General features: G+C 42.0%; 1 protein-coding gene across 4 annotated transcripts; it reads right to left on the reverse strand.

Moving 5' to 3' along the window:
- Positions 1 to 10,653: 10,653 nt before the first annotated feature.
- On the reverse strand, positions 10,654 to 213,622 carry LOC131460305 (plexin-A1-like). Of its 4 annotated transcripts, none has more exons than XM_058630649.1 (32): positions 213,491 to 213,622; positions 179,083 to 180,500; positions 161,133 to 161,315; positions 124,720 to 124,860; positions 109,300 to 109,400; positions 106,561 to 106,684; positions 104,448 to 104,601; positions 102,634 to 102,733; positions 96,142 to 96,256; positions 78,370 to 78,570; positions 64,237 to 64,333; positions 61,666 to 61,856; positions 54,105 to 54,256; positions 50,828 to 50,951; positions 50,334 to 50,470; positions 47,197 to 47,364; positions 43,113 to 43,206; positions 42,071 to 42,307; positions 40,102 to 40,245; positions 38,475 to 38,709; positions 35,050 to 35,198; positions 33,274 to 33,530; positions 31,169 to 31,235; positions 28,118 to 28,264; positions 27,446 to 27,605; positions 26,845 to 26,948; positions 26,574 to 26,682; positions 19,271 to 19,461; positions 16,366 to 16,535; positions 15,835 to 16,047; positions 14,967 to 15,117; positions 10,654 to 14,570 (listed from the first exon to the last, which is right to left on the reverse strand). In XM_058630649.1, exons 2-32 carry the CDS (start codon positions 180,244 to 180,246, stop codon positions 14,475 to 14,477), a joined length of 5,676 nt encoding a protein of 1,891 aa, XP_058486632.1. In that variant the 5' UTR covers positions 180,247 to 180,500; positions 213,491 to 213,622; the 3' UTR covers positions 10,654 to 14,474. The 4 variants fall into 4 exon arrangements, with proteins under 4 accessions (XP_058486632.1, XP_058486636.1, XP_058486633.1 ...); XM_058630653.1 differs by having other exon boundaries at positions 26,586 to 26,682; positions 35,056 to 35,198; positions 213,491 to 213,621; XM_058630650.1 differs by having other exon boundaries at positions 35,056 to 35,198; positions 213,491 to 213,621.
- Between the last annotated feature and the right edge of the window lie 52,862 nt (positions 213,623 to 266,484).

Genomic DNA, 266,484 nt, shown 5'->3' on the forward strand with positions numbered 1-266,484 from the left:
TGCTTTGTACCGCGGTAGGAGGTCAGACCTGAGTGTGACGTCACCTATGAGTTTACAGCGTTCCATTTGAGAAGTCAGGGAAAAGAACTACAACAACTACAACTGGAACGCACCATTAAACCTCGATCTCCAGGTGGCTGTCACTTGTGGTGCCTACACACACACAAACACACTCACACATATCCACCATGGCCTCATCCCCATGGCTAATTAATTAAACTAATTAAGGGTCCTTGTGTCAGTTCCATTGCCAGACAATGTCCAAGCCTTATCTCAGTCCCACAAAACACTTGATCACTATAGCTGCTGTGTTTGAGACGTTCCCAAGAAGTGATTAATTAATTCATGAGCGGCTCAAACGCACACCACATCCCTGTGACATCAAAGTGACAGCGCCCGTGAATGTACGGGAGGAAGAGGACACTGCGAGTGTGAAAGTGGCATGTTCAGAGCAAGTCTGTTGATCACACATAAAAGGCCGACAGATGAGCTGAATGTGAGGGTTAAAGGGCAAAGCTTAGTCGAAATCTTTGAGGGATTTAAGCTGCATCTGGCGTCCTCTGATACGTCTAACCGCCGTTAATAATTTATCATTAAATTTGCTCTGAGTGAATGTTTTAAAATGATTCACACACGCACATCTCTGAGTAAACCTTCTTTCAGTTTCATCTGTTCTGTGTTGTTATCTTTAAAGAACACGCAATGCAATTCTTTTTTTTTTTGTTTTTTAACTGCAACACATCGCGGCTAATTACCAAGCGGGGAAATAACAGGGAGAGAATAATTGCACTTATTGTCTGAGGAGCTGCTCTTTCAAGAATCGTTCAAATAATTGAGAAAAAAATAAGCAACTAAAAAAATATGTGCATATCTGTTTGACGTCTTTGTTGCGCCTCCTCAAAGCTTAATGCCACAATAGACCTAAAGAGATTCAGTCTTGTCTCCGAGGAAAAGCAGCGCCTTTCAAGTGAGGTTCGACGAAGCTGCAAGACGGAGGGGGGAAAATTGCCAAAGACACACATTTGAAGATCAAAAGGGGCTGCACTGTGTGTGTGTGTGGGGGGGGGGGGGAGTGAAGGAGCCGCTGTGGACTTCAGCCATTAGCAGCATTTCCACAGCATTCTCCCAGTCTGGTCTGTCAGCTGCTTGAGTTGTGATTAAATTGACTGACGGTGTTTTGTGTGGGAAGTCTCCAGTTGACCTCTCTGACCTCAGCACAAACCATGCACGTATGCACAGCAACAGCACATGATGGACTGCATGCATGTGAAAGCAGTTCTACACACACACACACAGACACAAAGCGGAGTGGAGGTTTGAAGGGTAGATGGGCTAATCAGACAGACTCCTCCAGACCCTGGGGGACATGACCCTTCACCTGGAGGGGAAGACCATCTCCTCACGCTCACAGCAGGGAGTCGAGGTGGGGGTGGTCTCCTCAGGGAACTAGGTCTGTTTGCACTGTGTGTGTGTGTGTGTATGTATTTATGGAGGAAGGAAAGTTCAAAGGTGACAAAGGTGACGCTTGGAAGTCAAGTTCAACCCATTATCTATTTGAAACAGAGGAAGTTAATCAAATGTGAAGGCAGAAATCTATAAAACTCGGTGGTCCATTAAAAGCCCAATACGGAACATTCTGCATCATAAGACGTCTTGAAACAAATGGGAACTACATAAGTGTACACTCACCCACCACTTTGTTAGGTACACCTGTCCAATTCAGCCAATTATATGACAGCAACTTCATTAATTCCGTGATGGTCATGACTGTCTGCTGAAGTTCAAACCAAGCATCAGAATGGTCTAATTACCCACGCAGGAACATAATAACCTGACACAGACTCATGTAAGAACACCTACAGTCTGAGTTTGTTCCCTGTTGTTGGGATTAGGGGCGTGATTGGTTATGAATTTAGAATATTAATAATTGATTAATTATGGAATAATTAATTTCTTATAAAAAGTTGAGTCAAACTCAAATCGGGGCACCACTCCTCTCAAACAGAGGAGAACAATCGGTTCTGAATGAACCATTAATTCATAACCTCCAAAAACAGTCTCATAAATTAAGCCGACTACCAATTTGGATTATGATTAATAATTAACTTAATAATTGATAAATCACAATACTACATCAATAGTTAGGTGAATTGAAGGATTGGAATTCTACAGGGAAGAGGTTGGCAATATACACACTTGTGCAATATTAATCAGACCAGACTGTATATTTTATAAAACATTTATTAAAAAGACATCAAAGATATAACCAAGAATATTTACTAAATGTAACTATATACAGTGTGTGTGTGTGTGTGTGTGTGTGTGTGAAAAAGAGAGAGTCTGTGTGTATGCAGGTCAAATGGTCAAGTCAGATAGAGGTAGACTACAAATCAAGATGGCGGTTGACGAAGAAACTACAACAAGATGGCGGAATCAAAGATGGCTTCTTGACCGCATGGCTGCTGTGTGTCTTGGTTAACTACTTTTGTAAAGTGAGATGTCAGGTTAGATGAGAGGTTAGAAGCATGCACATCTAGAGCTGAGAGCTAAGAAGCATGGACATCACTAACATCATATTAACCTAAATCTAGACATTACAACAACACTTTATGTGAGCAAGTAAGCTCAGTACAACATTTCATCTATGCTTAGCCAAGCAGTGTAATGCTATGCTAGGCCCAGTTACGTTACCAAGTCCTTAAAAGATGCCAAAGTGTCCTTTTGAGGTGCTGTCTGTTGGTCCAGGAACAGTAGATGGTTGACTGTGTTTCTGGTGTCTGTGGCTCAGGTTCCTCCTCACAAAGTTAGCTAGTTGGAGCTAACCTGGCTCTGGATCCTTGGTTGATCCTTAGTGTCGCTGCCTCTGATAAGAGGATAGCAGGCTGCTGTGAGCGGGCCTGCTCGAAGATCAACAGAGAGGGTCTCTTGCTGCTGGAAGCTTGTTAAGCTCTGTGCTGAAGGGTCTTTAGTCGAAGAGCTGACGTCTGTGTCCTTCCTGCACCTAGAAGGGCAGGGGAGAGCAGAGGAGCCTGTGTCCTCCGGTGAGATGGAGAAGAGAAGGAGCGAAAAAGAGAGAGAAGGAGGGGAAACCTGGCTTTTGTATGGCCTGTTTCATGGGGGTCACATGTCCCAAAGTGACCACTGAGGTGGGTTTCCCACTGATGTGTGGAAGATAAGGGATCTTTATTGACTGAGTTTTATGACACTCTTTGTCTCTGAGCAAGGGGCCATGTGTTCTCCATCCAAGATGCATGTGACTCCATCTTGAATGAGCTGATCCCCAACACTGTCCAGGCCGGTCAGTGGTGCACGATTGTTTGGGTGAAAAGAGACCATGAAGAAGACGGTAACTATGGGAACTTTCCCGAGATTATATATCTTATCTATTATATATCTTATATATTATTATAGGGAAATCCACGGGTATTCAAATACAGTCTTTACATCACATCGCTCGATGAAGAGACAAGACAACGTGGAGAGTATGACACAGAGCTAAAACACTGGTGGCATTGCTCAGTACTGCACTGACACCGATGTTTCCCTGCTCCAACACAGTGTTGGAAACATACAGGGCAGTGTTCCCTGAGCACCAGGGTTGGGAAACACTGCACTAAACCACCCAAAATGCCTCTAAAAGCAGTAGTACATATGCCAGGCCTGTAAGTGGCGCTGTAATGCTGCAACAGAAATACACCAAAAACACAGAAGAAGATGGAAAGCATGTACATTACTTGTGCACCGTCTACAAACTTCAAACACAAGAAGCAGAATGACGTCTAGCGGGGTTAAGGGTTAAAAAGGGTGGAGCTATGACGTCATTGTTTTCCCACAGTTGCTTATTGGTTGTATACTTAAAAACACAAAAGGTGCTTTTCCAAAAATTGCATTTAAGAGTTCCTAAAACTCTGGTTCCATGAGGATAAGAAGCCAAAAACGATAGAAAACTGTAGTGGATTCTCATCCTTGTTCGTTCGTGTCCTCAGACTTTATTTAAAGTCGTTCTGCCTGAGCCGCTCATGTGCTGCACAGTTGTCGGCTGTTTCTGTTTCTGTCCAATTAATTTAATCTGTTCCCAAATATTTTAGGAGACTAAACTTAACTTTTCAAATGACACAAAAGGATTATAATTGGTTCAAGGTTTTATGAAACTTGTGACACATAAATTACAGTTTGCAGAAAATTAGAAAAGAGCCTGTCTGCCTTAAAAATGACTCAACCATTAATCAAAATTACAGTGACTGCAAATATTACATGAACAAAGTTTCTGTTGTTAAGTCTTTTTCTCCGTGTGCAACCACGAGGACGAGTTTTAATCAGGAAAGAAAAAAAATCAATGTTTGAAGCTGTAGAAATAATGCATCGTGAATCTAGATCGTTTTTTATTAACTGACTGATTGTAATACTGATTGTGACTGTGTTTTCTAATGGGATGTTTTTAATTTTAATAGAGAAGGAATTTTTTTCTATTTCAAAAGGGAAAAAAATATACAGCAAAAATATGGATTGGGAAGGTGAGCAGAGGTCGAGAGGTCAAAGGTCTGTCCAAGCTTTTTTCCCTCTCTCCTCCCTCTCTTTGACCGTCCCACATTTTCTCCTTTCACTACAACCGGCCGAGGCAGATGAGTAAACATCTCTGAATCTGGTTCTACACCTGATTACTTCTCTTTCTTTTTCTACTATTATAGATCCTTGTTTCCACCAAGTGGTAAAGTTTAATTCATTCATTTACTTTCATTTTAATTATCAAAAGTTGAAAAGGCAAACAAAACAATCTGTCCCACTTTTTGGCAGCCTGTAGTTGAGGTACGTGACAAAGTGGTCCATCACCTAAAGGGAGGAGCGAGACACACGAACGTCAGCCCACTGACTGTTTGACACAGAACTGTCACACTGGAATGAAATGAGAAAACTCTAAAAACGTGCCATTTTAAAACATAACATACAGAACTTTAAGGCCAAGAACTTGTGTGGTGTCGTCCAGCTCAGCTCACTATAGCACAGTATGGAATGGTAAAAACTGACCTGGCTTAAGCACGATGGTGTCAGCTACGTAAACATTAAACATTGTACCAGCGTGACACAGTAGCCCGCCAACTTTAAACTTAAAGGTTGTGGGATTGAGTGAGTCTACATGTCCATGTCTAAAAGTAGCAGTTAGCCACCAGGGGGCGACTCCTCTGGTTGCAAAAAGAACTTTGAATTTGAATGGAAGTGTGTGAAAATGAGCTTCCACTTCTCACTTGATTTACAACATCAATAAACACGTTCCTGAGGAGTTAATGCCTCAGTCACTGGTTTCAGGAACAGTTTTAATCAAACAATAGACAATTAAACACGACACATACTGTATGAATGAACAACGGTGTGATTGACAGCTGGTGTCGTCCAATAGGAGCCCGAGAAGAAGACTACGTCCACTTTTATACTTTATACACACTCTATGGTCAAAATACACTTTGACTCGTCGCTGTGCAAATAATAGTGATTTGATTCAATAGTTTTTTAACACATATTTATTCGGAGTTGAGTTTCTATCCGCAACATAAGCCTGATATTTGGTCTCGTCTCCTCGGGGAACAGTTTGGTTAATTAGCTGACAAACGCTCCGCGCTCGTCTCCACCTCGTTTACTAACTGCCTGCTCGCTGTTTGATGCTGAGGTGGTGGTTGATCACGGAAAGAGGCTGCAGTCTGCTGCGTGTGGGCTTCATAACATTGTAACAGGAGAAATACTGATTAGAGCATGTTTACCTCTGACTTGGACTGACTGTAGATGGTGATTTGTTTATTCGGTTCTCTTGTTAGATCTTTGTTCCTGGGTTTTTCTTGTGTTTAGGTTTTTCATACATCACTGGACATCATGTGACTTGGTTTGTTTTCACCTCTGTGGTGGCAGGCAAACAGTTTAAAAGTTTTAAGAGTCCACTGTGCACTTTAAATCCACACAGATCGGACAGAATATCACAATGAATAATATGTGACTCTTGTGACGCTCCTGCTGTGCTTTTCGTGAATATGGAAACAGCTGGAGCGGATATTATTCCATACCTGCAGTAACCTGAAATCTTCACCCTTCTGATAATCTTTCCCTTGTCGCGACCTCTTACACATCAAAATGAAAGCGTGTAGAATAAACAGGACTAATAAAGTTAATAAGGTTTGGATTGTGTATGTGATACTCATCACCACGCCTGTTTCCTGTGGGCTCCCACATCTGTCGTCTCTCAGGATCTTTGGTAAAATGTTCTCCCATTGACTTGTTTTGTCGTCCCGTGACACAACAGTGATGCACCGTCTTCTTTTTATGAAAGCAGCGGACAGAGAGATGAGTCGCGTCTATGGATTTGAAGAGTGCAGCTTCCTGCCAAAATGGCGTTGTTTTGATTCCAAGTGTTGCATGACAGGACCGTGTGATGTCGGCTACCGGAGCTCTAGAGAGTACTTCCTCCTCGTGTTTGTTTTTGTCTGGATTTACTTCCTGTGTTTCCACCTTTGAGGTCGTCGATCCTCGCCTGATTCTCATGAGTTTCACATGTGGTATTATCTCTTGTCTCTCTGATGTATTTTAGTCTCTGGACTCCTCAGTCTCTTTGTCAGTTTGTCTACGCTCTGCTTTGCTGTGTTTGGTTACCTGTTCCTGCTTCTTGTGTTTCCCGCAGGTATTTTTGTTTCATCTATTTTTGCTGTACTCTCCTGTCTCGGTTTGTTTTGCCTCTTCTGTCTGTACCAGTCGGCCTTGAAGTGGACCGGTACTGTCAGGTATTCAGTACCGGCACTTCTTCAACTTGCTGTTTTTGTTTGTGGAGCGGCATTTCTCATGAGTGGGGTGATCGGTCCAATTTTTTGTTATGGCCCAGAATAAAATTTTCCCAGGGTGCACTATGTGACGTTCTCACTAGAGTGTAGTGTTTTTCTTAAGGACAATATCGACTGCAAGTGTTTATAATTATATTCACTAACCCGGTCGGAATAAGGGCCTTTCTGCATGGAGTTTACATGTTCTCCCCGTGTGTGAGTGGGTTTCCTCCAGGTTCAAGTACAAAAACATGCAGATTTGGGGATTAGGTAAATTGGACACACTAAATTGACTGTCGGTGTGAGTGTAAGAGTGGACGGTTGTTTGTCTCTATATGTCCCCCCCAGCGACCCTCAATCATGTGGAGGATAAAGCAGTAGAAGATGGATGGATGGTGTAAATATTTAAATAAATAGATGTTTGTTAATATCATGAACATCTTCTGGTATCTTTTATTTATTTAAAATGATTTTTCGCATGGATACGTGAAGTACTTGCACTTGTAATGAGTAAACAGCTGAACTAACACGGACGACTGCAGACGGTTACTCGTGCATGCTGGGACGTCTGTGGTGGGCTGATGTTTGGCAGCACCTGTGCTTCACACCTACTCATCGCTTACAGACTCACAGCGATTTGGTTTTCTTCTTCCTCTGTGCACGATAAGTTAAGAGCGGTGACAGTAATCCATGGCGTAGCCTCCCCCCCCCCCTCCCCGCGCGGTCACGGCTGTCACCTTTGCCTCTCCAGGAGCAACTGAGCCGCTCACCGGATTTAGAAAGGCACCTATAGAAACCACTGCTGCTCCTGGTGCTTTTGGTTCCGCCAGACTCCTGATGCAACGCACACTGACAGATGCCAAAAGACTCTACAGCAAAAATAGAATTCCAATTTCACCGGGTTCAGTGCGCGATAAAACACAGAGCCATCTTCAATTGTAACTAAAGGAGATTAAAGAGAAAAGGGGGGGGGGAGGGAATATATAGATCATGGCTTTATTAACTATAGTAACAGAATTTTCCATGCAAAGAGAGTCGGAGTGGGGGAGGGAGGGAGGGGGGCAGAGCGGGGGGGAGGTGAAGAAACGAGCATCTTGTGCTTTGCAAGGCATTTATCATAATGTTCGCGCCACAAGATCATTTGCCTCTTGACAGGATCATTACCAGATTCAGTGCTCCCACGACCATTACGCAATTTCAGCGTTCCTCCTTGGATGGAATTTTAATTGAATTAGCCCGGCTGGTTACACATGGTGCAAACGATAACATTTTCTGTCTATCTGGGCTCATTGAATCTGCTTGCGGGGGGAGAGAGAGAGAGAGAGAGAGAGAGAGAGAGAGAGAGGGAGGGAGAGAGAGAGAGAGAGAGAGAGGGAGGGAGAGAGAGAGAGAGGGAAGTGCTGACGGTTTACGGCAGGCCAGGAAAAAAACCACCCAGGACACAGTGGTTTTGGTTCATTCTTGGTTCAGTCTTGGTTCAGTCTCCTTGTTGCTCCTTGACTCCATGTTCAGCAACAAATACATGTTGAATTGATGTGATCCAGCCGATGCACCACTGTATTATACAGCCAGAGCCGCTCTTCCATGTCAGTGCTCGGGTAAGCTGAGGGCAGTGCAAGCATGATGTACAGTCGGGGGGTAAACGTGTTCGTATTAACACCTCCAGAGAACCAACCCCGAGCAGCCACTCGAGTGCATCCCCCATAAGAATGATTAATGACGCCGGTCCTGTTGTGAAAGGCAGGGAGACGGAGGAGGGAAGCCATCACGCTGCAGGCTGACAAGAAAACTTGCACTTGACTGTGAACATTTTGAGCCTCACTTCTTTGACACTAAAATATTGGCACATTCCATTAAGACGCTACAATGGATGAAAGAGAGAATGTGCTGAATATCAAGAGGAAAAAACCTCAGGAATGCAAAAATCTACTTCTTCTTCAAATGCTGACACAAATGTACATGTGCAAATCTAAAAAGGACAGACAGGATTCAAATTCAGCCATCCAGTAGGAGCTCGAGGCACAGCAGGATCCATGAACTTTAGACATGTAGGAAATGAAATGAAATAAACCTAAATGAATTAAAAATGTAAATAAACACTAAATATAATTAGAAACATAAATAGTCTGTGTAGTACTGACACATGAGCCCCTTTTCCACGAGCGCTACTTGACTCGCCTCGGCACGGCAATTTTGCTTTTCCATTATTGATAGTACCTGCTACTTTTTTTAGTACCTGCTCTGGTGAGGTTCCAAGCGAGCTGAGCTGAAAACTATGTGTGATGTCATCAGACTGCCAGCCACTGATTGGTCAGAGAGGGTCGTCACAGGAAGAGACAAGACGTCCGACACAAGAATCAAAGCCAACAATGCCGAACTGTAGATCAGTTAAAAATACTAAAACGTAGGTAAATTAAAGCCCCACAAACACACTCAACAAGGCAGCAGGAAACCGACAGCTCTTGAGTCTTTGTGAACTAAAAACACAGAATTTCTCAGTGGACTTTGGTGCACAGTGACTGGTGTAACTTAACTTTAACAAAGTGGGGGAAATTTGCTTTTACAAACTTGAGTCTCCAGTCAAGAAGGCTGTCTAACAGTTGGCAGCAAACATGTTCTTAGATTGTATTTGGTGACCTGTTGGTTTATTGGCTAAAATCTCTTCTCCTTGTGTCCCTGCAGGTGAATGTCAGTATCTCTTACAACCACACTTAAAAAAACCCTGAAATATAACTTTAACTGCGTATTCAAGACAGTGTAAATGTTAAAAAAAGCTCTGGGCTCCAGTTTTTTGTGTCAGCGCGAGTGTGAGCGAAAAAACAATCCTAAGATTTAATATCTGTTTGACAATTCTATTAAACCTGATAAAAACTACTTTGAAACGTCCACACCTTGTAATATTTGTCTCAACCCTGCAGGGTTAAAGCTGACGCCAGCTTTTCATCAGCAGTTTAATAAAATCCCCCGGTGACTGATGAGTTTAAAAATCAGTTCTGTAATATCACGTCCTATAAATCATGACCAACATCTGACAGTGATGAACTTCTTAAAACAGGCGTATTCTGGCTCGTCGCCGACAGGATTGGGCATGCGTACTTCTCATCACCTTAACTCCTACACCGTTTGCGATATATAGAAAATTCAGGGAAGCAGGGAGCAGAGAAACATCTAAAACACGCAGGGCAGAGGGACCAACATAGTTTAAATAGAAACGCCTGCACATGAACTCCAAAAACTTAAAGTCCAGGCCATTTTTTGTACATATGTAAAATGGCTCAAAGTTCAAATTGTAAATGTGAAATTGTTTGTTTATGGTCATTTTAGAGTTCCTATTTTGACTTCCATACAAATCATATCTGTTTTTTGTCTTTTATTCCTCTAAACTGTTACTGCACAGACACAGTAATGTTGAATAACTGCCAAATATTAGTTATCTTGGAAAAAGGCGGCAGAAGAATTCACTCATTGAACATTTTTTGACAATTCTAGAGCCGTAAAATCTGAATAAATCCAGGTAGCCTTGTTATAGTTATGGTCATACGAGGGTTAAGTAACTACTATGACACAATATGGTTTTCCAGGTGATTGTAGGTGTTTGAACGACTGTACAAAATAATAAAAGTCAAGTAAAAACAATGTGTTAGTTATGACTTACTTGTCACTAAAGCTGATAATCTCCTCAGGATTCAGTTGTGATAATATTCCCTGTGTAAATAAGAGGAAAGTAAGAGGTCAGGAAATAAAAAATACACATATATATTATATAAAGTAACTGTAATAAACTTCATTATATCACCATATACTGTTGTACCTAACCTACTGTACATGAAATGAAATCCCACGTCACACCTTATTTAGCAAAAAATGTTTAATCTCTCCTTGATGCGTGTTTATTTACAAGTAGTTAATCTGCAAAATAGGAAATAACAGAATATTTACACAATGAATGTTGAACCTGCAAACTTGTGACAGTCGCTTCAAGTCTGAGGTCTGTAGTATTAAAAGTCCTTTGCTTTGCCTTTTCCTAGGAGCCTATATGCACTTTCCTTCTTTGAAAAACAAATAAAAACATCACATTTTCAGAAATGGAGAACAGCAGGGGGAGAAAAACAAAAACAAAAAAACAGAATGGTGTTTTGGAAAAAGGCATAAGTGTGACTTAGTTTGTCCGTAGAGCTGGGGGATTAAACATGAGATACGCGGCTTTGTGCTGAAACTGTAGGCAGTGAATTCACGTGAGTTCCTTTGTTCTGATTGGACATAAAAACAGCAAAACATCCCGGCGACTCTGTCAAACTACGGTCGGCAGCAGACGCTGCTCCTCTACATCACAGCAAACACAGCAGACCTCGGAACATGCAATGATGTCCGCTATGACAATGAAGGACAGAGCTGGAAAGTTTGTGTGTGGACGCTCTTAAAAAGGCAAGTAAAAAACAAACAAGAAAAACACACCCCGACCCAAATAAAGCATGAACCTGAGAATAACTGAGAATGTTTGTCTTTAAAAAGAAGAAGAAGAAGAAGAAGAAGAAGAAGAAGAAGAAGAAGCCTTCACTTGTGTTTGTGCACTGCTGAAGTCTGCACCAGCAGCCGTCTTTGTCTTTTCTTTACCGTGTGATCAACTGTGACAGCAGCGACATGTTCACATACAGCAGAAAGGTCAGCTGGACAAAAACCAGGAGAATGAGGTGTTCAAAGCATATTTTGGCAACAAGAGAAAGGATTTTAACTGTAATTTCTCGTCTAATGCGAGCAGAGCTGTCCGATGATACAAAAAAAAACCATTATGTCCGAACAGACGTTCACTTAACTTAGGCTCAGAGCACAGAGTCACATCAGACAAAATGGCAGCTTTAACATGAATTTGGAAGGATGTGTGTTTCCTATTTTCAGATGTGACTTCCATCTATACACGTCTTATTGGACATCGTTCTCTCACAGATCTGTATCACACAGTCATCATTGTAAATGTAAATGAGAATAAAGATGTAAAAATTCCCCTCTGATATCGCGATCGTAATTCCTGTCAAAAAAATCGCTATCAGATATTTATTCCAAATGGTTCAGCCCCAGATGTAACAGAGGATTGTTCTCTTTTTAAAAGAAACCCAAGACATTGACAGCATTCATGATCAGCACAAAATGACAGCCCTAATATCTGATAGAAAAACAAGGTACGAGGTTAAAGCAGCAGGTCACATTTCCATCACAAAGACAACTGATGCTCATTTTGATCCATGAGATCAGGAAAAAAACAAACAAAAAAAAACACCTCGAGTTCCGTCAAGTACTTAAAAAACTTTCAGGCAAACTAAAGAGAATTTTGTCTTCTGCGTACCGTCGAATGTACAATTTACATGTGGAAAAATAAAAAGACAAACCTGATGATAAAACAAAAATGGCATATAGCTTTTGCTCATGGTGAAAAGTATACAATTTACAAATGAAAACATCAACGAAAACATTTTTACAGACCACAGTTTGGTTTTTTGGCAAGCAGAAAATAAAACAATTACTTCTCACCACAAATCATGACTTAGAAAAAAAAGAAGAGAGCGATAGAGACAAAGGAATCCTCTAAGGAGAGCAGTAATAAAAAAAAAAAGCTTAAGCCACACATGGCAATAGGCTAGTTTTGAAAGAAGAGCCGTGGGCTAAGTGGAGGATTACTCAGCCTCGCGTCGCTAATGAGCAGAGGTGTCTCACCTCTGAATTGTTCTATCCTCTTGTTCTCCCCTTATGGATAAAAAAGCAAAATCCCTGTCTGAAATAGAACAGGTTAGAGGTGGAGAGAAAACACTCACTTTATCTTTTCCTTTCCCCCTCTTTTATTTGAGCATTAACGTTGAGAAAATGATTAAAAAAAAAAAAGGCGGCTTTAGGCTGGAAACTTTGTTTCATCACTCCACTAAGCTGCGTCTGACCTCACCAAGGCTCCTGCAGCCACGGAAACAGAGTGTGAGAGCAGCGAGACTTTGCTGCCACAGATCCCCCGCGCTGCACAACCACCGACCCTGGACCCTGGACCCTGGACCCGCGCAATCCTCACAGACTCAAGACGTCCGTGGCTGCGGTGTTTCAAATCAGAGCAGATGGGGAATATTTTGCGGTAGTGCAATGTAGCTACTTCATTGTTCAGTCACCATAATACGGTGTCTCCCAAACTTTCTACACGAGGACCCACTTTTTTTTTTTGTTTTTTGTTTGTTTTTTTTGAAGGTGGCAAACTATCGTGAGCAAATCACAACATCGATGAGGACAAGAGCAAATGTGTCCATTCATTTACAGCCACATCTGTGACACCTAATATTAGTTTTGAATTTAAATTCAAATCATTGGACTACAACTTCATTTTAGACTTGGTATTTCAAACATATACACATTCATCTAAACTAAAAGGTTGGGAAAATTTGTTTAGGGACCCTAAAAAACACATCTCCAATGACACATCTGTGGGTCCCGACCCAGTCTTTGGGAACCACCGAGCTGTCGCTTCCTGACCCTTGAACCAAAGAACCAGCCTGAGAGCCAGACGACAGTGCGCTCACCGTAAAAGCAACAATATCTGGCTTCCTGAAACCAAACGATTGCACCGATTGGACGAGCAGCAACGTCATCACCGCGTCGCCGCTCTTTTCCCGCTACTTCCAACAAGGATCTAAAATGGGACTCATTACTCAAACGATTCTTTTTCAGTCACTAGGCATTGTTTATATTTTTAAAAAATCATAGCACATTCCATCTAACAAAATGTCTTTGCACTAAACAACATTCAAAGAAAACATGGCACAGTACAACTTTTTTGTTTCTTTTTCATAGTTTTTTCCTTTTGTCTACGTAGGTTTTCTTTTTTTTCTCCTTTTGTACTTGAAATAGCAAATCATGTTTTTTTTTTATTGTGTTTGTTTTAAAACGAGAAGGAAAACAACTCAAATGTTTGCTCCCTAATCTTTCTTTTAAAAACGTAGCTGTATTTTATATATAATATCTATATAGTCTTCCTTTGTAACGTTTCTGTAAATTGTGCAAATTCAGCAGTAATACAAGTGGCGAGAGATCAGAGAGTGGGCAGTTGATTACATTTATACAAAAAAGAAAAAAGGGAAAAAAAACAACAACTATCAACCTTTAAAACGGTGACACCCCCGGCGGGGTCACGTGACCTTGACAGCCTCGTCTCCATTGGCTCAGCACAGATTGGTCCAATCCTGTGAACAGGGATGCCATGTGTGTGTGTGTGGAGTTCATGTTCAGGCTTCCACTGTGTGTTTGTGACCACTGCACAAAACTCCTGAAATCAAAATCAAGCAAACCACCAAAGACACCAACATCCACGATAATCAAATGCTGTCAGTCGACAAGTTTCTCCACAGTCCAGTGTCCCAGTGTCTCACACTGTCCAGGGCGCGCACACAAACACACACATACACATGTAAGCGCACACATGCCCGCCCATCTCTGCCGAACCCCGCCCCCTCCCCAGGTTCTCAGTATACTGCGTCAGTCCTTGTGCAGTTTGTCTGTGTCGTTGGGGGCTGCAGTTTTGTTTGTTTTCTACGAGAGAGGAGCGAGAGAGAGAGAGAGAGATAGAGAGAGAGAGAGAGAGAGAGAGAGAGAGAGAGACGAATGGAGACGAGGAGTGAAGAGGAGGAGGTGCGAGGTGCTGGATGGTCCTCAGCTGCTCAGGGCCATTGTGTCGATGACCTGCTCCAGTTTGCTCCTCAGTCTCTGTCTCCTCGCCTGCTCGTCCCGCTCCAAAGCCGACAAGATCTGAGGACACGGAAGAAGGGAAGAGGTCAGAGGAAGCGCTCGCTTTCAGAACATGGAAGGATTCTTCACACACAAAGCACAAACCAACGAACTAATACAATTAGAAAATGTATAATTAAGAACAAAGTGTCACTGTGCTACTGAATTTTAAATACATATGTTTTGAGACAGTAAATGCTTTAGTAAAAGCTGGCACTCAAACAAAAACCTTACAAATAAGGACCAGATAAAGTTGCTAATTGCTACTGCTAATCTGCCTGATCATGTTTACACTTAAATCAATGAAGCAAACTGAAACTCTTCTGAGCCTGTTTGATTAGAAGCAACAACACGTGTGAGAAGTCCGAAAAAAAAGTGTAAGATTCCGTCGCTCTCATTTGATGAAAATGTCCTCACCTCATCCTTGTACTTGACAATGTAGGAGTAGATCTCGTGCAGAGCCGACATGCTGTTGAACTGGTTGGCGTGGAGGCGTGACTGCTCTGCTAAGTAGGCACTCATGTCCTGGTCACTGATGGCCGACATCCTCGAGATGTCAGAGTAGTACCTGCACAGACACAACATCGAATCAATAAGTTGAAAACTCTGTGTAGCATTTAAGGGTTTATTCAGGGAAGACTCTTCACTCTTTACTTGGTCACTGACGATCAGAACAAACTCTGACAACATGAACAGTGTCCGCTTATCTCAGTCTGCATTTATGAAGACAGGTTCTAAAGAATTTCTATTGCACTCATCGACCTTTTATCAATACTGCATATACCAGAGCACACCTGATCAGAGTGTTAAAACGTAAACAAATAACAACAAAAAGGAATAATTAAATAATAATAATAAGAGTCACCGTATCTCTCACTCCATCTTAATCTAATGTGACTATACCAGTGTGTGAAGTACAGTATATGTGAGGAAGAGGAGGATGATGAGAGAGCAAATGATCTTATTTGGAATAAATCTGCCTCCTGTGAAAAGTCTGGAGCTGACTTTAATCGACATATTTACACCACTGTATATTAACGTTGGTGATAATGGTGTTACTTTAAGAGCTCAATATTTTCTTGGAATTAAAGGATTCTTAAAGGATTCTTCATCAAAAGGTAGAGATAATCTGTGATTACAGCGTCAAAAGCCTTTGGCAAATCAATAAACAAACCTGCACAATGTTTCTTACAACAAACACCAGGGAGTTCATTATTTACAGCCACAGTTTCTGGTGCAATTTTAAACCAAATGTCAAAGCAAGTGACACGTTTTGCTCATGTACCTTTCTACCCAGTTCTTGTAGTTGGGGATGTCTTTAGCGTAGAGCAGCTTGTTGGAGGGCGAGTCCTTCCCCAGTTTATGCTCTGATGTTGAACACGAGTCCATGAAGGTCTGAGCCACCACAGATAAGCAGGCGTCTGTGATGCTGTTCTTGTGGATGTCGAACACAAACTGCGGATTCTTGATCACATTCACCCAAAACCGCAACGGAAGACTAGAGCGATTAAAGGTATGAAGGGAAAGGGATAAAAAAAGGAAGGGGGAGGGAGAGAAAGAAGAGTTGCAGTTAGAAGGACTTGACAGTTTCTAAAGGCGCAGAGAGAACTGCAGCGAATGAAGCTGCATAAACACTCAGGCTGAACAAAGGAGACGGAGTGATTAAATACCTGAGGGAGGGGAATTTAACAACACTGTACATTCTGCTGCACTGCTGCTGTTAAAGTGCTGCAAAGTGCTGTTGATTACCTATTTTTAGTGGCTTCATCGGGTACAAAAACCTTGCTAATTTGAGTGTGAAAGAGGCTCAGCTCACCAGTTGCTCTTCCACGTGTGCCGCACATCAGAGTCTGATATGGAGTGTTTGTCCGCCTGCTCGTCCAAGAAGTCAAACATGTATTTGATGGCGAGGGGCAGGGCGCTGCCTCTGTGTGCTGTGCTGAAGATGGTCTCAAACAGGTCGTCTACAAACTTCTGGAGCGTTCCCTGAACATGACAAGCAATTATGGGTTATTTATATTATACAAGATAAAAAAAGTGAAATAGAAGTATGTGAGTGAGGTTGCGGTAGAAAACCACACCCAGAAAAACATACATCAGGTAAAATAATAGACACTGAGACATTTTAAATACATACAAAAAATTACTTCATGACTTCTGATAAAATAGTGATTTCAGGCTATTTTTCATAATGAAGGAAAAAAGACCTGCGGCATGTCGAGCTGGATTATTAAAGACGTGTGAATTATTGCTAAAATAATGTTAAATGAAAAGGGCTTTGGCTTCTTAAGACAGAACACTGCATCGTAAACATTAGTTTCACTCGATTAGGGACCAAACCAGGGCCGTCAAACTCTAATGACCTGGGGACCGATGAGCGTCTAGTCTGGTCAAAAGGGTAAGTAGGTAAAAACAATTCCATCATGAGATTGCAATAAAGATATCTTAAGTGCTTGCTTTGATATGGAATGATGTGTACATCACAATAGTAACATATTTATGATGCTAAATAACTCTGCATGAAATACATTTAGTGCAATGTTGAATTTAATACATCTAATAATGTGATCATTACGACCAAACACCTCATTATTACTATTATAATACATATTGCTAGGTTTGCCATGTTTTCACTGTAACATGATATTAATATTAAGTGGTTTCAGATTTCAGACACATCATGGGATCACTGGTCATGGTGTTGCTTAACTTAACTGTTGTTTCCCAGTATCGCTGTGTCGCTCACAAAGAAAGTGATTTGTTTTATGTCAAGACAGAACGAGGCAGCAGCAACAACAACAACAACAACACACAACACTGCACTGGTAAAGACACAAACACACAAAGAAGTGAATTCTACTGCTTAAAAAAGAACCCAGTTCTTGACTCCTCCCACCCCTGCACTGCAGGTGTATACACACAAACGCTCCCTCGGTCCGGTCTGATAGTTTTGCTTCACAGTTTTGCCTGTTATATTCTAAATAATATTGAATTGTGTTCATGAGGACCAAACAGAGGCTAAACAACAACAAAGGTCCCTCAGCTTTCAAACCAAAAAGCATTTAAGGCCTTCATTTTCATTTTAAGCCTTCAGATTGAACAAAATCTTATTTAAGCAATCTACAAGTTCAATCTGCACTTTTCTATTTGTTCACTCAGCCACAAATCAGCTTCCAAAATACACAAAGCTGTGGGAGCTGTAATAAATAAGAACAAACTGCATCGCTCTGAGCTCCCCCATTGTCTTCATCCGCTTTGCATGTTAATCATTTCCCAGCACTGGCTCCCTCTAACTTTGAACTTTCCTACCTGGAGCTGGAACAATGGAAATTTAGAGCTAATGAGAAAAACATCGCAGCAGAGGATGTACCAGCTGAGCGGCATCACCAGAGTTCTTAGTGCTCGCAAATGAAAGCAAAAGCCCGACACTGTTCATCAGCTGCATTAGGGACTTTTCTGTGTTTGTGTTTGCAACGTTTCAATTGCATGATGTGGATTTGGGACAAAACACCGGGGTCTATGTGTTGAACATTTAGTTTATGTTGAACATTTGGTATTTGTTGAGTCGTAAACATGATGAGCTGTTTTGCTTCAATGTCCTTTTAAACCTTTACATATAAATAATGACTTTTTTTTTTATGTTACCACAGGCTGCTGTGTTTGTGTTCATGATATTAATGTGCAAGAAAAACTGGGGTCCATGTGTTTTAATGTACGGTATAATTCTGAATATGATAACCTGGCTTTTTGTTTGAGACTAATAAAAATAAATCAATCTTTTAGAATTATTATTATCATATTAATGCATTGCTCAGAAGAGGAAACAGGTCTTGCTTTTAAGCAAACACAAATACGCTTCCCCCATTATTTCTAAATAACTTAGTGAGGGCAACAGTGCACGACTGTTGCACCTGCACTTAACATTAACCTGTTTTACTTCATATAGGTAATTGCTATGAATGGTACAACATTATTTTGTTGTTGAAGCATCCCTTTCTGTTGTCGGTGTGCCCTGGTTCTATGCTGCCAGGTGGAGAATTGGTCCTCAATTGACTTACCTGGTTAAATAAAGGTCAAATAACAATAAATCATTTCTGTAAAAATGCCAAAGGTGTCCCAGTGTGTACCCCAGAACTAATGTATGACAATCTGCATTATACATGGATGATGTTCAACAAGCGATATGCTTGTGAAGTCCTTATTGGCACACTGTGTTGTATTGTTAGTGCTTTCCATTGTTACATTACATTACACAGTAGTTGAACTTGGTGTCACTGTATTTATTACTGCCTGCATTACTACTGTACCTTTTTAATAAACAGATAAATGAACAGATAAATAGACTGACAGCAAGTACAGGCTCTACAGTGTGCTTTAAGAAAGAAAAGGAGGGATTCAGTGAGTAATGATGGTACGGCCTAAAAGCCCTCAGGCCACCGACAGGGCCCACTAACACCGACCAAACAACTCAATAGTCAAAGGTCAACCTCCTAATTAAGACACACACACTCATTCCTGTGCATATGTTTGTCTTTGTGCAAAAGGTTAGGAAAAATATTAATGAGCTTTGAGACCACCACCAAACAAAGGTCAGTAGAGGCTGCTGGTGTGTTAGTGGGCAACATGACAAGGATGTGGGGGTGTGTGTGGGTGTGTGTGTGTGTGGGGGGGGGGGGGTTTGGCTTAATTGTGTGTGCGTTGAATATACGACGTCTCCATACCTTAGTGGCCAGCAGTCTGGTCAGGTAGATCTCAGAGACCATCTTGCTCCCTCTGTCCCCTTCCCTGTGGTCGGAGTGGTCGTGGTTCTTGACCAGGTGCCACAGTTTGGTTCCGCTCTCAAGGTCGGGGGTGATCATGGGCGTTCGGGAGCGCAAGCTGTCTGGACTGCTGGCCGTCCTCAGCATGCTCTCTGGAGGAGGAGGAGAAGAAGGAGGAGGAGGAGGAGGAGACATGGAGGACAGGTGAGCACAGAGGGCCAAAAAACATGAAAACAAACAACACAAATGAAGAGTGGAGCTTGGGTTTAGGGGTTTGGGGGATAAGAGGATCCACAGTGTAGGAAGAGTATGGTGTTCTGCTTTCCTTTAGCCGCAACGTAGGCTCATCTAATGTTTGTGGGAATAGTAATCTGTCAGGTCAGTGGTCACAGCAGGGTCAAATGTCCACGTGGGTTTGAAGTGAACCCCGTTCATTAGTTTGAGAAGCTGCAACTGGTGCCGCTGTGTCTACTTATTGCGACTTAATCAGCATTTCAAGGAAACCTGTTTAAACCACAGGTGACAAAACACATGAATACGAAATTATGAGGCAGCTGCACAGAGTCAACACTCTGTTGACCCTGTGTGAAGTTAAAAGCATTTTCTGTATTTTGACGGCTTCTTCTACTTCAACCAGAATACATTTGTCTGCCACTCTCTGGCCCTCTCTATTGGACACTGATCCTGTATCCTGTGACATGCCTTAAGTTTAAATGCTTGTCACTTGTGTGACACAGCAGGAAAGGATTGAGAGGTTCAAAACGTCAGGAGGGAAACATGAACCAGGGAAGTAGAGAGTAAGTCAGCGTGATGGGGCTGTTAGTGAGTATTTATGTGTATGTCACAGTGGGGAAAAGTGACAATAAAGAACAGAGGTCCACTTCACACCTGCCGTTAACACGCTCCTGTGTGCAAGGACCCGGAATGAGCTGGAGTCGTGTGTTTGAGGTTAAGCTGTTACCCAGAATGCAACAGATTCTGCATATTCAAACATTTAGGGGCAGAGTAAACCAGCTGTGTGTGACATGAAAGTCCACCTCTGCCCACGAGCAAAGCATAAAGAGCAAAGGAACGTCAGGATACTCTCCCTCTTTAAATTAGAAGGAAATTATACAGCTGGACAAGGAGCAGCTTAAGTGTTCCACACTGTTTGGTCATTTTCTGAGCAATATAACGAAGGGTTACTCAACGTAACCCCGGTTCTTTGATAACAGAGTGAGGTGTTTCACTATGGGATATCGCCTTGGCATGACCAACCAGGGAAGCTCCAATGGCACCACGTCTGTCAGTGACAGACAGGTCGAGCTGTGCTGGGGCACCGCCCCCTTCATACTATCACAGCCGACCCGCCCCTCAAAATCATTCAAGACCGGTTTCTTTCCGTGCCTCATGCAAGAAGGGGCGTGTGGTGAAACACCTCACTCTGTTATCAAAGAACCGGGGTTACGTTGAGTAACCCTTCGTTCTTTTTCTAACTTCGTTCGGTGTTTCACTATGGGAGATATAGACCACTCCCGGATTGCATATGACTCCCGAAGCCTAACTACCACAAAAGGTTGAGTGACAACATCACTCCAACCCCGGAGCACCGGCACCGAGCACCACCTGGGCCAAAGAAGGACCAGAGACATCTAGCCTGTAAAACTTGACAAAGGTGTGAGGCGTAGCCCAGCTCGCCGCAGCACAAATATCCTGAACAGACACCCCTCTAAACAGAGCCCAGGAAGCAGCTATACTCCTGGTGGAATGAGCACGCAAACCCTGGGGCGGCAGCAAACCTTTGCAACTGTACGCCACAGAAATGGCCTCCACAATCCAGTGAGACAGCCTCTGGCGGGACAATGGCTTGCCCTTATGGGTAGTGGACCAGGAAACAAACAGCTGGTCAGTACGCCTGAAATCTGCCGTCCTACTCACGTAGGACTGCAGAGCCCTCACCGGACACAAAGTGTTAAGCCTCTGCTCCTCCGTCGAGGAGAATGGAGGCGGGTGAAAAGCCAGCAACTCTACTGTGGGACACCTGTAAGCCGACTCCACCACCTTAGGCACAAACGCCGGATTGGGCCGCAAGCAAACCCTGTTGTTAAACCTCTCACGGGCCAGGCCCAGAGCGCCACGCGGTCTGGGTGGGGGTGGTAAATCTCCCTGTGTGCCTGGGACAGGAGGTCTCTGCGTATGGGCAGAGGCCAGGGGTCGCCCGCCAACATCTGAACTATTTCCGCCACCCAGTGTTTGGACGGCCATCTTGGCGCCACCAGTATGAGAGACAGATTCTGCTCCCTCACCCTGGCCAGGGTGGGGGAAATCAGACTGAGGGGAGGGAATGCGTAGAGCAGCACGTTTGGCCACGGGTGAGCCAGAGCATCCACACCGAGAGGTGCAGTGATGTCCGACAGGGAGAAAAACAGCGGACAGCGGGCGTTTTCCTGCGAGGCGAAGAGATCTACGGCGGCTCGGCCGTATCTCTTCCAAATCTGGTCCACAACCTGCGGGTGCAGAGACCATTCTCCGTACAGAGGATTCCCACGAGACATCAAGTCCGCCCCTCTGTTCAGAACTCCCGGCACATGTGTTGCCCTGAGTGATAGGAGCCTGGTGCTGCTCCACAGTATCATCTCCCGAGCCAACTTGTGTAACCGTAGTGAGCGAGTGCCTCCCTGACGGTTGACATAGGCTACCACAGTGGAGTTGTCTGTTTTCACCAGAACATGACGGCCTCGGAGAAATTGCAGGAAATGTTTCAGCGCTAGAAACACTGCCCAGAGCTCCAAAACATTTATGTGAATCTGGGCCATTTCTGGACCCCAGGAGCCATTCACTGCTCTGCCTGACATCGTTGCTCCCCACCCTGACAGGGAAGCGTCCGTCGTCATGGTAACCCTGGACGTCACCGTCCCCAGCGGGACCCCCGTGGTGAACGCCCCTGCGTTCCTCCACTGACGGAGAGACTTCACACAGGTCTGAGTCACTTTCACTCTGCGGTTGAGGTGACGGCGCGGGCACAGGCGCAAAGCTGCAACCCACCGCTGAAAATCTCTCATCATCAACAGACCTAAATGCACCACAGCTATCACTGATGCCATCAGGCCGAGCAGACGTAGGCATAGTCGAAACGACACGACTCTCCCCATCTGAAAGAGGGAGAGACACTGTGTGAGAGATTTTATTCTCCCGTCTGATAGCGTGACGCGATATGACAGGGAGTTTATTTTCAGACCCAGATACTCCGCACACTGTACGGGCTCTATCTGACTTTTCGTCCAGTTTATACTGAACCCAAGATCCCTGAGATGATTTATCACCACAGCAGAATCCATGACCGCCTGCTCGTGCGAGCCAGCGCATATCAGATAATCGTCTATGTACGAAAAAATTCTGATGCCTTTGCTCCGTAATGGAGACAGAGCCCCCTCCACACACTTGCTGAATACCCTCGGAGCTAACGACAGCCCGAACGGGACAGTTTGATACTCGTAGGTTTTGCCTTGGAAAGCGAACCTGAGATATTTTCTGTGTGCAGGGTGAATGGCGATGTGAAAATACGCGTCCGAGAGATCGATCGTTACAAACCAATCTCTCTGACGGATAGAGCGACAGAGCACTTTGTGTGTCAACATCCTGAATGTGTATTTCCGTAGGTGTTTGTTTAGCACACGGAGATCTAGGATGGGGCGAAGGGCTGTGCTTGCCTTCTTGGGAATGAGGAAGTAACGGGAGTAGAAACCCTGTTGTGACTCCTCGGCCGTGACAGCTCTGATAGCTCGTTTGCTCAGTAAAGACGTTATTTCGTCTTCCAAAACCCGTGCAGCGTCCCCCTTGGCCACTGAAACTAACACACCGTTGAACCTGGGTGGTTTCATGGCAAATTGAAGTCTGTATCCGTGAGATACAGTGGATAGAATCCATGGGTGAACTGCGCATGCGCGCCACCTGTCCGCTCTGACAGAGAGAGGTCCTGTGTCGAGCTGTAGTGACGTCACCCCCACGACTCGGTGAGAATCGTATCTCGCCAGTGGAGCGTGAGCTCCCTCTGGTGGCGAGGGGGGTGCATGACATTGATTTATTTTTGTGTTTTTTATTTTGCATCTCGCCCTTGGCTTTGTGCCTGGCTGCGAAAATGCTGTTTTTATTTGCAACAGGTTTGGACAGGGTGGAAGTGTTTGGTGACACATTAACTTGGAGAACCCCTGTGTCTTCTCCCCGTGGGCCTGCCACATGGGAGACTGAACAAGGAGCCCTGGAGAACAAACAACAGCCAGGGTTCCTGAACCACACATGACGGGGTCCTGGTGGTCCCCCTCCATGACTCTTAACTTGACCGGAGGGGGAGATGGAGAAGCTGGGGTTGTTAGGACGCCCGCTTCTTCTTTCCGTCAGTGGGGTGAGACGGGCGGTTCTTTGCTGCGACCGCTGCAAAGGAGTGTTTGCCCCACGGTCTCTGGGCGTCAGACCTGGGCTGCTGGTTGCCCTGCTGACCAGTCTGCCTCTGAGGGCGGGCACTGCTCTGACGTCTCCTCACTGCAGCAGCTGAGGCTGCAAAGGTGGGCTTGGCGGCCTGAGGGGGGCGAGGGGCTTGTCTCCTGGGCAGACAGAGATCAAAGGCTTCTCCCTCCTGCTTTCTGAGGGTGCTGGTTTCCCTCATCCTCTCCAGAGCTGGGCCAAACAGACCTTTGGTGGGGTCGTACGCGGCATCCATCACATCCGACTTCTGTGCATCACTCAGGCTCGAGTGGTTCAGCCACAGGGCCCTCTCTCCTGAGACAGCGAGGCCCATAACTCGGCCACTGCCCTGCACTGCTCCCCGTGAGGAGCGCAGGATGAGGTCATTCACCACACAGATCTCGTCCCAAAGAGCTGGGTTTGGTGCTCCAGAGTCCAATTGGCGGCCCATCTCCTCCAAAATCTCAGCCAGGTACGCAGACAGCAGTGTAACTGCATTCAGAGAACAGACTGACTGAGCTGCATATTTATACATCCTCTGGAAGATGGAAGATGTGACGCGTTCCATCTTACTAGGCAGAGGGATGTTAGAGGAGGCCGAGACAGAGCGGCGATCAGGGTGAAGGTGATGAGCCACTGAAGACTCCACCACTGGGGGTTCGGACAGCCCCAGTTCCTTCATCCCATGGATCTCCAGTTTAGAACATCCTTTGGCGGGGAGCTTGTTCTTAAAGGGACAGGACCAAAAACGGCTCATTTCCCTCATGCACGCAGGCACGGCTGGAAGGAGCTGTTTGGCTGGTGGTTGAGCTGGTGGAAGTCTCTTACCATCATAAAGGTCCCTCTCAGTGCCACCTGCGTCCTGAACTGCAGGCCACTGTATGCCCAGCTTAGAAGCAGCTCGTTTACAGACCTCGTAAAGGCTGCTGTCAGCTGGAGGAGCGACATCAGATGCACTGGAGGGGCGAGAAGGCACTGGAAAAGTGGCATCGTCCTCGTCCTCCTCCATATCATCCAAGTTGAGAATGTCTGAGTTGGCATAGCCCTCAGCATCCTCCTCTGGCTCTACGCCAGGGAGCTCCTCAAAGAGTGGCGGCATGTCTGTATATTCCTCCTCCATCATATCCGCCCAGCTCTTGGTAGCTCGCGGTACATGGGGAGTTTTAGCCACAGCGGTTTCTCCTGACAGACATGGGTCCTGAGGATTAGCGACCGCCACTCTCAGTCTCCTCTCCAAAATTTTCTCTGGCATATCCGCGCAGTGTGGACATGACTGCGGGTCAGCCAGAGACGCCTGTGCGTGTTTAGCACCCATGCACGTAATACACATGGGATGAGGGTCCCTGCCTGAGATGGATGAGCCGCATGACGCGGGACACAGGCGGGATGCAGCCTCTTTGACCTTCGGAACCGGCCCTTTGGCGGGGGTTGCGGTCGAGGACATGGCAGCGGGCGAAGAGAGAGACATTTCGTCGCGCACGGAGATCGCTCACCAAGCACCGTAAAGTCAGCTCGCCGTAATGCGTTAGCTTTACTCTCGGTGACTGATGTAGCTTGTCGGCTAAGACACCGTGCACCCGGCAGATTAGCTGTGATGCTAAGCCCTGCTCGGTAATTAGCGTTAGCACCCGGAGTTTAAGGTCCTAGCCAACGAAACACCGAAGAGTTAGCTCGCCGCGACACGTTAGCTCCGCTCCCGGTAAACACACAGTTAACAAACAAATGTCAACCGTATCCACGCTGACTCGCCGCAACGCGTTAGTCTGTGGGTAACTGATCTACAGTTAGCCGACCCCCGGTAGATAATACAGGGTGGCCGGTGGAGCAGCTCGCCTTGACGCGGACACTACACCAAGATCAAGTGGAAAACTTCTTGCGAAGAACTTACTCAGCAAATCCAGACGTAAGCCAGGGACTGCGTTCGGCGACGAGGACCTTAACGGCGCGTCTGCGAACAGTTTAGCAAAACCAAGCTAGCCCGAATAGCTGAGGGAGCTTCCACAACAGTTTCTTCACGGGAAGAAAGCGAGAATGATTTTGAGGGGCGGGTCGGCTGTGATAGTATGAAGGGGGCGGTGCCCCAGCACAGCTCGACCTGTCTGTCACTGACAGACGTGGTGCCATTGGAGCTTCCCTGGTTGGTCATGCCAAGGCGATATCCCATAGTGAAACACCGAACGAAGTTAGAAAAAGAACACCTGTTTGTGTGATTTCTAACATACACCTAATATTATTACGCTTTAAATCAGTGTGGCTACCTTCTATGAAAAGGAGAAGAAAAAATGTCTAACTTCTCTTAACCTCTCTATCCAAAACCTGACTACCTGTATGCTACCACAACGTCATTATTGTGAGGGTGACTGAGTTGAATATCACTTTTAATCTTTCCAACCGAGGAAATGATTAAAACAGACTCATTTTCAGGAGGAGAAATGACAAGCTTTCACATGGAGGTTTTAATTTACATGTAGATTGTGGTATTACATCACACACTGAATAGGGAAGTAAGACATAAAGGTTATCGGGCAGAATTTAAGTTAGAAGAGATAAAGAGCTCGTCAGTGAAGGAACATGTAAGAACACGTTTTTGTTGCACAAATGGGAATTTGGTTGCAAACCTGCTCCGATTAGATATTTCCTACACAACTAATGAACTAATTAACTCCACTATGTAGACTGTTTAAAAACAAGGACACAATAAAAGTCAAATGGTAATTTTTGAGACAGCACTACCTGAATTCAATGTCTTCAAAAAATGCACAGAAACACACGTACAACACACACACACACGCGCACACACACGCACACGCACACACATGCACACCTTCTCTCGTACCGTATCTGCTGAGGGACTTGGTGAAGGTGGAGGAGTTGGAGATGTTGTAGGCTGAGTTCTGTTTAGGCACGAGGGCGATCACTGAGCCATCTGTCACCTGAAATACAACATTCATGATCTGTGAGCACAGCAGAGAACATCCAGCATTGAGACAAGAGTTTAACGACACCAAAACGACCAAACTTCCTTTGTTGTCTGCTTCTTTAAGGGTACGATTACTGTAAGAGATGATTTTACATGAACTAAACGCTCACAGTACCTGGTAGTGAGCCAGGGTGTTGAGCCTCTTCCAGTCATTGTCAATCTTCGTGGTGACGTCCTCGTCCTGCAGGATGATGCGAGCCATCCTGCCCTGCCGCCATTCTGTCACACAAAATAACGGAGTGTGAGTGTTGTGTATTTTACAATAAACTTTTATTTAAATAATAATAAATAAATATATATAAATATGTATATATATATGTATATATATATATATATATATATATGTATATGAGAGAGACAAACATGGGAAATTCCAGAGGGCACTTCTCAAAGATGCAAGTGACTTTGCACCATTACCTTCCTTCTTCAAACAAAATGAAGTAGCTGGGACTAAGGCTGCCAGAAGTAATGTTCAGTGATTCAACAAAGTTAGAATCTGTACGACACTAAAATTTCAAAGACTTCTGAAGCCTCGCTTGAATTTATTTTCTGCACAATCACCTCTCCTGCCTGAAGGGCCCCCTCCTGTTTGAGAGAACCCTCGACATGATTCCCACTTTCCCTCCCTGTCGTAGTGCACCTGTGCTCTGTGTCTATAATTGGTATGTGTGTGTGTGTGTTGAGTGTGCGAGTCTTAAAGCTTCCTCTCCTCTTACCCAGGTCCATATCTGAGGCTTTAGGTCTCTGTGAGTATGGTGTACCCTTGTACACGGCATCCAGCAGCTTCTCCTTCACCTGCGTCACTGTGTCACAGTTCAGACTCTTCACTGTCACCTCTGGAGCATTTTCATTCTCTGGGTTCACACAGTGCAGCGTCTACAGAGGTTGGTGGTCACAGGTCACAGTTAGAGCAGGAAGTCAGCACGTTAATTATTGATGATTTTTGACCTGGAAACAAACACTTCGCACAGAATTTCAGAATCAATATTTGTCCACGGAACAATGCACACTCAGCCTTTTATTATATTAAGATTGTTTTTATTATCGAGTTGAAACTAGGTCGGGGGTGAATGACCTGCATTGTTGCGTATAAAGACAGTTAACCAGCTTACAGAGGAACTGAAGAAGCCTCTTAAATGAGAGGTGAAATGTCTTCACCTTTACTAAAAGAAGTTCAGTCCAGTTTCTTAACTCCTGAAAATTATTATTAAGGGCATTTTATCCAAATCAAATGGTCCCGTTGGTTTTGCATTTGTCTTGTGTTTAGATCATAAAGATCAGAGGACATTTGTGGATGAAAAATGAACATGAACACTCTTCCGCAGCAGCTGATGTACGGGCCAAGTGTCCCTGCGTCCACCAGCATGTGTGTGTGTGTGCATACTAACCAGAGTCTTGTAGTCAATCTGCTGCCGGATGAGTTTGTCCTCGCTGAGGGAGTAGCGGGCTTCTCCTGTGATCGCGTCGATCGGTCCCTTCTCCATTTGCTGCTTCATGGCACAGTACAGCATGAAGAGAGGTTCACCCGCACACTCCTGGAGACAGAGACACGGGAGGAGGTGGGAAGTGGACGGATGAGACGAGAGAAAAGAAACAGATTGTCAAAAATGCTAACTATGAATGCAAACTGTGCAAAAAAAGTCAACCACAAGCACGGCACGAGACAAGGCCGTGGCCTTTGTGCGCTAACAGAGAACTGGTTTTCTCTCTACAGTAGTAGTTTTAAGGGAAAAACAACTCACGAGTGTGTGTGTGTGAATGTGATTGAGTGAGCAGGAAGGAGAAAATTCACAGAAAGTGTGAGTGTAAGTGAGTGGAAATTGATGGAGGAGTTAATAGAAGGTTAATGACTGAGGGGTGAAAAACGCTTGGAGAAGCACTTTGGTGCGTGAGACGTGTCAACCAGGCAACGAGCGCTGGGATGTTGGGACCCCTGTCTCTCTCTGACTCTCTCTCTCTTTTGCTCACTCAGTCACATTCTGACGGCCTGACAACTAAACAGCGTCTGCTTTATTTACGTCACAGCGGAGTATTTGAATCAAACGAATGAATTAAGTTAAACGAGTGATTCACGTTTTCTAACGTGCATCATCTTGCTGGCTCCGGGCAGAGGACGTGTGTGTGTGTGTGTTGTCGTCCTGCCCTCTGTCCCTCAGCTGAGCATGTTGACGCTTCATCACATGTCAGTCAGCTTGGTGAGCTGTCAGATAAACTCAGTGGGATCATCTAGCACTGGCCACCTCCTATGGAGAATAAACAGCACACCGACAGATGTCCTCTCTTTCTCACAGCATCAAAATCAGTCTCCTTCAGATGCCACCAGTATGGAAAGGCAAGACTGAAGCTGAATTGCATGTATACTTGGCTTTTCCACTGTTATTTAACAGCTTTTCTTTTCATTTCTATAAATTTAAGGGGTAGTGTGTAACATTTAGGAGGGTTAACTGGCAGAAACTGAAGATGCTACCCACCAATGTTTGTAGAAATGTGTGATCTAGGGCTGCAACTAAAGATTATTTTCATAATTGATTAATCTGATGATTATTTTCTCGATTAATCGAGTATCTGCTTTGTCTATAAAATGTCAGAAAATGTTTATCCGTGTTTCCCAAACCTCAAAATGATGATGTTCTCAAATGTCTTGTCTTGTCCACAAACCAAAATCTTTCAGTTTTAATGATGTTTTTTGTCAAATGGAGCAATGAAACCAGAAGATACTCAGATTTAAGAAGAAAACCAAATAATTAATTATCAGAATAGTTGACGATTAATTTACTAATTCTTTTAATCATCGATTAATTGTTGCAGGCCTAGTATGATCAATATAAATTAAAAAAATATTCGTTTTCGTACCCTTAGAATACGCCTTTTATATGTTCTTAATGCAGTGGCCTTTCTGAAGCACAATATTCTGAGAGCAGCCCAAACGAGGACGAGTGTTGTGTGTTTTAAAACAGAAACTACTTCATTCACATAAACCTGATGCATTTACTGACACAGAAGGAGGAGGAAGCAGCAGAGAGAGTTGTGAAAGTTTGTTTACATCCTGTCTGGTATGTGAACGCCACTGTAATTCCCTGGTGCATTATGGAAAGCGAGAGGTGAGTGGAGGACTCATTTCTTTTGGTGCATTCTGCAGTTTCACCATTAGATGTCACTAATTCTTACACACTGGACTTTGTTATACCATAATAATAACACGTTTATTACTGCATCCATACACAAAATTTGATAATTGACCCAAAAGCAACAAGGAAACTTGTTCAGCAGCAGAAGGAGAGTAACCATGTGACTCCCATACTCTCTCGTATACAAGTCAGTGCAAAAGAGAACAAGTGAACCCTTAGAATAGGTTAATGGACAAAAGCTTTTTTCCTCTCTCTTCTGTGCTCTTTTGTGGGTTTGCTCTCTCCTTCCTTTGAACAACTACTTGACCTTTACTCATCTCTATTCACACCTGGCTGAACCTTGAAATTGTTCCTGGCTTTTCTTTTACGTGACCCCAGACACACAGAGAGAGAAAGAGAGGTGCTGAAATGCAGAGGTTAGATGAAAGCTTGTCTTTTAACCTTGCTCATCAGTTCTAATTTTCCCGTTTCTTTTATTTCAAATTCTCACTCTGGTTGAACTCTTTGTTCATCTTAGAGCCTTCATTCGCCTCACCTGCATAACCACTTCTGCCCATTTCCTAAAAAATATTCCTCTCTCTAAACTTCCACCTTGCTCTGCTCTTTTTCTGTAGTTCTTTTCCTAAAACTTGTAATTATGTGTTATAAAACAACCCAAACAAATTCCCTCGTAAGAAACTCCCCATTCTCTGAACTCAAATCCAGCTGTCCAGTCTCGCAAACCAGGCCAAAATACACACATGCATGCACACACAAACTTTACACACACACACGGACAGACAGATGTTTACTGCGACCCCCAGTGGTTTGGCTGGTTTGCTGTCCACCAGAACGCCTATCCTGGCAGGGGTTTGAGGCCCCGCTGCTAACTGATTAGCTGCAGTAATGTTTGGATGTGGAGAATGTGTGTGAATGTGTGAGTGTGTGTGCAAACAAGAATTTAACACAGTTTAAGCCTCAATTATTCCCTCTGATTCCATATCAGAGAGAAATGAATTCAAAGGGAGAAAAGACAGAAAAAACAAATGAGAGAAAGCATTTGTGTAAAGCTTCCTCTTTTGCCGAGACAAAGAGGAGACAGGTTAGTCCAACAGGCTTCAGTGATCACAACAACACAGCCAGCTCTGTCTGACTCGGGCTTCAGACGCAGTTCATTCCTCAGTTTGGAGGAAGCACATGAAAGGCAGAGTTAAGGGACATGTCACCTGCTGTCTTCAGCCTTATCTAATACTGCAGCTGTGAGTGCGTGTGCTTGTGTTGAAGAGGCCTTTTTGTTTACGGTTAGTACTGCTTTAAAGATTTGAATTTTACCTTGAGGAACTTGTAGAGCAGGAAGGTGAACCAGTTGGTGAGCATCTTCTCAGCGACCGACTCCGTCCTGGGAGAGACGTGAAAGCAGGGTGGGGGAGAAGGTGAAGAGTGAGAGGGAGATAAAAGTAAAATGGGGTGAGAGGATGGCGGTGAAGGAAAACAAACGCACACGTCTTCATTACAAATGCAGCAATTAGTATAATTCGCTAACTTCTCTCATTCATCACAAACGTGCAGTGTAATGGAGGGAACCTCAGACTCACACTCTCACACACACACGCACGCTAACAACTGATGACTGAATGAAAACAAAGCAATTAAAAGCCATTGTAATTAATGGACTTATTGTGTCTAATGTGTTAAATGGCTGAAAATGACACAGCTGGCAGGGGGCCAAAAAATAAAGTTCTCCTCTCTCTGTATCATCATAACATTTACCTTCACCATCCTTCCTTTGTTTTGCATTAATGAGGAAGACTGCAAATTTATTCATTCATTGTTTTTTTTACGCGAGATGAAAGGGAATGCACATGAACCGTCTTCAATTTTCCACAGTCGTCTGCTGATTACTGGTTTGTCTAACTGGGGCATGCTTGTATACTGATGGTAAATATGAGTCTTTTTTTGTCATTAGCATGCCACAAGTTGCCAAAAGGTGAGCACGGGTGCATTTGGCTGAGTTATGAGAGCATATAGAAGATATTTTCTCGCCCAACTCCGCACAGAAGAGCTGCCTTTTTAGTGACACAAGAGGAATAGCAAAAGAATATGAAAGGAAAACACAGGAAACTAGGCCACTGCGGTTATGAATCCAGTGAAGGCCTTTAGCAGTAACAAGACGTGAACTCCTACGCTGCTGCAAGCCTCCCTGTTCGACTGTGGTTTGATGTATGTAGAGCATTGTTTTTTCTCCCCTGGTTGTCAGCAGACCATACCGGATGAAAGATGAGGCAGAGTGAAGGATTGGGGGACAAAGGACGAAGGAGATGAACACACCTGGACAGAACACGCTCATGGGCATGTCAGCATTTGATACTGGGCGACTTGTAACATCATCTCACTAATGTTGAATAATGTGCCAGCTCTTATCTTTCTGACATTTTTCAAATGTGCTACAGGAGGAGGAGTCGACACACGGCAACTCCCAGACGATAATGTACAAATCAAAACAAATGAACATGATAGAGCTTTGTTTCACCACAGGCGATCAAAATCCACAAGAGAGCCCACTATTACAATGTTCTCCTCTGCTTTGCTGTGCATACAGTGTGTCTAAAAATAAAAAAAATTGAAGTCTATCTTTTGCAGTAAAAAGACCAAAAACAGGGTGATCCATGTGTAATAATTGCCAAGCTTATTAATGCCAGCTCCCGAGGCTAGTGTAGTTAACAGGGACGGCGTGTTGTGACCGTGTGCCCCAAGAGGGGATTGGAAAAGGCTTCACACCGGCACACTGGCTGAGAAACATTTATTTGATTAGATTTTTAATTAAATATCTCTCTAAGGAGTAGGAGGAAAAAAAAACAGAACTTTTTATCATTTAATGTCTAATTCCAATTTATTTGGAGACAGGCCATTTCTCTAATTGTATCTTTCCTTAAATACAGTATGTGTATCTTTTCCTGGCTGTCTGCAATTCTTCATTCTAATTTCTCTGTTCTCTCGCTGTTTTGCATTTCTCCACCTTACAAGGGCATGGTATTTTCCTCCCATCATAATTTTGCCCTCTGTTTTTCTCTCTTTCCACACATTTCTACTACATCTCTTTGCAGCCTCCCATGTAAATCTTCCATTTATCTACCTTCACATGTGAACTTCCTGCCATGCCCCACTTCAAATCAGTCGATTGCGTTAGTTATCATGATAAATATGATGATGATTAAAGGTAGATCTTAACAACCAGTGAAAGTTGAAAAAAACATGAAATTGTAACTAAAGTGAACATCTTATCTCTGCCAAGAGTATGTTGAAAAGTCCTGAACACAGGAGGACAAAGAAGGAACAGACCCTAAACCTTTGACCCCCATGTGTAGAAACTATTTGTGCATGTGTGACATGTTCTCATGCAGGGTCTGACTTGGTTCCAACCTTGTCACTTTTCATACCTTCTGAGTAAGAGCTTGGGGTGGTTCTTGCTCTCCAGATTTTTGTCAATGAGGTCTGACAGTAGCTGTTTGAGGACACCAGTTGCATACTCCATCTCCCCTTGCAGCGCCGTCATGATGAGGGAGGCCACGTTGCCTCGGTCTCGCATGGAGAAGGACCGCTGCGCCTCCAGAGTGCGGATAAAGGAAAGCAGGAAGTGCTTTTTGGTAAGCAGCTGGCCAAACAACGTCAGGGCCTTCTCCACATTGGCGGGGACCTGGAGAAAGAGTGAGGGAGGTAATGATGGGAAGGAGTGTGAGGAGAGGGAAGGAGGTTTGGACGAAGGAAAGGTGATCATGTGGAAGACAAAGGGAAGAGAAAATTAAACGGCAGTCAGGATGGAAGAAGGGGATAAAGGTAGCACAGGGGAAGTGAAATGTGTGTGAGGAGAATAAGTTACAGGTGCGGAGAAGAGGGGTTGGAGTGCAAGGAAGAAGAAAAGAGAGGTTAAAAGAAGGGGCGTGAGAGAGAAAAAGGTGTAATTGAGGGGAATAGGCAGAAAAATCAGCAGTATAGACATGCAGCAAAAAAGAGCAATATAGAGGCAGTGAAGAGGGTGAGAGCCGGAATGAAGAGGAGGGAATGGAGATAAGCATTGGTTATGAGTTATAGTTGAGAAATGGATTAATGAGTATGTGTGAGAATGAGGAATATCAGATGAAGGGTACATTGGGGAAAAGAGCCACACATTCACATGCACAATTATATCTGCAATATCTCTCTCTCTCCCTCTCTCTCTTTCCCCCCTCGTTTTTACCTCCCTCCCCCTCCTTTCAACCGATTCTTTTCCTCTCAAAGCGACAGACAGGTCTCCCCCTCTAAAGGCAGAGCAGCGGTGTTTTGAAGTGAGAATGCGAGCTTCATGCTGTAATAAGAAATTGATCTGCCTGCGAGCGCACTACTGTGGACTGTGATTGCCTGGACCAAACAAATGAAAATCCAATGTCGTTCTACACTATCCCTTTGGAATAAAGTTGATGGCACGGGCAGACACCGCTTTGCCACAAAGCTGTGTCGTCGTCGTCGTCCCCCGCAGTTGCCACCTCACATGCATGTCAGTGGACGGCAACTGTGCTGCTCCATGTAATGCACGTGTGAGAGTGTAATATATACAGAGAGAAGATGGAAGTAAGTGCAGCACACGCTGCCCAGGTATATTAATGTTCAAATCTAATTGTGTCGGGCACACTGAAGTGCACATGCTGCATTTCAGTGTCCATGCAGTTCATGTGCGGTTCATGTGAGTGAGAGGGAGCGTTCCCTCTTGAGGGATGAGCAGCAGCAGAGGGGAGAGTGTTTTATTGAACGTGTGAACATTGCTTTCTCAGGAGCCTCAAACAGGCTCGGTCCTGCAGGGGCCATCTATCACTTTCACCAAGTCTAAGTGGAGCTCAGACATTGCTCACTACCCAAAAAGAAGAACTATCCCTTCCCTGTATTAAATCAAAGTGGAGCTTCCCTTATAAATTTTGAGTTATTCTTACTGGTACTGGAACTCTGCTGTAGTTCACTTCTAACTCTATTCGAAGTTATATTTTGACTCAAATCATATTAAAGCAGATATCTTACACATTTTCCCTTCCTGTAAAAAATTGTGTTTAAGTTCCAGTTGATTAATTTGGTCCATTCTTCCTTCCCATTAATCACATAACTTAAAATCTCCTCTTTAAATGAAGCTTTTCTGATTATTCATCGAGTGCTTGTGTGTACATGTGTGCGGCGCGCTCTCTACTGACCCGTACCTCCATCTCCTTGAGCACAGGATGGTCCTCTATCCCAGGGAAGAGGACCCTCATGGCATAGGTGCGGTAGTCCAGGAAAGGGATTCCTGCTCCATCCAGTTCCTGGGTGAGTTCGTGGATGTCGGTCTGCAGTTCTGCAAACGCTGCACAAAAGAGAAGGAAATGTTTTACACATTGCTGGAAGAAAACTAAAAGAAAACACAGCTGTTTTATTTTCAAACAAAGGAAATTATATTATACAGCTTTTAACAGCTTACAGATTGCTTTAATGATTTTGGTGAAACCTTTGTTAATAATCAATCTGTCATCTGACCCAAAACATAGTGACAATTTAAGGACAAAGTCCTTTTATAATTCTTTTGTCTTCTTTTTATCCCAAACAAACAATAGCTTCTTCAAGTGTTAAATCATTTCTTAGCCTGCGGAAATGTCTCAAATTAAAACCAAAAGAAAAAGGAAATGCTGCGGCCACAGTGCATACGAATTTGTCGTCTTCTTTCTCTGACTTTTTATGTCAACCGGATTTCAATACAGCTGGTTACAGACAGTGGAAAGTCACCATAGATGGAACTAAAGAGAAGATGTAGGCGTGTGGAGGAGTAGCAGTGGGAAAGGTGGATGATGTGAGAGCGCAGAGAAAGACGGAGTGAAGAAGCAGAGGGAGGATGGAGAAGAAAGTGCTGTGGTGCAGAGGCTGGAGGGGAGTTCAGGATAGAATTGCACACAGGAACACGAGTCTGTGAGTGCACCTACATTACACGCTACCACCTCACATGTTTGTATTTCAGCAGTCAAACACACACACACACACACACACACACACACTTGTTCCTGTGTTGCCCTTCTGCTGAACACAACCTCGTGCCCGGATGATTTATGTGAGGGCACGTGTCCGTGTTTTTACACATTCTCCATTCTGACCCTATTCTGTGTACTCCACTGGCTTCACAAGTCTCATTTAGAAGGAACACATTGGATCAAATCCATTCTCCCACTTAAATCCCATACAACTGTGCATATAGCCAGTGCTGAACTGCTTCTATGCCATTTTACAAATATAAAACTCTCTTCAGGAAATCAAACACACAGCTATATGGTTCCATTAGCTTGGATCCGTGTGTAAGAGTGTGTGCCCTGTAGCCTCATCCAAAATAAACCAACACATGGATACACAACCCAAACAAATAAACCAAAGCCCAGACTAACAGATGGTTCGTGTCACCCTATCCCTCTCTTCCTATTTTTCTTTTTCTCCCTCTCTCCTGCCTCCAGTGTCTTCTTAGAGGTCACCTCTCGTCCCTATACAGTTTTCTTCTCCGCAAGGTCCCTCCATCTTTTCATTTTTTCCTCCTGTTATCCCCCCATGGCCGTCATTTCTCTGATCCTTCATTTAATTTTATTATTTCATAATAATAATTGACAAGACATTGAGCACAAAGAGTTTCATTACTGGTAATAATGTTACATTGTTACTTAGAATCTTCTTCTCAAGATCTTTCTTACCTCTTAACTCACTTTCCTTTCTTCATCTATTTTTAATGTCTATATTTTGGCTTTCAGCAACATTTTTGTTTGGCTTCTGACTATCCATCACTTATTAATATATATTATTATATTCTAATAACTTCCCTTTCTCTCTGTTGACCCCTTATTTGTCCAGTTTACAGTCAAATATTTGTCCTTCATAACCAACTGTCTTCATATCTAACGTCTCTCAATTTCTAGCAGAATTTTCTGCTTCCCTCGCTGCTTTCCTTTTCTCATAATCTTCCACTCCATCTCTTCTTCTTCTTCTCTGCCCTCACCCTCCTCCTGCCCCTTTCATTTCAGAAGTTGTCCAGCTTATTTATCGCCCTCGCTCTGTCCCCCTGCTTCCATCCATCCTCGTGTTGTCTGCCAGACAGTGGTGACAGCGGAGGACAGACAGGGTCGGGGCACCTGGACTCTACACCTCACACCTCAGCCAATCACTGTTTGACCTGCTGTTTGAGTTTATGTGTGTAAGTGATTGAAGGGAGTTAAAAAAAGGAGAAGGACGTGAAGAGTCGGGTGTCGGGAGGGAGCGGCATGAAGTGTACACACACTAAGTCATCCTGTGAGCAGGTGATTGGCACAGTCCTTCTTGACTCAAGGAAAGAAATTTGCCTGGCAGTGTACAAAGCGCTGGACACTTTACATTTTAAACACTTCAAAATCAATGTCCACTCGTACTCTGCATTAAAGTCTGAGGTGTGGATTTGGGAGGATGTGTTTATTATAGTCTAATCAACCAACATAACTTTTGCTCCTAGCAACTGATCCCAAAGTATCCGTGTCAGTTTATACGAGTAGACTTTTGTTGTTGTTGATTGAATTCTGCCTCTATTTGATCATTGTGAACAGAAATGATGTCACATTATTTGAATGCTGTGCCACTCATCTGACAATGGGTCAAGCAACACTATCAGACCTGCAATCTTTGATGAGTATAGATGTAGCACATATTGTCTTTTATTACAATAAATGTCTTCTTCCATGCAAAACATGGCTCCTACATGCCATTTACCCCATAAGGCAATTTAACTGCTGACAGCTTGAACAGACTCAAGTGTGTGGCGGCCATGAATAGGTATTTAAAACAGGTATTAAATTGATACTAATTCCTTCGATTTGGTCAAGTATAAAAAAAGCAACTGGACATATGACAGCACTATTGATGGATATGTCCCCTTTACTCTCACTTTGCTTTAAAGCGGTTGGAAATCTGCAATCTATGGAGAAATATGATGTTTCCATTTCCTAATCTTTAATTGGAAACACAACAAACATCCAAAACACCATTAACAACGCAAAATGTAAGTAACTGTTGAAACTGAGGTTTGCAAAAACAAAGGAACAAGCATCCTCTTCCCACACACTATTCTTTTCTTGACAGACAAAACAATAACAAAGCATCACCAGATCAGACTACCACTGGAGCTATTCAGCATCCCGTCCAATAAATACATGCTTATGCACTGCTGAGTTAGTCGCCACCTCTTCTCCTGATTTAGTCTCTCCTGCCAAACGCCTCCTACCTCACTAACCCTGACTTTCCCACCTCTGTACTCTTTATCCATCTAACCTCCATCTGTGTGTGTGGACGGCAGTGAGGCCAGCCAGGCTGCCCAACATCTGGTGCTTGGCACAGATCAAAGTACTCCTCTGGTAAAGCCTAATGCCCACACTCGCACACACACATGCAGGGGTACAGTTGGCAGCAAGAGATTGGCAGATATAGAGAGTAAGAAAAGAAGCAAATGGAGTGAGAGCAGTGAGAGAGAGAGAGAGAAATATGATTGAAAAGCAGAAGTATGATGATGAAAAACAACTGGGAGAATACAAGCATAACAAGAGAAAGATCTGAGATGTCAGCAGATGGCGTCTCAGTCAAAACTCACCCTCTTTGCACTCAAGAGCGACTCTGGACTCCAGGTTGTCCATCTGCAGTTGAAGTCGCTTGAGGGTGCGGTCAGCATCACGTGACTTCCTCTTATAAGCTATCAGCACGACAATGATAACCAGCAGGAGCAGGCCACCGCCTCCCCCGATACCGATGATGGCAGGCAGCGTGAGCAGGCTGTCAGAATAGATCTGCAGGGTCCCTGGTGAGTACTCAAAGCCTCCAACACGCACCTAATAGAAAATATATAGAAAATAAATAGCAAAGTTACACTTTTGTTTGTCGAGCAGGTAGATGTCAAACTGCAGTTATACATAACATAACATAACATAACACAGGAGAAAATGATTCACGGGTTTGTTTGCAGCAACACTGGACAGACGTCAAGTCACTGCTGTAAAGCATTTTCATTAGAAGGTAAATCAGCTGCTGCCGTCAACATCAACAAGCTTGTCATGTATAGACTGTTCACAAACATTATTCTGGCTTTTTTACAAACATATTTACAGGAGCGACTTTACGGTTCCAAATGGCGATGACGATTAAATGACCAATTTTACAGGCTATACAAATCCAATATAATGATAAAAGCATAAAGGAAAGGTTCAGTGCTAAATTGCTAAATCTGTCAGGCTCTCCAAAACTCTATATCTGGGTTAGGAGGCAACATCCAAACCCCAAGGGCTGCCTTTGGAAATGCACGCACACGCACTCACAAACATATTCAACCCTATCACATGAAACCAGCTCGAGTTTTCAGAACATTATGAATAAAAAAGGAGGGTGTGTTTTTCTCCCCTTTCCCAACTTTTATTCTGTCTTCGATTGGCTGATGTCTATGAAATACTAAATAGAAGAAGGTATAAATAGAGTGAGCACAGACCTCTCACGCCCACTAGCCATTTTTGGTCTCTACTGAATATCAATACTCCTTAAATCCCAAGGAGGACGGCAGCCAAACGAGACCAATCAAAAGCCTCTAAGACATAAATACAGTGGCAAACACAGCCAGCGGTGAAGGAGACGGGATGTGGGTGTGTGTGTGTGTGTGTGCGTGTGTGTGTACACAGCTGTATGAATGAGGACGAGAGAAATGTAGAGTAATTGAAGAGATTTAAGTCTGATGGATGGGAAGGAAAGAATGAGATGAATGAATGAATGAATGAATGAAAGGAGAGGAAGTGGATTAATACAAAAAAGATGGATGAACAGCGCTGCAGCAACAGCAGAGAAAACAGGAACTGAATAAGACCGGCCGCAATTAACATGAAAGCTAGATCCTCCAGAAGAAGGTTGGTGAAAAAAATTGACATTTAGGCTGCGTCCATATCCATACAAAGTGCATAAATGCAGTTCCTGATATACCGGCTACGTTTTAGTCCAGATATGCTATTCTATTCTATTCTAAGACATGCTTGAGCATTACACATGTTGTATAGGTTAAACTTGCTGACTTTTAGTCACATCATTCCAATCCAAATGTCTAAATCAACAAAGCTGGTAGAGTCCGAAGACTTTTGCACATCACTGCATCCTCTGCAAAATGTTAACTGCATTCTTTTAAACTGTGGAGTAGAAAACATTTAGCTTACAGTCCTTCACAAAAACATTTAAGTTTTACTTACAGTGACTTTGTGTTCTCCAGTCAGGTTAGGCCATTCGCACAACAGCTGGCTCTCAGACAGGGTGAGAACGCAGGGTGTCTCCCCAATCAGCACGGTGTAGTTCAGCTTAGTGTTTCCTGGGGCTGCAGGGATTAAGTTACGGCCCTGGAAACACACACACAAACACACAAATAAACAAACACGCGCTTTGGTTAATTACACATGGTCCCAGTCTGAGGTGGTTGACATGAATAGAATGATGATCCCTGGGTATAAAAGCAAAAGTGTTCACTCCTGCTCTGATGTCTAGAGAAAAGAGAACCCGCTTTCTGATTGGCTGGCAGGTGTCAATAGTTCAGTGGCAGCTTTAAATCCCTGTGCATGGTACTTTCAACCGCAGGTAACCATAGCAACAGTGCTTCTGCCTGAAGCTACCAGATTATACCTGGCAAAGCGAAATCGACCAAAAATATGGGTCTTTATTTTATGATAGCAAACTATCCTATGCACCCTGGCGTAGAAAGGTATCGTTAAATAAAATATAACTTTTATTGATCACTTTATTTTATCCACATATTGTGTTTGTCAGAATAGGGTGTATTACAGCCAATGTGTTGTACAAATACATGTACCTCTTCCTCAACCTACCTTAATATTATTTGCGGAGGGGAAGGAATTAATTGCTGGAAAATCTTGATGAACATCTAATTCATCTGCAATTTTTTAATGGGATGCAGTTTTTAAGCTGCTTATTTCTAAAATTCTTTACCCAGAGCATCGTGGGGCAATCAGAGCTTTTCATTACTGAATAATATTTAGAGTTGGAGAAAAAAGAGATGCAGGATTCTTCATTTCTAAACCCTCTGCATGATTGGCTGAGAGAGAAAAAAAAAAGGCTTTAGTCTTCTATGAAATTGCATGATGATTTTGCCCCTCGCTCCTGAAAGGCTTTGAAGTTGAAGAGCAGAGGTACAAATGACAAAAAGACAGCGTCTGTGGGTGAGGGCCTGGATTCAAATGTGTTCTACCTCTCTGGCTTAAAGATTAAACATGGCTATGAAGTCTGTCTTCAGAAGTTACCTTCTGAGGTGGATGTTTTAGAAGTTACACAAAACCAATTGGAGACAGCAGGTGGAGAAAATAAAATGTTTTCAAGGTTGAGATATATCTGAAACAAAGCTGTGTTTAAAGGAAACCTCTCAGAGCAGGAGGATATGTGTACAGGAACATTGAGAGGATATCATTTTAATTGCCTGTTAGTAACTCATTGTGTACTTGTGTTTCAGCATTTTCCTAAACAAACTATAGACTACATGTAAAATACATTGTCTTCTGAATGCAAAAAGCCTTGAAATTTGCAATTTGACAGGCGATACATGCGTTTTTGTTCATAGAAATCACAAGCAACCAGGCTCCTATTGGACAATGCCAGCTGTCAATCACACTGGCGCCTACTCATAAGTGCTGTACTTTATTGTACAGTACTTCACTCTAAATGGGAACATAACTTACATAACTGACATCATGTTCGTTTGAAGAAGAACTGAAACTAGCAATTGAGACGTCAACGTGTACTGACGTTATAAATCCAGTGAGAAATAGACTAATATTCCCATAGACTTCATTACAAAAGGAGTTCTTTTCACCCCATGATGGATAACTGCTATTTCTTTCCTGCTTCCTGGACTCCACTTTTCAAACAGGAACACGGCGTCTTTTTTTTATATTCAGACTATGCGGAGGTCTAATGATATTGCAATTCAGTAAACCTTGCTTCATCTTCATGTTTTTTACCAGGCTTTCAACACCTTAACATTTATTTTAAAAAAAAAAAAGAGGAAAGAATTAGACAAAACAGATGATGAGGACAGACAATAGGACAACAAACACGAACAAAGAAAAAGTGAGGCAAATTCAAGAAACTGGTGGATGTAAAACTAACCCAGGTAAGGGCAAAACACATGAATGCTAAGAGCGCAGGGCAACTTACCTTGAGTATGAGGGGTGAACTGGGCTTCAGCTCTAGCATTCCTGAGGGGCTCAGAGGTTCAAACACAGGGTCCGGGTGGAAATTGAAAGTCTCGTTTACCACCAGCACAGAGCGCACATCATCCATGACAAAACCAATCTCATCTGGACTGGTGCCGGCCTCAGAGAAGACTTTGTCGGATCCGGCCACGGAGGGCGCCAGACACACCATCACGGTGTTGTTGACAACCGTACAGTTCTAGAGAGGGACATACAGAGAGGAGGAGGAGGAAGAGAGGAAGTTTAACTATAATAGGCAGGCAAGAAAATTAAAAATCAAAGTCTGACGAAGAAATTAGAAATATATTAAGGCAGAAACAAGGTTATGTGATGTGAATGATTATAAGCATCTGTAATGACATAATGAGTAAGAGGCTTGCTTAATATTATCCGTGTTGTAATCAGTGTTGATATTATCTGGAAATCCCCAGTGGGGTTGGACACTTAAATCAGTCACCGCAGAACAAATTAGACTGTAATGACACACTGAGAAGCAGAAGAGGTCAGCGAGTAGCTGTTAATGAAACCACAGCACAGCTATGTGACATACTCACGATGCATACGTGCAACATTACAGAGACTGAACAAAACTGTGCAGGGTTGGGTTTGCAGGGGACAGCAAAACCAAAAATGACTGCAAACAGGAGGACAAAAAGGAGAAATGAAGGGATATTTTTACTTTCAGCTAAGAGTCGGGGTGGGATAAAGGTTAGCAAAGCCCTGTGGTGCTAGGTGAGGAGAGGAGGATTTGCCAGAGCCACTTTATTGCTAGTTGACATTTCAAAGGTTAAACTGCTAAAAGGAAATTCAACATCAAAAACAAACAGAAAATGGGCCCTTGGCTGGTTGACCGATGGGTCAAGCGTGTGCGTCGGTGTGTGCACGTGTGTATTGTCTGAAAATGACTTTTTCCACAGAGAGTCAGAGGGAGACAGTGAGAGAGAAACTGCATTTATTTTGTCAACTAAAAAACTAGTTGCGAGTGTCTGGGTTCAACCACCTACATTCTCTGACTTGGCAGATCCATATTTGGCTCTCATTTTCGGCTCCTTGATGGTTGCCAGATTGGTCCCAGTAATGGTCAACATAGTTCCTCCGCTAAAAAAAAAAAAAAAGGAGACACAAAACAATTTGTAGAGAATAGACAAACATAATTATACAGTGGCACCGGGAAAATAAAAGCACTTCTATGTGCAACTGTGTGTTACATATAGTACATCTCTCTCCTGCTGTACTTTTTTCTTGCAGGATCCAAGTACATACACTATTCAGTAGAGGGATCAGTAGAAATAAATGTTAATAAATCTGTTCTCGGTGGGAGACAAGAGGCCCTCCAGTTGGCGATTTACCATTAATGCTTGCTCCTGCTGTAGCCTTTCACTTGCTTATTCATGAAAGCCCATTTTCAGATAATGATAGCAATGCCAAAGTCCTGGCATGAATGTTGAAAGCTTGTTTAAAGTGATATGAAGGCTGGAGGGAAGAGCGTATATGTAGCATCACTCCTGAGAGCCGGAGCTTTTGGCCTCTCCTCACCACCTCTCGAAAGCCAGGGAAGATAGTGTTTTCATCGTGTTCAAATTGTGCTATTTTTTTTATTTTTTTATTTTTTTTTAAGCACGAGATAGACTCCACAACTGAACTGCTGTGAGTGCCGACATGCGCAGTAACCTTTACACCTGTGACCTATTCAGGTCTATGTGACGCTGACCAGTACAGACACGGGTAATATGGGTGAGAGCCGTGTTCTCTCACACCACCTTCTTGACGGCCTCTGTTGACCAGAGAGGCTGAACTGTATTTGATGTGAAGTGTTCTGACAGTGGCTAAATCAGCAGAATACAACCAAAAAACTGCAGTTACTTGAAGCCCAGTGACACTGTGACAGCGAAAACCTCACACATTTTGCAGATAATATAATGGCATTTTTCGATAAACTCCAAAAAGAGCATATTTTTCGACAAAGACACCAAACATTTCAGTGGAAGTTTTTTTTTCTCCAACTTTAAAAGTAAGGTAAGTGACAGCTTGTGGGTTTTAATGGCCTTAAAGCTTTAGTCCTTTATTTGTTTTTGCAGCACTTTATTACAGTATTTGTTGAAAAAGGAAATAAAGAAAATCTGGTGTTGTAGGAGACTGGAACAGCTTACAAAAAGTGCATCCCATCCCCTCCAGTCTGCTCTGTTATCAAATCTCCACCCTCAAAAGGCAAACACATGGACTGTCTGACAAATCCTAGAAGCCAAGTGGAGAAGAGAGAGCTGCGAGGACCGCTACTTTGATACTGACTGCATCTCGTCTGAATCTAATGTAGAAAACACTAAATATTAACACAAATAGACAGTTCAGCGAGTGACAGATATGTCAGTGAAACAATCTGTTATATAATATATATATATATATATAATTGTGTTTATTGCAGAATTGCGGGGACCAGAAACAACTTTATGTACTGCTGACTATCAAGACTTTATGTTCATACGTGGCAGCGTTCCATCTTTCCACTTATACACAGTGTAGCATATAAGATATATAACATGCAGTGCACTACACAATGTTAACAAGGTGAAATGTCACAAAAACCACTGCAGTGCCACACATTTGTCTCATCAGCGCCGGAGGAACTCCTTCTGAATAGCGGAGAGCAAGTCACTTCAGATTTGTGTTTTGGACAAGGGAGGCTCTGTCCTTTTTGAAACAGCCTCGGCAACAGGGTCACGCAAGGGGAAGGCGCCACACAATAGCTGGGTAAATAAAAGCACGACTGGCCCAGAGGACCATGTGGCCGCTCCTCCGGGAGTTCCGAGTGAAACACCGAGCACAAGCCGAGTGTCGAGGTTATTTGCCTGCGAGCCTGGAGCCAGCACTTTCCTTCTCGTTCCCTTTCGCCAACCCTCAACGTTTCATTCATCTCAATCCAAATGAGTCTTCTCATCTGCTCACACCTCCTTCACATCATGAGAGACATTTGTCTCCCTGCAGAGTTTTAAACGCAGACCCCATTTTCACCTCAACCCCCTGCCATGAAGCAGCAGTGGATTGTTATGCTGCCTGAACTGAAAATGTGTGTGGTGGAAAAGTCTTTTGTGAGCTGTCCTGATGGGTGATACTCCCACAAAAATGCCTGGGATAAAGGCCCCGTTCATGGTATTAATATCCCTCCTCAGTGACCCGAGCGCATGTGGTTAGTGCCAAGTACAGCTGTTCTGAATGCGTCTCCTGTGACCACATAATGTTTGGATCTACCTTCACCAGGCTAACTAATGTCATGTCTTTTTGCAAGAACAAAATTGTGTTTATGACGAATCTGAGGGTACAGATATGTCAGTAACAGAGAAATAAAGAGTTAAAGCACTACTCACGCTGCTGTATCCTGAAATAAGATATTAATCATTGAAAAAAATAAGCTATATGATGATCAGTGTTAATATTGGTACTGAGAAGTGAGTCGGCTGACGACGGATTGTGTCCATGCAGCCCAGGGATGTGGACACGCGTCCTCAAACCACCTGAGGCTGCATTCACAAGTCAGACATGTACTTAGTGCGATCTGGATGTGATTCAGGACTCTGACATTAAGACCAGGTCTGAACGGGGACCTGAACAAAACAAATATGTTACTAAAGACGTATAAAAATGAGAATCAAATAGTAAAGAAGCTGACATACAGTTTGTATTAATAATCAAACTATACTATAGTTAAACTAAATGCGAGAGTCATCTCTGTTTATGAGCGTGTGTCATGTGTTGACTTAGAAAAGTAGAATAGTTTCCAGGTCATACTAGTGAGCCTTTTGTTCCCTCTCGTTTGCACAGGAGATTTTCTTGTGGCTACGTCATCTCATTTCAATAAGTCAAGTGATATTTACAGATACATCTGTGCTGCAGCTCATCAACTATCAGTGCACTGCTTCGGGGGCCTCCTTTACTGCCGTTCCTGCTCCCAAAGATTTACTTTTGAAACATAAAGATAAGCAGAATAAATAAATAATATGCCTTTGAAAAGCAAGATGAGAATGTTCAGTTTCTCCTCGACCCAATTGGGGAATATGCCAGCAGAATTATAGCTTTATTACCTTTTACACTGGCTTCATATTTCACTTTTGAGACAAAAATGGCATTAACGTATGGGCACAAGCACCACCGGGGATTAATGCAGTATTCATGTATGTGTATCTCTTCTACACATCAGCGCACCAAGCAGAATTGCAGATCAAACATTAAGTTGATGTAAATTATAGATAAGTAAATAACCATGTGATGTGGTGACATTTTTTTTTACACAATAATGGAGTTAACTCCTGCATATGGTGCAGCAGAGCTTGAGAAATGCAGCATTCCAACACTGCACACTGACCCAGTATTTCCTCTGGATTATTCACTGTCAAACACTTGATGTATGTAACACTGGTAATAAATCAATCATTCAGTATGGGTCCATGCAGAGTTAAGTCTGGCTACAGTTGTAGACTATATATTAGCTCCTCGCCAGTTCAAAACTGCAGCGGTTGTTTCTTTTTTCCTCGCTGTTTCTCCTTGTTTTGTGTATCGGCTGCTTCTATTATTCACAATTCAAAGCGTGGTGGTGAAAACAGTGTGATGACAGCAAAGGCCAGTTTGGGTCCATTTGAACATAATATTCATGTTATAATAAGTCCAGTGAATTAGCTGAACGTGTTAATCCAACTTCGAGAAATTCTATTTAGTACAATTTCAGTCTGACTAACACTGAAATGCATTTTACTACCACAATAATTAACAAAAAACAAACTGAATCATTCAGTCTTATTTCTGTCACAAAAAAATCCATGTCATAGAATAGAGAACTGCAGCTAAACATTATAAAGGTTAAGAAACAACATGTTTGTAAGCCATAATTGACATTGTTTGAAATCTACCTTTCTTCACCAGAATCCAGAGCCATACATAATGGCCCAGTCCTCTTTATAAGATAATATATTGTATTTAACGGGGTTTTATGACTACTCTATTCCCTATAATAACCCTTCAATATTATTATTATTTTTTAAAATCTATTTTCCTATTACTTGATATAAAAATATCAAAATCCTCCGTTTGTCTGCTCACCTGGCGATACTCCAGTCAGGCTCAATCTTGAGGATGGTGGGATCATCTGTGTAGTTGAACTTGACCTCTGGGTTCCTCAGCTCAGCAGAGTTGATGTCCACCATCACTGGGGTCGTTCCCGGAGCTAGACCCGCCGGGGTCACGCACACTATCTCCCTGCTATTTCGCCTGGAAGAGCAGGAGATGGAGAGAGTAGGGGGAGATAAGGAAGAAAGATATCACACATAAAGGTCTCTCTTAGAGATAACAGTGCACACGGAGGACCAATAGATGAATAGAGCAAATTCTTGAGAAGGCTTTGAACACACAGACAAAATAATGCAGTGAGTGCACATCAGAAAAGAATATCCGTCTCAACCCCTAAATAAGTCATAAATGATTTATTAAATGCGACACAAAAGCAAGCGCACATACATTCAGTGGTGTCACAGATGCCTATCCACGAGGCTGACCATCTTTCACTCTGTCCAGCTATAGTTTTATCAGCCCCAACTACAGAGTGCTGGACTTTAAAGCAGCCCTCTCTTTCTTTCTTTCTTTCTTTATTTATTTTTCCCCCCTCTCTCTATCTGTTTGACTGTCTCCTTCCCTCCTGCGTGCTTCCTGGCTGATAGATCTGAAGTGGCAGATCAGGCTGGTCGGGACTCTGTGTGATGTAACTCCATCCCTGGTGAACAGGCAACCAGCTGTGAAACTGCTGGGAAACTTTGTGCAGCTGCCAGAAACTTTATACGCTCGACTCCAGTGGCTCATTCCACCATGGCCTCCTACGTGTAAGAGGCAAACACTGCTGGCCGAGCAGCAGGTGGGTGGCTATCATGAGGCTGTGTGCTTGCACTTAGAGGTGGTTTTAAATATGCACATAAATAAAGTATGCAACGAGGAGATTAAATTGTTAACTAGGTGTTTAGATTTGCATTTTTTTTTTTTTGGTGACTCATCTTATGCATTATTTCCTGCTGTATATAGAATAGAATAGATGTACTTTATTAATCCCAAACTGGGAAATTAAGAGTGTAGCAGCAGCAAGACACACAATATAGATAGAATACAAATAGAAGAGAATAAAAATATAAAAATAGAATGAAATGAAATTGTGTGTACATAAAAAACTCCTGTGTGGGTTATCTCCTCTGGGTTCTCTGTTTTCCTCCCACAGTCCAAAAAAAACATGCAGATTTGGGGATGAAGCAAATTGGACTGTCTAAATTGACCGTGGATGTCCCTGTGTCCAGAGCGTACCCTGCCTTTCACCCTCATGCCAGCTGGGATTGGCACCAGCGACCCTCATGTGAAGGATAAAAATGTAGAAAATGGATGAATGGGAAGAGCAAACCAGACTGTAAGGCTGGAATGATACCTGGGTGCTGATTGATTTGTGATACTACAGTAGATGTATCATGATTCTATAGAATCGATAACTGTGATTTCCTTTTCCCCCTTAAACTAAAACTTAATGATACTTTTGTAAAAAATATTTTAGTATTTGTGAGCTTTGCCTGCCTGCTCAGTGTTCACTCAATAGCACTGTCAGATACCAAATTAAATTGCTGGTCCAAAATGAAAAGACCCTCCAAAAAACAGGACCCAGCACAAATGTGAGCCTTCAAATGAACATGCTTCAAACTAAACAGACATATCCTGTCAACTCCGCCCTCAGAGGGGGACTGAAGATGGAAGAGAACAACATGGATATATAAGAAACAGGTTTCTCACATTCCACTAGTGCTATGTTTCCATGGAAACCATTCTCACAACACTGTCGCCGTCAAGTGCGCCCGTGGTGCCATGTATGCATTTTTGACAAGGTTGCAGCCACACAAAGAGACCCAAGAGGGGGTACAGAGAGAAAGAGAAGAAAGGGAGTTGCAGAGGGAGATAAGAGGATGAGTGACTCGGGGTAAATAGGGTTTGATTAAAGCGGAGGCCTCACTGAATACAAAGACACATTAAAGACATGGACTCAACCAGTTCATTACTTTGGCCATAAAGGTTATTGTCTCTCAGTGAAAGAAAGGCCAAGGCTATTATGTTCACCTTTCTTGGGATGTGCTACAGAGTTTTAAATTGGCCTTTTGCTTTTCTTTTGATATGATATAAAAAGAACTTGAGAGGTCCAAGCTCATTAGTTTGAACTGTCACTTGTTGCACAAGAGAAAAAAAAACACAGTATAATAAAGACACCAGCATTTTGTAGAATTTGTCCTATGAAAGAAACAAGAAAACCCCAAACAGGACAAACTCCAGTCCTTCAGCTTTTTAGTAAACACTGTATACTGGTTGCTTTCCACTTTAGTTCATCATCAATCTTTTCATCCATGTTTCTTTTCTCTGCCATCTGTCAGACACCATGCAAGAGTGGATTTAGTCCAGAGCTCAGTTCTGTCAGTTTGCCAGGAAGGGACTCAAAGAAACAATAGAGTTCTTGGCTCCAGGAATTAAGAGTCATATCAAATTGGATCTATGTCTCTTCTGCTTGAAATCCTGGCACAATCTCTCACAGAGTGAGAAACAACAGAAGATAACAGTGGCAGATTATTAGAAGAAAAAAAAAAAGAAACATGAAACACGAGCTCCAAAGCAGGCGAAATGCGAGTCACCAGTTACCAGCAACACCATATCATTCCTTTCAAATTATAGTCATATCTCTGACAAAATATGGGTCATGCACATAAGTCATTCAGGTCACAGATGAACAATGGTATCAGCCTGCAGGAGAAAGGCTCCACTGTCATTGTCACAATTGCTGCGAATTACACTACAGCAGCTTTCCATCTGACTGGCTGATTTTTTTTCACACCCATGGTAAATGTAAGGTAGTAACCACACAAGTGAGAAAAAACTGAGGTAGACGGATGTCGACCGTATACATTCTGAATAGTAGAATTAAAATAAGTGTCATAAAATGATTGTGTGTCATGTACCAGAGACATGACGGCTTAAAAAGCTTTTAAAAACAAACCTCCTTGCCTGCAGAAGAGCTCAATATATGTTGAAGTGAGTGTAAGTGCTCTTAACAGCTTTATAAAGCACAGACTTATTTAACAAGTAAAATAAAACATTTTTGTTTTCTGCATATCACCTAAAACACTGGTGTTTTTTTTTATACACATTTTGAGTTCTTCAGAAACACTAACCTTTCAAACCGACAAGGGTTAAGTCCTATCTTCACAGACACAGCACTACCCGCGTTAAGATGACTGCCGTCAATGGTGATCCTGGTTCCTCCAGACAGTGGACCCGTGGAGGGATGGACTCGGGTAAAGTAGGGAGACTGAGGTGGGACACACAGGCAGAGAACAAGCAGGTCAAGCTTAGGGTCAAGGTCAATGTTTGGCTGTGTCATGCACGTAACCAAAGCCCCATCACCACTGATCAAAAAAACCCATTAAATCCCAGGTTTTTAACAGGTTTTTGATCAGTTCACTTCCAGGTCAAATGTGGGTTTTTACCAGATTAGTTTACTTTATTTAATTACTAACTCAACAAAATGGTTACTTTTCCAGCACGTTTGAAATGTCAAATTGTACACACAGTTGATGCAGAGGTGAATAAAAGGTCTAAGTGGAGTTTACTTGGGTTAAAAAATCCTTTTAGTGTGGAAGAGGCTAAGTAAGAAAGTAACACTTACCACAAAGGTGAAAGCCTTGGTAGAGACTGCTTTGTAGTCGGGGTGAAGGCAGTCCCTCACACACACTTCCACCTGAGCCTCCTGTACCCTGTAACCTGTTGCATCATTGAGTCGACACACAATCCTGAAAAGACGGAGAGACGGATTGATTATCACGATGAGTGCAGTGCGCTTTTCTGTCGATGTTGGAAAAATAGCTCATAAAAAAATGACAAATGCTCTATTGGTGGAAATATACAGTGCTGCATGTGTGTGTGCGTGTCTGTATTAGCGTGTACTGTAGAAGACTGAGCTTCAGACTTGGCCCTGGGCGCTGGCTGGCCAAATGAAAATCCACCGGTGAAATTATTGAATGAGGGGAGGGAAGGCAGTGTAGCCCACAGGGGGAAAACACACACACACACACACACACTTCATGTTTCACCCACTGGAGACACACTTGACTGTTAATTAGCCGAAGCGAATGAATGAGACGCAGAGAAAGGGTGAAAGTGCAGAGGGAAGTAGAGAAAGGAGGAAAAAAAAACAGGAGGAACTGGCGAAAGATATAGAGAGAGAGAGAGGGGAGGCTGATTAATTGAACAAGCTCATACTCTACACATCTCTAACACATCTTAACTCTCCTGCCTCCATCCTCCCTGCAGGTGGCCATGGCAACTGCAGCGCTGCGGCGACAATGAATCACACATTCCAATGCTGTGCGTATCTATTGTTTTTATGTTCCCTTTCATTTATTCCCGGGTCTTCCACTATGACAGGGGTCGTGATTAAAATGCTGGACAGCTCTCAGAGACTGCAGCTTCATTTGTATCATTAGTGCACAGATGACAGGTGGCTACACTGAGCGCTTACTACGCGGTGAGAGAGAAAGTTCATTGTACAATTGTGAAGACGACAACAGTTTACTCATGGTCATAAAACTGAGGAAACATTAGTTTAATGTGTTTTTTTTTTTTTTTAAATAGAAACTAGTAATAAGGGGATAACAAATCAAGGCTACATTCAGATTACCAGCTAAATGTTTCAAATCTGATACATTACAGGTCAGACAGTTCACGTTCATAACTATGAGTGTGTTGCATCTGACAGCAACTGCTCTCACTAACGGCATGAAAGCACAAAAATACCATTTTGCATGTAACAGAAAATTTGTGAGACCAATCAGTATTAAAGTGGCAGATAAAGAGAGGATGAAACTTTGTCAGATTTTTCTCTAGAGGACGACTCTCTCCTCCATCTTTGTTTGTGTTTTCTTACTCAAGTCGCACGGGCACATTTTGGCAATACATCTGATATAAATACCACATACCGAAGTCACACAAGTCTGACGTGAAAATCAGAATGAACAATCACACTTCTGTCTCCACGCTGCACCGATAAGATCAGATCTAAGTCAGATCAATGAAAACGAAACTAGATAACAGTCACTTTAGTCTGGTAATCTGAACGAGGCCAATGACTGACTTATTAGGATTTGGAATCAAATCCATCTTGTAAATATTTAATGACTGAGGTGCCTGAAGAGCTAAAAGAAAGGCAGGATTCCTTTTCAAGTTCTCTTTTATGTTCTCTCCAATCACAGGAACTGGCGAGTGGCAGAAAAAAAATGAGCAAGCACAAGAAAAATGTATCTACATTTTGACGAACAATCTGCGCGTTTAGTTCTCTCCCGTCTCTCGCAGCTGAACTTTGACCTGCGCTGTCAGTCCCATGAACCTGTCCTGTCGGCTGTGCTTAAGCTCTGATTGGGTCACTCGGATGACGAGAGGCAACCAGGCCACTAATGGCACCGTATGGCCAGTATCACTTTTAATTAGCATGACAGCCTCACTGCTGGCCGCGCCCTCCTCCTTTCTCCTCTTCCTGTGGGTGCTATGGCAACAGGCCAGTGCAGCATTACAGGGCTGACAGGGTTAAACATTGACATCTTGGTGGTTTTTAATGTAAATGCTTGGACAAAATGGTGTAAAGAAAAACCTAGTGCAAGAAAGACACCTGATATTACTCTGCAGTAGACCTGCACGATATGGTCTGAAATGAGATTATTTGCTGTGGCAATATGATTAAAATTTAGTGCAGAAGATCATTTATTTTCAGAAAAATATACACATATCTAGATAATAGATCATGTTAAAGTGGAGTCTGTTAATGAACAAATCTTATTTTTTCATCTGAAGAGCAACGACTTTGCAGCAGTAAATTCCTGCAGAATGTCATTATCATGTGGTTTTGCCACTAATTTCGCAATAATCTAATAATTGTAGTGTCTTTTAATAAGGAAATTGCGCTTGGTCATACTGTGTCTTCTCTTGTGATTAATTGTGCAACACTATAGCAGAACATCCTATAAAGACAGTTTGTTCTGTGTGAAAATGAGAACGTATGAGGATATAAATTTTAAAACAAGGCTGACATGTCCCTGTCATTTATCTAAGCTCAGTTTGGGGATACCTGTCATTGCTGGTGAGAGCTGCACAGTACTCTGTTGTCCTGGCTGCCAAACCTTCAAAGTCTTCTGCTCTGTTCCCTTCTTAGCGAGGGGGCAGAGAGAAAACTAAATCAGCTGGGACCGTGCTGCACAACTCAGCAAATGGAGCATTTGGGTACAAATGACAGCTACATAGTTGGAAATAGAATATTGAGGACACCTCCAGCTGCGCTCAGCGTCCCCAGTTATTCCTCGACCTAAATTGTATCTTTGTTTCTGTATGAATTCAACATAAAAAAGACTCATTTAATAGTTTCACTGGAATTGGAAAAAAATTTAAAAATAAGATCAGTATTTCTTGCCAGATCTATTAGTGGAGCACCAGCGTCACACTGGCTGCGCTTGTCAACTGCTTCTCAGTCTGAATAGCAGCCCTAATTGAGGAATCCTGTTATTATTTACACTACGGTAAATGACTGATATGAGGTAACTTACTATTAAGAGTCGTGTCCAATCAACAGAGCGTAGAAGTCCAGAGAGCACATACAGTTATCGTTATCATCTGCTGCTGGACAAGTGGTGGTTTCAGTTTTCTGTCTATCTATCATGAATTCTAAAATAAACACATCATTTGCAGTTTTCACATTTTACTAAAACCTCCAAAAGCTTTGGTGTAAGAAAGTTCTGAGTGAGAGTGTGTAACGGCGCTTCTTAGCACTGAGGGTCACATCAATGTCAGACAAAGACACGCAAGAAAGTAGAGTCTCAGAAACAAGAGTCCCCAGAGGGAGAGTGAGAGAGTGAGGGGGTGGGAGTGAAGAGGTGAGGACAGAGATAGTGTCAACATACTGTTCAGCACTGATGTACTCGTCCTCCTGAGGGATGCAGATCACTTTGCCAATTCGGACTCCATTCTGGATGTCTTTGAACTGCAGACCCAGGTTCTCGCCTGTGATGGTCAGCATGGTCCCTCCCTGTCTGGGCCCCGTCTCAGGAGACAGCTGCGTGGAAGGACAAATGAAAAGAGGACATAAGTTAGCCAGGACAATGCATATGACAATTAACTTTAACCTAAAGCGATACATCACAGCACCTTCATCACGAAAGTTACCATGAATGATAGCTTGCTTATGTCATTATGCTCATGTCTCCTTCTGCATGAATCAAGACACTTGCAACCTCATTAAGTCGGATGAAAAATGACCTTGGATCCATTAACTCCACCTCAACTCAGTCAAACATTCACCGCCTGCCAACTCACACTCTTAACCTAGACCAACCCATCAAGACCTCGCTTACATCGCTCATTTAACCCTGCAACGATTAATCTACTCAGTGCAATTACTGCACACAACGACCTCTGCTTCCTTTCTTTCCTCTGGAGGTCTGCGAAAGGTGTGCAGAGGTACTTATGGGTATCCAACGCTAGCCTTGTCACTGATCACGATCCCATTCATCCGCACCCAACACAGACAATGGGCCCTTTGGTCATCAGTCACTATGAGCATAATTAGGGCTAAAGCTAATTGGATTAGAACCTGGCGGTGGGGTGGGGTGGGGTCATTCGTTCCAGCAGGGAAGGAGGAGTGTGAAGAATGAGACATTGGTGGTTGAGTGTGGGAGGAAGTGGGGTTTGGGAGGGATGTGTGAGTAATGTCACACTCTGACCTCAGTTGCTATAAAGGAAGGATAAAATAAATCAGGACCGAAGATGCTCACAGTTTTGCTCTTTGGCAAATACAGTATCTCCACTTTACGTATTAAGCTCGTAAATGCACATAAATATTTCTTTTGTGCAGCTGATAGGACATCAATCTACACACAGACACCGACAAACATCGGCAAATGTGGCATAACATACTTTCTTCTCGTGTCCTCACAGGACAGGTGATGATTTTTTAACTCACTTTATTCAAGTAACAATGTTCAGGAACTACGAACTACCATCCAAGTGACTTCAAACCACGAGGCACAGTACATCATATCATCCCCCGTTTGTACTGCGGTTATATTTGTTCTTTAAAAGGTCAAACGCGGCACGGCAACTTGTAATTGGGTCACAATCTGATTCATTTGTCAAGCCTGGCCATTGTTGAACTTTACACCAGAAAATCTAAATCTAAACTTACTTTCCCTCTGCAAGGAAAGTCGCTGATTCTAATGAACAGAACGGAACAGCTTTCAGTCAAGAGGCAGCTATTAGCAACAGATGAACAGATTTGGTTTCATTTCTGTGTAAATCATTATGGAATCTTCAAGTATGAAGGAGGACTTGAGCGTGAAAAATCACCTGGTGAGGAATGAAGAGGGTTAAAAACTTAAATGTGCCTGCCTTTGTACACTTTCTAAAAATGATGGTATGACAGTGTCTTATAATAATAAGAATAGTTGTTATTACTAGTATTATTCTTATTATTATTGCCTTTAGACAAACAAAGTCATTATTTTGTTTCAGCATGAGAACTGAGAACAAGAATCAGTTATCTTCAACAGGAATATGGAGAGCACAGACACCGAAACTGATTGAAAAATAGCGTGGGGAACATGTTTTGCTCTTGATGTTTTTATTATGTACATAAAACAAAGTGAGAGTAGCAGTAGACTCTACTCAGTAGACTTAACTGTCCAGAAATGAGATTCTAAATGTTTTTTATCGACTGCTCAGCAAAAAAAAAGTGAACATTCGCCATCTAATTATTCTTTTCAGGTGACTTTATAGCCTAAAAGATTAATTTGATCCACTCTCTCATCTTGTTGTCATCACCTGAAGCTTCACAATGATCTCCCAGTTTGACATCATTATCGAGAAGGTGGAAGACTGGTATGAAGCCACAGGTGTTCAGGACACCACGAACAGAAACACACAATAGGAACAAAGCCCAGTGTCTTGCGGGCCAGAACTGAAATGCCACAGTGATTAAGGAGTGTTTTCATTCTTAAAGCAGCTAGACTTCTGATAAACAGCCCTCCCCCCTACCTCCCTCCCTCCCTCCCTCCCTCCCTCCCTCCCTCGCCTTGTCACTCTTCCTCCCTGAACTTGTGTCTTTTTAATTCACTCCGTCTCTCTGTGAATGGGCCTGAATACATTTATATTTTACCGGGAGACAAAAGATTGAGTCTTCCAGTTCACATTTCCAGATACGGTAATCAAATGTGTCTTTCTCTGTAACCACTGGCTTATCAAAACACACACACACATGCATGAATGCACGCGCACACACACATACAGTACACAAACACAAGTTGTTTTATCCACAGCAAAACAACACCACAAACAAAAAGCCCTCTTTGATAAAAGCCACCAGCCAAAACACTCTGTATGTATTCTCCCTTTGCTGTTGCAGTGTTCTGCAACCAAACAAACTCTTTGTCTCCGACTTTCCCCGTTGTGTCGGAGGCTTTGTGCGAGGCCTATTGTGGCGAGCTGAGCGGGAACGCTCAGACAGCATCTGCTGGTTATAAGAGGCAGCGGACGGGTGGAAGCAGGGGACACAGACAGAGATGAACTGATAACAGTTTCTTCAGTTATTATATGACAAAAGCTCTATTTATATTTATGTTCAGGCATTACACAAACTCTCTTTAATGTATATTACAAGCACTGAAACCTTTTCCTCTAAATGTGTGAAATAGTTGAGTGCTTGGTGTTTTCTGTCCATAAAAAAAAAAACACAATTTAAGTGTTTCTTTAACTTTAACTCAAGAGCAAAAATATGTCTTAAATCATCTGCCATTTATCATGATAGTTATTGACTGATTTGAAAATGTATCATGATACCCTTTTAAGCCACGTGTGTGCTTCTCAAAGATACAATCTGTTATGTTAACTTATTAAAGGTCTGGTGTTTAAAATGTGGGTACAATTGTGTTACTTTTTCACTACCCTTGAGTGAGCCTTTTATATTTCTATCAGGAACTGGGTCAGCTCTACGGAGGCCGCCACTTTGTATCCCACAGTTGACAAACTAAACATTCACTCATTGTCTACAGCTTTATCCTCTATATAAGGGTCTGAAGCCAATCCCAGCTGACAAAGGGAGAAAGGCGGGGACGACGACAGGGACGACATACAGAGACCAACAAACATTCACTCGCACATTCACACATACAGCCAATTTAGTGTCCAATTAACCCCTGCATGTTTTTGGACTGTGGGCAGAGAAGCAGAGCACTTCTGTTGGAACATTTCAGATTCTTTAGTTCTGATTTTGAGGCCAAACGTCTTCAAGAACCTAACAGTAGTCCAGTTGCCTTTGTTTTTAGTACTTAAAGAATCTTCACTAATAAATACTGCAACATTTTACACTCTACACTTTAAATGATAACATGGCACATGGTAAAAATATCTAATAATGCCATTAAAGACAAAGATGAGCTGAAGGCAGAAAAGCATCTCTCTTGATATTGGTTGCCAGAGAAGGCTTGGAGTAGTGGGAGAGGATATGAGGAGACAAAGAAGTAAAGGGAAGTGTAAAGAACAGAGATTGAATGAGAGAAGACAAAAGCCGAATGCTTGGAGGTGGGAAGGAGGACACAGAGAGAGAGGGAGAGAGATGGAGGATACATGAAGGAAAATAAAGGATATGGAAATGGAGAGATAAAGCAGTCAGGCAAAGGCCAAAGCTGCAGCTTATCAATACATAAAGGAAAAAAATACTGGCTTTTGACGAAAGCCAGTAACACAGAAACACATGCAAACGCAACAAACTTTGCAGCAGAACAACACAAGCCGTATACAGTTTGAGTACACGAGATCACAAAATAACGCATTAATATGCCACATGCTAAGATGACCCCCCCCCCCCCAAACACCCTCCCCAAACACACTCACACACACAGTCTGTGCTTTTTTAATTGGTTTCTAAGGGCTAACTGTAATGCTCTTCCTGTCCCCTAGGAGAAGGCAGGCAGGAGATGATGGATGACGGAGGGCCACGCAGCATCCAAGGCCAGTACTAGGACACTGCTGCTCTATACTCGAAGCCAGTACCAAACGCTGTGTAAGTGTGCATTTGTGTGTGTGTGTGTGTCACTGTCGCCGTAAATGCTGTATTGTGATTTTACAAACTATTCACAAATCAATATTTCATCCTTGATTTTAAGGATCCTTTGATTTTTGGTTCCCATGATTGGGAACGTGTTTGCTTGTCGTGAAAGGAGTACTAATTAATGTGAGTGCACAGTGTCAGTGCGGCACTGTAACTGCAACATTTCAACGAGGGACGGAAAAAAATAACATTTAGGGCCCAAAACATTAATTGTTGTGTTTGGAGAACTTTACTTATCAGCTAGAGCGATTAGTGGAATGACACCCAACTGCACACTATTGAACGACGACAAATGGGTAACGGCACACGGAAATGACACCAAATGGGTTCATCATGCGTTGTTCTGAAAGCACTAGATTACTGTGTGTCGATAGGTCATGGTTGTACATGTGTGGCAGCACTTGTTCACACGATCTCCAGTGGTGTTTTCCTCCCAGTAGAACACATTCTCTGGCCCAAATGAAATTAGAGGCTAATCCGCTAACTTATGGCCACACAGCAGCTAACATGCTGCAGAAATGAACAAAGTGCACTTAATAGAGCAAAATCAACAAAAGAGAAGGGATCAAACAGAAAACGGGGGCTGTGACTGAATGGATGGTAGGAAGCGGAGCGATATTCAATTTGTGTGGTGCATGTGATGCTCTTTGGAGACCCAAAGGATGAAATGGCAGAAGAAAAGGGAGCGATTCTCTTTGTCGCCTGCAGATGTTCTTTGGCATTAAATGTCACACTGTAAATGTCAAAAGTTGGAGAGGTAAGCTGATAACACTTTCTGGATGTCTCTCTTCCTCTCTTCTGCCTGTCTTCTTTCATTCCTGAAACAAGAGTCTTTCTCCCCGTGTCGTTTTTGAAGCTGCTCTGTGCCTAATTCTCAACTGCCACCAACATTTTGCCCTGAGGCCGGGATTTACCCCTCCATATGTATTCAACAGCATATACGTGCACATACATATCACCATCTCACCCCTTCATATACTCAAATCTCTCTCTCTCTCTCTTATACACACACACACACACAACCAAATTGCCTCTCTATGCTTGTTTCAAAGAGATAACTGAAGCGACGAGAGATAGAGAATGAATATAAGTTGAAGGATTTATCTATGTGTCAGTGCCCCAATTACCCAATATCTCCATTTTTTTTTTCATCCTTTCATTCCCAAATCTGCATTGGTTAAATGGGCCTTCATTACATTATATATATATATATATATATATATACATATATATGTACATATATATGTATATATGTATATATATATATACATACACATACATATACAAATATATATATATATATACATACATATACATATATATGTATATATATATATGTATATGTATATATGTATATATATATATACACATACATATACATATACAAATATATATATATATATACATACATATACATATATATGTATGTATATATATATGTATACATATATACATATATACATACACAGACACACACATATATAGATATAGATATTTATATACATGCATGTTTTAAAGCTGCACTGTGAACCTTCTGGTGATTGTTGTTGTTTTTTATTCTGCCTCTGTTTGACCAGCCACAGTGTAATACTATTTGTATGCTGTGTCCTTTACATAAAAACAGGCAGTGTCAGGCAATACTATGAGATCTGACTGATACAGGGTCAAGAAGCATTTATTTGTTTCGTGAGCATTTCTTTGTGTTTTCATTCCGACTCTAACTTGTTTGCAGCCGACTCGCTTTAGCACAATGTTGCTGTTGCCTCCATCTGTTTTGACATAAAACAAATTACTTCCTATGGGAAGCGCGGGAATGTCACCAGGCCAGACGAGCTCTAAACACTGCAATACTGAGAGACACCGAGGCAGTCGTGTGGGGCTGACCTCATTTGACAATGATTTGAATGTAACAGACATTTGTTTAAAATGTAAAAGTTACACACTACAGTTTAAAATTAAGAAACGGGAACGCACTGTGTTCAAAAAAGAAACCTTGAGAAAGGATTTTGGAGGGAAAGAAAAACAGAAGGAAGGAAAGCAGATGGATGAATGACAAAGTGAATGAGTGGAACGTCTAGACATAGCTCACACAGCAGTGGATCAAACCAGGCTCTGTGTGTGTGTGAGTGTGCATGCGTGCCAGTTCCTGTGGTGAACTCTACAGACACTGACCCAGGTCACAGTCAGACGAGGATCATCACCGCCACGGTTACCGGTGGCAACAGATGGGTAAGCCATGGTGTTAAGATGCCTTAGCTCACACGGCCTGTCAGATGCAAACATGGGCACATACATTCTGCACCCATAGTGGGACACAATTTGTTAACTTCCTCAACATCCCTGTTGTCGGTTTCTTTGTCCATCTCTTCCATGCACACACAGACAGAGACGTGCATACACACACTGCAGAAAACCACTCTCTACAGGTGAGCCTGTGTTTGTGTGTTTGTGTGTCGCCATCATCTCTAATCATGTCAGTGTGTTCAGACTTGGTGAGTGTGAACCGCCTCCTCCTGGCCAGCCCATCTGTGTTGAGGTTGCAGTCATGATGATGGCTTCTAAGCTGTCTATCCTCCCCTGTTGTCCTCTTTCCTACAATGTCCCCTTCCTTCACTGAAGCCAAACAATGATGCACCTTCAGTTTAGTTTTTTTTTTTTTTTTAAATCTCATTCTATAGATGACTTAGAATGAGAAGTCTGTGACATGTGTCAAAGGGCCTGTATTCGGTTTCAAGGCAAAGCAAGAGGAAATCACAACCATGTTACAAAGGGCATATTGTCATTTGAACCCATTCTGACCTCAGTCCTGATAGAAACCTGACATGTTTGTTACTTAGGATGTTAGGTTGCTGGGAGACGAACACCAAACAGAAGCTTAAGGGTGACTGGTTTCACAGATGAAAGTATTTCCTTTACTTGGATTTAGCGGGTCCATGTTATGTTTGAAAAGGTTCTTCCTCAGCCTTATGGACCCTTTAGGTCAGGGGTCTCAAACTCAAATGACCTGGGGGCCACTGAGTGTCTAGTTTGGCCAATAGATTACAGAAGACATTTCACAGAATTTCAAATTAAAAGTGTTTGTTTTGATGTGGAATGATGAATAGTTACAATATTTACATATTTATAATAAAATTAAACTATTAATTAGAAAAACATACAAAAAATAACTAATTATAACTTCATATTAAGTGTCAGGCCACATGAAATTGTGAGGTTTGAGGCCTCAGCTCTAGGTGTTTGTGTATGATAAAGGCATCATGTTTTACTGATATTTACATAGCAAGCTCATACATGTTAGAACTCACACACATGTACTTAGTTGTACTATTTGTTGAGAAAATGACATTATTCCCAGCTCTTACCTTGATGATTTTAGGGTGTGAACAGCGGCTGTTTCCTGTGGTGGCATGCATCCAAGTGCTCTCCACGGGAGTGCACTCCTGTCGCAGGGAGCACTTCTTCTCCTGTACGCACCAACCGCACTCAAACCTGGGGTTTGCCTTCAAACACATCCCACAGCTGTCCCGCAGTGCGTAACACTTATACAGGTGAGCTGTAGACAGGAATGACAAAGAAAGTCAATCATCATTATACAAAAATTATACTCCTAGGTTTCCACAGATGGGTTGCATGAGAGTTTTTGTGTCGCCAAATAAACTTTTTATTTATAATTATTAAATAACACGTGCATGAAATAGAATTCTGATACCTTTATCAAACGTATCTCTTGAAAATGTCTGGTTTTCCGGTTCAAAATAATATTTTGTGTTCCAGAAATGGGTTATTTTATGCAGAACTTTGCTCTTGTCACGATTCTTATTTGTAAATTGGGTCAGATAGTTTTTCACCTTTAAAAGTGGGTCCCTGTAGAAAAACTTTGGCAAACACTGGGGCTAAACTATTACATCCAGGTTGAGAAATGAATCAACATTCCTTTATTTGTATTTTTTTTACAACCTCACAAAAAAGTGCTTCTTCAATATCACAGAGACAAAGCTGAGTTGAGGAATCATTTCACTAAAGGCCTCAGGACTTGTACAGTAAAATCTTTTTTTTTTCCTCTCATTGCTATTTCCTACCCAAATCCCATTGGTCATGGAGCAGCTTTAAAGCAACTCTGTACCAATTACTGATTGCTGAACGACTCCTCTCTAATTACATTAACATATCAGTATTTAAGACAAGTGAGCATCACTCTTCACTAGATGATTATCATGAGTAAAGTAATAGAGGAGAGGGCTGACATCCGAGAAAGGAAGACATAGTTTGGCTGCAGGTCGCCTCCGGACACATTTCAGGAGATTTACACATGAGATACCACACAATGCTCACACCTTGATGCATGCTGTTGATATTGTATGCTGTCAGTACTTCTGCATATAACGCCGTGTCCTTGGGAGAACCATTGACTGTCATTTTATGTTGCCTCCATGAACATAAACACCCCATTACTGTGGATTACGGTGAGGTCTCCATGTTCATGTATGGTGGATGTGCTACAAACATCCATATACTGTGACATATCAGTCATGGAAAGCAGCTTTAAAAATAAATAAATAAATCATGTGAAATTTGAGACTTCAACAGCTCGCCTGGTACATTTAGACTGGAGAGAGGAACATTGGTAAACATGGCAAAGTGACTCCATGGTGTCACCTTACATTACTGACAAAATGGACACTTCTTCACAGACATTACAGATGTAACAGTTTCTGATTTAAAATACCACACAAACAACTGGGATTCCCTCTGTGTCTTCAACCCACAGAGAGAAACAAAGAGATAATGCAGCTGCCTCACTTGTATAACCCTCATTGTGCTTGTCATCCACAGGAACTAGTGAACGCAGTTGGTAGCAGGCGATGATGTTATTGTACTTCACAGCAGGAGAATAATGTTACAGCCCCCTGCCACGATGCACAGGTCACAATAATCATGGACACGGCAGTATTAAGACCGCCCTACCAGTAATTATATCCAACAGACGTGATCTCATTGTCTTCCCTCACTGTGGCCATCGATTATGTGTATGTATCGTTAACCACATGGTTCTTTGTTTGAAGGGTAAGGCGTGGTAATTGATTTGAGTATATATACTGTTTTCAGATGCACATATGCACGCTATATCATTATGACAGCACTGGGCAGCTCCTTGGGTGATAAGTATGAAAGAGAGATATTGTGCTTTGTTTCTTGCCACTGCTGTTGCACTGTACAAGCAGCACTTCTCTCAAGTAGAACACATACATGATAACCCATATTTAATTATAATTATGAAATACAAACCATGTGATATCATTGCATTCAGTGCAATATCCTATATATAAATCTAAATATTTTTCGTTTATTTACTAGAGTTTTTTTCAATATGTCCCATTCTTTAACACTGATTTACCAGTTGTAAGACTAATGAAGAATAATCCGATCTTGTTACATTATCGTATTACATGATGATGTAATAATATGTGTAACACTGAGAGTTGATGCAGATCATGAAGATATGATCAAATGAAATAAAAGATCTTATATATGAAGTGACTGCATCGCTCAGTTCTCTGAATTGAGCATCATGTTTTACAAATGAATGACAGCACAACTGGCCGGTTATGGTTTCTTAGACTACAACTAAAACTTAATTGAATAACATAAAAACCCAAATTGAATAAAACCTAAAGAATAATTGTTTTGAAATGTGTCACTTGAGTGCTGAAAAAGATCTGGTTTCCACAATTTCAATACTTGACATAATCGCTGTCTTGACAAATAATTATCCTATTAATGTCCGTTGACAAAAGATTGACCACTCAAAGTCAGTGGTGTAACAGACTTTGTGGGAAACCTTAGCCTGTGCTCACTGAACCAAAAGATTGAATGTGCCTATTTCGTATAATAATGAATTTTCTTCAACACTGGCAACAGTAACTCAAACTCACCTTTGATGTTGTAGGGATTGTCAATGACAAAGTTTCCATTCCACACCACAGACAGGTCCACAGGCAGGTCACTGATGTCATTGCCCTCATAGGAATACTGAAATATAAAAACGATAGATTAGCAATCATAGTCATTTTCCTTATACCAAATAATACAAATATATGACATTCTCAGTCTTATCATGACACATTAAAATAGATAAAACCAGCAAACACTAAAAGCAAGCTCAATTGAGCTAAGCTAGTAGTAATGTCATCGCCCGAGGAGCGTACACAGTTGAAGGGCCATAAAAATGAATGATGAGAGACAGGCTATATTGTGATTTTAACACTCGGCATATCCGCCGCTGCCTGGCTTGGCACGAGTTGATTAAGAGATTGGAATCCCCATCACTGTATGACTCATTCCATTCCAGTGATGAATGAAAAGTGTAATATATCTCCAACAATGATATTCTCATCTAATTTCATTGTTGCATCCTGAACTAATAAGAGCTGAAATGTAATTGACTTGTCGTCGGCGTAATCAGTTTTATGCAATTGCTTCAAATGAGACAACAAGCTTCAAAAGCGGCAGTGTGAAGGTGGCGAGTTAACGGAAGAAAGGGAAAAAAAAAAAAAAAAACGGAGCTCCAGTAAGACGCCACCCAACCACAGAACAAATGAATTATCAGCAGCTATTATCACCAGCAAATAAAACGCAGCTCATACTGCCTCCTTAGTCCCGCCCTTACATAAACAAAGCAGCAGAACACTGATGTAGACACACAACAGTCTGAAAACACTCATTCATCAAGAACACTACGCCCCCCGATGAGGCTCACTTTGTCACTGATGCAGCATGAAACAGATTCTGGACAGTGATAGTGATGCCTGCTCTCTGCTTTGAGGCTGCTGTGACGTGTGGGTGACAGCTGGTAAAACTAGAGACACAACCATGTTAACCTAACACCTCTGTCAGTCAAAGGGTGCCGCACTCACTCCCACTCCCACTGCCATGGTCAGTATCTTCAATGGCCTCAGGGTGAGAGATAGCAGGACTATTCTCCTCGAGTGGAGTGGTGATAAAATCCAATGTGAAAGCCTGTGAGCCTGAGGCTAAGGGGCCCTCACAGATCAAATCTAGCTACAACTTCACCAATATGTGATATCCCCCTTCTTCTCCGACGTGATGCAGTGAGATTTATCATGACATCTGTAATCATAGCGAACTCGAATTTATTTGAGGGAGAAATGTGCGTAGAGAAGATAAGAAAAATGAGAGGACACAGCAATGTCACTATGTGTGAACGGCTGATTAATTCATTCTTTATTTTTTTGGCAATTTGGATGATTTACATTCAGCGGGCCCTGAAGGCAGACATGTTGATATTCAAATACGGGAGCACGTCTCCATGAATCTCACTTATACGCACACATACGTAAGAGTTGTTATGGTAATGGCATCATGACACGGCTCTTGGTGCAGCTTTCACATATTTACGTAGATTCAGTTAAAATGAGATGAGGATCTGTATTGACAGGAATTCTAACACTGTTTGGCACTACTCAACTCTACTTGATTTGGGTATCAGGCACATCTTTTTCCATTTTATTATAGTACCCTCCTCAACATGGGCAGGGTTGTCATAGCATGGCTATGTGAAACTGCCATTTTATATGCGACGTCCAGCTCTCTCTGGATCCTTTCATCAGCTACCAAACACAGGAATCTCTGCACCTCGTAGATGGACCGCAGTGTATTTTTGCGCTGTAACACTCTTGCGGTCTGTTAACATCACATTTTAACATCAGCTCAGCTCGCCTGGAACCTTGCCAGAGCAGGTACCAAAAAAAGCACCAGGTTCCAGGTACTATCACTAATGCAAAAACAAAAAAACCTGAGTAGAATCAAGTCGAATAGAGTAGCTGCTAGAAGAGAAGCCCCATAAGAATGGCCAATGGCACTGGATGGGCATTAAAGCTATGACTATACTCGTCCAGATGAGTCATCAAAAGTCTCAAAGCAGATTTGAGGACAAACCTTTAAGTCCAATAGCAATAGGTTGCACAGGTGCATTTCAAGCAACATATATGTAAATAAAGCACTAAAATTAATTTGATGTCATAGCAACTTTAAGGAGAATTCCATTTAAAATGTGTCTCCGGGCATATTTTGGTGTTCTGATTTATTTATGTGCGACTTTTCAGCCACAGAGACTCCACCTGGGAGAAGGCTAGTATAGAGAGAGGTGACAGTTTGGCTGATGACAGCAAGAAATGAGTGATCCGAGAGTGGAAAGAGAGCAGAAAAGGTGCAAAAAAAGTGGGAAGAAAAGTGACAGGTGATGGTTAAAGGAAGGGAAAACTGGCTGATGGATGATGTGTGGGAAACACAAAGGTGAAGTGAACTGGGACTAGTGGAACAGAGAGACCTTAAAAAAAAAAGAGAGAGAAAAGTTTGTGAGAAGAAGGCTAAGAGAGGGTGGAGAGAGGATGATACGAGCAGCAGGGTTAAAGGAGAAATAGCGAGGGAGAGATGGATAGAGAGAGGTGATTGTGTGTTATTCTGTGGACACCATTCATTTACACATCGAATAAGAGGCTGGAGCTGAGCTATAAGCGCCTGAGCTGGTGGGGGCTAAAGTGAAATTGGCATTTTCAATTTGTTCACTGACATGTCTGCCTTGGTCTTTTCACACATTCCTCTGCCTCTCCTTCTCCCACAATCCTCCTCTCCACCCCTCCTCTTTTCCACCCTCTCTCCCTCCCTTTCATTATTCCTTCCCTCTACCTATATAAATCTCAGTCCGACTTTCTCTCCCTTACCTCCATCCCACAGAACGCCCACGGTCAAGCGAGGAAATATGGAGCAGCTTCCTTTATCGCATACATGTTCAGCAAAAACACACATGCACAGCACGCAGTACTATAAATATGCATCCTGCATATGGGACAGTTTCCAGAGATCAATGCCAGCAAATGCATCAAAGACAAATCACACAGTTCTCCCAATGACATATAAAAACACATGCAAACGCAGGGAGATAAGACATGTCTAGTGTTATTTCTCTCTCCTGAAGTCTGAGCAAGTCCAATCTTTCACTCCCTTCGTACACTTTATCTCTCCCCGAGGGACCACCCAGTCTGCCTGGGAACAAGAGCACCTCTTCACCGCGTAGAGATGAGGAGAACATATGGGTGCTTATAAGTGTGACAGACTACAAGAAAGAATAAGAGCAACAAAAAGGCACGAGGACTCTCCACTGACAACAGTAAGAAAAAAAGGAGAGGAGAAAAGAGATGAGATAAAGCAGAGGTTGAAAGGCCGGAGAATCAAGTGGGACAAAACTGGAGAGGTAGAGCAGAGAAGAGAGAGATAGACACAGAAAAGGAGAGGTGTTATCAGGCTGAGGGCAGCTCCACATCTGGCATCTGCTCCAGTTGTAGCAGACGAAGGAGTTTCAAACGAAGCAGCTGTTCTCTTGACAACGATGTTTGCACTAAGCAACAGGTGGATTTCTCACAATCACACATTTGTTTCATGTTGCAGTAAAATCTGAAGACTGCCGCTCAGGAGAATGGCTTCCTAATTAGGGCTGCAATCAATGATTACTAATCTGACAATTACGTTCTTGATTAATCCACTGATCGTTTCATCCACAAAACGCAGAAAATGATGTAAAATTTCGATTAAAAAACAAAGATATTCTGTGTAATGCTATAGATAAACTCACAGGACTGATTAATCCTGATTAATCTATTATCAAAATATTCAGGAACTCATTTAGTAATTGATTGATACTTGATTAATCAGTTTTAGGCAATATTGCAATGGCTTATGAAACTATATGACAGCATTAGTATTTACTTTAATCACGTCTTTTTTCCATATCGATAAATATCAGAAAATAGGGGAAATACTTTCTTGGTGACGTCCTCACATTGCTTATTTTGACCGTCTCTAACACTCTAGTTCTATGACACACTCGGCCTTCATTTCTTTCCATTTTATTAAAAGCTAAACAACCATATCTACAAATGAGAGCTGTGTTTTCCTGAAATGAACAACAGCGAAATGTGTCACACAGGTGTATATTGGCACCATTGCTGCTCCTGTATAGCGGCCTCAATTACAATGTAATTTTTTCCAATAAAACTACAACTCAGGCTTCTCTGCTGAACAGCCGATCGAATCATGACCTGATTGCGCTCCAAATCACACGAGAGCAGCCGATTCTGCTGATAGAGATATAGATGATAGATGTGTCGACATCCTAACCCCATTTAACACCACGGAGCGGCACACTGGGGAGGTGTTAGTGCTGATGGACAACGAATAATAATAACAAACAACGCTGGCCTCTTAAATGTTTCCACATTACAGGCATGTGCACATTAATTCACAACGCAGGGTCTGTGTTAGAGAGACGTACATCTGTTTGAAAATGTACCATCTCTGGACAAAACCATGAATATTTAGTGAGGGAGAAGTGTGTGTGTCCATGTTATGTTATGTGTGTGTAATAAAGTTAGGTAATAACCCAGAGCTCCTCTCATTGCACCAAAGGCTTATTAAACTTTCATACTGAACCAGCATTTTTACTCGATGTACAGTTTAGGGAATACACACGTGCACCTTGTACATGGTTTATTCACTGCACAGCAAATTCCAATTTGAAAATGCAAACATTAAGCAGGCTCGTCTCGAAAGGTTAGGATTTGCATGTGTAAGAGTGTGTGTGTGTGTGTGTTGGGGGTTATACAGTGCAGGATACAGTTAATGACAGTACAAACTCAATATGTCGTTTAAATAGTATTTAGAATGCGGTTACAACGCTTCTGTCTTCAGCATTTGACCTGTTCTGGGGTGCAAAACATTTCTATAACTTGTTGAAGTTGGTGTCATTTACGAAATTACCTTTTTCAGGGTCGAAAAACGTGTAAGAAAAATAATAGTAGAAGACAAAGCCATTCTGAGCTCCCATAAAGAGGATTTAAAGAACTGTAAGTGGGAGTCGAGGAAGGTTTCAGCATCAGCAGCCAGTCATCCTTCATGGGAAACTGAAGGAGGGGAGGGGGACTAGATGAAGGAAGGTAGATGAGTTAACACTGGTTACCTCCTATGAGGGTCACAGCCTGATAATTAGTCATTTTCGAAGTGTGAGCTATAGCTGAACAGCTAAAAATACAGAACTCGCCCTGGGCAAATCCTAACGCGGGAAAGAATCAGCCTTCTGTCTTCCTCTATCCTCGGCTCTTTCAAGGTGACAAAGACAGTTATCAAGAATTACGACCTGACACAACATTATCGTTCAGTCTGGATTCTTCTGCATTTATTCTGCTTTTTCAACAGAAGCTGCACTATTAAAAGTCAGGACTGACATGAGTCACATGTCTTCGCGGCAGATGTGGCTTCCTAATCAAGGATCAAAGTGGTAATCCTTCCTATAGCTTAGTGTGTGCGTGTGCACATAGTGTACGGGTGGGATTGGCAGCGTGGAATCAGCTCCCAATCATAATAGGGGTCTGTTAGCCAGTGCTAATTGTAAATGCTAACAGGATTGAAGCTTGGTTGGAGCAGTTACCGAGCTTATCTCTTGCACACAAACACACACATGCATACATGCTTGCACATATACTTTCTTCATTGATAGAGAGAGAGGGAGAGAGAGAGGGAAAAGTGCTGGCTTGAGGGAAAAATAATGCTGCCATAGCCAATGTTTCTTATTTTGCAGCCCACACATTAAGCTAGTGTAAGCTTACTCGACTTCTCCCCAGACAAAAAGCGGATTTTTGGTCGTTTGCAGAAATGCCATTCTTCCGGTGGCCATTCTTTGCTGCTCGCTAACCCCCCCAGTGTTTGATATCACCGACACCTATATGTATTCACTCAAACACATAACATGAAAGTGATGCAGCCAGAGGGGGGTGGGGGGGGGGGCAGTTGTGACAAGGTTGAACATTTTATGTTTGGGTTCTCGGTGTCTGTCTTGTTCAAACATGAAGCCGTTGATGTCCTTGTCGAATGATGACAGATAGATCACATTGACTAATCCCTAAAAACAGACACTTTGATTAATGTCACAGCATTTGTATCAAGTTCAAGTCATTGACAGAAGGAATACCAGCCAGAGGCACTTTTTTTGCAATTTATTGCCAATGTGTTGCCATGTTTTCTTATGTGCCAATCACTTTTTATTGAGAGGTAAAAATATTATTTGTTGATGACTAAATGAATCATAGGGCAGTGTTTTTTTTTTTCATAATCATCATTCATTTATGTAGCACACAAAGGCTTAGAGAGATCACATGTGATGCATGCAGAGGTGTGAAGTTATACCTTACATTAGAATAATGTGTGTATTTTAAAAAGTGCATTCAGACAGAAAGAAAATGAAGAAAGGCACAAGTCTCCCTCCTGCTCTCCCCTCCTCTCCTCCCTACACCAAACTTTGGAAATGTTGCTGTCACAATAATCTGTGCTGCTTTTGCCTGTCAGCCACCATAGAGAAACATGAGGTGGAGCATTGCTATCAGAAGCAAAAGCTGTGGAGTAGTCAAGGTTGCAGATTGCAGTGATACAAGGTGAGAGACAGAAATTAGAAATAGATGATGAAAGTGAGGAGCAGCTCGGGGTGGAGACGCTGGCATATGCTGATAGCTGAGCAGCAATTAATTCTTATTTATGCGGGACAGAAGCGTGGGAGCTCTGCTCGTCACCTGTCAGAGGGGAGGAGAGGCAGTGATGGGACTGAGACGAGGAGGAAGGTGGAGGCAGGAGAGGTGGAAGAGGGAGACACACGCATGACTAGGGGGAAAGAGAAAGGTCAGGATGAAGGATGAAGCAGGGATGGCTCTATAACACTCTTTTTGTGTCCAATATCACAGTTTCAGTCATTAAAGTCTTCTACCTCATCTACTGATAAGACATTTTTCTTCTAGCAACTTTTACTTTTACTTCACTAGATTTCCTCTTACTATCTTTTTTAATCATTACAACCAAATAAAATCAGAAGAAGAAGAGTTGGTAATGGTCTGTATTTATATTGAGCTTTACTAGTCTTGATGAGTCTCTACACTACAGTTTCACAAATCACCCATTCACACGCTTCAACCTGGGGTTAAGTGCTTTGCTGAAGGACACATATAGAGTAGCAGGACCAGGAATTGAACCCACAACCTTCCAGTTGAAAGACAACTCACCCTACAACTGAGCTATCATGGCTCAATACTTCTTAATACTTTTACTTCTAAAACCAAAGTACATTTAATATCAGAAAATTACCTTTTGATACTTAAGTACAGTGAATGTCATATACTTTAAGACTTTTACTTAAGTAATATTATAAAAAAGTGACTACCAAAGTCATTTTCTGCTAAGATACCTTTAGGTACTTTATACAAGACTGCATTTTCCACATAGTAATAACCAGCCATGTTGCTGTCTGTTGCTGTGTTAAATGAAGCATTTACATCATACTTAAGGTGTACAAATAGTGTCAGAAATGAACCTTTTTTCTTTTTTGACATCCAATCCAGTAATTTCGGTCAGTATTGATGTCAATACTAAATGTCACATTGATTCATCCCAATAATGAACGGGTGTAAGAGAAGAAAAATGCCAGTAAAAGGAATACCACTAATCATCTACTAATTAATGGGGAATGATTAAACTATATATATAAGCATATAAAAGAGTATTATGGCAACATTTTAATCTGATAATTACTGTTTGAGGTGTAACACGACAGGTGAACGAAGATCAAAGTCATCCAACATTGGATGGTTTTCAATCTTCAGTAATAACCATTAATCTGCACAGTAAGTTCCAGTGAATTCTCCATGCTCTTTCGATTTCCACAAATCACGCATACACACACACCCGGTCTGCAAGCCAATTAAAACTGTGTCAGGTTGTGCTGTGGCTGTGACTGCGGTGGCAGGTCTACTGTTTATATCTCATTAAGCTTTGCCAGGCCATGCCAGGCCAGGCTGCACCATGCTCTGCTGCGCCAACCCTCCAACAGCCAGCACCGAGGCCTCATTAGCTCCATCTCTGCCACCTTAAGCACTGTGTACGAGTAAATGTATAATGAATTCAAAATGAATATATTTTTTTTTAATAAATATAATAAGACTTTTTTTTTGTTTTTATTTTCGGTTACATCTCAAAACAAATCCAACAAACTCCAAACGGCAAAGAAAAAACTTTTGCATTGGCAGCTCCCATTTCTGTCTCTGTCTCCAACACACACATGTGCACATACACACACACACACACAAACACAGAGGAAACTGCCCATTCATTAGGACAGCTTAAACAAGGCGTTAACCACAAACAGTTAATGTCTAATCCTAACTTTAACCTAACCACACTTCAATCTTCAGCTCTAAACTTAACCAGTTCATCAGAAATTAGGTTCAGCCTCATTAGGACCAAGTTTTGGTCTCCATGAGGACAGTGTCAGTGTTTATGCCAGCAAATACTACACACACATACACGATGATGGGATGTGTGTCACCATTAGACCAGTGAGGTCTGTGTTCTTCACTCTCCCTGCAGTCGTGTTTGGCCTCTTCTCCAGACCTCTATTTGCTCTGTCTATCAATCCATCATTCTTCTCTCTGCCATTTTTTCCTCATTTTGGAAAGAAGTAAATAAGTTGTCCTCTCTCTCTTCTCCAGCACACTTCCTGTAAGGTGCTGTTGGACTCTTTGTGCGCTCTCCACCTCCTGCTCATTCATCTTTCACGCTGCTCTACTTGCACTACTTTTTTTGGGCGGGGGAGATGTCTGCCTCCAAATTCCTTTGCATTTCTTCCCTCTCACCTTTCCTTTATTTCCCAAAGCGATCTTGTCCAAATCTGTACCTTCCCTTCCCCTTCTTCTTCTTCTTATTTTGTCTTCCTATATGTTTGTGTGTGTGTGTGTGTGTGTGTGTGTGTGTGTGTGTGTGCTCATAAACACAGGAGCATACGTCTCCACTGCCCGACTACAATTCATCATCATTTTATCTGCCTTAATTGGATGCCATCAGGACCCCTGATACTTCCCATCTCCTCTTAAACAAACAGCTGCTCTCCACACACAGACAAATCACACACACCCTATCCCAAACTAAATTTTCTTCTCCTTCTTTTTTTTTTTTACCATCACTGGTAAAGGAGTGAGAGAAAGAAGGTGATGGAGTGGCCGAGGGGTTTATCAGACAGAAGGTAATGGCGTAAGGCCGGTACCGATATTATCTGTCCTCTCATTCCTGCCCTCCATGGAGAAACAAGAAAAAGGGGATAAGGAGGGAAAGAGGAGGGCAAAAATGGAGACGCTGAAGTACAAATGGACAAAAGGCAAAGACCAGAGGGAGATAAAGGAGAAAGGAAAAGTGTTGAACGGTTCAATTTGGTTCTTTCAACCTCCAGACAACACCCAGCTGTGCTCCATCAGCCTCTCTGACCCCAGAGTGTGGTCATTTGTGTGTGAAAGTGTTGTTTGTACATGTGTTTATTTGCTCCCATGACCCCTGCGGTGCCCTGAGCACAACTCTACAGCCTGCAGCTCAGCATCATACTAACCGTTTCACCCTCACCTCAGCCACTGATTGGCCCACACACTGCAGGACGCTGCCTGAGCTCGGTCAAAAAAAACCGGAAGGAACCAATGTAGACACCAGCTTGGTGTTTTGGTTGCTGCTGACCAGAGTTAACTGCTAACATAAGGCCTGGCGGATGGCTCCGTATGTGTCAGTGGTAATGTGGGCATATCTGGCATTAAGAGCTCTCTTTAAAAAAATAAAATCTGATTTTCTCCAATTAACTTGCTATGAAAACTTGGACTATACACCATCTTGTCAACTTTCACAGGTTCCAAAAATGTTGAATTGCGTTTGGCTGAGAATCCAACTTCAAATGTGAGAAATGGAAAATGCATGATGACTAATTCCTATCACACAGCAACATTTACAGCTTTAATCACATTTGTACGTATTCCCTCTAATGGAGAAGCTTTACGAAATGTCTTAAAGGCACAGTGTGTAGGATTTAGCAACATATTGGTGAAATTGCAGGTTGAAGCTGAAAATCTCCCACCTCATTCTTCCCTTCCAAGCACTTATGGCCTTCAGTTATCATTAAAATTCAATGGTTTTTTTCTCATTAAAAACATGGTAATGAACACAATAATTTGTATATTCACATTTACTCCAAGTAACAAATAAAACCCTAACCCTAATCTAAATCTTATATACTGGACCTTTAACTATGAAGTGGCCTACTTGTTTCAAGTCTCTGATTGCAAAAGCAAACTTTAAGCCAGTACTGCATTCCTCTCTCTCAGGGTCTAATGAAACACTTTCTCATTTCCCTGTGGGACCCGATGGTATGTACAGAAACCTTATACAGAAATACCATAGCACCAATACATTTCTCCCTTAAGATATGGAAAGTCAATAGCAAACAAGGTTAACAAAGAGCTGCTGTTACACTATCATATATCATGTATGTCACATATACAGTACGTTATTGACAGCCTCCTGTTAGTGGATACTATATAAGGGTATTGAGTTTTTACAGTCACTGTAAAAAAGGATTCAAGTATGGGAAACTGGGGTTTAAACATGATCCGACTGTGAATATTCTGAATGTCCTGTTGTTAGGTATCATCTTTGCTCAGGGTGATGACGTTGTATGAAATAAAGGAGACTGAGCTTTGGCCTCGGGAGAAACTTCTCAGATGTTCTCATCTGTATCGCTCTTCTTCTTTCTTTTCGCTGTTTGTCTCACTTGAAACAGCAATTTCCCTTTTTCTGTCTTGTCCTGCTCTCATCTCCATTTTTGTCCTTTATCCACTCCTGTCTGGTATTACTGTCTCTGTCACTGCCCTTTGTCTAATCCCTCTTCATCCACCTCTACTGTGTTTATCTTTCCCTCTGCCTCCTCCACCTCGAGGTATTTTGCCCTCTCTCTTATCCTATCCACTCCTGTCCTTTATTACTTTAAAGGAATTTGGCCACAGCTCTCTAGTCTCTGTCCTTGGTCTTTCCTTTCCTTCGTGTGTGATTTAGACACAGTGGTAAACACTTTGGTATCTCAAACACAAAAATAAACTAGGGATTAGCACCCTTGTGTTTACCCCATTGATTAGCAACTCCCAACCACAGCAGTCCTCCTGTAGGAGTGTAATGGAATTTCACACACCAACATAAAGCATATACATATACGTACATCTATCCCGGGATCCACAGCCTGAGGCAAACTGAACGCACGGATAACAATTAACCCCTCTCTCAATGGCTGTGCATAAAAACAGAGGCAGCATTACAGATGAAGTCTACATTTACTGCAGAGTCATCCATGATTCACTGAGTTGGTGTGGAACACTGTCAAAGTAGGAACAAACATGGAGGGGCGCACATGAAAAGTAGCAATGCGAAGGTCTATAAAAGGATAAACTAATATTTAAGCTCCTCATTCTTTTGAAATACTGCTCCACGGCTATAATAAGATACTCATTCTCATAATTCATGACTCATAATTATATTCATAAGCTCAGTCCTGGATGAATTATGCTTTTATGGCAAGTTCATGCAGCTGGCACCTTTTTTTTTCTTCTTCTTCTTCTTCTTCTTCGATCCACTGAATCTACCTGCGGCCTTGTGTAGACTCAAAGCATGCACTGCATCGATATGCAAGCATACAGTCGAGTTGGCACAACTAATTGCTAACAAGGGCTAAGTGCTGACAGCCCAAGGCTAATTGCTGCTAGCATGTCTACTTTGTGGACATCAAACGGAAAAATTCTGCTTTGGACTTGGGCAGGACTGCGCTGCTTATTAGCAGTGGCCTTGGAGCAACAATAAACAGTCAATAAACAGACATCTCAGTGGAGAGACGAGCCCATCGCCGGCCAATTAACGCCATCCTCACAAACAACTGGCTAACATGTGCCAACCCCTGAAGACAACACATCAATACAGTACAGACGGGTACAAATCACACACACATATAGCTGTCACACCTCTTAGCAGTATAGTTAAACAGAGAGTAGTGCTGGTGTGTGCTTCACATGCGGTATATACGTACAAATACTTAAGCTTAAGCGCTTTTCCACTATAGACTTGTGCCAAACTGTAGATCAGTTAAAAAATCTCAATATTTAACAGAGGAGTCTGGTGTATTTAGCGACAGCACTGCCAAAATCACAACCCCTTCCAATGTCAGACAGAGTCTGTGGTCTGGTCATGCAGGAAGTACTGAACTCATTGTAATGATTCAGTACATGATACATAACTGCTTTGCTCGTCACTAGTCTGTGTGTTTGTGTCACGTATAAAACAATGTCCCAGCATTTTCATGCAGCCGTGCTATGACGACTCCGCCCACGTTAAGGCGGTACTATAGTTGTGGAAAATGACCCAAACTGCATGGAGTCGTGCCACGACTGTTAAAACAAGGCACAGAATATAGACAAGTTCTTCAGGGTGCTTGAGCTTATTAACAAGATGCTTCTACTTTATTCTAAAGAGACAAATATTTTTCCTCCAGATGAAATGCGACAGCTGCTTCAGCTTCACCTAAAACAGAATTAACAGCACCACCTTGTTTCTTGTCTCTGTGTTGTTGCATTGCATTATACTGTATCTGAGGATAGAAATAAAGACAGGGACAGAAGCAGAAAGCAGGAGTGTGTAAACGTAGAGTAAGTAGGGGTTTGGTCGGAAGAGGAAAGTGTGACAGATGGAGGGAGCGAAGGAGAGAGAGAGAGAGAGAGAGAGAGAAAGAGAGAGAGGCAGAGAGAAAGATGAGCTCCATGAGCTGAGCGAGGAAGGAGAGGGAGAGGTATGGAGTCGAGGTGTAAACATGATCAATCCGCTCTCAACTAGGTTCAGAGACAGACTTCCTCTTCACATTTTCAGCCTCAGTGAAGCGCGACGCTAGCTACCTCTTATCTGTCACACTAGTTTGAAGCCTCAAGCAAATGCACACACAAACGCACACATTTTAAGAACATCTCTGCCTACCTGTAAATCCTCTGCGTACACACACACACACAAACGTCTGCTAAAAACTCTGAGAACACTTTAATCTGGCACACACTTCATCTATTACAACCAAAAGCCACAATTACATTAAAACCATAGAGGCACAGAACAAAACCACAGTTGACCATTGCAGCTTTAAACTCGCCTATTTACATGATGTATCACACGGACCATGAAAATCAATACTGATGTCGGGGCATCCCAAATTTCCCATGAATACATCCGTATCTTAATTTAAAGGCAAACTCTTAACGTCAATATCAATTTGCAAACTATCAGTTCAATGTAAGAGATCAGCCATGAGTCATTTATCTAGATTGTGACTAAGCCAGTGTCCAAAGGGCAAGTTGGTGATCTATCACGACAATGACCATGTTAGTGTCTAAAGTGGTCATTAGTTGTCGGTGGCCATTACTTAAACTCTGACCGAGTCAATGTCCTTACCAGGGTCATGATTTAGTTACCTAGCAGAATTTATTGGTTCAAGATGAATGGCTCCAAATGACTATGCTTTAAGTGCAAGTTTAATTTGTGCTCTAATCCATACAACAGCTGCAGATCTACATCAGCTGTTTATTATATAACATTCTCTGCTTTATACCACACACATTCACTTCAGTTTTACCCATGTAATCACACGAGAACTTATCACCATCACTACAGGTGGGTGACATGGGCCAAAAAAAATAATATCTTGATATTTTTTGGGGATTTTGACAATAATTTGTTGTTGTTTTTTTTCCTTTCTGTTTTTCCCTCTCCAGGGGTCGCCACAGTGGATGATCCGCACATTACCAGATGCCCTTCTACACGCCATCCTCCCAATTATCCAGGCTTGGCACCAGCACTAGAAGGACACTGCATGTGGGGTCAATTTAGAGTGTCCAATTGATATCCTTTAGAAACTTTATTTCAATCGTCTGAGTTAAAAAGTCACTAATTGTTGCTTAAACTCTTATTTTCGTTAAACTTTAGCATTCAAGTACATATTCAGAGACTTTTAATTGAACTACAGTGTAGAAACACGGAACTCTGAGTTCCCCCTTATATCCCTCTCACATAGAAAGCAAGATCAGCCAAAAAATCTCTCTTTGTCCTCATCAGGTCTGACTCACCGGTGTCTTCTGGCACTGGATGGACGTGCTGTTGAAGCGCAGGGCAGGGACACTGTGAGTCTCCCCCTGGATGTGGAAGACACACTCGTAGTTTCTCTGTCCGGACTGAGGCTGGGGCAGGTTCTTCGCTGCCAAGGTTATCGGCTTGGTGACGCCGACGGGGATGTAGATCTGGGTTGAGGGAAGGATCTGGGGGCAGTCCTGCAGATTCAGAAAAATTAAATAAATATTACTCAACATGTTTTCCTTTAGTGGAGACAGATGGGTGTAAGAAAGCTGAGAAAACGTGGCTGAAATTGTTCAAGATAAGACTAAATGAATCACTTTTGTTGATAAGAGTGAAAGAATACTGTGACGCACAGTTCACAAGTGCGACGGGCTCGTGTAACGCCCCCCGCTGGCCTCGCAGCAAACATAAATGATGCAAGACAGCATTCCAAGCAACAGAGCTTTACATAAAAAAAAGTCCACGATAGATTTTATGCCAAATAAAATCGCTCTGATGACAACAGTGCTGCATTGTCAGGGCGTCCAATATATATTATGTCCATGTGTGGAATGGAGTAATGAGCTCATTAACTTTGATTTTGCTTATACAATGTGTGCGTGTGTCGACAGACTCAGATATTGGACAGAGTTGACAATATCTTGTTTAGATCATCTGGAAACAACTCATTCACTGGCTCACGACACTGGAGTGCTCCACCCTGGAGTGTGTGTGTGTGTGTGTGCACATATGGACGTGCAAGACAAATAAGATACTATATGTGCAGTTGCAATAATGGGTGTACAGTATATGTTCTCAATACTAAATAACAATTAGAATCGACAGCCCCCTCAGTATGTGCAGCCTTTCCTAGATACGTACAGTATGTGGTGTCTGTGTGCATGTTTTGGAAGAAATGAAGTCATTACAATGTTCAAGTCATGATTTGGCAGCAAAGCAGATCACGTCAACACTGAAAAACAAAGAGCCTGAGGCGAGGGTGTGTGTGTGTGTGTGTGTGTGACAGATGCTCTATAACATGAGCTAAAGCTTAGGTCTAACTAACCAACCCTTTATTGTACTATTGGACACGAAAGGCTTTCAAATGGACAAATGTTTCATTTTACAACATGGAGACATAATGGGATGACTCACATAATAAAAGACACATTAATAGCAGAGAGCAAAGTCAAAGACTGATGTTGAATGTGTGTTTCAGGTATTCCCTGTCAAAATAAACTTACTTAAATCTTAAAAATCACAAAAAATGCCATCATTCTTCCCGCTGTCAAGTTGAATCGATGTACCAAGGGAGGCAGAATAACCTAAATATCGACAGTGTTGTCGCAGTCAGAGTTGCAAGTTAAGACAACACATTCGCGTTGACTCGTCAAAAGTGCTTAGTCCGGGAAAACATCGACCAGATCCTTGTAAAATATTCACTGCACGCGAGGCCCCTCAGACCCTCGACTTCACTTCCCATTGTAGCTTTTCTTTTAAGCAGATAGCTGGCTGCCTGTCAGTGAATTTTTCTTTCTCCTCTACTGTGAGCTGTCATACATTAGAAGCTACAGCACGTCCCTGGGGCATGAACACAATGCTGGAGTTTGTTCATTACCCTGCTTAGTCTTGGCCTTGTGTGTCTGATCACATACAAACACATGCGCGCGTAATGAGAGCGGGGAATACTATAGGAGGACGGAGCAGGATTCTGAAGACCTGGTGTCTAATCAACTAAGAAAGGGAAGGCTGACATGGAAATGGAGGAAGAATGAATTGTCCAGAAAGACGGAGGAAGGTATGGAACAGAAAGGGAAGTGGAGCTTGGAGAGATGAGGAAGACGTGAGGGAGAACAGGGAAGTTTAATTGGGAAAACAGAAAAGTAAAACTGGAAAGTCAGACTGTTGTTGATGCCGGGAATAGACAAAATGTGACGGCTGTAAATATACATATCTAAGTGTGAATGTTTTTGGAATTTATTTCTGTATTCATGTGGAATATTTGGATGTGTGTCACCTCCCACAGGACTCCTTCTGAGGCTTATAGCAACACCAATCAGGATTAGGTGAGACACCTCGCTAAGTTTATACAAGTGTTTGATCAGTGTCCATTATTACTTTGTGTCCACTAAGGTCGAGACCGGTTGGTGTTTGTCTTGTAAATAGCCGTGTTTGAATTCAGGCTTTTTAACTTGACTTTGAGCATTTTTGTTGCTGGGGTCCCTGTAGGTTTTTGATCATGTGTTGACCCTATTCTTCAAGAACACCTGCGTACATTTTGAGTCTAAATAAATAAAAACAGTCATTGAGTATATCACTGCCCCTGAGTAAAAAGAAATTAAAGTTTAACGTTAAGAGGTGAAGGAAGTGGAGGCACCTTTATTTGGGGAAACAGCAAAGTGAAACGGGAAAGTCAGACTGCTGTCTATGCCAGGAGGAAGTGCGAGTCGCAAAGAAACGAAAAAGGAAGTGAATGTGTAGACTGGATACGAGTGGAGGTCGAATGTGATGGCTGGTTAACCATTTTTATGCCTCTTTATCCATCAACTCTATTCATCCATCCATCCATCCATCCAGCCATCCAGCCATCCAGCCATCCTTCCATCCACACCATGTACCAAAGCCTCCTGACAACATCCTACTTAATTAACTGCCTGGTCCTGCAGCCAAGGCTGGAAAATTGATGGAAGGAGCCAAAGAAGGAGAGCGACAGAGAGAGAGAGAGAGAGCAAGAGAGAGAGATAAAGTAGAGATTGATTTGCACTGGCTTTTTAAATCCTGTCTCAGTAAAAAGGATGCTCACGTCAAGAGCTGTGGCCTTGCGCTGTCCGAGGTGCCACACAAGCGTTAAAAAGTAAAGTTACAGCACACCTTGCTACTAAAGCTACCGCGCAGAAGCCAGCGTGTCAGACGGTAGCATAGCCTGTAGCACAAACTGCAGCTAACCAATGTTTTATTCATCCACCTATTGACTTTGTGTCAGCTCAGCTGTGTGCTTATCGTTTCCTCTGGCAGGCGTCTTTCCTTTTAGTATCCCCTTACTTCATTTAGTCCCATACTGTATATTGTCATCTCAAGGTACAGCTGCGGGGAACATTTAAAACAATACTGCCCCGTTCAGCTGTGTCATAAATGACGCATGGTTCTGATTTTATAAAAGTGGCGTTGAGGCTCTTCGCAGGCACCACAGAAAACTGTTTTACAGGAAGAATAGAAGATAATATAATGGTAAGATCACATGCCTTGATATGAGATATATCAGAACTTCACCACTTCCATCACAGGATTTAAGAGTCTCGTCTTAATGGCAATACAGAGCGAATGGAGAGTCCTAGGATACTTTATGCAAGATACACTGCAAGGACTCTAAGGACAGAAGATTCTGCTTTCATTTACAAGATCAAACTGTGTCCCAGACAGAATGGTAAGGAGTTTTGGAAAAGAGATGGCACTCGAGGAGAAGGGGAAAAATAATAATTGTGTGGGAAAGGTTTGCACTTTGTTATTTCATCAGTATTTGTGACAGGTGCCAAAACGGTTCAAAGGTGGCATTGTGGCTACAAAGTGCAGAGCACACTGAAACAATATTGTACTGTGGGGATTCCTTTGAAGTTGGAATGACCTTTTTTTTTCCTGTGCCCCCTTCTTTCCTGACTTCTCAACTTTCATTTCATCTCTACAGACGGATGTTGTGGTTTTCTTGGCCAGATGTGACACTCACATCCGGTTCATTTCAAGAAGAACTGACAGTGGAGGAGGGAAGAAGTGTGTGTGTGTGTGTGTGTGTGTGTGTTTATCTGTGGGATAGGGTGTGTGCTGTAAATGCCTCAGGGATATGGTTGCAGGTATTAGCTGATTCAGTTCAACGCTAATTCAACAGTCGACAGCTTTCCTCTGCACACAAACGCACCACCTCTTTTTACACGGAACAACAGCTCCCTTTATTGTGAGCTACCTTATCCAGCAGTGCAGTAACCAGAAAGAGCCATTCATAGTAAAGTTCCACATGTGCGTGAAGTGGAAAGGAAGTGTGAAGGAATACACACCACAGATGGTTTCTCGATACCAGAACATGGCAAAAAAAAAAAACATCTGCTTAATTTCAAGATATTGATCACTTTCTTTTTATTCTGATGTCTTCATGAGCTGAATTTTTCAACAGATGTGGATGCTGAAGCATAAAACTGTTTTGCCAAATGAAAAATAACTTTTTTCCTTTTGTTGTATAAACCGGGGCCACTCAATGAGTATTTTTCAGTCCTTTTTTCCCATTGTTTAAAGATACTTTTTTTTTTGATTGGTCTCCGTTAACAAAAACAATGTAACATTATTTGTATGATGTGTCATTTAGATGTTTTTCATCTAAAAACCAGCTCTGTCAAGCGGTGTTATCAGGCCTGACGGTGCCATATTGTTGAGCACACACAGGCATGTTTTGTATGTGTATTTGTTGTTTTGTAAGCACATAGTTAGTGTTTTGTACATGAAAACTCGAGTAATGTACGCACACAACTCTGACTGCTCACACACAGAACAGCCTCTTCAAAAAAACACAGGGTTATAAATGTGCCATAATTCCAATCAATCACTGACTGACTTCCTTCCTATCACGCAATGTAAGATTATTAGTAAAAAATTGAAATTTATAACGAATAAAACTATTTTATTCAACAAAAACAATGTTAGAGGCAAAAAAAAACATAACCTTCATTAATGAATGACAACATTTCAAAAGTCTGACCTAATTTTTTTGATATCTTACTCCCAACACCCACAGTTTTGATTAAATGTTGCTATGAGCTTTCTCAAAGGAGAGCAGCTGTCATTCTAGGTCAAGCCTGTTGAAAATATTCCTGCCTTCATTTTCCATGCACTCTGATGTGTACCACAGCCCCTCATTCCACACCAAATGGGGAAAAAATACTTATAAAAAATAAAACAAGCGCTTGGCTGGCTGGGGAAGTCTCTAATCACATGTGAGCAAAACACCATTTTAACACCCACCACAAGCAGATAATGAGAAAATCGGCCGGCAAGGGCACGTGTGCTCATTGGGATATGTAGAAGGTGTAGAAGATTAAAATCACGACGTAAACGAGGGTGCGGGTTGATGGGGTAGGAGGATGAAGACGAAAGCATGAACAGGAGGCTAAATAAATAAATGAATGAACTCTTCTGAAGGCTTTTCTGTAGCATAACAAGATATAAATTAATACAATTCCCAAAATACATGCATATGGAATGAAAAGGGTGTCTGGTCGTTTTTTTTCTGGGTTTTTTTTATACCCCCCCGTCCAAACCCCCCTTTAGTCCATCCATAATTAATTAGCTGCCTCTGTGATGTGGAGACTATAGATCAGGGAGAAGAAAAAATAACAAGCTAAATAATGAAGTAAAGTGATACAGAGAGCCTGGGGGAGAAATGAGATGGCAATGCACAGCCACAGAGGAGCAATGGGGGCACACTGGTACAAATAAGAGGGGCAGTGTGTGTGTGTGTGTGTGTGTGTGTGTGTGTGTCTCACAGGGGCCTAACAAAGGAGTATATGAAAAGTATTGAATGCTTCCTCATCGCCTGTCAACATCCACTCTTGAACTTAAGGGTCCCGTCTATGTCTCGATACAATTTACTGTACATTATTAGTAACGTAAGGCGCTTATTGAATCCTTTTATTCAGCACAGTATATATGACATTATTGTGTCACATGTTGTGGCTGTGGGCAACATATAACAATTAACTGCTACTTCATTTTGGTTTTACAGCGCTGCCATCGTACGGCCCCTAGGCCAGTCAGTCAGTGATTGGTTGGAATTATGGCACATTTGTAACACTGCGTTTTGTTTGTGTGAAGAGGCTGTTCTGTGTGTGAGCGGTCAGTTTTCACGTACAAAACACTACTTACTATGTGCTTCAGAAACAACAAATACAAAAACACGCCTGTGTGTGCTCAACAATATGGCACAGTCAGGTCTATTAACACTGCTTGACAGAGCTGGTTTTTAGATGAAAGACACATCATACAAATGAAATACTCACCTAACAACACGACTTAATACATCAGTGGTTTGTGTTATTTATGGGTGTCCAAAAGACAGATAGGGATTGTAAAATCACTGTTAATGGAAAACATTTTTGAAGCACAAATCTTATGATAATAAATGGTTTTATTGTTTAAGATCACAAACTGTTGGCAGTATTGCAGTCATTGCTTGCTTTATTTGTTTCAACAAGGCATATGACAAGTCCGGTGTTTGGATGAGAGGAGTATTTAGTATTTAGAGTATTTGTTTTTTATTATTAGTAAAAAAACAAATATTGTGATATGATTGACATCTTGCACCATATCATTAATGGAAACCTGCTTCCAAATCATTTCCTTAATGAGTGTAAAGTATGGAACACAATGTCATGACCTATTGTTAAAGCTTGCTATAGGTCCTGTGTACCAGCTGGTCAACAGCAGGGTGTGTGTTCAAGCGTGTGTGTGTGTGTGTGTGTAGGATATTCTAGTTCAGTGATGGAAAACAGAAAGTGTCTAGGTGCAATTATTATAAATGATAAATAAATACTACTCTATGAGTACAGATAATTACTGTGTCTATATGAGCTGCAGGGTGTGGCAGGTACATGGAAGTTTTTATGAGAATGTGTGTGTGTGTGTGTGTAAAGCTGTTGCACGCTCATTAGGAGGCCGAAACTAGAAAGACGGTCTGTGACCAACCAGACACTTATTGCGAGAGAGAGAGAGAGAGAGAGAAGGGGGGAGGGCAATTAATAAGGCAACATGTAGAACAGTGCGGGAGTGAGAGAAGCAGAGAAAGAAACAGGACTTTGAACCATGAAAGGGACAGAGATTGTCCACCCACGCCCTTCGCTTCCGAGCAGAGTATTGATGCAGGGAGGCAGAGACGGAGAGAAAGTGTAGAGAGAGAATTGGAAACATGAGGGAGCACAGAGAGGAGAGTTTAACTTAAAGCGAGATGCAGGGGGAACGTGTGACATGAATAAAACACGGTGTGGATGATCAAAGTCTCACAGAGCAGAAGCTTGACTGGATGTACCCAACAATGTGCAGGTGGATCCAAAGACCTGACATCACTTTGTGGTCTCAGGCTTTTGGACTCTGCTGTATGATCCTCTCATACACACACACACACACAGTCTGGTTTCCATGACTGCAGGGGACATTACACTGACTTACATTCATTTCATATATCCTGGAGATTTACTCTATATTTAACCAAAATTAAATAACCCTAACCCTAACATTAACCATCACAACTAAATGCCTAACCCTAACACTAACATAATTCTAACCCTGACTCTAAAACCAGGTCTTGAAAAAGCCCTTTAAAATAGTAGGGCCCAGACAAAAATGTCCCCACAAGAATGGGTTTGTACATTGTTTGGACCTCACAAAGATATACACATAAATACAAGTACATGTTTACACAGTATTCATAGTGAGGTCAATCACCTTACCTTAACCTAAACATCACAATTAAATGCCTAAACCTAACCTTTACCCATAACCTAATCCCAATTTTGACCCTAAAACCAAGTCTTAAAGGAGTGACAGAAAGTGAGGACCAGCCAAAATGTCCTCACTTTCACAAAATGTCCTCTCCCTTTGGTTTATAAGTTTTTGGGTCCCTCATAAGAACACACACACCCTGACATACAGTGCACACTGAATGCATTCGCTCATCCATTATACTTAACCTACACAGTTTATCCCCTCAACACAGATGGTACACACAATGCACTAAAACAAAAATGAGCAGGAATGTGGTAATATGTTTTTCTCACAGTCTTTTTTTTTTTATCCTTATGGATTTTCATAGTGTGTGTGTGTGTGTGAGTGTGTGTGGGGGGAGGGGGTTTCACATCAGGCACTGCATTATCATTCTAACCCAGATATGTCAGCTGCAATCAAACCTTGTGCTTTTCAGCTTTTCAAAGACAAACCTTGACTTGAGAGGTGTATACACTCTCCCATCTGTCGCCTATAGCTGCCTATAGCATCCTCTCTGAAGACAATGCCATGTGTCAGTGACAAGAGGCACTATAAATTGTAATTTTTGTCAGCATAAGATTGGGACATGGCTGAAAACATGTTTATTATGCTTTTTAGTGGACTATTTAGAGAACTAATGTTCATGGGAATGTGGATGTGAAATGTCGTACAAATGTCTAAGGAAATGCATCCCCATGTCTCTTCAATACACTTTGTTGAAACCCTCTGAAGACCATCCAGGACTAGAGCAGTATCTACGCTATGAAAAGCCAGTAAAACATCAAAGGAAAACCCACAGCTAATTATGATTAAGTGTGGTTGGTTAGTATTGGGGTGGGAATCAAAGGGGTACCTAACGATACCAATAATGTTACGATATAATTGTTCTGTCTAATACACGATATCTGTCTGTGAGAAGTTAAAAGTGCAGGATTTCTCTATTCACAACATAGAGAACAAAGACATTTCGTTTGGTTATCGATAGTTTCCCAAAGCAGGATGAAGACCAAAAGTGCCACACACAAACAGGAAGTCGGACCCTTAGTTACTTCTGCTTTAAAAAAAAAAAGGTCTATAGAATTGAGGAATAAAGAATCCCGAGTGCAAGTGTCCATTGATAGTTTGGATTTTAACAGAACACATTTTAGACATCTTACTACACAGACACCAAAAAAAAATTAATGAGCCCAGCCACACACTCAAAAAACAAACAACAAAAAAAGTTTCACTCTCTGGTCTGCAAATAATAATCTGTGCAAAAACCTATCCAGCTGTGCTGGGAACACAACACATCAGTCACACTTCAACATCTGAACACATTTAGTCTCTTTAAGATGCTGCCTGAAAATAAATAACCTACTTCTGACAAAATGTATACAGTATTCTAACTGCCAGCAGAACACATATGCATATCTACATATTTGAAGTAGAGGTTGAATTTATTTTCGACTAAAATTACAAAAGTCATCATTTTTGTGGTGTTGCTCTATTCCCATCCTGTCCTCGGGACAATATATCAAATATCGAGAATTTCCCAAACACAATAATAAATAACACATTTTCTTTCCGGGTGTTTGAAGTGCTTTGCATATTAAAATATTAAACCCTTGCACGGTGAGAAAAATAAACCAATTTTACGGTGAGGTATTAAAATTCATACTGTATAAGACTAAGGCCAGCACTCAAACTGGCATTTGAGTTCATTTCTGCATAGCTGAACACCTTGGCTTTTCTATAATGTACAATTGTGTCAGTAGAATAAAAATAAAATCAGTGGGTCGGTTAAGTGTCAGAAAATATTGATCAGTGTTTACCAAACTTGGAAGTGATGATGACCTTGAGCAAATAAACCAGAATCACATTTAAGATGCTGAAAACTTGTTTTAATTATGTATAATAATCAATTAATAGACACTAGGAAGACTCAGCTACAAGCTAAACCGGACACCACCTAATTCTAACAAGCTGAAAAGGGCATATCGCCCCCTAGCGTAGCGGAGGCATACACACTTCCTTCCTTAAATCAGTTAACCGCTTGTAGATTGGGACAAGGACAGTCATCGAGTTGAACAGTCTAGTTGCTACAACTGGAGCTTGACTTTCCTGTCCATGCAAACAGACCGAGACTCTCCTTATCTGCTTCCCCTGCTCTACCCCATCTCACATTGCTGTGTTATTCTGTCATTTTTTTTTTTTTCCTCTGAGTGACTCAACATTCTTTTTGCCTCTCTGACACACAAGCTAAAGGTTTGCTGGTGAAAATGCAATATTCATCTATGTTCACCACTAAACAGGCTGAGACTGCAAGCGTCACAGAAATGAAGATTTAATACAGCCTGAATAATTAAACCACTGGGATGTGACTGACACATAGAAACAGACACACACACTCATGCATGGCCTACAAACCAGAGAGCATCTATCATGTCATCATATTCCTGTGTGTGTGTGTGTGTGTGTACATCATTTGTGTTAATCTATACTACACCATTTGCTCTTCATTAAGTTTTCGCTGATTGTGTATTCATTGCCGCAGCCGGCGTAATGGCATAGCTGTGGTGATCGTCGCTGCATCAGTGGGCCTTCCCGGGTAGCAGAGGATTACCTCAAGGAGAAAGAATAACCAAGGGGCCGTGTTTTTTTACCTAACACTTGGAAGGAGATAAACTGACTGCTTTACTTTTTTCTCAATGTCAGACGAGGATTAAAACGATCAAACCAAGGAAGTGTCCTTCAAAATCTCCATCAATGTGAAAGCCTTTGCACAACAAATGCAATGTGAATAAACAACACAAACTCGCGAATATTGCAGACACATCCTCACGATTCACGCACACTGCAGCGAGATCAGGCGGATATACAATATTAAGAAGCAGAAGAAACTAAACGAGAAGAAACAGAGGAGTCGGCGTCTGGTGATGACGACGAGCTGCTCAGTCATTATAGCGGATACAAAGAGAGAGAAAAGAAAGAACTGAGCAAAAGGAAGACGAGTGAAGAGAGCTTTGCTTGGTTCATGAGCTCAAATCTGGTCATTTTAATGCTTTTGGACGGACTTGCATGTAAGGACGTCTGTCAGACCAGATTTGAGGACAGTCCCAGCTGAGCACATTTGCTCGGGGTGAAATATTGCAATATTTTGCGTGGCAATATTATTTCTCTTTTGAGACCAGAAATCTTCTTTTTTTAGCATATGATTTTTTGAACTGATGTTACAAACTTTTTTGTGAATTAGCATTCAAATAAATCTTTTCATGTTTTCAGATAGGGCATCTTGACTTCAACTGAGGTTGAAAACATCAACCTCAGTCCAGAAAAATAAATAACGACGGTGTTATGACAGCTCACACACTTCACATGTGAAAAATCACACACACACACACACAAAATCGCATCTAGTGAAATAAAGTCTTAACAGTAAAAGCAAGCTGCGTCTGAAAAACTCCACCCTACTCCGTGACTAACTCTTCTTGTCCTTGTGTAGTTGTCGACTAAGCATACACTTCTTAGGGTGTAACCGGCTGCTCGCTCCACAGTGTCACCCTAGCGCTGATCAACCCACCCTCCCTGCCTTCTGTCGGTGAGGGGTTGATGAATGGACATGAGGACGCTGCGGAGTGTGAGGGGATTTCAGGGAGAGCTTATGAGAAAACATAAGGAAAAGCCGGAGGAGAGGAACGAGGGGAAAGATAAGATGCGGGATGACGAGGACAAAAATAGCCACAATGAGATGGAAAGATAAAACATCTGCATACACATATGATAGACCATGCGTGTGTGTTTCACAACAACAGCATCCAGGGGGAATTTTCAAAATTCCCTTGTCTTTACACAAATAGTGACCAAGCGGCTGAAAAGATTCCTCCAAAATGTTTCCTCCTCCTCAATTCACCACATTGTTCCTCAATAACAAATAAGAGAGGATGTAAAAGACAGTTTTCTAAAACATCTGATACACGCGCACACTGATTTCCCCAAGGTAATGTGATTATTGACTAGTATTGGACAAGTGTCTGAGAAGTTTCCTATGAAAGTTAAAGAAAGACCAACAAGAACGGAAACATGAAGGGCTGGAGGGCAGTCAGAGGCGGTCTGAAAAGCACTGCTACCAAACCAGTCCAAGGGTTAAATGCTGGCTGGTCACGGTCTGACTAAGATCCATCTGGCAAAGGAGGCATGTGGTTACTTCACCCTGTCGCCTCCACTTCCTCTCCATGTTCCCTCTTGTTTTTACTCTCTTTCTCTCCCTTAACTCCCACCATGGAGCCTACATTTGGAAAATAAATTGCGTCAATCTGAATATAATCTGCCGCTTGTTACTGCCCAGAGTTTCTGCACTTGCTTTCCTGCCCTTGTTTTTGTGTTTTTCTTTACTTTTTCTGTTCCTGTCTACCTCAGTTTGCATCTGGTCTCAATTACACCACCTTTAAATGTCTTTAGTTTGTCTCCGGTGAGATGCACGCACCAATAGAAGGGCTGCATAGTCTTAATGAACAGCATGGGGGTACAATATCCCACATTTCTCATTTACTTTGTTTCCTTCCATCCAAGCATTGTTTATATTTTATTAAATATGGCTTAGGCACATCTTCTTTTAATTAAAGGCAAAAATGGATCCAGCTAGGAGCTACATGTTGTGCTTAGGTGGAAAGAGGAAATTAACTGACAGATAGAAAGAATAGCAACCAAGAAAAGGTTTTCAGTGCACATTAAAAGGAAAGCTTTTATGTATTAATATTATTCATAACAAAGCACTCATTAAAGTGACACGGAATAAACACTTGGTGGACGGTAAATCACGGACAACAGGAGGAAACTCCGACAGCTTTTAACTAAATTATAACAATATTACATCAAGGCAAATGGCCCGACTTAATTTGTAATATAATTTGCCAGAAATACAAGTATGTGATTTCCTGACAAACACAGATACTGAGCCAGCTAAGACAGAGTTGTGGTTAGTTGGTGAACCCCATGTCTCTCCACCAAAGCAGCAGCAATGCAGGCATACATCTCCACGGTGCTGTCGCTGCTGTCACTCGGGAGGAAACCGTCTGCTGGATCCTCAGGGCAAGCCAACTTTACACGCAGTTAAATTATTGCAACCTGTCTCCTGCTGACCTCTTGGCCAGGTCACCCTTGGAAAAGAGATTTCCATTTCAATTGGTGTTTTCTATCAGATTAAATAAAGGTTAAATAAAATAAAAAGGGGAACTTCAAATGGTCTATGAGACTGCAGGATGCATTTTGAAACGGGTAATTACAGCTTGAACGTGAACTTTTCATCCCATGCTCAAAATAACTTTGAATTTCAAATTAAAGGGGCAACAGTGGGCAGAAAAAGGAAACTGACACGGCAGAGACCTGGATGAAGACACCATGTGTGGAGAGAACGGAGGACTCTCAGGGGTGAAATCAGATATTCCTAAAATGGTGTGGATGAGTGGAAAAAAGGGTTGACATTGTTCAAAGCACTCGCCGACTACTGCCTTACCCTAACCCACATGCCCCCTGCAGCCCTGTGCTGCTGGTCGTGCTTTGTCCTGATGAGAACCAGCGACAGTCACACAAACACATGCTAAAATGGTATAGACAAACCCACACGTATGCCAATGCACACAGTATGGCCCCTAGAACGGCCTTGGCCTACAGTCTGTGGTATGTCCTTCTCTGAAATGTGTGTGTGTGTGTGTGTGTTCTGTTTAGTGTCTGAGTACTAGCCAGGGTAAACACCGCGTGCCAGAATGTCACGGTCTGGGGCCTTCACACCTCCGTCACAAATAACCCTGTCAGCCTTTGTGAGCAAAATGTGTGTGTGTGTGTTTGTGAGGGAAAGACAGAGAAACTGCTCGTGTGTGTTTCAGAGACTGTTAAAGAATGTTTGAGTGAGATGGCGCTTGAGAGAACATATTCACGTGAATCGGTATGCTTTATACAGAGTGCAGCCTAGTGCCCTGTTCAGTCCTGGATTTAACATCCGTCTTGAGTACTGGGTGTACGACTGTTCACACCTTTTGAACACAAGATGGACGTAGTCGTCTGGTTGCAAAACTAACGCCTGTTTTGACCAATAATCTGCTTATAGGGGGAAATTATATTGACATGTGGGCAATTTGTGTGGGTATTTTGCAGGGGCTCATAGAACTCACACAGCTTTTAGAGCGGCCCACGTCTGACTACTGTATGTCCAGTATCTTAATACAGGTTTTCATTTCCCAATGATGTATCATCTAAGAAAAAGGCCAACACAAACAGACAAAGAGGAGGAAGAGGAAGTGGGTGGAGGACAATGAAGGGACAAGGGTGACACCATTTCGCCCATCGTGTATCCTTGCAACGAAAGAGACAGAAAGTGGACAAGGAGTGGAAGGTGTTGAATTTACAAAAGAGTGACAAAATTCATCACTGGGGTCACACATTCCATGTCACACAGACGTGGAGGACATGGCAAAAATAAATGTGGAGGAGGGCGATGATGGAGAAGTTACTGACAAGACTTTGGTGGATGTGTGAATGACGTGTGTGAGAGCATGATGAAAATAATGGGTAGTTCCTGACAAAATGTTGAGTTTGGACATGAACTCTATTTGGCGCAGACACAAAGATATTAATACATTCTATGAGATCATCATCAGTGATGAGTTGAATATTTTCCTCAATCTGGAAAGCAAACAATATCACGACTGCTTAGAAATAAGGCTTTTAAAGAGAGAAATAGAAGGGGAAATGGGAAAGGAGAGTCAAGGGTTGTGGGCAGTACTGTAACCACAAATCTCGATCAAGTTAACCGCCGCCCTGATTGCTCAAGTGAGACTGAGCCTCGCGTTGCAGCAAAACAAACCGGTCTTAACAGAGCTGAGCCCAGCCACCCCAAACCCTTTCCCCGCACTCATCAAGGCTTTGGCTCAGAATAGTGATTTCTCTCCAGGGCTGTGGAAGGAGAGGCGGAGAAGAAAGAAGGGAGAAACCTGGAGGAACAAATGGCAATCAAGTTTCATAAAGAAGAAAAGCACACAAAAGAAACAAGGGGAAGGTTTTACTATGTGAATAAAAATATAATAAAGCAAGGAGACCTACTTTCCTTCTTTTATTCTAACCTCCTTCCTCTCTGTTGCTTTTTTCTCCTTCTAACGCTTGCTCGTCTCCTGCAATTTTCCGCACGGTTGCTCCTTAATTTAAGAATTTGTCTGTTGTGCCATTGGAGGCATTGTTGATTCATGCATATTTGATTTAGAAATGTCACTCATTATATTTATTTCCTCCCTGCTCCCTCTGTATATTCTTCTTTCTTCTCTCCCTGATACAGTGTGTTCACAGAAACAAATGACATTTTACATTATTTGGCTTGTTCAAATCATTTTGTGTTATATTTTCATTTTTGCTTGACGAACAAAAAAAGGGACAAAAAATCCATACAAAGAAATTTAATCCAACAAATTGCAGAAGGATGAGGTAGTGGCTGTTTTTGTTGTTCTTTTAGACAAAGAACATAAAATAAAGGAAAAATTATCCTCTGGTTCTCTGGGTTGCCATGGCAACAAAAGATTCTGATACTGTCAGACGAGAACTTAAATTCAGAGATATGGTTGATGGTCACCTATTATGTTCTTTATTTTTGGAACAAAAACACTGGTGTTTGTAGTCGAGTGATTCATTTTAAATTTGAGAAATAGAAAAATATATGGTGTCTGAAGTCTATTAGTCGTTCTGTCTGAAAATACAATCCTCTCTGAGTTTATGTGCAGGAGAGAGAAGCAAAAGTGAAATGTCAAGTTTGGTTTTTATGGTAAACTCTGCTGTTTATATCAGAGTTACTGTACAACATGGAGAAAAAAGAATGCATATAATCATCCCGGATGGCATTTCCAACCTATTCTTACTCACACTCGGAGAGAAAGAGATGAAACTGTAAAACAGTCATGTGTCTGTACTCTGTTTGCTTTTATTCACTCATACACAGGAGGAGGAGGGTGAAGGAAAAGAAAGAAAAACAATGGAGTGAATGAGCATCAAAGTGGTAAGGAATGAGCTGGAGAGAGTGTGAGAGAGGGAGAGATGGGCCCTGGAGAAGACAGGGATAAGTCTCGCCTACAGGAAGAGCTGTACTAGTTGGGGGCTTGAGAGCGCAACTAATGGATATGGCAGCTAGAAGAAGGATGATGAATGACCGTGTGTGTGTGTGTGTGTGTGTGTGTGTGTGTGTGTGTGTGTGCACATGCATGTCACTGTCAAAATGTTTACACTTCTGTGCATGAAAGACACAGTATAGGAGTGATCTATGGTGAATGTGTGTGTGTGTGTGTGTGTGTGTGTGTGTGTCAGTGCAGGATGATAGATTCTTTGGCAGAGCATGTGGTTGGTGGTTTCTTGGGCAGACGAGGTGACAGGAGACCAAAGGGCTCTCTGCTGCTCACATGCCACTCTCAGTCGCTCTGTCCGTCTGTCTCCTCTTTCTCTTTGCTGCCGCTCTCATTCTTCTTCATTTCCCTCTCCAGCTATTTATCTCTGTCCCTTTTTGTTCTCGCCCATTCTGCTTTGAACTGAGCCTCGACCTTACAACCCAGCGCAGCAGAAAGCATTTTCACACGCAGCCTCGGTAAATGTAGTGAGGTGCCTAAAACGCCTGGGACAAAAATATTCCTATATCATTGACATGATATTCATCCACTGTAATGAGTGAATGTGCAGTGATGCAGACCTTAAACATGCTGCACCACATCACATTCCCAAGTGTCCTCATCTCCTGCTATTCGCTGAGGACGGCACAATATCACAATCTGTGTCATACCACAATAACACAACCTTGAGTATCTACAGATCAGTATGATATGGTGTTTTATGTGTGCTACCTCCCAGCAATAACAGCTAATTCAAAAACATAGCACAATTATTCTGCTCCCATCAAAAAATCAACATTTTTTGATTGAAATCTGAGGTTTGCTGAGTGATTTTGACCACTATCAGACCGTTATCAATGCCGCGTATCGCTCATCCCTGCTGTCGACCAATGTTACCATGCAATTCATGTTCCCTTGCACACCTTGCTTTTCTAAATGTTCTTATCATCGCTGCAGGCCTTTCCTGCTAATCCATCCGTTGCCCCTCTGGCCTGTCTCAGCTCACAGTGTGCTAGCCAGTGCTCTCCCCATGTCTTGCAGATGGGCGCAGTAATCCGCTAACGTTAGCTCTGTGAGGCGTGAAAGCTGGGCCTGTGTGTTGCTTTGGATGGCACTGGAGGAGGCTGTGGTTTACTGTGGCAGGGCTTGGGATTGTGCACGGCTCCAGTTGAGAGAAGAGATAAGGAAGAGCGTAATTGGATGGAGGTTGACCAATTAATAAAGGCCTGTGATTTAAGAAGACCAACAAGGGGGAGGAAGGTAATCTACATAGAGAACAAAGGGCGAGTCGGAACACAAACCTTCAGAGATAAGGTGAAATTGTAAGGATGTGTGCATGTGAGGTGTCCATCAGATAGAACTGTCAGTCACAGGAGAGTGCAGTGGATTTACATATGTAAGTCCATTAAGGGGATATGTTTTTGGACGCCTAATATATGCAGGATTGTTTAGGACATTTGAGAGAGAGGGAGAGAGAGGGAGAGAGAGGGAGCGAGTGAGAGAAAAACCACAGAAAAGTGATGTGTCCATCATTAAAATCCTTGCATATTCACTCCAGCAGTTGTCAAACACTTGTTATGCCACGCATGCCGCTCTCGCTATAGCCGCCACTCGCCACGATTGATATTAGCTTTTATGCTAATGCAGCATTTTGCTATGTAAGAACAAGGCAGTATTTCCATAGACATTCATCCCAGCCTGCTTACAGCCTTATGGGCCACGACAGAATTATTGCTGCGCAGTACACAAGCTGTTGTCATTCTGCCAAGAGCCGCAATTACACATACAGGCAGGCAGACACACACCAAAGCACTGAAGGTGTGGGGGTAAAAGTGTGTGCAGCTGAACACTATTGATGCCAATGTTCCTATAATATGAGTTTAATAGTGGAAGAGAATAAGCAAGCTTTCACCGTGGAATCACAGCCATGTATGGATGTGAAAATCTATGTATGTATGTGTATGTGGTCATTTATCACCAATTTACTCAAATATTACTTTAAGCATGATCATGAGAAAGATCAAATTGCTTACGCTTCATTTTTTATTTCTATTTACATAAAGCATAACGTTGCATTAGTGCTATGAAAATGTCCAACACATTTTGTCAAAACTACAACATTATGCACAAATCTTCCGTCATCAATCTTACCTCAGAGATGTTGACGCGTCCCTCCTGGAAAGAGCAGTCGTTGGCATTCTGGGTGCACATGTGGCGGTACTTGCACCAGTGGCATGGGAAGGAGCCATTTACACAGGAAAGGCAACTGAAAGAACAAGATGAGAAATACGTGTTTCACTAAATATGCTTCGTTTGATAAAACGGGTGTTTGAGGCAGAAAGAGGGACAAAATGAACTAGGTTTCTTAAGTTTAAAATTAAAGTGCAACAGTAATATCTCATACTCCTTTTTCACAGTTTGCATTTCATTTTTCAGAAATGTCATCTCAGGTAAGTGCACTAAAATAAAATAAAAATATTACGGTGGTTCTGTAACTATTTATTTAGAGCAAAACTACATGGGTGATATAGTGAGGTAGAAAAAATGGCACGGTAAGGACTTTATGTGATCTAAAGTGTAAACACATAATCCACTGCAGTCTTTATGTTTTTAAAATGCTACCTTTCTTTTTTCTTTTACTTTTTTTGTCTTTATTCTGCAGGAGTTCAAGTTGGACTTTTTACCCCACCCTGTCTGGAATCTTCCATCTTGTCCACAATCCGTCTTTCTCTCCCTCACTCACTTCACCGTCCACCTCTTGCTTGTTCTACATGTATATGTAAAATCATCTCCCTCACAATCTCTGCCCTTTTCCCTCTTCCTATACCTCTGTATGCATTCAGCCTTGAGCCTTTCTGTCCGCCTGTCTGTCCATCTCTGCCCGTCTCCCTCTATCCATCCCTTTCATTTGCGGCCGTCTCATTTTAAAAAGCTCTCCCCCCTGTTCTTTGTCTAAAGCTCTCTTTCATCCATGGGCTTACAAGCGCTTCGCCATTTTAAATTCACCTGCTTTAGCTGAGGAGAAGTGCAGATGGATGGACTGAAAAGAGAAAGATCAAAAGCAGGTGGATCTCCCCAAGAGAGGTGGAGACGCCAGGTATCGTGGGAGAGCGAGAAGGGGAAAAAAGGGAAGGAGGCGGGGTGTAGCCTGCAGGCTCCGCATGGGCGTCTCATGGGAGACGAAGGAAACATTAGGTTGGAAGTTGAGGAGTGTGTGTTTGTGTGGTGTGTGTGTGCGTGTGTGTCGCAGGACAGTCAGACAGGTCCACGCACACAGTTTGTCATCGCAGGTTCATGTTATTGCTGTTCTCTCTTCCCTCCGGAGACGCGGATATATGTGCATAGAAGTATCGAATTTAGCCATTACGAGTTTACAAATAAAATTGTTTCATTTTATTACAAAGCTTAATAAACCCTTTTGTCGGGAAGATTTAGTTGAGGTTCAAATTTTTTCATTTAGCCATAATGATTTGTGAGGGAATGTGGTTTGCCGGAAATATAATAAACTACATTTAATACCGTCAAGGTAAGCAAGTCTAGCTCCATAACAATAAAAGAGCAGATAGAGATGCATCACTGTGTAGGCTGATTTATATTCCGCCAGATTTGAATTTGCACATTTCTCTCCAACGGCTATGCACACACTCCCGACAAGCTCTCAAGTGTGTTTTAACCCTGTGTAAATTGCCAGCCACCGTTCCCTCTCACCCACATTAAAAACTGAGGGCTTTAACTCTTGAGTTCAGACATGGAGCTCATATACAAATCCATCAAACCCTGACGTGGATTCATTTGGATCAATTAAGGTCGCTCATTTGGTGGGTGCACACTTTAAGCGATCGTTTCCAGCCCAGACCCCTCCTTTTGAGTGAGATCAGAAGCTGGAGCTAAATTCAATCCCACTGTCGCTTTAATTGACCAATTTAGCACTGTGCTGAGAGAAGCTGTCCATTTAGAATGAGGGATGTGTGGCTAAGGAAATAACAGGCCTCCTAATACCACGCAAGAGCAAGTGGGAGATTTGTCAATGTTGCCAACAAATGGAGGCAAAGCGATTAGGCTACGCTATGATAGGTTAGCATCGTGTGCTCCGACACACAGATAGGAGGGGGGGGGGGGGGGGTTGTAGCTGGTGTTTTGTGTAAGTGTACGGTAAGAAAGAGAATAAAGGGCATCAATGGCATGTAAGCAGCGGGCTCTTTGTGCTGTTTGTTGGGTTTTTGTTAGCACTACAATAATCGCTACTTTGTATGTCAGTGTCTTTTATTGTGTGGGGGGCCACCAATGCATTTGTGCTCATCAAAATACAGTACAGCAACCACTTAACACAGTGGGTGACCAGGCCCAAGCTGCGAACAGTACAATGTAAAGTTGGCAGATCAAACCCAAACACCCGTCAACACATCTGTCGCTAAGACCTGATATTAACAATTTCTAACTGACTTTTATCTTTTATTCATGTCATATCAGCCTTGTTAGTCCATCAACGACTTTGAAATAACGAGCAAAATATCAGCAGGTAACTGCTGCCAACTTTCTGGGACTTTTAAGATCACACCCGCTGAAATAAAAGAGGGTGCCATTATGTTTGCCACCCAAGGCCAGCATTCGGCCCAGTCTGACAACCCCCTACTGCTTAATCCTTGGTTCCTTGAAGTAGCCAAAGTCCTGTCTCGTGAACTGCCTTAGAATTCCAAAACCACTCTTTTAGCCTGGGCACAAACCCTTTTAAGGAAAAGCTTACCCAGGGCCATTTAGGGACCTTTAATAATAATTCTTCTACTCTTGTCCAAGGGTGGGCTGCTTGCATTAGACCCCCGGTATCCCCCTATTGCTCCACTCAGAGGCTTTGAGCAGCCACAGACACGCTCCCCGTATGGCCACATTCATAATGCTAATTTAATCCATTCATATTCACATGCTAATCAAGCTACGCTACCTTTGAAGCCATAGTGGGGTATTTTAGGGCCCGACACAAAAGGCAGTGATTTCTGTCAGTTTTGAGAACTAAATACAATCTGCTCTCCTAGTGAGGTGAAATTGACACTCCTGCACTCCTGAGTTTTAATACGAGTTATTACCAGTCACTTCAAAAGGAGTGGAGGTGAATCATTTAATGATCCTCTAGTGGTCTACTCTGTAATTACTGGAACCCTTTTAAAAAAATATTGAATACAAGATTAAATCCTGCACATGACTTTATCAACATATTTTGAGTGTGTAGTTTGTCGAAAATGAAGAAAACGTGGATGTGCCTCACACAGTGACGGCAACATTTGGAAAACACTTTTCTTCCAAATGTTCTCAACTGCACTCCTTCCCTTTTTGGCCTTGGATGAAAGCAATTTTTCATTCTCAACTTGACTTTCTTCGTTCTATATCATTCAGTTATGTTCCTCCCATAACCTCGATCTCAGAAGACCCAGTCTCAACCAAGCCATGTTATCCAGAGCAAGACAATGTGATATAGAAAGCCAGGCGTATTTAAAATCCTACTATAACAAACAATATTCCACTACCTTAAATAAACAGGGAGCTATGGAATGAGAAAATATTTAATTAAGGAGCAGAAGGAGATGATTTCCTATTCAAATCTCAGCAAAAACTGAGACTGGGAATTCTAATTAGATTAATAGCAATATGCAAATGTATGGCATTTTTAAGAAGCTACGGGCTACGACGTAATCAGTTGAGTAAATGAGTGGGAGGGGTATGTGTGTTTTTGGGGACTGGGGGTTGGGCGTTGCTGTGTGAGATTCAACTCTTTAGAACCCATGATTTTTGGCAGATTTCTTTCCTTCCAGACGGTTCAATTACCTGTAAAACATAGCTGAGTGCAGTATGAAGCTGAAACGCGATGGAATTTTTAATTCACAGTTAGTGAATGCTGTGTCTGTGTGGAGCATGCCCGCAGTCTTAACCATGTAAAGCCTGTAATATTTTGATTCTAACCCTAATCAGATAGAAACTGTAAAGAATGACGAAGCATTCTGGAAACACGGCCTTGCATGCGGTGGCGGGAGCCTAATGTCATTATGCCAACAACATTACCAGTCTGATCTCATCAGACGCCACACACTGACACCCAGAGGGCACAGTCAGTAAGAGGGCCGTAGCTCCAGCTCCAAATGGGTTTCTTATCGCAGCATCTCTCTTTGCCATCAGTCGCTGCTGAAGATGCAAAGTGCCATATCTGTAACTTCATTAGACGTGTCCATTACATCACTCGGAGGCTGCATTAGATCAGCTCGGGAGTGGATTTAATCAGCGTTCATTGCAGGAATATCTTCCAATGGGCAAATGTCTCGTCTGCGTCGCTTCTCATACATTTTTTTTTTTTTAATAGCCTTAAGGTCATTCCTATACATGTGATGTCTTATTTTAAAATATAATTGAGGAATACAATTTACACCTTTTATTTAATATGTTTGTTTGTTACTTTGTGCTCACTGGATTTACATTTTACACAAGATATACCCAGGGCAGTTGAAGGTACAGGGCGTAATAGAGCAAACACCATGGGGTCCTTATGGGAGATAAATTAACCGTGAGTTGACATTGTAACCCACCACACCCTTAACCAGCCGAGCTAATCATCGTTGTCGTGGCAGGGGATTTGAGTACGAGGGCAGGGAGACGAAGGGGGCTGTGGGTTAAAGGTCACAGTAACGGATTAAGTGTCCAAGGCATTCAAGGCTTCAATGAGATGTAAGTGACAGAGCAGGGAGAGGTGTGGCTGTGCATGTCTCTCTGTGTGTGTGTGTGTGTGTGTGTGTGTGTGTGTGTGTGTGTTTCTGGCCAATCCTCATAGGAAGCTCATCTAACATCCAGAGGGAAGCCATGATAGAACTCTGAGGTACTCCAGGGGACTAGTAACCATCTGCTGCCCTGCGGCTAATACCCAAGCAGACGTTCAAGCCTCTTGGATCAGGCACGGATGGACAAGAGGGTGGGTGTTATTTGGGGCAGTGTGTAGTCGATGGATGATAATTTTAGCCAAACCGTATGCAGCAGGCTCCTGATTTAGTGACTGGATGGGTAGTGGATATTTTCAGCAGAGGTTGGATTAGACAGTTAGTACCAGTCAAATTTCATATTGAATTTAAAATTTTAATTTTGACTTTTAGAGCATTTCATGGACAAGACCCACAATGCATCTGTGATCTTTTAACCCCATACTCTTCGGGTCGATCACTCAGGTCTTCAGGTCGAATCTTCTGTCGGTGCCTTAAACTCGATCTTGTTTTGTGGAGTGCTCTGCGTCTGACTGATTCGATTGACTCAGCTAAAGACAAGACAGTTTTCTGGTGGCTCGGTTTTTATTATTTCAAATAGTATGTTTTTATGTTTTTGGTTTTTTTAGGGTGATGTATTTTAATCGTTGTTTTATTTTAATTGCCCTTGTCTTACTGCATTTTTATTGTTTAAGAACTTTGTGATTTTATCCGTGAAAAGTGCTATAGAAATTAAGTTTACTTACTTACTTATGTTTACAAAACTGAATTATTGTGTTAGTTTGACTACAACTGGACTTTTAAAATGCTGGTTCATGTGCTTGACTGTAGTAAATCAAAGTTTTCAAAGCCAGACCAACACACCAGATAATGCTACTTACTACTTACTACTGCACATCGATGCATATCTGAACTCAGGGTTTGACCTGGGAATAATAGATGAAGCCGGTACACAGACGGCGATAAAGAAAATAAAGAAAATAAAAACTGCAGATTTTTGGACTGACAAGGAGATCAAATGTATGCTCTGTATGTTCATATGCCACCAGCTAACTATGCTAGGTGGGTATATGTCATCATAATAGCTAGAGGCTGACATAATTCCTTCAATAAAGTATGTACCACTAGTGTTTATACACCAGGGCACAGAGAAAGTGAAGGTGACAAATTTAACTTAAATTACAGTATTAAGATCACGGCACAGATTAATACCAGACTGAATATAGAAGTGTACAAATAAGATGGAACTATTTATTTAATCAAGTGGGGCAGAGGAATAAATAAAGTTATAATATGGGATTGGGAGGCATTATTGAAGACCAACGCTGGAGTAATTAATCATTAAAGTATCATTAGTGTGTGTTGTGGGTTATGATAATAAGAGTAGAATTACCATCTCATATCCCAATCGTTTTTCACATACAGCAGGTTCGATTTTTCACTTCAGCGGTAACTCAAGCCTCCTGTGGAGGTTGTCAGGGCGGGTATATTTGTGTGTATGAGGGACTGAGTGTGTGTGGGTGTGTGTACTTGTATGTGTTTCCTCTTAAGAACCTTTTCTTGGGGCCCTCATGGAGACCAAAATCTGGTTTCAATGACTCAGAACCTCATTGCTAAGGACCTGGTTAAGTTTAGGGCTAAGATTTGAATTGGGGTTAGGTTAAGGTTGGGTTGGGTTTTGGTTTAAGTTCGGGATAATACCTTGTTTAAGTGAATGGATATCAATGCAGTGTCCGAAGAAGAATAGCTGCAAAAACATGTGTGTGTGTGTGTGTGTGTGACTGAATCTGTTGTGGACGGTAATAAGAGACAGCTCAAGGAGAGACCGTAGAAGATCAATAAGCAAAAGACTGAAATGGGACAACTGGACAGAGAGACAGGGAGGAAAAACCTAATCATTGTAACTCACGACTGGTGGACGCTGCAGTTGTAGAAGACAAAGTCGACGCTGGCAAACTTCTTGCCCGTTTCCTTGGATTTCAAGTAGAGCTTCACCACGCGCTTGTCACCTACAACAAAACCATACAAGAAAACATACTTAGAGTCTTGTATGTTTAAGGAACAACAAAATAACACATTACTGAACTGAAAAGACTATTTAATAACAGAGAGTCAAGGCATTTGTTCATCAAGGTCAACAAAAATAAATCACACAAAAGGGAGGTGAACACATTCTCTTGTTTCACATCAGTTATGGGAAGAAATCTACTTATGATGAGTTTGTTGTCAGACATTTTATTGAATAAAAAGCTAGAGAAAACAAACTTTAAAATGTCTGTTAGACAGTTTGAAGATTCATTTAAAGGTTTGTAAACTGTCCAGATTGTTTGCATTTGCTAATTTGAATGCATTAAGTAAACTTTGGAAAATAGATTCAACCGTGGTCAAAATTAAACCCTGCATTGTGGCTCCGTTGAATTCCATTGCTGATGTGAAAGCTGCACTGACTGACAGACAGAGTGTGTATTAAACAATTTATTCATCGACACATAATCACAAGTTTAAGTCCCCTGTGTGACACCAGATAACACAAACACACAAAGAAAGAGTGTAGCTTAGCAACACACCACTCATGTCGCACCCACAGTGGGGTAGCAATAAAAATAGCAGCACCAATCAGTGTTTGGGTGCCAGAGCTGATGAGAGCTTGTAATGAGGCACACATTGGCCTCAGTTGAAGTACTGCTGAGGAAAGTTAGAGCACAATATCTGACACATTTCCACCGAGCTGGATTTCAATACCAAACACGTTTTTATCATATTTGTGGCGTGATAGAATTAGACATGCAACAGTCAAAAAAAACAAAACAAAAAAAGAGCTATTTTTAACTCATAACGATAAACCACATGGAGGTTTCTGCTTTGAAAATAAGTCAGAAGCATAAACAGTGTCTTTTAGATGGGGTTAAAAAAAACAACAATTAAATGAAACTGACAACGGTGCATAATGCATGATAATGGGAATTCAAATACATGTCTATTTTCAGTAGATAAATGAGAAGCAGTGTTTACAGCGTTGAAAGGGAAACGTTCTAGGTTTTATTGGTTGTGACACTGTATGCTGAATATAGATGCACTAAGCATCATCTGGTAACATTAAAATTCTGTTCTGGTCAAAACACGGCTCTATACTCCCTCCAGTTCTAATGTAGCAACTCTGAAGGAGACATGTTGATGAATTTAATTCTGAGAAGAGATGAAGAGGCAAAGAGGGGGGAAATATAATAAAAATGGAGAAATATAATGAGTGAAAGGGACGAGTGTGGTAGGAAAGCAAAGTTATAAATGCGTATTCCTGGGGCCAGAGAGGACAACATCACGTCACAGCAGTTAATGTTGAGTTGCCGTGCACTTATGTTATATCAATGTAGCCGTCTCTGGATCTTTGACTCCCTCCTTTGAGACCAGTGATGACATGTACAGCTGCATGACATCTTTCAACCCCTGGCTAAAAATCAACTCTAATTCTACAGATAAACTGCACACTGTTGACGTCTCAGCCTTGAGATAATGTATGCTATGATTTGGTGCCATACAAAAAAAAATGATAATTTGATATGATTAAGTCAAGTCAAGTAGAATAAGGAGAGTAAAAATATTATCGTCATTACGAAATTCTCCACATATTCCACACCCAGTCTTCTCCACTGTCCCTCACCACCACCACCACCCACATGACCTCACAACCGCAATGACTTCATCATCCTTCACCCCTTGTCCCACCTTTGTTCCTTGTGATCGGAATGACGTCCCGTACGGAGGGAGAGAGGCAGAAGATGTGTCCACCCTGGATCCGTCCCTCCGTCTCCACGTAGTCCTCGAAGGAGCAGTTGACCCCCGCTGACAGATCGGGCACGTTACGTGCCTGGAGGACCAGCTAGGGAGAGAAAGAGAGTGTGAGACAGTCACGAGCAAGATCAATGGAAGGACATGGTGTACATGGATTGTTATAAGATATGACATGAGGGTTAATGGGTGTTTTGGGGTGGAGGGGGAGGTGGTGTGTGACAGTTGGAGGAATAAAAGTGTGTGTGTGTGTGTGTGTGTGTGTGCGTCAGTCACTGCAACAGCTATTACATCAAGGTTAATGTGTGTGGGGATGTGTGTGTGTGTTAGCTGCTGACAGACTGTGTTCACACACACACACACAAGCCTTTTTTTCCACTAAATGCACAGTTTGTTCTGGCGCGTTTAAATTGTCAAAAGTTGTGAAGGACAACAAAATGACCACTTTGCACTGACCCAATTTTTTGCACCCTTCTGTTGGGGCACGTGAAGCTGCGTTCCCACAGTTCAGTTCACCACAGAACGGTTTGGAAAAGTAAACCCTGATACCATGTGGTGTACTCTCAAGATAGCAATAGCCAGTAGGCTACATACATTGTGTGACATTACAGCAGCACAACCACAGTGAAACCTACCTATAAACATAATAAAGATGGCCACATAGCACTGACATTATTCACAAAAAGGAAACACATATGTCCTCTCCCCTGTGCTAATACATGGTATACTTGTGTTTCATGTTTTTTTCATTCCAGTCTCTTTGTTACCCGCAAGTAAAACTGACTAATCAACAGAATACAGCGTATCTGGCTCCACCCTTTAGGTGCCAGATCAAAAGGGAGCCAACAACTGGGATGATATAGAGAATGGCTATTTTGGTACCATTTACAACTTTAAGTGGATCACAAATGTACCAAATTTTAGTGAGCTGTGCCACTTGGTGTAAAAGGGGATTTGATCCAGCACCTAAAGGGTGGAGTTAGACACACTGTCGTCCAGGGGTCTCAAACTCAAATGAGCTTCAAGTCAAGTGAAAAAAGTGGTGTGTGTGTGGTGAGTGATATTAGCTTTAATTCATATCAATAACAACATTTGTGACAATATTTTATCTAAGTGCAAACTAAAGGTGTTTGTTTTTGCAAAATGAATCTTCTAAATATCAAAAACAAACATTTAAGCGGCGGGCCACATGAAATCATTTGAAGGGCCACATGTAAAAGCCGTGGCATTTTTAGCGAGAGACAATTTCAGGCCATTTGTGTCTCTTTATTAAGAAATAATGTTACGGTGTCACATTAATCTTCTCCATTTCTTCTCTGGTATGATGTCATACACTATTTCTGTATATGTAGCTGAGCTCATTCTGCCTCCACACTCAGACTTGACCTTTTCAAACGGTACCATGGTGAGATGAACTGAACTGTGCCGGCAACTGAAAAACTATTTACTCGATATAGAGCTCGTGCAAATGATTAAAAGTTCCTCCCTCAGTATAATATTCTGTAACTTTTATAAATAAAAGGTAAATGCCCTCTGCAAACATTACGGCAGACTGAGATAATGACTCTGACACTAAACAATGTAAATCACTGACAGATCGCCAGTGTCATCTGTGGGCTGATGTTACCCATTTCCTGTAATGACCTCCTTAATGGTGCATCAATTTGCTGATAGAGACATTGAAAAGGTAAAAAAAAACACAGTAGAAATACTTTTTTGCATCTTAATTGCTGCAATAACACTTAAAATTCATGGTTTTGCCACATTGTGACCTTTTTGCTGTTTTGGAGTTGTTCCTGTTTTGTATACTGCAGAGGACGAAATGGAATCTTTGGGAGAACAATGTATGTAAATTATATTTCCAGGAGGCTACCTTTTCTTTAGGTTTATTTTTCGTCATCATCTTACTTTATTTGTACTAATTTCCAACCATATGAATTGTGCTAGATTTAAATGCAGTATTGAAACTGTGTGTAAAATATGCTTTCTTCCCGAGACCTGTAAATTGATGTGAATATGAATAAAACATGGAGTGGAAAATAACGTGTACCTGGACTTCCGACATGGTGACAGAGATGTTTCCAGGCTGCACACTGAGCTCCACACACTGACTCTGGTCAGAGGCAAACCTCTGGGGTTCTCCTGCACGTTCACACCGGTCCTTACGTGAACAACTAGCACACAAAAAGGAAAGGAGGACGGAGGGAAAGGGACAGGGGAAGAGGAGGAGGACAGAGGGACGAGAGATATAGGATGTGAGCAACTGTTTCGTTAACATTGAGATCATATTAAGATGACAAACATGCACAGCCATCACCGTCACACAAATGGGAGCAATAATACAAGACAAACAGGCTAATAGCTTCCCCCAGCCATTACTGTAGGCCTTTACATCATTACCTTATTGGCCCTGACATTTGTGCAAGAACCACTATGCTATATGAACCTACACCCCCCCCCCCCCCCCTTATCTTTTCACTTTAAAGCTCCACACAACTCATGACGTTTCTGGAGATATAAAGACGATCATTAAAAATTCCCTGAACAATAAAAATGATACTATTTCTACCAGCCATATATCAGCAAGGTCAGCGTTTCCTCACACAGTTACGAGCCAACTGATCACGCTAAAAAAAAAAGAAGAAAATCAGCACACAGCCCCCGTATCGAAGCCTTTTTACTATTAGCCATTTATAATGCATTAGCTATCACTTCACCCCCTGCACTAACAACAACTGGCCCCAGTGGTTAAGAGGAAAGTGCTGATGCGGCGTTCTGCGAGGCCTAAACAATAAGAGGGAGGCTGGGACAAAAAAAAAAAATGCTAACTGCCTCCTCGCACAGCAGCTCTCCATCCCCTTGTTTAGTTAGCCTTCACTCACGTTCAGCAAAAAAAAAAAAAGGCTGTCGCCAAACACTCCCTTGATAGACACCAACACACACACACACACACACACACACGCAAGAGATCCCAAGGAATGTACACATTTTCTCATTATAAACCTCATTCTGCTTCTCATACTGCTTCTCTGATGTGTGACTGGGGGAATTTATGTGAATGAAGTGTGCTAATTTGCCTAGAAACACCTAGGTGTGTGTGTGTGTGTGTGTGTGTGTGCAGACTCCCCCTTTAATTCCACTGCTGATTGAACCCACCACGGCTCTTAATAAGATGTGGCTAAAAGCACCAGAGGGCTGGAATGAGGCTTATAAATAATTTGCCTGTTATTACCACTTGTCCATTTCATCTGCAAGGGCCTCAACCAGATTTGGTGACATTATCAAGTAGGAAATGAGCGAGCTGCACACATGACACGAGGTCAAAATGTGCCCAAACGGTTCAGGTCCATCATGATTACGTGTTTAATGGAACACACTGTATGTGTATGTGTCTTTGAATGTTGCGCCTCGGGCCAAGACAGGTTGGTGTTATGTTTTATATGTTTAATTAATGCAGAGCGAGATTGGGATTTTGCCAGATGCTGGAGGTGTTCCACAAGTGGTTTAACATCCTGTCACCTTTCAATAACACAGCAGTGTAACACTCTCTTGTATGAGTGCACACTTGGGGTGTCATGCATGTCTGCTTTAGAGGAATAACATATTTACATACATGGCTGAGGGAAGACACTTATATTATGGAATCATTCAGTTAGATTTGATGGAAAATTATAAGATTCTTTGGTGTAAGTAGACAAAGTAAATCCTGTCTGACACACACATGCCAATAATATCAACATCAAACATCACGTTTACCATTTTATAACATCTTATGTGTTTCAATCATATTATTTAAACTTCAGGAGGTTATACAACCAGAAGATTCAGGTTAAATATAAAAGGTACAGTGTGCAAAAGTGAAGCTGCATGTAGCTGCTGAATATCCCTGAATAGTTTTTAATATTTTATCTTCAATTTTTTTTTTCCAAATGACAATAATTTAACATACATCTTACACACTGGACCTTCCCTTCCAAGTGTGTTGGTTGTCGCATTGCACGACAGCAGCTTAATTTGCGCATTTCATAACATTAAAAGGAAGGAACATTGATCAGTTCATTGCTTATTTAGATCTGTTAAATTTTTACACCTCCCACACACACACACACACACACACACAAAGAGTAATCTTAAAAAAACATAAGACCAAAAAAAAACCATCACAATAATAAGCTAAGCACCACCAAGACAAATGGGCGTGTCACGGCGCCAGCAGGCAGCCAAACTGTGTTGTTATTTATGTGCTATTAAGAGGTTTAACTATATGACACACTTACACAGGATAAATGCATCACCGTGCTCGCAGGAAGCCTCATCGCCTTATCGCTGTAGACATTGGATATGAATCACACTTTTGTGATTCATAAATATCTATTTGAGGCATTTTACTGAAGTTGTAAGAACTTAAAATACACAAATTCAAAGTAGCAGCTGAATCTTTGGTCGTAAATTATCTGCCGTGTGCTAAGTATGCTTCTCTTAACAGCTGTGCGTATCAGTGTAGTTCAAGTTTGAATTTATCCAACGACTAACTACTGAGGGTGTGATCAGTAAAAAAAATAATACATTCAAGGCCTTATGTGTTTTTTTTATTTTATTTTGTTTTAAATAACAAAATGACCTGAAAATACTCCCGGTACGTTACATTTTTAGGGTGGATTTTCCTTTCAAACCAGGAGTGAATCATCTGAACTTTAGCTATTCTGCAGAGTGCTTTGCATAGCCCAAAACACTGCTTTTACCATCATTGTGTGTGTGCGTGTGTGTGTGTGTTCGGGTGGGTACTTACACATTGTGGAGGACACACCATCCACAGTGAGGATCTCTGGAGCCCAAACACTCCCCACAAGTGGTGTACTGCTCACAGCTCTCCACTGGAACTCTCACCACCTAGAGACAGAGAGAGAAGAAGAAATAATGAGATGTATATTCAACAGAAAGCAGCTTATCGGACTGATTCAGTCTCAAAATTGTGCTCAGCAAATAGTCTCTGTGTGTGTGCGTGTGTGTGCGTGTGTGTGTGTTCGTTCTGGTGAGTGATTCTGGTCCAGTAGACTGTGACAATCTCCATTGAAGCATGTACAGGAGAGACCTCGCAATGCATGCTGGGAAACCTGACAGGTGGCTGTGCAGTGATTGACAGGTGACCTCGAACACCAATGGGAGGTAGATGAGCAGAAGGACAAACCCTGGTGTGTGTGTGTGTGGCTTTTCAGGGACTTGTTGCCCCCACTGCAGTCTGTAACTTTTTGAAAAAATATTATATTTGTCTCTGCTTGGTCTCCCTGAACAGAAATAATGTGACATTATTTGTATGCTGCGTCCTTCATCTGAAAATAAGAACTTTGTCAAACACTATTAAACCCAACTGAGGGAGCATTTGTGTGTATACAGTACATCAACAGCACAGGAGTGGGCGGGGCAAAAAGCATTTACCCCACCAAACAAATGACAAGGTTTTTTGAGCAACAGAATTCACTCGATTAATCAATTACTAAATTCATCGTCAACTACTTTTGGGTGTTTTTTCTTCTTAAAAGTGAATTTTTTCTGTTGTCTTTGTTCCTTATAACAAAGAAATCATTAAAACAAAAATAATTTAGCTTTGTGGACAAAAAGAGACATTTGAGAACTTCATCATTTCCCGGTTTGAAAAACAAAGATCAACATTTTCTGACAAGAAAATAATTGACAGATGAATCGATTATGTTGCAGCCCTACTTTTGACGCTCTACATGGACACTAGTTCAGTTTTCAGTCATACTCCAATCTGTTGCCTCCGTCTGTCTTGACATGAAACAAATCACTTCCTGCGTGCAGGGCAGGAATGTCGCCGGGCGACACAAGATCTAAAGACCACTATTCTGAGAAACTGAGAGCGAGTCACATGGAGCTGATATTTAAAAATGACACACTACAGTTTGAAAAGACTTAACGACCAGCTGAAGAAAGACATAAGTGTATGAGTATGTGTGCTTGGTGACTGGGGACAGATGTTGCTTTACAAACCAGACTTAAAGTCCTTTACTCAAGTTTACTTTCAGGTGTTGACACGTGGATCACAACATGGCTGAAAGTGTGTGTTTATTTCAAGACGTTCACAAGTGTGCGCAAGTGTGTGACAGACGGATTGCGAGCATATGCACACGATGCTCCATAGTGTGCCACAAAGTAACCGCATGTGTTTGCGGGTCTGTGAGCACACATGTGCTGGACGTGTCAACACCACAGTCTTTCTTCACCAAAGGGCCCCAACTTGATGAGTCACTTGATCCCCCTGTTTCATGAGGTGTGTGTGTGTGTGTGTATGTGTGTGTGTGTGTATGTGTGGCTGATAAGTAACAGCATTTAACGACACTACCCCAACACCATTATACCACAGATGCACATTTAACCATGAGAACTCCGTCCAGTGGCAGGTGGGGACTTAAGTGGTGCTGGTCCCAGTGGGGTCTGACTTTTTTATGAGCTCGCGTTGAGGGGGGGGGGGGACAGAAAGATGTATGCAGGGATAAGACAGAAGAAAAGCACATGGCAGAAAGAGAGAGAGCAGGGGCCCGAGGTAAGAGATAAAGCTGGTTAAGATACGACGATGGAAACCAGGCAGACAAAGGACCTCAACACACACATTTCATACTGAGGCTGAGAATCCTCAATGAGCTTTAAGTGTAACATAAATACAAGACAGACATGACAGAACTCATTTATGCTCTGAAATGTCTTGCGTCAGTCTGGCTTTGGGACTCTTTGACGGAACAATATTGCTCGAGCAGAGAGTAGACAGACAAAAGCACTGATCACTTGTTTTTTGTTTTTTTTTCAAATCCTACATCTTCTCCCAACTACACTGTACATTTACGTACATATCCATTACGTCATTCTCTGTTCCCTGTACATGTTTCTGTCCTAAAACCATCTTCTATGGCTGCATCCATTCCCGGGAACCTCATTCGTTTTCCAACAGACTAAAACATGCCCCTACAATAAAAGCCAATAAAGAACCTCAGTAACTATCCATATGGCTTCCTGCCAAAAACAACGTCAGGGAGACAGAGATGAAATGATGCAAACGAGCAACAGTAAGGATCAGGGGAGGGAGAGAGGACGGTGGTCATCTACTGGAAGTAGTGCTAGATGGATGGATGGATAAATAGAGTAAAATAGAGGCATAATGGAAGACACACACAGGGAGAATTGGCTGGGACATTGTGCTGAGTAGATGGGATATGGTGGCAGACGGCTGCTATGTGTCATTGTCAGAAAGAATGTGAGTAGTTTCAAGCTGAAAGAAGGATGGAACAAGGAACTGGTGTGTCTTAGAAATAAAAGAATGACGGAGAAGGGAAAAGGGGCAAGAATGAATGAGTATATAATGGATGGAGGGGAAAAAAATCTCTGCAGCATGTAGTTTATGATTTAACAAAAAAAGAGAGAAGAAAATGGAGAGAAGTAAGAATGGCCTGTTCCTCATATTATCGAAAATCCCCCTCTCTTCTCCATAAATCACTGTGATGGTGATTAAGGACAATGGTCCACATAAATCATACCAACACTAAGGGTTCGTGGTGAGCTAGCAAAACCTTATCATTACCCTGTGTAATGATAGATATAGACTATTGTTCACAAATGTCCCTGTACTAGTAGACACCATAGGCTCTAGAGTGGGAGTGCCACAGAGATGTTGATGGGTTAGGAGGGATATGATGGTTGTTTTTCCCTGTGGAGCTATAAAATGCTTTACCGGAGCCGGGACTTTATTGTATAACTGCATGTAGATCCAAAAAAATGTGTGTATATATATATATATATATATATATATATATATATATATGTGTGAGAGGGAACACTGCCGGGGAAAACGGCCTGCACCCCCCCAGCCCCCCCCCCCGCTCACTGCTTCTCTCTGTCTCTCTCGACGGCTCTTTTAATGAAAGCCAATTCCAGACAGCGCGCCACATTACTCCTTTAAATGACCTTATAAACCAAGCCTGCCATCCCCTCTCTTGCCATCTCCTTATTTACAATAGCATCCACTGCTGTAACTCAAATCCGCTTTCTCGCTCTCTCTTCCTCTGTTGTCACACCTCCACCCTGACCATAGCGCAGTGCCATGACATCTCCTTTTTGCGGTAAACTTTCCACCTTTCCTCTTCAATCTGTTTTTACAGACCACCATCACCTGCCTTAATGCGGCCAGCTAACAGGTTTTGCGACGGTCACCCCCAAAACCTGCAAGTCCTGTAAAGCTTTCACCATGGCTTTTCATTGGCTGTTAAATCTAAAGACATAAAAGGGTTGGCCTTGTAGCGCCTTTCTTTTTTCTTTTCTTTTTTTTTTTTTAAACATTCAAAAACAGGGAGAGTCTATAGCGGAGGAGAGGAGGAGGAGCGGGGTGTAGCAGAGATGTCACACAGAAGAGAGCCTCCTCTCTCGGTTACGTCTGGCTGAGAGAATTCAGTTTATTATACACACACACATATCTGCTTGAATCTCATAAATTAGTCATGTCCATACCTCCCTGAGTAAAAAGAGTTGAACCTCTTGTGCTAAACATTTGACCTCGTATAACTCTAGTCCTGCAGAAAAGGGACGTAGAGGAACACGGTTTCAGTGAGAAGCTTCCAAGTGTCAAAGTGTAAAATTGCAGATAAAGACAACAGCACACATAGAGCAGGGATGTGCCAATAAACTGTATATACATTTTACCCTGTGCCAAACTAAAGAGCTCATTTAGTCTCTTCTGTGGTGAAATTAACACAATATTTTTTATACTCATGTCACAGCAGATATAGACATACATGCTCTTAATTAAGAAAAATAAATAAAGGCAATAATTAAGTCAAGGAGGTAATATCTAATATCTACCAATACATTGTAAATTTCCCCACTGCGGGACAAATAAAGGACTATCATCTTATGATACTGTGATGACAATATTGTGCATCGCTAATATGTATTCAGGAAAATGATATACTAGAGATGGTTTGATACCATGTTTTCATGTGTGATACTACAGTGTTAAGAATATATTGATTACAAATCACTCCGATAAAGTCTGTCTTCTTTACACAATAACACTTTTTGTTTGGCTCTTTTCTTCTTTTATCTAAAAATAAGTGTGTCACATGATCACTGCAGCCTGGCAGACATGTGAATCCCTTATCCCGCAATCTGGCCATGTGACATTTGTGGCACAGGTCTCTCTCTCTTTACAGACTGTGCTTAGTGAAGCATTCATGGCGTATTTAGAGGTTTGGGATGTATCTGTATCTTTTTTTTTTTTTACCAGTATTGGTATCAGCATCTCTGTGAAATACTTTTTTGTGGGAATTAGGAAAGAATTAGGGGAACAATTTTAACTAAACATTAAATGGAAAACATCTTTTTTCTTTCCTTAACCTAATACTCTCAGAGCTGTTTGATCGTTCAAATGAGATTTTTGGAAAAAGTGACGGCCCCATCTAGCATTTCAGAGAAACACAGCAACATGGCTTTCAACAGGTTGTTTACGTATGTGAGACAGATCCTGTAGTTGTGGAACATCAAGCTCAACAGGGGGTCAGAGGGGGCGGTTGAATCAAAGGCTGAGTTAGCATGTGTGCATTGACTGGATTGTAAGGGGCTTACGACATCAATGGCTGGATGGAGCTTGATGTGTTGACTGAGTGGAGATAAGAAGGAAAGCAAACACCACTCGCAGAGTTTAACACTGAATAGGACGAAGAGCTGTTGAAGGATGACAAAAGAGAGGGAGGGTGGGTGTGGTTTGAGTAGAGGGAGGAATCGAAATTGAAAAAGGGCAATCACATCAGTGTGGTCCCTCGAAAAAAACTGAAAACATCTCCTTGTGACACACATCCCATTTGCTACATAATGTCCAAATACTGAATCTCTGGGGTGGGAATTCATATCACAGTGTTTCTGCAAATCTCATGTCATGTTCTATTATTATTGTGATACTGAAAATACTGCAATTTCCTGACTGCAAATTATATTCCCAAATTAAAAACCCAGAATAACAATTTGGGAAAATAAGATTTAAGGTTTAAATGGATGTCGGAAACACAAAATATCAACGTTTATAGACCAGTATGATCATCGTGGTCAACTCAAACTGTTCACTGCAGACCTGTCTTAGTGACATGTCCACTGCGATACACCTCTTGTTTTCTCCTCCAAAACTCATGCCCTGCTGTATTTCTTGTGTCCGCTGCCCTTCCTGCCTCTCTGGCCATATTTATCTCCCTCATATTGTGTTTCGTCTGCCACTTCTCCCTCCCCATCAGCTCTCCTGCTTTATCACCTCTTTAATTTATATTTTCTATCCTCTTTCCTCAGCACCAGGCTCAATTATTCATCCACTACTTTGTTTTTCCTTCCCTGAATTACTGCTTTCATCTCGTCCTGTATACTCCATGCCAGTGTAAAAGAGGCCATTCACACGACTTATTTGTCTGAGTTTGAGGACAATTCCTGTCACAGAAACTGCTATGAAAACATGTACAGATTTAAGACGATCCTCGAGCTATAAGAGTTTGTGAGCGTCTAATATACTTGCAAAGACGTTTTGAACAGAACGCAAATTCCTGGTCCTTGATAACGAAATTATAATTGCTCACTTGAAGCCATTTTCCCTAAAGTCTAATTAGTTGCGTTTTTCCCATTTAAAAGAAAAGGCAAAACATGTCAAGACAATGAGATGAGCAGGTAAGGGATGAAGTCAGTACAAGAGCTGCAACACAAACAAACCCAAACTGAGTTCAACCTTTAAAAACAAAGATATGGAAAACCATCATTCTTCATCCCCATCCTCATCACAAAGACATTTCTATTAACCCTTCTAAAAAGAGCTGTAGGTCAATGTCCTCTCACTCTGTGTGTAGCCATTTGTCCATAATACTCTGTCCTTCACTTGAGGGAGAGTCTGACAGAGACAGCGGAGAGTAAGAAGGATGGAATGGAAGAGAGAGCGATAGAGACAAAGGATGAGACTGAAAAACCACCAAAAACAAAGAGTATGGACTCAACGGAACCTGGAGAGAGAGAGAAAGAGGTAAATGTGAGCAGCTAAGGTAGCCAGGCCTAGGGGTCTTCTAATTAAGTGAGGATGGGAGAGGCCGGCTGCCTGGTAAATGACTCTGTCACTTTAGTAAATGGACTTGGTGAGGAGTGAAGACCCACACAGCTGGCATTTCCATTAGTGCTGCCACGTGACCACCATATAGACAGACAGAGAGGAACCGAGGAGGAAAATATGGAGGACAATCTTTTATTTGTTCTTGCTGGAGATGTTGTGTGGACGCAAAGTCCTCACAGGCAGCCATTTTGGAAACACCCTTGTAATTTAATATTTCAGTAGGGTTGGGCAGATGGATGATAATAGCTGAGGGAAACAATACAATACAACTTTATTCATCCCCATGGAGCAATTTGTTGCAGAACAGCCCCACATACACATTTAATCATGGAGACAAACTAATAAAAAAATCTACAGAGAAGAAAGTTGGTGTAAATACTATGAGAAGAGACGGACAGAATTCAATCGATCACGTTGCCACGCCACCCCGCCTAACACACACACACACACACACTATAATGTAAAACATTACTTTTTCACTGTCTATTGATCTCCTATTGTTTCAGAACCAGCTGGGGCAGAAAGACATTCTGCTTTATGGTACTCGTAATACTCTCATACTCAAACCTCTGACACACCAGTCCAGCAGAAACCTCCACTACAAATGTCCAGGGTGTCAGATAAATGTAAGACAAATTTAATAAACTACCCATAAGTAACATTTATTGATGAAGTTGCAACTCTACGGCTGAATATTGTGTTAGAACCTATGTAGCCTTCAATAAGCATCAAAACTCAAAACATGTTTAGTTTGTCCATTGCGGGCTACTGTAAAAACATGGCGGACTAAAATGACGGCCTCTGTAGAGTTGACCCGACTCCTGATAGAAATTTAAAAAGCTCATTCTGGGGGGGGAAATGAAAAACAACATTCAATGTTAAAGTATAATTATTTGATCTTCAATTTCTGCTTAAAGGAATGATTCACCGATTTCCAAGGATGTAAACAATGTCTGCCATCTTTGCTAACAGTTAAGCTAACAGTTAAGCTAAGCTAACAGGACCAAGTGTCACTGGTGGGCACGTAACAAAGAAAAGAATGAAGATATTTCTCAACTCAGGGGAAACTGAGGTTGGGAAGCACAAGTTTTCAAAAATACTACCCCTATTCTAGTAAGACAAAGCTAAATGCCCCAGCTAAATCAGTGAAGTATTCCTTTAACAAAAGTAATTTTACCTAAATTTTAGATGCTGGACCTTTAAAATAAAACCTATAAAAAGTATTTAAGGTAGAGGCCTTGCTTTAAGGATGCCGCCGTCTTGAGCCAACATGTTTCTACAGCAGGGGCCTATACTACACAAATGATGATGAATGGCTTCACCTACATGAACCTGATGCATAAAAAAAATATATAAAAAATGGGAGAGTGGAGAGAGTTGTAAAAGTTTTCTACGTCCATTCTGGTATGTGATCCAGAGCCATCCAGGTCCTGAAACTTTCTGATTCGGTTTTTCCTCTCAGTCTTTTTCCCCAATTTGAAACACATGTCTTTACAAATGTACTTAATAATACAGTTTTGTTTTCTTTTCAACGTTCTGCTGTTAGTTCCATTGTGATAAGCGAAATAAATTATTTTCTGATGGAGGTTTGACACAAATTCAAAACGACTCCCTGCACCATCATGCAGAGTCTCTCTCGTGCATGACTTGTGGTTCAGACACGGCACTGAATCCAGTGATGTGCCCCGAGGAGTGGCTCTGCAGGCCATTCCAGCTTTTGATTGGCCTCAATCAATGACAATCAGTCAAATACACATCGTTCTGGCCCAATCACTGTCGAGCAACAGGAGGAGCGATTGTACAGCCAATTGATAGTGATTAAGAAGAAAAAGGCGAGGGGGGGGGGGGGTTCATAGAGGGAGATCGAAACCATTAACCTCTCATTCCATCTCCGGCTCTTTTCCAACTGTATCAGTCTGTTCTATCGCGTCATCCTGAGGGAACGAATAGATGGTGGACTAAAACTGAGAGATGAGAGACCCACAAAGATATCTAGTGACAGTTACACTTCCATTAGGACTGATGGCATCACGCCAAAGATGAGTTTGAGCCCACTTCTGATCAGGCGTGCACACAGTCAATCAAGCGCACGGGAAAAAGACAATAATTCAACTGGAGAGACAGGTTTGTTAGAGGATCAGGAATTAAAAGAGGAAGAGAGAAGGTTTGAGATATTAGCAGACATGGAAATGGACCCTTTCTGTGTATCTAGGCCAGTATCTGCTATATTTGATTATTGTCTTGATTAAATGATTTTAACAAAGACATATACTGTGATGGAAATTACAGCACTCTTGACAGTTTGTTTAAATTATTGTCTAGGGCTGCATGATTTTATTGGCACAATATCAGTATTGGCCGATATTGGATTAAAAATGTACTATCCGATATCGACAAATGAGTTAATATCTCTCGATATGATGAACAGTGGGGGATTATATCTGTGGAGATTCTCATTCATCCAGGTCATCAATATCCAAAACAAGAGGAGGTGAAAGAAAAAGTCTAGTATGCAAAAAAAATTGTCAATTTCACTTCAGAGAAGACTAAATTACCTCTTCAGTTGGGCACAGGGAAAATAAACACATATATACATATACATATACATATAATAGTTATCAGCCTAAGCACTCCCAAAACATCATTATTATACTATTTGTATGTACTATTATCATACTATTATTGTCAAATGGTCTTGTCGTGAAAGCAGAAACTGCATCTAACTCGAAGTTGGGGGTTTTTATGGGTCACACCTTCTTTTATCCATTTTTAAGGCCTTTGTCTGTTAAACATTTTAATAATTAACTATATATACTTGTGAATGTACGGTCATTGTTGGAATTAACTTTATTTATTCATGTTTTTGCATTAGCATTCATACAGCAAGCACGGTTGGAGACGTAATTAACGGGAACACCTATACACATGAGTGTCTGTGTAGGGGCGCATCGCTGTTCTGTGCTGAGAAAAGTGCTATAATGGTTTGAACTATTGTAATTGAAAGCCATATACCTCCACTAGCACCTGTCCCTGCACCCTCTCTCATCACTGTGTCCTCATCTTCATCTCTCTGCACCAGGTCTATTAACATTAACATAACAATGATGGTACAGTGTGCTTGTGTGTGTGTGTGTCCATGCATGTGGCGTAAAGGACATATTCCAAGTATCTCACTCCAGCTTCCCACTGCCGGTGAGTGGAGCGATTGGAAAAGATGAAACTGCTCATGAATCTAAATGAACCAGTTCGATGGTGAGCAGGCCTCGGCGCACGAATGAAATCTGGAAAATAAATATTAAAAAGCAAGTGGTAGAAAGTTTTTCTGCTACGTTAATAACGACAAAGTTAAACAGTCAAATTCACTTTGTGGCGACGCAGTACGTTGTGAAATTGTGAGGTGCGATTCAAATCTGATACTTCAGTCCTCACATGGAGTACACTGTGTACACAGGTACTCACTGCTGTCATAGGTGGATTACAACTGGGTGGTGTCATCTCAATTCAAACGTGACTGTTGTGCTCTCAACAGAAAGTCTTCCTATTTTCAAATATTTAAGCTGACCAAGCATAAATTGGTATCCTGGTCTGCCCAAAAAAATGTACCATATCACAACAGCCATATTTTAGTCTGAGCTCTGCTGAACTCATTCTAATGATCCAGTGCATCCAAAAGAACTGCTTTGCTCTTCAGTAATTTGTGGGTTTGTGTTGAGAAGGTTCTATAGAGTAATGGAAAACCACGTGCCTGATACCAATCCGGGTACAGTCGTGACGAGTTATGCTAGAACTGTATGGTGGAAAAGCGGCATAAATGTAGACATGCTGTAGCAGCTTGACTCCATAATTGATTTATTTCCTTCAGGCATGTAATAGTACGGACTGTAAGGCCCCAGTATCTAAACAAACCTCATGCTGTACGCTACATAATGCTGTGTCAATGATGAAACAAAGTGTCAGTCATTAGCTGATGTTTCAACGCAGCATTATGCGCTTGTTAACTTTGGGAGTTCCTCTGTTTGATAAATTGTGGAAAATTAATCTTTGAGCTACTTAGAACTGACTGATTAGCTGTATCCAGTTCGCTAAAACGTCAGTCTTGATTGATACAACCAGCTGCTTTATTATGTGTGTTGGTGTCAGTCTGTGCTAATGTGTTTGCTAATGAGATTGGCAGTGAACCAGTAATATGTGCGTGTAAACAGATCGACAGACACGCAAACAGAGGAATGAAGTCAAATGAAACCCTACGGGTAAGATATTACTCACAGAGGCCATGCCGAATCAGCAACACACAAATTACTGTGGCAACCCAAACCAACAGTTTGTGGATGGCTTGTTTAAATGTGCAAGGATGTGCATGAATATGGATTCCTTCGAGGGATGCGAAGGAGTAGTGAAATGAATGTGGAAGGGAAATCTCTTTCAGATGCTGAATAAAAAGTCAGACAATGGCATTAGCCCACACACACACACACACACACACACAAACACAAACATACACAAATACACTGAATGTTTGAGTGTGTTTACAAAAGCAGATGCCAACAAAGACTATATCAAAATACATCTGAGCACTACACACTACAGCAGCAGCACTTGAACAAAGCTCGTCTCGTGTCCTTCGGTTTCCACGACGATCCGACTGGTTCCAAACACAGACCCGCTTCTCACACTGAAGATGAATATTCATGCTTTTAGCAATTAGCCAGCACCGCACACCACACCGATATCATACGCATGGCTGCCGTCAAAGACATGAGGATGTGTGTGTGTGTGTGACGGTGTGAGTGTGTGCTACACTGAGGGCGAACATGTGTGCAGTGGCAGCTAGAACAGCAACCGTGGAATCAAATTCAATCTTCTCGACTATAAAAGAGCAGAGGAAATGATTCGATGGGTGTGAAGTGTCTCGACTGAGCCACCACAGGATTTGCACTACGAACAGAAATGATTACAAAGTTTGTGTTCGGTCAGTGTATGAGTGACAGTGTTAAAAAGTGATGTGAAGCTTTTCACAAATAAAAAGTTTAAAGTTTCTAACCTGGATTAGTGTTTTTATAAATAAAGCAATGATTAAATGCATAAATTTGATACTGACGTGTCTAAACAGCGCCATGAAGGATCACTGAAAGAGGAAGACCAGATAAAAACGTTGTGAATAAACGCTGTACAAGACATAACACATTTTTAGCAGGAAAAGTACAGACGTAAGTCAGAACAGTGTCACGCTGAACCAGTGTGTACCCTGAAACTGAGGAAGCAAAATGGAATTCAGCTACATTCATTTGATTATTTACACCTGCCAGAAAGGCTGCTGTGCAAACAAAGGGCCCATTGACAGCACTTGAGGGAAATATGTGTGTGTGTGTGTGAACACGGCTCAGTAGCGAGTGAATAGATTCTTATCAATAAGGTCGACATTTCTCAATGGCAGCTGGTGAAGACATTTTACCTGTTTGCGCACACACACAAAGTGAAATGAGCAACAACATGGACTTCAGTCACATCCAAAGTGATTTGAAGTCGTTTGATCACACACACACACACACACAGTAGGACACACTCTCTTCTGCTGTCGTACCCTCTATTGATAATAATGACAGTGATGAATATAGCAAGAACAGAGCGACTCATAAATCACCGGGCGTTGCCCCTAACTCTGACTCACTGCTCAAGTGTGTGTGTGTGTGTGTGGGGTGGGGTGGGGGGGAGGGCGGGTGGTGCTTGTCATGTGCTACGCATCAGTGGATATGTCCGGTGACACCTTAATGTGCTTGGCTTGTCAGAGGAACTCCCACTGGCAAACAGCACCCCCACACCACTGTGCAACACACACACACACACACACACACACACACACACACAGGAAGCTTTCACAAGGAATGCAACCATGCCCCTTATCCCATTCTCTCATGATACATAGAGCCCTGCTTTCTTCCCGAGTCGATATTTACAGTATGTGTGTGTGTGGTACTGAAGCACATCCTCCTTCAGCTCAAAAACCTGCACACGACCATCATCCTTTTCAATTCCCCGTCTTTCCTTCATCTATCCATCCCCCTCTCAATTCCACAATTTTCCACCTCGGCCTCCGTTGACAAAGCGGAAGGCAGCATCATGTGTGGGAAAGTGTGTGTGAGGTGGTGGTAGGGGTGGGGGGTGCAGCAGCGATTGTGGGACATCATTAAAAACAGGGGAATGGGATCAGTAGAAGGCAGTTGAGAGGGGAGGACTCAATTTGGGGCTTAGTTGAAAAGATGGGAGGGTGTGCGTGTGCATGTGTGGCGGCCGATGCAAGGATTTATAAAAGCAGGGATGGTGGGGGCATAGCAATATAGATGGAGGGCAGAGGATAAAGATGAGGATAGGACAGAGAGCAGGAGAGGGGAATTGGCCCCTCTAGTCATTAGTGCTGGAATGGGGGGTTTAGGTAGCAGGTCTCGCGAACACTGCCCCCCATTCTGATAAACCCAATCCTGCTTTCCATTAATGGGGATCAAACACAGAGATGGCGGTGTGTGTGTGTGTGTGTGATGGGCATATGTGAGGGGTTCTAAAGAAAGGAGCATGATGTGAGGTGGATGGAGACAGGCTGTCCTTGAGTGTAGATGAGTTAGAGTGAGTGTGTTTTTGTGTACACTAAAATGTCAGTCTGTGAGTGTGTTTGTGTCCCTCAGGACCTTTAAGATGCTCCTGCTGCCAAAAAAAGAGGATCAGTCCACCGAGTCAGAGACTTGTCTCACAAAGACAAACTCATCTATGTCAAGGTCTAATCTCCAAAAACTGTACCAACATATAATCCTCATTATTTATCCCAGCCTGGTTTTTATGCACATTTGTGCATAAAAATCCCAGTTTCAGTGAATAAAAGAGGAACGTTTAGGAATCAAACTTCTGCTTTTCACTCTACTGGAAAAATATTGGAAAATGGTTGATAGAGCCTTGCCTAAAATACATTTCTCTAATCAAACATGTACTGTGTCTCACCCTTTTTAATCAGGTCTTTACTTAAAGCCCAATTTGGATTTATTAAATACAGACATATTCACATCATGTACAAACCTACTTCCCATCCTCACTTCTCCCGCCATCTCTGCTTCCTGCACTCGCTACACTAATGAGACAGAAAAACGAGTGGCGCAGCAGCTGAGCCTGGGGAGCGACACGTTCTCCTCCCTCTCCTCTGCCTCACCATCAAAGTAGACACGAATCTCACCGGTGGTGAGGCTGGTAATGACCACAGGCGTGCACGCACACACACACACACACACACACACACACACACGCTACACTTCTATCTTTGTGAAGACACTCATTGACATTCACAAGCACCTTACTCCGACACTTGATTTCCACCTTGTTGTGCGACACTTTTTAATGTTCCGAGCAACAAAAATGGACAGAAAAAGTGACACTAGGTACTTTTACGTCTGTAAAATCTTCTTGTGATGCATTACTGTAACATTTTGTTGCACTATATGACTTCACTGTGTGGGTCACGGTCTCCATGAGGACGTTTAATCTTCAGCATATTCTCCCCACTGATGCAGTGAACACCTCCACTTTCTTTTGCAGTAGCTAAGTAAATAGTTTGGTTCTTTATAACAACAACTTCATAAAAGCCATTCATTATGAAAATGAAGGAAACGGTCCGGGTGATAGGATTTAAACTAACAACTGAAATGTCCAGTTGTAGGTGTGTGGTTACATAGAGACGCCCTAGATCATCCACAGAAGCATGAATTAAGTAATCCTGCTGACCGTGATCGGGTAGCATTTCGGCACTTGATGTCAATACCAGGTGTAGATACATGTAGCGAACCGCTATCTGATCCCAGAAAATGCATTCTAATGTAAAGGCGGTGTAAGTTATAGCATAGAATGCAGGGTCATAGAGATGTTTAAGTAATGTCCCAAACTGAAGCAATCCTAACCTGGACAGTAGCAGCATTGCATAATTGCAACAGTCATTTCCTCCACAGCAGTTTAGTACCAAATATCCACAGAAGATTTCACCCCAATTAGACGTTAGTGGCTGTATATCTTACTCCTCATAGTCCTATCCACTGTACAATCACAACACAACTCATCCCCTATAAATGTAATTACAGAGTGCAGTACAAGTCACACATAGGCTGTGTGTTTGTGTACCCACGTGTGTGTGTGTGTGTGTGTGTGTGCGCGTGTGTGTGTCCAGGCGTGTGTTAATGAGGCATTGTTAGCCCAGTGCAGTCACCTGTGGTAACTGTTACATTAGGAACTGCTGGATATGGAGGCTAATGATGGTTATACAGAGACATATACACCCATCATTACAGCACACACACACACACACACAGTGTGTGTCTTTACCACATGTGGGAATATCCCAACATTTGATTCCATGTGGCTTGTTATGGTGCCACTTGTATACACACTGCAAGTGTATATAGAAAAAATGTGTACAAAAAAATCCTAACCCAAGTCATGGAACGCTGTGATGATCTGAATGTACAAAAAACTTCATTCTCTGAGTCATTAAATATTTATTCGACAGTAACAATTGACAGATTGGGCTTAATTAAATTTGTAATTGCAAATGAATGTCTACATTAAGCAACATAGTATTGCATCTAATCATACCAAATATTGTTCTGTGTGCATTTTCATCCTGCTGCACCTGCTCCAAATGATCTGCAATATTGCTACCCTGGAGACAAGTTGTTCATAAGTGTTGTATTTTTATTCATCTTTGTGTGTTATTTTATGCATATTGAATTTATTGTTGGCGTATTACTCCAGCAAAAGTCTAATTAATAGTTTTATCATCCATACTCCGATTGCTTTTTGTATGATCTTCAATAAAACACCAGAAAAAGCTTTGTTTATGGAAAATAATTGTGAAGGCAGTGAAAATTGTATCGTATTGTTCCATGAAAAGTACCTTTCCTGAATCTTATTATAGCCCATAAATCTAGATAGGAAACAAACGCCGTCCTCTGTGGGAGAGCTGCACACCTCCAGTATGTACGAGTGACTGTGTCTCTGTGTTATTTGTGCATTTATCTGAGAAATCCCCGACAGTGAACTCACCTGTCTGTCTGTCAGTGTGTAGATGTACTGCTGGTCGGGGCTGAACAGCATGTCTCGGAGTAAAGGACTTCCTCCGTCACTTACAGTCACCTTCTCATACAGCACTGCAGGACTGTTGGGATTCACAGAGTTCACCAGGATCTACAGGGAAACACAGGGAAACATACAGAATTTAGAAAAAAAACATCCCCACACACTGACACAAACATTTCTGTAAATATACTTTGACATGTTGAATACATATAGAAATATGGACCTTTAATATAATTATGACAAAAACAAAAACACAGTAAAAGCCCCAATATTTGAAAACAATGCTAGGACTTTTATTTTGAAATAGTTGCAGGTTAACTTGTAACTTGTTGCTTTAAGTCAAAACTGAAAAAATGTAACTATTCAAATATTTTGATAATCAATTAATCGGTTTGAGTGTTTAAATAATGTTAAATAATAATTATTTGCTTCTGGATGAAACATGATATCTGAGATATCATCATTTGCAGGTTTTTTTTTAACACTGATCCACATTTTTCAACATTTTCTGACATTTTATGACACTCATTGAGAAAATAATCGACAGATTAATCGAGTTTGAAAATATATATTAGTTGAAGCCCTAGTTGTTTACTTGTACATGAAAAAAGGTCTTTTTTTAAAAAAAAAGCTTTGTAAAACTTCTAGTGATCCTTTATAAAGTTTCAGAGAACACAAACATGTGTAAATAATTAATAATGAACCAATTCATCACATAGCAGACTGCTAAAAACTCACCCCTATTAACTAGCTATAGCAATTCATCGATATACCTCTAAATTTTAGTGCAAGTAAGTTTCATTACAAAATGTACCACAGATTTAAATTTTTCTCAAAGTCAAAACACTGAACGTTTCTCCACCAGTGACTTCAAGTCTGAGATGGTTATAATTGTAGTGTAAAATTCTGAGGAAAAAAAATTAACTCTCACAAAAAGGCTGTAAGTACATGTGTTTACAGGACCGTGTAAAGAGCTTAATTGAAAGGCTGTGTTAATAGCAGTATTGGATTTAGTATTGTTATTGTGGACACAGACATGATTACTGTGCCAGATGTAGGGAAGGGAACATTATTGACTGGATGATTGTGTTATTGCAACTGAGGAAAAGACAGTTCTATTCAGCACCTGGGAGGAACTAATGAAAACAAGTGAAATGATGACAAAAGGCAGCGATGTGTATGCAAATCTTACAGTCTTGTGTAAAACCCTCAGAGAATTACGGTCTCTTCTCATCTTTCTGTTTTAAAAGAAAATGTAATCGGCAGATACTCGTGTAGATAAATCCCAACTTTTTTCCCACAGTGCAAACAAGCAGGCGCACAGGCACTCAAATTATCTTTGTCACTTTTTTTTTTTTTGCGAATAATATGTCCGGATATAGTAAGCAACAATTCAGATTCAAGATGGGAGATTGGCTGGCAGAGAGCCAAAGTCATCTCAGCAGCAAATGAAAAGCTCAGAGCGATGAGGGGGGGGGGGGGGGGGTTTACTTCTCCATTACTAGTCTTTGTCGACTGCTGCTATCAGCCCACTGTGACAGGGAGGGGAATGATACTGAGCACACACACAGGTTCATATGCAGATAGGTGAGAGATTTGAATAAAACAAACGCACACGCACGCACACACACAGGTATGCATAGACTAATACGTGCTTTGATCAGTGTGTACATGCATGCACAAACACACAGAGGACACCTGAGTGGATGCTGAGCACACACACTTTTTGATGACAGAATTTATTTACAATCTCACCAAAAGAAACCAGGGGCAACAATTCCATTATCTCTCACTGCCAGTTGGTGTGTGTGTGTGAGGGAGAGATAGAGATAGAGAGAGGGAGAGAGAGAGAGAGAGAGAGAGAGAGAGAGAGAGAGAGAGAGGACTCGTAAGGCTGTGGTAAAGCACAGATGAGAGGAAATATGGATGTTATTATCTAGATAATGGGCCTGCAAACAAAGGATACATTTCATTCATGGATAGCTCGCACTCCCCAACCCCCAATCCCCACCTCACCTCACACACACACACTCACTCAGGTCTGTGCAGTTATTCTTCTTAGGACACTGCATTGACTTGCATTTATCTGGACAGCCTAAACAAAGCATTATCCCCAACCTTAACCATACCAGTTAATCACTAAACCTTACCTTAACCAAACCACTATTCAAATCTTAGCCCTGAACTTAACCAGGTCTTCAGAAACATGCTTCTAAACAATTATGGCCAATTATTTTGGTCGCTGTGAGGACTACAGGTCCTGACAAGGACAGTGTTTATGCCAGAACAAGAGGCAACATATAGTACACATGCATGGGAGGGAGGGATTTCATCAGGTTGTCATGTCCAACTCTGAATCAGATACTTAAGTCCACAACTGACCAGCTGATCGATTTTGCCCATGGGTATCAATATCTTCTTTTTGTATCCAAGTGCTCGTAGATCTGTGCATTTTACAGGCTATTGCATCCCAAATGAACACACAACACTGTCGCACATTCTCCAACACCTTTTCTCTGCCGTCTTTGTTTCCTTTTATATCCTCTTTTCACCCCCCCCCCCCCCACACACATACACTCAAAATCACTGCTGCTTGCTTACATTTCAAAGACAAATGTGTGAAAACAACAGGTAATAAGAAATCTATTTAAATTGATTTATCCAACAGACTGAATGAAGATTATGGAAACAAGGGAGAGTAAAATCACACAAAGAATATTGACGCTGAAAAGATGGATGGATGGAGTATTTGGGCCTTGATTAGGGTCTCACACCAACACGGCTCTGGCACGGTTCTGGTTCCAAATCAAATTTTGAACTGCCTGGTGCAAGAAAAAGTTGAGTCGGAGGTTTCTGTCATGTGACCTGGGTACTCGTTTTTACACACGCTGAAGAATAAAGGCCACATGCGTCCCTGAACCACCCCCCAAATTGATTTTTTGTGGGATCTGAAGGCAGGCAAGTTCAAACAAGTATTTAGTGTTGTCCTATTACAATTTAATTACACAGAAAGGATGTCCCTACCCCAGTTTAAATGGGGTCTGTGTGTTTACACACCTGCCAACATGTGGGATGGTACCTGTAATATCTTAAAAAGGTCCAGTGTGTAACATTTAGGAGGGTTTATTGACAAAAATTGAAAATACTACCCATAAATATGTTTGTATAAGTGAATAATTTCCTTGAAATAAAACTTATTTGGATTCCGTAGGTTAAAAATAAGCCTTTTCTATGAACTATAGGTAAGGGCCTTGTTTACGGAGCTTTTTCCACAAACAAAGAACAGCTCTGCCCAAGAAACACCAACGAAAAAGGAGGAAGCAGCACAGAGAGCTGGTGAGTGGAGAGACTTGTGTCCTTTCTGGCGTGTGAGGGCCACCGTAATAATGTAATAATGTAATTATGTATGTGTTAAACCAAGTATAGAATCATACAAATCTATGCCACAGTTAGGGATGAGGCTTCTGTCTTCATCACAGGCTTGACGGATGAGTCAGTGTGTGATGGAAGTGCCTTTCATTTCAGAAGAAAAGCCCCACCTCTACTGTCCTAACATGTATAATGTAAAATAAACAGATCCTCAACACACAGTCAGGACAGTGAGAAGGGGAGAGTAAAGCAGAGTGAGAATGACTGGAAAATAATGAGGAGTAAAAGCCACAGGGAAAGAAGAGCAGATGAGGAAATTACAGCAGTAGAAAAGTCTAACTATAGTCTTTGTATTGCCTCTGAAATATCCTCATAACTACCACTCACTGTTTCCATGACCTACAATTGTTGCTGTGTACTGGTATCTTAATGTTGCTTTTCAGCACAGCCAATCTGGACGTAAAAAGAGATAATAACTGGTAATAACTGGTGTTTTCCACCACAGTTGCCCTCTCTCTTCCCTCTGGAGACGAATGGCCTTTATGTTGAAAACAACTGCAATCTGAAGTCCAATGCAGTAGAGGAGTAAAATGAGTTGTATCCCTAAAAATACTCCACCTAACAAAGATTGTTTTACCATCCCTGTGTTTCCCTGTGTTTCCCTGTCTGCCTCTGACCGTGGATAATCCATGTGAGCATGGAATGGGAGATTGTATCCGACACAGGGAATCAAACGTATGTCATTTATGGCAAAAGACTGTATTTTCCCTCCGTCTATTTAATGCAGAAATGTAAGTTTTAATAACAACAAATGATTCACATAATTAGAAGTTATACAAACACACCACACAAGGAGAAACTTGACATTATTATATATACGAGGCCTAACCACGTATAACCGCAGCATGCTGCACATTCCTGACTTTGATGTGTGTGAGTGTGTGTGTGCGCGTGTTCTTCCATTTGTACTTATTCTTGCATGAAATGCATCATCATGGAGACCAAATCCTGGTCCTAATGTAGCAGAACCTTGTTTCTGAGGAACTGGTAAAGTTAGGGCTTGGATTTCAACTGTTTAAGTTTAATATAGTGTGTGGCATTATGGTTTATGTTAAGCATAACACTTGTTTAAGCTGTCTAAAATGAACGGATGTCAATGCAGTGTCCTGAGAAGAATAACAACACAAACCACCTGTGTGTGTGTGTGTGTGTGTGTGTGTGTGTGTGTGTGTGTGTGTGTGTGTTTGTAGGGGTCCCTAGTAAAGAGGGGAATTTAGTGCCATTCTCTCCAGAACAAAAGGAGACGAGAGAAATCAGCAAGAGTGTGATGAACGGGTGAGATAAAGGTAGTCCTTTAGTCAGTTGTCTGTGGGAGGGAGTGATGAAGAGGATGAAGGAGGGAACAACAGATTAGTTGACTTCAGAGACTTGGTGCTATTGAGCTTCGTCAAATATCCCTTTGGAGAACTGAGTTCTTATAATAATAGGCATCTTTGATGCTTTTTATCTTCACATCATGATCCTCACATGGGTTTGGCCACATGATCCCTTCGAATTCAATCGAATTATTCACCCGAGTTATGGACAAAACAAAACCCTTGATTATTTGCCTTCTCTCCTCTGGAAAAGAGCAGAGGAGGAGGAGGAGGGGACTTCATCTTTTCACCATTTATGTCTGTTGATTTAATTTCACAACATTGCATCACTCAAATATTTTGCTCAAATTCAACTATATCAACTCCAGCACAAACTCTATTAGTGCCTTGAATTGAGCATTACTTTTAAAAGATTGTGTGTTTGATCAAAAATAGCTTTGGAAAAGCTTGGTAGTTTAAGACAAACTGTCCTGTCTCCTGTTACAAAGGACAAGAATGAATAAACTCTGCTCCTCAGCTTTTGAACGACCAATATTTTGTCAAGAAAACATTACCTGAACGCCTCAATACCAATTTATTACAAAAAAAACAAAATAAACTCCAACCTGCAACCTTTCTCTCACAGCCAAATAAATCCATACCACAGTCACATGCATTATACCGTGCCTGGGAGTTAGAGACAACCTAATCACAGCTTCATGTAAACGTCACCTATATCCTCTGTCCCTCTTTAAGCTGTGCTTTCCATCTGCATCAGGAGCGTTCAAGATAAAGGCCTGAAATCACTCACTTCCTATCGCACCGCGAGCTCGGCACAACCTAAACGCGGCAAGACACAAAACAAATCCATCAGCTGCTCTCGCACGGCAACAGTTTCCGTGAGAAGGAGAGGGGGTAAAAACACCTCACTCCTCCATAAGTGGGAGTCAGACCTGCACGACATGAATAGAAACTTGATATCTTGACAGAGGTCAGTGTTTATAAGGCTGTCGTGCCATTTTCAGTTACAGAAATACAGGAGTCAGCGAGGAAGCAATAAGAACCTGAGACTATACTCTCAGAGTACACTCTGGTTTTTGTAACACTGCATGGATACTGCAAAATGTTTTTGAGTTGTTTAATCTTGCAAATAAAAAAAAGATTCTTTATCTCCCACACTGTCGATCCAAGGTGGTGACTGTGTGTATTGTGTGTATGCATGGCTGAGAGCAGATGGAGGCATCACACATGAGTGAGCGATCGCCCCGATGCATCTATAGTGGAAAATCCCCCCACCATTACCAACACACCACACACACACTACATGGAGCCGACACATAGAAGAGCGCCGAGCAAACCTATGCCATATGTGGGTCAGACAGTCAGAGACCAAACGACTTTTCCTTCAGCAGCAACAAGACAGACAAAGAGCTACGGTGACAATGATGGAGGAGGCGTGCACTCAGACGCACACATACACACACACTGGAATGACAGCATGGCTATCAAAACTGCATGTGTGTGTCTGGAATGGGTTATTTTAAGGTATGGGAATGAGAGCAGCTGTTAACTGAACTTAATATTTTCTCTCTCTTACGTTGGTTTAAAAAAAGCCATGTTGGTGTGAAATAAGTGTATTTATGTGAATGAATATGTAGGTATACAGTAGACTAAATGTCCTCGTGAAAAACAGAGGAAAACACAGGGAATGAAGACAGAAGACAAAATTCCTCATTATTTAGTCACACAAAAAACAGTATCACGCCCTTTTACACTAAACAGTACTAGATTTATACTTGTGTGAAATGGACAGAAAACAAGATTTATTCTGTCATACACCTGTGGAATTTGATCATGTAGCAGACGAATTAGAATAAATACCTAATTGCAATTATTTTGACAGGAACTGTGATTGTGATAGGATTCGATATGATCAGAGGGAGCGGTCATTTTTACATCATTACTCTCATTTTCATTCAAAAAACTGTCTGATATTTGTGCAGATAAAGGCAAATAAAGATGTTCTCTTCAGTCTGTAGTATAAGATGGGCATAGATCAAGGCAATAATTCATCTAAAATGGTCATTTTTCACATATTTTGGCTTGAACAAATATTGCGATTTCAATAACATTTCAATGAATTGTTCAGCCCTAGCAGACACCATCATATTTGGATGCCACCGTCTTTATGTAGAAGTTTGCTAGTCAGCTATTGGACCAAACCATCTTCTCCCTTCTTGCTCTCGATTGTTTCCAACCCCCACACTTGTTTGCTCTCGCTAAAAGACAAATCTAAATCTCTTCCTCCACAGTTACATCAACAATTTAACAAAATCCATTCGTTATCAAAACAAGACACATAAACACGCCGACAGAAGGATAAAACGAGAAAGATGGGGAACAGAAAGAGCCAGCTGGAGGATTGTGTGTGGTTGGTTGCCATGGAGACGCCTAAATCCACAGTATAGAGTAAAAACATTGTGCAGGTCGCTTTTGCGAGTTTTTTTGTGAAGCAAGAATTATCAATATATATAATGGTGAACTCTGTCACAGACCCACAATGCAGTTCTCCAACAAAGTACAAAGAATCACTCATCTTCACAGCTCCGTTGAAAGACTCCTCTCACAAAGGTTATTTGTTATTGAATTAATTAACGTCTCAACGTGAGGTAAGCTCTTAGTCTTCACCTGTCGGAACTTCTCATAACGTTAGAAAGTAACTATTATGAGGTGAGCTGAGATTTGGTCCGAACAGGATGTGCTTGTGTGCGCACCTCATTCACCTCACAACGCGAGGTTTATCAAAGCTCTTCAGAAGCTTATATTAAGCGCTCGCCGACGAGTTCAAAATGTGCAGCCGTGTAATCCACTGTATTCTGTCATATCCAGTTACTTACTCTGTCAACTCTTATTGTCTGCCTTTGGTATTCACCCGCATGTCTACACCATGGGTATTCATGTGTGAGCCTGTGGCCTTTCACCAGCAGAGATTTCAAAAGGTCACATATTCTCACACTCACACACAAAGTTACAGCCACACAAAAATAGAACAGGCTACGAAGGAACAAGAGGTAAAAAAAAAAAAAAAAAAAAAAGACAAAAGGGAGAAAAAAGCCAGAGCATCGTGTGATACAATCCACTCAGGGGAAAAGTCTGCGTACAATAAAGTCTAAACCTGAGCTGCTTTAACAGTAAATTAAACCTATTCATCAATGATGTGGTCCTTTAATCCTAATGGCTGCTCATATTAACAGCCCTCGTTATAGCTCCATCCCTCCATGTCCACCAGCACCTCACATCTTTAACCTTCTCCTCGCGTGATTTCTCACTCATCTCTCATAAACTCATCTCTTTCTTTCTACCTTCTCTCCCTCCCTCCCTCCCTCCTTCCTTTACATTCAAATTAAATGCCTTTACCTAGCAGTTGTCAGATAAGCGTGTGTAGCGAGTCACTAGACACGACACAGCAGCGGCATTTCATCTTCCCACCATCACTAAATCACACTAACTCAATCATCTACATGGAGTTGCACACACACACACACACACAAGGCAGTGGGTACGAAATGCACTGCGTCTGAAGAGGTGCTTTACTATGACTGATTTTATCAGCTGTCTTGCAAACGGGGGAAGAAATTGCGCCACAACATTATCATATACAATAAGATGAGACTTGAAGATAGAGCTTTTCAATTGAACGCCTTTTTAGTGTCGCCATTCAAATGAGAGAAGACCTCCTGTTCAACTCCCTCACGGGATATCTCCACCCAAACAATATTACACATTTACATCAAAGACGTTTGAGAGGATATTTATGTTGAAGACATAATATCAGCACACTAAAACATTACACTTAATATACATACAGTTATGGGTGCATGCAGATTCTTACAGGGACACCGTCATCTTTGGCTACATTCACACGACTCCATTTTTGTATATAATATTATAATGATGCGTTTCCATTAGTGATAGTACCTGGTGCTTTTATTGGTTCCTGCTCTGGTGGGGTTCTGAGCCGATGTGAACAGACTGCTTGGTCAGAGAGTGTCGTGATGAGCGCGACGTCTGACACAAGAATCAAACTGAACAATGCCGAACAGGAGATCAGTTAAAAAGACTTAAAACATGCGTTAATATCCAACATTTAGCAAGGAAATTTCCAGAATCTCAATATTTAAAAGAGGAGTCTGGTGTATTTAGCGACCACACTGCTGAAAGTTGTATTTTAGTGCAGTCTGCACTCCGGTCATGCAAGAAGTACTAAACTTATCTTTTTAATTAACAGATGCTAATGATTCAGTACACAGAAAATAAGGTGCAGCCGTGCTATTGCGACCCTGCCCACGTTGAGGAGACACTACAGTAATGGAAAACGAATAAATTGACTATTTCTTCAAAGATTGCATGTGAAATAGATTCTCAGCTAGACCATGTGAAAATCACTTCAGATGTTCTGATGTGATTTTAGGCTGTGTATTTTTAATTGAAACATTTTTAAGGTTCAGAGTTGAACTTGAGTTTTGGATAAAAAAAGTTTTGCAGGCCTTCAAAGCACAAATGGTGCTGGCTCCATTTGCATTCAACAACTGCCGTGCTGTACATTATAGTGTTTATAGAAATGGCAACCTTTGAAAACTATTTGCCATTTACACACATTCACTTCCTGATTCATTCCTATCCGCCACAACTCATCTATAAGCTGTGAAAGAAAAGCTCCATTAACACTTTTTACTATTGTTCTTTTCCTCATTAGGGGCACTTTTTGAAACTAAGCAAACAAAACTGTAGGGAGAGAGAGAGAGAGAGAGACAGAGAGTCAGTGTGTTAGTATAGATACAGATTACTTCCGAGACGGAGCTCAAACGATTGTCTGGACACGGATTGTTTTGTTTCAAAACATGGAAGTATGGATGTAGCCTTTGGATCACTGCTAAACCTCCACAGCTTCAGTGGAAAAGTGAGAACTATGCTAACAAGCTGCAAGCCTTATCAGACACAGGAAGGTGGGAAAACAAACAAAGACTGGGAAGAGTGCTGGATGCAATGAGGGGGGACAGATGCTATCATATACAGAGAGTGTGCGAGTGTGTATGCCGCTTTTAAGAGAAGTGGAGCACATATACAAACACGGGACAAGATCGGCTGGGGAGAAGAGTGTTTGTATTGTGTGTGTGTGTGTGTGTGTGTGTCGGGGAGGACGAGCTTTTATGAAACAAAGTGTGTCTGCACACAAAGTGTGTGAGACAGTCTATAAATTTGCATGTGTGGCAGAGTGCTCGCGTGCAGTGAATACAGGCATGTGTGCCATTGTGGGCGTGCACTTCCATCTGAATCAGTCGCACTGAAAAGGCATCAATTAATAGCTTAAACTAAGGAAAAACACTCTCCCACTCCCACTCTGGATGTGACGAAATGTAGCACTGTTTGACCCACCATCTACTGACGAGATGAGCCAGTCACCACAGCGAATAGCACCTCATCTTCAGCTTTAATTACTGAGAATAGGTGTGTGTATGTATGTGTGCATGCGTGTGAGGCTTCCTCTGGGAGAGCCACAGTGATTACACGGCCACTGGTGCCTCTAATAGCATCTTTTAGGAAGAGAGAGAGAGAAAAGGGAGGTGGGGGTGTGAGTGACTTCCATCTTTCTTGGGAAGGAACAGAATTATGGTGGAGGAATTCTATGGCAGTTAAGATGTGGGTCTGTTTTGACTGTGCCGTCAAGTAAGAGTGTGTGTGTGTGTGTGTGTGTGCGCAGATGTCTGTAATGGATGTAACACAAGAGGCTAATGGGAGCCAGGCCAAAACCACACCTCAGTGAAATGTGTGCCAAACCATTCCTGGCCACAAATGCCTGCCTCCCCTCCGCCTCTTTCATTTCTCTATCTTTCCCTCTCTTCGCATCATTATCCCACCCGTCTGAAAACACTTCTGATTTTTCTTCACTTTCAGCCCCCCCACCCCCCTCTTTATTTTCTTTTTTTCCTTTTATCCTCCTCTTTTTCTTCCAAGTCCCCTTCCATATCTTTCTCATCAGTTTTTTTTCTTCCCCAAAACGACAACAACAAAGTTAAAAAAAAAAACCTTACTCAGCTCTTACGCACACCACAAGCACCCATGACAGGAAAACAGAGAAAACTGAGAAAGAACAGAAGAAGAGAAGTTGACGTAAACAAAACCCAAGATGAGTAAACGGAGTGGCGGAAAACCAGCAACAGCATCGTCGCTGCACAGTCATACGGGAGAATAAAAACATCACAATAAGGTTATACTGCTAACAACCGTAAACTCGGTGGATTAATGAGTGTGTGGACAAACACACTCAAACACGCACACAAATAACGTCTGGCAGTTGTTAAAAAACGAGGAATGCAGATGTTGTTTAACATGAATTTTACAGCGTGGTTTAGAGCGATTTACAGCAGTGGCTGGCCTTGTGTGTTTGCCTATGTACTGTATGTGTGTGTGTGTGTTTCATTAGCGAGTGGCAGCCTGTTAGCATGGTGCACTTCTCAGAACGCCCTGTGAGTTTAGTGTTCCGGTAAATTCAACCGCTCCACATGCACACATGTTTCTTCCTTTTTGTCATCACTTTTTGTCTTGTGTTTTTGAAGCAGAAGCTCACTTGCGTGGAATGAAGAACGTCATCCTCTGCTAGCCCTGACCTACTAACTGTTCCTTTCTGGACCTTTCATCCATCCCATTGATATATACTTGCCCTGCTGCGGTCACCCGTGTTCTGTACGTGCTGATATTCAAAAGGCCTTTAAAATATAAGCAGATTAATCACCCAATTATTTTATATGAGTAGTTGTTAATGACATAATATGTCACATTTCAGCTTTATAACATGAAGAGACTAGCCCCGCATCAGAGTGAGGAAGGAAATATTCGCTAAGGCCTAGTTATCTTTTGTTTTGTTGTCTTTTGTTATGTAGTTCTGTATAAGATCACGACTACTCATTTCTGTTTTTCAAAGCTCTCCCTGGGTAGAGCAAATGCACAGGGGAAGACAATAATTCCCATGATCCCACGCTGCTTTCCCGTCATCCCTCAAACTAGGTGTTTTGGTGTTGTTTTGACTGCGAGAGTCTTAGCGGTAGAAATCATATACTGTGTGCTTAAGAGAGATCAAGTTATGATAGTTACACTAATACAAACTTTGCCCACACAACCGACCTGTTTTTCAGTGTCTGTTACACACTGTAGAGGGAGGTCAAAAGTGCACACGCAAGAGAATGGTACCGCCTGTGTGTGTGTGTGTGTGTGTGTGTGTTTCTGTACAGGAGGAGGGGGAGGAGGCACATTCCTGAAATGACTGCCCTAATCCTACTTTTTAACACGATCTTGTACTGCCTCATCATCTGTGTCTGTGTGAGCTGCTTTGTTCCTGCAAGAATGTCCGTACCTGTGATGATTGAACATTCTATGTGGACACACACAAACACCTAACACCGTCCACCAACTCACGCCACGTGTCAGGTGGACACCAGAAAGACACTGGAGGTGCAACAGAGGACGCCTGTGCCTTTAATACACATTGTAAAACACACGATGGTGTCATAGAGACGCTGGGAGAACGGACTTTGGGTTCAAGTCAAAAACCCAAGTTTAGTGGTGATGAGGTGTGTGATCTGTAGGTCTGGTGGGGTCTGAGCCGTTAGCTTAACACAGCTGGACTCTATTTGTGTTTGTCCGCGAGGCAGATCTGCTGCTTTTCTTGGCATTGTGGTCGGATTTAATGCCTTCTCTGCTGAGAGTTGCCGTAATGGACGAGAGGTCAGAAAAGTTGTTTGAGTGTGGACGGTAGAGACGAGCTGAGTAAATGTTTCAAAACTCTTAAGCATCTACTGCACATGACTCAGTAGGCTTTGGCAAGTGAATGTTTGTGTGCAAACGCCAGTCTCTGAAAATCATTAATCCACAAGGAGTGGGGAACTTTTGAACTTGTTGTTTTCCAGTGTCTCTTCAATTTAACGTGTACGCATATATACAGTATAACTGCTGAAATGGAGCAGTGCTGTTTCTCACTGCACAGTCACCCGTTGTGTATCTCCGCCCTAGCAATGAAAACATGAGGCCTAAATGTTGAAACCAAAAGTCTGACCAAGCATGACGCCAGCAGAAAACATGTTTTCTTCTCTTTGCCCGGATTTCTCTCCATCAACAGGTGTAGCCTCCAACCTTTTTTCCACAGAAAGCTAACTTTTCTTTGGGGTGAAGCCAGAGGAAAGTCCCCGGCTTGGGTTTGGGCCTGGTGCCACCTCTGAAACTGAAGGAGAAGAGGGAAGGGAGGAGTGGGAAGACTGCCACTGACAAGAACACAAGTGAGGGTCTAACCAATGTGGCTGCACTGTTTCAACACGTTTTCTTCCATCACTTCATCCCTTTTCATTCAGAATTTGTCCTCTCTTTTCTGTTCTAAATCATGCTCCCTCTCTGCCACCTCAATCCGCTCTCCTCATGTGCTGTAATGGTCCACAGGGGCGGTCTTGGCTGCTGCCCACCAAATACAAAATGAGTATGAGTGATTCAAGAGCCAAAAGACTGGACTGGACAGAGAGGCAGAAAATGTGGGTCTCTCATGTGTGTGTGAACGACACAGAGGAAATGAGCGGGGCTCCGGTACAAGCTAAAATGAAACAATTAAACAACTGAAGGACTGAGCTGCTAAAGTCTTCCACAGAGAGAACATGGAATATGAGACCACACAGAGCTCGAAATGAACTCTGTTAAAACACACGCACCATTACACTGCATGTGTGTGTGTGTGTGTGTGGAATGAAAAGCACAGCTGGGCAGAATACATGGTGACATTCAGCAGATGTGATACAGACACATTAGGACAGAGACATGACCTCGTCCCAAGCGTTACGGAATGCCCAACAGTCATTAAATGACAACAATAGAAAAATGAGGAAGATACATTTTTCAGCCTTGGAAGTTGAAATGTTCAAAACAATGACATTTCTCAATATCTGACCTTCCTGATTCTGGGTTTTTAATAACAATAATCATCTAACTCAGCAGTTCTGTGAGACCAACAGGTCATTTTTGTGTTGAAAGCGACACTGAGGCAATCATAACCTCAACGAGAAATGTCAAGTGATTTTTTTTTTTTATAAGAGATGAAAAACAAATACTAATTTCAGAAATATGAGAAAATATCTGAGCTACTTTCAGACATGAATTGAACTCCTGCAATTATCCGGAGCTGTCAATGTCCCGGTTCCCTGGTCTCATCTCTGGTTTCACATGACAGAGCAGCAGGAGGAGAAACTCAAGAGCAAATAACCTGCTTCCTGCATGCTCAAGCCTCGTCCATATCCTCTGTAGGTTCTCCCGCTTATCTGAATTTGTCTCAGCCAGACAATGTCCTGCTGTGTTTGTCATATGAGAACGGAAAACTCTAGAGAATGTCCAGACCCCAATCTGTGGCCATTACTCGGAGATTACGTCTGAAAACAGCTTTAGATTCTCACTGTTCCAATCTCTGACTAGTTTCGCAGGAGGACGAATATGTCCTGTCTTCTTATAACAGAAAGCAAACTCTAAGAGTCTCCAGTTTTTATGAGGGACAAGGTCTAAAGTACCTGTTTGCAGGAAGGGATGTCATAAAGAGGTTTAAGTGATTGTATAAAAGTATTTCTGGTCTCAACCAGGGTCACAATTTGGCACTGGCTAAAGCCCTTGAAATATCTTAAATTAACAATGAAATTTCCATTAATATGCCAACTGGCGAACAGCACACACAGACCATGGACTGGTTTATAGAAAATAAGCCAGTCACTGCTGCTGGTCCTCCCTCTGTGTCTAAAGTCTGTCAGAGATGATGTTATTTGTGGTTAGAAGATGAGGATCAGGGAATCTACTGATAATACATAGATAATACATATCATTTAAACTGTTATTGTAATGCTGCTGGCCTTAAATGTCATTCTAAGTGGTATTGCAAAAGGTCTTGAAAGTCTTAAACTTGATGTGGGGAGCCCTGACAGAAGAAACGAGGTACTTTTATAACACTGACCCAGAAATGATCCATGAAATGTAAATTTTACATATTGTATTTCACGGGGGCAAATAAACCCATGTTAGAGTAAGTTAATTCCCCACCCCGATCGCAGGCAAAGACCAATAAATAGTAACGGCGATAAATCATTCATCCACTACATTCCTGTGATGAAAAGCAGTGTTGGAAACTACAAACCAGGAAGTGGCTACATCTTTCTAGCCTCTGGGCTGAGCTAAGTGTCTATATGTGGGCTGCGAGCTTGGCGTGCAGCACTCGCATAACGTTTAATAATACCTCCCCTGCTCAACTGGAGCCACTTTACACTGCCTTATGTAACTGCGGGGGCCACAGAGGGCACGGGGTAGAGATAGATCTATAGCTGAGCAAGTGTTCATTCTGCTCAAACATACAGAAATACAAACCACCTGCCGTGCACTCACTCAAGTGCATACACACACACACACACACACACTCAAATGCCACAGCACCAGTGCTTGAGCAGCTGGTATGACCAGGTGGAGGAGGACAGAAGCCCCGCCTTTGGTTTGGCCTGTAGCCACGGTAACCCAATGTGGCCCCACCGACGGCTCCCCCGAGGAGGAGGCAGGGATGGGTTTGGTGGAGATGATATGGCCCACCCACGTTCACCACATTCCCGTCAGATTATGACAATTAGAAGCTGGAACCGACTCAGTTTCTGTGTTTCCCATTCCATCAGCGACACAGACTGACCGGCAGGGACGTCTAAAATCAGCTGGGACTTTACAGAGAAAACCAGGAAGTGCTCGTTTGCAAACTAAGGACATTTTTCTGCAACGCGTTTGTTTCCCACACAGAGAAACTGTGTTTACATGATTTGCAGTACACGAAACTGTAACTAAAACATTTTTGCTGTAATGTGCTGAAAGGGTTGAACTTAGAGCAGTCCCACAGGCTCGGAGCACAAACAGAGAGAAGGGCAGGGATGAAAGCAGAACAGCAGAAACAAATGCAGAGACCGGCGAAGGATAAAAGGAGGAATGATGGAGGAGAAAATGAGAAACTGAGTAATGAGTGTGAGACCTCATGAAATCAGAGCTTGCCTGCTGCCAATTACTAACAGATAATGTGTGTGTGCGGTTTGTCTGTGTGAGGAAGGGAGACAGTTGAAGGTAAACATAAGGGAGAGTTTGTCATAAGCGGTCACCAGCCGGCTCAGCTCTCATTCCTCTGTGTCAGCTGGGGGTTCGGTGGAGGTTATGGAAAGACAACAACAGCAGTTGATGAAAAAGGAACACAGAGACGCTGAGTCACTTTCAACGGGGAACAGAATCAGGATATACAGAATCTCTGCCAAGCCTGGAACGGAAAGGAACGCAGGACATGAAGAGAAATCTGTGTTTTTCTTTTTTCTCTCCAACTGGCAACTCTGTCCGTCTCATCAGTGTCTTGAACCGAGGAAGAGAAAAAAAAAAGGAAAAACGAAAAAAACCATGAAGTCCTGAAACAACTCGTGATCAATCAAGTTTCCAAAAGTCTAAAATCATTGCACAGACCAATAAGTTACATTTATACTCTCTGCTGTAATTGACCAATAAGAAAAATAAAAACAACTGGAATGCTTAACTGCTGATAATCCTGGAATCCTAATCAGTTTATTCTCATTAAAATGTGATCGTACAGAAGCCTCTGCTCTCGTCTGTGGGCTAAAAACACATTTTGCAGTAACGCTCATTATAGTTTTATAGTTTATATAGTTTTAGTATCCACAAGGGATTTGAACATCATACAAAAATCCAAAAAGAAACAGAAAGTTCAATCACACACGAACCTGTGGTTCCCAAAGACTGGGGCGAGACCCAGAGGTAGTTCACAGGAGGTTTCTTTGGGGCACGGCATGAAATTAAGTTTTGATTGATTTACAAAATATTGCATGTCATGGAAATAATTTGTTTACCAATTCAAAATGACATTAGGTGTTACAGATATAGCTGTAATTTAGCTACTACATTATGCATAAAATTTCCTCTCTTCACAATTTAAATTGTGATTTGGGTCACGATAGTTTGCCATCTTTAAAAAGTCAGTGCTTGTGTAGAAAGTTTGTGTGTGTACCCAGAATTCCTTGTGTTGTGGGGACCTAAATCTGTTTACACGGTCACATTATGTGGACTTCCTTTCCTTATGGGGACAAAAATGTAAATGACTATGTTTTAAGGTGAAGACATGTTTTTAAGTTAGGCTGAAGGATTAGGGCAGTAGTAATTATGGTTATGGTTAGAGTAAGTCTCCAGGAAATGAATGTAAGTCAATGTAATGTCTCTTAGTGTCTTTGAGGTCATGGAAACCTGTGTGTGTGTGTGTGTGTGTGTGTGTGTGTGACATGACAGCCTCTGGCAGACGTCACCGAGCATTAAATCTCATCTGCTCACTCGTCCCACTTTCTCTTCAAGTTTTTATTTATTTTTTGTATTATTATTTTTTAATTATATAAGATTATTTGTCTTCTCTGTGTTAAAAACTAAGGGTGAAAAACAACTGAAAGAGAGAGGAGATTGTGTTAAGCATTGATGTGTTTCAGCTCTTAAACATACACAGGGAAAAATGCTCCACTGCAGAGAAGACTTTCCTCTGACCCAAACAGACAAGAGGAGGAGAAAGCACAACAAAAGTTTTACAGAGAGTCAGCTGAAAGCACTGGACTGTCACAAGATAACCTTTTTTTATAGTAGTGCTCTTTGTTGTGTCTCTTTCTTTCAACTCTTCCCCCTCTTTCTCTCCCACATTCACACACACGCACACACACACACACACCTGCCAGCTTATCTCACCCTTTCACTTCCTTCTCGTCTTTCTCCCACTGCCCCACACACAGAGACAGGAAGTGTGTATGAGCAGAGGAAGTTGTACATACAGAAAACAGAGGAAATCCTTCATCCTAGATTACTTTGTCACACATGCGAACACACACACACACACACACACACAGACAATTACACAAACATGCAATCACAGAGATGTGGCCTGATTGTAGGTGGAGTTAATTACACACTGACGCACGCACACACACACAGACGACTATTCCAGCTGTGCTTGGCTACAAAATTAACTATTCACTCTTTCACACAGTCTATGTTGATACCAGGCATTGTGTAATTTATCTGATATGATTAAGTAAAAATAACTTGACGTGAACTAACGCACCGGCAACCAATGAGCTGTTCCCACACACATGTACAGCAGATACAAGCCACAGGCTGTATATGGAAGTGAACCCTAGAAAATAGGCTGGAAGGAGCAGTTAGCCACCAGGGGGCGACTCCACCTACTACATGAACATGAACCACTTCGCACTTTATTTATAATGTCAGTTAACATTTTCCTGTGGAGTTCATGGTCTCAATGTCTACTTTAACAGAACATGACATCAATTCTGTAAATGAGGGTTCTATTTAGAGGAAAATAGATGATTAATCACAGCACATGTGGTGATGCCTCTAAACTTCCGGTTTCAAATACTGACATGGTGCTGGTCAAATGCAGATCTCAAGAGTTTGTGTTGCCACTGGAAGATTTCATCCACTTTTATCTGCAGTCTAAAGTTACAAAGTGGCCAAAACCACACTCAAATCAGATGTCACTCAGTCTCCCTTTCTCCTGCTTCCTCCTGACTCAGGAAAACACACAACAACGCACGTCATGAAAGCACAAAAGCAGAACTCGTAGATTTCTCAAAGGTTAACCACACGTTGCTATTAGGTCATTATACACAGAGGGAGCCTGAGTGCTTGCTCACTCATCCCTCTCCACTCACGGGAAGAACCGCTCGTGTGTCCCAGCAGATCCGACACATGCAAACATAAACACACACATATGCGCACTCACACCATTAAGCAGCAGCGTGTGTGCTCAGCAGGATTTAGAGGACAATTAAAAAGCTCAATTAGTCTTATATTCTTATTTCTAGAAATGAGCATGTTGCAGATGGTGTGGTTCACTCTTTGCGTCTAAAACACACACACACACACACACGCACACACACACTCTCTGCTGGTTTCCTCCTGGGAAACAACACAGAGGAGGTGCAGAGAGACTCAGGGATTTGATGTAAATACGTCTAATGGTGATGGATTTGCCAGGCTGTTGAGATAAGTGCCCGATGAAAACATATTGCACGTCCTTATAATGCAATATTGCTTATACTAATATGATTTTGCAGGTTTTCAAAAGCCAATTCACATCTACGGCTTTGTAATCCCTCTGGTAATGTTTCCTCGCTCAGTGACTGCAGAGACACACAGTGGCTGCGTCTTTCCACAAATACATTTACAAGCTTGTTTTGTTCTTGTTCTCGATAATTTCCTTCCCCCGTGCTTTAACTATTTACAGTCCTGTCCGTCCAAACTCTGCCCATTCTACAGCCTTTTCTTCCAAAATTGTCCCTCCTTTCCTTCCTCTCTCCCGCTCTGTCTTTGTGTGCATTGTGTGCAGTGCGAGTGGCACAGTCCCATTGTCGTCTTTCGACTGCATCCTTTACGTCTCCCAATGCCAAGTCTGTTGAGTCAGCCGCTGCATAAATCTACTAAGTGGGTAAATGGCTGTTTGACAGGTCACAATCTTTGAATTGACAATACCTTAACATTCAGACAACACTCACACAGAAACAGAAAAAAAAACACACAAGAGGCAGATGTTCCGACCTGTAGGTTTTTCCTCAGGCCTGTTTGTGTAAAGGCAATACTTCACTGTCCGCCCTCACTGGCTACACACTCCCACAGAAACACACACACGCAATAAATTCAAACCAGCACAATACAATCCCTGCAGTGGACATTTCGGGGAGGGACGGTTGATGCCAGAAAACCATACTGAGTCCCAGAGTTCATCCGGAGGTAAACCTGATTCACGCTCGCAGGAGGGCATGTGATGCAGTTCCTCACAACTTGGCAACATATGAAAGACCTCTGTCGTCACTCAAACTGTCCGCCTCTCTTAGAGTTCTGACTGTTACAGGGAACAGGGGGAAAAAAAAGAAACCTCATTTCAACACCGCAACTGGATTCTTTTTTAGGGAGGAGGTTTTATTTTGATGTAATCTGTGCTTCTTAAATGAGTTGTCCATACTGCGAGTCTTTCAACTTCAGCATCTTATGGAGGAAATCACTAGCAGGCTGTGTCTGGTTCTCTTTGGTTTCTTCCCACTCAGACCGACACTTTTCTCTCCGCTGTTACTAAATTCTTCCTCAGTGATGAGGAGGTTCAACCAATATTGGTTTTTCTATGGCCTGTGCCAACCTTTAGAAATCAGTTTGTTTTTTGGCCCACACATCACTTATCAACTTAAATAAACGCTTAGGGCCTGTCTCTGCATCCTCACGTGACACAGTTCCTCACAACTTAACTTTTGGATTGAAAAACACATTTTGTTTGCAAACATATATTAATTATCCTCTGCTGATTAATTAAATAATAATCGGCCATTGTACAGTGCCTTGAGATAATGTATGTCGTGAGTTCACAACACAAATGAACTGCTTTTCAGTCACTGATACGAAGAAAATAAAGTGGGACGTGTAGCCTCTAAAGCACACAAGTAAAACACAAAAGCGACTACCATAAAGAAACTGAGAAACACTGAACACTACATTCCGGCAATAAACACTCTGAACTACAGCTGAACGTGGGCAGAAATGGTTTCCAATTAAGAAAAGAGGGTAATGAGCTGGTGGACCTTTGAAGAACTGTGAACCATCTCTGGAATAATACCAGACAACAATCTGCGAGCATCTCCCATTATATATGAATCCCTTCTCTTCTTCAAACAAATGCTTCTTTTTCTTCTCTTGCATGTCTTTATCTCTCGGTCTGTAACCACGATCAGATTTGCAGTTGGCCGAGCCTTTCGAGGAGCTAATACATGTGAAGTCCAACACCTTATACTTCACACCCTCGTTCTTTCTTTCTACGTATGCAGCCGATGGCAGACGCACGACGAGGCACACACAAGCACATGCAGGATCATGTGTGTGCCAGAACTGTGGCGTGCTCACAGCCACACACACACCTTTCTCCCTCTCTCGCTCTCACACACACTAACACACACACACACACACACAGGCAATGTGCTAACTCGAAGCTGGAGTGGAGAGGTCCCAGTGGGAAAAGCCACTTTCCGGGACATTTTACCCAATTTGCATCGCTCCTGGCTCCATCGCTCTCTTTTAGGCGAGGAGAATGAAGAACACGTCGCATGGTGTGTATGCGCATGGTTACGCGTTGTGTGGCTTTGAATTTGTGTGTGTGTGTGTGTGTGATTGTACATGTCTCCAACCAGTGCTGGGAAATAAGGTTTATTTAATGTGTGAGAACCCAAAGCACTTGTTTGTGCACTTTAAAACACCAAAGAGTCACTTGTTTGCCGATTGCATCCATTCAGCCACTCAACACTTTAAATGGTTTTAACTCAAGAACGCAGGTCAGGTTTGACTGTTGATGAAACCGGCTGTGTATAAAAGTCCCATCTCCTCGATAAATGCTGCACACGCACATTAACTAACACACCCGACTTAACGGAGTTCTAATGGATGTTAATCAGAAGCTCACAAACACAGATTCTGGGAGAGACCCGTGGTTTCATAAGATCAGGACACGCACACAGAGAGAGAGAGAGCGAGAGTGCAGGATACAGTGAGGCAGATCGAGTGCATTAGAGAGATGATGCAATGAGAGATGTAAGAGCCACAAGCAATCAGTTTGATTAAGTGTGTGTGCGTGTGTGTGCGCTTGTGTGTGTCTTCCTGCTGTGGTACAGTTCTCTGTAATCCTCCACTCACCTCTCATATGTAGAAGTGAGGTTATGTCAGAAAAACAGAATGGATGAATGGATGGATGGATGGATGGATGGATTGTTCTTGTGGTTAGTGAGTCACGTAATTAACCCGACTAAAACATGGCCGACATAATGCACACATCCAGTATTTATGACGACATAATGGCTGTAAAACTATTTGCTTGCTTTCTTTGCCCTGGAACAGGAATCAAATATTACTCTGCATTCATTTGCTGCTTAGAAAGGAAACTTTCAGCAAATAAAAAAACACTTCTCAGATCAGCCCACATTACTATGAACAGTACATCTCAGTGGATCTTTATTTCCTGGCCTTGGAGGTCACTAACAATTACAATCCCACCTCTTCATCAGAAGGTCCAATCGAAACCTAATTTCCCTTAAAGCATGCCTCTTAACTCTAATCACCTGGAGGAAAAAACAATAGCCAGGAGCTCATGAGTCCTACCTTCTCCCAGAGTAACTCACCTCCTGCCCTTTCTATAACTAAGTGGCTTTGGGGCTTAAACACATTCTTTGGTCTTCAGTAATGGGGAAAATTAAAGATATGTGTTGGGAGAAAACACATTTGTTATTTGCGTTGTGTTCAACACAGATAAATCTCTATTTGAAGGATTTAAGACATGCCATAACTTTGATGCCACTGCCTATATTATAGTACTTACTGTAATATAGCACAATAACCGCTTTACATAATTTCCCTCTGCATCCCAGTCCCAGGTCTCCAGTCCATCGCATAGTTTTTGTGGAAACATGGCTATTCAAGCAAGATAGCAGCTTCTGTTATTGCATAATGTACATAAAGGCTTATTATAAAGCAACAGAAAACACATTTCTTTTTTTATTTTAAAGCAATTCTAAACTTATACAAACATACTTTTGGGTAGTCTGACAATAAAACCTCCTAAACGTTACACAATGGGCCTTTAAATAAAGAGCTGTGTATGTCTAATATACAATATATTTTAAAAGTAACAATATCAGCACTATTGCCATTTTAATTTCCTTGTACATGGAAAGTAGATATTGATGTAAAAAATGGAGGAAATAAAAGGGAATTATGGTCCTCATTTACCAGCAGTACAAATATGGCCATGCCAGTTACTGGACATGAACTTTATCTGGCTGCTCTCTGTCTAACACACATGTACACACACACACACACTTCACTCCCAGCGGCAGCCTTGACCCTCTTGCCTTCTCCTCACTCCACTGCATCACTAAATGCAGCCATTTCGGCTCCCGTAGGGCCCATGATAGAGCTCTGGCCGCCTCTCGGCCACATTCACACCACTGGGCCTGTAATGAAACTATGGATTTTCCATTGCAGAGCTGACACTTACTGCCTATTTGCTGTGCATCCAGTCTCCACTGCACTGTTCTGTACTTTAGGAACGCATGGACAGGGATGCTGCAACACCATAACTTTCATTTTTTTTTCACGTCTTTCTGGCGAGATACCATCTACCAAGCACATTATATTGGATAAGAGGTCAGGAAATATAAACAAACTTTTACTTATATTAAAGGAAATACAGAAGAAAAAACCATACAACATTTAGGTAAAAATACTCTTCTGGTGTCACTTTGTATGAACTTTATTAACTTAGTTGAAACATCTCCAGAATGCATTGCCATTTGTTTACATAAAATGTGAGTCGTGTGTTTGTAAGCACATGTAATATAAAAGCACTGACTGAATACTTTTCACAGCCACCGTTTTGTGCATGGATGAGCATGTCCACACAAACATGAAGGCAGCAAGAACATGCCGAGGGAGTTAATGAGTGCGCGTGTGTGTGTGTGTGTGTGTGTGTGTGTGTGTGTGTGCCGTTTCTGCATTTTTCATCTTTCCTTTACATTTCTGTCTTTTTCTCCCTTACCCACCCCCCTTACACACACACACACACACACACACAGAGGGGCAAACATGACCTACAAGCCCACTTACATCCAACCCCAGTAGAAAACAGCATTCCCAACAATATAAAGCTCTAACATTCAGCAGTGTTGCAGCAACCCACTTTCAACGTTGTTCACATCCCCTGCTTGCACCATAAACATCAATGTGCACTACCAATCTCTCTCTCGCTCTCGCTCTCTCATCCTTCCTCTTCCTTACTATCACCAGCCATGGCTGCCCTGACTACTGTTGCCATGGCAACCAAGGAGCAAGCCCACCACGGGGGATTTGAGACAACTTGGAGAACAGACCCCTATGTTATTGGAGCCTTATTATTGGGTGTGTGTTTCTGTGTGAGTGTGTTTGTGTGCGGCGCGCTCACAACACTGTGATATCTCCTTCTTCTTCTTCTGCACAATAAGAAAAGGTCTCTCTCACGGGGGGGGCGTCAGTGCAGTCGAAAGCCAAAACCCGCAGCGGTGGTACGGGAGGACAAATGTGATTCAGAGGGAACACTGAAAGCCAGTGGGTTACACACATTTTCCATCAAACTTGTCGCTAATTAACTATGAAAGAATTGAATAAAGGGAAATTGAGTATGTGGAAGAATAGACAAAAGAAAAGGAAGCCAACTGTTCCCTTCCACTCCCTTTCTCACATACACGGCTTCTGTGTATGTGAGAAAGGGATGCTGGTCCTACCCATTCCAGGTTATCAGTGATTCAATAGGTTTCTCTGGAAGGAAGCATTTGTCCTGAGACACGGCCAATATCCTGAACGTAGAAAATTAGAGTTGGAAAGAATTCCAAGCAGGTGACATGACGTTCATGTCTTTCTCTATTTAAGGATCAAGGGTTTCCCTCTTTTGTCTTTTTATCAATCCCATCCATTATTATTTTTACTTTCTGCCTGTGTTTGTTTTGAAAACAAGTGTTTATCTGACGTCACAAAGTAACACAAAGTACAGTGTATGCCCCCACTTGTTTAATGTGAACACTGATACATATAGAGATACATAGACCTCAAAATGTGTGAAATGTTTGCCTTTTTCTGAGCACAACAAACATCTAAATCACAATAAAATGGATCCTACAAATTTCTCTCAGGGGCTAAATTCTCAAAAGTGCTTTAATTGTCCGACATTTACTACGAAAATAATGGATATCAACAGATTTGATATGATCCGGTCGCCATACAGAGATAAATACATACATAAAGCTGTAATGCTTCCACTGGCAATCAATATCCGGACACACCCTCACTGCCACATGAGGAAAACCATGTTCTCTGAGATCATACACACACACACACACACTCTTCATCTTTTGAACCATTTGTCTTAAAAACAAATGTTTGAATCATTTATCATGCCGTCATGTGTAGTTACACAAAAAAAAAATGCATGTCCACACTTGTTAAAAATGAACACCTACACAAACAGAAATTAATACATACATTAAGTCATAACGTTCCTACACTCACTCACAAAGAAATGAAGATCTTTGAGATCACACACTCATGCATGCACATACCCACCATACCACCAGAATCCAGTGTTATTTCTGGGGCACTGCATTCCGGCCAGTGACCCATAAATAGACAGCACGAGGCGCTTATGGGTGATAACGCATAACTAGTCGTCCTAAGGCTGGAGCTTGGAGAAAACACTGGCTGAAGATGCAGCTTGTTGGCTTATTAACACGAGGTAACGCGAACTTAAACTCTGTTCTTCACGAGTGACAAATAATTCAATCTGCACACAAATCCATTTAAAACGACTGACAAGGACATTCAGCTCGTGTTCGGCGCAACATATCGGTCCATAAAGTATTTAAACAATGCTTCACAAGGACTATATAATGACTACAGCAGTAGCGTCTGTACTCATTCATGTGTTCCCTGCTTCATTTTTCTATTCCGTACACCTGTGAACTTGCCTTCGTCAGTAGGGTGGGTGTAGTAATGTGTTTGTGTGTATGCAGACTCTCCCTGGGGACCCTGTTAGCGGCTCTTTAATTAGCTTAATCCACCTGCAACACATAGATGGGGGAGTGGAGAAGGAGAGGGGTGAGAGGGGGGTGGGGAGGAGAGAGGGGGGTTTGACAGAGGAGAATATTTCTTCCTCTGCCATTGGTTATTCCCTATCCAAAACTCTCTCTCTCTCACACACACACACACACACGAATGCACTTCCATCTCTTGGCTCATGGAAGTATTAGTAACTGGCCAGACAATTGTAAAACCCATAGGGAGGAGAAAACTGTCTCCAAAATGGCCACATGTGCCAAACCGTGGCCAACTAAACCGTTTCCACAGAGACGCCGCATCCAAGCAGTAATCAAGCAAAATGACCAATTAAATAAAATAGTGAGGGTTTAACTGGTGTCGGCCAATTAAGAATGATACTGTGTGATTAATGTTATGGATAGGAGACTGTTGGGAAGGTCTGTGTGCCTTGATAAGCTGCTTTAGCAACAACAGACAGTAATTGTGGCTGAGACGATTTTGGGAAAAGTGTTGGGGGAAAAAAGTATGGTAAGGTAAGAAAGAGATGGGAGGAGAAGGAAAAGGACTGCTGGGAGAGAGAGAGAGAGAGAGGGAGGCGAGCATGGGTGGGAGCTAGAGAACGGACCAGAGGAGGGAGGGAAAGAAAGGAGATGCACAAACAAATGCTAGCCTTGGGAATAGATGCAATCAGCTCAGTCAGTCAGCTAATGACTTATTCCATGGAGGAAAGAGAGGAGTAGAAAGAGAGTAGTGATAGTGTGAGTGAATCAAAGAGAGAAAAACAGAAGGGCTGGGTGAGAGGGAGAAGATCTGAATGGGGAATGAGAGACGGGGAGAAGAGAGATGGATGCAGACATGACTAATTAAAGACTCCGTCAGTTTGAAACATTTGAACCAAAGGAAAGGATGGATAAATATTTCACCACGGAGAGAGAGACAATGAACTCACTGTGTGTGACTAGAATAAGGTAGAATTTGGAGAAAAATAATAATTAAAAAAATAAAAACTCTTAAGAGAAACCGAAATAACACTCTGCGCTCATTGAGACTCCACTTAAATGCCTGCTTCTTCATTTTAAAAGGCTGAGCAGATGGAAATGGGAAAGTCAGGGTCAGCTGCACCAATAATACAACCATTAGCTGTTCCTTTGCTGTGGCTCCACTTACGCTAAAAACAAGAGCTTTAGCCACTGCAGGAATAACGGCGACTCCTCTTAATTAGCACTAAATGAAATCTCAGCTCAGTAATTAGAATGGACCTGCCGCCCTGCACACAAAAACTAATGACAAACCAGCCAAAGAAAGTTCACTTCAGCCAACTGTTACTCCTCAAAGATTACCTCCAGGGTATTAGACCAACATGGGGGATTGGCTTTCCGCTTGGCTATCACCAACTCTAATGCTAACAGGATTAGCCAAAGGGTCAGTGCAATATGGCTAGCAGCAGTCAGGAGGCAAACAGGCTGAAAGTAGGCAGGCTGACGGCAAGTTACCCAACCAGCAAACACTGTGACAAAGCTTCAGGCTACAGCTACATCCTCCGGGGGGGGGGGGGGGGAGACAGGGCTGGGAGACACGCGGTGGGCAGAGGGATAATTGGGTAGACGGCGAGAGACGCCACCATGCTGTTGCATTTGGAGTCATTTCTGTGTCTGTACATGTGTGTGTGAGTGTGTGTCATGAGTGAAAACCAGACACGTTGGCCCTTTAATGATCCTGCAGCACATGACAACCACATGATGATGATGATGATGATGATGATGATGATGATGAGCTGCTTTTTTTTCAAACAAACACACAAATATAATTCTAATCATCATGACAATTGTAATAATGAAACACTGTATGCAACATATGTGTGGAGGACAAAAGCACATTTGTTTCCGTACACAACTGTTAATCATCTTAACGTCACTAAACCAGAGGAACGAACAAAACGATCTATTAAGATTCTATTAGCTCGGCAATGTGTAATCTGATAAGCCTGCAACAGTCGCTTCCCATAGGAGTGTGTGTGTGTGTGTGTATATGTGGTGCAGTATGCATTCTTCACAGTAGATTACCTAATTTAATAGTATCTCACATATTTACACTCATTTTCAGTGGAGATGTAATGGAGATGAAGAAGCTCATTGCATCTTGTTATTTACAGAGATTTAAAGGAAGTATTGAAATGCTGTGTCTTGTTCAATTATGTGTGCCGCTTCTGTGCCTGCGTATTCCTCCACTGATCATTCCTGCCACTCCGTGGCTCAGAGGATATGTAGTTTCCACGATGATGGCTGATGATGGCTTGTGGGGAGCTGTACAGCTCATCTAAGCCAAGGCATGTACTGTGAGCTGCTGGGCCTAATTGCAAGCAAATGAGTGTGTGAGGCATAGCATGAACACGTGTGAGCCTGTATGTGAGATACAACCAACCTGAGCCAACGGTAACCTATGCCTGCTGTGTTACTCATGCCTGACCCTCTGGACGCTTCGCCGCCGTCCAACACGTCCCAGTGTGAGTTCCAAGTTTGGACATACCTGCATGAATGTGCTCATTTTGCCTCGTTAGTTTGAGATATGACATCCCTTCTGGTGTCAAGGTGTGTTTGCTTGTGTGCTCGTGCACCCGTGGAGTCCTGGCCCTGTGCCAGGTGTGCTGTTAGCTGTGTCAGTCAGCATGGACAGAGCTATATTTTCTCTACCCCACAGCTTTGCCTCTCTGCGGGAATAAAAAGGGCTTCATGTCAACACCAGGGACCGATAAACCTCCATGATAATTAGGGGCACCGGATAGCTCAGTTGGTAGAGCTGGCACCCAATGGGCCAAGGCCCCCGCTGCGACCTGGATTGGATTCCACCCAAGGTCCTTGGCTGCGTGTCTTCCCACCTCTCTCTACCCCCCTTTAAAGCCCCCCAAAAATCTTTAAAGCTTTCAGTTTCTCCCACAGCGGATCATCGGCCTCCATCTTGTCCGATCTATTGTGTCCTTTTCTGTGACACAAACTGCCCTCATTCAGAACATCCATGACCATCTATGTGGTCGTCCTCTTCTCCTCCTGCCTGGCAGCTGCATGTTCAACATCCTTTGTTCACTATCACAAGACCAAACCATGTCAACATTGGCTCTCTTACTTAATCTCCAAACCGTTCAACCTGAGCTGTCCCTGGAATATGCTCATTTTTAATCCTGTCCATCCTGGTCACTCCCAATGAAAATCTCAGCATCTTCAGCTCTGCCACTTCCTCAACCTCTTCTCCTTGCATCTTCACCATACCACCTGTCTCACTACCATTTCAAAACGTATCATTTTTAATAATCAGCATGGGCCAGTTATTTACTTATCTATGGAAGTTTACACAGAGAGCACAGTTTATCACGTCTGAAACTTTTTGTGGACATTTTCTCTGTGTTTTCTCCTCCATCTGTCTCCACATAAAACTAGTAATTTCCTGAGTACAGCAAAGGAATGTCGCCAAAGGACACAAAATCACCTCTATACTGAGAAACACAGAGAGAGTCATGTGGTGCTGATAAGCTTAAACAGCATTTTGTTAAAGTATTTGACAGTAATTTTAATTAACTTTTCATTTTAAAAGTTATGCACGTTAGCTTTAAATTTCTATATCTTATCAGATGGAGGGGAAAATAATCTACATTGGCCGTCAGTGTCACAGATTTCTAGAGATTGACGCTGACAATCAAAAAACCAATGTCTATCTACCTCCTCCAGGTAAGTGTGCACATCATTATTGATGCAGGACTTCTAGATACCACATGATAAAACTTTTAAATTAAAGAAATATTAAAAAAAAGAAGAAGCATAGAATAGAAAATAAGGGATTCTTTGATGTTCTACCTCAGGATGTCTAACAAAGATGACCTAGAAACAGGCTGTCCTCGTCCTCACTTCGATCATGTGAGTATCCCCAGCTTGCGTCCAGACTCTTCTAATCTTCCCTTAAAAATGGATTGTAGCATGGCACATTTATTATTCATCTCCTTCACTCTCTCTCTTGTCCTCGTGTCTCCCTTTTTCTCGCCACTTTCTTTCCTTCTGTCATCTACTCCACACTTTGCCTCATTAACCCCCGGTAGTGGCGAATTCTGATGAGAAGGCAGAGGTAGTGAGCAAGAGTCGTGCAGTGCAGGACTGAACCGTTCTCGGCAAAGGAGTTAGCGACGTAACACGGGAGCCCGCTGTAATTTACCCGATTCTCTTTGAACATTTTAGTGCTGCACTGGTGAAAATACGGTTTTAAAGCTTTCACTGGGATTAAGATGAAGATTTTGCGATAGGGGACAATCAATTGAAGTGTCCTTAATGTCACCAGAGCTTGTTAGTAAGGTAGGAAATATGGATTATTACGGCAAATTAGGCTCTTCCAGGATAAAGCCTTGGAGTTAGAGACACTGGTGTAATGAGGCTGAGTGGGTACATTCACAAGTGTGTGCGTGCGTGAGATTACCGTCTGCCCTTATAGCAGTTTTACAATTAATTGAGATGTGAATGTATGTGTGAGCGCATGCACGGCTACCCCTATACCTTTACATGCATACATGTCAGTGTCACACTGTGTGTGTTAGTGTGTGCGCTCGCTCGCTCCCTCTGCTCTTCTCTTCTCTTTAAAGAGAGAAAATGATTAGAGGAGGGAAAAAAAGCAATCACATCTCAACACGCGCACACTCAACTATTATCAGGGAGAGGAATCTTTGATCACAGAAAAAGAGAGGATGACAGCAGAAAGAGAATATGTGAGCAACAAATGAAACACAAAATGAGCCAGAGACGAGCAACGGATGATTCCTTTCACTAATTCATAAGTGTGGTTTTACACCGGCTATGTTAATTAGTTGCAAATGTCCTTTAGATGCAACACACGCACACATATCCATTTATAGCTTTCTCTCACATCAATAAGGTGGTAGCACCTCCAGCACAAAGTCACATGACTGACATACCTTACATTCAGTGTGTACGAGTCTGCTGTGATACCCTCAGACGCTTCAGTGTGTGTGTGTGTGTGTGTGTGTGTGTGTGTCCACAGGGAGGTGTGTTCATTGTTAGGTTGAGTGTAGCTGCACGAGAGGACATGAGAACAGATGGGGGGAGAGACTCGGGCTGATAATGACGAGAGATAATTGATAACCACATGCTTCAGTGGGATGCATGCACACACATGCATATGGAGACATTCTCATTCTTAGAAACCTGACAAATATTCAGTGTTTTGACACACACAAACACACACACAAACACACACCACCTTTAATTGAGCAGTGCCCCGAGCTCTGGATAACACAGACACAAACGTACAACATCTGTGTGCAAGTTTTACAGTTCATCGGAGTGTGTTGGTTTCAGGCTCGTGGCATTTCTAGAGGAGAAATATACACTGTAAATATTTTTCGGACGGCGGTGGATCAGTGGTAGAGCGAGTCGTCTTTCAACTTGAAAGTTGTGTGTTCGATTCCCGGCTCTGCTAGACTACATGCCGACGTGTCCTTGGATGAGAGACTGTCGCATGGCATTACAGTGTTACGGTTTTATCATTATTATTATTATTGTTATATATTATTTATTTTTATTACATATTATTACATATATATATTATATATTATTATTATGGTGTGATGACACAATGAACCCTAAATGACAAAGACATACTGTCCATATTTGGCTCTTATAGGACAGAATATCTGGTCCTTCGGGGTAAACAAAACTAAGATGAAACAATTGCAGAAAATCACATGCGTTGCTGTTAATTTGGAAACATCATGGTAAGACAAATTGACTGATGGTGCTCTAGGAAAGGTGTAAATTAACTGCCAAAAACGCTAAGTGCAAATTATCCGTTTCGTCTGGAGAACTCTGTCTCTCTGTAACCTCTACTCCCTCTGATCCTTTTCATCATTCTCTATATTGGCCCGTCTCATTCTCATCCACCGTGTGTGTAGCTGTGTGAACTAATGACCGAGGACTCGCAAAACGCCTGCACAAAGGCCGTCTCTGTGCCGCTGCCTGAGCTAAACAACTCGTGGCTCTGCTGGCTGAGCCAAGTAATGACACCAACACACACACCAACACACACACACACACACATGCCTAAAGGAAGAGTCACCAAACCATATTTTCAGATAATGATTTTCGGGTTTGTACCTATACTCAAAGAATGCAGATACAGAGGATGAGACAAAGAGTAACCACACATATTTCCTGCTCCATCATTCCTCAACAACTTCCTCCTGGGGTCAAATGCCACTGGTGTGTTACAACAGGGTGTGTAATTGTTCCTGTTTGGGTGGAGTTTCTGTGTTTGGGTGGCTGAGGTGACACACATTTAAATGAAAGCACACATGCATACACACTCACTCACACACAGGGGAATTAGAGGGCAACATTATGCACCAGTAGAATAACAATCATTAGTCAATTAGGCCATGACATGGACTCATGATGGAGACACCGGTCGTCCCGGCGGGATACATTAGTGACTTCACCCAGCAATATACACATACAAATGACAAACTGTCACTTGTTATTAAGCCCTAAAAAAAAGTCACGTGACCAGAGCAGTTACTTGAGTTAAATAATACATAATTGATGTTGATGTGTCTAAGATCGCATGAATATTTCACCAAAACAAAAACAACCTACACCTGTACGGTATTAAATCTGGGTTTTGAAATAAACTCACACCGTTCAGTGAGATGATATGAAACCAACTTTAAAATCAAGATAAGGGAAAGTGAGTTAAACTATTTTATTTTTTTTCAGTTATATTAACATCTATACTCACCACTTCCTAAATGTTCCACTGTAAAACCTTTACAAAAAAAGAAGTGATCACAGTTGCAGTTTCATTGTAGTCAATTGTAGACTTTTAATAAAAAAAAGGCACTGATGTTGGATCAGAAGGCCTGGGTGACAATCTCTGTTCCAGTTCATCCCAACGCCGTGTGATGGGGTTGAGGTCAAGCTTTGTGCATGGGGACACAATCATGTTGGAACAGAAAAGGGGAAAATACTACTTTAGGCAAGTGCCTTGCATTGCAGAGGCCTCCATTCTGCACTGCCATGTTTCTAGTTTCTACAGCAGCCAGAATGGACAAATCAGCCGGAATGTGCATTCTACAGTCTGCAATCTCACCAACAGATGTCACTAATTATTATCCACTGGACCTTTAAATTTCAAATTTGCCACACTTTTCTTGTCTGATTGCAGCCTCACACTCAATTGACCAGGGGGTATAAATACAGATTATTGTCTGGATTTGTTCTAATGTGACTAATCTCACAAACGTAAACATAAATAGCACAACTGCTGCAGTGTAGAAGAGTTGTAATATTATTTATACTTTTGTCACAACAGCTATTAAAACTATATATATAAAAAAAATTGCCCTTGATGTTGTCAGAAGCAATGATTTTGCATCAATGATACTCTGTTCAGATGAATGGGCACTGGGCAGCTCCTCCACACCACACTCACTGCACACACCTGAGCCAGGCATGGCCACAATGGGCACACAGCGGGCACTCGGGGCTCCTACCACCTGGCATGCTGGCCACATCCACACAGCAGATGGCTCACATGGGCCCCCGATGAGGGCTGCAGCTGAGGAATACAACCGTTTGTGTGGAAATGTGTGTGCGCGGTTAAGAATACAAGCACTTGCAATAGGTATTGAGTTATCGACTGGGATCCCCTCTTTTGTCTGATGTCCTCAGACCGCCTGTTGAGACTGTCAATGTGAGTGCAAGTGTGTGCGTGTGTGTGTTTCACGGTGAATGCGCTTTCATTGTAAATGCTCAACAGTGCCTTGAAGTGCAGAAGTGACCAGAGAAGCTCTCAAACCACCACAGTTTCACCTAATCCATCTGTTGGATATCAATTCTACACAGACAGAGGCGGGGTTTCTTTAGATGGACGGATATAAAACAGAGCGGGAGATGGCGCAGTGTGGGAAGCTGACCGATGAACAGAGGCATGTGATGACCAATGCTAATTCAAGACAAAGCAGCCACGGATAATGGAGGAGGCAAACGGAAGAGAAGCTTTTCCCTAAATATTAATTGCCTTCATGCTGCCGCGTCCTTGACTGCCACGGTGCCACGATGACTGCTGGAATTAGTTCATCACACCGATGGATGTCATCTCTCTTCCTCACTTCCGTCTCTACTCAACCTCTTGCTTTTCTCTCTCCATCTGCTTGATCTTTCCATCTTTCTTCCTTCCTGCCCTTGTATATCTCTCATATCTTGCACCATGAAACCAGGACTCATTAGTTAAAGATTCCCGTGTGTGTGTGTGAGAGAGAGAGTGTGTGTGTGTGTGTGCATGTGTGTGCGTGGCCAAATGAGCACAGAGGGACTTCATTAGTGCATTAGACATGTTGTTTATGCAACCATCCCGTTGCTCTAGACAACGCAGAGCATGAAAGATGGTTAAAAATAAACCGAGTGTACATCAAAGCACACATCAAATCCAGCTAAACGATAAATGAAAAGATTTTCAGGTAGAAAATAAAAAAAATGTTACTTGACGTAGGAACTGATTTCAACCCTAATGAAGGAAAAGATACATTTGGCACTCATTTACATTTCGCTGGCTTTTCTATTTTTATTTTTTAATCCTGTCAATCTTTCCTTCTGTGTATGTTTGAAATGCAACTGAAAAACTGCCCCCTTGAAGCACATTCATCCATTTTACCCAAAGTCTCACTGTCTCTGCTCCTCTCACCTTCACCTTCACCCTCAAGCACAGCTAAACAAACAGCATTCAGTGCCAGTGCTCTCCAGAGAAGAGTCTAATGGAGGGAACACACTTCTTCATCACATCATGGTCTGCGAGCACCTCCACCACGCTGTCCAAGGCTATAAACACACTCATAAAAACAATCAATTGCCTTATTTTACTGATAAGATTATAAGCACACAAAATAGAATCACTTATTAAAAGCACTGACCCATTAAAGACACACAGTGTCTGCTCAGTTACTGAGGACGAATTCTTGATCACATGCTTGTAATTCAGTTGACCTTTTCAGCGCTTTCATCATCCGTCACTCATCACTTTCGACTTTTTCCTTTTTCTCCCTCACTGTCAACATTTGAAATTGGGTGTTTTTGTCTTCAAATGTCTGATTTCCGAGCTTGTTTCTTCTTCACCAACAGCACATGTATTATTGTTCTGGGGTTTCCAACTGGAAACGGTGAGCAGCCAAAACAACTGCAGGCTCTTTGGCTCCGTACACACAATAAAACAACGCGGTAAAGCATTTGCATTCCCAGGTGATGTTCTACACACAAATGCCTCGACCACAAGTGCAGAGCAGCGCAGGAGATGTGTGCATATCACCAAATAAATGAAGGGACTTCTGTCAAGCTAAGTGAGTGGGTGTCACTTTGACAAATGCACGGAGCTGAATCTTAGTCAACGCTGTATTGTTTCGGTGTCTCTCTGTCCCTCATGAACACACATGTGAGCACACACAAATCATAAGCATACATTATTATTATTATTATTATGCGTACCGTGAGTGACAAACACACAAGTGCCCCCCACACACACACACACACAGACGCACAGTAAAGGCACACAAACACACAGCCTGATTATACATTCATAATATTGAATGGATGACAGGTCTTGAGCAGTGCGAAGGGAAACGGGGAGAATTCTAATGAGCTTTCATTTACCCCGAGAGCTCTGTCCTCCATAGACTGGATGTACACACACACACACACACACACACACAGATGAGACACACAACAGTAAACACTCAACACAAACCTACTACATAGATAGAATAACAATGACTGTGTTTATCAGGAGTGCACCTCTAACATAATAGATAAATATTATGTATATATCAGCAACATCACTTAAAAAGGACTGTGTGTGTGTGTGTGTTTCATAATTGTACTATAGATGTACTATATAGAACATCACTGGTCAAACCTGGATGATGACACTGGTAGAAAAGCTGCAGATAAAAAACAAAAACTCTAACTTGCAGATTTGCACTTAAAGATGTGCACAGCATTAAAGTTTCTGTAGCCTTGGAATAAGCCTGTTACGTGTTCTTTTGGCAAGGGTCTTGCTTTACAGAGCTCGCGATCTTGGGTTGCCATGTTTCTACCGATACGGACAAAAGACACAGAGCTTGCATGTGAAGTTTTGGGGCAAAAGCTTCATAAGCACATGAAAAAGAATGGCTTTGTCCACACACACCTGAGGCACAAACAATGAAGAAATGGAGAAGAGAGTGGAACGGTGTGGAGGGTGTATTTTTCTGGTACCCAAAGGCCACTGTAGTTCTCTGACACACTTGGGAAATGGAGATAGGAGTGGAGGAGTGAGTCCTCCGTTTGGTGCCGTCTGCAGTTTTAACATTTGATGTCACTAATTCCTACACAGAGGACCATTAACGTGCCAGACGTAAAAACTCAATCACATCACCACTTTATCTGTCCCCTGTCTGCTTTTCTGCCTTTCCAGCTGAATCAAGTCAGCGCCGCACAGCTGACCAGAACAGAACAGAACAGAACAGCCTTTCTCCAGTCAGAGCTGCCAAACAGATTGAAGGCAAGCTCTTAAAATTAGAGGTGAGGCGGCACGTGGCGTTGGGACACTGCAGTTAACGTTTTATGTCCTACGTGACTAACATAACAATCGATGGGAGAACAGCAACACACTTGCTGTAAACTGCTCAGTAATGAGCACGTTTTTAAAGAGGCACTTCAATGTCGTATTGTAAAAGGCCTCTTGCAAGAAAAAAAACCTGTGGACTGCGTTTATTACTCTTTATTCCTCATGTAAAAGCAAAGTGGCAAAGGTGCAAGCACACACCGTCAAAGTGGTGATGCTGAAAAACTGTTTGAAAACAGAGGAGCCGCGTGAAATCATTCCTACCTTCTTCAGTTTGCCGTTGCGTGTGCCGACAAAAGCCACAGTGTTGCCACGGTAGTCGTATGCCGCTACTGAAGTCATCCCATCATCTTTGTCGAGGAAGAGGGGAATGCCCTCGATGGTACTGGTTCCCCCCAGAGGCTGGTTGAAGTCCTGGCCGCAGAAGTCGTCGTCTATCTGCAACGGCTGGAGGAAGGCAGAAAAGACAACAATCAAACCAAAGGCCCGAAAAATCACTTTTCATTTTAGTTTTTAATTTTACACCCAAAATGAGAACGAACCCATACATTGGATGGGTAATGGACAAGATATTATTCTAAACTGCTGATGATCTAGATTGTATCTTGTAAAATCTAAACAGCAGCTGTTTTGAATACATAAAAAAAAAACTGTTCTGAGCCCAAACTGAATAATTAACCCATAAATTGGGTGCTTTTCTCCAAAAAAAAGAAGGTGCTCGGGATATCATTCTTAAGAGTCAAAATCTAGATTGTAATCTTGTGAGATCTAAAAAGTGTCTGCTTGGTAATAACCAGTCCAAAATATAAAGCGATGAGCCAAAACCATCATTAGGTGTAAGCCTTGTAAACATCCATTGCTATATCTCAGTGGGAGTGTATAGTAAACTATAGGTGTGTCATCTGGATTAAACACTTTTATTTGATGAACTAAAATGTGAAGAATGCTATTCAAACACGGCCCATTCATAGTCACACCCCTTTTTTCCCCACAGACAGAGACCCACCATGAAAAACTGTCAGCATATTGTAGTGTTCCGACACGGTAGTGACATGGCAGTAATGCCGGTGACCGCGTGACAATATGGAGAGCATTCCTGTGTCACAAGGGGCCAATCGCCCCCGGTAATCCACTGACCCATATGATGCTCGTACCAGTCACCATACACAAATGCTGAATATAATCACTGTGAAGTAGGGTTAAAGTGCCACTGAGTGAAGGGTTTGTTAAATTAACACACTTTTGTGGTTCTGAGCATGTTTTCAGGGTAACTTCACATTTCATTAGACATATACAGCGACAATGAAGCATCCAACTCTCGTCACAATTGTGACGGACTGATTCTAAAATAATTAGCTGATAAATTCAGTCACGTTTTATGTAAATAAACCAACTTTTTTTGGATGAGTACTATCAGAAGACAACTTGGGTTCTGAAAAGTCGACGTGTATTATTTCTGACTTGTGTAAAATCAATGATTCTTCAAAATGTTTAAAATTGACATACATTTGGATTTGAAGGTGATAAGAAATAAGTTGCAAGATTAGCGTAGCCACATCATGTTGTGTCTAGCCTACAGATCGTATTCAGCTTTAACAGCAGGTGAGCAGGGGAAAGTTGTGATAGCAGTCAGTGTGTTTACATGCATGTCCGATTTTATTCGCACTAAGACAATAATTCGGGTTTCTTAGCATCATGTAAACAGGTTAGTCCGGCTAAAATCGAGCTCGTCTTAGTTGGACTAACATACCTGGATAATGCAAGTCATAGTCTGATTACTGATTACATGTATAAGCTTAGTCGGTCACACTTGCACCAACATTTCCTCCCGTTCTTTGACATGGAAGTAGCAGGAGACAACGTATAAACTGCAGTATTGTTGCCGGAAATCATACCATGGCGGTGTATTTCTCCGGACAACAAAACAACCACACAAGCCATGCACGATCTAATTTGAATCACAAATAATATGTACATCAGGTACGAAGCATACAGATCCACAGCACCGTCCATCTTGCCGTTTGTTTTTCCTGTGACGTAATAGTCAACAGGAAACTAATTCGATATGCACTCGCATATAGAGTCAAACATACACAGCCAGTTATTAGGTTTTCTCCTCCACATGTCAACTCGGCAAGTTGTCCGACTGCATGTCTTAGTCAGACTACGGCCTTAGCTTAATTAAACTGTGCATGTAAATGTACTGAGTGTTGTGTGCTGTGAAAAGAAGGGGAAAAAAACTTTCAGTTTCTACCCACTTCTCCTGCTTAAATCACTGCCAATCAGAGATAAGGCTGATCAATACCCATGACTACTGCAGAGTCGTTTGACCTGAGAAAGAATACCGATTGTGCCCTTTCACACTGCAGACACAAGCCAGATGATTGTGGGTGTTAGTGAGTTTTCGTCTAGTTTGAAGGGCGGCTAAATGAGTATTTTTGGATGCATCTTTAGCAAAACAGATTTTGACAGGGACCAAATGTGTGAGAGTGAGAGGACAGACTAGCGGTTACTGACTGACTGCTACTGTGTGGAAGTGAATAATTTCAGTGGGCGTTTACCAGAGTCAAAAGAAACAAGTGTGGGTAGGTGGACGCACACACACACACACACACACATACACACACTTGGGGGGAGTGTGTAAATGGCAGTGTAATCCACAGTCTTATCACTACATCATCTGATTGATCCACACAGGAGAAAAGATAACATCCCCTCCCTCGCTCTCCCGATCTGCCTAAATTGCCTGCAGCTCAGCACACGTCAATAACCCGTTATGCTGCCTTTTTCTACTTTCTCACTCCATTTCTCCATCTTGTTCCAGCTGCTACAGTAACTGAGCAAACATCAATATCATCTTTGTCTTTTTCTACCTCTGTCCATCCATCCCTTCACACCTAATCGCTCTGCATCACCCTCTCCATCCATCCTTCTCTGGAAACTCTTGCTCGGTCTTTCTCTTCTTCGTCCCTTATACACCGCAAGTGTAGACATTGTGCGAGTGTGTGGGACCTTTTGTGGCATAAACTCTGACCTCGTCAGGACCACTAGTCCCCATGGAGACCGTAACCTGGTCCTAATGAGGCAGAAGCTCCCTTCTGAGGAACTAGTCAAGTTTAGGACTAATACGGGTTAAGGTATTAACTGGTTATGTGCCAGTGAATGGAAGTCAATGCCGTGTCCTAACAAGAATAACTGTGCAAACCTATTTGCTCGTCTCATTCTCATCCGCTGTGTGTATGAGTGGGTCTACAAAGAGCTTTCCAGTGAAGTCATGTGGTAAAATGGAATTGTATATGTGTGTGTGTGTGTGTGTGTGTGTTTTTAGTAAATTGAGAGACAGGAACACACTCGGCCATTACCTGAAACAACTTTCTTTTGTAACAGCTAATAGCCACGGGGCAATTTCTTTCCTCGGAACAAAGACGACTGACAGACAACACTCACGCTGACAACCACACACGTATCGTGCTGACTTGTAAACCTTTGCGCACACACACACACACACACACACACACACACACACACACACACACACACACACACACACACACACACACACACACACACACACACACACACACACACACACACACACACACAATTCACTCAAAGCATTCCAGTTATTTTCTATGTGTACACACACAAGTGGCTTCAAGCAACAGGGCAATTCCCATAGTGTTCATATGACACACAACTAGGGGCAACAAATTTAAAGCAAATAGTGTGTCATGAGAAACAAATCCATCAGTCTGGATAAGAGTCAGTTCCCCCCCCATACACACACACACACACACGCGCGCAAACGCACACACCTACACGCACACACAAAAACAATCCCATGACGTCAGAGCCTAAGGGAAATAAGTTAAAAGGGTTAATCTATCTTCTTTTAAAGGAGACTCACGACTGAAAATACTGTACACAGGAGCCCCATGGAGTCCATCAGGGTTACAATGTGCACGCACACACACACACACACACACACACACAACCAGTAAAGGTGCGACATAATTCCTGTAGGTCTGCAGGGTTTAAACAGCACAGATCAGCAACGGAATAAAATGGTGTTTCCCTTGAGGTCGGAAAGCATTTTAATGGAAGCTACACAGAGATGTGGTTTCTGCAATTCAAGGCACAAAATGATTCCCATGTGTATCAGAGCTGACATTCAGTATGGGGAGAGAGTCTTCTCGTCTGTGGTCTCCACAGGGTTACTGGCTGGAGACCGCATCTAACGCGCTGCACTGTTTTCAAAGACACTGAACCCTAGTGGGGACGAAGGAGTTAATCCAACAACCTTGGCTTGACTTTGGCAGCAGAGACTTACAAATGCAGACGAGGAGGTTTCTTGTTTTGATTTTCACAGCGTGCGTGTGGTGCACACTGAATGAATTTGTGGATTTGCAGTTCACAGGCACTTTGGCCCTTTCCACTCAAGATCCCCAATCTACTCAAGTTTTCTTTTTGAATTTGACCACTTATAATCACTTCTTTCAATGGGAAGTGGGCATTTAATAAAAATCTCCGTATTATGTTTTAAACATGAGAGCTGAAACTATCGAAACTAATTATAAAAACACGTCTAAAGCATCAGAAAATTAAGGGAAAAAGGTTTTTACAACTCACAGAGAAAAGCTAAAGGTCCAGTGGGAAGCATTTAGGATGGTTCATAAATGGAAATGAAACCACAACCCATCAGCATGTTTGTATCAGTGTAGAATGTGTAAAAACCTTTATATGCACTCAAGATAAGGCTGTGCTTTACAGAGGCCGACATCTTAGGCCAACATTTTCTACAGCAGCAGTTTCATGTTTCTTTTGAAGCTTCCTATGCAAACAAAGAACATACATAAACCCAAGTATAAACCAACTTTAAAAACTGTCTATCTATAGGAATCATGACATGCTCATTGGTGACAACATCCTGTCTGGTATGCAAAGGCCACCATAGTTCCCTGATGTTGTTGGGGTGAGAAGAAGGGTCATCTGTTTATTGCAATAGGCAGTCACACCACTAGATGTCACTAAATCTTACACGCTGGACCTTTAAATCATTCATTTATTGTCTCTCCCTCTCTCTACAAGACTCTGCAATTCACTATCACATAAAATCAGAAACCAAAAAATTCAAGCAAGTAATAAATTAATCAACCAATCATCTTATCTTTATGACACACCCAGACTTAAAAGATCATAAACCCAGAGGCTGAGAATGAATCATTATACATATGGTGTGTGTGTGTGTGTGTGTGTGTGTGTGTGTATATATATATAAAGTACATGTGAGCTGTAAGCTGGCACTCAAGGTCATGGAAGATAACACTGAGAATATAATGCACACAAAGGGAGACATATGCCATGTTTCCACCGAGTGGAACGTTTCGGTTTGGTACAGTAAGTGTGTTTTTGCTTTCCATTAGGAATAATACCAAAATAACCAGCCCCAACTGTTCCATATTTGGTACCCTTTCCTTAGGGGTACCAGAGTAAAATGGTACAGTACAGTCAGGGTGGAGGTAGACCGGCTCCACCCACAACAGCTGATTGGGCGACAAAAAACATCACCACCGCAGTCTATTCTCACACAAAACTTGACATCTTGCTGAGACAAACGGCCACAAACCGAGCAGAAAAAAAGAGTTGCTGGACGTCCTCCTTTGTTGTCTGATGTTTGCTACGTGGCCAACGGGCACTACCCACAAGTTATGGTACTGCTCTCTGTCGAAACACAAGCCTGACCCAGGGCTTTAGCATTCCAAACTGTACCATACTATACCAAACCACACTGTGCCATGATGGAAACATGATAATACAGTATAGAACCTCACTGTGGTCTCTTTAAACAGCTCGAGATCACATGTTCTGGCAAACTGCCTCGACTGTAATGTCCTGCCTGAGCCACTTCATCCACTTCACACTGCCAAAATGATGAAATATACTATACATGGAGTCAGGAAAATATGTCCGGGCACACATTACATCAACCTGAAGTGCAAGTCGTCAATAGTCACCTCCATTTAGTGAAGCTTATAACAACAGCAGAATACAACACAAGCTTATATAGGGGAACATACATGGTGTTGTTGACTGAATCAACTTCTGTGAATTATAGCTATTAAGGCCACAGGAAAACATGCACCGCAAACACAAAAACACATTCATTTAGTGAGCGTTTAACAGCCTGGAAAACATGTTGCAATAAGAAGTGCTATGTTTCTGGATGAGAACACATTTACACAGAGAAAATACAAAATATTTTCATTGTGGGGGAAAACAGGAAAGGAGTGGAGAGCACAGAAAAGACAGGGAGAAATGGTGGCTGGTGTAAATGCTGACAGCACGGTTTCAAGACAAGCCCGCAATTCATCAGCGTGTGTGCTCATGTGTGTTAGAGCACGCGTGAGTGTGTGTGTGTGTGTCAGAGAAAGAACAAATAACAAGGCCGTTCTCACAACACCAGTCATCAGCTACTTTAAAAGCTTTTCGTTTTCAAATCAGAATCACAATTTTAAATGAGGCAATTAGTAAATCGCAATGCCATTTATTTTTTTCCTGTTTTCTACTGTTTTTTTATGTAAATTCATAACATGTAAACATTTCCACATTGGAAACAATTGATATCTTTAACTTCTGGTGTCATGCTTCATCATGCTTTAAATCTATCACACGATGAATATTCAACCAAAGTTTGACTGAAGATATTAAATTTTAAGTTGAATCATAATATCTGTTTGAAAAATAGCAATTAGATATTAGATATTACATATTAGACTCTTTATCACACAAACAGGCACATACTTCATTCCTTACTACAGATTTCACAACATGTTTTGTGGTTTACTTTTACTGAGAACACATTGCATGTGCCCAAAAGAGCCTATTTCTATTTGGGTCAGCGTGTGCATGCATGTTTGAAGGGGGCAGGAGAGAAGTGAAAGTGATGTGGACGGTGAGAAAGAGAAATAAAATAACAACAACCACAGAAGCTGGTCCTCTGTCACTTTCTCTCACACACAAAAACAAATCCACACACACACACACACACAGAGCTAAGGTTGTGTTGGCAGATGCCGGTGATTTAAACATGACATTAGCTATGCATGCATGTTCCTGGATGTCAGTGGAGTTAGAGGAAGCTAGGAGAGGGCAGCTCATAAATTACCAAGTGATCTCAGCAGAGGCCTTGAACTCATGCTGGATATTAAATATCCAGCATGAGTTTTGTTCAGGTGAACACAAGCAGCGGTCGCACGTGCGTGCATGTGTGCTCAGTCACTGAAGTCATGGGGAGTTTGACAGCCAATTTTTCAGTGACCTACTCCAATAAATCAGGACATGACAATGAGTTTTGCAGTTGAAAGTCAAGATTATTTGATCAACACCAATGGCCTACTTTCATTTACTTTAAAAGTAAAAGGAGACGTTTATAAGCCAATTAACTTCCTAAGACCAAATATTAACCCCCATTAAGACACTTATTACAGAGAAGGTTAAAAACGTGCAGAAAATAGACAGAAACCAGAAGAAATACACATACAGAAACACACAGTTTTAAAATAGCCTCTTTTAACAAAAGACCCATATCCAATGAATTCTACTCCAGTATAAGTTATGACACACTGAGACACTTGAGTCAAGCAACAACCACTACTGTCCTTGCCCCAGTATACAAGCACTATGCACCCCCTTGTTAGTGTTACACCAGAGGTCTCAAACTCACGGCCCTCTGGCCAGATGTGGCCCTCACGTGGATTTAATTTGGCCGGCCACATGATATCAATTTATAATGACTTGTTTCTGTATGTTATTTTTATGAATAGATTAGTTTTGCATCAAAAAAACATTTTTATTATGAACTATATATTATACCATTTTAAATCAAAAACATTGATTTCGAAATTCTGTGAAATATCTTCACTAATATTGTTATTGTGCTATAATAACACTGGCTTTTTTTCACTTGACCGGCCCCCAACTGACCAGACTGAATGCCCAGTGGCCCCCCAGGTCATTTGAGTTTGAGAGCCCTGTATTAGGCAATCACCAGTTGTCGAGCCCCATTCTAAGTCTTCCTACCATCAATTAACTTAAAAATATAAAATTCTTGAACTTAAAATCTGTCATCTTGTCAGTCCAAAACATGTACTAACCAGGATTTCTGTTTATCGGCATCTTCCATATACCGTATACACGCGGTAGTAGCTTGACTCCCACTCATAATATCTGGACGTGCTAGTGTGTTATGAGAAATTAAATTTATTACAATTTCAGTCAGGCTAACATGTTTGGATGTATTATAAAAGTTTAGTTTTAGTAGTTTTTTTAGTTTTAGTCGAACCAACACAAAAACTCCCCCTTTTTTTCTAATGTCGTGACTCACCACCACACTGGCTCACTGGAGTGTGTTTAACTGATTTTGTTTCAAAGGGAGAAAAAAGGATGACGCCTTATTTTCAACCGTTCAATTATCGGGCCAAAAGAGTTGATGCAAATCTCAGAAAACAACCTAGCAGATGTCTACTTGTTGCAACAAGGGATCTGTTTTTCCCCAAACTGTTTTCTTGAATTGACTACTTGATCCTCACTCATTACTCATTTAGAAAAAGAGGTCACATCCATGTGTTTGCATGGTAGACATTTCTATGTTGAACTTACTCCAGACAGACAGTTGGCACTCATTCTGAGACCTGCGTCCAAAAGCTGTCACCACATGTTTTTGCTGCAGTTTGACTGAATGAGAGAGAGAACCAGCACATACTGTATGTACTGTATGACATACAGTACGTAAAGAGGGGGAAACAAACACAAAGTGGCAGTCACTTTGTGTTCGTTTCAGTTCTGTGATTATCAGTTCAAAAACAAACATCAGCTGTGACAAGCAGATGAACTACACACTTCCTCTTTCCATCAACAACTCCCTTTAACCAGTTACTTAACCATCAGCTGTTCTGATGTACAGTAGCTGCTCAGTGACCAGCTGTGGAAGAGCGAGTCAGCAGTTTTAAAGGGTTTCAACAAAGGATAACTAAATTTGGTGGTACCCTTTCACCAAAAAAAAGAACTCATCACTGTATCTGAAATAACTTTAATCCGAGAGAAATAATTGACCTTGTATCACTGTTCATTCCATGTTTAACACTAATCATGATGATTTGCTTTTTATTTTTGATTCAGCTTAACATCTTGAAGCTCCAGTGTAACGTCTGTCAACAAAACACCGCCCGTGTCGCAGACCGACCACAGAACCTGCAGAGCATTGTGAAGGGACGACTCTCAGTCCACATTCCAACCTTTCTCTTTCTTACTTGTTTCAGTATCTAACATGTTTCAGAGAACCAGGGTTATTTCCTTTACCAAAAGTCATCGTTCGACATTTGCTGCCGCCTCACTTCACTGTGCTTCCGCTTTCCTCCACCAGATGTAAAACGTGTCACTCTGTGTCACCACAGATAGACACATAACTCATAACGATCTAAATGTAAAGCACATCTATTTACATCAAAAATCTGCACAGTATGGCTTTAAATAATAATAACAAACATAAACTACATGGACAAAAATGATATTAACCTTAACTTAAGACTATTAACATGCACAAGACTAGCACACCACCACTGCCCCATGTTTTTTGATGACGCCCGACAATGATGTATGCAACACGCGACCCACACACACACACAGTGCAGATCAATACATAATTACACTGACAATTAGTATCATTAGAGTGGTGCTAGAGATGGGAATTTGCTGAGCTAAACACTCCTCAGAGAGAAAGAGAAAAGGTCAGGAGAAGAAAGAGCGAGAGAATTAAGCAGCTAATGCACGGCCTACATGGGGTGTTCTCCAAAAGGTTTTCTATTGTTCTTAAATAATGGGATGAGAGCAAATCATGTGCTCAGAATGGACATGATATTGTTCGCTCACATATAAGCATAAGCTCTCTCTTCCTCTCAGACACGGGCACTGTAACAGAGCTCTATTAACTTCTATTTTTACAAACTATAACAAAATCCTAATCTTACATCAAATTAAATAACACGACCCACTGGTAAAAGAAAAAAACATTTAAGACAAGTCATCAAATTGGTGTCTCCTAGCTCAATTCATTTAAACTGTCAATTAACTGCACTCATTAACTCTGGCTCAGTTAATCAGGTCTACAGTAATTACTTAAACACATTTGCTGGCACATCCTTTTAGATTAGGTCCACAGAACTAGCAATGTGTTTTACAAAGACCACAAGTGAGTTCAATTCATTAGATGATATTCATAAGGATTGATTTAATAAGGTTAGGAGCCTCCAAACAGTTTCCACCTTGTGTCTCCTTTAACAACTGAAAAAATCTGCTCGGCTTTCTCCAAATGGGCTCATTACACGCTGAGAAGTTGTGAAACACTAAAACAGCAATGATGCCTTCTGTTTCGTTAACATAATATTTCGGACTCATTTCCGAGCATCTATAACGAGCCAAGCAGAAACATGTCTGTAACCGTTTCTTAAGAAAATCATTACATATTCTTGTATTGATTTCAGGTTCAAATCACACCTTTGACACTGCTGGCTACACAACAGCTGGCCTATGCACCGTCAGATGATGAATACTCGCTTTTGCTTTTGACTGATTTCCTGATTGATTGGCTTGTGACAAAAGTTCAAAACCTCCTCATCAATCTGATTATAAGAAAAGCAGCTTGGCATTTTGAAAAGTCTTGGGGTCAAATAAGACTCCCATGAAGAGACGATGTCATTTCCAATGCTGCCATCAAGTTTTCCTATAGTTTTCTTTCTTTCCCCTGATATCTTTGATATTTAGATGAGCTCTGGAACTAAAACTTCCAACCAGATGTTTTAATCAGCAGCTGTTGTGAAAACAGATTGCTGCAGCGCTTTCTATCATTTCTATAGAGAAAGGTACGTCGTTAAAATTGACGGTCATGAAAACACAATTTATTTCTTTGCTTGTTTGTGTGGTATTTATGTTGCCCTGTAATTCAGTCAATCGTTCATCTTTGGGCAGTTTAAGAGGAAGTCATTTATGGCACCTTTTCACTCATTCATTTTCTACTGCTTTATCCTCCATGTGAGGGTGAAAGGCGAGGTACACCATGGACATGTCACCAGTCCGTCGCAGGACCAACATACAGAGACAAATCGACTACAAACTCCACGTGGTAAGGACCACCTTCTTGCTGTGAGGCAACAATGCCAGCCACTGTTTCACCATACGCCCATGGCATCTTTTGTTACCTTTATTTGGTTTACATTGTAAATGAACCAGGCTGCATACGTAGGCGACGGTGGTCGATTAAGTGTGATTAAGTGTTTCGATCAACACAAGCACCAAAGCTGCTGAGCAGCTGTTGAGTCGTCCCCCTAAAGAGGTTAATGTTGTTATCATCGCCGTTAATTTCTACAGAAAACTGTTGGACATCACCAATTAATGTAGAGCATTAAGTGAGTAAGAAAATATACTGAGCAAAGTGACTCCTGACCTAACCTCAAACTAAAGTACATTCTTTTAAATTCAGGGACACAACACAACACAGGAGTTCTGCTGTGTTTCTACATCTGCACACAGAGGGAGAGAGTTGACATGACTGAGAGGGTGGGAGCAGAACAGGACAGTGTGGTGACCAGGTGACGGACACCGATATTATTTGTGCAGCAGCCGGCGTTCAATCATCCTCTCCTCTCCTCCCTCTAATTCTATCCCCCCTTTTCCGTCAGTTGCTGTTCTTGGCAGTGGCAGCAAAAAGATTTCTGAGGCCATCACTCTTCCTCGCGCCCTCCTCTTTTTCACTATCTGTGAATCAGGGCCTCTCCTCTGAGGAGAGTCTGGCTGAACACGGCTTGCAGTTTTCCCCTCGGCGGTTTTTCCATTCTCTCTCGCTCTTTCTAGGCCTCAACGCACCATTTTATCAAATCAGAATTCAAACCATCATCACTCACGGCCCAACAGTGACGTCACATCTAAGTCAAAGTCAAAGTAAGCCAGCTATTACTATTACGAGTATAAAAACACAATACCACAAAGTGATAATGACAAATTGACGTTCTTTTTTCCTTGTTTCCTGTTTTAATTCCACAAATAAAGATTCAGTTAGTGCCGTCAATCCAGAACGTTTTAGCCTTTGATTGAGATTAACTTGATAAACCAGGCATAAGATGACATTTCCATTAATTTGTCAAACAAACCTCATCAAAATGTCTACTTTACCTTTTCAAATTAATATTAGGTGTGACACAATTGGCAGCAAAAATAGTCAGAAATGTAAAATGTGCTCTTCTTGCATTCTTAGTATCGACAATTATTCAATTGGGTCAGATCATTTGCCATCCTAATCGTATAGAAAAGGTGGGAAACAATGAGTTGAATATTGCAGAGGCTTAAACAAACAAGGCTTGACCTGATTACCTCCAAATAAATAAAAATTACAGTTTTCATGAACAGGTTATCAGAAAGCAATCAAGTCTACAGCCTTTGTGCTTTGTTTTCTTCATCCTTTTACCCTTAAAGCATGCTTCTTGGCTTGCTGCGTTATTTTCACGCTCACTTCATCTCTTTCATCCGATAAACACCATCCTTCATACTGCCTTACTTTCTCCTGTAGCTTCCTTGTTCTCTCATTTTTATACCCACCCACATTCCACACCTCGCTCTCTCTCCCCCTCATTCCCTCTCACTCTCTTAACTTGTTAAACCTTTGTTTTGCTGCGCTACATTCCTCTCTCTTGTTCTCTCCCTATTTTTCACAACATTCCTCACTTTGTCTCTCTCTTTCTTTCTGTATTCATCTCCCTCTCAGTCCACCTTAACTAAGCAACCGTCTCTCTCCATCTCCCTCCCTCCCTCCCTCCCTCTGTGTGTGGAGATAGTTTGTATTGATCCACTCTCAAACCAGAGAGAAGGTCATGGGCTCATTAATAAAGCTCAGGGACACAAAAAAAAAAGAGACACACAAACAATAACACGGTCGCAAATACAATTCACAGCAGACAAAAATAGGCAGGTAACAGTTCTGCAGTGAGGCCTGGTGTTTTGTCTACGTTTAAAAACATGTGATAACGGTATGACTTGTGATAAATAAACAAATATTCAAAGTATATGCTGGTTATCTTATGTAGATGATTTGGAATTTATTTCCATTCCGAGTAAGGGCTTTTATGAAACAACCTGAACATCTTGGTGCCAACTTCAAAACAATTTTGCATCTCTAAACAAAAACATCCCATACTTCCTGAAGTGCTCAAATAATTAGATAACTGATAACATACGTTTAAATTCAACTGCAAATGTCCAATCTAGGGCTGAGAACACGACCCTCGCCACAATCACACACAACGTCACGTCAAATTCGGTATTATTGTAACACAGAGCTGTGGTGCAACTTTGAAACTAGCTTAACTGTAACGGCTCTATTCTGAGCAGTCGTCTTCTTGTTTCTTTGACCACCAAGTACTGAGAGTAAGCTGGTAATGTATTATGAATAAGAGATTTAATTGAAATGAGTAAAATGACCTAGGGTGCCGTACTGAACAATAAACAATCATCAACATTTATGGTCAGTTTTGGCCAAACAAAACTATCAAGGAGGACTAATCTACATGTATTCCAGTACATGCAGTATTTGCATATCTTTTTGATATTTACTGTATATTGCACGTGTTGAAAACTAGAGATGTAACGATATGAAAATTTCATATCACGGTTATCGTGACCAAAATTATCACGGTTATCAATATTATCACGGTATTGTTAGATGTGTTCAAAATGTTCCAAAAGTACTGAACACACACACACTGAAATCTTTTAACCAAGTTTTATTTAAAAAAAGATATTTTATATTATATGATTATTATTATTATTATTATTATTATTATTATTATTATTATTAATAATAATAATCATCTGACTGACACACACACACACACACAGGTCCTCACTCTGTGTCGGATAATAATTAAGTAGCAGCGGTCGTACACAGCATAAAAATAAAATAAAAAAACACAGAAACAAACACATTTTGGTCTGCTACGGTATGTGTCGTCTGCACACTACTCGCTTTCGCGAGACAAACCATGACGTTTCCCACTATTCCGAAATCCCGTTTTTGTTGACTTACCCGCTGAAAAGTTATGTGTGGTGGTCACGGAGATGGCTCATCATATTGGAAGTGGCTTCGCGCCGCGAAGTTCGCGGAGTTTTTTTTTTGCATTTTCTGCACAAGGATTGATTGTCTTCAATTATTTTACTCTCAACATCCTTTAAAAATACAAAATATGCCCAGATTTCTGATTTTACGGGGGGTAATCTCTGGAGCGCAGGTGGCTTCAGCCGTGTTGTCGCTGGACAGACAGTGCAAACTGCGCATGCGCGCCCGCTTGAGCGAGTGCCGTTCAGGTGCTGCTGCTTCTCCAGGAAATGAGCAGTATCACTGTGAGTTTTTCGGTAATCAGTTGCGGTAATCAATCACGGTTTTAACGATAATTAAAATTTGAAACGGTATGATAACCGTCGGGAATTTTACCGCGGTTTATCGTCATACCGGTAATCGTTACATCCCTATTGAAAACACAGGAACAGTAAATTTTCAGTACAGTGTGTGTGGCCCTTGTGTCTCCACCTAATACTATCGCCAAACATTTGCATTTACAACAGTGCAGCCACTGTCTCTCTGTGGCCATGAACATCCTAATGATGGCCAGAGGCGAGAAATTATGATCAGCACAAATATGAACTTCACACTGGGAGCTAACAGAGCGCACGGTCATCCATCATTGCTATGTGGCTAACAGCTGTCTGGGACTCGCAGCCTCCCTCTGCCCTGCCCTCTCCCCCACTCTGTGGCAGGGTCAACCTAAATGTATTCACCCTTACTCCCACATCACAAGGCTTTTCCCACGATGCTCAGTCAAATGTAGTTGAGGTAGGCATTAATGAATTTGTAGCCTAGAGGTTGGAGAAAAAGGCCTTTTGAATTCCTGGAGTGGCTGGGGACATTAGTGGGAGGGGGCTAGAGAGAGCTGTGGATCATATACCTGGATCATCTGTAGAAGTAGAGTTGGGGATATATTGTCCTTACTTGATTATGGTCAAACTATTATCTGGACTATAAGTTAAGTATTATGGAATGAACTCAAAATAACGCACAAGTTGTTTCACTGGATAATATCACAAATTTTCATATAAATACTTCAATAAATGCAGCCTGCAAAGGTGTAGGCAGTTTTATTTTTACTTTATAGAAGCAGAATGTGTGTGCAGTTGGGGAATAATGTTTTTAAACATGTTGTTAACACCTTGGTAGTGTAAAAGATGTTTAAAACAACTGTACTGACTGATATCAGTATCAGTAGATACACATGGTTGTGATATCAGTATCAGACAACACAGAGATGGTGCAGTGCCATCTCTGACGTAAAGGGCCGTGTGTATTTCCAATTAAGGACTTTTCATTCAGCTATCATCATTTCTCTGACAGCGATTAGTGAAGGGATTTAAACAGTATTTCCCACTCTGCTTGGATTGTGACATTCATTACTTATTGATTTTATCATTCGTAAGAATGGGAGGTCAATGCAGTGCCCTCCTTACTGGCATGAAATGCAGGTTTATATCTTAAAAGCTTTGTTGTTGCTATTCTGCAGCGTTTCTATATTTCTCTACACTTGCTCATACTGAAAAAAAAATGTGGGGTCAGATTTAAGGTCAGTTTGGAGGTTACTCGGACCAGTGACTGGGGTTAAGGTCAGAGATGAGTAGCTGACATGAGGTCAGTGCTTAAGGACAAACGTGGCAGACGTCATTAACCTGAGGCCGACCCCTCCCAGCCTCACTGCTGTCGTGGGGTCAGCTAATCACCTCATCTCTGTAGCAACTACATCGTCATTGATGACAGCGTACATGGGAGAGCACTTCTGAGTGGTGGTAAAAAAAATGCCAGCAAAAGTGAACCTAATCAGTATCCATGGCAGTGGGACTGAATGAGATAAGTGTGAAAGAGATATGGAGAGGGATTTAAAACGTAAATAAATGAATAATGGGTGCAAGAATGATTGGCATATTGGTGAATGTGAAGGATGTGGCACAAACTGGTAACTGTGCTTTCCTCTGGTACTTTTCTTTTGCCTTTTATTCCATAAACTGACATAACCAGGTGCAGATTCAGCATGTTTCTCACCATGCTTGATGTCAATAGTGAGAGTATGTCAAAATTCATCATAGAGTAATTCACAAATATGGTTGTGAGATTCTTGTAGCCACTGATGTGCAAAGACCTTCTGATGCGATACAAAGCAGGAAGTCAAGTCTTATCAAAAGCCAACACACTCCACTCCACTTTTAACACGCGCTACAATTGTTTAGTCTCCTTTGAGGTCAGCGATTACAACACTACTACGGCAATGTATCACGACAGAAATCATTTGCTCCACCAGATAATTGCGGAGGAGTTGAGCACAATGCAACAACAGTCTCAATGTGACATGTAGTAAGAAAGAATGTCGCACTGCACTTTCTTTGTCCTACTAACCTGTGATAACACACTATAGCTCCTGTTGCACCAGGGCAAAGGTCTAATTGAAATAAATGAGATAGCTTGTTTTTTGCCTCAGGGCTATTGTCAGTGTGACGGGTCCAATGGAAAAAAAAAGGGCCACAGAAAGAATGAAGACAAGCACAAAATTGGAAAGAGACTACATCTACAGATGATGACCATGAGAGAGAGAGAAGAAAAGGAGGCGAGAGTAGACTAGGCCAGGTCATTCACATCACGTGCACTACCATACAAAACACACCTGTGCGCCCAAGCTAATAAAAGACTTACACAGAGAAAGAGTGCTGTTTTAACAAAGCATCCCACTCCATTAGACTCAGCACAGGGTGAATGGTTTCTGTGTGTGTGTGTGCGCAGTGAAGACATCTGCCAGTAAAAATGGTGTGCACTGACATTTAAAGAAAACACTTTAAAACTGGTCTTTTAATTAAGCTATCTTAAGAGAAGAGTAAGATGGAGGCAACGGATGGGTGGTTTTAAAGAGCGCGCAGAATGGAGAATGGGTGTGCAGAGACAGGTGGTCAGCTAAAAGTGAGGCGCACTTAACACTAATAGATGAAACAAAAATATACCCCAGCGAGATTCGTCAAGATGCGGCCTAAAGAGAGTGGGTGAGCAGAGGAAGGCAGACGAATTAAGAATGAAGGTCAGAGAAAATAAAGACTGTCGGCAGTTGCGTGTTAAATATAGAGACTCTGTGTGGGAAGTGCTTTAAAATCTGCATGTATGTGTGTGTCTGTGTGAGTAAATTCCTCTGTAACGCATGCAGGGCCACGCACGGTTAATCATTAGTGAAAACTAACTCTACAGCTCGTGCGTTTCCTCGGGATCTCACAGGTTTTGTAAATGTGTGCGTGTGAGTGACATTTCACAAATCCAGGAGACCGGGCTAATGATGTCCTCTGTCTGACTAAATCAAAGCACCACAAAGCTGTAAGGATAAGGAGGATGTGTAGTTAGAAAGGCGAAAGTAGACAGCGGGAGGATGGAACAGGAGGGCTTCCCACATTTTGTATTTCTTAATCACTGCAGGTGTGTAGCAGGGGTAGGGTCCGTGTTCGATTAGCAGGTGTGCAGTGAAAACAAAAGCCGAGTGGAGAAATGGGACAATTTCAGGGACACAAACTTAATCCCATCAATGCTCGTCTTAAATAATGTTCTACTAGACGTGTGTATAAGTTTATTCGTCACAGTGACATCAGTCCAACTGCTACCCACTGCAACAGTTGGCTCGGGAGCTAGCCATTTAGCCTGTGAGCATCCACAAGTGAGAGAACGAGCTGTTAATTTAAACTTGGCTTGTCACAGTCACAGTGAGTCAATCCTCATGTTTAACAGAAATGTTGACTGACATGACTACTTCCTGCCTGACATTAGTCTGGTGTTGAGCATCCGTGACTCTGCTTTGACCACGATAGTGTGAGTAACAGCTTATTTTAGAAGACGTGATGTGAAATATGACCTTAAAGTGTCTATAGTGAATACAATTCAATACAATTCTCCTCATGGTCTCGCTTTTACATTAAAATTTTGTATATTTTAGTTTTGTTTAAGTCTGTAACAAAGTAGAGGCTTTCACTGATTAAATGAAGCAATTCACTCTTAAGACAAAGAAGAAAAAAACAGAAAGCACAGATAAAGGTTTACACTTACCGAGTTGATGCAGGCAAGCTCCTTGTTGAGCAGCCAGGGTAAGGAAAGTTTGCCATCTCCCTTGTAGCAGGACTGAATCCTTTCTTTAATCTTCTCTTTTATCCTCCTCAGGGTGAAGAGGCACAAAGCTGACTCTTTGGGTGGTTTGGCCCGATTCTTCTGACCCTGAGAGAAGACTGTGAAGAGGATGTCTTCGTTCTCAGTGATCCCCAGAGACTTAGCCAGCTGCCGACCTGGCCGAGCCAGGAAGGCGTCCTGCACCAGGCGGTACTCAACTCCATCTTTCGTGCAACCAATGGGGAACTCAACGTAGGAGTAAAATTTGGGGTCATCAACGCAGAGGCGGACAATCTTGGAGGTGAAGAACTGCTCTCCGCTGGCATCAGGGGAAGTCAGTTGGGTATCCAGCTGCATCGTCAGATAATAGACAAACTGTTCACTGCTGAAGCTGTACACATAATAGATGTCAAACGCAGGGAACTTGGACAGCGTGTCTGAGGGGATCTTCAGCTGAGAAGAGACAAATTCATCTTGATAGACAAAGCTGAACATGTCGGCATTTTCTTCATTCTCCATCAGCTTGCGGCTGGACAGTGTTGGAAAGTATTCAGACTTGCCATCAATGGGGGTTCCAATAAATAGCTTGCTTGTTGGACTGTGGGGAGAGCTTATGATCACCCCAGACATGGTACCAGACTCTGCCACACTGGAGAGGTAGTGCTCCTTGCGATGGTGTGGCTCACCGAGCTTAAAAAGATCATCTAGACGAAGGAATTGACAGATGCCCTGTGAGGTGCTTCCACAGGCAATGAGGCGGTTCTGTGCGTAGTCTATAAGAAGAAGTTTATTCACATTGGGAGTTTGGGCCAAGTCGTGTGGGCAGGACTGGACACTGGGCGGGGGATAGCACTTCTCATTGTCCACAACCGGGCCAGTCATGTGGTTGCGCAGTTTGGTCAGGTTGCTTGAAAGTTTGAAAATCCAATTGATGGCTCCCACATAGACCTCTCCAGTTTTGTTGTGTATTGCCAGATGTGTGAGCCCCCACTCAGAAGGGGTAAATCGTTTGAAGGGCGGAGGTTGGCTGCCACATAAGGATGAGCTTGTCATAAGCAAAAGCCCCAAGAGGAGAAACAAGTTCCCCCGGCCAGCTAGGGGACACATATCCGGGCTGTCAGGAGGCAAGGCTTAGGGGAATGGGTAGAAGAGAGGAGGAGGAGGAGGAGGAGGAGTCTCTGGTACCAAGTACCAAGTCAGGTTCCCCTTTCTCTTCTGCGTTATTGTCAAGGTATAGGGAGATAATATGGGGGAGAGAGAGGGATAAGGGAAGGGGAACAAAACTACTGATGTGCTGCCCTTCTTTTAGACTTGCAAGCCGTCTTTGGGTACATCATCCATAGAGGTGTGAGGAGGGAGCCCTGGAAGAAAAACATAAAAAAAAACAAGATGAGGGTCTGAGGAACATTTCCGATACATTAGGCATCACAAATTGCAAAGAAAACTCGAGGAGCCCGGGTGAAAAATGATAACAAATTAAATCTGGGAGGCAAATGTGTGTCAGCTTTTAATTATGAGTGAAGATAACAGGGGAGGAAAAGACCGATTATGAAAGGCCGTGTTCATATAATGGTCTTGCTGCAGTGAGTTATAGACCCATAACACTGAACTCTTTAATATTTCATAACTTTCTTCATCAGTATGTTGGCTATGAAGAAGACATGTGTTTGAAAAAGGTGCCAGTGGACCCTGTTACATCAACGGCAAGCAATTTATAGCTGCGTCTGCACAGACATTTTCCTGAAATGGTTTGAAAAGTATCAACACAATCCAGAAACTCCTTTTTGCAATTACACCTGCAGTTCCAGCAGCTGAATTCAAGCACCGGGCTACTGTGACAACATAGTGGGTTACCCATCATCCTCTGCTTCCAGTCAAGGAGCTATACTCACAATTTATACTGTGTAAAATCAGGACAGATTTCACTTGTCTGAGGAGACTGCACCACCTGCAGCAGTGGCAGCAGGTTGGGGTATTGAGGTTCAATCCTCATGTGTCTGGGTGTTTGTGTCATGGGATCAGAATATTAGATGTCGTCTTATTGTTGCTGTTGTTGTTAGATGCCATCAACACATTTCTCACAGAATTAAATGTTGTTGGACAAGAGCAACCAATCAACCCATCGGAGAGGTGAATACAGCCCTACAAGAGTATTCGCTCCTTCGGGGCATTCTTCAATGACAACACAATAACAGCAAACAGGGTTTCTGGGGTGCATGCTGCTACTTGACAGGCCAATCATGTTCGGGTAATATTGAGACATTAGTTCTCCTGTAAATGACGATTATAAAACAACACGATGCATCTCTCCCTGGGACCTGCACGCTTCAATTTCACCTTGACAATCAAAGTGCCAACGCAAAGGTTGTTTTATGACCACACCATATCAGAAAAGATGAGAGGCAGAGGTACAGAGGCAGGCATGTGATAGACTGTGAGAACTGGACTAGAGGGGAAATGCACTGAGAAAATTAAAACCTCCAGTAAGAGGAGTCATTGAATTTTTCATAAATTTGAGTCACTGCTGCAACAAAATAGGAGAGAAGAGGAATAGCAGTGGTGACATTCATGAAATAGCCAACCACAGCTCAGCTGTGACAAAGCTGGCCAGGTTCAGGGAGAGGTTGTGTCAACCAATTTCCACAAATGAAAACCTGGGAGTGTGCTGGTGAGTGAGGAAAACAAGATGAGGGAGAAAGACAGAGTCGGAAAAACCAGGTGAAAGAAGGACAGTGAAACTGCCTTCACTGCATGGACAGAAAGACATACTGAGGAAACCAGAGAGTGACTGAGGCGCAGCAGGAGCCAAACAAAATGCAGCACTTCTGCTGCATTTTAATCAGGACCATACCTGCGCTTAAATCAAACACCAGGGGAGCACCGTGGATCGAGACAGCTCGGCAGAGTCACTGCAGACAGAAGGGACTGAGCTGCATCAGATATAAAGCCACCATCAACCGTGAGATTAAAACGATTTGATGGTGGCCCCGATAAAGTGACTAACCAGCCTATGAAGAAGAAAATTTCAGCTCAACGGTACAGTTGTGCAGCACATCAAGAGCAGATGTCGATTCAAAGCACAGCAATGCGTAGGAAGGACGGCTGCTTCATTTTCTTTTGTCATTTTCAAGTGTAGGAAAAAATACAATGAGGCAGAGTGAGTGAGGGAGCAGATTCTAAATGATTGAGAAAGAAAACCTGAAAGAGTTGTTCTTGTAATTTCTCTCTTTATTAAAGTGATTCACAGCTTGACATACAAGATTATCAATGGACAACCAGCTGCTTGCCGTCTATCCCATTAATAAGACTATGACTTTAACACACAAGCATAATGGCAACACTGAAATGTAAGCATAAAATACAGGAGATGAATCGGGAGAGACAAAAGAGTCTAACTCCCAAAAAGTCAAATTCCAGGTTTAAAAGGGTTTTTGACCAGTGGGATTATATTAAATCAGCATTCACGTCCATGTCAAATGACTAGGCATTTCCCAATGCTTTTTTTGCTGGTCTGCTATATTTTTTTGGTTCATCTAAGTCCAAAAGTCCCGTGTATAACTGCTAATTTAAGTGTGAAAGAGGATTTACACACACTAACCCCCTTTTTTTTTTCAAATTTCTACCATTTCTCTCGACACCTCCTCATACCTCCAAATCCCTATTTAATTTTCTCCAGAATTAAAGTCGGATGGTGGAAGGAGCGCTGGAACAAGGTTACGAGCCATATCTCACACCATCAAGGTAAAACATGTCAATCATTTAGGGCTGGAGTGTGTCTATGGCTTTGGGAGTCGTAACACCCTATCTCTGAACCAAGGCCTTTATCACATGAGGGAAAAGCACTAGAGAGGACGGGCTGGAAGGGGCCACATTGATTGGATTTGATATGACGACACCCTATCAACTGACAGGCTTGTACCACATCCCTATGGGCATGGAGAGTAGGAACGTGAATGAGAGATTGAGGGGAGGTAGTAAAAAAAGTAGTATATACTTGTGGATATTTGGTTTGTCGGTAAAACCCTGTGAATAGATGTCGGTGGGCTTTCTGAATACTGTAAGGAATTTTCAGAAAATCCCAAAAAGTCGTGAGTGGGTGGCGACTTTTGTGAGTAGCCAGGCACAACTATCCCACAACCACTTTCCTCTACAGCAGCTAAGGCCGTCCCTTTAGACAATGCTTGCTGCTCGGAGCCCAGAGCTGTGCTGATTTATTGCCGGTGGCATATCAATTACAGCACTCTCCACTGGAGGGGAGAAACAGGAGGAGAAGGTGGCGAGAGGGATGATGATGAGGAGGGAAGAGGAGCAGCACTCAGACAAATTCCCTACCCTCTGCACTGCATCACAACATGTGGGTCACATCTGGGGCAGGAGGAAGAGGAGAGAGGGTGGATCAAGGAATTTTAAACAGAGGGAAAACATAGTCTGGGAGATGAGGGGAGTATGTGTGAGCACATAAAGGGCTCTGAAAATTAATTGTAATTCTCAAGACACGCTCTCATACATAAGCACAAAGTCAATTATTGTCAGCCAACCATAGCGTTATCACAGCAGTTACTGAAAGCAATATGGTTTAAAGAGTCATACTGGGCCACTTCATCCTACACACATCTGCAACACTCACTCTCCTCTTCAATTATATACTATATACACATAAACACATCAACAAACAGTCATCAAAACAAACACATAAACTAAATAGGTCTCTAACGTAATTTGTCCTCCACCTCTTCTCTCGGCAACCAACCTGCTCCAAAGATCGGAGATTTACCCGGGGGAGTAAAGGGAGACGAGTGAAGGGTGGGTGAGGGATTGAACAGCATGAGTAGGTGGCAGGAAGCAGTCGGATACGACTGGTAGAGGGGGGTAGGATGGTTAGAGAGGAGGTAAAATAGCAGGGGAGCCAAGCCAAGCCCTGAGGCTGTAATCCTCTCCCAGGGTCTGCCTAATCTCACAGCCACTATCTGCATATGGGAAGAATGGATTACCATCCCCCCCCAAACACACTGACTGATGGATGAATTGACAGAGGAATGGAATGGGATGAGTGACAATTGTGGGACAGACTCACAGACAGACGAGGACACAAAAAAGAGTTTTCCAACCCGTTAAATTATCAGAATACATTCAAGTCCATTTGAATCACTGCCACTTGATTAGGTTATGTTGACGGTGTTCAGAACAGAGGTTCACAGTCTTGTCGTAAGAATGACCTCAGGATTTTGTAAAAGCTCAAGTTCATGAGTTGTGACCAGCTTTCTCTCCATTTTCTCTCCAGAAACATTGTGAAACATTGTGATCATGATCTCACAGAATTCCATTTAACAGGCTCCTTTGGGGCGTTATAACCATGAACACTTGTTCTAAGAAATGACGTGGATTTTCTGTCATTACTTCATATGATCAATTTATCGGTACGGAAAAAAATGTGACAATAAGACATTTAGTGTTGTAGAATGTCCAAAATTTGGGCGAGCAAGATTTTAGTGCCAATAACAACTTTCCCTATATCATATGTAAAGGCTTCACATGAGCCAAGACAAATTTCAGAGGAGGTAAGACCAATTTCCAAGAGGTTGGATAATAAAGCAGTATTGTATGTTGTGGTATCTTGTATCATTTCCTTCCTGTCTTGGCCCGGGGAACAAGCTGACTGGCAAGTCCTGAGGCGCATAAAAAGCCCTTATGAGTTCTGTTTTAGTGCCAACGTAAATCAGTTTAGTGGAGGACAAGCGCCGGTAACCTTTCTCTGTCTGTGGCAGGTGGCCTGCCAAAACAAATGCCTTGTTTTTAGGGTAGAAAAGTAGTGCGTGCGTGTGTGGGTGCCTGTGCATGAAGACAGGCACTGGGACAAATTGAGCCCCTTGTCTTGAAAGCACCTCGCTGGGCTGACGTTCAAGCTATCTTCCCAGCTGGGGTGATAAAATCTGATCTAGACCTGTTTAGTGGCTACCCTTGACAAGATGGAGCTGAGTAGAAACACTGGCCTCACGCACATGGTCTTTGGATCGTTCTGTGTTCATTTTGCCCACACAATTTAGCTGGGAATAAAGTCTTTACAGCAGATGCTTTACAAGCTGCTCAGCTCTGTAACATGAAATAATGGAATATGAAGACTGTTTTTAAGAGAGCATCAAGAGATACAGGGTCACAGAAAAAATAAATCTCTCTATTAAGGCAAGGGTTCTCTGTCTGTCTGACGTCAAAAGCAACGGTTCATTTTCATGTGATGCTGAGTTGCAGTTGACAACACAAAAAACATCAAATTATAACATTTTCAAATGTTGCTTTTCCACTACATGGTCCCAGCACGACTCGACTCGCCTTGGCACGGCATGTTTTTTGCTTTTACCATTAGCGATAGTACCTGGTAGTCTTTTTAGTACCTGCTCTGGCGAGGTTCAGAGTGAGCTGAGCCAATACAACACGCGACCTCGTCAGACTGACGGCCACTGATTGGTCAGAGTGCCGTCACTGGAAGAGGCATGAGCAAGACGTCTGAGACAAGAATCAAAGTGAACAATGTCGAACTGAAAATGTGCATTAATCTCCAACATTTAGCACAGAAATGTCTAAAATCTCAATATTTAACAGAGGAGTCTGGTGTATTTAGCGACAGCACTGTGGAAAGCCTGTGACCCCTGCCGCTGTATTTCAGTTCAGTGACTGTCAGACGGAGCCGTGCCATGCTGAGGTGAGGCAGGATTATGTAGTGGCTCTGGTTCAATACAAGACAACGGGATCTTAAAAGTAGGTTGAGTAAAACTTGAATGTCCCTAACGCTTTCTTCAAGAAATAACAGTTAATCTGTACAACCGTTCAACCCTCTACTTGAAAAGCACAGTCGTGCCCATAGAGAGAGGATATGCGAGGCAATGTGTCATGCACGTGATGCCGAGTAACTTGAAGCCTGAGATGTGATAACTGCATAAACAGTCACTAAAATCATGAAAATCAGATTTAAAGGTTTTACACGATGGGCTTTTTTTGTTTGCCTGACCGTTAGTCTGTCATTCTCTGACGGATGTCCCATATACCCTCTTGTTTTCGAGGCTTAAATCAGTAGCCTGCACAAGGACGAAGGTAGAAACTAGCAGACAATCTACTGTCGAGCATTTGAGTGGCACTATGTGCAAGGACACCTGGTACTCTGACACGGCTGTGTCAACAGACGCAGTATGTGTGTGTGAGAGAGAGAGACAGCTGTCTCTCTGACATGAGACAGAGTGTGGCCACTACCTTACACAAATTCATCCACTCCTCATTCAGTAAAATAAAAAAAACACAGGTAGGGTAAATGAGATTATATGGAGACATGACTGAAGACACAAATTAGTAGTACATATATATACACACTGGTGCAATTAGCCTGTATGTGTGTGGTCCACCATTAGAAATACAGTGTGTGCCTGCATTCTGAGGCTACATCACAGTTGTCCCTACTCTGAACACATTTATCAAATACAATAAAAAGAAAGGAGTACTGTGTGTGTGCGTGTGTGTGTGTGCGTGTCATGTTAACACTCACACCAGCTCCTACCACGTCTCTGAGTCTGACCACTGACAATCTCACACCATGTCTGCTCCACACTGGAATGCAGAGGGAGTGAGCTGCACACAAACCTCTGAGGAATTCCTCACCTCGTCCTACAAATGCATACCGTGTATATTTGTGTGTGTGTAAGGTAATCTGTGTGACAGGTGTGCACACACCCTACTTTATTCCATAAATCTAATTTCCCTTTACACAGCTAGAAATATGCTCGACTTCTGTACGACGGCCTGCACATTTCCTGAACAGCTTGAGATTGTTGGATTATGAGCGTCACCTCAGTGCTTTGAAGGGTTTATGAACAATGGCAGATTCCACTGGTGAAAACAGGGTGGAGCTCCTCTGGGAATTTTGGTGACATACAGCCCATGCTATTACAACAACACAAGAAGTGGATTTGTCTCCATCTTGACATCTAACTAAATCCTCCCGCTCTGTGTCGATATTCTTTCTCACAGTTTTTGGCTTGAATGTCTGATATTTTACTTAGTATCTTCTTTTTCTTTCCAACTCCTATGACTCTGAACAAAACAGGAACCCAAATAAAATACAAATTGCTTAAGCATTAGAATTTTTGTGGCTCACAACATGAGCACTGGAACATGTTTTCTCCACTCTGATTCTTCTCTCTGGGGTGAAATTCCTGGTAAACCAACGGCGTTGTTCCAGCTGCTAAGACGGAGGAATACACTGCTGTACCAGGCCCTGCAGAGAAGCTTCCCACATTTTTAGAAAAAAGCACAGACACATAAATGCAACAATCAAGCCCCATCAGATTAGTGGTTTACTCTTAATCTCTTGACTGTTTGTGTGGCTGGGTCTTTCTTTCTAGGACAAATCCTGTGTATATGTGTTTGTGTGTGTGGGGAGAGATGGCAGAGGTATGTGATATGTAGGTCAACGTGCCTCATAAGTGACAAAGTAATGCAGTAATAATGCACTTGAACATTTCACCACTGGCTCACCAAGGCACAAACACAGAGCTTGCGCTATTGTCTGTAGCATTAAGCTAATGCTCGATGATTTAAAACAGCTTTAAAAAAAGAACGACAGTTAGGTCGTGGGATCAGAGGAGGTGATGACTTGCAACCACAGGCCGTTTAACCATTTCACTGCTCTGTATGTAATTATACTTTAACTTGAATATTAAACAACAACTAAGCTTAATAATATTTTTAACAATCATAGACTCACAGCAAGACTTTTAATACTGGGAATAACACAAATGTGAAAATGGCATTCATGCAGTCTGTGGTGTTGGCAAAGTCCACTCTAATAACAGATACACAGACATGTCTTGCCTTCACGAGGAGTGAAATGCTTGCCACTCACACTCGGCTCAGCAGCTGAAAATGTGAGCACGGATACACAGCACTGCAAATGGTGCCGGGCATGAAAAAAAAAAATATATATACTATAAGCTACAGCAAGCCCCCACAGACGAGAAAGGATTCAAGGATTGACACCAATTCAAAGACAACAAAACACTCTGAGCCGAGTCCATATAGTCAACAAGTTAAGTTTTACTTTGTGTAACATGATCAGTAGATTATGGGATTACAGCTCCACATAAGTGAGTCTGATTACTGGCTTTATAACGATACCAAACTACTATACACTATTCCATAACATCTATGTAAGCTTAGCCTGCTGTTAGGAGGAATTGCACCTTTGAATGTTACTTGGCAACCACAGAGTCTCAAACATACATGAATGCAACCACACAATAACATACGGTAGCTAAGAATAATAGTTCACCGACTGCTCATCTACTCATTAGACTATAATGACTCATTCCTAATGAGTGACACCCCCGATGACTGCCAGGTGTTAATTTGAGCAGGAAAAAGACAAGCAACCAAAACCAAAACATATCAACCTCCACTATAATTTTCACGTTCAACAGGTTTGACAATGAAAACAACGAAATCACAAAACAATACTGCACCTGCACTAATATTTCAGGAACTCGCCGGGCATTGTTATTGCTAATCACAGAACCCGGCATGCATCGACATGTTATCCCTTGACTTGAATCAACACTGAGCAACAAGAGCCACAGCGAAGGGTCAACCACAGACGGCATTTGTGGTTTTACAACAGTCGGTCACAGCGCCAATCAAGTTGTGGTTTGAGCTTTCCGAGCTGTTAGTACTGGTGATGTTGTCATGAAACCACAGGTGCGGACAGGTTCAGTCAGGGGACGGATCAGGTGGATAAATCTAAGGCATAATTGAAGGGTGTCAAGTGACTAACAAAATATTTTGCCACTCCATATTGTGCAGTCAGGACCTCAAAACCTCAACGATACAGCAGGGCTTTGAGATAGATTTTTAAGACAAGCTTAAGTTCAAACTTTACTGTGCCATAGATTTAAAACAAGTTGGAGTATTACCACATGAAATACCAAGGTATGTTCATTTACTACGCTGATCCATGTTTTTAGGACTGTGTTCTGAGCGCTCCGTTGTAAAAAAGCGGGTACATTCCTCCTCCACAGCGCTGCTTATATTCTACCCGCTGAGTTCACTATAGTGGAATGCGCTCTGCTCGGCCTGGAACCGCTTATTACCAAACACTGCTGTCCTCAGCTGCAGCTCCCGCCTACTTTCGCTTCCTCACACCCTGCGTTTATGAGCTTGATTGACCCTTGATACGGAGAGAGCTGGAGTGGGCTTGTGCTGCGCGGCTTTGTAAAAACTTCTGAGAGAGGACTGACATTATAAATCCTCTCTGAGGATTCGAGGACAGTGCTGGTGGTGTTGGGAAGTGGGTGGAAGAGAAGTCACTTCAAGGAGAAAGTCATTAAATACAATCACTGTCTCTTTTTGTTTTAATGATGCTATAAATGAAGCTCCTTTCGGACTTGACGTTTCAACAGTAGGCTTGTGTAGACCGTCAGCAGCAATACTCATCTTTACTTTGGATTGCTTAAATATATGGACAAAAAATGATGTCTCTTTGTTAATGAGAAAACATAGATATGAACCTTTTAGTGACATTCACCTACAGCAACTCGCATTCTTGATAACTTCACAATGACATGAAAAGTACAGTCTGGTGTTGGTCTCGTCTTATATCACTAGTTTCTCTATTGGCAGAAATAACGTTTATTTCCTCTCTAGGGAAATGCCATCACATCTAAAATATTCTTTTGATTTCCCCATAGAGATTCCATCATGAAAGGACCCAACATATAACCAGAGAACTTCAAAGACCCGACACAAGTCTTAATCTAGCTCATCCCATCACATCTGTGAAGTCCTGTGGTGCCTCATCCTACTCAATGTGGTTTGCAGTTAATGTTTTCATTAAAACAGACAGAAAACGGACCATGTGCAGCCATTACATCATCCATTTGAAACAAATGAATTACGTTCTTTGTTATAGTGACAACACACATGGGCAAAAACCATGACATGCTTGCTAAATGACCACACACAGTGCATCTGCACTGGTTCACTGCAGACTCACATGACATCCTCATCCATCTTTCTCCATTATGAGCCATACTGTTTCCGGATGTGTGCTGTTGTGGAGTAATAGTAACCAAATCATTGGCCATGACCACATTGCTTTATATTGTGCACTAAATGCTTTAAGACAGGCTTTTGTTTTGCACCACGTGACTTTTGCCCGAGTTTTCCCCTCAGTTGGATCACAGAATATCAGTGTTAATGCAGATCTCTGGGCTTGTGGGAATGCAAGTTCAATGCATCAGCAGGGGATCCAATGATAATTCTGTTGGTAATCCATGTAAAATGCTGTGGATTATACAGAGGCCTAGACAGGTCACCAACATTTCAAACAGACCCACTGTTTATATTTATATGTTTATAAGTCAAATATAAGTTTAGTAATCATTGTGTAATAAATAACAAACATGTCATGAAGCATTAACTCTGGACAACATCAAAATATGAACTCTATATTCCAGCACAAGGATGAGAACTTGTGGACATGACTTGTTTCACATTTTTCAAATTAGCATAGAACATAAAAACACTCAAAAGCGGAGTGATTGCAACAATGGTAATCTGCTATTGACATTGTTGACTCTGCTTTAGTTTTGAAAACCATTTATTGTTCCTACTGCATTCTAGTTCATTGTGCTGTATTCTTTAGTTCAAGGTACATAAAAAGGCCTACAAATCAAGAGCCACTGACCAAAGTAGAGTGATTAAAAAGACACAGTGATGCACATGATCAAACTCATCCCACTATGCAGCAAGATCTGCGACGGCTAAACAAAGACACTGTCATGTCCAGGAACTCAGTGGGACAGGACCACTCATTTTGTTTAAATGGCATCGTTACATGTGAGTCATGCGAGGCCACTGCCAATTATCTTCAGTCGCACAGTTGTGGAGCTGAAACAAAAGGAAGTTGGCTGTTTTTAGCTCAGGAGCCCGGTTTTAAGCCTGTGAATTAACAAGCCAGCAGACTGTGTGTGTGTGTGTGTGTGTGTGTGTGTGTGAGAATAAGAATGAGACAGAGCAGACAATTTCCTGTCGTGTCCCCGTTCGTAGCTACATACTGTAATCCCGGTGAAGCGCAGCACATGGTACCACATGCATCACTGGTTCACTATATCGACGGCGACAGAGACGGATACAAAGACTGGTGTGCTTACAGGCATGAGAGTGTGACTAATACCTCATTTACGAACAGTTAGTCAGAACTGCAACACTAAAAGCAGCAACACTCTGGGGTTTCACTTTATCTAAAGACTGAGATCTTCACAGGAAAAAGTACAAGGAGACAAGATGGAGAGGATTGCAAAAACTATTCCTGTGAAAAGGAGGTGATAGGGAGGATGCAAGAATAAACGCAGAGGAGGGGGAGACACGAGGGACAGGTGATGGAAATGGAGGGAAAGGATGGAGTGATGGACGGGTGAGATGAGGACTTGACGATAGGTCTGCGAGGCAGAACGAGATAAGAGGAGAGCGGTTTGTGCATGTTGAGCTTTAAGAGAACCTTTCCTCTTACTCACCTATAGTCACATAACTCCAGCCAGACCTGTTTCAACACAGACTAAGTAACTTCAAAACAAGCCTCTTTATAAAGCAACAATACAACTTTCATCCAGTTTTAATGAGACGCTTGAGTAGCAAAGTATTTAGCTGGGAATTATTCTGGGAATAACGGTGAAAACTGGTCATCTCAAAATCAGTTTTTCCATGTAGAAACTAAGTGGGGTCACCCAGACAGAGATTTCATATGTCTGTGTAACCAAACATCACAGTCTACAGGCGCAAGAGCTGTTTCCCCATAAGAAGCATCTCCTCAATTAAATAAACGTCATTACTGTGAAAATTTAAACAGTGAAACTTGGGCGTGAAAATTCATGCAACACTCACAACCGTATTTCTTTTCTTCAATTGTTTTGTCTAAACATTTCTTCAGTCAAAGCTCTAAAACTATGCAGCATACAATATAATCTGGATTGTAGAATGTTGATGAGGAGCAAACAGGAAGGCCCAGTCTAACAACTTCTGTTACTCAGGTATTTCTACAGTCCAACATGTCTGTTGTTCAGAGTTCAGAGAGTCGAAGCCGTTTGAGAGGCTCCTGACTGGAGCCTGTATCTGGAGCTCTTCCAAACAGGAGGGCCAGGTCTACTGGTTGGTCCAGAAGGACAAGTAACATCGGCCATTGTGAGTCAGTCACAGGGCAGAGAGGGAGGAGGGAGCGTGGGGGTTCAACAAAAGACAAAACACACAGCAACCTGGCACACATGTTCATTGGTTCATATTACAATAACTGTCTTTCAGCTTGGCAAACAGCACAATCAATACAAGCTGGCATGAGTGTAAACAGTGTGTGTGTGTGTGTGTGTGTGTGTGTTTATGTGTGTCTAAATGTAGAAAGTGACGAGGAGGGAAAAAATGTGAGTGACACAAAGAGAAACAACAAAAGCCAACTGTATATGTGTGTTTTGTCAATGAGTGGGTTTACATTATATTCTTTTTAAAAATACAAATACAAATCAGACTTTTAAAAATACTTGTAAGCATGTTAGTGTGGCTGAATTGCTACTGAATATATTTCTCAAAGTTGAGATAATGCAAATGGGAGTCAACGTACAACTGACTGTACATGCAAGTTGGACCAGAGTCCTACTCCAGCTGACCTAAGTGCTCTGTGCGTGCTTCACAGTTCCCATACTCAGCTTACACCCAGAAATAGTAAGAGAAGCTGGTACACAGAAGAATAAGACCACAGCGGAAAAAAAAGGCAACTCTGGGAACATCTTTTGGACAATGTACTGTCAGCTTACAAAGTTAAATATTATATATAGTTATTATATATACATATTGTAGTTATTATATATATATATATTATAGTTCACACATGACTTGAAATGGCCCTCGACATGCTAACAAATAGCCACGAGCTAAACAGAAAACCACATGATACTAACAAGACGAAAGGGGGCAAATTGCCACCAAGGTGAGCGGAGGTGGACAGACATCATTCAATAAATCGATTCCCCACTAGTGTTTGTACACTGGGACAAGGACAGTCGTCCAGCTGAATTGAGTAGTCAAGCTCCAACTGTAGCATGGGAATGTATAGGGGTATCTTTACAGCAACAGAAATGAGACAGAGCACCGAGGGAGAGGCGGAGGTGAGGGGGAGGATAAGAACAGACATGGAGAGAAAGAAAAACACAGAGGGAAAAGTGTTGGAAAGACAGAAATGTGAGAACAGAGGAAGAGCGATAAGGAGAGGAGCGGGGGTAGATGAGAGGAAGAGTGGTGAGAGAGAAGAATGCTGGAGACAAAGAGGGGACAAGAGGAGAGAAGACAGGGGAGACAAGGAAGTGTATATAAATATATCAGTGTCTTGCTCAACATAACACTGAGCTAGACATAACTATAGTTTATATAGGACACCTGCGGCACTGGATACTACAGGCCTGAATCTGCACACACATGCACCTCTGAGTGCTCTTGCCAACTTTGTGACAACTGAATTTTTACAAGGAAGACAACTGTCTCTTTTCGAGCAGCCCCACACAGAGCATTCCCTGCAGAGGGGAAGAATGAAACTGGCAATTTCACTCTCCGCTCACAACATTGCTGAGCATGACAGACACAACCTTATTGTGGTACAAAATCATTGTGGGGTAAAAAAAAAAAGAAAAAAAATCCACAGTTCAAATCCCTGTGGATTTGAATGTGTTTCAAAGTTATTTGCCCCGTCTGATTAAGTCTCCCCTCTGTTTCTATTGTATTCCTGCCCGCTGAACAAGCACCTCGCTCCCTCTACTTCCCGACCACCTCCTCTTAGTTCTCAGCCAGCTACCCTGCTGCAGTGTACAAATATATCACACACACGCTGGCCGGGCAAATGACCCGTCATCTCCCATGGTCCCCCAGGGAACTACTGCCACTCATAACGCCCCACTCACCGCCACTTTCAAAGCAGATTGAAAATATGCCCGAGGCGCTGTTCAAGCTCCATTATCGTGCATTGTTTGGTAATTCATGCAAGCTGGCTCTCTTGGCTTCAAAGTGAAGTAGATGGTGTCTGAAATGAAGAACTTGTGGGTAGGTAAGTGTGGGTGTCGAGCAGGTTTTATTATCTGCGATGTATAGTGTAAGGAAAGGTACAATAGTAATATTGAGAACAGCGTGTTAATGTCAACACAACACGTAATCAATACCAATATTAAAAACTACAGTCCCAATACCGAGCAAAGGAAAAGCAATATTCGCAGTTGATTTTTACCAGTCTTGTTATCAACGTATTCTCTTCAGCATAGAAATGAAAGATCAAGCTCTGCCTTCAGGCAAGCTTTCATACCCTACACTCCCACACACCAAATCAATCATACAAAGGCCTGGAATTAAACCACAGCCTAATATGTCATTGAAACAAGTGGGTTTTGACCTATTATTTGATAAATGTTGCTTGATCATGGGATGCAGGACTAAGCTGCTACCAATTCTCGCACAGCAATCCACTTTGCTCTGCAGGTCAGCTGACCCCTCCCTTGATGTGCTGAAGGCCGGTGTGTATGATCTGTTCTGGCTTGTAAAACTCATGTGACTTCACAAGGGAGAAAGGTCAACACTCACACAACGTCAGGAACCTGTCACCAGTCTTGACCTCTACGACAATGCCCGAGCAAAGAGAGCGATAGACAGAGACTATCCTAGGAGATAGATGTTTCTTTCTCTTTTCCTTTGCTCGCTTCATTTCAATTTCAACAGTGCAACCCAAGCTCTGCAGTACCACACACACATACAAGCATTGATTACATGTTTTCACCTCATCTGTCCAAGAGAATTGACAGTCATGAATTCATGTTTCTCAAGTGTCTTGCTATTCACCCTTACCTCTTCAAGAAGAGAAGGTTAGGTAATGTTAGGTTAGGTTACCTTTAGTAAATCTAATTTTACTTGCAGTATTTGCATGACGCAGCAGTTATTAAACAAAGCAGAACACTGGCACAGACTAGGTTTTTCCACTTGCCCTAAAGGGCACATTAGCATCTTAAATGCAAAAAAAATAATTCTTAATCAAAATGCAAACAACTCGCTCTAAGCAATAAGAAATGAAAAAAAAAAACACATTATTTCTTCTCACTAAACTGCCGGCCCAAACAATATTCAGTGCCAAAATTAACCGGTTTCATTTAGTTAATTTAATTTCCTGAAGAAATTAGGACAGTCTTTGTAAATTAATTAGTGCTTTTGAAAAGCAAATGCAGATTATTTAAGGATCAATCCGGCAGTCTGCATTTTGGCCTTAATTTTAGTTCCTGACATGCATTAGTCGGTCACTAAAGAAGGGATATTGTGCAGCTACATATGGAGCTTAACAAGCACACTAGAACATGAAGCCTCTCTGTAAGCTGATTCTGGACAGCAGGAGCCAGAGTGGAAAAAGAATCAAAGTCAAAGAGATTGACAGATTATGTAGGGTGACCACAATTGCTCTAAAACTTTTTAAGTTGTTATCATGTCATATTGGAGAAATCCTGGTAGGACTAAACTGTAGCGGGGCACGGTGAACATGTATTTCACAAGCTCCCGGCTGAGCACGCAACCAAATCTCTCACTTCACAGTGGATTTGAGTGTTATCCATCAGTGTTTGGTTGTTTGTAAGTGGATGGCGACAGACGCCGCTTGACGTGTTCCATCCACGCGTGACTCTGTGTGGCCTACATCCAGCATCGGTGTGAAAACAGCTGCATTGCCACTAATTTAAGTCACTCTGTTGCCCAGTTATGGCCCATAATCTTCCAGGAACGGAAATTAATATGTGTGTGTGTGTGTGTGCACAGAAGTGTGCATGCAGGACTAGTTAAACTTATTGTCTGTTTTCCAGCTGTGTATTTCCTGTGCAGATTTAAGTGTGCTCTCTCTCCCTCTCCGTTTGAAATATGGTCATGATTATCCTGCCAGTGGGCTGTGGTAGCCGGCTGACAGAGTTATCCCAGGTATGTGTTTGTACTGAGGGGGTCCTCACAGAGAAATGTGTCGGCCTGATCCGTGGTTTGGACCAGACCCTTGGTGTAGCCTTGTACTGTGAATATGATAGGGCACAATGTGAGAAAAGGGGGGTGGTGCACAGACATGGAACTGGATTAGACACAAGACTGGTGGCAGTGTTGTATTTGTCCCCATTCAAAGTTCAAGTACAGCCAAATACTCAAGCAATAAATATACAGAGAAAAGAAGCACAAACACCCAACCCTTGTTTTGATAGATGTCAACATCCACCAAAACAACAGCGAGACAGGATCCTGAATCCATATCCTGAAACTGTCAAGTAAAGGCCATTATGTAAATGCTACCACAACATCTTCAACGTAACTCAAGCAGGTCCAGTTGCCTTCAGAAAACTCCTGCAGATTCCTCTACACTTGTTTGCTACGTTTAAGAAAAATGAGAAGCAGTAATTGTGAACGGTCATGGCAAGGATTCCTGCTTTGAGATTTCTGTCCACAGAAAAGAGTCGAGTTGTGACCAATACGAACCAGTCATGAAGCAAATGTGGGTAACTGTATCACTGCTTACAAAGGTCTCCATTTTTGCACATTCAGACCCTGGAGTTTACAAACAAAAATTCAGCCAACAGCATTTTTAAACTTCTGTTTTCAGGGCTTGAAAATGCAAACATATTGTGGATGTTGGGCCGTAACCAGAGCTGAATTTACACATCTTTAAAACAAAATTTAGAGTGTGCATGCAACCTTAAATGCATCAGCTGTCCGAGTCAGCAACAGGAAATTACACATTTTAAAATTAGCCACAAGGGACAAATGTGAGGTGCGACACTTTGACACACAAAACCACACTGTCTGCTGGGCAAGCGCAGCAAAATATGTGGTGTTTAGTTTTTCCAGTTCTACAGGCAACGTCTGCACACAAACGACAAGCACACACCCTGAAAAAGAGAGGTCAGAGGCAACAGTGCAGCTGATACAGGGGAGTAAACCCATCACAAACACACACATACACACACACAGAGAGAATTGAGGCTGGGGCTTTACCACAGTGGCGCCGAGGCAGGGCAGCAGCAGCAGCAACTGCAGCAGCAACTACTAATTAAGAGTGGTTGGCTGAACAGCTATAGTTAGGTCTTAAGCTGGAGGGCTGAGTAGAAAAGAACAACAGGTCTGATACCCTGTCTGTGTGTGCGTGTGTGTTTCTAGCAGCCCCGCGGCTATAAACTAGGCCTCGGGTTCAAGTCCTGCTGACTCAGATTGAACACTGCCTGTCTGACTGCAGTACTGCTGGTACAGGTACTCCAGGGAAGAGCAAATTACCCCTTTTCTGTCTCTGCCACTTTCTCCCTTTTCTCTTTCCCCCCTTCTTCTCCTTCTCCTGTTCCACTGACTCTATGTTTTATACTTTTTGTGCATCGTTCAGTTTCACTTCCTCATTCCCTCACTACCCTGTCATTTTCTCTCGCCCACTTTCCATCCCACTTCCACACACACTCAATATGATTCAGTAAGCTTTAATGGCAATGGTTTTGTGTGCGGAGCAGAGTTGGAGATTACATTTAAGATCAAAACAGGAAATACAACGAGGAGCACTTGATAAACACTTCCTTGACAACAATAAGCCATATCTACTTTTTCCTAACTTACACTCTATTGTTTGCTCTCACGTGTGGATACTAGGTCTTCCTGTTCTCCTGCTGCAACTGTAAGGAATCAATCTTGTTAGACAACTTCAGGAATTAAAAGCACTCATTGTTCATGTTAAAGGCAATTTACTATGTTAAAATAGGGTTACTATATGAGCAAACACTTAAAGGGCCCTATGACAGTGTAAGAGGCTTGGCCTTACTTATTTAGCATGCCGGCTAATCCTATTGTTGTTGTCTCTAGAGCATATGTGGCGAGCTTAATTTTAAATCCTTGCTTTTGTCTCTTTGTGTCTCATTTGCTTCTATCAAACACGTAAAACACACTTACACTTCTCGTGTAAGTGTAGACCCATTTACAAAGTCAAGTACCATCCTCATGCATACCGTGAGCAACTGCAGTAAAGTACAGTGAAATATCACATCAAACAAGCTGTGCATCAGAGGAGTTATATGCAGCTACATATTGGGCTGGCTTTTTTCAGTTATCACTGCCATCTACTGCATTCTCTGGATTTCTGAACAGCCATGAATGAAAAGTGACACAGTTGACATCTGGATGCTTCATTCCGTGGGAAGGTTAATGGCGAGAAATAGGCAAGTTGCCATTATTATATTCCAGGTGCAGCAACCAAACGGTTCTTTCTTCCCGTCTCTCAGAACTGTAGTTTACTGTGTTAATGGCTGTATACACACAAACACGTACACCAACAGAGACACACACACACACTTGCTCTTTGTGTTTACAGTCTAAACAGAGTGTTACGGGAGAGTGTGTCAGTTTACTGTTTGTCTGTTCCTCTCTTTGTGCTTCCCGATGTTTACCTCAGCAGAACAATGAACTGCCATGGGAAAACTTGAGCACAAGTGGTCTGGACCGGTGAACAAGAGAGTGCTTTTCTGACCAAACACCACAGTTTTGATTGCATTTCTGGGATTCATTTTTAATATCCTTCATGACACTCAAAACTAACCACATTTATGAACCTGCATGCTTTCACATACATCTTTGACGATTGAACATTCACACAGCTGGATTTGTAGAACTCCAGAGAGTCATGCGGGAATAAAATAAAGTTCTTTCAGACTTCCACAAGTTTAGTCTCTGAAGAAGAAAAGAAGACTTCTAAGAAAGCTGCTGCCTTTGCAGTCACAAGCAACAAGATTCCTTTGAAATCAAATACAATACCTGAAGATAAACAAACAAACAAAAAAACTAGTCAGTGGATACCACATATCACTGATAGCAAGTTATTACCCAGCTGTTCAATCTAGTGGTATCTGCTTATCCACTTTCCTGTGTAGAGAACAACTTGCCATAGATATAGATAGATATAAATAAACAAGAAGCTGATTCTCTTCCCTGTAGGCATTTGCTTAATTTCAGAAAGTTCTACTAACGCAAAGCAAAGCTAGTGAAAATAAGAGCAAGTATTTTTGTTTCTACGACAAGGTCAAAGGTGACATAGTTGTGACATATTAATGGAGCTTTTTTGTTTGTTAAGTCCTGGACAATAAGAACCACTCAGGAAATAAATGCGGGTAACTGCGTCTTCATCTTTAAAGCAATTTTTTTCTGGCCCAGCCAGACTAAAACAGAGCCAGCAGCATTTCCTCTGGAACGCCAAGGGTGTGTGGATAACATGCAAATCTGATGCAGGAAATAGAGTGGTGAGGATGTAGCCTTTATCTAACACTGTGGCATTATCAGTAATGCCACATTATGTGTGTAATTAATGCCAGTACCTAATCATACAGACACCCCATGATCTTCTGGGTTAAAAATATTTTTCTCAAAATTATGGAATAAGTATAAATAGAGAGAAGTCTTGTGATTCATCAAAAGAGTGTCTGTCAACAAAACACAACATGTTATCATGAGGAAAGGCTTTGTTGAAGAGCTAGACACGGAGACATACTGGGAGAGAGAGAGAAAGAGAGGCTATGCCTTTCCTCACTTTGGCCCGGTTCCAGGCCTGCACCGACAGAGAAAGAGAAAAAGAAAGGGAGGGTGCTTTGAGTGCGTGCGGATGTGTGTGTGTGAGGGGGCAAACATTCCCTTGGCAGGGTCCCTGGGACCCGGTGGAGGGCAGGGTTCAGCCGCTGAAGGAGAGGCTGCGTGCCCGGCAGTCAATTAGCGGCTTGCATTTACACAACAAATGGAGCTCCCACGGTTTCTGTAGCGCTCACACGTGCGCGCACACCACATATGAGTGTATCCACTCAGTGCTCATCAGCACACGCCGACGCAAGGTCAGAGCGACGGGAAGGGAGGGAGGGTATGGAAGGAGGGGGGGCAGAGAGAGAGAGAGAGAGAGAGAGAGAGAGAGAGAGAAAGAGAGTGCAAGAGGCCAGCTATCTGTTGGAGTGGTACTCCACAAATACTAACTCGCTGGCTGTATCAGGAACACGAGCAGGGCGACAGTGGGCGCAATGTAACAAAAATCACAAGCGTTGAGAACACTCCAGCTATGAGATGGACACACAGATGTAATTTTCTCAATTCTCTCAATGTTTCTTTGTATTGTTTGAGCACTAAGCTGTACATATGAGTGTGTCAGCAGACTTCCTCATTTATCCTCAAGTTTGCATGATTATGCTCTTTTTCGGCCAAAACAAGAGCACACCACCAACTTGACTGGAAAGTGTTGTGCAACAGGGAGCAAACACCAAAAAAAACCACGCCAGAATGGTCACATGATGTTCTCAGGTGTCCTCGTACAGATTCAGATTTCTTCTGATTCCGACATGAAACACTTGTGCGGATGCAATAACTTTTGTTTGAAAACAGAGTTACATGGGTGTTGCCTTAATGGTAGTAAAGCAGGAATCTCTGTTCAAAAGGGGACTCCCATCAACACCGAGATGAGAAATGCCCTGTCTGCAGACAGTCAGTACATTTACATAACACTGGCAAGAAAGAAATTGTACTAAATCCAATTTCTCCAAGTTGGACCAGTGCACCCAGATAATACATTTGGGAGTTAAGCAAGTACTGCATGTACACCTTCACTTTGACCATTTGTCTTAAAATAATCTTTAAGAATTGGATACTTAGGAAGACTCCAAATGTGCTCAAAATGCTAAAAACTAACCACATGTTGAACCAGAAACCCAATATTGCCTAAAATTAAAAATGTTTGCCCCCTAGCGGAGCTGAGGCAAACACAATTAATTAATTAAATCGATTACCCACTATTACTTGTATACTGGGACTAGGGCACATCTCTACTTAACTGTACAGACTGTGTGTGCATGTGTGAGAGACAGAACTTAACTGTTACAGTAGAAGTGGAATTCTAGAGTTAATGGCAGGAAGACCAAGGCCTATAATGTTGAAGATGTCTCATCAGGTTGGAGTTTGTGCACCTATCTTATCATCAGCTGGCCAGTTTGCTAATGTGAACCTCTCATCTCTATCCATTCATTTCTTTGGCTATACATCAGTCTGTCAGGGACAATTATTGGTAAAACAAGACCAGTCGTAAGTGGATGAGAGGCGACCTATGTCAGACAGCAATCACAAACCAACCAGTCTTTCCCTCTCTGCCTCTCTTCTCGTCACCATTCCTTTCCTTCCAGCTGTGCTCTGAATAGACCCTTAAATCACTCGGCCTGGGCCCTTTGATTGTTTGACCTCTCTGCATGATTAAACAGTCATTTTCATCATGTCCTCTATAGGAGAGTGACAGAATGAGAAAGAGCGGGGGAGAGAGTGGCACACTGATAAGGGAGGTGAGTTAGGCCAACCAAATGGGATCTCCACACTGATGATGACAGACATTTGGATCAGAGACTGGAACTGCAAAGAATTCAAGCTGTTGCATATCACACCTAAAAGTACAGCTCACGCTTGGAGCTCCAGTGGACACAGATGGCTCCCCTCGACACTGACACAAGAATGGCAGAAACCTTACCGTGAGAACAGACACCAGCTAAAATCTATATTCCCACTAAATTGTCCCATTTACCTTTATAATGATGAAAAACAAAGATAACTACTTTGAAACCAAAACAAAAAAAGATGGGTGGCACAATTCTGATGTCTGGCCTAATTAACATGTAACATGGCTCTGACCTGATTTTTGGCTTCTAACCCAAACTGTGAGCTGACTGATTAAAATTGTGGTCTGATGTCACCGGATGTTGTGGCTGTTCATACTTTAACTGCATCAAATAATGATAATGTATTAGAATTGAAAGCTGACAAACTTTCTTTATCCATATCACACTAATGTAGGGTAGTTAACAGGATCACAATGTCATCCATACTGAGGCCAGCAGACCTAAACACTGATTCTATGATACCATCTATATAGAGCAGGATTTAAATAGCTTCTTTTCTCTGAAACCACAATTCTCGTTGAATAAAGTTGCCACCCCCACGTAACATCTGTTTGGCCCCAACATAAAAAAAAAGCCATAAAGCTGGTGTGGAAGGGTGGCGCAAGCAGCAGCATCTGTTCCAATGCCGAGTTCAGTCCTTAATTAATGTTTGACTCAGAGTTTTTGTCATCCTTCTTTCCCCTTGCACTCTTCTCCTCCACCCTGACTTACCCACATGAGCTTATCCACAACAGTATTTATTATTCTTTGCCGTTCTGAGTTAGCTGGTGTTGCCAAGTTCCCTCCCTAACTTCTCTGTTGTCTTCTTTTCCCTCAGCTGTTTCAGGCCAAGGTGTCGGCTCTGGCATCATTTTGTTCAGATTTTCTCCAATCCCACCCCTTTCAAAAGTCTAAATGCTTGAGGCTTTTATGTTGATGCAGCTACAAAAAGACTGGGAGACGGGCTACTTTTGAAAAATGTGTCTGTGGTGCAGCCAAGTTTGACTGCAGCACAGATTGCAGCAAACAGACTGAGGTGTGCCTCTCACATAAACTAAAAACAGACTGTGCCATGTTTTACGAGCAGCACATGTGGCGATGGTTCTAAAAAGTCTCCTCTATTGTTGTTTGGGACAAAAAAAATCACATATGACTATTTCTAAAATATGATTAAACTTGTATCTTCGGTTGGGCAACTTAGGCATTGGTTTTATGTCATTGTTGTTGTTATTTTGCTGCCCTGATCATTCAGTGTTGCCTCTAGTGCCAGTTGGACAAATACTTTCTGTTTTGTGTCAAAGGGCAGGCAGGGAGAGTCTACTGGTGCACCAGAGGCTATGTCACACTGACTTCAAGAGCCAAATGAGGTCACACTTGGATAACAATGGTGAGACGAGCCAATCAACTCAACAGCCACATTCCTCCACATACGATGGAGAGCACGGGAATCATGGATCTGGATGAGAGAGGGTGGACAGTGGTGAGAGAAAGACTTGGAGAGAAAGGAAGCAACTCCTCCCAGCTGCCATGCATCAGCACATCACAACAGTCACAAGTCACACACCCCATTTCATTTGGAATGCAGTGGCCCGGCAAGAACTGAATGGGATTGCTGACACATTCCTTCATGTTTGCTGGCGGTTTCGTCACATGCTCAGCCTCCTTATCTGCCACAGAAATTCTACCAGCTGAGATCGAACAGACTCACTGGGGAAAAAACACAAGAAATGCCAGAAGCAAGCCGCGAGCAACACCTTAAAATTTTTCTTCGTCATCGTATTTCTCTTCACATGGGACTAGATGAGACGCTGACCTACATCAGAGCTCCTGTTGTGGGGAGAGACGGACAGGGTCAGATGTCACCGAGCACAACTGGGTCCATCATGGGATAACCACACTCTCAACCACCTACGTGTCCCATCACCATAATGCAGTAGCAGCTCAGAGGTTCACCCAAGCTGAGCAAAAAACAACAAGAGGCCCTGGCAATAAAACCCCCATGGCCCCACTCCACCTTTAAAGTAGGAATCAGTGTAACCTTTAACCCTAACCCTAACCCTATCACACTTCTCTCTCTAGTTTGAAGGCCTCATTCTCCTCCTCCTCCTTCTGTGTTTCTTGTTTCTGGTTACAATCAACACCCCACCCCCTTACGGCAGTCCACTATTGTCTGGCCTGAAGTACTTATTCCTAAAGTCCCCTGCTCTGCTTGCCTCTCCTCTGCAGGGGGCTAGGCAGAGAGGGGCAACATGAAAGCACCCCCCGGACTAGCATCATGGCAGCATAGAGGTAACCGTGGTCTGCTAAAAGAATTAGGCTTAGCAGCCACCACTGTTGTGCACCACACACTGTTGAGTGGTTTTCCTTTAACAAGCTATGTAAGGGAGGGAAGCAGGGGTTTAATGGTCCTCAAGCACATGTTTCCACTGAGAAAGTTGAAGAAAAACAACACAAGTCTTTCTGGAGCATCCACAAACTTTAACCAGCCCAGTCGTAGCTAAAGAGTACCACAGGAAATGCTAGACCCTAAATGTGTGTTAATATTGTTTACCATGTTCACAAAATGAGCCTTCCCTTGTGACATGAGCAATTTGTCAACTTAAGTTTTCTGAACAATCTATAGTTCCATGTGTAGCCGCTCAAAGTAGTTTGAAGTGTCTCGCTAAAGGTAACTGGATTTGATTTCAAAGAATTACAATTCTTTAGGATTGGGAAGGAGATTTAGGAAGGAGCGAGACAAGACCACGGTTAACTTTGCTCTGGCATCCAATGGAGTACTATACACGCCATGAAAATGCTACAAGAAGACATGGAGCTAGTCAACCCAGGCTTGTGAGTAACTTGATGCACAAGCTATTACAACTTGCATTATAGCTTTGTGGTATAGCTGCCACAATCGTTTTTATTTTGGTCTGATGTACATGCTCAAATGTGACGAGCAGTACAAGTAATGCATATCAGACCTTTAAGGATACTGCCTTCTTTGTAAGGCAGTAGTTACGCAATAACATGCAAACATAAACAAACTGCATCCTATTTGAGAGTTGGCCACCTGTGGAAATTCAATGTTATCAGTTGCCTTTTAACCTCACAAACCTTTGCAGGACATTTGCATAGATTTGCAAATGGTTGGTGTAGTATTACTGGGTAACTGTAGCTGGCAAATAAAGAAAAGTCCCTTGTACATGTGTCTGTGGTCGCCATGCTATGCAGTGGCACAAAGCCAAAACACAATGGAGGCCAGACTCGGCGGGCTACTCATCACTTCTCCCTCTTTAACCCTTTGAGAAGAGCACAAAAGAGGAAGCTGACAAAGAGCCTGTGGAAAGAAAGGGAGGTATGAGGAGGAGGAGGTTTAAGATATGTTATACTGCTTAAGGAAAGAGTACATCTGATATTTGAAAACTTAGAGGCTTCACCATAAGCATGGGGAAATGGATGCCAGGAATCTAAACAATTCCTTAAACCGGGCATAAAATATTGATTACAGCTGTAGAGCAAGAAAGGTCTTATTATAATCAAGCTTGCCCACCATTTATGTTCCACTTTTCCTCAGTGTTACTATTGATGTTGTTTTTCAGACGTATCTTACGAACAGCAATCATTTGTCATGTGGGTATTACTCATATTACTTTCAGTCAGATCTCCGAAAAGTTCTGAACCGGTCCAAAAACCTGACAGGACCGACTTGGCACTTCAGTATAAGTGCCTTGTGAGTGTTAAACATGAGGAAGTGAGAGGCTGGGAAGTGCTCCAACATGATTTAGGGCTAAAGCTACTCAAAATCTACCCTTCTTTTTCCAGCTAAAGAGGGATCACACTGGATTCAAGAAGGCTAACCACTCTATCTATTACTCTGAAAAACAAAACCCCCCCCCCCCAGTTATTGACTGGTTTTCAGTGACGTGTCTGCCTACACCAGACGTGACCACACACCAAAATCTCCAGAAGCACCAGCCCACATTAAAATAGTGCCAGACAGGTCAGGAGCAAAAAATGTGTGGGAAACAAAATGAGGACAGAGCACTTATCTTCATCTGGTAAACACACATGCAGGTGCGTGTGTGGTTTACGAGCCATGGACTGTGTATCGATGAGAGAGAGTGCACATATATAAACAAAAGCCAGAATACAACTAGAGATACACCCATGCCACTCCATTCTTGTTTTTGGTTTAAAATATCTATACATTTTGCTGCAGAAATGCCAAATTGTGAAGACTTTTTTTAAAACCAGCCTACATGTCTGACCAAAAACGGAGAGGTATTTCTGATTACATGACTTATTTATAATTTCTAGTTTGTTTAAGATTTGCCTTTGTGAACATGAACCGACCCAGCTAAACAATGTATCAAATTTTCAGCAGGAGTGGACCAACGAAGCAGACTATTAGGTGTGGACACACCCTCAAGAAAGGATTTCCTTTGAAAACAGGATTTTCAAAGGAAAACCTAGTAGGATGGATGTTGCCTAGGTGAAAGCAGAGGAAGAGTGATTCCATCTGTGTCGTCCACACAGATGCACACATTTTCTCAATGTCCACCGCTGCCTTCGGGGCAACACTACCATGCTGCTGACCTCTCTAGAATGAGTTGCCCTTTCTTCCGATAACATGGGGGTCGTTGCTGGCTGGGCCTCAACCAAGCCACAGTAAAGGGGCAGGGCAGGCAGCTAGCTAATTTATTAGCTGGCCTACGGCGATGCTTTCCCTGGGCAAGTGGCTCTCATCAAAGGCCCGCCTTCTATTAGTCTTATTTACAGGGCGGGGAGTACACACTGTCTGAATTATTTAAGATCCCCCTTCTTGTTAAATACAACAGAAAGCAGGGGGCGGGTGTGTGTGTGTGTGGACGATGAATGGAAGAGACAAAAATAAAGGGGAAGAGAAAAGGGAAAAAAGAAGAAGGCAATTATGAGTTGTTACACCATTAACATTAATCACGACAATAAATGTCTATGAACTATTTAGACCGCTCCTCGCTTAATCTCCTCGATAATGCAAAGCGTTACATAGAACACCTGGAGTCACCAGGCCCACAAACTCAGTCAGAGTGCATCCTGTATACTGTCCTGTATACAGTGTGCACACCAACGATACACTTGCTTAACTCAATGCAAATACATGCGCAGGCATACACCCACAGTGCGATGTCTCCTCTCTCACACAGCGGTTTCTCATTAACAATCCAAACATGCCTGAAGAGGCAGACAGACTCTGGTGAGCACAGTAAACAACCAGTAGGCTCCCTCATCTAAACTGAGGATCTCCGAGCATCAGCAACTCACACTTGGTGCCGATTTTACCAATACTCTGGGCCAGAGTCGATTCATTCAGGGATTTGATTTTTTTCCCCCTCTGAACCAGTGGAGATTGGTGTGTTTTACTCAGAAGGAAAACCTGGGTGGACAAGAAGTGGTAGCCATGGCGACAGCCTGACGCCAGTGTTCCCATAATGAAAAAATTAAATAATTATGGTCATGTTACAGTTTCTCACATGTCAACATGTGAGTGCAATCGCTCCTTCAGAACCAACAATACAGAGCTCAGCTCTCATGGAAAGCAGTTGCGGAAGCTCATCAATGTACATTTTTACCAAATGGAAGAAATGTTTAAAGTGTAAGAAGTTTAAAATTATCTACAAGCACATTTCATTAACCAAATCCTTTAAAGTTTTAAACAATTGATTCCCTTAAGTTAACTAAGATGTACCAATAACTAGTTTTAGAAAAGAGGTGACAGTGGCAGGGAGAAGGAAAAAGATAACTACGACATCTAAAAATGACAAAAATCACTTTGGTACACGATGAGCAATTGTCCTGTGGACATAAAATTGAGCAAAATTAAGCCTAGTAAAATGGTTGTGGAGTATGTAACCACTCCAATGCTGGTTAACCATATAGTGTGAGCTCAAATACCCCTTTAATTGGGATCCATATGCAACACCAGTAAGCATCTTTTTAATCACAATATTCTGTTCAAGCACTAAACAACATAGGTTACACACAAATGATCAGGATAACCGAAAGTACAATCAGCTTTGCAGCACAGCAAAATAATAAGAGAAACAAAAAGATCTGTGTTTTCTAGCGTTTCAGGAAGGAACTGTGACACCCCGATCGATAGCAGGACACAGCACAGGAGGAAATGTGAGAAAAAGAGAAGCAATTTTTATGGCCATGCACGGCCGCCAGTCATGTCTGAGGAGAGATGGACAGAATGCTGACCAGAGCATTACCATGCCAGAGAGGGAACCTCTTGTGCTGTGTGGCCTCGCCCACAAGCGGCAGAGGAGATGAGATTTCTTTACTAGGCCACTAGGTCAACAGTGGAAATGAGGGTCAATGCAGCATCTTTTGAACTTTGGGCACAACCTTCACTCTGACTGTTAGCTCAGTCTCAGTAGTGATGTGTAAGGTGGCAGGGTTCAAATGCAGCCAATGTGTTTGATTGTTGACTTAACGTGATCCAATGCAGTGCTCCCGTTAATAACATCAAGTGCCCGCAAAACAGTGGCCAGTATGTCTTCTTGCCCTTCTCCTGCTGTTTTCCATTCCAACTCAACTAATCAACATCTCTTTGAGCAAAATAAGACTATGTAAATCCTGTTTCCTAACAGGCAGCGTACACTACGGTGGAAACAGAGTTTATTTTCAACCAGATTAGCAGGCATGTTTTTGATACTGTCAGAACAGTGGAGATTATTCTGTTCCAAGTCGTCAAGAGTGAGTGGCTTTTTTAATGCCTGCTTCAAAGAGCAGGCCCCATACCCAAGCAGCTGTCACTTTCAACAGGCACTGCAGAGGGCGGAGGCAGGGGATGGGTCCTTTGAAGGAATGGTTAAAAGTATGCAATAAAAATACACTTGGAGAGAGGAAAAATTAATTATACATAACAGATATTTCACTTGGATGAGCACGACAGAGAAACGAAGGCTGCTCCCTACAAAAAAGAAAAACAACCATTTTCTGGCTGCAGACATTTCCTGCTCTTCCACCACAGTGGTAATATTTATTTGGCTACATCTGAAGTGAGCAAGAGGACAGAAAATATTTTTTAGAGAAGGTCAAAGTACCAAACAACACAGACCAGACTTTTATTTAAAATGTGCTACCCAAGCACTATCTTCATGCATCTGCTCTAATTCAGACAGTTTCCAGGGACCAAAAAACAAAGCTGCCGGCCCTGAATGTTCCAGACTTCTTAAAAAGGTGTGATGAGGCTTGCAGATACCTCTGTCTGCCTTTCAATTCGCTTTTGATTGGCACTGATGAGGGTTTATACTGCTGGCTTACGTACAAACTCACTTCGTCATATGATTTGTAACGCACCAGCACTTTGCAGTTCAACGCCACCCACTGACTCGCAATCGCAGCTTCTAACTCGGGCCAAATGGAGGTCATTCCTACTTGAGCAGTCAGTCAAGACATGCCCGCCAGGTATTGGCGAGTGAGTTTATTTCATATTAAGGTTTGTCGGCTGGAGAGATGTTAGCACCACTAGAGCTGAGGGTGTGTATGTGTGTGTGCATGTGTGTACAACAGCGGGGCCTATGGGTAGAGCCATGCTGCTGGTCTCTCTTTAGTGCGTTTTAATATAGCGGCTGCTGTTTGGCTCCTCGCCTCGGGGCGCCTCACAAATCCCAGAGAGACCAGGTAAAAACACACACGCACACACACACTTACTCACTCACACAGGGAGAGATGACAGGACAACGCTCAGGAAGAGATGGGGAGGTGACAAAGTGAGGAGGAAGGGAAGGAAACCTCAAAATGTAAAAAGAAAATGACAGGTGGTGTTAAAAAAAAAAGAGGAAAGGAGAGACGCACAGATCCAAACAAAGTGTTGCAGAGCGCCAGAGAAACAGCTAACCTCTTTAACAAGACTGACACAAATGAAAACTTATGTAATAAAAACACACCATCTCCACCAGCTATGATATGAAAGCAGATATTGCATTAAATCGCAGCTGTGGCAAGGAAGCCCTCAATCACACACAGGGGAAAGAGTGTAGACTGCGGCAGACACTCTCTGACATAACCCCTGCATTTGGGAGCGGATCCTCTTTCACTTGTAGTAAAGGCTGCTTCCTGCACTGTGCAGCAGCAACAGATAGGCACTGCCCTGCTAATACAGAAGAACCAGTTGAGGAATGATTAGTGAATATTGTGCCGAGACAACCAGAGATAAAAGGGAAGATAACATAACTGTGATTGACATATGTGAAGGACTTTAAGTGTGGTCTGTCTCTCTTGTCTGATGACAAGAGAGATGGAGGTAGGAAAGAACCAACACACTATGAGAAAATGACTACAGGCTAAAAAGAGGGGAGGGGAGGTAGATCTGAAAAATGAAATGTTGAACAGTGGGGGAAACTGGCAAATGAGCTAAATTTTGCAGTGTAGTCACATACACATGCTGCACAGTGGAAGTGTGAACCATATATTGGCTCCCTGCATGAAAGCCATGAATCACTGTACAGTATACCCTGAAGAATAGAGCTATGCACTCAAAGTCTTTTCACTTATATAAACTATTTCAGTGACCCAATGAAGTAGATTTTTACTCCAACAGAGGAACTCCCATGGGGTCCTTCTGGAATTCCATTCAGATCGTCTCCTCTAATAAATACAAAAAATGACATTGAATTACAATTCATTTCTCTTATTTTCAACTCGTCTGCTTTGTCACCCATCTACAATCTAATTAGACCTTTAATGTGCTTCTCATTGAAAAGTCCAGAGGAATGTGACGGGGGCAAGTCACACAAAGGCAGGAGCAGAGGGGTGCGAAGTGCACATGTCAGCTTGAATTCCAAAGTTTGGACAGCACCGATTTACCCTTCACGGCAGCAGACAGACTGGACAGGGTGGACTTTGAAATTTCACGACACTGCTGGTCTATTGTGGGGCAGATCTGTATCATAATTAGGGAAGATTGGGGCAAATTGCTTGTAATTTTCTGGCTGGGTTGCCAGCTTTCATGTGAAATGGCATGCAAGGTCACAATTTTGGAAAAAAGTATGATAAAAACTTGGGAAGAACGGAGCTAAGCAAGTTGGGAACCGTCATATTAATCATCTAAGGAAAGAGCGTTGTTCACAAATCTTTCCCAGGTCAGATACATATGTGTATGAAGTACAGACATCTTTACAATCCACAGTAATCCTTCTGAATAATTCTTTTCACAACACTATTGTTGAATACGTGCCAGCTAAATAAAGAGTGTGATTATGCAGCCTTTATAGAAACTAACTGAAAGAGTGAGGTGCACTTGTTTTGTGTGGTTGGTGAGATGTCAGTCAGTCTCTGGTTGAATGATTTAAAGCCGTGACTGGGCACCACCTCTTAAACAAACACTCATGTCATGGTTCAAATCCCACAACATTTACATGTGAATACTGGTCATTGCACTGAAATGTCAATAAGAAGCTGCTGCTGCTGCTGCTGCTGCTGCTGCTGCTCGACTGAACTCCGGGAAAAATGGCTCACGTCACTTATGACAAATAAACACTGGATAATAAAAACCAATAACTGCAGGGAGGATTATATTAACTATCTTAATCACACTTAAGATACAATACATTTAAATAATACATAGTAATTGGATATTGCAGTGATTTTATTATTTGCCTATATGCTCTACTCTGCCCCCACTCCTCTTTTTTCCTCCACAAAAGGTTGAAAATATGTCTGAGCCCTTGCTCATCGAATATGATTCATTAATACGTGTATAAAATGGGCTCCAATTGAATTCATGTTGCGTGCACGGACAGGGTGGCCAGTCTAATTTGGTTAACCAGGACTTGATTAAAAACACAGAACTGAAGAGAATCCAATGGAGCGTTTTCAACAGCTGACAGCCACTGCGCACTCAACACACCCACAGACAGGCAGCCCTCACCACTCCACCCGCACTCACATGAGGGGGAATTCAATTGCTGTCGAATAACAAAGCTTACAAATTGCCTCTCATTCGTTAGCAGATTAGCGCTCCTTTCACACCACACCGACACAATTTCTAATTATTTCAAAGCTAATAAGGGAATCGATTTCTTTTAAAGCAAGCACCACCTCCACTTCCACCCACTCCCCCGAGAGAAATCCAGCGCAACTCCTCCCTTAGGTCCGTTTAAAGAAAACCTCTGCAGGATCCACTAAAATGTGATGAAATGAACAAGCATGAAGCCAAATGTTTAATCTGGAGCCATCGCAGCCTCCTTCAGTCTCCCTGGACTATTTATCCCAGAGACAGTGAGTGTCAGCTCCATGAATACCTGTAATTATGTACAGTGCTGCTGCTGCTGCTGGTGGAGCTGGCATTGCTGAGGCAATGCAACAGCCACACACACAAGAGTGCCCGAGTAGGTATGGGACAATGTGAACATTTCATGTCAGGATAAATCTGACCAAAATCACTGTGATTCATGATGTAAAGAAAATACAGTCTGTCCATGGTCTACCTTTTGGCTTGGTTTTTAAAGCTATCAAAAAATAAAAAAACTAATAGCATTTCCACTTACAGTCATAGAAGAAACAGATAAACTAACGTTACTAAAGTTACCAAAAACTGTTTCTAACATGACAAAAAATGACTCATGCAAGCAAAAAAGTTACAAAATGTTGTAATGTTACTAAAAGGAGTAAATATTGTAAGTGAAAAGAAAGAATCTTAAATAAGATCACTATAAAACATGAGTTACTTGAATAAATGAAGAGATGCAGGCTCCCCCTTGTGGTAAATTCAAAATACATCACTATGACTGTATGTTGGTGCGCTAGACAGACAGTTTACACACTCACTATTGCAATAAAATGAAATTAGCCATTATCGTTTTGTTGAGGGTGCTTTATGTGGCAATAATATCATATAATATAATGTGACAGCCAACTCTTAGGGCTGTTAGCTAGTCCGTAGCTAGGATAAAATGTATTACAAATGTAATGCAAATGGCAATTTTAAACCAAATTCGACAAAAGGGTAGAAGCAAATATTGGGAGTAGAGACTTTAAGGATATTTCAAGATTGTTATTCAGTTTTGCATAAAACCCACACATATTCACCCAGCACTGGTCCTAAACCACCAGATTTATTTAGTTAAAAGACTCTGTGTGTTACCCTTACAAAAACAAATAAAGGCTTCAATTTGGTGCAGTGTGCACCACATTTATTATTTATTAAGTTTCATTAAAAAATAAAATCGCTATCCTCGCGTTTCAGGCACCAGGTGCTTAACATGACATAATTAAGTGGAATTTACAGTACCAGCTAATTGATTTAGCAAGATAAAAGCCGAGTTTACGCTTAAAAATATCACCAGTTTCAGTTTACTGACCATTACTCCGACTGATGGTCTCTCTCACACACGCGCGCGCGTTAAGACAAAACCTGAATTATAGCCAGTTAATCCACAAATTAATCCCAACTTTAACAAGATTCTACCTCAGTAGGACCAAGCTTTTGTCCCCACGAGAACCACTGGTCCCCATAATGTTGACAGGAGAAAAGGTCCGACAGAGGTCTCACAAATGAGTACACACAAACACACACGCCTCCACACACCAACACACGCAGGAATAACTGGGTATATGCTTCGTGTCTTTTCCACGACACCGGGTTTGGTTTGGTTCCTCAAGCTCTTTCAAAGCAGAGGAGCTGGACAGACAAGTCGTGGAAAGCGGAGAGGAGAGAGTGTGACACGCATATAACGACAAAACTCACCCACACAGAGCAACGCGTGGAAGGGGGGAAAAAAAACATGTAACCTAAATATTTAAACCGGCTCCACTACAGAAGAAGAAGCCCGCCGATTCCACCCGCAGAAAAGCCCCTGCTCCTGAGTTTGCACGGTACTTACAGATTCAGGTGATCCTGGGACCAGATATCCTCGCCATGGTTTTAAATTCCAAAACTTGGGAACATAATTTTCCACTCGAGTCGCGGAGTGAGTGGAGGTGTTCTCTCTCCGGCAGCTCCCTGCGTGTGAATGGAGAGAAGACAGGAATGCGGCTCCGCTCCTAGGTGGAGGAGGGAGGGAGGGAGGGAGGGCGGGAGGTAGGAGGAGGAGGCTTTCTGCTGCCCCTGCAGTACATCAACCAGCCCATAGAGGGCGCCCCCGGCCCGACTCCTGGTTTTTAAAAGGCTGAGGAGTGAGCCCAGGGGCGGGTGGAGTCATTTTGGGGCCTAAGGCAAATGTGGGCTTAAAAAAAAGCTTTATTGAATGTCAACATTACAATTAATGTGAGGATAACAGTTGTATTCCATATTATTAAAGCACATGTTCACTTTTGGTAGAATAATTACATTTAAATTGGATAAAATTATGACCTGGTGTTTTGGTGCATTTAAATAGAATAAAATAAAAACCAAAGATATAAAAAAGAAATGTATACAGTTTTGGTGAATTCTTTATGTTATTATTCTGTCTTTGTTTAGTCAGTGTAACATTATTTGCAATGCTGAGTAAATCTATTCTAATCCCCAGTTTCCGTCAGGACTTTTATCAAACTCAGAATCAGTTTTATTGCCAAGTGAGTTATTAAAATACAAGAACAAACACATTGACAAGACAATAAGATGAACTATTAAAGAAGACAAAGAATAAACTAATTTAATTGAAGGCACATTACATTAAGAAAAGCATTTACAGAGCAAGAATGAGCGAAAAGAAAGAGACAATAAAACATAGAATTAAGACTTTAATACACAGTAGCTAGAAAAGTATTTCTTTGTTTTCAGCATAAATGTGTCATAAAATGATGATCTTCATCTTAGTCACAAGTATTCATGAACACACAAACAGCTCACACACTCCTTAACATCCACAGTGTTGGTCATACAATGAATGCAACACAACACACGTCACTGTTAACAGAGACTTTCAGAGATGAAGAGAAGTGATGAATCAAACGCGTTTGTTGCATGTTTATCTGATGAGCGGAGATCAGGACAGAGAGCTGCGATCACAAAACATGAGTTTCTTTAATAACCTGCAGATAAAACTCACTAATCGACTATTTTTCCATGATTTGTCTTTCCATGTATTCTGGTCGTCATGTTCTGTGTTGTACTCTGTTTACCTTCATTACCTTTGTCACATATTAGGTATAATATTGCTTGACAGGTAATCTCATATTAGCTGTATAAGTAAGTACCCATAGACACGAATATTTATTTTTTTAGATAAGTCGTCACTGGTGCCAAAACAGTACTTTCAAAAGCCATTGATTTTATATACTACCACAAATCACATAAGCATTAAATCACCTCTGTCACAATTGTCAATGTCATCAAAAATACATTTTAAAGCACCTTTCTGATACAGCGTGTCAAAAATAGACATGGTTACATAAGACTAAAGACAGCAGCAAAGGAAAAACACAGGCAGTATCGTGTGAGGCAGTGATGGTGGCAAGAGGCAAATGGTTAGTGCAAATATTTGCAGGACAACTGAGCTGGTATGTTTCCATAACATCAACACTAACACCAGGGGTCTCAAACTCAAATGACCCGAGGGACACTGAGTGTCTATTCTGGTCAGTAGGGGGCCGGTCAAGTGGAAAAAAAGTCCAACTTTTTCAGAAAAAGCAACTGTTCAGTAGAGGCGGGCAACTATGAGCTTAAAATTATATACGCTGCAACAACAATATATGATATATGATGACATTTTACAGATTTTTCAAATAAATATATCACAATTTGTTGTGATTTGGAATAAAAATTTACAATAACAAGAATTTGTGATGTAAAATCATTCAATGAATTAATAAAAACATACAGAAATAACTCGAAATGGAGTGGTGGGCCACATGAAATCGACTGGAAGGCAGCGAGTTTGGGACTGACTAAAGCCGTGTTTCCATCATGGCACAGTTTGGTTTGGTACGGTTTGGTCAGGCTCACGTTTCAACTGAGAACAGTACGTTTATGTGGTAGGCGGGGTGTGCACTGTGCTCCATGGCCATGTCAGCGAGATTCGTGGCATGACGTTGTACTGGTGCACCGACAAAGCGAACATTAAACGCAATACAACAGACAACAACGGAGGACATCCAGCAGCTTACTGACGCTTTTCTGTCGCCCAATCAGCTGAGTGTCGTGGGTCTAGCTCCACCTGTACTGTATCATACCATTACCCTGGTACCTCAAAGGAAGGGTACTGAAAAACAGAACGGTTGGGGGCAGTTATTTCGGTACTATTCCTAATGCAAATGTCTAAAAATACAAACTGCATCCTCTCCGTTCCAGAAACACCCTGAAACAACAGAAGAAGCTCCATCATCATACAAAATAGGACATTTCTGCGTTAATAGATGGAAAGACTGTGACTCTGAATGGCACTCGACACGCTAACAAGCTCAAACTGCCTTACATTAACAAGCTGAATAGGCGCTTGTATAGTAGGGCAAGGGCAGTAGTTGTGAACGTCGACAAACGTAGCTCGACTTAATTGTGCACAACATTAAGAGAAAGCAAATCCTTTCCAATTTAATTTAGCCTTGATGTGATTCATAGCTTTGAAAAATTGTCAGAGGCAAAAAAAATAAAAATATAAGCTACGTTTACAGTGAATTGTGTTCTAAAAATAGAAAACAATCCTGGGAGACAGGTTTGGCTGTGAGCTAAACAAAATTTAGGCAGACTCCTAATTAAATGAGGAGGCCCGTGGCCTACCTGTCATGAACCATCAGCGGACACATTCACACCGAATCATTTACACAGACTGACACTCTGATGACAGATTTTGGACACAAGCTGTGGCTGTAAGGCTACTTCAGAACGCTTGTGTTATAACTCCTTTCCTATGACACACCACCTCCGGACAGCAAAAGCGACTTTGAAAGCCGAATTTCAATATTTATCACACATACAGTGAAGATCAAGAGTGTGTATGTTCCATGCTGTCCGTGCAGCACGGAAGCTTTTGGGATAACTGAGTTATTTAAACAGGCGGCTCGGGTTACCAATTGCACTCAGGAGAGCAGAGAGCAAGATCTGGCACTAACCGCACCACCTGGCCCCATACGCTGAGTGTGTGTTTGTGTGTGTGTAAAAGAGAGAAATAAAAAGAGAGAGTGTGTGTCTGATAAAAGTATGGGGCATGTGTGTTTTTGATTGGGGGAGATAAAGACATTTGTGTGTGTTAAATTAATAAAAGAGCAGCTAAATTTCAGCGATCTATCACACCACCCTGCTTTCAGAGGTTTGCAAAAGCCTCCTGTTTGCCATTAGAAATGGTCGGTTTGGCCGTCGTAATTCCAGGAGATTAGCCTTGCTTACCATGTGAAAGGCCTTTGGACAAAGGCATTCTCTATCTCACACTGAAACACAAGCACATTGATTAGCTCTGAGCGTGCGGGTCTGTACGAACCAGGTTCACTGTAACTTCCAGCGGGGATCTTTGAAACACAGCAGGTTCAAAGTCAGTCTTATTATGTGAACCGGGATCAAAGAACCACATACAAAATGAGCAGCTTTAAGGTTTGTGTTAAGAGCTCACGGCAGAACTCAGGCCGAGACACGGAGTGAGGCAATATGATGTAGTAATGAACATTTGTGCGGTACAAAGAGAGGCAGCAGGCAAAGTGCTGACCAATAACAAGATTCAATAGTGCAGAGGTGTCCAAGCATAGTTGTGTTTGAGATGATGTGACATGAATCAGCTGTGCAGGTAAATCAGCGGGAGGAGAAGGAATCTTAGACTACACCCAGCAGCAAGCAGCACACACTGTGAGGAATAACTGAGACAAATCAGGGACAATGTGAGACACACACACACACACACACACACACAGAGAGAGACCCAGAAACCAGGGAGTAACTAAAACAAACTGAATTACCATAATGCCAACAGAACAGTTATTCTTTGTCACTAAAACACAGCCATGTGTTTAATAATCATAAGTCTTGTATTAAAATAAAGATATTGCACCTTAAATATGCTTACTCTGCCTTTCAGAATAGTCTTCAACTAAAGGGGTTTTCATACAGTTCTCTGTGACTGTTTTTTCTTTCTTTTTTAATGAGCCAGATTAATCTTGGTTGTCACAATTTGACAATAGACGGTGCACAGGCGGAGCAGCTTGGGCAGAAAAGCACAGAGAATATTAAATACATTTACCCATGGCTGTTTTTGGGGTCTGTTGCTGTTCAACTCTCTCTTTGCTTGTCATTGTTGTTTTTATTCATGCACTATTAATGGGGCAGTGTTTGGCAAGAAGAACAAACATTTAAGTGAGCAGAGAGATACAAGAAATGACTGATCAGTGGGGAGAAAAAGGAAGAATCCCAGTAGTCCTTGAAAGCACACACGCAGAGAATACACTAACCTGCATGAGTGCAGGCACACATAATTGTACACAAGGTCTGTGCAAACACACAACTAAGCAAAGATGTGTGCATTATTATTGTGCAAAGCAAACGGATACTGCAGTGTTTTTATCTGCAGTGTTTTTATCTACAGTAATAATGCACAGACTGGTGTCCGTGCGTCATTTCTGATAAACAGGCAACTTATCAAGACATAACAATCAGGTCTAGAACTGAACAAACAAAACCAATATGATCACTGTTTGTTCATCAGTGCTGTGTTCTCCACTGCTCATGTAAGTGGATCCTTCTAACTTAGAAGCGGGGGAAAAAAACAACAATCTGTGCCACTTACATAAAACTAATCAGATTTGAGCCGACAGGCGAAGTGCAGATTTGATGGCCTTGTAACCTGAGGAGGCGCAGCTCTGTCGAAACAGGTAATTTAATGACCCATTAATTGGCTAAGAACAAGACGGCTGACCGTTAGGTAGCACCGTTACTGGAGCTCGTCTGGTTTAACCTCTCTGATCTGTTCGTACAGTCGCTCCAATCCCATTCCGGCCTCAGGATCCTGGGCCAAAATGGAACCACGCCATCTGTTCAACGGTGCCACCAGAGAAGGGCAGAAAGAAACTTCCTGATTTATCTATTTGAAACTTAAGTGCACTGTCACTTAAAATAATCATGCCGTTGGCTTCTGCAGAGGATGAGAACGTAAATATGATCAAAACTATCCCATAATCCTTTGCTCTGTTGTTCAGTTGTATTTTTTTCTAAACCCATGGTTATCAAACTGTGGTACGTGTACAACCAGTGGTACGAATCCAGGTGAGAAGTGCACTGCAGTAGTCTGGTCTGGAGGAGAAAAAGGCATGGACTGTCTTAGATCTTTTCAGTATAGAATCCTTTATATTTAAATGTTATTATATTGTGCTAAGATTTGCAAGTATGAGTTTCATTGGACAATGCAATGGTTTTCCATTGTGCAAGTGACAAAAGAGACTTGTATTCTCTTGATCAATATCAAATTGTGATTAGCAACTTGTATTGGTCAATTAAATTTAAGCTATTATTAAAAAAATGCTTTTATTTTGGGGGGGGGGGTATTTTTATTGTCATAACATCAGCTTGTTAAGTTGAGTCATTGTTATTGATCAACACTCGGTGGAGCTGTGATGATTTATTTAAAGTAAATACATTTGACTAAAATAAATGGCTCCAGTCTACGTCTACATTTGACGACTTGTCTGATGTACAGTAGAGCAGACTGTTGTTTATTTTTAAAAGCACTGTACTGTACATGTTAATTGCAGTGTCGTACTGAAAACATGTAAACGCGAAACTATGTCTGTCACCAATTTACATAAAAAGCTTGCCGAGTCGCACACAAACTGAACCAAATCAGACATTTATTTATGTGCAACATGATGCAGATGTTTTATGTTAAATATGTTAAATACATCTCAGCACATGGTTCATTAGGAGACTCACTGATTAAACAGTAACATAAGGAGACATCAAATCATTAGAGGATTGAGCAACCTGGAGATGGCACAGGTTAAAAATGTGCATGCATTTGTTACATCTTTGAAACTGGGACGTCTTAAGTAAAGCAGTATGAGTGAAGAATATTTCCGCCTTAATTATTCATCTAGAGTGCATTTCAGTTGTGGGGGAAACCTTAAGAGACTCTGGAGACTTGTTCTATAAATTGCTGCAACCTTATAGGCAGGCTCGTTGGCCATGATTTAATGTGCATCTTTTCATAGACCTCAATTATCAATTAACTGTAAGTGTACACCACTGGGAATATCCTCAGTCATGTCGTCCACATTAACATCCATTAGAAGTGAATCACCTGCGCTGAAGCTCCTCAGCTGCTGAATGTTTTCCTCTGGGCTGTAATCTGTCAAACCGGGGAGAAAAAGCCTGGTATGATAACAATTTGTGTTTCCTCATGAATCACGTTAAAGTGTTTTTAATCCTAAAGGTTCGCGTTTACACTGAAAGTGTGATACGCTTGAAAACCGATTCCTCCTATAATGAATGTGACAGGAGAGAGCAGGACCAGGGTGAATATATAGGCTAATTTGTGCTGTAATTTGTCCCCTAAAAACATTTGCCCGCGGTCTACTGTAAATTTAAGACCATAGATCTTTATTATCAACAATTAGGTCGTGTAATTGCAGCGGAAAATGTAGGTTGAGCACACCATGAAGCTTTTTTTTTTTTTTTTTTTTAAAGTCAACCAGTGATGTGTGCATGTGAATACTTTGCTATTGTGACTTTGACATTACATGAAGAGCACAGTATGATTAGAAGCATGTTGCACCAGGTCGCACATCATTAAAGTGCTGCATTTCAAAGGCAGTAACATTCATTTTCCAGGTGTTGTGTGTCGCGGCGGGCTAAGCTACTCGTAGGCTAAGCTAGTTAGCTGCTTAGCCTTCCATCCCCTTGCCCACCTTTTCATTTTTGTGACGCTTGAAAGGGGGCACACAGATATTTGGTTTGAACGTTTTTGAAGTATACCCGATCATAATTAAAATCTAGGTGAGGCGAACAGCACCTAATTAGTCACAAACAGCCTCTTTGTGTCGCCACGCAGCTGCCATCAAACACTTTTTCTGATGTGTTCGCCTTGGGGGGGCGAGCATGGCGCGGAGACCGGCGAGCACCAGCCTTCTGATTGAATGTGACACATTTAATTAGGATCAAAAATTACAGGAACTCGTGTCATGACATTCTTTTGATATGGACAGCTTTTGTTTTCTTACTCCTCAGGCATGTGATCTGAAGGACAGAGGGAAGGAGAAAGAGACATGAAGAAAGAGGACTTTGATGTTTTCTACTTGTGCTTGTTCTTTAAGTGTATATCTCTGTGTGTGTGTGGGCTTGAAACATATGGTAAACCAATTATCACAAAGCTAACCTTCTCTGGAAAGTAAAAAAGTTGAAAATACCACATGGTGAAGCATTGTGGTTTGATACTGACTGAGTTGCTAATGATATCCCAGAGCAGGAAGTCAGCTAAACACAGGTTAGCAGCTAAACCGGAGGGGTTACTTGTGATTTTTGTTCACGGTACCAAGAGGATAAATCTTTCTTACTTTACTGGTGTTTCATCGGTCACAAGCAAATGCATATTTTGGGAATTTAATAGTGAAATATCTGAACAAGTGGATAGAATAATGTGCCGTATAGAAATGCATGAATTAGTGGATTAAAATCTTCAACACTTTGATGAGAGACCTTCAGTCCCAAATGTAGTGCTGCCGAGTGCTAATAAGCAAATCCACCTTTAATTATGTACAAGCTTGTCTAGTGTTTTACTTTACTTTTACAAGTGTCTACAAGTTTAATTTCTGCCTGTTTTTGTTATTTATAAATTCATTTTGCATCATCATCATCATCATCATGTTCTTTTTTGTGAACTATATATCAAAACAAGCACAACAAGATATCACCCTGACTATTATTAATTTGCAATATCATGATGGATTATCCAGATATCCTTTTAAATTCAAATCACTGAACAGTTCAGTTTCCTGAAACTGTTTTCCACTTGACTGGCCTCTGGTCCTCTCCTGACCAGACTAGAAGTTCACTGGCCCCCCCAGGTCATTCTGAGTTTGAGTTTATCAAGTGTCCAGTAATTGTCACTAAATGGCACTTTATTGGCAGAAAGCAGTCACTTTTAAAGATCCACTTACCCCAAACAATTAGAGACAATCAGACACCAGGAAGAGACGATAACAGCGAAAACCCAACACCAGTTCACCAGAGAAGAAGAAGAAGCAGGAAAGGAAAAAGACAAGGGAAATGATTCCCTATTCCTTCCCCATGTCACATCTCATGCATGTTTCTGTGACCATATTATGTCAGTTAACAGTTCCTGTGGTGAGGTGACACTTTCCTTTATTATATTTTAGTGTTAGTATGAGGTGAGTACTGTTAATCTGCTAAAATATCAAATCCAAAGATCATAAAAAAGCCATGTTTTACCCTTGAACGCTTGGATCATTCTTCATGCTTTGAATGTTTTTTGGAATTTGATTCAGAAAACATAATTAAGTGTTTCATTATCGCTGCTGGTCTTGGATCAGCTCAGGCTTTTACATCGTGAGTCACAGACAGTGAGGGAACCTCTTCAGTGATCTAATGTCATCCCTCCTACTGCAAGAGACTTGATACGTTTTAGTCCAGACCTTTTCCGGAGTACCTGTGGGAGAAAGTGTGTCAAAACATCTACTTCTAATTACTGCCTATTTTGTCTGGCTCATTTTAAACTGGGGCATTGTGCCAGGCCTTTGCCCATGCCAGTGTTGGTGACAGTAACAGTTCTAGTCATATCTTGGCAGGTATGCTTACGTCGAGGGTTTTACTGAGCAGGAAGTTTGGGGTTTGGCTGGAGTTATATTAACAGGATGTGTCATCTCAGCTGTGCTCAGAGCTGAAATCAGATCTCTTTCCTAACAGTGATGAATCGTGTTGCCTCTTGACCATTCATAACATAGCCCAGCAATACCTAAACCCGAGGTGTTCACTAAAGTGTAGAACTAAAATGTTGCACCTCATTTTTCAGGTGCACATTTGAGAATAATGTGCAAAAAGTTGCTGCTGATGCCATCACTGCTGGGGAGCTGCTTTGCAGCGATTAGACATTGAGTTGAGTTCTTACAGAAAAGCAAAAAAAAGAAAAAAGAAAGAAGCTTTTTCTCCAAATTACCTGCAGTTTCATCATTTCCCAGTAGCTGTACCTTCATGGTACAGATTGGTGTCTTTTAGCCTTCTCCAGCACTGTAAAGCTCGGCCTCATCTTGCCCTTGACAGAGGAGCTTGTCACACTCACACAGTAATTATACCAGAGCTGATGTCTCCTCTTTCCATTGAATTATTGAGAAGGTGGAGAGGACAAAAGATCCCATGTAGAGAGACAGCACCGTTCACATCCCACTGGCCTCGGGGTAAAAACCCAAGATGGACGCTGCAGAGAAACGGGCCACCTGCAGATGAGTCCTTTTTTTTTCCCCAGCAGCCAATGTAGGTCGCCTGAGAGTTCAATCAACAGCACAAACAGTTTATTGTTGCATTCGTGACAGTGTTTTTGACTATTTATTTTAACAACGCCTATATTCCTGTTGGTTTTTTCAAGTGTCGGATTTTAAGTTACATTTCCTCTGAGAAGATGTGAAAAATGTGGACATGAATTTAATTATGCACACTAGCCTCTTTGTATGCATGCAATGCCTCTAGGATATGGAGTCCTAGCTTATTTTGGGATGTGTTTTAAACGCCTTTGGCAACTTTAAACGATAGAAGCGCAAGTACTTTTCTAATCTATGATGTCAAGCAAAGTACTGGGACCCTTGAAAACAAAGTCAATAACATGCGGAACACTATAAATAGGAGCTTTCTTTGAAATAAGATGGGCATTTGTTGTATTTTTATGATTGATAATAATACAAATGTCAGTGCAGATGCCAGAACCCCCTTCAGACAAATGTCATTACACAGGAAACTCTGTCACAGCCTTCTGAAATGCAGTCTTTGCTTGTGCAGAGTCTGCAGTTTGTGCCTCTGACATGAAAATGCAGAGAAACCACAACCACAACGTTGTGCATGTGTTTGCCTCTCTTGTCAGCAGAGGTTTGTTTCAGGATTTTAATTCGATTTTTATAGCCAATATATGATACAGATATTGTTTTGGGGACAATATTTTCGGTTGGTTTCCATTTTCCCCTCTATGTCTGACTTAATATCTGTTTAATAACAACAAATTATACACAAAATTGCTTAACTTAACAAAATACTTATTTAGTTACCCTCATGGGCCATCTTTCCAATGCGCCTTTTGTGTCGCACACTGCAATGCACTTGATTTAAATGAAATGAATAGAAAAGTGGAATATTGAATATGAAAACGCAGAATTACTGTGTCCTATTAGTTGATTATCGATTCAGGAAATAGCTTCAATTCTAAACCAAGAGGGAATAATTCAAATAAAAGTAACAGTGACGTGAGAGACATCCTCTGCAAATAAAAGAGAATAAAGAAGAGAATGATGTCACAATGGAAGCAATAGCTGAAAAACAAGCAGAACTTTCACCCTGTTCCTTTTCACAGTTCACCTCCAATTCCTGTTTTCGTATTCTTTCTTTCTGTGAGTGTCATTCATTGAAGCTGTGGACTAAATCAATTCAGCCAGAGACTCTCTTGACAAATCAACAAGTGGCGACACATTTTCACAGTGAGACACTCACGAGTGGAACTTCAGAGTGACAAGCTCATCACTGCAGGCTCAAGATACCCACGGCACCTCGAGATGATATTTGAGCACAAACGGAGCTTTTTGCTGTTGTTTTTAAAAGCAGTGCCACTTGAACTGTGTGAAACAGTCAATTATGACCATTTTAACATTTCTCACAGCTCTAAATGACACCTTTTATAAAAGCATTTTGTGGTGAGGAGAATCTTGCTTTCCTTCAACTGTGGGAGGGTCACACCAAGTCACACTCAGTGTTTCTTATATAATCCACACAAGGGAGTTTACATAATCTATTCTGTGGTAAGACCTTGAGGTTTGTGTAAATCGGTGCTGGAGGGCTTGATGCTGACCTGAGAATTTTTCAGCAAGTTTAGAAGAAAGAAAATAGAATATCTGCTCCGTTCAACTGTCTTCCACACAGCAAACCTATAACGGAGAGAAAAGGTGACATGTAGGAGTAGCCTGGGATTGCTGGCCTCAGTTGAGTGCCTCTGTCTCCACTCCTGACAGAGCAGTGAGTGGCCCTCACTCACAGCTGTCCCGGACTCAGTCAGCCAGACACGGCTCAAACCTGGAAAACAACACGATACGCTACGATGCTAAGATGCGCCTGCCGGTGCAATTGTCCTCCTAGAAGAGGGAGCGATTTATATGCAAAACAATGCAACCTGTCGCGGTTGGTCTAGAAAGCTTCCCGATGACTTCCTGGTTGGATGGGTCACACAGGATGTGATGCATGAGGCCGAGATGATAAAAGCAGGTATAAATCCTCTGAGGCAGCAAGGCCACACTGGGTTGTTTTACTGATTCAGTGCTTCATGTTAGCAGAAGAAGACAATGAAGCTGTTCAATCTGCTACTAATCCGAACAATGTGCAAATTATGTCTGGACAGCATAAGATAGAGAGAAAAAATGGCCAGTATAGGCAGATAAATGCATCAAGTGCATCATGTGGTGTTTAGATCTCACCATGGCTGTGCTGCACACAGGAAGCGATTTGTTTTATGTGAAAACTGACAGAAAAAAACTGGAACACTGAGCGAGTAAAGCGAGGCTGCAAAAGACAAAGCCCATGAAAAGTTTCAGAAGTGAATTCTACTGCTCAAAGAACCCAGTCATTCAGTCGTGAGTCGGGATCAATGTGTTTTGCCCCAGGCGCTGCTTCACTGCTGCTGTATACACGCAAACGCTCCCTCAGTCCGAGCTCAACCAAATGAAGGACACTCATGATAAATTGTTTCTGCTGACACAGACCAAACAGAGGCAAAGTAATAACGTCAACAAAGGTTACACACTGCAGCTTTAAAGTCATGCTTAGAAACATTTATGTCCTGTAATATGGAAGGTAACAAAACCACAGAGAAATCTGTAATTAACCCAAGGCTACATAGGGTTTTTGTGTCTTTCAGCTCGGATTTTTGATTTCCATAAAGCTCCCAGCATCATTTACAGGAGCAGGCAGCAGTTTTCAGGAGGAAAATAACAAGATCTGACAAATCAACTGTACACAACTAGCACTGTAAAGAAATGGTTCACAACTACCTGGTTAATATAGTGTAGTGAAGCCAAATTAGGAGCCAAGTATTTCCCTCAGGAAACAGTGGAGAGCAAAACAAAATCAGTGGAAGACTGAGTGGTGGCTGTGCATCACTGAGATGGACAGAGAACTGAGTCAAAATTAACATTAAGATGCACAGTGGTGTCTGTTGGATCAGGAAATAGAAGTGTTTGCTCTCTATCACCCACGAAACAAAGTCACTCACAGAAATACTGTGTGTAAAAATCAGCTGAAAAACTGTAGGAGGAGAAATGAACTCCAAAAGCTAAATAAAACAGAACAAAAAAGGTAGAAGATGATGATACAACAATAATAATCATAAAGAAAAGAGTAATATAATAGCCGGGAATTGCTGACTCGGCCTTCCAGACTAATAATGCCGGCAAAACAGCACCAATAAGGGTGTGGAAACACAGTATAATTTATTGGTCTTCCACTTCAGCTTCCACTGTTATTGTGAAATCAGAAGTTGCTTGTTACAGCCAAATATCGCTCACTTCACCCATCTCTTCCAAACCTATTGTGGCGCTCAGTTACCATTGAAAGGTGTTAAACTGCCTCTGATTGTATTTTTAAAAACTAACATCAGTATAAATATTTTATATTCCATTTCTGCCAAATTGAAAAAAATGTCCCCTAAAGTCTAATGTGAGGAGTGCATATAAACTTCCTCTGGTGGTCATTTTTCAGCAGAAACACCAGAGAGTTAGGTGAGCAAATCATTAAAAATTCAATGGCAGTGGTGACAGTGAGATTGTATTTCTTCATATGCTTAGTGTTTAAGATTTCTTGAGGTCTTTAAGATGAAAAACTCAACATTTATGCTTCAGGAAAGTTGTAAAAATTAATCTGATTAGACCAAAGTACGAGAGGAAAGTTTAAATCATCCCTGTCAGCTGCTCTTATGATGAGCTGCACCTTCATATGAGGAGATTTAGTCTGGTTATTTTGCATTTCATCGTGTCATTCATTTTCCTCTGCGTCTGTCTGTCCCTGTGACTGCAGAAAGATGAGTATGGCAAAGCAGTGGGAGCGAACAAAACAAGAGTGCATTTACTCACCATGTGAAACACAACAAATATGATGACATAATTGTCTTTTCTCAATTCACTTCTCTACACTCAACTAAACGGAGTGTCACAAGCTGTGAGTCGTGCGATCCCCAATGTTGTTCAGCAAGGCAGACAGGTAATCAAGACAAAGGAGCAACACACAGCTTTATTGTTAAACGCTCCTATCTCATACATCCTTTGGTCTCCACACACACACACACACACACACACACACACACATATTCAAATAAATGTTCAGAAAGCTCTGGCGCTGCAGATTCACTTATCTAATGACCTTGTACACGTAGTGAAGATATCCCCCTTTGACACAGCTAATTGGTCGGCATGTCAGAGGATGTTTAGCGGCTTAGGAAATCACATCTGCCCATTGATTTCTCGGCACTGCGCCCCCTCCATCAGACATTGTATTGCTTAATCCAGTCTACAACTCTATTGTAGTGAATCCTCAATGGATTCCCGGGCAGAGGAGGCGGCGAGGAGGAAAGTGAGAGGGAGGGAGCAGGGAAAAGAGGAGAAGCGATTAAGAGGCACTTGGGATGTTGAGATAAATTAAAGACTGCAGGTTCGTGTGCGAGAGCAAGAATCAAACTACAACGGCGGTGTACTCGGAGCAGAAGATGCAGAGGAGAGGGACGTATCGGGGCTTTACAGCCATGCTCGTGGTTTATGCTGAAGCATATTTAAGAGCAGCAGGTTGTCATGCGGCAGTATGGCTTCACGTGCTACTGTGTCATGCTACTTGTGTTTGTACTGAGCTGCTGTGCCAGCTGAAGCATGCCAGGTTGTGTAGGAGCATCTGCTCTCAGCTTAAAGCTTCTGTCTTCCCTGTAGTTAATCAGGAGAGTCGCTCTGTCGTTCTGTCTCTGCTGTGCATCCTCTGATGATTTTGAATACACTCACTGACATACTGCATTCCCTAGCCACTTACCCTAACCTTAACCATCACAGCCAAATGCCTAAACCTAAGCCAAACACAATTCTAATCTGAAAACCAAGTCTTAAACCTCAAAAAGACCCTTTAATGGGTGAAAGAACGTGAGCCAAGATGTCCTCACTCCCTTTGGTTGAGAGGTTCTTTGGTCCTCACACCCACAAAAGCTTCTTCTTAGGACACTGCGTTGACTTTCATTCATTTGGACAGTCTCGCCAAAGCACACTCCTGAATCTTAGCCATCCATCCATCCATTATCTACCACTTTATCCTCCACCAGAAGGTCGCAGGGGGTGCTGTGCCAATTTCAGCTGACATAGGGCGATAGGCAGGGTACACCCTGGATAGTTAGCCAGTCCATTGCAGGGCCACACATACAGACAAACAACCATTCACTCTCACACCTATGGTCAATTTTGAGTGACCAATTTAACTAAACCCGGTGAAAACCCACACACACAGGGGAGAACATGCAAACTCCATGCAGAAAGGCCCTTGTTCCAAACAGGGCTCGAACCCGGGTTTTCTTGCTGCAAAGGCAAGAGTGCTAACCACTACACCAACCGTGTTAAATCTTAGCCACAACCAGTAAATTCCTAACCCTAACTTTAACCTAATCACAATTCATATCTTAGCTCTGATCATAACCAGTTCCTCAGAAATTAGGTTTCCTCATGAGACCCAGGTCTAGAACCAAGGTTAGGACCAGTAGAAGCCAGAAAATGTCATAAGATCACACACACACAAACACCCAAGTACAATGTATACAAAAGTAATAGCTGAGTTTGTTATCTACGTATAAAATTGTATAAAACTGTTACCATTTACATTTTTATACAAGTGTATCCAGGTTATACACGTGCCTGCCATATTACATGGCCTGTGTACCTAATAAAGTGACTGTGGGGCGACTGTAGCTCAGTGGTCGAGTGAGACGTCTTTCAACTTGAAGGTTGTGGGTTCAATTGTAGTCTTCATGCCGACAAGCCCCAGCTGTGTCGGCAGCGTGTGAATGTGTGTGACAGATGTCAGTCAGTCAGTCAGTCATCATCTACCGCTTTATCCTCTGACAGAGGGTCGCAGGGGGTGCTGTGCCAATCTCAGCTACATCGGGCGATAGGCGGGGTACACCCTGGACAGTTCGCCAGTCCATCGCAGGGCTACACACAGATAGAGACAAACAACCATTCACTCTCACACTCACTCCTATGGTCAATTTGGAGTGTCCAATTTACCTATCCCCACATTGCATGTTTTTGGACCTGTGGGAGGAAGCCGGAGTACCCGGAGAGAACCCACGCACACACGGGGAGAACATGCAAACTCCATGCAGAAAGGCCCTTGTTCCAACCGGGGCTCGAACCCGGGTCTTCTCGCTGCAAGGCGAGAGTGTGTGACAGATGTGTGATATAAAATGAATGAATGGCAGAAACTGTAGTGTAAAGCATCAACACTATACAAGTATATAAATAGGGACCATTTACAGCAGTGGCCTTCTAGTGCGACATGTTGTGAGTTCAGAGATGGTTCAGACTTTTCCCTACATTTGTTCAGCAGCAGTGCACCACAGCTGCTAGATTATTGAACACCGCTGCTAACATTTCATGTGATCATTAATATCCATGTGCCACTAATGCTAATCACTTATCACTCATAATAGAGTCAGCTCAGCGGCACCACTGTTGAAAATATTTCTCATATCTTGGCTGTAACAAATGCTTATTGCAGTTACTGTTACCTTTCTAACGTCTCAAACCACTGTGGTCGTTCTCTACTGACCTCTGGCATCAACGAGGCATTTTCACCCAAAGAACTGACGCTGACTGGATATTTTCTCTTTTTCAGACCATTCTCTGTAAACCCCAGAGATGGTTGTGTGGGAAAATCCCAGTAGTTCAGCAGTTTTCTGAAAAACTCAACAACTATGCAACATTTGGCGCTTTTCCACTCTACAGTTCCAGTTCACGGCTCGGCTCGGAACGGCACGGCTCGACTCTACTCGGTTTGGTTTTGTTTTCCATTACTATAGTACTTCTTCAACGTGGGCGGAGTCATCATAGCATGGCTAAATGAAACTGCCGTGTCATTGTTTTATATGCGACACAAACACACACACTGGTGACTTGTAAAGCAGTTGTTTTCAGTGTAATTGAATCATTAGAATCAGTTAATTAAAAATATTAGTTCACAGAATCGGTCCTGCATGACCAGAGCACAGAAACAGAACTGAAATACGGCTGAATGGGTTGTGATTCAGCTAAATACACCAGACTCCACTGTTAAATATCGAGATTTTAGAAATGTCCTTACTAAATGTTGGAGATTAATGCATGTTTTCATGATTTTAAGTCTTTTTAACTGATCTACAGTTCGGCATTGTTCGCTTTGATTCTTGTGTCGCGCTCATGACTCTTCCAGTGACGACACTCTCTGACCAATCAGTGGCCGGCAGTCTGACGCGTCACATTTTAGTATCAACTCAGCTCACTTGGAATCTCACCAGAGCAGGTACCAAAAAAGTACCAGGTACCAGGTACTATCGCTGATTGAAAAGCAAAAAAACCAACCAAAAACGAGTAGAGAGTAGAGCCGAGTTGTGCTGGAACTGTGTAGTAAAAAGCGGCAATTGACAGTCACTGAAATCTCTAGTGTTTTTTTTTTAATATCATTCTGAGCACCAGCACCATCACAGTAATGGAGTGGAAACATGTCAAAACCTGGACAACTACCATCAAACCCATGCACATGTCCTGTTTGTCCATCACTGCATCCTGTGCCATTTAGGTGAAATTGTTCTCTTCATGTGTGTGATTTTTGTATGCTTGCACTATAAAGAGACACATTGCACCAAGACAGCCACTATGAAATATGCACACATACTCACACAGTCTCTTAAAAGCTGCCAGTACAGTTGCTATGGAAACAAAGTTTGTCCAGTTCAAATACAAATAGAGCCTTACTTGTTTTTTTTCTTTCTTTTTTCTTTGCAGCCTTGGCTTGGTGGCGAAATTTGTCAGCTTTCACACTGCAGCCCCCGCTGCATCATGGTCTGCAGTAAACCACAAACACATAATGAGTGAAAAACACATAAATTATTTGTAGCACCAGCATATTAAAGATAAAAATACTTGTGTGTTTTAAAGGAGCAGCAAACAAATAAAACCATTTTTTTTGTCAAAACCCTCTTCACACATGGATGAGAGCGCAAACATTGCATATTTAGATCGTTTCTACACTCAAAAGGCCAGGTTGAGTGCTGCAGCTCTCTGCCTCTGTTCCAGATATGTGCAATATGGTATACAGATGGTTGTAAAATGAACTGGGAAAATGAGCCTTTACTTCTCACATGATTCATAACATCAGTCAACAATTTCCTGAAGAGTTAATGTAGTCTCAATCACTAGTTTCAGCTCTTTTCCAACAACACGCGATGTCAATTTTAGAAATGATCTTCTCATTTACAGGAAAATAGACATATGAATGGACACGAGTGATTGACAGCTGGCGTTGTCCTGTATTGTGAACTCTGAACATGGTGTCAGCCAAATTGCAATTCTGAAGGCTTCGAAATAATCGATCGTTTAAAAAGTGATTCTCGGGGTAATTTCGGTGGAAACGTGCCGAGGTTTCTCAAAAGGGCCTGTAAGTACCTCACCCTTATCCTACCCTACCTCAGGAGCACCATTGTCGGAGCAGCAGCAGCAGCAGCAGCAGCAGCAGCAGCAGCAGCAGCAGCAGCAGTGGTTTGTAAAATCACAGAAGAAGAAGAGTGTTCTGATTTTTTTTTCTTTCCCACAGACGTTTAAATGAAGTGTTTTGAAAGTGATCTCACAGCTGAGTGACTGTTTACGCCCCTGGCCGAGTTGCTGACACGTTAAGCGTCACATTCATAACTTCAAAGGGAGAGACGACATTTTACATCAAATGGCTGATTTTTTTGGCTATGACTCACTCGCATTAATGTAGACAGAGAGGCCAGTGAAACTATGCAACGCATCAAAAAAGCATTGCTATATTTTCACAGGAAAAGATATCAAATTACACTTTTACTTTTTGTACCTATAGTATTTCATTGTTTGCTTTTGTTGTATTTGACCTTGAGTGTTGTAAAAAAAAGTGCCTGTAATGCCTGATATATAAAATTATAACATAATATTACATTATATTATAATAACAAGCTTAAGTATGTCAAGACTCTGTAACTGTCACAGAGATTAGGGGTGGGAATCACAGGGTATCTCATGATATGATTGCGATACGCAAATTGGCCATTAATATGACAGATGTCTGTCCATCGTTTCATCTTCTACACTTTATCCTATGACAGATGTCGTGTTGTGTGAAAATGGCCTGTAAGTGTTCGCAGCCAAACTAACCTACATTTGTTCACATTGGTCTGGGGGTGTCAAACAATGAAATCATCATGAGAAATAATAATAATACTTATTGTAAAAAGATACTTCATTAAATGTCAAACAAAGGGAAACATTTGGAGTGCTTGTTGTTTAGAGGTTATTATGCTGTTGTTTTACCGGTTTGGCCCACTTGAGATCAAACTGGGCTGTATTTGAGTCGGAGAGACAAACAGCAGTCCTACATCTGGGTCATGTGCAGTGAGTGTCAAGGTTAACAGTGTTGCCCTCACACAGACTCTACTCTGCCTAGAAACAAGGTGCCTGTGTCAGGTTGTGTGAATCTAGCTCAGACAGATTCCTGGGCTGCCTGTCAGTGTGAGAGGTGTGAAGTCATGGTGCATCAATCAGCAAAGTTCTGGCTAAGGTGCCAGAACCTCCATTCTACTGGACCACTGGTATCAGCAGAGACTGCACCTCAGGCTTAGCACCATTTCCAGAAACCCTGAAAAACTCACTTCACAGATGCCGCCTGCAAACAAACGGAGCTCTCACTTGCTGTCACTTTCCTCAGCCCAGAGACCTCCTGCTGCTCCCATTCATTTACCCTATTTTCCTCCTATGAGCAAAAATAGTTCCGAGTGTGAGGCAAAATTATTTGAATCTGCATGCGTCCTTTGAGATAACGTGTCATGGTTCCACCAGAAATTTCTTTAGTCTTTAGAAAAGAGAACGAGAGAGAGAGTTAAGAGAAATCGTCACAGTTGCACATGTGTAATTTACGGTCGTGCATGTACAGTATATCTTTTGTATAAATGTACCTATTGCATCCAAAAAAAACTAACATTTTTTGCCACTGATGACCTTTCTTTTCCCTTTTGATCTTTCTGTACAACAAAAGGCCACAGACATGGTTGATAATGCATGCATGTCATACAGGCTGCTGGCAAATTGCTTTGATCTCCATCAAAACTGAATGAGGGGAGCTGTAAAAAAAAGAAAAAAAGAAGTAGGTCATCTGTCGTTCTACTGGGTTAAAGGGAACTCTCTTCTTCTTCGTCTTTGACGTCTTCTTCTTCTTCTTCTTGTGTTTGGAGGTGTATTCCAGGTCATAATGGTCTTCAGTGGTTAGCTGGGGGCGACTGGACTTGCTTGAGTTGAGTTGAAGACGTTTCACCTCTCTCTAACAAGTAGGAAGAACCAGGTATTTAACCGCTGAGGCTGATACCGGTCTAGAGAGTCCTGAAGTTGACTTTGTGCCACATGCAGGCCTGGCATATATACTTTCATGTGTATGAAGACATTTTTTTGAAACTATGCCGTGTTTATGGAAAACTTTTTAAGAACAAGAAAGTTCTTACAAACAAAAAAAAGCAAAAGCTCATATAGGGAAAGTTCTGCTTGAGTGTGGATACGGCCTAAATAAAGCACAGGATCTGACAAGATGGATGGATCAAAAGCCCACATCTCCTCTTTTACACGCTGTTAAAAAAAACTGAATCTAAAGTTTTTGTGGCAGCTGTAGCTTTTCCATAAGGGACTTCAAGACCAAACAGTCATTGCACGTACACACACACACACACACACATGCGCGAGCGAGCGCTGCAGCTCTAATGCACTCGCTTTGTCTCTCTCCCTCGCTCTCTCTGTCTAACAGCGCTGCTGGAACATGCATGTATTATTCATTTAGCAACGAGCAGGATGTGGGGCCTTGTCAAGAACTGAACCCACCACGGCAGCAAAGCACAGGAACACGGAGAGCAGGGAGAGCAGCCAGAGCAGGGAGGGGGAAGGTAAAGAGGCAGCGAGGAGCAGGGGAGAGTGACAGAGAGAAAGGAATATGGGAGGATGGTTTATCTGATGAGTCAGTGCATGGGTCTGTTTAGACGCAGTAAATGAGTGACATTAAAGCGAGGAACAAGCTCAGGATGAACCTCATATGTCATGTGTTAGCAACATATGCCCACACTTATTTCCACACACGGACACGTTTCCTCTGCCCCTCGCCGGAGCTATTGCTGCAGAAGGAAATTGCTATTGAAGTTGAGACTCTTGTCTCGCAGTGCTGTCACTGTAACGCTAAATCTAGGAGGAATATTTCAACTCTCCGGCAGCAGAGATTGGCTGCTACATCTCTCCCCCCCCCCCCCCCGGTCAATCTTGAGCAGCAATCCGACCGATGTTTTCTCCCCTCTCAGTCTGTCACTCAGGAGACGTTTGTGGTTGAAAGAGTCGCAGCACTTGGTCAGAATGAGCCATTACTCTAGAGAGATGGACTCCCCTGTAGGAGATGGGGGCAGGGTGGAGATAACAGAAAGGGATGGAAGTGGGGGAAAAAAAGGGGTTGGGGAAAGACGGGGAATGTGGGAAAAAGGTCAGTAGGAAGGAAGGTGAAAAGGTAGAATGATAAAGGAGTGGTATAGCGAGGAAAACTAAATCCTATTTGTGTGAGGGAAACCTGAGCCCAAGGGAAAGAAAAAAAAATACAGATGGACTTTACACACACACACACACACACACAGGTTTAAATAGACTAACTCCAAAATGCCCCTCAAGGATGTGTTTCTGTGCTGTCAGCATTTGTCCATATATATACTGTATACTGCCACTTTATTAGGCACACCTGTTCAACTGCATACGTAACTATCTAACCACATGGCTGCAGCTCAATTCAATTCATTAGGGCCTGTAGAAATGGTCAACATCAGAATGAGGAAGAAAAGTGAATGCAGCATGGTTGTTGGTGCCAGGTGAGTATTTCAGAAACTGTGGATCTAGTGGGATTTTCACGCACTACCGTCACTAGAGTCTACACAAAATTGTCGAGGCAATGTTGATGCAGATGTGCTACAGCAGCAGAAGACCACACTGGATGCCACTTCTATCAGACCTGACTCAGGGAGCATTTGTGTTTACAGCAGCAACTCAGGGGCAAAAGGGGACAAGAAGCATTTATCTCATCAAAATCAAGTCAAATTAACTTCTGAAACTTTTTGTGGACATTTCTTTGTCTTTTCACTGGCACTCCAGTCGGTTCGCAGCCTTCTTGCTTTACTCTCGCAATGTTGCTGTTGCCTCCGTCTATCTTGACATAAACAAATCAATTCCTGTGTGCAGGTGTGGGAAAGCTGTTGGGCAACATAAGATCTAAACACATCCTGAAAAAAACAGAGAGTGTGTGGAGCTGATATAGGCTTAATCAGTATTGTGTGTGTGAACTCATTTGACAATAATTTGTAAGAAGCAGACATTTGTTGACCTTTCAAAGTTATGCCTTACAGTTTTAAGTTTGCAGCAAACATGAAGCAATACATTCTACTGTCTTGAAATCAACAAGTCAAGAGAAAGAGGAAAAGAGGCTCAGCTGACAGACGATATTTGAACAAACAAAGGCCAGCACTTCTGTGAGTAAAGACAGAACCCAGGGGAGGAGCAGGCCCTAAACCAGGGGTGGGCAATTATTTTCCACAAGGGGCCACATGAGAAACAAAAAATATCATTGAGGGCCGAGCCAAATTTGAAATCATTTTAATTTAATTGTATCACTTTCATCTAAAAAAAAAGCAGTAAATTGTATTGTTTTGGTGTAAATTAGGCAGCATACAAACACACAATAAACACAATTACTAACCAACTCTATTGAAAATATCAAATGACTACACTATATAATGAATACTATTATACTATACTACTGTGGTGTGGTGTGGTGTGGTGTAGTGCAGTGAATATACACCCACACACACACACACACACACGCAGAGCGCACCTGCACGCTTACACACTAATGCTGCAATCACACCGTACGAGTTTACATACGAGTGACGGTGCTTCGCTGGTTAGATAATGAACAGGGAGGGAGATAATGATAACTCCTGAACTTAAACCGAGACACTTGTAGAAGAAAAGTACTACGGACCTCGTTCTTAACGTTGTCTTCTATATAGGCTGCCTCCGACTCCTTTGCGCGCTCGTCATCAGATAATTTCTTATATTTCTCTTCGTGTTTGGTCACGTAGTAGCGATTCAGATTGTAATCCTTAAACACAGCGACTTGTGTACCACAAACGACTTGTGTACACGGCGTTACCTTTGACGCCTGTAAATAAATGTCTGTGCAGACAGACGCAGATACGTGCGTCCATACGTCAGGCTTTTCAAAATAAAAGCAACACAGTTGTAGTGCATGCTCAGCATAAATACTCCATCTGTGTTTATGACTGACATACCGCGGGCCGGACAGGGACGCTTAAAGGGCCGTATGTGGCCCGCGGGCCGTAAAATGCCCAGGTCTGATACATACTGTATACTGCCACTTTATTAGGCACACCTGTTACGGTGCATACGTAACTATCTAACCACATGGCTGCAGCTCAATTCAATTCATTAGGGCCTGTAGAAATGGTCAACATCAGAATGAGGAAGCAAAGGGATTTAAGTGACTTTGAATGCGGCATGGTTGTTGGTGCCAGGCGAGTATTTCAGAAACTGTGGATGGAGTGGGATTTTCACGCACTACCATCACTAGAGTTTACACAAAATTGTCGAGGCAATGTTGATGCAGATGTGCTACAGCAGCAGAAGACCACACTGGATGCCACTTCTATCAGACCTGACTCAGGGGGCATTTGTGTTTACAGCAGCAACTCAGGGGCAAAAGGGGACAAGAAGCATTTATCTCATCAAAATCAAGTCAACTTAACTTCTGAAACTTTTTGTGGACATTTCTTTGTCTTTTCACTGGCACTCCAGTCGGTTCGCAGCCTTCTTGCTTTACTCTCGCAATGTTGCTGTTGCCTCCGTCTATCTTGACATAAACAAATCAACTCCTGTGTGCAGGTGTGGGAAAGCTGTTGGGCAACATAAGATCCTGAAAAACACAGAGAGTGTGTGGAGCTGATATAGGCTTAATCAGTATTGTGTGGGGGCACACGGTGGGGTAGTGGTTAGCACTCTCGCCTTGCAGCGAGAAGACCCGGGTTCGAGCCCTGGTTGGATCAAGAGCCCTGGTTGGATCAAGGGCCTTTCTGCATGGAGTTTGCATGTTCTCCCCGTGTGTGCGTGGGTTCTCTCCGGGTACTCCGGCTTCCTCCCACAGTCCAAAAACATGCAATGTGGGGATAGGTAAATTGGACACTCCAAATTGACCATAGGAGTGTGTGTGAACTCATTTGGCAGACATTTGTTGACATTTCAAAGTTATGCCTTACAGTTTTAAGTTTGCAGCAAACATGAAGCAATAAATTCTACTGTCTTGAAATCAACAAGTCAAGAGAAAGAGGAAAAGAGGCTCAGCTGACAGACGATATTTGAACAAACAAAGGCCAGCACTTCTGTGAGTAAAGACAGAACCCAGGGGAGGAGCAGGCCCCAAACCATGTGGCCCTCCCTGACCTGTGGCCCCCGGACAGCGAGGGCACATCAGCACAATCACATTATATTAGATAAATGCCTGGCCTGCACTCAAATATGTGTGACTTCTTTGTAACAGAAGGCTTCCACATGGCTCAATTTAGAAAAACACTAACTTGTGACTCTGAAGATAACACTGCATGTATGCGTGTGTGTGTGCGTGTGTGGCATCGACACATGGTTATTATGCCCTTGAGCAAGGCTGAAGACAGCTGCACAGTTGTGAAGACAGTGGAGAACAGAAAGGCCCTACTAAAAGTGATTTCTCTACACAGCGCGCTAATAAAATGATGCCTTGTGGCTCGAGAAATCCTTCATCAACAGACACATTGTGTGGCACAACAAATTAATAACTTTTTAGTGCCTTTTTTCCCCCCCTCTCCTTTATTTGAGGCTAAGTCATAAAGAGCTTTGGCGAGTCCAGGCTCTGACATTCATCACGGTACAGCTCAGAGCAGTGGTGTCTGTGTCCAAACTTGCATGTGTGTAACCATGCACAGCAGCACTGGTGAAGACGTTTCCTGACTCTGCTTTGTGTATTTTTATTCATAATGAGCAGGACATGAGTTTTCTTCTATATCTGTTGCTGTTTTAAATCTGAACAGGAACAGAACATGTATTGGTCAGACATATGTGGGCTGTATATATAAAAAAATGGATGTAGTCTTCCAGGTTCCTTCTGACATGAACCACAGAATAAGAAAATATTGAATGGCCACTATTGTTTGACTCTCCTGGTTGCAAAAAAACATATAACGTCAGCAGACATTTTCATGAGGAGTTAATCGTCTCACTCCCTAGTTTTAGGTCTTAGAAACTCAAACTGTGGTGCATGCACCACCACTGGTAGGCAAGCTTCCTCTGGTGGTACTTGGAGGACAATCAGAAATACTGTTCTGTACCAGGGTATGTGATCAGAGTGGTACTGAGGAAGTTTGGCCGGAGTGTGTAGAAAATGAACAAAAAAAATGTAATTATTATAATTATGGCATGTTTCCATCGAGTGGAACGGTACGCTACGTAATGTTTTTGCATTTCCATTAGGAATAGTACCAAAACAAACGACCCCAACCGTTCCATTTCTTTTCCCTTGGGTACGGTATGGGTGGAGCTAGACCCACAACAGTCAGCTGATTGGGCGACAGAAAAGCATCACTTCAAAAATAGACGGTGGGCATTGAAACAGCCACAAACCGAGCAGGAACAAATGAGCTGCTGGATGTTGTCTGTTGTGTCGCATTCGTTGTTGTTGCTGCACTGGTACGAGCACGAACACATCAGGCACAAACCGTACCATACTGTACCAAACCAAACTGTACCATGATGGAAACGCCTTCAGCGTCACCTTATCTCTCGCTCCATCTTTATCTAATTTCACTATACCAGTGTGTGAAGTATATGTGAGGAAGAGGAGGACGATGAGAGAGCAAATGATCTTATTGGGAATAAATCTGCCTCCTGTGAAAAGTCCGTAGCTGATGTTGCTCGGCAATGGTGAACCTTCAAGAGCTCAATATTTTCTCAGGTTGTGCTTGGTATAAAAAGTCTGAGAATCTCTGCTCGAGGAGAAGATGCCCCGAAGCCACACTTCCCTCAAAATATACAGCATGAATACTACATCACGGCAAATGGAATAGCATACAATATAAACTCTGTAACATATGCTGTGTGATAAAACTGACTGTTGAGGTTGAGGTGTGGAACCTCCAATCCCTTCCACAGCCTCCTCAATCAGGTTCTCTCCTCGAGAACAAACTGTTTTGCTTTCATCTTGCCCTGAGAGTAAGTGAGAGTTGTTGGCAGGTGTCATTACCCCACAGCCCACAGGGGGCGAGGGATTCACAAACAGGAAGCGCTGATATTACATTTCTTCTCCCCAGGCAGTGAATTCCTGTCAGGTCTGTGGGAACGCAGTTATTATCATTACACGAGCGCTCGCTCGTTTGTTCGTCAGCTCCAGCAGCAGCCGGAGCTATTACTTTACAGAGTGAAGATTAAAAGATTAAAAGAATCACCAACATTTTTCATAACCCTCCATCTAATCTGATCACTCCTCTTCAAAAATCCTGAAAGAATTGTTATTTATTTTTGAGGAGATTTGGGGAAGATTAATATTTCTGGATGAAGTGGGGGGTGAGGAGTGATTTCCCCGAGGTGGACCTCCAGGCTGCAGGGGTGTTTACCCCAGCTGGAGTGAGCTAAGCACGGATGTCCCAAGGAAAGTATCCATTCTCTGGGAATAACCTAAATCCACAAGGACTTCTGACGATGGCAGCTTTGGATTGGCAGAAATAAAAAGGGCAGGTAAAGATAGAAACAGAGAGGTTGAAGCAAAGGGACAGAGGGGTCTGACAAAAAAGGGGGGAGTTCTGGATAACTGTCCTCCACCCCGGGGCAGTGTAATTATATCTGAGGATGAGATAAATGTCCTTTTAAACAGACTCCCTTACACACACACACACAGGATCACAGGTAACATATACTAGACGCTCCAGACCTTGGGCAATTCTCCACAAGTCTCTGACTGAGTGAGAGATTTCTCTAAACTGCACCCTTGGGCCAACGTTCAACCATAAGCCAGCCTGACAGGAAAGTGTAATCCACATTTGGTTAACTTCCCAGTGCAGAAAAACACACACACACACACACACACACACACACACACACACACACACACACAAGCATAGCAGTGCAGTATGGGCCAGCAACAGTGTGAGAGGGAAATGGGTGATAAAATCCTCATTTTCCTTCATTGCTGGGTCGTTTGTCTTCGTCGTGCAGGCAGCTCGCCAGTCATGGAAATCCTGGCCGGCAACCAAGAGCTGAGTCACGTCAGGCAATGCATCGATCATTTGACTGTTTACTGTTGCTCTCACTTGCTCTTTCGTTCCTTTTTTTTTTCAAACACTCTCTTTATCCCTGTATTTGCCTCTGTCTGTCACTCACATTCACTCTGTGGGTGTGTAGCTCAACTCCACACCATCTTTCTTTATTTCGCTCGTCCTGGTATGTGAACACCTGTCAGGGGAGGAAACCGGTGCTTTCCACAGTGTACGTGCGAACATCATAAACTCGAAGAAATCCATACATAAAACTCTAAAAACACAAAGCGGCAGAATAAATGTACTAGAGCGGTGGTTCTCAAACTTTTTGTACCAAGAACCACCTGAGAAAATACTGAGTTCTCAAAGTAACATTATTATCACCAACGTTAAAATACAGCAGTGTAAATAAGACGAGAAAAGTTAGCTACAGACTTTTCACTGGAGGCAGATTTATTCCCAATAAAATAATTTGCTCTCTCATCATCCTCCTCTTCCTTACATACACTTCACACACTGCTATAGTGAAATTAGATTAAGATGGAGCAAAAGATAAGGTGACTCTAATTATTATTATTATTATTTAATTCATTATTATTATATTACATTATAAATATAATATATTTGTCTACACACAAAACTCCTCAGCTCCACTCCAATCACATACTCTGGTACAGTATATACAGTAAACCAGTATTTCTGATTTTCCTCCGTGTACCACCAGAGGAAGCTTGTGTACCACTAGTGGTACACGTACCACAGTGTGAGAACCGTGCTATTACTAGAGCAAACAGCTTTGGCAACACTGAAAAAAATTATTTTTGTGTTTGTCTTTGAATAACTAAAACACATAAGCTAAATAAATCTTTAATAAATACAAAGAGCCCATTCAAACGTAGCAGTTCCATTAATCCCGAGAGATTGGGATTACGTGCGGATTGTGCTAAATACAGGTCTGAATAATCCCAGTCTGTCCATGACATCATTTGACCTGCTAGTCTTTCACAGGTTCATTTATTGCATCACTATATTAACACTGACCCCCCCTTGATTAGTTTTTTCTAACCAGTATTTCTTAACTGGTGGCTACTGTTTTGCCTTAAAGATTAGGATTATACCCTAGATTTGCTTTTGTATTTTCACTATGTGTTTACCTTGCCATTGTGTAACAATATGTATGGTGATTATTCTTAATTAACCGTCTGATAATTATTAGTTAATGCTGCTAAATTCATCCAAAAGTTTAAGTTTTTTTGTAAAGTGGATTTAATATTTAGTCTATTCATTCTTTTTATATAAGTGCAATGCAGTACAGACACAAAATGCACATTGGAGATAAGCAATTTAGGTAAAGCAATGTAGGATTTCATTTAGGGCTGAAACAATAGATTATTTGATTATTAAGTAAATTGTCAACTATTTTGATAATCAGTTAATCAGATTTAAGGTGTTTTTAAATAAATACATTTTCTAGCTAAAATGTGAATATCTCTTGGTTTTCTTTGCTCCATATAACAAATTCAATTTTGGCTTGTGGACAAGACAAGACATTTGAGAACATCATCATTTCCAGGTTTTAGAAACACTGATCAACATTTTATGGACAAACGATTACTCGATTAATCTAGAAAATAATCGACAGACTAATCAATTATGAAAATAATCTTCAATTGCAGTGCTAATTTCACTTATTTCTAAACTTAATTTCGTCGGATAAAAAAAGAAAACTGGTCACACATATCAGACCAAAAATGGCATAATTTATCGACCATTGCACTGATTTGTATAGAAAAATCCATATTGGATTTATTGGAACCCTCTATTTCATGGCGACCAAGGTTCAGGTGTGATATAGTCACTTTGATCAGTTCACACATTCAACCAACTCAACAGTAAAACAACAGCTTCAGCTTTACACCAGTACAACTCATGTCAGTGACAAAAAGAGAAAAACAAGGAAGGGACAAAAAAAAACTCGGGGAGTTGCCAGGTGAAAACAAGCTATACATGAAATAACTCTTGATGAGGAGGCTGTAAATGGGATGAGAAAACCACAACGCAGTGATTGGTCTTTCACCACAGTGATCCATTAGTGTACGCCACATTTCAACCTCACTGTCTGTGTAATCAGAGGCAGACTGAAGGCACAGAGAGGAACTGTCAACAGCTTTGGTCTCGTGCTGACGCTTCAACAAGCTGCACAGGTGATGGACTGAGTCACACACACACACACACACACACACACACACACACACACACACACAGGTTTGTGCAGCTTTTCTTCTTAGGACACTGCATTGACTTCCATTTATTTGGACAAAGCATTATTCATATCGTTCACCATAACCAGTTAATGCCTAAGCTTAACCCACCAGACAAAATGTCCTCACTCTGTGTGTTTATACTTTTTGTTGGTCCTCACAAAGCTACAAATACAAGAAAACACCCACACACTAAAACTCCCATTGGATTCCATTCAGTCGGACGTTCCTGTGCACAAGCATGTGAGTGTAGTTGTCCATTTGTGTGTGTGTGTGCGCTTGGGAGAAAACTGAAGAATTACTGTACTGTTTAGCTTGTAGCGGATGACTCAGCAGCATTCAGCCCCCACGGGAACACAGGCTGCCTGTTAGCGCTCAGCTAATAAGACGCCTGCTCGAGCTGATGCATCACCTCCCACCTGAACACTGCAGAGAGAGAGAGAGAGAGAGAGAGAGAGAGAGAGGACTAGAGAGAGAGAGAAGGAGAGAGAAGAAAGAAGGAAGAGATGAAGATATTAGAGAAAAGGAAGTGTCTTGAACATTAGTACACCTGTCTGCAGGCTGTGTCTCGTGTGTGTGTGTATCGATATTAACATCTGTCCTGTGAGATCACAGTCACATGTGGACAGCATCAAGTACGACTGTTCACACCTGGAGATATCGTGTGTCCAGGATGAGTCTCACGTCTCTAAACACATACTGATGTCTATTCACAAACTGTACAGATGTGTGTGTGTGTGTATCAGCAGGAGTGACAGGTATAAGGAGAGTGAATTAAAGCTCTATTCACACTACATGAAATATGTGTTTAAGTATTTGGGGAAAACAGCGATCAGTGTTAATACTGTCGAGACAAATAAATCAGTGTGTGTAAAAATACTATGAAACTGCAGCAGGACGGAGAACGATAGTGGAGGAGGCGGGCTCTAATCCTTCATGAAGCTAAAACACTGTCAACACATGTTTCTTCTTTTGTGATTAGATTTTAATATACATTCAGGACGCATTGGGTGCATCTTGTGCTAAACTGCACATTAAAGCTCGTATAACAGAGACGAGTACTGACAAACCAAATTTGTATTACTGTTTCTGGAAATCTGGAAATACTGGGTTTTAATGTTGCTGAACTACATTTTGCAGAACAGCTGTGTGATCACAACATTCTTGGAGGTGGTAAAACAGGTAAAGGTGTTTTTTTTCAGTTAAGGCTCTATGACCAGTACAGTTGGTAACAAGTTTCAAAGATCGTCTCTGCTTGTTCTTGGCTTTCTGGACTCTGTTAAAGCCCAAGTTCAACACGTTCATGACGTTTGGTGAGTAAAATGTTGCAATAACAAATAAAAAATTAGGGCCAGATTTGTGAAAACAAGCCCCAGGTGGTTTACACAAACAGACCCTGAATGAGTTTGAATGAGCACACACTCATGCCTGGCTCCTGCAAACACACCCACACACGCAGATGCAGAGACAGACAGACAGACAGACAGACAGACAGACAGACAGAGACAGGCAGAGACAGGCAGGCAGGTTTGCAGAGCTATTCTTCTTACGTCTGTATTGTAAAACACAGTCTCCTCTGGTTGTTGCCCGACTTCTGCTGCTGTCTTTCTTCTTTACAGTTTGTAAAGTTTGCTCAGTGGAGCAGGTACAAGCCCATTTACTATTTTAAAAACAAGACATACATCTACAAAGTATGAAAAACAATCAAAATGAACATAATACAATGTGGCAGTGGTGATAACTGATGGGTTTTTGGTCCAGTGCTTTTAAGGTCTGCTTATACAGGGTTTCTATTGGACCAGCTTGTAAAACAGAACATAAAGACGACTAGTGGCCTAACTCTAACCTTAACCTAACTTCATCCTAACCATACAACAGAATTAAAATACAAAAATATATGCTCTGGGGACTTGATTTTTGTCCCCATAAGGAAGACAATACCTCATAATATGATTGTGGGAACAGATTTAAGTCCCCACAACATGACAAATACGTGGAACACACACGCAGTCATTCTCTTATGTCTGCTGGCAATGTCTGACACTTTCATGCACTCGAGATGTGTGTCGAGATGTTTTCAGGTCAACTTTGTGTGTGTGTGTGTGTGTGTGTGTGTGTGTGTGTGAGAGAGAACAGTGAACAACACACCATAATGTGCTGGGTCACTTGAGGTCAGATCGGAGATGGCTATTCATCGCACAGACGTTATCCAGCTCTCCAAGTATCTAATGCAGCAGGGCACAAATCCAAATCATTTGCTCTCACTGGCTTCATTCTTGCTGCAATGAGACAAAAAAAAAAGTATTTCAATGCAGCTGTGGCACAATTCATTGTTAAGACCATGGATTTCGCAAATGAAAACTTCCACTTTCCGAAAGCAAAAGGGAGCACAGACGCTGATATAAACAAGTTTTTTTACAACCCCAAAAAGAAAAACAGAGAAACTGTGTGAATCTGACCTTGACTTTGTCCGGACAGATGCGTCACAGTGTGTGTTAGTAACTTTATGGGCCAAAGTAAAATTCCCCTAAACAAACACATCCTGAGAGACCAAAACACTCTAATTCATCACCAAGAAACACAAGTATTTCCTCACAGAAACCACAACACCGGTGTTTCTCCTACACAGTCAGCAAAAGAAAACACAGAACAGAGGGAGAGTAAAGGGGAAAGAAAGAGCAGCAGAAATGTCCTGTGGTTGTTTCTACTCATGTCACAGGTGACGCTCCATGTTTGTGTTCCTGTGCTGTTGAAAACCTCACATACCAGTGCTGGCTCCATGTCTGAGGCTCCATTTATGCCGACAGAAATTCTGATTATTTTTATACCCACGTTGGCTCAGATCTGATGTTCTTTGGGCTGACTACACCATAAGGTTTCTAAATTTTCCCTCCTTCTCATTAGAGAGTCAGGAATAGATCTGGTTTGATACAAAGTGGAGAGAGAGAAAAAACGGACTCTTGGCTCCTCGTGTGAAGGTGACTTTATTTAGTGTTTGCTGGGAATAAAATAAAAAGCCGCGTCCAATGTATTTTCAGCTATTTGGACAAAATTCCACTAAATTCAACGAGCAGCTGAAAACATTCCGGTCTACATGGATAAAAATGTACTGTATTCTGGGCTAAATCTGAGCTACACTGTGCATGATGCACCTGCAGCTGCTTAACAATAAATCAGGGAGCAATTAAAATCTTAGACAATAATTTGCAGGCAGTTTAAAATGATTACAGTAACCTCTCAAAATGTAGGATTCACAGCTTTGGAGCTAGTGATGTAACGACTACACCTCCAGTCACCTTGGATGCTCCAAAAATGGCTGATTTGGGACGTAAAATGGTTAAAATACTCACATCGTACGCGACATATGACCCTGGGGGATTTCTTAATCTTTAAATGTTTTTGCTGACACTGACAGGTTTTATTGTATTTCATGCCAAATTGTCTTTTAGAGTGTCTTAGGTTTCTTGGCAGAAGTTTGCACAGTCTACCAGAAAGGACTTGAATGCAGAGTCTGTGAAGTAGAGCAGCCAAGAGAGACACCTGTTGCCTCGCTGAACTGCCCTGTGATTGGTCGCAAAGTCTCCCCACGTGACAGATTTAGTTCAGATCACTTGCTTTACATTATGCTGAAAGGATGTTATGGAATGACTTACAAATTGCTGCCAATCTGCACGTTCAATATGAGGATGAAGATGATTTTCTGCTTGTGTCAATGACCCTTCTCTGGAACTCTCACTCATCAAACTGGCATTTCTCCGTAAAAAGCAGATGATGAAAGTCCCAATTAACATGGTCAGAGGTTTGTGTGTAGTGTGAGACTTCACCACCACAGATTATATGTCGCACTTGTGTTAAAGAAAACAATCTGCAGTAATAATGCAGGAAGGCTGCGGGGCTATCTTTGTATCTGTGACTGTACACTGCTGTGTCTAAGAGCACCAGAGGTTACATATGAGTGTGTGTGTGTGTTTAGAGGAGACAAACATCCACCTCATGAATTATAATGTAAGCTGTCAGAGTGAGCGTGCCTTCAGGTTGGTAAGTGGCCAGTTCGTGTCAGGACAGGACAGGACAGCTAGGAGCCATGTTACACTGCTGCCTGTTAGTGGACACACACACACACACACACACACACACACCAGAAACCAGTGTATGTCAGTCACTACTGTACCTCTAACCCATTATGTCCTGTTGGATTCCATCACAGCAGTAACAGCGTTTGGAGAGAACAAAGAGATAATCACACACAAACAAATCAGCCAAATATTCTGTCACACACATCGAGACAAAACTGTATCAGAACTCTCATTTGTAAACATCTTTCCTCGCCTTCCTGTCTGCCCCAGGTTCTCTCTTCAACCTGCTCTTGTTTATAGTTTGTCATATGTGCACACAGTTGAGTGTGTGTGTATGTATGCGTGTGTGTTATTGTTTGCGTGTCTCGCTCGCGCTCAGCAGCACCAGTGTGTTGGGGAGGTATAGCCGTGCCTGTAGGTACGAGACCAGAACAGGGAAAGCATGTTGAAGGGAGGTGAGAGAGAGAGAGGGAGAGGGAGAGAGAGAGAGAGAGAGAGAGGGAGAGAGAGAGAGAGCCTGGAGGGAAAAGTGGTGGGCCAGATGAGAAGGTCATGTCACTGAGCATCAGATCAGCTGAGCTGCTGGCCTGGGTGGTGACCGTTTCTGTGTGAAGAACTGTATCATGAAATGCTTTCGAGGCATCCTCACTGTTTCTTTGTCTGTGTTGGTTGAACCCAGTTGTTGGACAAGAATAAAACAATGTCGATCTATTATTATTATTTATTTTTTAAATAAAGGATTTCAATAGCTGACATCTTAAAATGTCTCTTTTTATGTCTGAAGGTCCATTTGTTAAAATGTAGGGTGGGTTTATTAGGAGAAATTTAATATAGAGCTTTTGATGTCACGTGACTCAGTTTGTTTATGTCGCCATGTTGGCAGGAAAAGACTCTGCAAAGATGAAAGGCTCACTGCTTTGGAGATAGTGATTCTACACCTCCAATCTGCAATCTGCCCAAAATGCTCTAAAAATTAGCTGATTTGTGACGGAACATTATTAAAATACTCATAATACGACATATGACCTGGGGGATTGCTTAATCTTTGAAGGTTTTTGCTGATACTTACAGGTTTTTATTGTATTTAATGCCAGACTATAATATATATAATATATCTGACCCTGACAATGTCCATGTGGTGCTTTTCAGTGGATATTACATATGGCTGCAACTAACTATTATTTTCATAATCGTCGATTGTTTTCTACTTGTTTGGTCCACACAATATCACAAAACGTTGATTGCTGTTTCCCAAACCTCAAAATTGCAATGTTCTCAAATGTCGTGTTTCGTCCACAAATGCTCAAAAACACTCAAACTGATTAATGATCGATGAATCATTGTAGCCTTGGATATTAATTAGTATTCCTTCACTTCATTCTACTCTGTACACTTAGACATCACAATAAAAAGCATGTAAAATAAAGGAAAAATTACAGTTAGTAAGTGTTGGAATCTGTACCTGATAGTCCCAATGCTCCGTCTTCTATGGTCAGCGATTCTCCCCCATGCACCAAGGTGTTTCTCACTGAAAAAACAAGCACGTTCCCATGGTTACTCTCTTCTTTGTTGTCTCTTTTGACCCAAACAAGAATGTGCCACCAACTAAATTGGAAAATGTTGCGCTACAGAGAGCATGACTTCACAGACATGATGACGACACATCGGACCTGTAACAACACGCAAGACACAGAAAGTGTGACCCTTAACCTTGACCCCCCATTGCTGATGGTGGCTGTACTGGCACCGCATGAGTGCATATGAATGATAGAAAATGTAACCCATAAATGTATGTGAATGTAGTACTGTATAACAATAGCATTTTATCATTATTATGACTTTCAGTCATTCAACTGGATTAATGGTCAAGTTTTCTGATTTTTCAGCTTCTTAAATGTGAATATTTTCTGGGTTTCATTGCTCCATATAACAAAGAAATCCTTTAAACTGAATAATTTTGGTATATGGACAAAACAAGACATTCAAGGACGTCATCATTTCCAAGTTTGATAAACACTGATCAACATTGTTCAACATTTCACAGAACAAAACAAAGTACTAAATTAACTGACAGCCCTAATAACTTTATTTTTCTGGTTTGTTAAGAGGCATCTTCATGGATGATAAGTGGAGACCTCATGAATCAAATTTGATGACTTGTTTTCACGTCTGATGAACGATTACATACATCTATCTAGCCTGATAATCAGACTGAGTGCCATTTCATTATCACTTCCTTATTCTCTGACAATTTTGGAGATCCAGCTGGTAATTCAGATCTCGTGTACAACACTAACATAATTGGTCTAGGGGGAAAAAAACCCAGATAAAACATTTTCCACCCTTTCAAACACCACTGTATAAACTCATATAAAGTATTTCTATGCTCATGAAAAGCTACAGAATGCTTTTATCTGACAAAGAGGTGGTAAAACTAAAAAGAGACACTCAAGAAAGAGTTATACTGACTGGACCAGATCATATTGTACTGAAAGAAAGCTTTATTGTGATTCAGAGAACAAAAACAAGGATAAAGAAACCAATCCTGAGTGCAGGGCAAAAAAAAGGAAATCTTTACAACATTTCAAAGTTCAAGCGACATCAATATTTCAACCATTTTTAAAAAAAATAAAATAAAAGTTCTCCCAGAGTCCAAGTTTGTGTGTGTACATCTGAAGGAGTCTGTGACTGAACCTGTCAGTGAGTCATCAAGTCTCCTCTCTAGCATTTCAATAAATAACCATTCCAACCAAAGTCTGCTTTACTCACAGGTCAATTTCCTCAGCAGTCTGACAGAGAGGATTCCCCGGAGAGAGCGGAATGAGTCAATATCCAGAGAGGAGCTGCAGAAAAACCAGCGCCGTATGACTCACCGTTCACCCAAATATGTCTCCACCTTACCTGCCGCCCGCTGTGACCTTCTCTTTGAAAAATGGTTTGTCTCAAAAACACCTATTTTGTTGGAGGGGGATGAGGCTGAAAGGAGTTATGCATCAAATTTGACACATATGAGTGTAATTAGTGCTGAAGTGACTGGACACTTAATCAGTCTGTCGTGTTGTTTCGAGATAATATTGATGATGGTCACTGAAGTCTTCTCTTAAAGGTTCAGGATCATCGGGGTTCCCAGATCAGTGCCGTCTTAATGATGTATATCAGCAGATAAAGGTGAAATGCACTCAAATAAAACAACAATTATAAAGTCATTTAAGCAAAAATGTTGTGTATTTTCTTCACTGTACCTGCATTTTCCTAGCACAAATATTAACAATAAATAATACAGTCTAATTGATTAAGTGTCAGTGTTGGTGCCTGATTCATTCATGAGTATATACTGTTCAGCGAAGACTGGCTCGTGTTATTGTTCCAGCCATATTTCTCTTTTTTTATATATATAACAAACTGAACTAGAACTGAACTTTGGATTTTTAATAGTTTATGGCAACATAAATATCTTAACATAAGACATTATTCTGACGAAACATATACTGTAGCTTGGTATGAGACAACAGCTCATTTTCCACTGCAGGAACTTTTTTTCATTTACCCCGGATTTTGAAAAATCATGGCACATTTCCACTGAAATTACATGAGGAAAAATTTTCCCTTGACCCTAAACTTTCACCTAAAGAAGAACCTACTTGTTTTCAGAACTTTAGAGGGGCGGGGCTGTGTGCTGAAGAACGCTGATTGGTGGAAGACATTTTGCAGCTGTTTAAACCAGCGTGGCTGCAACCCACCTTTAAACAAGACCTTTACAAGGAGACAAAAAAAGAAGAAGTTATTCATTTCGCTACTGGCCATTCCAAAAATATGAAGGAAAAGAAAAGGACGTACGACAAGTGGACAGACGACGAGGTCCGGGCTCTTTTGAGCGTATTTGCTGAGGAGGAGGTTCAGCGGGATTTTCGCAGGAGTCGGCGACACGAAAAGACAGAGTGTCTTTTTTCCGGAACTTTTTTCCGGTACTTTGGAAACAAACCACACAGTCTTTCAGTAAAATTTACACAATACAAAAATATTAACCATAGTTATAAAAGCTTACATGGGGAGAAAAAAAAATCCAGATGAACTAAAGCTATTTATGTAACAGAAAATGACTTACGTGACCATAAACTTCTGTATAAAATATGTCACAACATGTTACGAAGGATACATATTATTTAGTGAATATTCTGACGTAAATAACAAGACAATTATATATAATTTTCACATGGTGGAGCGGTGGTTAGCACTGTTGCCTTACAGCAGAAAGACCCGGGTTAGTGACCATGACCATGGATTGGCTCAGGCTCCCTGTGACCCTCATGAGAAGGATAAAGACAATGAATGAATGAATGAATGAATGAATGAATGAATGAATGAATGAATGTTGCCTTGTGCTCTGTGTGATGGACGTAAAGGTCCAGTGTCTAAAATTCTTATACAGTGGCAGAAATTGAATACAAATTAATTACACTTAATTTTTCATCAATCACCTGATTGACTTTTATAATTATATTATCATTAATGATCTTATTGAATTTTGATGCTGACTGAAGGACACATAGGTTCTCCAACACACTTGGAAGGGAAGGGGAAGTTAAGGGATATTCTTACAACATACAAATTCACCAATACCAAAACAATTGCAGTCATGCGTTATATATACATACTTAAATAAGTTTATTAAAGTGGAATGATGAAACCTGGCCCAAACTGAACTGAGAACCTAATATAATTTGATTCCAGGCTTCTACCTCCAGCTGATATAATGTTCTTGGACAGCAGCTGACCAGTCCCCCTCCCCCTGTGTTTCCCTCAGAGTTCAATGTAACAACAGGGGAGAATCACACACAGAGGTTTACGGTCTGTTTTTACAATATGCATATACAGTATCAGTATGTCATTGAGACAAAGGTCAAAGAACGGAGGAGAATTCGGCCTGTGGAGTCGTGTGCTATATTATCTACTGGGCGACGACAGGTGGGGGGTAGTTGCAGGCTGAGCGCAGTAAAACGAAGCTGAGGTCACGTGGAGGTCAAGGTCGGAGTCCTGACGCTCTCACGGGGATCAGTGCATGACTATTACACATCATCGACACACACATATGTCACAGTAAACATCCAATGAATGTATTCCTGCTGTGTGAGCCCAGTCTCATGTTGCAGTTTCTAAAATAGCTCAGCATGTTGTTAAACGTGTGTCTCGTGTGTCTATACTATAGTGAACCATAGCGGGATAAATTATTATATACTAATATGGCCGTATACATCATTCACAAGGATGCTGCGACACCAATGATAAGCTTCAGTATCGAGGCGGCAATATGATTAATCACGATAAATCGCAGCAAATTCTGCAATCAATTAGTTTGTTTTTCAGCCGACTGACAGCCTTTATAAATAGTCCATAAAAGTCAACAGCCAACAACTCACTAGCTCATTTCTTATTCATCAGTTTTCTTTTTTTAACAACATCCAAACCTTGGCAAAAAAAGAGGAGGTGCAACACGGAATAAAGTAGCCTAATAGACCTTCATTTTCCTTATTTGTATGGTATTTAAGGCTCAGTGGTGGAGCTGATGTGTCTCTCAGGGCGAGACACTCAGGGACGGCCAGTTTTTCTGATGCATGTATTTCAAATAGAAAACATTTGTATTTTATTAAGTTGATGAAAATGTCTTCATACTTTGTATCAAAATACTTCACTGCCGTGTATTTTTAGTATTTTGAAACTACAAACATACAGTATTTTATTTCGAAGCATGCTGATGGGGTTTAAGTGTCTCAGATCCACAGATGGCAGTGTGTCAGGAGTGAATGAACAAACTAAAGCAGCTCTAGACTAAAAGAGTTCTGTTGTATATAGTTGCCTGAGTTCCCATTAAGCAGAAGCAACTGGAATACTTTTGCCGAATGTCGGAACACAACTCCTCAATTTAGCAGAATTCAGCATGAGCAGGACAGGAATACAAACACCAATACAACATTAAGTGACTGTTCCTTTTAAGAATACATTTGATTTGAATCTGATTTGGGCTGCAGACTAGACAATGCCTAAGATGGCTGCCACTTCCATTAACAGTTAAAACACTTCTGCCTTATTTGTTCCACATTAAGTCTATCGTACACATCAACACATTCCCAAGAGTGTCGTTATTGACTGGTATCGCTAAGAATGGCTACCTAGAGATCCATGTTTTACCCCCAGCTTCTCAACTCAAAGGTGATGACGTCACACCCACTCACACTGTGTTGCCCCCTGCTGGCTACTCATTATATTTTTACTTCCATATTGGCTTCCTTCTGCAAACCAGAAGACAACATGCCCTTATCATAAGCAGTCTATAATTTCAGGACATCTGACCACAAGTTTTGACACACTGCATTGAACTGTGTGCTCTGTAAACTTTGCTACTAAGACAAAGAAAGTGGTGGCAGCACCCTGTAAAAGAAAAAAAAAAGCAGCTGAGAAAGGTGTCGTACGAGCAGAAGCCTTCGTCTCCTTTTCAGGTCTGAGGAGAGGAATCGATGTTCACACATTACTGTGTGTGACCTCCTTTGTCTGACAATGTGAGATGGAGCTACAGGCTGCAGGGTGAATGTGTTGCATTTGGCTCTGCGGCCTGGATTGAGCTCCGACACGCAGGTTCACACACTCACGCACACACACAAAGTTGTTTGTATATCTTAGTGAGTGACACATCATTGACATAATGCATTCCCCTAGCCCCTAAGTGCCTAATCCTAACACTAAAACCAGCTTTTAACCCATGAAATAGGCCTTTAAAGTTCAGGAGCCCAGACATAATGTCCCCACAAAGATAGGTTTTTATGTGTTTTTGGGACCTCACAAAGACATAAATACAAGTACACACACACACACAGATCTAAAATCCCAAGAAACACAAATGCACACTAACCTTTGCTTTCACCAAAATGCCCACACGAACATTTCTAACACCTGCTTTCAAAGCCCGTGAAAATCACACAAAGACACGGACACACATGAGCTCACACACACGCGCACACACTGATAATGTGTCTTGATAACATTATGGATGGATGAGTGAGCAGCTCCATTGAACAGTGATTACTGGCTGCTGTGTGAGAAAGGAAATAGATTAGTCACTGTCTCCGCTCTCTCCCTTTTTTAATAACACAGTACATAAACACTCCTTCATGGATGGAGAAAATAAACTCAGAATTCCATGTTAAGCTTAAGCCCAAATAAAGGCGGCAGCGTACACTGAAAATAACTGGATTGTGTATCCTTTCCATCATTGTGAACGTGTCCACGTTGAGTTCATTAAGCACATCTGAAAATCTAATTTTTAAATCTCATCGCACCTCTGACAATGAAAGCCCTGTTACTTTGTATATCACGCTCAAATTGCTTGGTAAGCCCGCGATGAATGTGTCATGTGAGATTTTATCCAAAGTGCTGCTGACAGAAAAATACAAAGGAAATAGACTTCACCGTCGCCGAGGTCTGCGGAGGATGTAATATTCTAGGAGAGGAGGGGGTTGAATAGAAAAACAAAGTGGTTTTAAACCTGATTTATACTCCGTCCCCTGACACTTTTAAACGTGCCGGGTGACAGATAGTGACAGAGGAAAGTGTCACTCGACACTTTCCTCTTCTCTGATGCACACCTGTAGAGATTTGTTGTGTTGCAGACACGAGCGTCACATTTTGTCACACGTCGTGATCGGCGGTCTCCATGCAGAGCAGGGGTCTCAAACTCAAATCACCTGTCAACGGTGGGCGTGTCTAGAGAAAAAAAGTGTGAAAAAACGATTTAACCTCAAATGATAAAACAGTATTCCATTATGATGCTGCAATAAAGACGTTCATGATGAATTTTGACAGAATTTCATAGTAATTGTGATTTAATTGGTTACGGTAAACCCTGTGCTGGAATATTTGCACAAACGGACCGGTACTTTGACTTCTGCAGCACACATTCTAACAAAGCAAAGCAACGGATTAATATTGTAGTTCAGCTGCACAGCACGACTCTGCTCCATTCAAAATGAATGGCTATCGTTTCATTTAAGTAGGGCTGCAATGATTATTTTCATAATCAATCAAAGTAGTACAAATCCCATTGAGATTAAAAAACCTGGTCAAGATAGGCAGCATCACATTACAACACAAGTTACACAACTAAAACACAGAATAAAAACAACGACAAATAAATGAACAAGGTATGATAAAGATTACAAGTGGCTGCTAAAAACAACTACATGTGATCAGCCTCAAATAGCTTTAGTTTGGATTTTAAAAGCACTCGATGAAACCAATCCCGTCGTTTTCCAAACATTCTGCTGCATGTTCCATGTAAATGGTGCAGAATGGACAAAAGCCCTTTGACTTTGATTTCAGTGCGGGCATAAGGAACAGAGAGCAACAGATAATCCTGGGAATGAAAAGAGACAAGAGTCTTGTTTTTGCCCACAAACCAATAGGATTCAGTTTGAATGATTTCCTTGTTAATGTGAAGCAAAGAAAACAGAAAATATGCACTTTTAAGAAGGCAAACAATCAGAAAACTCAGTTATAATTCAAATCATTTTAAAAAACAATTCATCAATTAAAGGTAAAAGTAATAGTAAGAGTGTCACCCAAATAATGTGGTAAATAAAATCCCACTGCTGCTTTAAATATCGTTTTTCTCTTTATGGCTGAAATGCTTTCACATACTTTTAGTGCTACAACACTATGATTCAGCAAATATGATATGCTTTTTTTTTTTAACTCATCACCCTTTTAAGTGACTGCACTCTTTCTCAGACAGACACACGGACCGACAGACAGACTGACTGATGTTGCACTTCAGTGCACATTAACTCCCATTATTATGTGGATATGAATGTCATCACTTTCCAATTTGGGAATCCAACATCTGTCACACAGACTGAAAACAATCAGGCGAAGTGATTTGTTGATGGAAGGATTTATAATCCATAAATGGTGATGATAAAAGTTGACATGATTTCTCTTCACTTTCAGCACGAATGCAGCATGAAGCTGATGAGCAAGACCTCTCACCAGTGTTGTAATGTAACAAAGTACAAAATCCACATATCTGTACATTATTTATATTTCGAGCAACTTTTTCTCCACTACATTATTTTCCTAAATAAATTCTGTACCTTCGCAGCACAGGTTAGGCCGTTACGCCACTACATTTCCTCTAGCTTTGTTACTTGTTACTACCAAATAAAATCAGAAGAAGAAAAGTTGGTAATAGTCTGTATTTATACCATGGCTCAATCCTAACTCCTCACTTTTTTAATACATTTACTTCTAAAACTTAAGTACATTTTCTATCAGAAATATTACTTAAATAATATTATAAAAAAGTGACATGTAATTTTCTGGTAAGATATATGTACTTTTACTCAATTATCCCTTTAAGGAGAAAGACTGCCTCTCACCTAATCCCACACAAGTACTGCGCGCACACACATATCCTTGACATAATACCCTAACCTTAACCATCACGGCTAAAGGCACATCACTAATTCTAACCTTGACCCTAAAACCAAGTGTTAACCCTGAGGACCAGCCAAAGTGTCCTCACAATGTCAACATGAATCAAAATGTGTCCCGTACACACACACACACACACACACATATATATGGAGGGTGTGGTGTTGGAGAGACAGCAGCACCAGAGGGTCTTGTTTATTAACGGAGCTTGTGAGGTGACAAATGAAGCATGAAATGACTGTCTCGCACAGAACACAGACATATCAGGTGACTGCGTGGTGACGGCGTGAAGGCAAAGACGGAGACCAAACCTGTGTCACGCAGCGAAAACACTCCCAAACATACAGATAAAAGGAATCAATTTCATGGGTCGTGATGGTAAAAAGGATGTAGAGACGTCTGTACGACATGTGGAGCGACCCAATTTACACGGGCTGTGTGTTAGTGTGCAATCAGTCAGTCTATCAGTCAGCGGCCCCGGGTTTAAAGGGAGAGTTCAACATTTTGAGAATTCTAGGCCCATTTTTGGATAATAATGAGTTCATATTGTTGGCATCACAATCACGTCAATTGCATGACTTTTGATCAATTTCGTGTTTTGTGGTTTCGATTGAAAGAGCTATAAGGGCAACAGTGCACAAAACAAAGTTTCACTTCTATGGACGTGAGGAGAGGGTTCCAACAGACAAACCAAAGGGTCTGTAACTCCAGATTTTTCCTTTAAGTTAAATCCATGCTACTTTGTCTCTGTTTAAATGAAAACAGAAGTTGGCTCTGTTTTCATTTGTCTGGACAGGAAGGCAGAAACAGAGACCTTTGAAAACAACAAACGCCAGTTTCAATTCAGTCAAATAACAGAGATCCTTCTTTTATATAAATAGGATTTTTGTATTAACAAGAAATTACATGACGGCAATTAACCAACTAATGATAAATCATTAAGACCCTCAGTCTAGGGCGGACATCTCAAACTCATTATAAATTTAAGTTATAATGAGTTATTTATGTATTTTTCTATTAATATATTAATTTTACATCATAAATAATTTTTTATTGTGAACTATATAGTATTGCATATTAAAACAAAACACTTTTATTTTGAAATTCTGTTGACAAAAATATTGTTATTGCAACATCATGATAGAATAATGTTGTAGAATTGTAAACTCATCTCGCCCACCACTACTGAATTTTTTTTTTCACTTGACCAGACAGTTGCCTCCAGGTCATTTGAGTTTGAGACCCCTGGTCTCGGGGGTATGTGTTGGGTGGTGGGTCAACATTTTACCTTAAAGTTTGGGGGACAAAGTCCCACAATCATACATTTTTCAGATTTCTGGCAAGGAGGACAGGGAGTCTGGATTATCTGTGGGGAAAAGAAAAATCGAGCAAAACACCATAGACGAGATAAAAATGGATTTTTGAGTTTTAAAAGTCCCAGGAAAAAGGATGGAAGTAGCCACCAGGGGACAACTGTGATGAGTCCAAGATGAGTCTACTTGTCCTTTGATTAATAACGTCTGTAAACATTCTGATGAGGACTTTATGGTCTCAACCACTAGTTCCAGGTCTTCTGCAGTAAATAATGTCATGATGTTACCTTCGCCTTCTGTGATCTGCATATTGATTTGGCAAAGATTTCTTGCCCGATGTCTTTCCTGACTCATCGCTCCCCATTCATCTGGGCATGGGACCGGCACTAGGAAAATACAATGGGCTGTAGTAGTTTTTCATTGGATTTTAATGAAACCAAATTTAAAAACTCACCTGGTGTCCCCAGCAGCCTCACGACAGCAGGTGACATCATCTGCTTCAGTGTTCTTGAGCAAGAAAGTGAGACGCCACAACCTGTGAAGACAATATTCTCACCTAGAGTTGCAAAGAAGCAGTAGAGAGAGAGAGGGCTTTGACGTGGAGACACAGGAGGGTAACGGTGCCATCTATAGGCAGAGGGAAGCTTCACTGGTCACACAAACACACACACACACACACACACACATACAGTCCTTCCTCTCATACCTGAGTATCTGTCAAAATCTGTCTCTTGCCTACAGCACAACCTTGGCAAACCTGGTCCCACACGGCAGTTACACACATACACACACAGCTCATTAAAACACTAAATTAGTCCACACTACAGGTTATCTCCTTTCTCTCCTAACAAAATTTGACCACGCATGACCTCCAGGCCGCTGCTGATTGGCATTCAGTTGACCTGTTGCCACTGGCCAGCTCCTCTCTTGGCAGACTCCCTGCCAGGCGGTAAAGAAGCAGAGGGCGTCATTCAGAGGTCCCTCACCCCGTCACTGAACTGCTACCACACATACACATTATGTGGGGACACATATCTGCAGCCCTCGTGGAAAAAACAACAGCAAAGCAGCTAAATATTAATTTCCTTTCGCTGTCACAACCAGCCGCGTTTGATGGATACAACCCGAATGCCCATCATCAGTTAAATTGATCTCAGCGCAGCTGATGTGCATCATGTGGTGGGTAGAGAAAGGATTTCTGGAGAGTGACTGATAGATAAAGTGAAGGCAGCTAATTGGAAGTTTAAAGTAAAATCACACCGTTGGTAGGGAAGGAAATTGACAGTGTTTAATTTATGCTCCTGCAAAGATTCACAGGCGAAGTTACAAGATGAGAGTTGTCGCATATAGTTAAAAAAAAAAGCGGAGGAAAACAAAACCATTTAATCACAAACAAGGGGCAGGAAACACAAAACAGCGGGTTTGCAAGAATGAAAATTGAAAATGATTTGATGGACTAAGAACATGTATTCTTTTTAGAGCCTTCATGCTGTGTCAGTCTGTATCAAATAATGTGAAGTTACAAAGGCTGGTGCCTGTTCCTGGTTAATCAAAGTATCTGTTGACACAGGGAGTCTAAGGGAGGACACCATGATAGAAGGCCTTGGTGGGTGTGGGTGTGTGTGTGTGTGTGGAGGGAGTGATTCACTTCCACTCACACTGCTTTTCTCCACATTGTGCAACAGACAAAGCTGATGGCATCCGTCTATGTGTGGAGATAGGACCATTAAACAAACAGCACCCTGCCATTATTGACACACTCTTGTTGTGTATGTGTGTGTGTGTGTGTGTGTGTGTGTGTGTGCGACAGGAGGAGAGTGCGGAGAAGGAAAAGTGAGTGTTATAAATACATCTCAAGACCAGGCTACAGCGACAGTATTTGTTAAATGAAGTGCCAACAACTTTTGTTACTTTACAGACAATTCAACACAGTAGATACCAATATTATTTTGAATATACACCATGCATTTCCAAGAGAATGCATTGTTTCATTCATTCATCCATAATTTCATTTTATGCACGTGTATTGAAACACAATGTTGAATATTTTAAGAATGAGAGCAAAGAAACACAATTTTGGCACTTGGAATGTTTATGTAGGAATTGCACATTTGAACTTACACCTTGAATTGCATCCCCCGTCAGGTGTGCAAGAGGAGAGCGCAACACGGCGGGTGCAGTTTTCACTCCATTTCTGTTAAGGGCAGAGAAAAAAAAAAACACTTTGCACTTGTTAGTGTGAATACTCTTGAACTTTTTGTGTTTCATTTACAAAGCAGTCAGGGGTCAGTTCACAGCCATCCTCATGCAAGGTTAACTCACGAGCAATAGTAAGGCCATGGTTCTCAAACTGTGGTATGTGTACACGAGCTTCCTCTGGTGGTACTTCAAAAAGACTGTTCTACTGTATAGACCAGGATATGTGATGAGAGTCAAGCTGAGGAATTTTGACTACAATGTGTAGAAAATAAAACAAATAAATATAAATTAAGAGTCATCTTATCTCCCGCTCGATCTTAATCTAATTTCACTATACCAGTGCGTGAAGTGTAAGTGAGGAAGAGGAGGATGATGAGAGAGCAAATGATCTTATTGAGAATAAATCTGCCTCCTGTGAAAAGTCAGTAGCTGACTTTGCTTGAGCTATTTAATCCACTTTATTTTAACGTTGGTGATAACAATGTTGTTACTTTAAGAGCTCAATATTTTCACAGGTGGTTCTTGGTAGTTTAAAGTTTGTTTGTGCTTTCCCTGTCTGTTAAATTACCCAATTTTGTTCACCATTTAACTGTGGCTAACGTCTCAATGGGAAACACGCTGGTACTATATTAATGCTATAAATAAAAACAACATTCAACCAACTCAAAACCCCACAAGTACCAGGACCTGCACACTGCGCACAAATTTAAATCTGCAATAATGTCAAGAAATGGTGGATCTGGTGAAAACAAAAGTTGTTAGATGAAGAAGATTAAATATGGCTGATTATGTTCATTTTCATTTGGTAAACTACTGTACTTTGTTGTTCTCTGTTAATCTTGATTAGTAACATCATAGCTTGTCAAACCTGCTTATATTACCTCATATTAAAATACTACAGTGGCAATGCAGTCTCAATAATAACAATTTAGGTGCAGATGGTCAATCTCTATGACGATTATTTACCAGTCAAATGAAGAATGGTGCTGAAAAGCTGCAATTAAAAGCAGCAACAACAGTTGTTTTTTCTTTAAAGTCATCACATTTAGCTGTAAACACCACACCGACACGCTGTATCTCCTCATAAAGCGAGCAAATAATAACATTAGCATTCATTAGAAGGAATGTTAGTGACCACCTGAGGAATTTAAACCCAATTTTCACTTCCCTTGGCTACTTCTGTGCCGCTCTGCCCCACATCCTAAGGGAAATATCTGGCTTCTCTGCCGTTAAATACTCCCCAGCTAATTAGTAGCTTTGTCTGTCTGCCGTGTGGTGTTAAGCAGGTAGCCAACTGTGGGTTTATTAGTCTTTTTTTTTGTTTTTTTCAAATGGCTGAAGCGTTCCTGAGTTTTTGGAGAGTAAAATGCGGAGATGCAGTGAAAATGACAGATGCTAAAACACAAAAAGACATTTCTCTGTATCATAAAACAACGCATCCATCCACCTACTTGAGTGTAAGATCATAAAAGGTTTGAGGAGTTACGGATACATCACTGCTGTCCAGTGCTTTCAGTCATGCTGCTGCTTTATTCCCTGCACCTACACAGAAACCTCAGACTCCTCTCAGACCTGTTGCTCCCTTCCCGAGGGGAGTTGTAGTGACACTTCCTGGCACAGTGTCAAACCTTACCGGCAGCATGATTGTCAATGGCAGCAAAAATCCTTCTCCCTGCTCTCAAATCCTGTGCAGAACCTGCCAATAAAGAACCAGAGAAATGAAGCATTCATGTTTTCCAATACTGCAGGTGCAGGAGACAATTCCACGCCCAAAAATACAGAATAATGAAGCATTATGGTCTGGGGGCTGAGGAGGGTAATAATAAGATTGAGCGCAGCAGGGGGTTGCGGAGCGTGTGACGGGAAAAGGGACAATAGTTTCCCGAGGAAAGAAAGAAAGAGTGAGGGAAGGAAGGAGGGGTTGAGGGATGGAGGGGAGAAGAAAGATAAGACTGGTGACTTATCCTAGTTACTGGGGAGGATTAAGTGATGTGTGTCTTTGGTTTGGCCAATATGTGAGTCTGACACGCTTACACACACACACACACACACAAACACGCCTGCTCAGAGCTTCCGACATGCACAGACCCTTTCTTCCATTCAGTCATGTTTTGAGAGATACACACACATCCAGACATGTGCTGAGAGAGGGTTAAGAAGCAGCGGCAGCCCTCTGAGCCAGTTGGACTGGGCTGTAATGACTTTAGAGGGTGTCAGATTCTTTTTATCCACCAGTGTGATATAATAAAACATAAAGGAGGGAGCGATCATCTTCAAGATTCCTCGACAGGCCTCAGTGGACGATCTCTTTCTCTCCCTCCACCAATCCCCTCCCAAAACGCTCTGCCCCGACTCCCAGATGAAACGCGTTGACCTTGATAACCTTGACTTCGTTACACCCCGACTCTCATTGGTGTACTTGGTTTTTCCTCAACCCTTATTTTTTTGGGTTTCCCTTTAATCCAAGGCTCCTCTCCTCCTCTGGTGTCCTCCATGACAGTGCTGGGTTCTTGAACCGCTCCCCCCTCAGTCACATGTTGTGACAGCCAAAGATTCACTGCAGACACTTGGGTCAGGTCCCCTGCTGCTCCAGGCCCCTCTGGTTATCTCTCCACCAGCCTTTGTAGTGGTTCTCTCTTCGTCTGTGTGCAGATGCTGGATGAAACGGGGTGTGCTTCACCCTGCGGGTCAAATGGAGTCAGAATATTCACTGCAGCACACTTCAAGGATTAGGCGATGTGGACTCATTTCACATCACATATTCAAAGGAAAACCCGACATGAAAATATTTTTGAGGGATAGTTACAAGTTTTTTGAAGTGTGCATGAGTTACTGACACATTTCCAAAACTGAGTTCACCAAGCGTGGCTCTGTCTCCGAGGACCAGCCAGGTTAACCTCACGCAACCACACCTCAAGAAAGTTGAACATAAAGCTGCAGTGTGTAACCTTTTTTGTTGACATTATTATTCTGCCTCTGTTCTTTGTGAGCAGAAATAATATAATTATTATATGTTATAATAATATGTGCTGCATACATCTGAAAAGAGGGTCGTTTGAGTTAATCAAAAGGTTATGTACATAAAACATAAACTGGTCAGTTTTGTGGTTTGGTGTAAAGATTGTGAGGATATGTCTCTTAGCGTCTGTACTGATTCACCAGAGCCACGATGATGAGCTGAGGGTGTGTTCAACTTTGAGTTACATGGAGTTTGTCTTCTTCCATGCCACAGTGGGATGATAAACACTGTAATCAGTGAATATTTATATAACATTCAGCTGTATTATCTCTCCCTGCCAGACTCTCTGTGTCAGCTTAAACAGTGAATCACCAGTTTTCCTTTATATGATGCCGACAATGAAACTGTGGTGACATCATTGGATCAGCCAAGGAAAGAAACTGCCTCAGAGTTGACGGGAAAGAAAACAACGGACACACATGTGATTCCGATGAAGTCAGCCAGTTTGCTATTTAAGAGGGGCCTGCTTACCCAAATCACACAAACAGCAAAAAAAAAAAAGAGCCACTTCCTTATAAAACCCAACAATCTGAAGTGATTTACTCAAGTTTAGAGAAGTAGACTCTGAGAGCTCACCCCGGGCTTGTTGTAAAGTGCTGTGCATAATGTGTCTCAGCACATTACCACCACATGTAAATCAGTGGAATAGTGTGAAACCATTGGTAGGAATGTACCAACGTGTGCCTGCATGCAAGTGTGAACATGTGCGTCCTTGTGCACTTGCAAGGCACAAACACACAAACAGACGCTCACTGAGAGAAAAACAGTCAAAAAGCACAGTGATGAGTGATTATACTGTGATGAACGCGGATCCTCAAAAACACCGTCGCAGGACCAGATTACAATCAATGCAAGGAAACACTCACCTCACACGTTCCCTGCTTTCTCCTCCTCCCTCGCTCCGTGCTGAGTCTCCATCCATCCAACTGCTTCACTGAGCCGCATGTGTTTATGTGCAGGGTTGGTGATTGTAGTGGGGGGTCTAATTCAATTCACTTGCAGCCAGTTCCAGTTCACATTACCACAGTTTAATAAAAGACTATTCAATTAGCCAGAGAGCCTAATGTGAGTGTGTTCTGCGCGCAGAAACGGAATGGTGGCTGTCAATGACAGAGACACACACTCCAATTAGGCTCGCTGTCGACTTCTCACATACTACGCCAAGTTGGCTGAGAGAAGAGAGAGGAAAAGAGGAGAAGGGAAGAGCGAGGGACTGAGAAAAGTGCGGGGAGCGACGCTTCAGAAGTGTAGGGAAAGACAGAAAGAAGGAGGTATATCAGTGTGTATGTAAGTGTGCACGTTTTATGGGTCAGCATGTGAATCCTTCCAGTGTCCAACTTTACTTAAATTGATCCCCATTAAGTCTTAACAAAGGGCAGCAGTTTGTCAGAGCCTCTCCAGTGTGAGAACGCACAGCTGACACGCAGCGTTTCAAAGAGTGAGCCGAACAAAGGAGATGGTGTGGAGCTACAAAAACATGTAACATTAGGCTCCGAGCCCGACTGTCAGACTTGTCTGCAGCTCGGGCTACAGGACGTCTGACGCGTTAAAGCTCTGGCAGCAACTCAAAGAATGGCTTTTCATGAAAACACCTGCACTTAAGCGAGCAGAAAAAAAAAAAGCAAGACAATTACTGTATATTGTACTGCAGAGTTTACAGCGCACACACACGCAGGTTTGTGCAGCTGTTCTTCTGAGGACCTCCATTCATTTAGACAGCCTATTTATCCTACTTATCCTAAGCTCAACCATGACCAGTTAATGTCTAACCCTAATCTTAACCTAACAACAATTCACATCTCAGCTTTAAACTTCCCCACTTCTACAAAATTAGGTTCTGCCTAATTAGGGACCAGGTTTTGGTCTCCATGTGGACTACTGGTCCTGACAGGAAAGGTCCGAAAGAGGTAAGAAATACAAGAATATACACACTCACACACCCTCTGCCCTTAGCATTTATGCACATTTTCTGCTCGCCGTTGTAGTCAACTAGGTCCAGTAATTGTCAAGGACTGGAAATCAATAGCGGAGCAGTGAAAGGCGTGAGCAGCCGTCTCCTAACTGCACACTATGCAGCTGTCTCCTCGAGTCAAAGCTGCGCTAGTAACCATGGCAACCTCAATCCCATGTCTTTCACAGTAATAAGGCGGGAAAAGAAAGGCCCGGCACTGAAGATGTGGGGTTGACACGGATCAGGAGAAGAAGGAAGAATAAATCAAGTTCTGAGGAAAATAGGGAGAAAAAAAAGGTGTGACTGTGTTCTATGGTGAGACCCAAACTGAACAAACCTCAGCTTCCGACCAAACATTAGCCCTCCATCAAGATTGTCTTTATCTCATTTCATCACCACACCACATTCAAAACATCTCATAAAGCCCAGTCTTCCATTTTTCCCCCCACCCTTTGTGCTCTCTTACCCAATATATTTGTGAAATATCCCTGATATTTCTGTAATTCAGCCAATTTAATTAAAGTGGGTGAGTTTCTAATAAAAGCGAAATGGCAGATAGTAGTGCCTGGGCTTTTCAGGAGCTTGTTTAATCAGAGAATTGCTGAATGTTAGAAGGCAATAACAGATTGAATAGAGGCTGGTATTTGTAAAGAAATGTCAGAGAGAGAGGGAGAAGGGATATGAGAGTCTCTAATATGGTGTCGGCTTTAATATTGGTAATATGTGCATTGTCTGTTCCGTTAGAGCTGCCAAATCCCTAGTGAGGAATGAGTCTGTAGTTTGACTCACACACACCTGGACAGACAGGCTGACACACACACACACACACACACACACTTTAACTGTCGTTCTCTTCACTAGATTTCTACAATAGAGCACATATTGTATGGATTTTTCAGTGGCACTGTGTAGGTTGTGTCCTGATCGATGACATGGCGGCAATGGCGAGTCAAACTGTGATCAATAGATTTCTCCTCACAGCTATCATTAACAAATGCACTCGACTACATTCATATCGACTGCCACTTGTGTGAATGTGGATTTATATCCAGGCACAAGTATGTGGGCATATTAGAAGTCCATTAATATTCTACATGGGTCTGCTCTGTGACTGCAAATGTGTGTGTGCAGGGTGTGTGTGTGTGTGTGTGTGTGTGTGTTTTCGACCGATAACAAGACTGTGTCATTCCAAGGGTGGCCAGCCATGTCCATATATAAGTGGAAATGCATGTTAACGGACTTCCACTCTTTCAGACCAACACACACTCAGGTTTGCACAGCTATTCTTCTTAGGACACTGCATTGGCTTCCATTGATTTGGACAGCCAAACCAAAGCTTTAACCATAACTGGTTAATGCCTAACTCTGATCTTAGCCTAAATATAATTCAAATCTTAGCCCTAATCATTACCAGCTGCGCAGAAATTGTATTTTGCCTCATTAGGACCGGGTTTTGGTCACCATAAGGACTACTGTTCCTGAGAACGTCATTTATTTATGCCAGGAAATCCTCACTCCTTGACTTGACCTTAACCATCACAAATAAAAGCCTAACCCTATCCCTAAAAACAAGTCAGAACCCTGAAAGTTATGGCCAAAACGTCCTCATTTTCAATGGTTAATACATTGGTCCTCACAAAGACACTCACACACGCACACAGGGAGGGGGGGTGAAGTGAGTGTGTGTACAGAGTAGTGCTGTGAGCTGTCGCTCTGTGTGCTGACCTTCAGGGTTATCTGGAAGGCTTCTCCACACCTTGCTGGTAGCACCAACCCCTGCTGTCGCCATGGAAACACAGCTTGCAGGGACAATGCGCGGCCTGTCCG

This window comes from Solea solea, chromosome 6, assembly GCF_958295425.1.
Source record: "Solea solea chromosome 6, fSolSol10.1, whole genome shotgun sequence".
Taxonomy (NCBI): Eukaryota; Metazoa; Chordata; class Actinopteri; order Pleuronectiformes; family Soleidae; genus Solea; species Solea solea.

Bases quoted from the DNA above. Each gene is read 5' to 3' on its own strand.
- LOC131460305 (XM_058630649.1), bottom strand. From the start codon at position 180,246: ATGTGTCCCCTAGCTGGCCGGGGGAACTTGTTTCTCCTCTTGGGGCTT. The intron at 106,685-109,299 runs GTAAGTACCCAC...TTTGTGTGCTAG, and splicing joins TGGTGTGTCCTCCACAATGT to TTGTTCACGTAAGGACCGGT. The intron at 47,365-50,333 runs GTTAGTGTTTCT...CTGCTCTTCCAG, and splicing joins AACCCTTGTCGGTTTGAAAG to GCGAAATAGCAGGGAGATAG.